This window comes from Malaya genurostris, chromosome 1 (genome assembly GCF_030247185.1).
Source record: "Malaya genurostris strain Urasoe2022 chromosome 1, Malgen_1.1, whole genome shotgun sequence".
Taxonomy (NCBI): Eukaryota; Metazoa; Arthropoda; class Insecta; order Diptera; family Culicidae; genus Malaya; species Malaya genurostris.
The window spans coordinates 115,326,960-115,570,185 of record NC_080570.1 but is presented as its reverse complement, the minus strand read 5'-3'; the positions used below and the strand labels follow the sequence as shown (position 1 = coordinate 115,570,185).

General features: G+C 43.9%; 97 protein-coding genes and 4 pseudogenes across 97 annotated transcripts; 49 read left to right on the top strand and 52 right to left on the bottom strand.

Moving 5' to 3' along the window:
- Window positions 1-1,187: 1,187 nt before the first annotated feature.
- On the bottom strand, window positions 1,188-1,562 carry LOC131425115 (histone H2A). Its single transcript, XM_058586716.1, has one exon. It carries the CDS (start codon window positions 1,560-1,562, stop codon window positions 1,188-1,190), a length of 375 nt encoding a protein of 124 aa, XP_058442699.1.
- Window positions 1,563-6,293: 4,731 nt separating this feature from the next.
- Window positions 6,294-6,968, top strand: LOC131425087 (histone H1B-like). Its single transcript, XM_058586665.1, has one exon. It carries the CDS (start codon window positions 6,294-6,296, stop codon window positions 6,966-6,968), a length of 675 nt encoding a protein of 224 aa, XP_058442648.1.
- A 917-nt stretch (window positions 6,969-7,885) lies between these two features.
- On the bottom strand, window positions 7,886-8,260 carry LOC131427614 (histone H2A). The gene has a single exon (XM_058590985.1). It carries the CDS (start codon window positions 8,258-8,260, stop codon window positions 7,886-7,888), a length of 375 nt encoding a protein of 124 aa, XP_058446968.1.
- A 3,602-nt stretch (window positions 8,261-11,862) lies between these two features.
- LOC131425105 (histone H2A) lies at window positions 11,863-12,237 on the bottom strand. Its single transcript, XM_058586704.1, has one exon. It carries the CDS (start codon window positions 12,235-12,237, stop codon window positions 11,863-11,865), a length of 375 nt encoding a protein of 124 aa, XP_058442687.1.
- A 267-nt stretch (window positions 12,238-12,504) lies between these two features.
- LOC131427611 (histone H2B-like) lies at window positions 12,505-12,879 on the top strand. The gene has a single exon (XM_058590972.1). It carries the CDS (start codon window positions 12,505-12,507, stop codon window positions 12,877-12,879), a length of 375 nt encoding a protein of 124 aa, XP_058446955.1.
- A 1,151-nt stretch (window positions 12,880-14,030) lies between these two features.
- Window positions 14,031-14,342, bottom strand: LOC131425096 (histone H4). Its single transcript, XM_058586692.1, has one exon. It carries the CDS (start codon window positions 14,340-14,342, stop codon window positions 14,031-14,033), a length of 312 nt encoding a protein of 103 aa, XP_058442675.1.
- Window positions 14,343-16,976: 2,634 nt separating this feature from the next.
- On the top strand, window positions 16,977-17,651 carry LOC131440721 (histone H1B-like). Its single transcript, XM_058612251.1, has one exon. It carries the CDS (start codon window positions 16,977-16,979, stop codon window positions 17,649-17,651), a length of 675 nt encoding a protein of 224 aa, XP_058468234.1.
- Window positions 17,652-22,589: 4,938 nt separating this feature from the next.
- LOC131440746 (histone H2A) lies at window positions 22,590-22,964 on the bottom strand. The gene has a single exon (XM_058612286.1). It carries the CDS (start codon window positions 22,962-22,964, stop codon window positions 22,590-22,592), a length of 375 nt encoding a protein of 124 aa, XP_058468269.1.
- Window positions 22,965-27,706: 4,742 nt separating this feature from the next.
- On the top strand, window positions 27,707-28,381 carry LOC131440715 (histone H1B-like). The gene has a single exon (XM_058612237.1). The coding sequence runs from the start codon at window positions 27,707-27,709 to the stop codon at window positions 28,379-28,381; it is 675 nt and encodes a 224-aa protein (XP_058468220.1).
- A 918-nt stretch (window positions 28,382-29,299) lies between these two features.
- On the bottom strand, window positions 29,300-29,674 carry LOC131427606 (histone H2A). The gene has a single exon (XM_058590957.1). The coding sequence runs from the start codon at window positions 29,672-29,674 to the stop codon at window positions 29,300-29,302; it is 375 nt and encodes a 124-aa protein (XP_058446940.1).
- A 3,611-nt stretch (window positions 29,675-33,285) lies between these two features.
- Window positions 33,286-33,660, bottom strand: LOC131440739 (histone H2A). The gene has a single exon (XM_058612273.1). It carries the CDS (start codon window positions 33,658-33,660, stop codon window positions 33,286-33,288), a length of 375 nt encoding a protein of 124 aa, XP_058468256.1.
- A 267-nt stretch (window positions 33,661-33,927) lies between these two features.
- LOC131427597 (histone H2B-like) lies at window positions 33,928-34,302 on the top strand. Its single transcript, XM_058590946.1, has one exon. The coding sequence runs from the start codon at window positions 33,928-33,930 to the stop codon at window positions 34,300-34,302; it is 375 nt and encodes a 124-aa protein (XP_058446929.1).
- Window positions 34,303-35,453: 1,151 nt separating this feature from the next.
- LOC131440730 (histone H4) lies at window positions 35,454-35,765 on the bottom strand. The gene has a single exon (XM_058612261.1). The coding sequence runs from the start codon at window positions 35,763-35,765 to the stop codon at window positions 35,454-35,456; it is 312 nt and encodes a 103-aa protein (XP_058468244.1).
- A 235-nt stretch (window positions 35,766-36,000) lies between these two features.
- Window positions 36,001-36,429, top strand: LOC131440706 (histone H3). The gene has a single exon (XM_058612227.1). It carries the CDS (start codon window positions 36,019-36,021, stop codon window positions 36,427-36,429), a length of 411 nt encoding a protein of 136 aa, XP_058468210.1. The 5' UTR covers window positions 36,001-36,018.
- A 1,963-nt stretch (window positions 36,430-38,392) lies between these two features.
- LOC131440699 (histone H1B-like) lies at window positions 38,393-39,067 on the top strand. Its single transcript, XM_058612216.1, has one exon. It carries the CDS (start codon window positions 38,393-38,395, stop codon window positions 39,065-39,067), a length of 675 nt encoding a protein of 224 aa, XP_058468199.1.
- Window positions 39,068-39,984: 917 nt separating this feature from the next.
- Window positions 39,985-40,359, bottom strand: LOC131427591 (histone H2A). Its single transcript, XM_058590934.1, has one exon. It carries the CDS (start codon window positions 40,357-40,359, stop codon window positions 39,985-39,987), a length of 375 nt encoding a protein of 124 aa, XP_058446917.1.
- A 3,597-nt stretch (window positions 40,360-43,956) lies between these two features.
- On the bottom strand, window positions 43,957-44,331 carry LOC131428783 (histone H2A). The gene has a single exon (XM_058592830.1). The coding sequence runs from the start codon at window positions 44,329-44,331 to the stop codon at window positions 43,957-43,959; it is 375 nt and encodes a 124-aa protein (XP_058448813.1).
- Window positions 44,332-44,598: 267 nt separating this feature from the next.
- On the top strand, window positions 44,599-44,973 carry LOC131427583 (histone H2B-like). Its single transcript, XM_058590923.1, has one exon. The coding sequence runs from the start codon at window positions 44,599-44,601 to the stop codon at window positions 44,971-44,973; it is 375 nt and encodes a 124-aa protein (XP_058446906.1).
- Window positions 44,974-45,972: 999 nt separating this feature from the next.
- Window positions 45,973-56,803, bottom strand: LOC131427577 (uncharacterized). Its single transcript, XM_058590911.1, has 3 exons — window positions 56,497-56,803; window positions 49,208-49,383; window positions 45,973-46,293 (listed from the first exon to the last, which is right to left on the bottom strand). Exons 1-3 carry the CDS (start codon window positions 56,801-56,803, stop codon window positions 45,973-45,975), a joined length of 804 nt encoding a protein of 267 aa, XP_058446894.1.
- Window positions 46,538-46,948, top strand: LOC131440687 (histone H3-like). Its single transcript, XM_058612192.1, has one exon. The coding sequence runs from the start codon at window positions 46,538-46,540 to the stop codon at window positions 46,946-46,948; it is 411 nt and encodes a 136-aa protein (XP_058468175.1).
- LOC131440680 (histone H1B-like) lies at window positions 48,912-49,586 on the top strand. The gene has a single exon (XM_058612178.1). The coding sequence runs from the start codon at window positions 48,912-48,914 to the stop codon at window positions 49,584-49,586; it is 675 nt and encodes a 224-aa protein (XP_058468161.1).
- On the bottom strand, window positions 54,476-54,850 carry LOC131440692 (histone H2A). Its single transcript, XM_058612205.1, has one exon. It carries the CDS (start codon window positions 54,848-54,850, stop codon window positions 54,476-54,478), a length of 375 nt encoding a protein of 124 aa, XP_058468188.1.
- A 6,848-nt stretch (window positions 56,804-63,651) lies between the features above and the next one.
- LOC131440658 (histone H1B-like) lies at window positions 63,652-64,326 on the top strand. Its single transcript, XM_058612134.1, has one exon. The coding sequence runs from the start codon at window positions 63,652-63,654 to the stop codon at window positions 64,324-64,326; it is 675 nt and encodes a 224-aa protein (XP_058468117.1).
- A 4,891-nt stretch (window positions 64,327-69,217) lies between these two features.
- Window positions 69,218-69,592, bottom strand: LOC131440675 (histone H2A). Its single transcript, XM_058612166.1, has one exon. It carries the CDS (start codon window positions 69,590-69,592, stop codon window positions 69,218-69,220), a length of 375 nt encoding a protein of 124 aa, XP_058468149.1.
- A 4,580-nt stretch (window positions 69,593-74,172) lies between these two features.
- On the top strand, window positions 74,173-74,847 carry LOC131440650 (histone H1B-like). The gene has a single exon (XM_058612125.1). The coding sequence runs from the start codon at window positions 74,173-74,175 to the stop codon at window positions 74,845-74,847; it is 675 nt and encodes a 224-aa protein (XP_058468108.1).
- A 917-nt stretch (window positions 74,848-75,764) lies between these two features.
- Window positions 75,765-76,139, bottom strand: LOC131427562 (histone H2A). Its single transcript, XM_058590875.1, has one exon. It carries the CDS (start codon window positions 76,137-76,139, stop codon window positions 75,765-75,767), a length of 375 nt encoding a protein of 124 aa, XP_058446858.1.
- Window positions 76,140-79,740: 3,601 nt separating this feature from the next.
- Window positions 79,741-80,115, bottom strand: LOC131440670 (histone H2A). The gene has a single exon (XM_058612152.1). It carries the CDS (start codon window positions 80,113-80,115, stop codon window positions 79,741-79,743), a length of 375 nt encoding a protein of 124 aa, XP_058468135.1.
- Window positions 80,116-80,382: 267 nt separating this feature from the next.
- Window positions 80,383-80,757, top strand: LOC131427557 (histone H2B-like). The gene has a single exon (XM_058590862.1). It carries the CDS (start codon window positions 80,383-80,385, stop codon window positions 80,755-80,757), a length of 375 nt encoding a protein of 124 aa, XP_058446845.1.
- Window positions 80,758-81,756: 999 nt separating this feature from the next.
- On the bottom strand, window positions 81,757-82,068 carry LOC131440662 (histone H4). The gene has a single exon (XM_058612139.1). It carries the CDS (start codon window positions 82,066-82,068, stop codon window positions 81,757-81,759), a length of 312 nt encoding a protein of 103 aa, XP_058468122.1.
- Window positions 82,069-84,695: 2,627 nt separating this feature from the next.
- LOC131440617 (histone H1B-like) lies at window positions 84,696-85,370 on the top strand. The gene has a single exon (XM_058612060.1). It carries the CDS (start codon window positions 84,696-84,698, stop codon window positions 85,368-85,370), a length of 675 nt encoding a protein of 224 aa, XP_058468043.1.
- Window positions 85,371-90,247: 4,877 nt separating this feature from the next.
- Window positions 90,248-90,622, bottom strand: LOC131440646 (histone H2A). Its single transcript, XM_058612112.1, has one exon. It carries the CDS (start codon window positions 90,620-90,622, stop codon window positions 90,248-90,250), a length of 375 nt encoding a protein of 124 aa, XP_058468095.1.
- Window positions 90,623-95,202: 4,580 nt separating this feature from the next.
- On the top strand, window positions 95,203-95,877 carry LOC131440609 (histone H1B-like). Its single transcript, XM_058612047.1, has one exon. The coding sequence runs from the start codon at window positions 95,203-95,205 to the stop codon at window positions 95,875-95,877; it is 675 nt and encodes a 224-aa protein (XP_058468030.1).
- Window positions 95,878-96,794: 917 nt separating this feature from the next.
- LOC131427552 (histone H2A) lies at window positions 96,795-97,169 on the bottom strand. Its single transcript, XM_058590848.1, has one exon. It carries the CDS (start codon window positions 97,167-97,169, stop codon window positions 96,795-96,797), a length of 375 nt encoding a protein of 124 aa, XP_058446831.1.
- A 3,599-nt stretch (window positions 97,170-100,768) lies between these two features.
- Window positions 100,769-101,143, bottom strand: LOC131440626 (histone H2A). Its single transcript, XM_058612073.1, has one exon. The coding sequence runs from the start codon at window positions 101,141-101,143 to the stop codon at window positions 100,769-100,771; it is 375 nt and encodes a 124-aa protein (XP_058468056.1).
- A 267-nt stretch (window positions 101,144-101,410) lies between these two features.
- On the top strand, window positions 101,411-101,785 carry LOC131440630 (histone H2B-like). The gene has a single exon (XM_058612086.1). The coding sequence runs from the start codon at window positions 101,411-101,413 to the stop codon at window positions 101,783-101,785; it is 375 nt and encodes a 124-aa protein (XP_058468069.1).
- A 999-nt stretch (window positions 101,786-102,784) lies between these two features.
- On the bottom strand, window positions 102,785-103,096 carry LOC131440636 (histone H4). Its single transcript, XM_058612099.1, has one exon. The coding sequence runs from the start codon at window positions 103,094-103,096 to the stop codon at window positions 102,785-102,787; it is 312 nt and encodes a 103-aa protein (XP_058468082.1).
- Window positions 103,097-103,349: 253 nt separating this feature from the next.
- LOC131427543 (histone H1.8-like) lies at window positions 103,350-112,643 on the top strand. Its single transcript, XM_058590833.1, has 4 exons — window positions 103,350-103,752; window positions 105,704-106,394; window positions 111,637-111,769; window positions 112,194-112,643. Exons 1-4 carry the CDS (start codon window positions 103,350-103,352, stop codon window positions 112,641-112,643), a joined length of 1,677 nt encoding a protein of 558 aa, XP_058446816.1.
- Window positions 105,724-106,398, top strand: LOC131425520 (histone H1B-like). The gene has a single exon (XM_058587460.1). The coding sequence runs from the start codon at window positions 105,724-105,726 to the stop codon at window positions 106,396-106,398; it is 675 nt and encodes a 224-aa protein (XP_058443443.1).
- LOC131425522 (histone H2A) lies at window positions 107,316-107,690 on the bottom strand. The gene has a single exon (XM_058587461.1). The coding sequence runs from the start codon at window positions 107,688-107,690 to the stop codon at window positions 107,316-107,318; it is 375 nt and encodes a 124-aa protein (XP_058443444.1).
- Window positions 112,644-114,607: 1,964 nt separating the features above from the next.
- LOC131440602 (histone H1B-like) lies at window positions 114,608-115,282 on the top strand. Its single transcript, XM_058612034.1, has one exon. The coding sequence runs from the start codon at window positions 114,608-114,610 to the stop codon at window positions 115,280-115,282; it is 675 nt and encodes a 224-aa protein (XP_058468017.1).
- A 917-nt stretch (window positions 115,283-116,199) lies between these two features.
- Window positions 116,200-116,574, bottom strand: LOC131440598 (histone H2A). The gene has a single exon (XM_058612020.1). It carries the CDS (start codon window positions 116,572-116,574, stop codon window positions 116,200-116,202), a length of 375 nt encoding a protein of 124 aa, XP_058468003.1.
- A 288-nt stretch (window positions 116,575-116,862) lies between these two features.
- LOC131440593 (histone H2B-like) lies at window positions 116,863-117,237 on the top strand. The gene has a single exon (XM_058612006.1). The coding sequence runs from the start codon at window positions 116,863-116,865 to the stop codon at window positions 117,235-117,237; it is 375 nt and encodes a 124-aa protein (XP_058467989.1).
- A 3,015-nt stretch (window positions 117,238-120,252) lies between these two features.
- On the bottom strand, window positions 120,253-120,627 carry LOC131440586 (histone H2A). Its single transcript, XM_058611994.1, has one exon. It carries the CDS (start codon window positions 120,625-120,627, stop codon window positions 120,253-120,255), a length of 375 nt encoding a protein of 124 aa, XP_058467977.1.
- Window positions 120,628-120,894: 267 nt separating this feature from the next.
- Window positions 120,895-121,269, top strand: LOC131440578 (histone H2B-like). Its single transcript, XM_058611980.1, has one exon. It carries the CDS (start codon window positions 120,895-120,897, stop codon window positions 121,267-121,269), a length of 375 nt encoding a protein of 124 aa, XP_058467963.1.
- A 993-nt stretch (window positions 121,270-122,262) lies between these two features.
- On the bottom strand, window positions 122,263-122,574 carry LOC131427538 (histone H4). Its single transcript, XM_058590821.1, has one exon. The coding sequence runs from the start codon at window positions 122,572-122,574 to the stop codon at window positions 122,263-122,265; it is 312 nt and encodes a 103-aa protein (XP_058446804.1).
- Window positions 122,575-125,202: 2,628 nt separating this feature from the next.
- On the top strand, window positions 125,203-125,877 carry LOC131425514 (histone H1B-like). Its single transcript, XM_058587454.1, has one exon. It carries the CDS (start codon window positions 125,203-125,205, stop codon window positions 125,875-125,877), a length of 675 nt encoding a protein of 224 aa, XP_058443437.1.
- A 919-nt stretch (window positions 125,878-126,796) lies between these two features.
- On the bottom strand, window positions 126,797-127,171 carry LOC131425516 (histone H2A). Its single transcript, XM_058587456.1, has one exon. It carries the CDS (start codon window positions 127,169-127,171, stop codon window positions 126,797-126,799), a length of 375 nt encoding a protein of 124 aa, XP_058443439.1.
- Window positions 127,172-127,459: 288 nt separating this feature from the next.
- LOC131425515 (histone H2B-like) lies at window positions 127,460-127,834 on the top strand. The gene has a single exon (XM_058587455.1). The coding sequence runs from the start codon at window positions 127,460-127,462 to the stop codon at window positions 127,832-127,834; it is 375 nt and encodes a 124-aa protein (XP_058443438.1).
- Window positions 127,835-133,241: 5,407 nt separating this feature from the next.
- On the bottom strand, window positions 133,242-133,616 carry LOC131425517 (histone H2A). Its single transcript, XM_058587457.1, has one exon. The coding sequence runs from the start codon at window positions 133,614-133,616 to the stop codon at window positions 133,242-133,244; it is 375 nt and encodes a 124-aa protein (XP_058443440.1).
- A 267-nt stretch (window positions 133,617-133,883) lies between these two features.
- LOC131425518 (histone H2B) lies at window positions 133,884-134,258 on the top strand. The gene has a single exon (XM_058587458.1). The coding sequence runs from the start codon at window positions 133,884-133,886 to the stop codon at window positions 134,256-134,258; it is 375 nt and encodes a 124-aa protein (XP_058443441.1).
- A 993-nt stretch (window positions 134,259-135,251) lies between these two features.
- On the bottom strand, window positions 135,252-135,563 carry LOC131425519 (histone H4). Its single transcript, XM_058587459.1, has one exon. It carries the CDS (start codon window positions 135,561-135,563, stop codon window positions 135,252-135,254), a length of 312 nt encoding a protein of 103 aa, XP_058443442.1.
- A 2,628-nt stretch (window positions 135,564-138,191) lies between these two features.
- Window positions 138,192-138,866, top strand: LOC131440569 (histone H1B-like). The gene has a single exon (XM_058611969.1). It carries the CDS (start codon window positions 138,192-138,194, stop codon window positions 138,864-138,866), a length of 675 nt encoding a protein of 224 aa, XP_058467952.1.
- Window positions 138,867-139,783: 917 nt separating this feature from the next.
- LOC131440561 (histone H2A) lies at window positions 139,784-140,158 on the bottom strand. The gene has a single exon (XM_058611958.1). The coding sequence runs from the start codon at window positions 140,156-140,158 to the stop codon at window positions 139,784-139,786; it is 375 nt and encodes a 124-aa protein (XP_058467941.1).
- Window positions 140,159-140,446: 288 nt separating this feature from the next.
- On the top strand, window positions 140,447-140,821 carry LOC131440559 (histone H2B-like). Its single transcript, XM_058611946.1, has one exon. It carries the CDS (start codon window positions 140,447-140,449, stop codon window positions 140,819-140,821), a length of 375 nt encoding a protein of 124 aa, XP_058467929.1.
- Window positions 140,822-146,284: 5,463 nt separating this feature from the next.
- LOC131440553 (histone H2A) lies at window positions 146,285-146,659 on the bottom strand. The gene has a single exon (XM_058611932.1). The coding sequence runs from the start codon at window positions 146,657-146,659 to the stop codon at window positions 146,285-146,287; it is 375 nt and encodes a 124-aa protein (XP_058467915.1).
- Window positions 146,660-146,926: 267 nt separating this feature from the next.
- On the top strand, window positions 146,927-147,301 carry LOC131440544 (histone H2B). The gene has a single exon (XM_058611918.1). The coding sequence runs from the start codon at window positions 146,927-146,929 to the stop codon at window positions 147,299-147,301; it is 375 nt and encodes a 124-aa protein (XP_058467901.1).
- A 1,031-nt stretch (window positions 147,302-148,332) lies between these two features.
- Window positions 148,333-148,606, bottom strand: LOC131425513 (histone H4-like; annotated as a pseudogene).
- Window positions 148,607-151,234: 2,628 nt separating this feature from the next.
- Window positions 151,235-151,909, top strand: LOC131425506 (histone H1B-like). The gene has a single exon (XM_058587446.1). The coding sequence runs from the start codon at window positions 151,235-151,237 to the stop codon at window positions 151,907-151,909; it is 675 nt and encodes a 224-aa protein (XP_058443429.1).
- A 917-nt stretch (window positions 151,910-152,826) lies between these two features.
- LOC131425511 (histone H2A) lies at window positions 152,827-153,201 on the bottom strand. The gene has a single exon (XM_058587451.1). It carries the CDS (start codon window positions 153,199-153,201, stop codon window positions 152,827-152,829), a length of 375 nt encoding a protein of 124 aa, XP_058443434.1.
- A 288-nt stretch (window positions 153,202-153,489) lies between these two features.
- LOC131425509 (histone H2B-like) lies at window positions 153,490-153,864 on the top strand. Its single transcript, XM_058587450.1, has one exon. The coding sequence runs from the start codon at window positions 153,490-153,492 to the stop codon at window positions 153,862-153,864; it is 375 nt and encodes a 124-aa protein (XP_058443433.1).
- A 3,011-nt stretch (window positions 153,865-156,875) lies between these two features.
- Window positions 156,876-157,250, bottom strand: LOC131425507 (histone H2A). Its single transcript, XM_058587447.1, has one exon. The coding sequence runs from the start codon at window positions 157,248-157,250 to the stop codon at window positions 156,876-156,878; it is 375 nt and encodes a 124-aa protein (XP_058443430.1).
- A 267-nt stretch (window positions 157,251-157,517) lies between these two features.
- Window positions 157,518-157,892, top strand: LOC131425508 (histone H2B-like). Its single transcript, XM_058587448.1, has one exon. The coding sequence runs from the start codon at window positions 157,518-157,520 to the stop codon at window positions 157,890-157,892; it is 375 nt and encodes a 124-aa protein (XP_058443431.1).
- A 993-nt stretch (window positions 157,893-158,885) lies between these two features.
- On the bottom strand, window positions 158,886-159,197 carry LOC131425512 (histone H4). The gene has a single exon (XM_058587452.1). The coding sequence runs from the start codon at window positions 159,195-159,197 to the stop codon at window positions 158,886-158,888; it is 312 nt and encodes a 103-aa protein (XP_058443435.1).
- Window positions 159,198-161,825: 2,628 nt separating this feature from the next.
- On the top strand, window positions 161,826-162,500 carry LOC131440537 (histone H1B-like). The gene has a single exon (XM_058611906.1). It carries the CDS (start codon window positions 161,826-161,828, stop codon window positions 162,498-162,500), a length of 675 nt encoding a protein of 224 aa, XP_058467889.1.
- A 921-nt stretch (window positions 162,501-163,421) lies between these two features.
- On the bottom strand, window positions 163,422-163,796 carry LOC131425505 (histone H2A). The gene has a single exon (XM_058587445.1). The coding sequence runs from the start codon at window positions 163,794-163,796 to the stop codon at window positions 163,422-163,424; it is 375 nt and encodes a 124-aa protein (XP_058443428.1).
- A 288-nt stretch (window positions 163,797-164,084) lies between these two features.
- LOC131440530 (histone H2B-like) lies at window positions 164,085-164,459 on the top strand. The gene has a single exon (XM_058611893.1). The coding sequence runs from the start codon at window positions 164,085-164,087 to the stop codon at window positions 164,457-164,459; it is 375 nt and encodes a 124-aa protein (XP_058467876.1).
- A 3,013-nt stretch (window positions 164,460-167,472) lies between these two features.
- Window positions 167,473-167,847, bottom strand: LOC131425504 (histone H2A). Its single transcript, XM_058587444.1, has one exon. It carries the CDS (start codon window positions 167,845-167,847, stop codon window positions 167,473-167,475), a length of 375 nt encoding a protein of 124 aa, XP_058443427.1.
- Window positions 167,848-168,114: 267 nt separating this feature from the next.
- LOC131440525 (histone H2B-like) lies at window positions 168,115-168,489 on the top strand. Its single transcript, XM_058611880.1, has one exon. The coding sequence runs from the start codon at window positions 168,115-168,117 to the stop codon at window positions 168,487-168,489; it is 375 nt and encodes a 124-aa protein (XP_058467863.1).
- A 1,037-nt stretch (window positions 168,490-169,526) lies between these two features.
- Window positions 169,527-169,800, bottom strand: LOC131425503 (histone H4-like; annotated as a pseudogene).
- Window positions 169,801-172,434: 2,634 nt separating this feature from the next.
- Window positions 172,435-173,109, top strand: LOC131425496 (histone H1B-like). Its single transcript, XM_058587437.1, has one exon. The coding sequence runs from the start codon at window positions 172,435-172,437 to the stop codon at window positions 173,107-173,109; it is 675 nt and encodes a 224-aa protein (XP_058443420.1).
- Window positions 173,110-174,029: 920 nt separating this feature from the next.
- On the bottom strand, window positions 174,030-174,404 carry LOC131425497 (histone H2A). Its single transcript, XM_058587438.1, has one exon. It carries the CDS (start codon window positions 174,402-174,404, stop codon window positions 174,030-174,032), a length of 375 nt encoding a protein of 124 aa, XP_058443421.1.
- Window positions 174,405-174,692: 288 nt separating this feature from the next.
- On the top strand, window positions 174,693-175,067 carry LOC131425501 (histone H2B-like). Its single transcript, XM_058587441.1, has one exon. It carries the CDS (start codon window positions 174,693-174,695, stop codon window positions 175,065-175,067), a length of 375 nt encoding a protein of 124 aa, XP_058443424.1.
- Window positions 175,068-184,090: 9,023 nt separating this feature from the next.
- On the bottom strand, window positions 184,091-184,465 carry LOC131425498 (histone H2A). The gene has a single exon (XM_058587439.1). It carries the CDS (start codon window positions 184,463-184,465, stop codon window positions 184,091-184,093), a length of 375 nt encoding a protein of 124 aa, XP_058443422.1.
- A 267-nt stretch (window positions 184,466-184,732) lies between these two features.
- On the top strand, window positions 184,733-185,107 carry LOC131425500 (histone H2B-like). The gene has a single exon (XM_058587440.1). The coding sequence runs from the start codon at window positions 184,733-184,735 to the stop codon at window positions 185,105-185,107; it is 375 nt and encodes a 124-aa protein (XP_058443423.1).
- A 990-nt stretch (window positions 185,108-186,097) lies between these two features.
- LOC131425502 (histone H4) lies at window positions 186,098-186,409 on the bottom strand. Its single transcript, XM_058587442.1, has one exon. It carries the CDS (start codon window positions 186,407-186,409, stop codon window positions 186,098-186,100), a length of 312 nt encoding a protein of 103 aa, XP_058443425.1.
- Window positions 186,410-189,567: 3,158 nt separating this feature from the next.
- Window positions 189,568-190,242, top strand: LOC131440518 (histone H1B-like). The gene has a single exon (XM_058611869.1). It carries the CDS (start codon window positions 189,568-189,570, stop codon window positions 190,240-190,242), a length of 675 nt encoding a protein of 224 aa, XP_058467852.1.
- A 920-nt stretch (window positions 190,243-191,162) lies between these two features.
- Window positions 191,163-191,537, bottom strand: LOC131425495 (histone H2A). The gene has a single exon (XM_058587436.1). The coding sequence runs from the start codon at window positions 191,535-191,537 to the stop codon at window positions 191,163-191,165; it is 375 nt and encodes a 124-aa protein (XP_058443419.1).
- A 288-nt stretch (window positions 191,538-191,825) lies between these two features.
- Window positions 191,826-192,200, top strand: LOC131440513 (histone H2B-like). The gene has a single exon (XM_058611856.1). It carries the CDS (start codon window positions 191,826-191,828, stop codon window positions 192,198-192,200), a length of 375 nt encoding a protein of 124 aa, XP_058467839.1.
- Window positions 192,201-195,200: 3,000 nt separating this feature from the next.
- Window positions 195,201-195,575, bottom strand: LOC131425494 (histone H2A). The gene has a single exon (XM_058587435.1). It carries the CDS (start codon window positions 195,573-195,575, stop codon window positions 195,201-195,203), a length of 375 nt encoding a protein of 124 aa, XP_058443418.1.
- Window positions 195,576-195,842: 267 nt separating this feature from the next.
- Window positions 195,843-196,217, top strand: LOC131440508 (histone H2B-like). The gene has a single exon (XM_058611842.1). It carries the CDS (start codon window positions 195,843-195,845, stop codon window positions 196,215-196,217), a length of 375 nt encoding a protein of 124 aa, XP_058467825.1.
- A 1,028-nt stretch (window positions 196,218-197,245) lies between these two features.
- Window positions 197,246-197,519, bottom strand: LOC131425492 (histone H4-like; annotated as a pseudogene).
- A 3,652-nt stretch (window positions 197,520-201,171) lies between these two features.
- Window positions 201,172-201,780, top strand: LOC131425493 (histone H1A-like). Its single transcript, XM_058587434.1, has one exon. It carries the CDS (start codon window positions 201,244-201,246, stop codon window positions 201,778-201,780), a length of 537 nt encoding a protein of 178 aa, XP_058443417.1. The 5' UTR covers window positions 201,172-201,243.
- A 920-nt stretch (window positions 201,781-202,700) lies between these two features.
- On the bottom strand, window positions 202,701-203,075 carry LOC131425486 (histone H2A). The gene has a single exon (XM_058587428.1). It carries the CDS (start codon window positions 203,073-203,075, stop codon window positions 202,701-202,703), a length of 375 nt encoding a protein of 124 aa, XP_058443411.1.
- A 288-nt stretch (window positions 203,076-203,363) lies between these two features.
- On the top strand, window positions 203,364-203,738 carry LOC131425489 (histone H2B-like). The gene has a single exon (XM_058587430.1). It carries the CDS (start codon window positions 203,364-203,366, stop codon window positions 203,736-203,738), a length of 375 nt encoding a protein of 124 aa, XP_058443413.1.
- Window positions 203,739-206,720: 2,982 nt separating this feature from the next.
- On the bottom strand, window positions 206,721-207,095 carry LOC131425487 (histone H2A). Its single transcript, XM_058587429.1, has one exon. The coding sequence runs from the start codon at window positions 207,093-207,095 to the stop codon at window positions 206,721-206,723; it is 375 nt and encodes a 124-aa protein (XP_058443412.1).
- Window positions 207,096-207,362: 267 nt separating this feature from the next.
- On the top strand, window positions 207,363-207,737 carry LOC131425490 (histone H2B-like). The gene has a single exon (XM_058587431.1). It carries the CDS (start codon window positions 207,363-207,365, stop codon window positions 207,735-207,737), a length of 375 nt encoding a protein of 124 aa, XP_058443414.1.
- Window positions 207,738-208,730: 993 nt separating this feature from the next.
- LOC131425491 (histone H4) lies at window positions 208,731-209,042 on the bottom strand. Its single transcript, XM_058587432.1, has one exon. It carries the CDS (start codon window positions 209,040-209,042, stop codon window positions 208,731-208,733), a length of 312 nt encoding a protein of 103 aa, XP_058443415.1.
- A 3,158-nt stretch (window positions 209,043-212,200) lies between these two features.
- LOC131440501 (histone H1B-like) lies at window positions 212,201-212,875 on the top strand. Its single transcript, XM_058611828.1, has one exon. The coding sequence runs from the start codon at window positions 212,201-212,203 to the stop codon at window positions 212,873-212,875; it is 675 nt and encodes a 224-aa protein (XP_058467811.1).
- A 920-nt stretch (window positions 212,876-213,795) lies between these two features.
- Window positions 213,796-214,170, bottom strand: LOC131425485 (histone H2A). The gene has a single exon (XM_058587427.1). It carries the CDS (start codon window positions 214,168-214,170, stop codon window positions 213,796-213,798), a length of 375 nt encoding a protein of 124 aa, XP_058443410.1.
- Window positions 214,171-214,458: 288 nt separating this feature from the next.
- LOC131440493 (histone H2B-like) lies at window positions 214,459-214,833 on the top strand. Its single transcript, XM_058611814.1, has one exon. It carries the CDS (start codon window positions 214,459-214,461, stop codon window positions 214,831-214,833), a length of 375 nt encoding a protein of 124 aa, XP_058467797.1.
- A 2,987-nt stretch (window positions 214,834-217,820) lies between these two features.
- On the bottom strand, window positions 217,821-218,195 carry LOC131425484 (histone H2A). Its single transcript, XM_058587426.1, has one exon. It carries the CDS (start codon window positions 218,193-218,195, stop codon window positions 217,821-217,823), a length of 375 nt encoding a protein of 124 aa, XP_058443409.1.
- A 267-nt stretch (window positions 218,196-218,462) lies between these two features.
- On the top strand, window positions 218,463-218,837 carry LOC131440485 (histone H2B-like). The gene has a single exon (XM_058611803.1). It carries the CDS (start codon window positions 218,463-218,465, stop codon window positions 218,835-218,837), a length of 375 nt encoding a protein of 124 aa, XP_058467786.1.
- Window positions 218,838-219,865: 1,028 nt separating this feature from the next.
- On the bottom strand, window positions 219,866-220,139 carry LOC131425483 (histone H4-like; annotated as a pseudogene).
- Window positions 220,140-223,297: 3,158 nt separating this feature from the next.
- On the top strand, window positions 223,298-223,972 carry LOC131425478 (histone H1B-like). Its single transcript, XM_058587420.1, has one exon. It carries the CDS (start codon window positions 223,298-223,300, stop codon window positions 223,970-223,972), a length of 675 nt encoding a protein of 224 aa, XP_058443403.1.
- Window positions 223,973-224,892: 920 nt separating this feature from the next.
- Window positions 224,893-225,267, bottom strand: LOC131425479 (histone H2A). The gene has a single exon (XM_058587421.1). The coding sequence runs from the start codon at window positions 225,265-225,267 to the stop codon at window positions 224,893-224,895; it is 375 nt and encodes a 124-aa protein (XP_058443404.1).
- Window positions 225,268-228,926: 3,659 nt separating this feature from the next.
- LOC131425480 (histone H2A) lies at window positions 228,927-229,301 on the bottom strand. The gene has a single exon (XM_058587422.1). It carries the CDS (start codon window positions 229,299-229,301, stop codon window positions 228,927-228,929), a length of 375 nt encoding a protein of 124 aa, XP_058443405.1.
- A 267-nt stretch (window positions 229,302-229,568) lies between these two features.
- LOC131425481 (histone H2B-like) lies at window positions 229,569-229,943 on the top strand. Its single transcript, XM_058587424.1, has one exon. The coding sequence runs from the start codon at window positions 229,569-229,571 to the stop codon at window positions 229,941-229,943; it is 375 nt and encodes a 124-aa protein (XP_058443407.1).
- A 999-nt stretch (window positions 229,944-230,942) lies between these two features.
- On the bottom strand, window positions 230,943-231,254 carry LOC131425482 (histone H4). Its single transcript, XM_058587425.1, has one exon. The coding sequence runs from the start codon at window positions 231,252-231,254 to the stop codon at window positions 230,943-230,945; it is 312 nt and encodes a 103-aa protein (XP_058443408.1).
- Window positions 231,255-234,330: 3,076 nt separating this feature from the next.
- LOC131440478 (histone H1B-like) lies at window positions 234,331-235,038 on the top strand. The gene has a single exon (XM_058611791.1). It carries the CDS (start codon window positions 234,331-234,333, stop codon window positions 235,003-235,005), a length of 675 nt encoding a protein of 224 aa, XP_058467774.1. The 3' UTR covers window positions 235,006-235,038.
- Window positions 235,039-235,925: 887 nt separating this feature from the next.
- On the bottom strand, window positions 235,926-236,300 carry LOC131440472 (histone H2A-like). The gene has a single exon (XM_058611777.1). It carries the CDS (start codon window positions 236,298-236,300, stop codon window positions 235,926-235,928), a length of 375 nt encoding a protein of 124 aa, XP_058467760.1.
- A 1,868-nt stretch (window positions 236,301-238,168) lies between these two features.
- Window positions 238,169-238,543, top strand: LOC131440465 (histone H2B-like). Its single transcript, XM_058611766.1, has one exon. The coding sequence runs from the start codon at window positions 238,169-238,171 to the stop codon at window positions 238,541-238,543; it is 375 nt and encodes a 124-aa protein (XP_058467749.1).
- Window positions 238,544-243,226: the final 4,683 nt, after the last annotated feature.

The following is a 243,226-nucleotide window of genomic DNA, read 5'->3' as shown; positions in this document are numbered from 1 at the left end:
GGTCTAGACAATTGGTGTACACTGTTGCCATAGTTGTTCGTCGGTTATTTTCATTCTCTCTTTCACGCCTCTCGCATTCTCGTAGTAGCCAATATTACTCTCCTTATTGTTTACGTTCGTGTCGCTATCGTATTTGTGGCATTCGTATTCGTTCGAAAATATATGTTAGTCGAATGGTCGAAACATCATCGGATTGATGAAAATATGTTCAAACAATCAAAATTATTCGCCAATCCAACAAAACTTTCATTGGCGAGAGTGTACTGTTTAATGAACTCTTCTCTCAATGTTTCAATATTCAGTTGCAATACTTAAAGCTCTAAACGTTTTCTCGAAAAATACCGACACAAGTTACCAAGCTAATTGGATTGGTGGTACTGACGATGCTTTTGGTTGTCAATAATAAACAATGCCACGTGTAGGGGCCGCTAATGTAATGTAAATGAATATACAGACACACACACACACACACACACACGCACGCGCGCGTTTATGCGACCTTGCCCTCCGGTTCTGAGACCGATGGCTGAACTTAGGTACAGCTTGATTTTCGTTTCCTCATATACACATTACATTACCATTTGTTTTTGGCCTGTGTGTGTGGCAGTGTTTATTCACCATCATGGTGGTAGCTACGATATCTTCTTCTTCTTCTTCTTTTTTTTTTTCTAGTCGGTCGTCACCATTCATGAGATGATGCCGACCGATGACACAGATACATGCGCTATATTGGATCGGTGTGTCGTCACGGATACGAACGAAAATTATTCTCTTATTTCTCGTGCGACACTTTCTCTAAGATTATATGATCAAGTTTGGATGTTTTAATGGCTGCATTTTCCGGTAAATCGATGGGAAAGATTTTCGCCATTGAACTCACATCGATCATTCTAAAATTCCGATTCGTCTGGTATGACCGATTTTGTCTTCTGTTTTCCAAACACTGAAAAAGCGGACATCATTTTCGCATCAGGTAGATACACCGATTCAGGGTAAAATTCCGAAAACGAAAATGAACAAAGGTCGCTATACTTGATTTGCGCATTATACTTTCCAGGCGTATCACAACTTTAGCAATCTTTAATTCAAAGCAATCTTAAATATTTCTTTATCACAGTGAGGTGGTCGTCCTGAAAAGGACGGGTTCTGTAAGGGGGGTAACACCAATATGTTCCGGAAATCGCAATTTAGGCCTTTTTCTCGGTTTTCTTCGGGAGCAGCACTGCCTGGATGTTTGGCAGTACACCGCCCTGTGCGATGGTAACTCCGGAGAGCAGTTTGTTCAACTCCTCGTCGTTACGGATGGCCAGCTGCAGATGGCGAGGGATGATTCTCGTTTTCTTGTTGTCACGGGCAGCGTTACCGGCCAATTCCAGCACTTCGGCGGCCAGGTATTCCATCACTGCCGCCAGATAGACCGGTGCACCGGCACCGACACGTTCGGCGTAGTTTCCCTTCCGGAGCAGACGGTGGATTCTGCCTACTGGGAACTGCAGACCAGCACGGTTTGAGCGGGACTTTGCCTTTCCCTTAACTTTTCCTCCTTTACCACGGCCAGACATTTTGTGTGTGCGTGTTTCTGCGTAAAAAATCCACGAGATGCTGTTAACGACTAGACAGCCAATTCAGTAATACTGGCTGCCGCCGTACTAACCCTCTGTTTTATATCGTCTCACTGTTTCCCGTTCTGCGAACAGGAAAAGGAATTCTAACAAAGGGGCAGTCCATGCGCCGCTCTCAATAGCAGGTATAAAACGAGCTGTCATATGGCAAATAGCGTCATTTAAGTTAAAGCAGTTACTCTGAACGTACGAGAACCGTCAAGCACGATGGCACCGAAAACCAGTGGAAAGGCAGCCAAAAAATCCGGCAAGGCCCAGAAAAACATCGCCAAGGGAGATAAGAAAAAGAAGAAGATCCGCAGGAAGGAAAGCTACGCTATCTACATCTACAAAGTGTTGAAACAGGTCCACCCTGATACCGGAGTATCCTCGAAGGCGATGAGCATCATGAACAGTTTCGTCAATGACATCTTCGAACGCATTGCATCCGAGGCATCGCGTTTGGCCCATTACAACAAACGTTCGACGATTACCTCTCGCGAAATCCAGACCGCCGTTCGTCTGCTTTTGCCAGGAGAGTTGGCCAAGCACGCCGTTTCGGAAGGAACCAAAGCCGTCACCAAGTACACTAGCTCCAAGTAAACTGAGTGAGAACAACCAAACCCCCCCGATCGTGTGTGTGCATACGAATCGCCAAGCATAATCGGCCCTTTTAAGGGCCACAAACAAATCTACACAAAGTGTTAAGTTCGCATATTTCCCTCATTCAATCACCAAACACATTTTGTTCGTTGATGATTTTACTTTCATCAGCCAACAAACACCTAACGAGAAAAACAGAACAAATTATGAACAACACAGGTACAATTGTTCTCGCGTTTCGGAGTATTCATCCATGCCATATGGACAATATATTGTTCGGAGCAAAAATATGTTGGTTTCGAAATAAAGAAAAGTATCGATTACTTTTCGGACCAATCGACAGACTTGGTCGACCAACCAAATAATAAATTGCTACACATACACATGCATGCTACTGTAAACCAACCAATGACATATCAACAGCAATCGTTTTTCTATCCTAGGCGGCTTTGAGCAAATGCTGCATGTTGTATAGTCGAAATTCGAAGCCAACAGCATTGACAGTTGACCAGAACAGTTGAATGGGAATGAATGATTTCGAAAAGATAGTTCATGTTAAACAACATAACTAATTTCATTTCTCAAATGTTACGTTTTTCAGCGGCGCGTTAAGTAGTACTCAAGTGTCAACAGCAGTTTGAAACTCACAACCGACCAGAAATAATAATGTCGTGTTTGCTTGATGCGAAACCGAAAACCAGTTTCCACCCTAACGACTGCTGGTTAAATTGTTTAGCGGCCCTTACACGAGCATTAAAAATGTCATTACTGAATTATTAATGAACGTGTAATGGTGCAGTAATGACGAGATTTCAAACAAATTTGAAATACATCATTACTTAGTTACATTAAAACTGACATTTTTAATGCTCGTGTAAGGGCCGCTTTTGTTTGAAAACCTAGTTGTTGGACTGAAAAATCTAGTCAGTTTCGAACCCGGTTGAATTCACACTACTCACTACTCTATTGCACACTTCTTACTATTCTCATATCATCACCACCACCACCACCATCATCATCATCATCATCATGATTATAGATTATAATGAATACCAGCAAATGCTAACTAATTCTTTGCGAAACATATTGGTGGCCCTGAAAAGGGCCTTTTATCCTTCCGTATTATGTTATGTGTGTTCTCGTTACGACGTTTAACCTCCGAAACCATACAGAGTGCGACCCTGTCGCTTCAGAGCATACACGACATCCATGGCGGTGACGGTCTTGCGCTTGGCGTGTTCAGTGTAGGTTACTGCATCTCGGATCACATTTTCCAGGAACACCTTCAGCACTCCACGAGTTTCCTCATAGATCAGACCGGAGATACGCTTGACACCACCACGACGAGCCAGACGACGGATAGCGGGCTTGGTAATTCCCTGGATGTTATCACGAAGCACTTTACGATGACGCTTGGCGCCTCCTTTTCCGAGTCCCTTTCCTCCTTTGCCGCGACCAGTCATTTTTCTCTGCTAGCTGCTTGTTCTTGCAAGTAAGACAGTACAAGTGAAACTAATGCCACTTCGCAGACCGGTGCTTTTTTTTATACCTACCGAGAGGGTCCGTTTCGTGCTTTGCTTTGTGCTGATTGGCTGCTTCAGAGCGGTCGGGCAGGTATAAAACAGCCAGCCAGGTCCGTTTTGAGCTCATTCTGTGTTTTGTTTTCAACGCGTACAGTACGGTGTAGAGAGAAAGGATAAGCAAAAGAAAGAAATAATGGCTCGTACCAAGCAGACCGCTCGTAAATCGACCGGAGGAAAGGCTCCTCGTAAGCAACTGGCGACAAAGGCTGCTCGCAAAAGTGCTCCTGCTACTGGCGGAGTGAAGAAACCCCATCGTTATCGGCCAGGAACAGTAGCCCTTCGGGAGATCCGTCGTTACCAGAAATCGACTGAGCTGTTGATTCGCAAGCTGCCGTTCCAGCGTTTAGTGCGTGAAATTGCCCAAGATTTCAAGACCGACCTTCGCTTCCAGAGTTCCGCCGTCATGGCACTGCAGGAGGCCAGCGAAGCCTATCTAGTCGGTTTGTTCGAGGACACCAATCTATGCGCGATCCACGCCAAGCGTGTTACCATCATGCCAAAGGACATCCAGCTGGCTCGTCGGATCCGTGGCGAACGTGCTTAAACAGGCTATCGGCTTTCGTTTGATCTCACAACATATACCCCAAAGGCCCTTTTCAGGGCCACCCAATCAATTACCAACGAGTTTACGAATTCGAATATTTTCCCTTAAACAATCACATACTCAGACACACACACACACAAGTTGCGCGCGCACAGAAAATGACATCCGATCCGTTGCACAATTCATGCCCCATATGGAAAGTCAGTAATCTATAGGTGTTTGAAATGTTTTCCTTATTTTTTGGTCTTTCATTTTTGTTTCTGCTAAAGTAGCAGTTGAGAGGAGAATAGACGACCTGCTGACAGACAAGCAGCACAGACAATACACATTGCTTCCCTGTTACATAGTTCAGCAAAATTTGTAACCCAGCTTGCAACACATCGTGCACTCGCCGTGTCATGCCATGTGACTGACTGCCTGACAATTCTGACGGGATTCGGCCACCAGTTACTAGTATTACTCTGCTACTGCTACTCTCAATACACTATACTATACAATATTGGTTCAAAATCATGAAAATACCAATTTGTTTCGTTCCAAGACTACCCCGACAGACGCTTGCTTGCCGTTGACATAGTCAACGTCCCATCCCCAGACGACTGGTGGGGATGTTTCTGGCGAAAGAAATACACAGCAATTGCCAATCTTTGAATAGTAGGCTAATGTTCGGTTGGGTTCGGTGCTTTCTTCCGGTACGTGACAATTTTCGGCCAATATCTATCAAATATAAGCAACACTCAAATTCGGTATCAAATCAAATCACTGCTCGAGTTCTTTGTTGCCAATCGATTGAGACTGAGAGACTGACTATGTCTGGCACGCACGCTAGACAGATGGAGGTGTCGAAGGATTATTATTATTATTTAATGGTAATACTTGCACCGTATATTTTGCATGTAAAATCCTAAATGCGCTCCACAATTCCGGTATTCTGATTTGGGAAAGATTGTTTTTTGGTTTTTGCTTCTGATGACAAATATTCTCAGCCCAGCCAGCCGTTTGTGGTACGTGAACAACACACCACACATTTGACTCGTTGTGTTAGAAAGGACTTCGGTTTGTTTGATTCTAATTTTTCACTGTCGAAATTTTTAAACATCCTCTCTCTTGGAATTGACCTGTCCTGATGTTCAGGTTTAATATTTGCAAGATGAACCAAATTCAAATGGCAAAACAAGTTCATTACAAAAAATAGTAACCAAAATGCTTTCAGAACAACCGACACGCCCGGGCGTTGGCGACGTTGGCCAGCATTATTCGTTGGCAGTGCCATCGTGTTCCAGATTTCGGAAGGCATGTTCGGAAATATTATGCTCACGTAACATATCTGTTAGTCAAATTGTTTAAAAATTGTATTTTCCAAATGCAGAACACGGAAAAATTGAAAAGCTTAGTCACCGGTTCGTACTGCGTTTTGGTCGTTTGATCGATTTGCGCCAGACAGCAGGTTCAAGTTTGACCGATTCAATCTCGTGCGCGTCGCAACCGTCATCGAACGGGTTGTGTTAGTTGTCAAGAGAAAATATTTCTCTTCCCAATGAACCATGTTTCGTTGGAGTCCGCATTGTTTAAATGGTACTGTTTTACTATTTTTGACAATTCGAAATAAGCATGTACCGTTTGTCCGATATTGAATGCATATTTCGCTATCATCACTGCCCGTCCGGCTGTTCGCGAATGGTGGAGCAGAAAGTTCAAACATCGTAGCAAACATAAAACCACTCTTTGGCGATACTTCCGCTGCTGTCGATTCATTGTTTACAATTTAAAAACAATAGTCCAGAAAAATTACCTACACCTACCTAGCACCGAATGGTAACCGTCATGTGCGTATTCCCTAACAGGGCCGACGGATTCGGTGCCCGAACGTATCGCACGATTCTACTGCATTCACACACTCGTTTGTATTCGCTTAGTCGTTCGCTCGTTCTACCTGCTTTAGAAAAGTGCACATTAGAAAAAATGGCTGAAACCGCTGTTGACGTATCGGCCGCAGCTCCGGTTGCTGCTTCACCGGCCAAGGCACCGAAGAAAGCCAAAGCCGCCAAGGGAGAAGCCAAAAAACCGAAGAAGCCATCGACACATCCACCAGTCAATGACATGGTAGTGGCTGCCATCAAGACGCTGAAGGAACGCAACGGATCTTCGCTGCAGGCCATCAAGAAGTACATCGCCGCCAACTACAAGTGCGACGTCGCCAAGCTGGCCCCGTTCATCAAGAAGGCCCTGAAATCTGGCGTCGAGAAGGGAAAGCTCACCCAGACCAAGGGTTCCGGTGCATCCGGCTCGTTCAAAATCAAAGCCGGTGCCAAGCAACCGGCTGGCGAGAAGAAGCCGAAGAAGGCTGCTGCCAAAAAACCGAAGAAGGCTGCCGGAGAGAAGAAAAAGGTTGCCAAGAAACCCGCTGGCGAGAAGAAACCGAAGGCCAAAAAGCCTGCAGGTGAGAAAAAGCCGAAAGCCGCCGCTGCAAAGAAGGCTAAGGCAGCACCAGCCAAGGCCGCCAAGAAGGCTGCTGCACCGAAGCAGAAGGCCACCAAGCCATCGAAAGCCGCTGCCAACAAGCCCAAGACCCCGAAGCCAAAGAAGGCCGCGCCAGCCAAAAAAGCTGCCCCGAAGAAGGTGGCTGCCAAGAAGTAAATTGACCCATCGTCAGTCAGTCATCATCATCATGTCGAATTCTACCGTTCTTATTTCGACGGTGTTCAACAAAACAGTCCTTTTCAGGACTACCAAAAAATCCATGCAAAGAATTAATCGATATTTCCTACTTCGCTCGCTTTTGGGTAGTCCGCTTCAACAAAACTGCACAGTAAGAAAAAAAAAAAAAAGTATGCTTTTATCCATCATAGCAGCACTACTTTCTGAGCGTGTGCTTCACCGACACGCTATAGTGGATAAATTGGTGCGCAGCCATAGAGCCGACCCCGCTGCTACGCGCATGCTTCTCTTGTAGTACAATCAAATATGTTCGTTCGCTCAGTCGGTAAGCAGCGACGAAAGGATCGGTAGGTGATCAAATGAAAATGCGGACGGATTATGCACGATGATTGATGAAGTCCGTTCGTAAAAATCTAGCTTGCGAAAATTCATCGATAAAAATGGTTGATGTTTTTGTTCCCAATTATATTTGTATTTTAAAACTATCCCAGTTTTCCTTTTCTTGGAAAATGAATGCCGTTATAGTTTCCATTTAGTGTAGAGCCAGTTCGGACACGGTATCGCTCTGTACGCGGTTTTTCGTATAATCATATTTAATTTAGTAGCTTGACTCTCCAGACGATTGTCGTTTTCATTCAACCAACCTTGCTTGATCGGTAAAAAAAAATAAATCTATTCTCCAGCGCAATCGACCACCGACCATCGACTTTTCACTTGTAATGTGGGAAATTATCCTAGAAGCTATGGAAAAAAAAACAAGTCTTATGGCGCTTGCATGAGTAAATATGATTGATCGATAGTAAAATAGTAAATTTCTATAAGTTCTTTATCAGAAAATTGTGGTCGTCCTGAAAAGGACGTTTTTTCGATTGGTTTCAGTGCGAATCAAGTGCAATTTAGGCCTTCTTTTCGGTTTTCTTCGGGAGCAACACTGCCTGGATGTTTGGCAGTACACCGCCCTGTGCGATGGTAACTCCGGAGAGCAGTTTGTTCAACTCCTCGTCGTTACGGATGGCCAGCTGCAGATGACGAGGGATGATTCTCGTTTTCTTGTTGTCACGGGCAGCGTTACCGGCCAATTCCAGCACTTCGGCGGCCAGGTATTCCATCACTGCCGCCAGATAGACCGGTGCACCGGCACCGACACGTTCGGCGTAGTTTCCTTTCCGAAGCAGACGGTGGATTCTGCCTACTGGGAACTGCAGACCAGCACGGTTCGAGCGGGACTTTGCCTTTCCCTTAACTTTTCCTCCTTTGCCACGGCCAGACATTTTCTTTTATGTGTTTTGTTTTCGTAAAAAATCCACGAAACGATGCTAACAGCTAGGATGCTAACTCGGTAATACTGGCTGCCGCAGTACTAACCCTCTGTTTTATACCATCTCGCTGTTTCTCGTTCTGCGAATAGGCAGAGCATAAAGCGCAAAAGAGGATCAAATTTTGACCAAGGGGCTGTCCCTACTGCGTTGCCTGTAGCAGGTATAAAACGGGGTTTCTTGGGCGAGCTAGCGTCATTTACGTGAAAACAGCTACTCTGAACGCACGTCAACGTTAGAACGATGGCACCGAAAACTAGTGGAAAGGCGGCCAAAAAATCCGGCAAGGCCCAGAAGAACATCGCCAAGGGTGATAAGAAGAAGAAGAAGATCCGCAGGAAGGAAAGCTACGCTATCTACATCTACAAAGTGTTGAAGCAGGTCCACCCTGATACCGGAGTATCCTCGAAGGCGATGAGCATCATGAACAGTTTCGTCAATGACATCTTCGAACGCATTGCATCCGAGGCATCGCGTTTGGCTCATTACAACAAACGTTCGACGATTACCTCTCGCGAAATCCAGACTGCCGTTCGTCTGCTTTTGCCAGGAGAGTTGGCCAAGCACGCCGTTTCTGAGGGAACCAAAGCCGTCACCAAGTACACCAGCTCCAAGTAAACTGAGAACAACACCGACCCCGTGTATGCGAGAACTAACAAACGGCCCTTTTAAGGGCCACAAACAAATCTACACAAAGTGTTAAATTCGAATTCTCGTGTGTTGTTTTGCTTGCTTCTTCTTTACTCGTTTCGATTGTGATGGTGGTGGCCGTTTGTGAAAGAAAGTGCAATAGAGGGAAGGTGCTGGGCAATTGGTTTGAGTGAGTTTAGTTGTTTTGAACAATCTCATCCAATTTGTGCATTACATTATGCTGGAACTGAATTCCTTGAAACCAGCCACACACCGTTGCGGAAGCGAGAGAGAGCGAATTGTTTTAGGCACTACTTTTGTACAGGGATGACCAAAGATTTCCCGCCTTTTCCGAAGAACGGCGAAAGAAGACATTGATAAAACAAAAAACTTATCACATTCTCAGAGGGTAAATTTTGAAAAGGCGTCCCATAGTAAAGTATTCTTCTATGATGCTTTGATGGTAAGACTTCATCACGAAGACGACAAGCAAATGTAAATTTCTTTCGAACATGCACTTTTTCATTTGATTGCGCGCGTGCGTGTGTGTTTGTTTTCGTGAAAATCGCAGGTTTTCGAGAAGAATAAATCTCCTGTGCCAAAATAACGAAAATGTCATTATCTCTAGCAACCGAAGTTTACTGTTTGCTTGTTAGGAACAATTAGATTTGTACCTGCAGGACAGAAAACATTAGTTTGTTCGATTTTGCGAGTGGTGATTTATATTTTAATAGCGATTTGAGTTAGCATTCATCATTTATCACTCATCCATCGATTATCAATGAAAGGAGATGAATTCGGAGACAAAGAACGAAAAAGAAGATTTTCCGCTTTCCAAAAACATACACCAATACATATGTATATCAACGTCATACTGGTTTACTTCAATGTATGGGTATTGGTTTTTCCCTCAGTCATAATAAAGTTCATTCTTATGTTCTCTAACTTGCTTTTCTCTCTCTCTCGCTCTCCCAACGCACCTCTGTTTGCGATAAGTTGGAACATGTTGTTCATGGCAGTCTACACACACACACACACACACACACACAATTTGCGCAATAGTGCAACTGAGGTATGCGATTCACAAAATTGCTTGCTACTGAAAATTGCGGAAAAGAAAACACAAGACAAATTTTTTCAATTTTGTAGGCACAAGCGTTTTGAAACACGTACAATAACGGGAAGGTATCATATAAAGATTGGTTTTTACTTTTGTCGTTAAGTTTTTTTTTTTCATGTACGTATTGTTTACCTCTCGGATGGTGGTAGGTAGAAACGAACAACCGTTTATACGACGCAAAGTCAAACCGATTTCCCATATCCCATCCATGAGCATGAGCAGAGGGAGAAAAAATACCGGTTAACCTGGACTACTTTTCACTTGAGAGTTTGAGAGATTTTTCACCATTTCAACCATTTTTCGTTCAGTTGCCATTTGTCATTGTTGCTAAGCTAACCTAACCATCCGAACAGCGAGAGTTCCGTTCACTGCGTTAGGATTGAGTAAGCCGCGTTCATCGTTTGATCATGTCAACGAAACTCAACAATCGATGCTAAATAAGCAACTTGCTATTGAGTAATCTTTCAGTAATTTCTTACATGGACCGTCGGAAAACAATTCGGAGTTCCTGTTTTCCAAGTAGATAGTCTTTCCAATAGGATATTCTAATGAGCAGCAGTTTTTATTTTTCCTGCTAGAATCGCACACCAATACACACTTACCAACCACTAAACTGCGGTTCGGTCTAGACAATTGGTGTACACTGTTGCCATAGTTGTTCGTCGGTTATTTTCATTCTCTCTTTCACGCCTCTCGCATTCTCGTAGTAGCCAATATTACTCTCCTTATTGTTTACGTTCGTGTCGCTATCGTATTTGTGGCATTCGTATTCGTTCGAAAATATATGTTAGTCGAATGGTCGAAACATCATCGGATTGATGAAAATATGTTCAAACAATCAAAATTATTCGCCAATCCAACAAAACTTTCATTGGCGAGAGTGTACTGTTTAATGAACTCTTCTCTCAATGTTTCAATATTCAGTTGCAATACTTAAAGCTCTAAACGTTTTCTCGAAAAATACCGACACAAGTTACCAAGCTAATTGGATTGGTGGTACTGACGATGCTTTTGGTTGTCAATAATAAACAATGCCACGTGTAGGGGCCGCTAATGTAATGTAAATGAATATACAGACACACACACACACACACACACGCACGCGCGCGTTTATGCGACCTTGCCCTCCGGTTCTGAGACCGATGGCTGAACTTAGGTACAGCTTGATTTTCGTTTCCTCATATACACATTACATTACCATTTGTTTTTGGCCTGTGTGTGTGGCAGTGTTTATTCACCATCATGGTGGTAGCTACGATATCTTCTTCTTCTTCTTCTTTTTTTTTTTCTAGTCGGTCGTCACCATTCATGAGATGATGCCGACCGATGACACAGATACATGCGCTATATTGGATCGGTGTGTCGTCACGGATACGAACGAAAATTATTCTCTTATTTCTCGTGCGACACTTTCTCTAAGATTATATGATCAAGTTTGGATGTTTTAATGGCTGCATTTTCCGGTAAATCGATGGGAAAGATTTTCGCCATTGAACTCACATCGATCATTCTAAAATTCCGATTCGTCTGGTATGACCGATTTTGTCTTCTGTTTTCCAAACACTGAAAAAGCGGACATCATTTTCGCATCAGGTAGATACACCGATTCAGGGTAAAATTCCGAAAACGAAAATGAACAAAGGTCGCTATACTTGATTTGCGCATTATACTTTCCAGGCGTATCACAACTTTAGCAATCTTTAATTCAAAGCAATCTTAAATATTTCTTTATCACAGTGAGGTGGTCGTCCTGAAAAGGACGGGTTCTGTAAGGGGGGTAACACCAATATGTTCCGGAAATCGCAATTTAGGCCTTTTTCTCGGTTTTCTTCGGGAGCAGCACTGCCTGGATGTTTGGCAGTACACCGCCCTGTGCGATGGTAACTCCGGAGAGCAGTTTGTTCAACTCCTCGTCGTTACGGATGGCCAGCTGCAGATGGCGAGGGATGATTCTCGTTTTCTTGTTGTCACGGGCAGCGTTACCGGCCAATTCCAGCACTTCGGCGGCCAGGTATTCCATCACTGCCGCCAGATAGACCGGTGCACCGGCACCGACACGTTCGGCGTAGTTTCCCTTCCGGAGCAGACGGTGGATTCTGCCTACTGGGAACTGCAGACCAGCACGGTTTGAGCGGGACTTTGCCTTTCCCTTAACTTTTCCTCCTTTACCACGGCCAGACATTTTGTGTGTGCGTGTTTCTGCGTAAAAAATCCACGAGATGCTGTTAACGACTAGACAGCCAATTCAGTAATACTGGCTGCCGCCGTACTAACCCTCTGTTTTATATCGTCTCACTGTTTCCCGTTCTGCGAACAGGAAAAGGAATTCTAACAAAGGGGCAGTCCATGCGCCGCTCTCAATAGCAGGTATAAAACGAGCTGTCATATGGCAAATAGCGTCATTTAAGTTAAAGCAGTTACTCTGAACGTACGAGAACCGTCAAGCACGATGGCACCGAAAACCAGTGGAAAGGCAGCCAAAAAATCCGGCAAGGCCCAGAAAAACATCGCCAAGGGAGATAAGAAAAAGAAGAAGATCCGCAGGAAGGAAAGCTACGCTATCTACATCTACAAAGTGTTGAAACAGGTCCACCCTGATACCGGAGTATCCTCGAAGGCGATGAGCATCATGAACAGTTTCGTCAATGACATCTTCGAACGCATTGCATCCGAGGCATCGCGTTTGGCCCATTACAACAAACGTTCGACGATTACCTCTCGCGAAATCCAGACCGCCGTTCGTCTGCTTTTGCCAGGAGAGTTGGCCAAGCACGCCGTTTCGGAAGGAACCAAAGCCGTCACCAAGTACACTAGCTCCAAGTAAACTGAGTGAGAACAACCAAACCCCCCCGATCGTGTGTGTGCATACGAATCGCCAAGCATAATCGGCCCTTTTAAGGGCCACAAACAAATCTACACAAAGTGTTAAGTTCGCATATTTCCCTCATTCAATCACCAAACACATTTTGTTCGTTGATGATTTTACTTTCATCAGCCAACAAACACCTAACGAGAAAAACAGAACAAATTATGAACAACACAGGTACAATTGTTCTCGCGTTTCGGAGTATTCATCCATGCCATATGGACAATATATTGTTCGGAGCAAAAATATGTTGGTTTCGAAATAAAGAAAAGTATCGATTACTTTTCGGACCAATCGACAGACTTGGTCGACCAACCAAATAATAAATTGCTACACATACACATGCATGCTACTGTAAACCAACCAATGACATATCAACAGCAATCGTTTTTCTATCCTAGGCGGCTTTGAGCAAATGCTGCATGTTGTATAGTCGAAATTCGAAGCCAACAGCATTGACAGTTGACCAGAACAGTTGAATGGGAATGAATGATTTCGAAAAGATAGTTCATGTTAAACAACATAACTAATTTCATTTCTCAAATGTTACGTTTTTCAGCGGCGCGTTAAGTAGTACTCAAGTGTCAACAGCAGTTTGAAACTCACAACCGACCAGAAATAATAATGTCGTGTTTGCTTGATGCGAAACCGAAAACCAGTTTCCACCCTAACGACTGCTGGTTAAATTGTTTAGCGGCCCTTACACGAGCATTAAAAATGTCATTACTGAATTATTAATGAACGTGTAATGGTGCAGTAATGACGAGATTTCAAACAAATTTGAAATACATCATTACTTAGTTACATTAAAACTGACATTTTTAATGCTCGTGTAAGGGCCGCTTTTGTTTGAAAACCTAGTTGTTGGACTGAAAAATCTAGTCAGTTTCGAACCCGGTTGAATTCACACTACTCACTACTCTATTGCACACTTCTTACTATTCTCATATCATCACCACCACCACCACCATCATCATCATCATCATCATGATTATAGATTATAATGAATACCAGCAAATGCTAACTAATTCTTTGCGAAACATATTGGTGGCCCTGAAAAGGGCCTTTTATCCTTCCGTATTATGTTATGTGTGTTCTCGTTACGACGTTTAACCTCCGAAACCATACAGAGTGCGACCCTGTCGCTTCAGAGCATACACGACATCCATGGCGGTGACGGTCTTGCGCTTGGCGTGTTCAGTGTAGGTTACTGCATCTCGGATCACATTTTCCAGGAACACCTTCAGCACTCCACGAGTTTCCTCATAGATCAGACCGGAGATACGCTTGACACCACCACGACGAGCCAGACGACGGATAGCGGGCTTGGTAATTCCCTGGATGTTATCACGAAGCACTTTACGATGACGCTTGGCGCCTCCTTTTCCGAGTCCCTTTCCTCCTTTGCCGCGACCAGTCATTTTTCTCTGCTAGCTGCTTGTTCTTGCAAGTAAGACAGTACAAGTGAAACTAATGCCACTTCGCAGACCGGTGCTTTTTTTTATACCTACCGAGAGGGTCCGTTTCGTGCTTTGCTTTGTGCTGATTGGCTGCTTCAGAGCGGTCGGGCAGGTATAAAACAGCCAGCCAGGTCCGTTTTGAGCTCATTCTGTGTTTTGTTTTCAACGCGTACAGTACGGTGTAGAGAGAAAGGATAAGCAAAAGAAAGAAATAATGGCTCGTACCAAGCAGACCGCTCGTAAATCGACCGGAGGAAAGGCTCCTCGTAAGCAACTGGCGACAAAGGCTGCTCGCAAAAGTGCTCCTGCTACTGGCGGAGTGAAGAAACCCCATCGTTATCGGCCAGGAACAGTAGCCCTTCGGGAGATCCGTCGTTACCAGAAATCGACTGAGCTGTTGATTCGCAAGCTGCCGTTCCAGCGTTTAGTGCGTGAAATTGCCCAAGATTTCAAGACCGACCTTCGCTTCCAGAGTTCCGCCGTCATGGCACTGCAGGAGGCCAGCGAAGCCTATCTAGTCGGTTTGTTCGAGGACACCAATCTATGCGCGATCCACGCCAAGCGTGTTACCATCATGCCAAAGGACATCCAGCTGGCTCGTCGGATCCGTGGCGAACGTGCTTAAACAGGCTATCGGCTTTCGTTTGATCTCACAACATATACCCCAAAGGCCCTTTTCAGGGCCACCCAATCAATTACCAACGAGTTTACGAATTCGAATATTTTCCCTTAAACAATCACATACTCAGACACACACACACACAAGTTGCGCGCGCACAGAAAATGACATCCGATCCGTTGCACAATTCATGCCCCATATGGAAAGTCAGTAATCTATAGGTGTTTGAAATGTTTTCCTTATTTTTTGGTCTTTCATTTTTGTTTCTGCTAAAGTAGCAGTTGAGAGGAGAATAGACGACCTGCTGACAGACAAGCAGCACAGACAATACACATTGCTTCCCTGTTACATAGTTCAGCAATGTGTATTGTCCTGTTACCCAGCTTGCAACACATCGTGCACTCGCCGTGTCATGCCATGTGACTGACTGCCTGACAATTCTGACGGGATTCGGCCACCAGTTACTAGTATTACTCTGCTACTGCTACTCTCAATACACTATACTATACAATATTGGTTCAAAATCATGAAAATACCAATTTGTTTCGTTCCAAGACTACCCCGACAGACGCTTGCTTGCCGTTGACATAGTCAACGTCCCATCCCCAGACGACTGGTGGGGATGTTTCTGGCGAAAGAAATACACAGCAATTGCCAATCTTTGAATAGTAGGCTAATGTTCGGTTGGGTTCGGTGCTTTCTTCCGGTACGTGACAATTTTCGGCCAATATCTATCAAATATAAGCAACACTCAAATTCGGTATCAAATCAAATCACTGCTCGAGTTCTTTGTTGCCAATCGATTGAGACTGAGAGACTGACTATGTCTGGCACGCACGCTAGACAGATGGAGGTGTCGAAGGATTATTATTATTATTTAATGGTAATACTTGCACCGTATATTTTGCATGTAAAATCCTAAATGCGCTCCACAATTCCGGTATTCTGATTTGGGAAAGATTGTTTTTTGGTTTTTGCTTCTGATGACAAATATTCTCAGCCCAGCCAGCCGTTTGTGGTACGTGAACAACACACCACACATTTGACTCGTTGTGTTAGAAAGGACTTCGGTTTGTTTGATTCTAATTTTTCACTGTCGAAATTTTTAAACATCCTCTCTCTTGGAATTGACCTGTCCTGATGTTCAGGTTTAATATTTGCAAGATGAACCAAATTCAAATGGCAAAACAAGTTCATTACAAAAAATAGTAACCAAAATGCTTTCAGAACAACCGACACGCCCGGGCGTTGGCGACGTTGGCCAGCATTATTCGTTGGCAGTGCCATCGTGTTCCAGATTTCGGAAGGCATGTTCGGAAATATTATGCTCACGTAACATATCTGTTAGTCAAATTGTTTAAAAATTGTATTTTCCAAATGCAGAACACGGAAAAATTGAAAAGCTTAGTCACCGGTTCGTACTGCGTTTTGGTCGTTTGATCGATTTGCGCCAGACAGCAGGTTCAAGTTTGACCGATTCAATCTCGTGCGCGTCGCAACCGTCATCGAACGGGTTGTGTTAGTTGTCAAGAGAAAATATTTCTCTTCCCAATGAACCATGTTTCGTTGGAGTCCGCATTGTTTAAATGGTACTGTTTTACTATTTTTGACAATTCGAAATAAGCATGTACCGTTTGTCCGATATTGAATGCATATTTCGCTATCATCACTGCCCGTCCGGCTGTTCGCGAATGGTGGAGCAGAAAGTTCAAACATCGTAGCAAACATAAAACCACTCTTTGGCGATACTTCCGCTGCTGTCGATTCATTGTTTACAATTTAAAAACAATAGTCCAGAAAAATTACCTACACCTACCTAGCACCGAATGGTAACCGTCATGTGCGTATTCCCTAACAGGGCCGACGGATTCGGTGCCCGAACGTATCGCACGATTCTACTGCATTCACACACTCGTTTGTATTCGCTTAGTCGTTCGCTCGTTCTACCTGCTTTAGAAAAGTGCACATTAGAAAAAATGGCTGAAACCGCTGTTGACGTATCGGCCGCAGCTCCGGTTGCTGCTTCACCGGCCAAGGCACCGAAGAAAGCCAAAGCCGCCAAGGGAGAAGCCAAAAAACCGAAGAAGCCATCGACACATCCACCAGTCAATGACATGGTAGTGGCTGCCATCAAGACGCTGAAGGAACGCAACGGATCTTCGCTGCAGGCCATCAAGAAGTACATCGCCGCCAACTACAAGTGCGACGTCGCCAAGCTGGCCCCGTTCATCAAGAAGGCCCTGAAATCTGGCGTCGAGAAGGGAAAGCTCACCCAGACCAAGGGTTCCGGTGCATCCGGCTCGTTCAAAATCAAAGCCGGTGCCAAGCAACCGGCTGGCGAGAAGAAGCCGAAGAAGGCTGCTGCCAAAAAACCGAAGAAGGCTGCCGGAGAGAAGAAAAAGGTTGCCAAGAAACCCGCTGGCGAGAAGAAACCGAAGGCCAAAAAGCCTGCAGGTGAGAAAAAGCCGAAAGCCGCCGCTGCAAAGAAGGCTAAGGCAGCACCAGCCAAGGCCGCCAAGAAGGCTGCTGCACCGAAGCAGAAGGCCACCAAGCCATCGAAAGCCGCTGCCAACAAGCCCAAGACCCCGAAGCCAAAGAAGGCCGCGCCAGCCAAAAAAGCTGCCCCGAAGAAGGTGGCTGCCAAGAAGTAAATTGACCCATCGTCAGTCAGTCATCATCATCATGTCGAATTCTACCGTTCTTATTTCGACGGTGTTCAACAAAACAGTCCTTTTCAGGACTACCAAAAAATCCATGCAAAGAATTAATCGATATTTCCTACTTCGCTCGCTTTTGGGTAGTCCGCTTCAACAAAACTGCACAGTAAGAAAAAAAAAAAAAAGTATGCTTTTATCCATCATAGCAGCACTACTTTCTGAGCGTGTGCTTCACCGACACGCTATAGTGGATAAATTGGTGCGCAGCCATAGAGCCGACCCCGCTGCTACGCGCATGCTTCTCTTGTAGTACAATCAAATATGTTCGTTCGCTCAGTCGGTAAGCAGCGACGAAAGGATCGGTAGGTGATCAAATGAAAATGCGGACGGATTATGCACGATGATTGATGAAGTCCGTTCGTAAAAATCTAGCTTGCGAAAATTCATCGATAAAAATGGTTGATGTTTTTGTTCCCAATTATATTTGTATTTTAAACCTATCCCAGTTTTCCTTTTCTTGGAAAATGAATGCCGTTATAGTTTCCATTTAGTGTAGAGCCAGTTCGGACACGGTATCGCTCTGTACGCGGTTTTTCGTATAATCATATTTAATTTAGTAGCTTGACTCTCCAGACGATTGTCGTTTTCATTCAACCAACCTTGCTTGATCGGTAAAAAAAAATAAATCTATTCTCCAGCGCAATCGACCACCGACCATCGACTTTTCACTTGTAATGTGGGAAATTATCCTAGAAGCTATGGAAAAAAAAACAAGTCTTATGGCGCTTGCATGAGTAAATATGATTGATCGATAGTAAAATAGTAAATTTCTATAAGTTCTTTATCAGAAAATTGTGGTCGTCCTGAAAAGGACGTTTTTTCGATTGGTTTCAGTGCGAATCAAGTGCAATTTAGGCCTTCTTTTCGGTTTTCTTCGGGAGCAACACTGCCTGGATGTTTGGCAGTACACCGCCCTGTGCGATGGTAACTCCGGAGAGCAGTTTGTTCAACTCCTCGTCGTTACGGATGGCCAGCTGCAGATGACGAGGGATGATTCTCGTTTTCTTGTTGTCACGGGCAGCGTTACCGGCCAATTCCAGCACTTCGGCGGCCAGGTATTCCATCACTGCCGCCAGATAGACCGGTGCACCGGCACCGACACGTTCGGCGTAGTTTCCTTTCCGAAGCAGACGGTGGATTCTGCCTACTGGGAACTGCAGACCAGCACGGTTCGAGCGGGACTTTGCCTTTCCCTTAACTTTTCCTCCTTTGCCACGGCCAGACATTTTCTTTTATGTGTTTTGTTTTCGTAAAAAATCCACGAAACGATGCTAACAGCTAGGATGCTAACTCGGTAATACTGGCTGCCGCAGTACTAACCCTCTGTTTTATACCATCTCGCTGTTTCTCGTTCTGCGAATAGGCAGAGCATAAAGCGCAAAAGAGGATCAAATTTTGACCAAGGGGCTGTCCCTACTGCGTTGCCTGTAGCAGGTATAAAACGGGGTTTCTTGGGCGAGCTAGCGTCATTTACGTGAAAACAGCTACTCTGAACGCACGTCAACGTTAGAACGATGGCACCGAAAACTAGTGGAAAGGCGGCCAAAAAATCCGGCAAGGCCCAGAAGAACATCGCCAAGGGTGATAAGAAGAAGAAGAAGATCCGCAGGAAGGAAAGCTACGCTATCTACATCTACAAAGTGTTGAAGCAGGTCCACCCTGATACCGGAGTATCCTCGAAGGCGATGAGCATCATGAACAGTTTCGTCAATGACATCTTCGAACGCATTGCATCCGAGGCATCGCGTTTGGCTCATTACAACAAACGTTCGACGATTACCTCTCGCGAAATCCAGACTGCCGTTCGTCTGCTTTTGCCAGGAGAGTTGGCCAAGCACGCCGTTTCTGAGGGAACCAAAGCCGTCACCAAGTACACCAGCTCCAAGTAAACTGAGAACAACACCGACCCCGTGTATGCGAGAACTAACAAACGGCCCTTTTAAGGGCCACAAACAAATCTACACAAAGTGTTAAATTCGAATTCTCGTGTGTTGTTTTGCTTGCTTCTTCTTTACTCGTTTCGATTGTGATGGTGGTGGCCGTTTGTGAAAGAAAGTGCAATAGAGGGAAGGTGCTGGGCAATTGGTTTGAGTGAGTTTAGTTGTTTTGAACAATCTCATCCAATTTGTGCATTACATTATGCTGGAACTGAATTCCTTGAAACCAGCCACACACCGTTGCGGAAGCGAGAGAGAGCGAATTGTTTTAGGCACTACTTTTGTACAGGGATGACCAAAGATTTCCCGCCTTTTCCGAAGAACGGCGAAAGAAGACATTGATAAAACAAAAAACTTATCACATTCTCAGAGGGTAAATTTTGAAAAGGCGTCCCATAGTAAAGTATTCTTCTATGATGCTTTGATGGTAAGACTTCATCACGAAGACGACAAGCAAATGTAAATTTCTTTCGAACATGCACTTTTTCATTTGATTGCGCGCGTGCGTGTGTGTTTGTTTTCGTGAAAATCGCAGGTTTTCGAGAAGAATAAATCTCCTGTGCCAAAATAACGAAAATGTCTCAAAATCGGACATCATCTCTAGCAACCGAAGTTTACTGTTTGCTTGTTAGGAACAATTAGATTTGTACCTGCAGGACAGAAAACATTAGTTTGTTCGATTTTGCGAGTGGTGATTTATATTTTAATAGCGATTTGAGTTAGCATTCATCATTTATCACTCATCCATCGATTATCAATGAAAGGAGATGAATTCGGAGACAAAGAACGAAAAAGAAGATTTTCCGCTTTCCAAAAACATACACCAATACATATGTATATCAACGTCATACTGGTTTACTTCAATGTATGGGTATTGGTTTTTCCCTCAGTCATAATAAAGTTCATTCTTATGTTCTCTAACTTGCTTTTCTCTCTCTCTCGCTCTCCCAACGCACCTCTGTTTGCGATAAGTTGGAACATGTTGTTCATGGCAGTCTACACACACACACACACACACACACACACACACACACACACACACACACACACACACAATTTGCGCAATAGTGCAACTGAGGTATGCGATTCACAAAATTGCTTGCTACTGAAAATTGCGGAAAAGAAAACACAAGACAAATTTTTTCAATTTTGTAGGCACAAGCGTTTTGAAACACGTACAATAACGGGAAGGTATCATATAAAGATTGGTTTTTACTTTTGTCGTTAAGTTTTTTTTTTTCATGTACGTATTGTTTACCTCTCGGATGGTGGTAGGTAGAAACGAACAACCGTTTATACGACGCAAAGTCAAACCGATTTCCCATATCCCATCCATGAGCATGAGCAGAGGGAGAAAAAATACCGGTTAACCTGGACTACTTTTCACTTGAGAGTTTGAGAGATTTTTCACCATTTCAACCATTTTTCGTTCAGTTGCCATTTGTCATTGTTGCTAAGCTAACCTAACCATCCGAACAGCGAGAGTTCCGTTCACTGCGTTAGGATTGAGTAAGCCGCGTTCATCGTTTGATCATGTCAACGAAACTCAACAATCGATGCTAAATAAGCAACTTGCTATTGAGTAATCTTTCAGTAATTTCTTACATGGACCGTCGGAAAACAATTCGGAGTTCCTGTTTTCCAAGTAGATAGTCTTTCCAATAGGATATTCTAATGAGCAGCAGTTTTTATTTTTCCTGCTAGAATCGCACACCAATACACACTTACCAACCACTAAACTGCGGTTCGGTCTAGACAATTGGTGTACACTGTTGCCATAGTTGTTCGTCGGTTATTTTCATTCTCTCTTTCACGCCTCTCGCATTCTCGTAGTAGCCAATATTACTCTCCTTATTGTTTACGTTCGTGTCGCTATCGTATTTGTGGCATTCGTATTCGTTCGAAAATATATGTTAGTCGAATGGTCGAAACATCATCGGATTGATGAAAATATGTTCAAACAATCAAAATTATTCGCCAATCCAACAAAACTTTCATTGGCGAGAGTGTACTGTTTAATGAACTCTTCTCTCAATGTTTCAATATTCAGTTGCAATACTTAAAGCTCTAAACGTTTTCTCGAAAAATACCGACACAAGTTACCAAGCTAATTGGATTGGTGGTACTGACGATGCTTTTGGTTGTCAATAATAAACAATGCCACGTGTAGGGGCCGCTAATGTAATGTAAATGAATATACAGACACACACACACACACACACACACGCACGCGCGCGTTTATGCGACCTTGCCCTCCGGTTCTGAGACCGATGGCTGAACTTAGGTACAGCTTGATTTTCGTTTCCTCATATACACATTACATTACCATTTGTTTTTGGCCTGTGTGTGTGGCAGTGTTTATTCACCATCATGGTGGTAGCTACGATATCTTCTTCTTCTTCTTCTTTTTTTTTTTCTAGTCGGTCGTCACCATTCATGAGATGATGCCGACCGATGACACAGATACATGCGCTATATTGGATCGGTGTGTCGTCACGGATACGAACGAAAATTATTCTCTTATTTCTCGTGCGACACTTTCTCTAAGATTATATGATCAAGTTTGGATGTTTTAATGGCTGCATTTTCCGGTAAATCGATGGGAAAGATTTTCGCCATTGAACTCACATCGATCATTCTAAAATTCCGATTCGTCTGGTATGACCGATTTTGTCTTCTGTTTTCCAAACACTGAAAAAGCGGACATCATTTTCGCATCAGGTAGATACACCGATTCAGGGTAAAATTCCGAAAACGAAAATGAACAAAGGTCGCTATACTTGATTTGCGCATTATACTTTCCAGGCGTATCACAACTTTAGCAATCTTTAATTCAAAGCAATCTTAAATATTTCTTTATCACAGTGAGGTGGTCGTCCTGAAAAGGACGGGTTCTGTAAGGGGGGTAACACCAATATGTTCCGGAAATCGCAATTTAGGCCTTTTTCTCGGTTTTCTTCGGGAGCAGCACTGCCTGGATGTTTGGCAGTACACCGCCCTGTGCGATGGTAACTCCGGAGAGCAGTTTGTTCAACTCCTCGTCGTTACGGATGGCCAGCTGCAGATGGCGAGGGATGATTCTCGTTTTCTTGTTGTCACGGGCAGCGTTACCGGCCAATTCCAGCACTTCGGCGGCCAGGTATTCCATCACTGCCGCCAGATAGACCGGTGCACCGGCACCGACACGTTCGGCGTAGTTTCCCTTCCGGAGCAGACGGTGGATTCTGCCTACTGGGAACTGCAGACCAGCACGGTTTGAGCGGGACTTTGCCTTTCCCTTAACTTTTCCTCCTTTACCACGGCCAGACATTTTGTGTGTGCGTGTTTCTGCGTAAAAAATCCACGAGATGCTGTTAACGACTAGACAGCCAATTCAGTAATACTGGCTGCCGCCGTACTAACCCTCTGTTTTATATCGTCTCACTGTTTCCCGTTCTGCGAACAGGAAAAGGAATTCTAACAAAGGGGCAGTCCATGCGCCGCTCTCAATAGCAGGTATAAAACGAGCTGTCATATGGCAAATAGCGTCATTTAAGTTAAAGCAGTTACTCTGAACGTACGAGAACCGTCAAGCACGATGGCACCGAAAACCAGTGGAAAGGCAGCCAAAAAATCCGGCAAGGCCCAGAAAAACATCGCCAAGGGAGATAAGAAAAAGAAGAAGATCCGCAGGAAGGAAAGCTACGCTATCTACATCTACAAAGTGTTGAAACAGGTCCACCCTGATACCGGAGTATCCTCGAAGGCGATGAGCATCATGAACAGTTTCGTCAATGACATCTTCGAACGCATTGCATCCGAGGCATCGCGTTTGGCCCATTACAACAAACGTTCGACGATTACCTCTCGCGAAATCCAGACCGCCGTTCGTCTGCTTTTGCCAGGAGAGTTGGCCAAGCACGCCGTTTCGGAAGGAACCAAAGCCGTCACCAAGTACACTAGCTCCAAGTAAACTGAGTGAGAACAACCAAACCCCCCCGATCGTGTGTGTGCATACGAATCGCCAAGCATAATCGGCCCTTTTAAGGGCCACAAACAAATCTACACAAAGTGTTAAGTTCGCATATTTCCCTCATTCAATCACCAAACACATTTTGTTCGTTGATGATTTTACTTTCATCAGCCAACAAACACCTAACGAGAAAAACAGAACAAATTATGAACAACACAGGTACAATTGTTCTCGCGTTTCGGAGTATTCATCCATGCCATATGGACAATATATTGTTCGGAGCAAAAATATGTTGGTTTCGAAATAAAGAAAAGTATCGATTACTTTTCGGACCAATCGACAGACTTGGTCGACCAACCAAATAATAAATTGCTACACATACACATGCATGCTACTGTAAACCAACCAATGACATATCAACAGCAATCGTTTTTCTATCCTAGGCGGCTTTGAGCAAATGCTGCATGTTGTATAGTCGAAATTCGAAGCCAACAGCATTGACAGTTGACCAGAACAGTTGAATGGGAATGAATGATTTCGAAAAGATAGTTCATGTTAAACAACATAACTAATTTCATTTCTCAAATGTTACGTTTTTCAGCGGCGCGTTAAGTAGTACTCAAGTGTCAACAGCAGTTTGAAACTCACAACCGACCAGAAATAATAATGTCGTGTTTGCTTGATGCGAAACCGAAAACCAGTTTCCACCCTAACGACTGCTGGTTAAATTGTTTAGCGGCCCTTACACGAGCATTAAAAATGTCATTACTGAATTATTAATGAACGTGTAATGGTGCAGTAATGACGAGATTTCAAACAAATTTGAAATACATCATTACTTAGTTACATTAAAACTGACATTTTTAATGCTCGTGTAAGGGCCGCTTTTGTTTGAAAACCTAGTTGTTGGACTGAAAAATCTAGTCAGTTTCGAACCCGGTTGAATTCACACTACTCACTACTCTATTGCACACTTCTTACTATTCTCATATCATCACCACCACCACCACCATCATCATCATCATCATCATCATGATTATAGATTATAATGAATACCAGCAAATGCTAACTAATTCTTTGCGAAACATATTGGTGGCCCTGAAAAGGGCCTTTTATCCTTCCGTATTATGTTATGTGTGTTCTCGTTACGACGTTTAACCTCCGAAACCATACAGAGTGCGACCCTGTCGCTTCAGAGCATACACGACATCCATGGCGGTGACGGTCTTGCGCTTGGCGTGTTCAGTGTAGGTTACTGCATCTCGGATCACATTTTCCAGGAACACCTTCAGCACTCCACGAGTTTCCTCATAGATCAGACCGGAGATACGCTTGACACCACCACGACGAGCCAGACGACGGATAGCGGGCTTGGTAATTCCCTGGATGTTATCACGAAGCACTTTACGATGACGCTTGGCGCCTCCTTTTCCGAGTCCCTTTCCTCCTTTGCCGCGACCAGTCATTTTTCTCTGCTAGCTGCTTGTTCTTGCAAGTAAGACAGTACAAGTGAAACTAATGCCACTTCGCAGACCGGTGCTTTTTTTTATACCTACCGAGAGGGTCCGTTTCGTGCTTTGCTTTGTGCTGATTGGCTGCTTCAGAGCGGTCGGGCAGGTATAAAACAGCCAGCCAGGTCCGTTTTGAGCTCATTCTGTGTTTTGTTTTCAACGCGTACAGTACGGTGTAGAGAGAAAGGATAAGCAAAAGAAAGAAATAATGGCTCGTACCAAGCAGACCGCTCGTAAATCGACCGGAGGAAAGGCTCCTCGTAAGCAACTGGCGACAAAGGCTGCTCGCAAAAGTGCTCCTGCTACTGGCGGAGTGAAGAAACCCCATCGTTATCGGCCAGGAACAGTAGCCCTTCGGGAGATCCGTCGTTACCAGAAATCGACTGAGCTGTTGATTCGCAAGCTGCCGTTCCAGCGTTTAGTGCGTGAAATTGCCCAAGATTTCAAGACCGACCTTCGCTTCCAGAGTTCCGCCGTCATGGCACTGCAGGAGGCCAGCGAAGCCTATCTAGTCGGTTTGTTCGAGGACACCAATCTATGCGCGATCCACGCCAAGCGTGTTACCATCATGCCAAAGGACATCCAGCTGGCTCGTCGGATCCGTGGCGAACGTGCTTAAACAGGCTATCGGCTTTCGTTTGATCTCACAACATATACCCCAAAGGCCCTTTTCAGGGCCACCCAATCAATTACCAACGAGTTTACGAATTCGAATATTTTCCCTTAAACAATCACATACTCAGACACACACACACACAAGTTGCGCGCGCACAGAAAATGACATCCGATCCGTTGCACAATTCATGCCCCATATGGAAAGTCAGTAATCTATAGGTGTTTGAAATGTTTTCCTTATTTTTTGGTCTTTCATTTTTGTTTCTGCTAAAGTAGCAGTTGAGAGGAGAATAGACGACCTGCTGACAGACAAGCAGCACAGACAATACACATTGCTTCCCTGTTACATAGTTCAGCAATGTGTATTGTCCTGTTACCCAGCTTGCAACACATCGTGCACTCGCCGTGTCATGCCATGTGACTGACTGCCTGACAATTCTGACGGGATTCGGCCACCAGTTACTAGTATTACTCTGCTACTGCTACTCTCAATACACTATACTATACAATATTGGTTCAAAATCATGAAAATACCAATTTGTTTCGTTCCAAGACTACCCCGACAGACGCTTGCTTGCCGTTGACATAGTCAACGTCCCATCCCCAGACGACTGGTGGGGATGTTTCTGGCGAAAGAAATACACAGCAATTGCCAATCTTTGAATAGTAGGCTAATGTTCGGTTGGGTTCGGTGCTTTCTTCCGGTACGTGACAATTTTCGGCCAATATCTATCAAATATAAGCAACACTCAAATTCGGTATCAAATCAAATCACTGCTCGAGTTCTTTGTTGCCAATCGATTGAGACTGAGAGACTGACTATGTCTGGCACGCACGCTAGACAGATGGAGGTGTCGAAGGATTATTATTATTATTTAATGGTAATACTTGCACCGTATATTTTGCATGTAAAATCCTAAATGCGCTCCACAATTCCGGTATTCTGATTTGGGAAAGATTGTTTTTTGGTTTTTGCTTCTGATGACAAATATTCTCAGCCCAGCCAGCCGTTTGTGGTACGTGAACAACACACCACACATTTGACTCGTTGTGTTAGAAAGGACTTCGGTTTGTTTGATTCTAATTTTTCACTGTCGAAATTTTTAAACATCCTCTCTCTTGGAATTGACCTGTCCTGATGTTCAGGTTTAATATTTGCAAGATGAACCAAATTCAAATGGCAAAACAAGTTCATTACAAAAAATAGTAACCAAAATGCTTTCAGAACAACCGACACGCCCGGGCGTTGGCGACGTTGGCCAGCATTATTCGTTGGCAGTGCCATCGTGTTCCAGATTTCGGAAGGCATGTTCGGAAATATTATGCTCACGTAACATATCTGTTAGTCAAATTGTTTAAAAATTGTATTTTCCAAATGCAGAACACGGAAAAATTGAAAAGCTTAGTCACCGGTTCGTACTGCGTTTTGGTCGTTTGATCGATTTGCGCCAGACAGCAGGTTCAAGTTTGACCGATTCAATCTCGTGCGCGTCGCAACCGTCATCGAACGGGTTGTGTTAGTTGTCAAGAGAAAATATTTCTCTTCCCAATGAACCATGTTTCGTTGGAGTCCGCATTGTTTAAATGGTACTGTTTTACTATTTTTGACAATTCGAAATAAGCATGTACCGTTTGTCCGATATTGAATGCATATTTCGCTATCATCACTGCCCGTCCGGCTGTTCGCGAATGGTGGAGCAGAAAGTTCAAACATCGTAGCAAACATAAAACCACTCTTTGGCGATACTTCCGCTGCTGTCGATTCATTGTTTACAATTTAAAAACAATAGTCCAGAAAAATTACCTACACCTACCTAGCACCGAATGGTAACCGTCATGTGCGTATTCCCTAACAGGGCCGACGGATTCGGTGCCCGAACGTATCGCACGATTCTACTGCATTCACACACTCGTTTGTATTCGCTTAGTCGTTCGCTCGTTCTACCTGCTTTAGAAAAGTGCACATTAGAAAAAATGGCTGAAACCGCTGTTGACGTATCGGCCGCAGCTCCGGTTGCTGCTTCACCGGCCAAGGCACCGAAGAAAGCCAAAGCCGCCAAGGGAGAAGCCAAAAAACCGAAGAAGCCATCGACACATCCACCAGTCAATGACATGGTAGTGGCTGCCATCAAGACGCTGAAGGAACGCAACGGATCTTCGCTGCAGGCCATCAAGAAGTACATCGCCGCCAACTACAAGTGCGACGTCGCCAAGCTGGCCCCGTTCATCAAGAAGGCCCTGAAATCTGGCGTCGAGAAGGGAAAGCTCACCCAGACCAAGGGTTCCGGTGCATCCGGCTCGTTCAAAATCAAAGCCGGTGCCAAGCAACCGGCTGGCGAGAAGAAGCCGAAGAAGGCTGCTGCCAAAAAACCGAAGAAGGCTGCCGGAGAGAAGAAAAAGGTTGCCAAGAAACCCGCTGGCGAGAAGAAACCGAAGGCCAAAAAGCCTGCAGGTGAGAAAAAGCCGAAAGCCGCCGCTGCAAAGAAGGCTAAGGCAGCACCAGCCAAGGCCGCCAAGAAGGCTGCTGCACCGAAGCAGAAGGCCACCAAGCCATCGAAAGCCGCTGCCAACAAGCCCAAGACCCCGAAGCCAAAGAAGGCCGCGCCAGCCAAAAAAGCTGCCCCGAAGAAGGTGGCTGCCAAGAAGTAAATTGACCCATCGTCAGTCAGTCATCATCATCATGTCGAATTCTACCGTTCTTATTTCGACGGTGTTCAACAAAACAGTCCTTTTCAGGACTACCAAAAAATCCATGCAAAGAATTAATCGATATTTCCTACTTCGCTCGCTTTTGGGTAGTCCGCTTCAACAAAACTGCACAGTAAGAAAAAAAAAAAAAAGTATGCTTTTATCCATCATAGCAGCACTACTTTCTGAGCGTGTGCTTCACCGACACGCTATAGTGGATAAATTGGTGCGCAGCCATAGAGCCGACCCCGCTGCTACGCGCATGCTTCTCTTGTAGTACAATCAAATATGTTCGTTCGCTCAGTCGGTAAGCAGCGACGAAAGGATCGGTAGGTGATCAAATGAAAATGCGGACGGATTATGCACGATGATTGATGAAGTCCGTTCGTAAAAATCTAGCTTGCGAAAATTCATCAATAAAAATGGTTGATGTTTTTGTTCCCAATTATATTTGTATTTTAAAACTATCCCAGTTTTCCTTTTCTTGGAAAATGAATGCCGTTATAGTTTCCATTTAGTGTAGAGCCAGTTCGGACACGGTATCGCTCTGTACGCGGTTTTTCGTATAATCATATTTAATTTAGTAGCTTGACTCTCCAGACGATTGTCGTTTTCATTCAACCAACCTTGCTTGATCGGTAAAAAAAAAATAAATCTATTCTCCAGCGCAATCGACCACCGACCATCGACTTTTCACTTGTAATGTGGGAAATTATCCTAGAAGCTATGGAAAAAAAAACAAGTCTTATGGCGCTTGCATGAGTAAATATGATTGATCGATAGTAAAATAGTAAATTTCTATAAGTTCTTTATCAGAAAATTGTGGTCGTCCTGAAAAGGACGTTTTTTCGATTGGTTTCAGTGCGAATCAAGTGCAATTTAGGCCTTCTTTTCGGTTTTCTTCGGGAGCAACACTGCCTGGATGTTTGGCAGTACACCGCCCTGTGCGATGGTAACTCCGGAGAGCAGTTTGTTCAACTCCTCGTCGTTACGGATGGCCAGCTGCAGATGACGAGGGATGATTCTCGTTTTCTTGTTGTCACGGGCAGCGTTACCGGCCAATTCCAGCACTTCGGCGGCCAGGTATTCCATCACTGCCGCCAGATAGACCGGTGCACCGGCACCGACACGTTCGGCGTAGTTTCCTTTCCGAAGCAGACGGTGGATTCTGCCTACTGGGAACTGCAGACCAGCACGGTTCGAGCGGGACTTTGCCTTTCCCTTAACTTTTCCTCCTTTGCCACGGCCAGACATTTTCTTTTATGTGTTTTGTTTTCGTAAAAAATCCACGAAACGATGCTAACAGCTAGGATGCTAACTCGGTAATACTGGCTGCCGCAGTACTAACCCTCTGTTTTATACCATCTCGCTGTTTCTCGTTCTGCGAATAGGCAGAGCATAAAGCGCAAAAGAGGATCAAATTTTGACCAAGGGGCTGTCCCTACTGCGTTGCCTGTAGCAGGTATAAAACGGGGTTTCTTGGGCGAGCTAGCGTCATTTACGTGAAAACAGCTACTCTGAACGCACGTCAACGTTAGAACGATGGCACCGAAAACTAGTGGAAAGGCGGCCAAAAAATCCGGCAAGGCCCAGAAGAACATCGCCAAGGGTGATAAGAAGAAGAAGAAGATCCGCAGGAAGGAAAGCTACGCTATCTACATCTACAAAGTGTTGAAGCAGGTCCACCCTGATACCGGAGTATCCTCGAAGGCGATGAGCATCATGAACAGTTTCGTCAATGACATCTTCGAACGCATTGCATCCGAGGCATCGCGTTTGGCTCATTACAACAAACGTTCGACGATTACCTCTCGCGAAATCCAGACTGCCGTTCGTCTGCTTTTGCCAGGAGAGTTGGCCAAGCACGCCGTTTCTGAGGGAACCAAAGCCGTCACCAAGTACACCAGCTCCAAGTAAACTGAGAACAACACCGACCCCGTGTATGCGAGAACTAACAAACGGCCCTTTTAAGGGCCACAAACAAATCTACACAAAGTGTTAAATTCGAATTCTCGTGTGTTGTTTTGCTTGCTTCTTCTTTACTCGTTTCGATTGTGATGGTGGTGGCCGTTTGTGAAAGAAAGTGCAATAGAGGGAAGGTGCTGGGCAATTGGTTTGAGTGAGTTTAGTTGTTTTGAACAATCTCATCCAATTTGTGCATTACATTATGCTGGAACTGAATTCCTTGAAACCAGCCACACACCGTTGCGGAAGCGAGAGAGAGCGAATTGTTTTAGGCACTACTTTTGTACAGGGATGACCAAAGATTTCCCGCCTTTTCCGAAGAACGGCGAAAGAAGACATTGATAAAACAAAAAACTTATCACATTCTCAGAGGGTAAATTTTGAAAAGGCGTCCCATAGTAAAGTATTCTTCTATGATGCTTTGATGGTAAGACTTCATCACGAAGACGACAAGCAAATGTAAATTTCTTTCGAACATGCACTTTTTCATTTGATTGCGCGCGTGCGTGTGTGTTTGTTTTCGTGAAAATCGCAGGTTTTCGAGAAGAATAAATCTCCTGTGCCAAAATAACGAAAATGTCTCAAAATCGGACATCATCTCTAGCAACCGAAGTTTACTGTTTGCTTGTTAGGAACAATTAGATTTGTACCTGCAGGACAGAAAACATTAGTTTGTTCGATTTTGCGAGTGGTGATTTATATTTTAATAGCGATTTGAGTTAGCATTCATCATTTATCACTCATCCATCGATTATCAATGAAAGGAGATGAATTCGGAGACAAAGAACGAAAAAGAAGATTTTCCGCTTTCCAAAAACATACACCAATACATATGTATATCAACGTCATACTGGTTTACTTCAATGTATGGGTATTGGTTTTTCCCTCAGTCATAATAAAGTTCATTCTTATGTTCTCTAACTTGCTTTTCTCTCTCTCTCGCTCTCCCAACGCACCTCTGTTTGCGATAAGTTGGAACATGTTGTTCATGGCAGTCTACACACACACACACACACACACACACAATTTGCGCAATAGTGCAACTGAGGTATGCGATTCACAAAATTGCTTGCTACTGAAAATTGCGGAAAAGAAAACACAAGACAAATTTTTTCAATTTTGTAGGCACAAGCGTTTTGAAACACGTACAATAACGGGAAGGTATCATATAAAGATTGGTTTTTACTTTTGTCGTTAAGTTTTTTTTTTCATGTACGTATTGTTTACCTCTCGGATGGTGGTAGGTAGAAACGAACAACCGTTTATACGACGCAAAGTCAAACCGATTTCCCATATCCCATCCATGAGCATGAGCAGAGGGAGAAAAAATACCGGTTAACCTGGACTACTTTTCACTTGAGAGTTTGAGAGATTTTTCACCATTTCAACCATTTTTCGTTCAGTTGCCATTTGTCATTGTTGCTAAGCTAACCTAACCATCCGAACAGCGAGAGTTCCGTTCACTGCGTTAGGATTGAGTAAGCCGCGTTCATCGTTTGATCATGTCAACGAAACTCAACAATCGATGCTAAATAAGCAACTTGCTATTGAGTAATCTTTCAGTAATTTCTTACATGGACCGTCGGAAAACAATTCGGAGTTCCTGTTTTCCAAGTAGATAGTCTTTCCAATAGGATATTCTAATGAGCAGCAGTTTTTATTTTTCCTGCTAGAATCGCACACCAATACACACTTACCAACCACTAAACTGCGGTTCGGTCTAGACAATTGGTGTACACTGTTGCCATAGTTGTTCGTCGGTTATTTTCATTCTCTCTTTCACGCCTCTCGCATTCTCGTAGTAGCCAATATTACTCTCCTTATTGTTTACGTTCGTGTCGCTATCGTATTTGTGGCATTCGTATTCGTTCGAAAATATATGTTAGTCGAATGGTCGAAACATCATCGGATTGATGAAAATATGTTCAAACAATCAAAATTATTCGCCAATCCAACAAAACTTTCATTGGCGAGAGTGTACTGTTTAATGAACTCTTCTCTCAATGTTTCAATATTCAGTTGCAATACTTAAAGCTCTAAACGTTTTCTCGAAAAATACCGACACAAGTTACCAAGCTAATTGGATTGGTGGTACTGACGATGCTTTTGGTTGTCAATAATAAACAATGCCACGTGTAGGGGCCGCTAATGTAATGTAAATGAATATACAGACACACACACACACACACACACACGCACGCGCGCGTTTATGCGACCTTGCCCTCCGGTTCTGAGACCGATGGCTGAACTTAGGTACAGCTTGATTTTCGTTTCCTCATATACACATTACATTACCATTTGTTTTTGGCCTGTGTGTGTGGCAGTGTTTATTCACCATCATGGTGGTAGCTACGATATCTTCTTCTTCTTCTTCTTTTTTTCTAGTCGGTCGTCACCATTCATGAGATGATGCCGACCAATGACACAGATACATGCGCTATATTGGATCGGTGTGTCGTCACGGATACGAACGAAAATTATTCTCTTATTTCTCGTGCGACACTTTCTCTAAGATTATATGATCAAGTTTGGATGTTTTAATGGCTGCATTTTCCGGTAAATCGATGGGAAAGATTTTCGCCATTGAACTCACATCGATCATTCTAAAATTCCGATTCGTCTGGTATGACCGATTTTGTCTTCTGTTTTCCAAACACTGAAAAAGCGGACATCATTTTCGCATCAGGTAGATACACCGATTCAGGGTAAAATTCCGAAAACGAAAATGAACAAAGGTCGCTATACTTGATTTGCGCATTATACTTTCCAGGCGTATCACAACTTTAGCAATCTTTAATTCAAAGCAATCTTAAATATTTCTTTATCACAGTGAGGTGGTCGTCCTGAAAAGGACGGGTTCTGTAAGGGGGGTAACACCAATATGTTCCGGAAATCGCAATTTAGGCCTTTTTCTCGGTTTTCTTCGGGAGCAGCACTGCCTGGATGTTTGGCAGTACACCGCCCTGTGCGATGGTAACTCCGGAGAGCAGTTTGTTCAACTCCTCGTCGTTACGGATGGCCAGCTGCAGATGGCGAGGGATGATTCTCGTTTTCTTGTTGTCACGGGCAGCGTTACCGGCCAATTCCAGCACTTCGGCGGCCAGGTATTCCATCACTGCCGCCAGATAGACCGGTGCACCGGCACCGACACGTTCGGCGTAGTTTCCCTTCCGGAGCAGACGGTGGATTCTGCCTACTGGGAACTGCAGACCAGCACGGTTTGAGCGGGACTTTGCCTTTCCCTTAACTTTTCCTCCTTTACCACGGCCAGACATTTTGTGTGTGCGTGTTTCTGCGTAAAAAATCCACGAGATGCTGTTAACGACTAGACAGCCAATTCAGTAATACTGGCTGCCGCCGTACTAACCCTCTGTTTTATATCGTCTCACTGTTTCCCGTTCTGCGAACAGGAAAAGGAATTCTAACAAAGGGGCAGTCCATGCGCCGCTCTCAATAGCAGGTATAAAACGAGCTGTCATATGGCAAATAGCGTCATTTAAGTTAAAGCAGTTACTCTGAACGTACGAGAACCGTCAAGCACGATGGCACCGAAAACCAGTGGAAAGGCAGCCAAAAAATCCGGCAAGGCCCAGAAAAACATCGCCAAGGGAGATAAGAAAAAGAAGAAGATCCGCAGGAAGGAAAGCTACGCTATCTACATCTACAAAGTGTTGAAGCAGGTCCACCCTGATACCGGAGTATCCTCGAAGGCGATGAGCATCATGAACAGTTTCGTCAATGACATCTTCGAACGCATTGCATCCGAGGCATCGCGTTTGGCCCATTACAACAAACGTTCGACGATTACCTCTCGCGAAATCCAGACCGCCGTTCGTCTGCTTTTGCCAGGAGAGTTGGCCAAGCACGCCGTTTCGGAAGGAACCAAAGCCGTCACCAAGTACACTAGCTCCAAGTAAACTGAGTGAGAACAACCAAACCCCCCCGATCGTGTGTGTGCATACGAATCGCCAAGCATAATCGGCCCTTTTAAGGGCCACAAACAAATCTACACAAAGTGTTAAGTTCGCATATTTCCCTCATTCAATCACCAAACACATTTTGTTCGTTGATGATTTTACTTTCATCAGCCAACAAACACCTAACGAGAAAAACAGAACAAATTATGAACAACACAGGTACAATTGTTCTCGCGTTTCGGAGTATTCATCCATGCCATATGGACAATATATTGTTCGGAGCAAAAATATGTTGGTTTCGAAATAAAGAAAAGTATCGATTACTTTTCGGACCAATCGACAGACTTGGTCGACCAACCAAATAATAAATTGCTACACATACACATGCATGCTACTGTAAACCAACCAATGACATATCAACAGCAATCGTTTTTCTATCCTAGGCGGCTTTGAGCAAATGCTGCATGTTGTATAGTCGAAATTCGAAGCCAACAGCATTGACAGTTGACCAGAACAGTTGAATGGGAATGAATGATTTCGAAAAGATAGTTCATGTTAAACAACATAACTAATTTCATTTCTCAAATGTTACGTTTTTCAGCGGCGCGTTAAGTAGTACTCAAGTGTCAACAGCAGTTTGAAACTCACAACCGACCAGAAATAATAATGTCGTGTTTGCTTGATGCGAAACCGAAAACCAGTTTCCACCCTAACGACTGCTGGTTAAATTGTTTAGCGGCCCTTACACGAGCATTAAAAATGTCATTACTGAATTATTAATGAACGTGTAATGGTGCAGTAATGACGAGATTTCAAACAAATTTGAAATACATCATTACTTAGTTACATTAAAACTGACATTTTTAATGCTCGTGTAAGGGCCGCTTTTGTTTGAAAACCTAGTTGTTGGACTGAAAAATCTAGTCAGTTTCGAACCCGGTTGAATTCACACTACTCACTACTCTATTGCACACTTCTTACTATTCTCATATCATCACCACCACCACCACCATCATCATCATCATCATCATGATTATAGATTATAATGAATACCAGCAAATGCTAACTAATTCTTTGCGAAACATATTGGTGGCCCTGAAAAGGGCCTTTTATCCTTCCGTATTATGTTATGTGTGTTCTCGTTACGACGTTTAACCTCCGAAACCATACAGAGTGCGACCCTGTCGCTTCAGAGCATACACGACATCCATGGCGGTGACGGTCTTGCGCTTGGCGTGTTCAGTGTAGGTTACTGCATCTCGGATCACATTTTCCAGGAACACCTTCAGCACTCCACGAGTTTCCTCATAGATCAGACCGGAGATACGCTTGACACCACCACGACGAGCCAGACGACGGATAGCGGGCTTGGTAATTCCCTGGATGTTATCACGAAGCACTTTACGATGACGCTTGGCGCCTCCTTTTCCGAGTCCCTTTCCTCCTTTGCCGCGACCAGTCATTTTTCTCTGCTAGCTGCTTGTTCTTGCAAGTAAGACAGTACAAGTGAAACTAATGCCACTTCGCAGACCGGTGCTTTTTTTTATACCTACCGAGAGGGTCCGTTTCGTGCTTTGCTTTGTGCTGATTGGCTGCTTCAGAGCGGTCGGGCAGGTATAAAACAGCCAGCCAGGTCCGTTTTGAGCTCATTCTGTGTTTTGTTTTCAACGCGTACAGTACGGTGTAGAGAGAAAGGATAAGCAAAAGAAAGAAATAATGGCTCGTACCAAGCAGACCGCTCGTAAATCGACCGGAGGAAAGGCTCCTCGTAAGCAACTGGCGACAAAGGCTGCTCGCAAAAGTGCTCCTGCTACTGGCGGAGTGAAGAAACCCCATCGTTATCGGCCAGGAACAGTAGCCCTTCGGGAGATCCGTCGTTACCAGAAATCGACTGAGCTGTTGATTCGCAAGCTGCCGTTCCAGCGTTTAGTGCGTGAAATTGCCCAAGATTTCAAGACCGACCTTCGCTTCCAGAGTTCCGCCGTCATGGCACTGCAGGAGGCCAGCGAAGCCTATCTAGTCGGTTTGTTCGAGGACACCAATCTATGCGCGATCCACGCCAAGCGTGTTACCATCATGCCAAAGGACATCCAGCTGGCTCGTCGGATCCGTGGCGAACGTGCTTAAACAGGCTATCGGCTTTCGTTTGATCTCACAACATATACCCCAAAGGCCCTTTTCAGGGCCACCCAATCAATTACCAACGAGTTTACGAATTCGAATATTTTCCCTTAAACAATCACATACTCAGACACACACACACAAGTTGCGCGCGCACAGAAAATGACATCCGATCCGTTGCACAATTCATGCCCCCCATATGGAAAGTCAGTAATCTATAGGTGTTTGAAATGTTTTCCTTATTTTTTGGTCTTTCATTTTTGTTTCTGCTAAAGTAGCAGTTGAGAGGAGAATAGACGACCTGCTGACAGACAAGCAGCACAGACAATACACATTGCTTCCCTGTTACATAGTTCAGCAAAATTTGTAACCCAGCTTGCAACACATCGTGCACTCGCCGTGTCATGCCATGTGACTGACTGCCTGACAATTCTGACGGGATTCGGCCACCAGTTACTAGTATTACTCTGCTACTGCTACTCTCAATACACTATACTATACAATATTGGTTCAAAATCATGAAAATACCAATTTGTTTCGTTCCAAGACTACCCCGACAGACGCTTGCTTGCCGTTGACATAGTCAACGTCCCATCCCCAGACGACTGGTGGGGATGTTTCTGGCGAAAGAAATACACAGCAATTGCCAATCTTTGAATAGTAGGCTAATGTTCGGTTGGGTTCGGTGCTTTCTTCCGGTACGTGACAATTTTCGGCCAATATCTATCAAATATAAGCAACACTCAAATTCGGTATCAAATCAAATCACTGCTCGAGTTCTTTGTTGCCAATCGATTGAGACTGAGAGACTGACTATGTCTGGCACGCACGCTAGACAGATGGAGGTGTCGAAGGATTATTATTATTATTTAATGGTAATACTTGCACCGTATATTTTGCATGTAAAATCCTAAATGCGCTCCACAATTCCGGTATTCTGATTTGGGAAAGATTGTTTTTTGGTTATTGCTTCTGATGACAAATATTCTCAGCCCAGCCAGCCGTTTGTGGTACGTGAACAACACACCACACATTTGACTCGTTGTGTTAGAAAGGACTTCGGTTTGTTTGATTCTAATTTTTCACTGTCGAAATTTTTAAACATCCTCTCTCTTGGAATTGACCTGTCCTGATGTTCAGGTTTAATATTTGCAAGATGAACCAAATTCAAATGGCAAAACAAGTTCATTACAAAAAATAGTAACCAAAATGCTTTCAGAACAACCGACACGCCCGGGCGTTGGCGACGTTGGCCAGCATTATTCGTTGGCAGTGCCATCGTGTTCCAGATTTCGGAAGGCATGTTCGGAAATATTATGCTCACGTAACATATCTGTTAGTCAAATTGTTTAAAAATTGTATTTTCCAAATGCAGAACACGGAAAAATTGAAAAGCTTAGTCACCGGTTCGTACTGCGTTTTGGTCGTTTGATCGATTTGCGCCAGACAGCAGGTTCAAGTTTGACCGATTCAATCTCGTGCGCGTCGCAACCGTCATCGAACGGGTTGTGTTAGTTGTCAAGAGAAAATATTTCTCTTCCCAATGAACCATGTTTCGTTGGAGTCCGCATTGTTTAAATGGTACTGTTTTACTATTTTTGACAATTCGAAATAAGCATGTACCGTTTGTCCGATATTGAATGCATATTTCGCTATCATCACTGCCCGTCCGGCTGTTCGCGAATGGTGGAGCAGAAAGTTCAAACATCGTAGCAAACATAAAACCACTCTTTGGCGATACTTCCGCTGCTGTCGATTCATTGTTTACAATTTAAAAAACAATAGTCCAGAAAAATTACCTACACCTACCTAGCACCGAATGGTAACCGTCATGTGCGTATTCCCTAACAGGGCCGACGGATTCGGTGCCCGAACGTATCGCACGATTCTACTGCATTCACACACTCGTTTGTATTCGCTTAGTCGTTCGCTCGTTCTACCTGCTTTAGAAAAGTGCACATTAGAAAAAATGGCTGAAACCGCTGTTGACGTATCGGCCGCAGCTCCGGTTGCTGCTTCACCGGCCAAGGCACCGAAGAAAGCCAAAGCCGCCAAGGGAGAAGCCAAAAAACCGAAGAAGCCATCGACACATCCACCAGTCAATGACATGGTAGTGGCTGCCATCAAGACGCTGAAGGAACGCAACGGATCTTCGCTGCAGGCCATCAAGAAGTACATCGCCGCCAACTACAAGTGCGACGTCGCCAAGCTGGCCCCGTTCATCAAGAAGGCCCTGAAATCTGGCGTCGAGAAGGGAAAGCTCACCCAGACCAAGGGTTCCGGTGCATCCGGCTCGTTCAAAATCAAAGCCGGTGCCAAGCAACCGGCTGGCGAGAAGAAGCCGAAGAAGGCTGCTGCCAAAAAACCGAAGAAGGCTGCCGGAGAGAAGAAAAAGGTTGCCAAGAAACCCGCTGGCGAGAAGAAACCGAAGGCCAAAAAGCCTGCAGGTGAGAAAAAGCCGAAAGCCGCCGCTGCAAAGAAGGCTAAGGCAGCACCAGCCAAGGCCGCCAAGAAGGCTGCTGCACCGAAGCAGAAGGCCACCAAGCCATCGAAAGCCGCTGCCAACAAGCCCAAGACCCCGAAGCCAAAGAAGGCCGCGCCAGCCAAAAAAGCTGCCCCGAAGAAGGTGGCTGCCAAGAAGTAAATTGACCCATCGTCAGTCAGTCATCATCATCATGTCGAATTCTACCGTTCTTATTTCGACGGTGTTCAACAAAACAGTCCTTTTCAGGACTACCAAAAAATCCATGCAAAGAATTAATCGATATTTCCTACTTCGCTCGCTTTTGGGTAGTCCGCTTCAACAAAACTGCACAGTAAGAAAAAAAAAAAAAGTATGCTTTTATCCATCACAGCAGCACTACTTTCTGAGCGTGTGCTTCACCGACACGCTATAGTGGATAAATTGGTGCGCAGCCATAGAGCCGACCCCGCTGCTACGCGCATGCTTCTCTTGTAGTACAATCAAATATGTTCGTTCGCTCAGTCGGTAAGCAGCGACGAAAGGATCGGTAGGTGATCAAATGAAAATGCGGACGGATTATGCACGATGATTGATGAAGTCCGTTCGTAAAAATCTAGCTTGCGAAAATTCATCAATAAAAATGGTTGATGTTTTTGTTCCCAATTATATTTGTATTTTAAAACTATCCCAGTTTTCCTTTTCTTGGAAAATGAATGCCGTTATAGTTTCCATTTAGTGTAGAGCCAGTTCGGACACGGTATCGCTCTGTACGCGGTTTTTCGTATAATCATATTTAATTTAGTAGCTTGACTCTCCAGACGATTGTCGTTTTCATTCAACCAACCTTGCTTGATCGGTAAAAAAAAAATAAATCTATTCTCCAGCGCAATCGACCACCGACCATCGACTTTTCACTTGTAATGTGGGAAATTATCCTAGAAGCTATGGAAAAAAAAACAAGTCTTATGGCGCTTGCATGAGTAAATATGATTGATCGATAGTAAAATAGTAAATTTCTATAAGTTCTTTATCAGAAAATTGTGGTCGTCCTGAAAAGGACGTTTTTTCGATTGGTTTCAGTGCGAATCAAGTGCAATTTAGGCCTTCTTTTCGGTTTTCTTCGGGAGCAACACTGCCTGGATGTTTGGCAGTACACCGCCCTGTGCGATGGTAACTCCGGAGAGCAGTTTGTTCAACTCCTCGTCGTTACGGATGGCCAGCTGCAGATGACGAGGGATGATTCTCGTTTTCTTGTTGTCACGGGCAGCGTTACCGGCCAATTCCAGCACTTCGGCGGCCAGGTATTCCATCACTGCCGCCAGATAGACCGGTGCACCGGCACCGACACGTTCGGCGTAGTTTCCTTTCCGAAGCAGACGGTGGATTCTGCCTACTGGGAACTGCAGACCAGCACGGTTCGAGCGGGACTTTGCCTTTCCCTTAACTTTTCCTCCTTTGCCACGGCCAGACATTTTCTTTTATGTGTTTTGTTTTCGTAAAAAATCCACGAAACGATGCTAACAGCTAGGATGCTAACTCGGTAATACTGGCTGCCGCAGTACTAACCCTCTGTTTTATACCATCTCGCTGTTTCTCGTTCTGCGAATAGGCAGAGCATAAAGCGCAAAAGAGGATCAAATTTTGACAAAGGGGCTGTCCCTACTGCGTTGCCTGTAGCAGGTATAAAACGGGGTTTCTTGGGCGAGCTAGCGTCATTTACGTGAAAACAGCTACTCTGAACGCACGTCAACGTTAGAACGATGGCACCGAAAACTAGTGGAAAGGCGGCCAAAAAATCCGGCAAGGCCCAGAAGAACATCGCCAAGGGTGATAAGAAGAAGAAGAAGATCCGCAGGAAGGAAAGCTACGCTATCTAAATCTACAAAGTGTTGAAGCAGGTCCACCCTGATACCGGAGTATCCTCGAAGGCGATGAGCATCATGAACAGTTTCGTCAATGACATCTTCGAACGCATTGCATCCGAGGCATCGCGTTTGGCTCATTACAACAAACGTTCGACGATTACCTCTCGCGAAATCCAGACTGCCGTTCGTCTGCTTTTGCCAGGAGAGTTGGCCAAGCACGCCGTTTCTGAGGGAACCAAAGCCGTCACCAAGTACACCAGCTCCAAGTAAACTGAGAACAACACCGACCCCGTGTATGCGAGAACTAACAAACGGCCCTTTTAAGGGCCACAAACAAATCTACACAAAGTGTTAAATTCGAATTCTCGTGTGTTGTTTTGCTTGCTTCTTCTTTACTCGTTTCGATTGTGATGGTGGTGGCCGTTTGTGAAAGAAAGTGCAATAGAGGGAAGGTGCTGGGCAATTGGTTTGAGTGAGTTTAGTTGTTTTGAACAATCTCATCCAATTTGTGCATTACATTATGCTGGAACTGAATTCCTTGAAACCAGCCACACACCGTTGCGGAAGCGAGAGAGAGCGAATTGTTTTAGGCACTACTTTTGTACAGGGATGACCAAAGATTTCCCGCCTTTTCCGAAGAACGGCGAAAGAAGACATTGATAAAACAAAAAACTTATCACATTCTCAGAGGGTAAATTTTGAAAAGGCGTCCCATAGTAAAGTATTCTTCTATGATGCTTTGATGGTAAGACTTCATCACGAAGACGACAAGCAAATGTAAATTTCTTTCGAACATGCACTTTTTCATTTGATTGCGCGCGTGCGTGTGTGTTTGTTTTCGTGAAAATCGCAGGTTTTCGAGAAGAATAAATCTCCTGTGCCAAAATAACGAAAATGTCATTATCTCTAGCAACCGAAGTTTACTGTTTGCTTGTTAGGAACAATTAGATTTGTACCTGCAGGACAGAAAACATTAGTTTGTTCGATTTTGCGAGTGGTGATTTATATTTTAATAGCGATTTGAGTTAGCATTCATCATTTATCACTCATCCATCGATTATCAATGAAAGGAGATGAATTCGGAGACAAAGAACGAAAAAGAAGATTTTCCGCTTTCCAAAAACATACACCAATACATATGTATATCAACGTCATACTGGTTTACTTCAATGTATGGGTATTGGTTTTTCCCTCAGTCATAATAAAGTTCATTCTTATGTTCTCTAACTTGCTTTTCTCTCTCTCTCGCTCTCCCAACGCACCTCTGTTTGCGATAAGTTGGAACATGTTGTTCATGGCAGTCTACACACACACACACACACACACACAATTTGCGCAATAGTGCAACTGAGGTATGCGATTCACAAAATTGCTTGCTACTGAAAATTGCGGAAAAGAAAACACAAGACAAATTTTTTCAATTTTGTAGGCACAAGCGTTTTGAAACACGTACAATAACGGGAAGGTATCATATAAAGATTGGTTTTTACTTTTGTCGTTAAGTTTTTTTTTTCATGTACGTATTGTTTACCTCTCGGATGGTGGTAGGTAGAAACGAACAACCGTTTATACGACGCAAAGTCAAACCGATTTCCCATATCCCATCCATGAGCATGAGCAGAGGGAGAAAAAATACCGGTTAACCTGGACTACTTTTCACTTGAGAGTTTGAGAGATTTTTCACCATTTCAACCATTTTTCGTTCAGTTGCCATTTGTCATTGTTGCTAAGCTAACCTAACCATCCGAACAGCGAGAGTTCCGTTCACTGCGTTAGGATTGAGTAAGCCGCGTTCATCGTTTGATCATGTCAACGAAACTCAACAATCGATGCTAAATAAGCAACTTGCTATTGAGTAATCTTTCAGTAATTTCTTACATGGACCGTCGGAAAACAATTCGGAGTTCCTGTTTTCCAAGTAGATAGTCTTTCCAATAGGATATTCTAATGAGCAGCAGTTTTTATTTTTCCTGCTAGAATCGCACACCAATACACACTTACCAACCACTAAACTGCGGTTCGGTCTAGACAATTGGTGTACACTGTTGCCATAGTTGTTCGTCGGTTATTTTCATTCTCTCTTTCACGCCTCTCGCATTCTCGTAGTAGCCAATATTACTCTCCTTATTGTTTACGTTCGTGTCGCTATCGTATTTGTGGCATTCGTATTCGTTCGAAAATATATGTTAGTCGAATGGTCGAAACATCATCGGATTGATGAAAATATGTTCAAACAATCAAAATTATTCGCCAATCCAACAAAACTTTCATTGGCGAGAGTGTACTGTTTAATGAACTCTTCTCTCAATGTTTCAATATTCAGTTGCAATACTTAAAGCTCTAAACGTTTTCTCGAAAAATACCGACACAAGTTACCAAGCTAATTGGATTGGTGGTACTGACGATGCTTTTGGTTGTCAATAATAAACAATGCCACGTGTAGGGGCCGCTAATGTAATGTAAATGAATATACAGACACACACACACACACACACACACGCACGCGCGCGTTTATGCGACCTTGCCCTCCGGTTCTGAGACCGATGGCTGAACTTAGGTACAGCTTGATTTTCGTTTCCTCATATACACATTACATTACCATTTGTTTTTGGCCTGTGTGTGTGGCAGTGTTTATTCACCATCATGGTGGTAGCTACGATATCTTCTTCTTCTTCTTCTTTTTTTCTAGTCGGTCGTCACCATTCATGAGATGATGCCGACCAATGACACAGATACATGCGCTATATTGGATCGGTGTGTCGTCACGGATACGAACGAAAATTATTCTCTTATTTCTCGTGCGACACTTTCTCTAAGATTATATGATCAAGTTTGGATGTTTTAATGGCTGCATTTTCCGGTAAATCGATGGGAAAGATTTTCGCCATTGAACTCACATCGATCATTCTAAAATTCCGATTCGTCTGGTATGACCGATTTTGTCTTCTGTTTTCCAAACACTGAAAAAGCGGACATCATTTTCGCATCAGGTAGATACACCGATTCAGGGTAAAATTCCGAAAACGAAAATGAACAAAGGTCGCTATACTTGATTTGCGCATTATACTTTCCAGGCGTATCACAACTTTAGCAATCTTTAATTCAAAGCAATCTTAAATATTTCTTTATCACAGTGAGGTGGTCGTCCTGAAAAGGACGGGTTCTGTAAGGGGGGTAACACCAATATGTTCCGGAAATCGCAATTTAGGCCTTTTTCTCGGTTTTCTTCGGGAGCAGCACTGCCTGGATGTTTGGCAGTACACCGCCCTGTGCGATAGTAACTCCGGAGAGCAGTTTGTTCAACTCCTCGTCGTTACGGATGGCCAGCTGCAGATGGCGAGGGATGATTCTCGTTTTCTTGTTGTCACGGGCAGCGTTACCGGCCAATTCCAGCACTTCGGCGGCCAGGTATTCCATCACTGCCGCCAGATAGACCGGTGCACCGGCACCGACACGTTCGGCGTAGTTTCCCTTCCGGAGCAGACGGTGGATTCTGCCTACTGGGAACTGCAGACCAGCACGGTTTGAGCGGGACTTTGCCTTTCCCTTAACTTTTCCTCCTTTACCACGGCCAGACATTTTGTGTGTGCGTGTTTCTGCGTAAAAAATCCACGAGATGCTGTTAACGACTAGACAGCCAATTCAGTAATACTGGCTGCCGCCGTACTAACCCTCTGTTTTATATCGTCTCACTGTTTCCCGTTCTGCGAACAGGAAAAGGAATTCTAACAAAGGGGCAGTCCATGCGCCGCTCTCAATAGCAGGTATAAAACGAGCTGTCATATGGCAAATAGCGTCATTTAAGTTAAAGCAGTTACTCTGAACGTACGAGAACCGTCAAGCACGATGGCACCGAAAACCAGTGGAAAGGCAGCCAAAAAATCCGGCAAGGCCCAGAAAAACATCGCCAAGGGAGATAAGAAAAAGAAGAAGATCCGCAGGAAGGAAAGCTACGCTATCTACATCTACAAAGTGTTGAAGCAGGTCCACCCTGATACCGGAGTATCCTCGAAGGCGATGAGCATCATGAACAGTTTCGTCAATGACATCTTCGAACGCATTGCATCCGAGGCATCGCGTTTGGCCCATTACAACAAACGTTCGACGATTACCTCTCGCGAAATCCAGACCGCCGTTCGTCTGCTTTTGCCAGGAGAGTTGGCCAAGCACGCCGTTTCGGAAGGAACCAAAGCCGTCACCAAGTACACTAGCTCCAAGTAAACTGAGTGAGAACAACCAAACCCCCCCGATCGTGTGTGTGCATACGAATCGCCAAGCATAATCGGCCCTTTTAAGGGCCACAAACAAATCTACACAAAGTGTTAAGTTCGCATATTTCCCTCATTCAATCACCAAACACATTTTGTTCGTTGATGATTTTACTTTCATCAGCCAACAAACACCTAACGAGAAAAACAGAACAAATTATGAACAACACAGGTACAATTGTTCTCGCGTTTCGGAGTATTCATCCATGCCATATGGACAATATATTGTTCGGAGCAAAAATATGTTGGTTTCGAAATAAAGAAAAGTATCGATTACTTTTCGGACCAATCGACAGACTTGGTCGACCAACCAAATAATAAATTGCTACACATACACATGCATGCTACTGTAAACCAACCAATGACATATCAACAGCAATCGTTTTTCTATCCTAGGCGGCTTTGAGCAAATGCTGCATGTTGTATAGTCGAAATTCGAAGCCAACAGCATTGACAGTTGACCAGAACAGTTGAATGGGAATGAATGATTTCGAAAAGATAGTTCATGTTAAACAACATAACTAATTTCTTTTCTCAAATGTTACGTTTTTCAGCGGCGCGTTGAGTAGTACTCAAGTGTCAACAGCAGTTTGAAACTCACAACCGACCAGAAATAATAATGTCGTGTTTGCTTGATGCGAAACCGAAAACCAGTTTCCACCCTAACGACTGCTGGTTAAATTGTTTGTTTGAAAACCTAGTTGTTGGACTGAAAAATCTAGTCAGTTTCGAACCCGGTTGAATTCACACTACTCACTACTCTATTGCACACTTCTTACTATTCTCATATCATCACCACCACCACCACCATCATCATCATCATCATCATCATGATTATAGATTATAATGAATACCAGCAAATGCTAACTAATTCTTTGCGAAACATATTGGTGGCCCTGAAAAGGGCCTTTTATCCTTCCGTATTATGTTATGTGTGTTCTCGTTACGACGTTTAACCTCCGAAACCATACAGAGTGCGACCCTGTCGCTTCAGAGCATACACGACATCCATGGCGGTGACGGTCTTGCGCTTGGCGTGTTCAGTGTAGGTTACTGCATCTCGGATCACATTTTCCAGGAACACCTTCAGCACTCCACGAGTTTCCTCATAGATCAGACCGGAGATACGCTTGACACCACCACGACGAGCCAGACGACGGATAGCGGGCTTGGTAATTCCCTGGATGTTATCACGAAGCACTTTACGATGACGCTTGGCGCCTCCTTTTCCGAGTCCCTTTCCTCCTTTGCCGCGACCAGTCATTTTTCTCTGCTAGCTGCTTGTTCTTGCAAGTAAGACAGTACAAGTGAAACTAATGCCACTTCGCAGACCGGTGCTTTTTTTTATACCTACCGAGAGGGTCCGTTTCGTGCTTTGCTTTGTGCTGATTGGCTGCTTCAGAGCGGTCGGGCAGGTATAAAACAGCCAGCCAGGTCCGTTTTGAGCTCATTCTGTGTTTTGTTTTCAACGCGTACAGTACGGTGTAGAGAGAAAGGATAAGCAAAAGAAAGAAATAATGGCTCGTACCAAGCAGACCGCTCGTAAATCGACCGGAGGAAAGGCTCCTCGTAAGCAACTGGCGACAAAGGCTGCTCGCAAAAGTGCTCCTGCTACTGGCGGAGTGAAGAAACCCCATCGTTATCGGCCAGGAACAGTAGCCCTTCGGGAGATCCGTCGTTACCAGAAATCGACTGAGCTGTTGATTCGCAAGCTGCCGTTCCAGCGTTTAGTGCGTGAAATTGCCCAAGATTTCAAGACCGACCTTCGCTTCCAGAGTTCCGCCGTCATGGCACTGCAGGAGGCCAGCGAAGCCTATCTAGTCGGTTTGTTCGAGGACACCAATCTATGCGCGATCCACGCCAAGCGTGTTACCATCATGCCAAAGGACATCCACCTGGCTCGTCGGATCCGTGGCGAACGTGCTTAAACAGGCTATCGGCTTTCGTTTGATCTCACAACATATACCCCAAAGGCCCTTTTCAGGGCCACCCAATCAATTACCAACGAGTTTACGAATTCGAATATTTTCCCTTAAACAATCACATACTCAGACACACACACACAAGTTGCGCGCGCACAGAAAATGACATCCGATCCGTTGCACAATTCATGCCCCCCATATGGAAAGTCAGTAATCTATAGGTGTTTGAAATGTTTTCCTTATTTTTTGGTCTTTCATTTTTGTTTCTGCTAAAGTAGCAGTTGAGAGGAGAATAGACGACCTGCTGACAGACAAGCAGCACAGACAATACACATTGCTTCCCTGTTACATAGTTCAGCAAAATTTGTAACCCAGCTTGCAACACATCGTGCACTCGCCGTGTCATGCCATGTGACTGACTGCCTGACAATTCTGACGGGATTCGGCCACCAGTTACTAGTATTACTCTGCTACTGCTACTCTCAATACACTATACTATACAATATTGGTTCAAAATCATGAAAATACCAATTTGTTTCGTTCCAAGACTACCCCGACAGACGCTTGCTTGCCGTTGACATAGTCAACGTCCCATCCCCAGACGACTGGTGGGGATGTTTCTGGCGAAAGAAATACACAGCAATTGCCAATCTTTGAATAGTAGGCTAATGTTCGGTTGGGTTCGGTGCTTTCTTCCGGTACGTGACAATTTTCGGCCAATATCTATCAAATATAAGCAACACTCAAATTCGGTATCAAATCAAATCACTGCTCGAGTTCTTTGTTGCCAATCGATTGAGACTGAGAGACTGACTATGTCTGGCACGCACGCTAGACAGATGGAGGTGTCGAAGGATTATTATTATTATTTAATGGTAATACTTGCACCGTATATTTTGCATGTAAAATCCTAAATGCGCTCCACAATTCCGGTATTCTGATTTGGGAAAGATTGTTTTTTGGTTATTGCTTCTGATGACAAATATTCTCAGCCCAGCCAGCCGTTTGTGGTACGTGAACAACACACCACACATTTGACTCGTTGTGTTAGAAAGGACTTCGGTTTGTTTGATTCTAATTTTTCACTGTCGAAATTTTTAAACATCCTCTCTCTTGGAATTGACCTGTCCTGATGTTCAGGTTTAATATTTGCAAGATGAACCAAATTCAAATGGCAAAACAAGTTCATTACAAAAAATAGTAACCAAAATGCTTTCAGAACAACCGACACGCCCGGGCGTTGGCGACGTTGGCCAGCATTATTCGTTGGCAGTGCCATCGTGTTCCAGATTTCGGAAGGCATGTTCGGAAATATTATGCTCACGTAACATATCTGTTAGTCAAATTGTTTAAAAATTGTATTTTCCAAATGCAGAACACGGAAAAATTGAAAAGCTTAGTCACCGGTTCGTACTGCGTTTTGGTCGTTTGATCGATTTGCGCCAGACAGCAGGTTCAAGTTTGACCGATTCAATCTCGTGCGCGTCGCAACCGTCATCGAACGGGTTGTGTTAGTTGTCAAGAGAAAATATTTCTCTTCCCAATGAACCATGTTTCGTTGGAGTCCGCATTGTTTAAATGGTACTGTTTTACTATTTTTGACAATTCGAAATAAGCATGTACCGTTTGTCCGATATTGAATGCATATTTCGCTATCATCACTGCCCGTCCGGCTGTTCGCGAATGGTGGAGCAGAAAGTTCAAACATCGTAGCAAACATAAAACCACTCTTTGGCGATACTTCCGCTGCTGTCGATTCATTGTTTACAATTTAAAAAACAATAGTCCAGAAAAATTACCTACACCTACCTAGCACCGAATGGTAACCGTCATGTGCGTATTCCCTAACAGGGCCGACGGATTCGGTGCCCGAACGTATCGCACGATTCTACTGCATTCACACACTCGTTTGTATTCGCTTAGTCGTTCGCTCGTTCTACCTGCTTTAGAAAAGTGCACATTAGAAAAAATGGCTGAAACCGCTGTTGACGTATCGGCCGCAGCTCCGGTTGCTGCTTCACCGGCCAAGGCACCGAAGAAAGCCAAAGCCGCCAAGGGAGAAGCCAAAAAACCGAAGAAGCCATCGACACATCCACCAGTCAATGACATGGTAGTGGCTGCCATCAAGACGCTGAAGGAACGCAACGGATCTTCGCTGCAGGCCATCAAGAAGTACATCGCCGCCAACTACAAGTGCGACGTCGCCAAGCTGGCCCCGTTCATCAAGAAGGCCCTGAAATCTGGCGTCGAGAAGGGAAAGCTCACCCAGACCAAGGGTTCCGGTGCATCCGGCTCGTTCAAAATCAAAGCCGGTGCCAAGCAACCGGCTGGCGAGAAGAAGCCGAAGAAGGCTGCTGCCAAAAAACCGAAGAAGGCTGCCGGAGAGAAGAAAAAGGTTGCCAAGAAACCCGCTGGCGAGAAGAAACCGAAGGCCAAAAAGCCTGCAGGTGAGAAAAAGCCGAAAGCCGCCGCTGCAAAGAAGGCTAAGGCAGCACCAGCCAAGGCCGCCAAGAAGGCTGCTGCACCGAAGCAGAAGGCCACCAAGCCATCGAAAGCCGCTGCCAACAAGCCCAAGACCCCGAAGCCAAAGAAGGCCGCGCCAGCCAAAAAAGCTGCCCCGAAGAAGGTGGCTGCCAAGAAGTAAATTGACCCATCGTCAGTCAGTCATCATCATCATGTCGAATTCTACCGTTCTTATTTCGACGGTGTTCAACAAAACAGTCCTTTTCAGGACTACCAAAAAATCCATGCAAAGAATTAATCGATATTTCCTACTTCGCTCGCTTTTGGGTAGTCCGCTTCAACAAAACTGCACAGTAAGAAAAAAAAAAAAAGTATGCTTTTATCCATCACAGCAGCACTACTTTCTGAGCGTGTGCTTCACCGACACGCTATAGTGGATAAATTGGTGCGCAGCCATAGAGCCGACCCCGCTGCTACGCGCATGCTTCTCTTGTAGTACAATCAAATATGTTCGTTCGCTCAGTCGGTAAGCAGCGACGAAAGGATCGGTAGGTGATCAAATGAAAATGCGGACGGATTATGCACGATGATTGATGAAGTCCGTTCGTAAAAATCTAGCTTGCGAAAATTCATCAATAAAAATGGTTGATGTTTTTGTTCCCAATTATATTTGTATTTTAAAACTATCCCAGTTTTCCTTTTCTTGGAAAATGAATGCCGTTATAGTTTCCATTTAGTGTAGAGCCAGTTCGGACACGGTATCGCTCTGTACGCGGTTTTTCGTATAATCATATTTAATTTAGTAGCTTGACTCTCCAGACGATTGTCGTTTTCATTCAACCAACCTTGCTTGATCGGTAAAAAAAAAATAAATCTATTCTCCAGCGCAATCGACCACCGACCATCGACTTTTCACTTGTAATGTGGGAAATTATCCTAGAAGCTATGGAAAAAAAAACAAGTCTTATGGCGCTTGCATGAGTAAATATGATTGATCGATAGTAAAATAGTAAATTTCTATAAGTTCTTTATCAGAAAATTGTGGTCGTCCTGAAAAGGACGTTTTTTCGATTGGTTTCAGTGCGAATCAAGTGCAATTTAGGCCTTCTTTTCGGTTTTCTTCGGGAGCAACACTGCCTGGATGTTTGGCAGTACACCGCCCTGTGCGATGGTAACTCCGGAGAGCAGTTTGTTCAACTCCTCGTCGTTACGGATGGCCAGCTGCAGATGACGAGGGATGATTCTCGTTTTCTTGTTGTCACGGGCAGCGTTACCGGCCAATTCCAGCACTTCGGCGGCCAGGTATTCCATCACTGCCGCCAGATAGACCGGTGCACCGGCACCGACACGTTCGGCGTAGTTTCCTTTCCGAAGCAGACGGTGGATTCTGCCTACTGGGAACTGCAGACCAGCACGGTTCGAGCGGGACTTTGCCTTTCCCTTAACTTTTCCTCCTTTGCCACGGCCAGACATTTTCTTTTATGTGTTTTGTTTTCGTAAAAAATCCACGAAACGATGCTAACAGCTAGGATGCTAACTCGGTAATACTGGCTGCCGCAGTACTAACCCTCTGTTTTATACCATCTCGCTGTTTCTCGTTCTGCGAATAGGCAGAGCATAAAGCGCAAAAGAGGATCAAATTTTGACAAAGGGGCTGTCCCTACTGCGTTGCCTGTAGCAGGTATAAAACGGGGTTTCTTGGGCGAGCTAGCGTCATTTACGTGAAAACAGCTACTCTGAACGCACGTCAACGTTAGAACGATGGCACCGAAAACTAGTGGAAAGGCGGCCAAAAAATCCGGCAAGGCCCAGAAGAACATCGCCAAGGGTGATAAGAAGAAGAAGAAGATCCGCAGGAAGGAAAGCTACGCTATCTAAATCTACAAAGTGTTGAAGCAGGTCCACCCTGATACCGGAGTATCCTCGAAGGCGATGAGCATCATGAACAGTTTCGTCAATGACATCTTCGAACGCATTGCATCCGAGGCATCGCGTTTGGCTCATTACAACAAACGTTCGACGATTACCTCTCGCGAAATCCAGACTGCCGTTCGTCTGCTTTTGCCAGGAGAGTTGGCCAAGCACGCCGTTTCTGAGGGAACCAAAGCCGTCACCAAGTACACCAGCTCCAAGTAAACTGAGAACAACACCGACCCCGTGTATGCGAGAACTAACAAACGGCCCTTTTAAGGGCCACAAACAAATCTACACAAAGTGTTAAATTCGAATTCTCGTGTGTTGTTTTGCTTGCTTCTTCTTTACTCGTTTCGATTGTGATGGTGGTGGCCGTTTGTGAAAGAAAGTGCAATAGAGGGAAGGTGCTGGGCAATTGGTTTGAGTGAGTTTAGTTGTTTTGAACAATCTCATCCAATTTGTGCATTACATTATGCTGGAACTGAATTCCTTGAAACCAGCCACACACCGTTGCGGAAGCGAGAGAGAGCGAATTGTTTTAGGCACTACTTTTGTACAGGGATGACCAAAGATTTCCCGCCTTTTCCGAAGAACGGCGAAAGAAGACATTGATAAAACAAAAAACTTATCACATTCTCAGAGGGTAAATTTTGAAAAGGCGTCCCATAGTAAAGTATTCTTCTATGATGCTTTGATGGTAAGACTTCATCACGAAGACGACAAGCAAATGTAAATTTCTTTCGAACATGCACTTTTTCATTTGATTGCGCGCGTGCGTGTGTGTTTGTTTTCGTGAAAATCGCAGGTTTTCGAGAAGAATAAATCTCCTGTGCCAAAATAACGAAAATGTCATTATCTCTAGCAACCGAAGTTTACTGTTTGCTTGTTAGGAACAATTAGATTTGTACCTGCAGGACAGAAAACATTAGTTTGTTCGATTTTGCGAGTGGTGATTTATATTTTAATAGCGATTTGAGTTAGCATTCATCATTTATCACTCATCCATCGATTATCAATGAAAGGAGATGAATTCGGAGACAAAGAACGAAAAAGAAGATTTTCCGCTTTCCAAAAACATACACCAATACATATGTATATCAACGTCATACTGGTTTACTTCAATGTATGGGTATTGGTTTTTCCCTCAGTCATAATAAAGTTCATTCTTATGTTCTCTAACTTGCTTTTCTCTCTCTCTCGCTCTCCCAACGCACCTCTGTTTGCGATAAGTTGGAACATGTTGTTCATGGCAGTCTACACACACACACACACACACACACAATTTGCGCAATAGTGCAACTGAGGTATGCGATTCACAAAATTGCTTGCTACTGAAAATTGCGGAAAAGAAAACACAAGACAAATTTTTTCAATTTTGTAGGCACAAGCGTTTTGAAACACGTACAATAACGGGAAGGTATCATATAAAGATTGGTTTTTACTTTTGTCGTTAAGTTTTTTTTTTCATGTACGTATTGTTTACCTCTCGGATGGTGGTAGGTAGAAACGAACAACCGTTTATACGACGCAAAGTCAAACCGATTTCCCATATCCCATCCATGAGCATGAGCAGAGGGAGAAAAAATACCGGTTAACCTGGACTACTTTTCACTTGAGAGTTTGAGAGATTTTTCACCATTTCAACCATTTTTCGTTCAGTTGCCATTTGTCATTGTTGCTAAGCTAACCTAACCATCCGAACAGCGAGAGTTCCGTTCACTGCGTTAGGATTGAGTAAGCCGCGTTCATCGTTTGATCATGTCAACGAAACTCAACAATCGATGCTAAATAAGCAACTTGCTATTGAGTAATCTTTCAGTAATTTCTTACATGGACCGTCGGAAAACAATTCGGAGTTCCTGTTTTCCAAGTAGATAGTCTTTCCAATAGGATATTCTAATGAGCAGCAGTTTTTATTTTTCCTGCTAGAATCGCACACCAATACACACTTACCAACCACTAAACTGCGGTTCGGTCTAGACAATTGGTGTACACTGTTGCCATAGTTGTTCGTCGGTTATTTTCATTCTCTCTTTCACGCCTCTCGCATTCTCGTAGTAGCCAATATTACTCTCCTTATTGTTTACGTTCGTGTCGCTATCGTATTTGTGGCATTCGTATTCGTTCGAAAATATATGTTAGTCGAATGGTCGAAACATCATCGGATTGATGAAAATATGTTCAAACAATCAAAATTATTCGCCAATCCAACAAAACTTTCATTGGCGAGAGTGTACTGTTTAATGAACTCTTCTCTCAATGTTTCAATATTCAGTTGCAATACTTAAAGCTCTAAACGTTTTCTCGAAAAATACCGACACAAGTTACCAAGCTAATTGGATTGGTGGTACTGACGATGCTTTTGGTTGTCAATAATAAACAATGCCACGTGTAGGGGCCGCTAATGTAATGTAAATGAATATACAGACACACACACACACACACACACACGCACGCGCGCGTTTATGCGACCTTGCCCTCCGGTTCTGAGACCGATGGCTGAACTTAGGTACAGCTTGATTTTCGTTTCCTCATATACACATTACATTACCATTTGTTTTTGGCCTGTGTGTGTGGCAGTGTTTATTCACCATCATGGTGGTAGCTACGATATCTTCTTCTTCTTCTTCTTTTTTTCTAGTCGGTCGTCACCATTCATGAGATGATGCCGACCAATGACACAGATACATGCGCTATATTGGATCGGTGTGTCGTCACGGATACGAACGAAAATTATTCTCTTATTTCTCGTGCGACACTTTCTCTAAGATTATATGATCAAGTTTGGATGTTTTAATGGCTGCATTTTCCGGTAAATCGATGGGAAAGATTTTCGCCATTGAACTCACATCGATCATTCTAAAATTCCGATTCGTCTGGTATGACCGATTTTGTCTTCTGTTTTCCAAACACTGAAAAAGCGGACATCATTTTCGCATCAGGTAGATACACCGATTCAGGGTAAAATTCCGAAAACGAAAATGAACAAAGGTCGCTATACTTGATTTGCGCATTATACTTTCCAGGCGTATCACAACTTTAGCAATCTTTAATTCAAAGCAATCTTAAATATTTCTTTATCACAGTGAGGTGGTCGTCCTGAAAAGGACGGGTTCTGTAAGGGGGGTAACACCAATATGTTCCGGAAATCGCAATTTAGGCCTTTTTCTCGGTTTTCTTCGGGAGCAGCACTGCCTGGATGTTTGGCAGTACACCGCCCTGTGCGATAGTAACTCCGGAGAGCAGTTTGTTCAACTCCTCGTCGTTACGGATGGCCAGCTGCAGATGGCGAGGGATGATTCTCGTTTTCTTGTTGTCACGGGCAGCGTTACCGGCCAATTCCAGCACTTCGGCGGCCAGGTATTCCATCACTGCCGCCAGATAGACCGGTGCACCGGCACCGACACGTTCGGCGTAGTTTCCCTTCCGGAGCAGACGGTGGATTCTGCCTACTGGGAACTGCAGACCAGCACGGTTTGAGCGGGACTTTGCCTTTCCCTTAACTTTTCCTCCTTTACCACGGCCAGACATTTTGTGTGTGCGTGTTTCTGCGTAAAAAATCCACGAGATGCTGTTAACGACTAGACAGCCAATTCAGTAATACTGGCTGCCGCCGTACTAACCCTCTGTTTTATATCGTCTCACTGTTTCCCGTTCTGCGAACAGGAAAAGGAATTCTAACAAAGGGGCAGTCCATGCGCCGCTCTCAATAGCAGGTATAAAACGAGCTGTCATATGGCAAATAGCGTCATTTAAGTTAAAGCAGTTACTCTGAACGTACGAGAACCGTCAAGCACGATGGCACCGAAAACCAGTGGAAAGGCAGCCAAAAAATCCGGCAAGGCCCAGAAAAACATCGCCAAGGGAGATAAGAAAAAGAAGAAGATCCGCAGGAAGGAAAGCTACGCTATCTACATCTACAAAGTGTTGAAGCAGGTCCACCCTGATACCGGAGTATCCTCGAAGGCGATGAGCATCATGAACAGTTTCGTCAATGACATCTTCGAACGCATTGCATCCGAGGCATCGCGTTTGGCCCATTACAACAAACGTTCGACGATTACCTCTCGCGAAATCCAGACCGCCGTTCGTCTGCTTTTGCCAGGAGAGTTGGCCAAGCACGCCGTTTCGGAAGGAACCAAAGCCGTCACCAAGTACACTAGCTCCAAGTAAACTGAGTGAGAACAACCAAACCCCCCCGATCGTGTGTGTGCATACGAATCGCCAAGCATAATCGGCCCTTTTAAGGGCCACAAACAAATCTACACAAAGTGTTAAGTTCGCATATTTCCCTCATTCAATCACCAAACACATTTTGTTCGTTGATGATTTTACTTTCATCAGCCAACAAACACCTAACGAGAAAAACAGAACAAATTATGAACAACACAGGTACAATTGTTCTCGCGTTTCGGAGTATTCATCCATGCCATATGGACAATATATTGTTCGGAGCAAAAATATGTTGGTTTCGAAATAAAGAAAAGTATCGATTACTTTTCGGACCAATCGACAGACTTGGTCGACCAACCAAATAATAAATTGCTACACATACACATGCATGCTACTGTAAACCAACCAATGACATATCAACAGCAATCGTTTTTCTATCCTAGGCGGCTTTGAGCAAATGCTGCATGTTGTATAGTCGAAATTCGAAGCCAACAGCATTGACAGTTGACCAGAACAGTTGAATGGGAATGAATGATTTCGAAAAGATAGTTCATGTTAAACAACATAACTAATTTCTTTTCTCAAATGTTACGTTTTTCAGCGGCGCGTTGAGTAGTACTCAAGTGTCAACAGCAGTTTGAAACTCACAACCGACCAGAAATAATAATGTCGTGTTTGCTTGATGCGAAACCGAAAACCAGTTTCCACCCTAACGACTGCTGGTTAAATTGTTTGTTTGAAAACCTAGTTGTTGGACTGAAAAATCTAGTCAGTTTCGAACCCGGTTGAATTCACACTACTCACTACTCTATTGCACACTTCTTACTATTCTCATATCATCACCACCACCACCACCATCATCATCATCATCATCATCATGATTATAGATTATAATGAATACCAGCAAATGCTAACTAATTCTTTGCGAAACATATTGGTGGCCCTGAAAAGGGCCTTTTATCCTTCCGTATTATGTTATGTGTGTTCTCGTTACGACGTTTAACCTCCGAAACCATACAGAGTGCGACCCTGTCGCTTCAGAGCATACACGACATCCATGGCGGTGACGGTCTTGCGCTTGGCGTGTTCAGTGTAGGTTACTGCATCTCGGATCACATTTTCCAGGAACACCTTCAGCACTCCACGAGTTTCCTCATAGATCAGACCGGAGATACGCTTGACACCACCACGACGAGCCAGACGACGGATAGCGGGCTTGGTAATTCCCTGGATGTTATCACGAAGCACTTTACGATGACGCTTGGCGCCTCCTTTTCCGAGTCCCTTTCCTCCTTTGCCGCGACCAGTCATTTTTCTCTGCTAGCTGCTTGTTCTTGCAAGTAAGACAGTACAAGTGAAACTAATGCCACTTCGCAGTTTTCAGTTTCAGTTTAAATAATCTTTATTTTCATTTTTTTGTTTACAAAGAGACATGAATTTGGTTTTTAAGTGATTTAGGGTTGCCTTTACATCTTTGATAATGTTTACATTTTTGTTTTGTTTGTGAGTGATGAATTGATTGGCTTTACTTAATGATTACCGTTTCTAACGGAATTTTGGTTGTTTGTTGTCCTTAAATCTACTATATACAAAATATTTACATCTTAACCTACTTAAAATACTAAATTTCGTATAAGTATATACTCGGAATCATGACATTTTTCTCTGAATTTATTACAAATTTTGGTTTTTCTCTCTTCTATAGTATCGAATTTTGCTATGTTATGTACCAGGGATGTACGTGTATCAAACGGGAGATTTAATATCATTTTTAATGTTCTATTCTGCAATACTTGAAGTTTTTTCCGGTGAGAAACAGCACAAGTTTGCCACACCGGAAGCGCGTAGTCCATCACTGGAACAATGATCTGCCTGTAGACGGCCAGTTTGTTTCTTTCACTCAGCTTGGAGCGACGATTGATGAGTGGGTAAAGGCATTTTACCAGCAGGGAACATCTGGACAGCATCTTCTCAATGTGCTGACGGAACAGGAGCTTGGAGTCCATCAGAAGCCCAAGATAGATAGCTTCGGGTGACCAGTCGATCGGGGTGACGCCTAAGGTCACTTTACAGTCAGCTGGGGGATCCAGCCTGGTGGTTTGCCGATGTTTGAACAGGATCACTTGAGTTTTCGGTAGATTCAACTGGATTTTCCACTTCCGCGTGTAGGTGATGAATATGTTCAAACACCTTTGGAGCTTATTCTTGATTTCACGGATTTGCCTGCCCTTCACTAGAATGGCGGTATCATCCGCGAACAGTGATAGCCAGCAACCGTCGGGAAGAGGAGGAATATCCGAGGTGAAGATGCTGTATAGCAATGGACCCAGGAGACTACCTTGGGGAACGCCTGCTGGAATAGTGAAAGCATCTGAGACCGTTCCCTGGAGAGACACTTTGAACGATCTGTTCTGAAGATAACTGCGGATGATTTTCGTCAGGTAAATTGGAACGTTCAGCTCGAGTAACTTGTAAACCAGTCCATCATGCCAAACGTTGTCAAAAGCTTTTTCGACGTCAAGTAGAGCCATGCCGGTTGATTTTGAAACTGTGCGGTTCTGTTTCACAATGTTCACCACTCGCATAAGTTGGTGTGTTGTGGAATGACCCTTCCTAAACCCAAATTGTTCCGGAAGGAGAATGTTGTTTCGGTTCGCGAAGTCTACTATGCGTTCGAGGAGAAGCTTTTCAAATATTTTGCTCATCGATGAAAGCAAACTAATCGGCCTATAGCTCGTAGGAGATGTTGGATCCTTTCCAGGCTTGAGGATTGGAATGATTTTTGCCAATTTCCAAATAGATGGGAAATAACTCATCTCTAGGCACTTGTTAAGAACGTATGTGAGAAAAGTGAGTGCCCTGAGGCTTAGATTTTTCAATACTAAATTGAATACGCCGTCGAAGCCAGGAGCTTTCATGTTCTTTGTGGTTTTAATTGCTGAGCGGATTTGATCAACGGTAAATAATTGATTTGGGTTGACAACACAAGCCATTTCATCCAGGTTTTGGACATTTTCCCTCACTGCTGATTCGAGTGGGCTTTGAATATTAACACCAAGACTATGGGAATTAACAAAGTGGTTTCCGATGATACAGGCCTTTTCTACAGGTGAAACAAGAAGCTTACCATCCGCTTTTAATGGGGGGACTGTCTTGGGTCGATACTTCAGAACTCGGGCAACTTTCCAAAATGGTCTAGAATAATCCTTCAACTTTCCTACCATTTTCCTAAAGCTGTCATTTTTGAGTTCCTCGATTCTACATCTGATTATGACGTTCAGATCAGCAACTAGCTGCTTTTTTATCAGAGTACCAGTTCTCTGAAATTGCCTCCTATAAATATTCCGAAGACGGATATAATATTTGGTGGTTTGGTCGATTGGGATAAAATCGGCTTTTACCGGTTTTTCCCGAATGCACGATTTTTCAGCGCGGTTTAACGCTAGTTGAAAGTTGTTCAGGCACGTCTCGATGTCTTCCGGAGAATTTATTACTGGGTTTTCTTCCAAATGTGAGTCAACCAATCTTTGAAAAACCACCCAATTTACATTGTGAAAATCTTTCCGTTTTTGTATAACCGTTTCTATCTCTCCGCCAAACTCACAGACCACGGGGTAATGATCTGAACTAAGCTCCGAAAGCGTTACTGGTTTGGATATAACAGTGTTGGTGAGGAAAATATCCAAAGTAGACGTTATTCCCGCCGGTGAAAGAAAAGTGGGTTGATCAGGATAGTGAACACAGTAATAACCGAGTTGGCTATCTTCGAAAAGAATTGAACCGTTCTGATTTTTACGGCTATTTCTCCAGAGATCGTGTTTTGCATTGAGATCACCTCCGATAATATATTTTGCATTAGATCTTGTAAGTTTAGCCAAGTCGTTTTTAAATTTTCTTGCTAATCCATTGCTTTCGTAACATTGCTGATGGCAGTAAACAGCAATAATCTTTAGTTTTCCTGAAGATGTTTCGACTTCAATGCACAGGGATTCAATAACAGTTGTGTTATGATGGGGAAGGATTTGAAACTTCAAGCCTTTTCTAACCAAAATGGCTACCCCGCCACCACGAGAATTGAGTCTATCTAACCGCACAGTTGAGAAATTTGGCACAGAGAACGAAATTTCGGGGGAAAGATGAGTTTCAGTGATGATACTTACATCTACCACATTAGATGTGATAAAATCCAACAGCTCAAGTTTTTTCGTTCTAAGAGAACGAGCGTTCCAGTTGAGAATTTTTAACGGTTTAGCAGCCATATCTGATAACGAGAAGACCCAAAGCGTAGATCTGGTCACGACGTGTTCGGCATTGCTGGAGATTGCCGCACATCTCGGTGAAGATGCTCATCAGTTGTTCTGGCGAAAAAAGCTGTTCTGTAGGATTCACCGGGTGTCCGTTGTTCCATACTGAACCGCGTGGAGGGTTTCCGTTCATTACAGAGGGTCCATTAGGAGGGGTCCTAGTACCAGCGCCAGGTAGAGGAGGAAAGTCCGCCTTCGATAATGGAAGGGTTTGTTGTTTCTTATTTCCTTGTTGGGGTTTCGAAGAAGCTTGTTTTCGAATATATTTGTATTCCTCCCGCTTCGGACAGGAACGCTCAGATCCCCGATGATTACCACCGCAATTGGCACAGCGGTAATTGATTGCACCTTCAAGCAAACAGTCACTAGTTGCATGTGACTGCGCACAGTTTCCGCATCGTGGCTTTACATTGCAGTTTCTGGTGCCATGTCCAAAATTTAAGCACCGCTGGCACTGTGTGACGTCTCGATTTGTGCCCCGATACGGTTCCCATCGAACGACCACTGAGCAAATGGTTCTTATAGCCTGCAGTGCATTGAGCGAGACAGTGCCCTTTGCAAAGTGGACCAGGTAAAGAGAGTCCCGGAACGATTGGCTTTTATCTCGGCGAGACATTTGGAATATCCCCACTGGAGATAGCTTGTAGTGTGAACGGAGCTCGTCATCAATTTCCTGCACACTCATCTGTGGAAGTCCTCTTACTACAGCCTTGAACGGTTTATCACCAGAGATGTCGTGGGTGAAAAACTCAGTTTTTGATTTTTTCAGATATGTCATAATATGTTCAAATTCATTCTTAGATTGCACTATCACTTTTATGCCGATCTGGCAGATTTTATACTGCGCACAGATTCCGAGAGCTTTTAATGTTTTCATTAATTTATCCAGGGGAACAGCCTTCACCATGATGGGGGGAAGCTTGATTTTGACTGGTAGCGGTTGATTATTTGGTGGAAAATCTGGATTCAAATCACCAAACCCATCTAGTTCACTGTGATTTGTCACGGTTTTAGCAACACTAGCTATGCTCGCGTGACGTGAAGAACGATTAGAAACGATGCCTGCATCTGATCGCAGACGTTTGCCATCTGGTTCCTTGGGACTAACCAGCACACCGGTACTGGTTTTCTGTTTCGGGCTAGATTTCGAACCGGCGCCCGAACGCCGCCTTCGTTTCGTCATAAGCGAAGAACGGGAGGAAAAACACGAGAGAAAAACGCGCACGCAAGAGAAAACACGTCTGGACTTGTTCACACTTGAATACCGAATCACTGAATCAATGCCACTTCGCAGACCGGTGCTTTTTTTTATACCTACCGAGAGGGTCCGTTTCGTGCTTTGCTTTGTGCTGATTGGCTGCTTCAGAGCGGTCGGGCAGGTATAAAACAGCCAGCCAGGTCCGTTTTGAGCTCATTCTGTGTTTTGTTTTCAACGCGTACAGTACGGTGTAGAGAGAAAGGATAAGCAAAAGAAAGAAATAATGGCTCGTACCAAGCAGACCGCTCGTAAATCGACCGGAGGAAAGGCTCCTCGTAAGCAACTGGCGACAAAGGCTGCTCGCAAAAGTGCTCCTGCTACTGGCGGAGTGAAGAAACCCCATCGTTATCGGCCAGGAACAGTAGCCCTTCGGGAGATCCGTCGTTACCAGAAATCGACTGAGCTGTTGATTCGCAAGCTGCCGTTCCAGCGTTTAGTGCGTGAAATTGCCCAAGATTTCAAGACCGACCTTCGCTTCCAGAGTTCCGCCGTCATGGCACTGCAGGAGGCCAGCGAAGCCTATCTAGTCGGTTTGTTCGAGGACACCAATCTATGCGCGATCCACGCCAAGCGTGTTACCATCATGCCAAAGGACATCCAGCTGGCTCGTCGGATCCGTGGCGAACGTGCTTAAACAGGCTATCGGCTTTCGTTTGATCTCACAACATATACCCCAAAGGCCCTTTTCAGGGCCACCCAATCAATTACCAACGAGTTTACGAATTCGAATATTTTCCCTTAAACAATCACATACTCAGACACACACACACAAGTTGCGCGCGCACAGAAAATGACATCCGATCCGTTGCACAATTCATGCCCCCCATATGGAAAGTCAGTAATCTATAGGTGTTTGAAATGTTTTCCTTATTTTTTGGTCTTTCATTTTTGTTTCTGCTAAAGTAGCAGTTGAGAGGAGAATAGACGACCTGCTGACAGACAAGCAGCACAGACAATACACATTGCTTCCCTGTTACATAGTTCAGCAAAATTTGTAACCCAGCTTGCAACACATCGTGCACTCGCCGTGTCATGCCATGTGACTGACTGCCTGACAATTCTGACGGGATTCGGCCACCAGTTACTAGTATTACTCTGCTACTGCTACTCTCAATACACTATACTATACAATATTGGTTCAAAATCATGAAAATACCAATTTGTTTCGTTCCAAGACTACCCCGACAGACGCTTGCTTGCCGTTGACATAGTCAACGTCCCATCCCCAGACGACTGGTGGGGATGTTTCTGGCGAAAGAAATACACAGCAATTGCCAATCTTTGAATAGTAGGCTAATGTTCGGTTGGGTTCGGTGCTTTCTTCCGGTACGTGACAATTTTCGGCCAATATCTATCAAATATAAGCAACACTCAAATTCGGTATCAAATCAAATCACTGCTCGAGTTCTTTGTTGCCAATCGATTGAGACTGAGAGACTGACTATGTCTGGCACGCACGCTAGACAGATGGAGGTGTCGAAGGATTATTATTATTATTTAATGGTAATACTTGCACCGTATATTTTGCATGTAAAATCCTAAATGCGCTCCACAATTCCGGTATTCTGATTTGGGAAAGATTGTTTTTTGGTTATTGCTTCTGATGACAAATATTCTCAGCCCAGCCAGCCGTTTGTGGTACGTGAACAACACACCACACATTTGACTCGTTGTGTTAGAAAGGACTTCGGTTTGTTTGATTCTAATTTTTCACTGTCGAAATTTTTAAACATCCTCTCTCTTGGAATTGACCTGTCCTGATGTTCAGGTTTAATATTTGCAAGATGAACCAAATTCAAATGGCAAAACAAGTTCATTACAAAAAATAGTAACCAAAATGCTTTCAGAACAACCGACACGCCCGGGCGTTGGCGACGTTGGCCAGCATTATTCGTTGGCAGTGCCATCGTGTTCCAGATTTCGGAAGGCATGTTCGGAAATATTATGCTCACGTAACATATCTGTTAGTCAAATTGTTTAAAAATTGTATTTTCCAAATGCAGAACACGGAAAAATTGAAAAGCTTAGTCACCGGTTCGTACTGCGTTTTGGTCGTTTGATCGATTTGCGCCAGACAGCAGGTTCAAGTTTGACCGATTCAATCTCGTGCGCGTCGCAACCGTCATCGAACGGGTTGTGTTAGTTGTCAAGAGAAAATATTTCTCTTCCCAATGAACCATGTTTCGTTGGAGTCCGCATTGTTTAAATGGTACTGTTTTACTATTTTTGACAATTCGAAATAAGCATGTACCGTTTGTCCGATATTGAATGCATATTTCGCTATCATCACTGCCCGTCCGGCTGTTCGCGAATGGTGGAGCAGAAAGTTCAAACATCGTAGCAAACATAAAACCACTCTTTGGCGATACTTCCGCTGCTGTCGATTCATTGTTTACAATTTAAAAAACAATAGTCCAGAAAAATTACCTACACCTACCTAGCACCGAATGGTAACCGTCATGTGCGTATTCCCTAACAGGGCCGACGGATTCGGTGCCCGAACGTATCGCACGATTCTACTGCATTCACACACTCGTTTGTATTCGCTTAGTCGTTCGCTCGTTCTACCTGCTTTAGAAAAGTGCACATTAGAAAAAATGGCTGAAACCGCTGTTGACGTATCGGCCGCAGCTCCGGTTGCTGCTTCACCGGCCAAGGCACCGAAGAAAGCCAAAGCCGCCAAGGGAGAAGCCAAAAAACCGAAGAAGCCATCGACACATCCACCAGTCAATGACATGGTAGTGGCTGCCATCAAGACGCTGAAGGAACGCAACGGATCTTCGCTGCAGGCCATCAAGAAGTACATCGCCGCCAACTACAAGTGCGACGTCGCCAAGCTGGCCCCGTTCATCAAGAAGGCCCTGAAATCTGGCGTCGAGAAGGGAAAGCTCACCCAGACCAAGGGTTCCGGTGCATCCGGCTCGTTCAAAATCAAAGCCGGTGCCAAGCAACCGGCTGGCGAGAAGAAGCCGAAGAAGGCTGCTGCCAAAAAACCGAAGAAGGCTGCCGGAGAGAAGAAAAAGGTTGCCAAGAAACCCGCTGGCGAGAAGAAACCGAAGGCCAAAAAGCCTGCAGGTGAGAAAAAGCCGAAAGCCGCCGCTGCAAAGAAGGCTAAGGCAGCACCAGCCAAGGCCGCCAAGAAGGCTGCTGCACCGAAGCAGAAGGCCACCAAGCCATCGAAAGCCGCTGCCAACAAGCCCAAGACCCCGAAGCCAAAGAAGGCCGCGCCAGCCAAAAAAGCTGCCCCGAAGAAGGTGGCTGCCAAGAAGTAAATTGACCCATCGTCAGTCAGTCATCATCATCATGTCGAATTCTACCGTTCTTATTTCGACGGTGTTCAACAAAACAGTCCTTTTCAGGACTACCAAAAAATCCATGCAAAGAATTAATCGATATTTCCTACTTCGCTCGCTTTTGGGTAGTCCGCTTCAACAAAACTGCACAGTAAGAAAAAAAAAAAAAGTATGCTTTTATCCATCACAGCAGCACTACTTTCTGAGCGTGTGCTTCACCGACACGCTATAGTGGATAAATTGGTGCGCAGCCATAGAGCCGACCCCGCTGCTACGCGCATGCTTCTCTTGTAGTACAATCAAATATGTTCGTTCGCTCAGTCGGTAAGCAGCGACGAAAGGATCGGTAGGTGATCAAATGAAAATGCGGACGGATTATGCACGATGATTGATGAAGTCCGTTCGTAAAAATCTAGCTTGCGAAAATTCATCAATAAAAATGGTTGATGTTTTTGTTCCCAATTATATTTGTATTTTAAAACTATCCCAGTTTTCCTTTTCTTGGAAAATGAATGCCGTTATAGTTTCCATTTAGTGTAGAGCCAGTTCGGACACGGTATCGCTCTGTACGCGGTTTTTCGTATAATCATATTTAATTTAGTAGCTTGACTCTCCAGACGATTGTCGTTTTCATTCAACCAACCTTGCTTGATCGGTAAAAAAAAAATAAATCTATTCTCCAGCGCAATCGACCACCGACCATCGACTTTTCACTTGTAATGTGGGAAATTATCCTAGAAGCTATGGAAAAAAAAACAAGTCTTATGGCGCTTGCATGAGTAAATATGATTGATCGATAGTAAAATAGTAAATTTCTATAAGTTCTTTATCAGAAAATTGTGGTCGTCCTGAAAAGGACGTTTTTTCGATTGGTTTCAGTGCGAATCAAGTGCAATTTAGGCCTTCTTTTCGGTTTTCTTCGGGAGCAACACTGCCTGGATGTTTGGCAGTACACCGCCCTGTGCGATGGTAACTCCGGAGAGCAGTTTGTTCAACTCCTCGTCGTTACGGATGGCCAGCTGCAGATGACGAGGGATGATTCTCGTTTTCTTGTTGTCACGGGCAGCGTTACCGGCCAATTCCAGCACTTCGGCGGCCAGGTATTCCATCACTGCCGCCAGATAGACCGGTGCACCGGCACCGACACGTTCGGCGTAGTTTCCTTTCCGAAGCAGACGGTGGATTCTGCCTACTGGGAACTGCAGACCAGCACGGTTCGAGCGGGACTTTGCCTTTCCCTTAACTTTTCCTCCTTTGCCACGGCCAGACATTTTCTTTTATGTGTTTTGTTTTCGTAAAAAATCCACGAAACGATGCTAACAGCTAGGATGCTAACTCGGTAATACTGGCTGCCGCAGTACTAACCCTCTGTTTTATACCATCTCGCTGTTTCTCGTTCTGCGAATAGGCAGAGCATAAAGCGCAAAAGAGGATCAAATTTTGACAAAGGGGCTGTCCCTACTGCGTTGCCTGTAGCAGGTATAAAACGGGGTTTCTTGGGCGAGCTAGCGTCATTTACGTGAAAACAGCTACTCTGAACGCACGTCAACGTTAGAACGATGGCACCGAAAACTAGTGGAAAGGCGGCCAAAAAATCCGGCAAGGCCCAGAAGAACATCGCCAAGGGTGATAAGAAGAAGAAGAAGATCCGCAGGAAGGAAAGCTACGCTATCTACATCTACAAAGTGTTGAAGCAGGTCCACCCTGATACCGGAGTATCCTCGAAGGCGATGAGCATCATGAACAGTTTCGTCAATGACATCTTCGAACGCATTGCATCCGAGGCATCGCGTTTGGCTCATTACAACAAACGTTCGACGATTACCTCTCGCGAAATCCAGACTGCCGTTCGTCTGCTTTTGCCAGGAGAGTTGGCCAAGCACGCCGTTTCTGAGGGAACCAAAGCCGTCACCAAGTACACCAGCTCCAAGTAAACTGAGAACAACACCGACCCCGTGTATGCGAGAACTAACAAACGGCCCTTTTAAGGGCCACAAACAAATCTACACAAAGTGTTAAATTCGAATTCTCGTGTGTTGTTTTGCTTGCTTCTTCTTTACTCGTTTCGATTGTGATGGTGGTGGCCGTTTGTGAAAGAAAGTGCAATAGAGGGAAGGTGCTGGGCAATTGGTTTGAGTGAGTTTAGTTGTTTTGAACAATCTCATCCAATTTGTGCATTACATTATGCTGGAACTGAATTCCTTGAAACCAGCCACACACCGTTGCGGAAGCGAGAGAGAGCGAATTGTTTTAGGCACTACTTTTGTACAGGGATGACCAAAGATTTCCCGCCTTTTCCGAAGAACGGCGAAAGAAGACATTGATAAAACAAAAAACTTATCACATTCTCAGAGGGTAAATTTTGAAAAGGCGTCCCATAGTAAAGTATTCTTCTATGATGCTTTGATGGTAAGACTTCATCACGAAGACGACAAGCAAATGTAAATTTCTTTCGAACATGCACTTTTTCATTTGATTGCGCGCGTGCGTGTGTGTTTGTTTTCGTGAAAATCGCAGGTTTTCGAGAAGAATAAATCTCCTGTGCCAAAATAACGAAAATGTCATTATCTCTAGCAACCGAAGTTTACTGTTTGCTTGTTAGGAACAATTAGATTTGTACCTGCAGGACAGAAAACATTAGTTTGTTCGATTTTGCGAGTGGTGATTTATATTTTAATAGCGATTTGAGTTAGCATTCATCATTTATCACTCATCCATCGATTATCAATGAAAGGAGATGAATTCGGAGACAAAGAACGAAAAAGAAGATTTTCCGCTTTCCAAAAACATACACCAATACATATGTATATCAACGTCATACTGGTTTACTTCAATGTATGGGTATTGGTTTTTCCCTCAGTCATAATAAAGTTCATTCTTATGTTCTCTAACTTGCTTTTCTCTCTCTCTCGCTCTCCCAACGCACCTCTGTTTGCGATAAGTTGGAACATGTTGTTCATGGCAGTCTACACACACACACACACACACACACACAATTTGCGCAATAGTGCAACTGAGGTATGCGATTCACAAAATTGCTTGCTACTGAAAATTGCGGAAAAGAAAACACAAGACAAATTTTTTCAATTTTGTAGGCACAAGCGTTTTGAAACACGTACAATAACGGGAAGGTATCATATAAAGATTGGTTTTTACTTTTGTCGTTAAGTTTTTTTTTTCATGTACGTATTGTTTACCTCTCGGATGGTGGTAGGTAGAAACGAACAACCGTTTATACGACGCAAAGTCAAACCGATTTCCCATATCCCATCCATGAGCATGAGCAGAGGGAGAAAAAATACCGGTTAACCTGGACTACTTTTCACTTGAGAGTTTGAGAGATTTTTCACCATTTCAACCATTTTTCGTTCAGTTGCCATTTGTCATTGTTGCTAAGCTAACCTAACCATCCGAACAGCGAGAGTTCCGTTCACTGCGTTAGGATTGAGTAAGCCGCGTTCATCGTTTGATCATGTCAACGAAACTCAACAATCGATGCTAAATAAGCAACTTGCTATTGAGTAATCTTTCAGTAATTTCTTACATGGACCGTCGGAAAACAATTCGGAGTTCCTGTTTTCCAAGTAGATAGTCTTTCCAATAGGATATTCTAATGAGCAGCAGTTTTTATTTTTCCTGCTAGAATCGCACACCAATACACACTTACCAACCACTAAACTGCGGTTCGGTCTAGACAATTGGTGTACACTGTTGCCATAGTTGTTCGTCGGTTATTTTCATTCTCTCTTTCACGCCTCTCGCATTCTCGTAGTAGCCAATATTACTCTCCTTATTGTTTACGTTCGTGTCGCTATCGTATTTGTGGCATTCGTATTCGTTCGAAAATATATGTTAGTCGAATGGTCGAAACATCATCGGATTGATGAAAATATGTTCAAACAATCAAAATTATTCGCCAATCCAACAAAACTTTCATTGGCGAGAGTGTACTGTTTAATGAACTCTTCTCTCAATGTTTCAATATTCAGTTGCAATACTTAAAGCTCTAAACGTTTTCTCGAAAAATACCGACACAAGTTACCAAGCTAATTGGATTGGTGGTACTGACGATGCTTTTGGTTGTCAATAATAAACAATGCCACGTGTAGGGGCCGCTAATGTAATGTAAATGAATATACAGACACACACACACACACACACACACGCACGCGCGCGTTTATGCGACCTTGCCCTCCGGTTCTGAGACCGATGGCTGAACTTAGGTACAGCTTGATTTTCGTTTCCTCATATACACATTACATTACCATTTGTTTTTGGCCTGTGTGTGTGGCAGTGTTTATTCACCATCATGGTGGTAGCTACGATATCTTCTTCTTCTTCTTCTTTTTTTCTAGTCGGTCGTCACCATTCATGAGATGATGCCGACCAATGACACAGATACATGCGCTATATTGGATCGGTGTGTCGTCACGGATACGAACGAAAATTATTCTCTTATTTCTCGTGCGACACTTTCTCTAAGATTATATGATCAAGTTTGGATGTTTTAATGGCTGCATTTTCCGGTAAATCGATGGGAAAGATTTTCGCCATTGAACTCACATCGATCATTCTAAAATTCCGATTCGTCTGGTATGACCGATTTTGTCTTCTGTTTTCCAAACACTGAAAAAGCGGACATCATTTTCGCATCAGGTAGATACACCGATTCAGGGTAAAATTCCGAAAACGAAAATGAACAAAGGTCGCTATACTTGATTTGCGCATTATACTTTCCAGGCGTATCACAACTTTAGCAATCTTTAATTCAAAGCAATCTTAAATATTTCTTTATCACAGTGAGGTGGTCGTCCTGAAAAGGACGGGTTCTGTAAGGGGGGTAACACCAATATGTTCCGGAAATCGCAATTTAGGCCTTTTTCTCGGTTTTCTTCGGGAGCAGCACTGCCTGGATGTTTGGCAGTACACCGCCCTGTGCGATGGTAACTCCGGAGAGCAGTTTGTTCAACTCCTCGTCGTTACGGATGGCCAGCTGCAGATGGCGAGGGATGATTCTCGTTTTCTTGTTGTCACGGGCAGCGTTACCGGCCAATTCCAGCACTTCGGCGGCCAGGTATTCCATCACTGCCGCCAGATAGACCGGTGCACCGGCACCGACACGTTCGGCGTAGTTTCCCTTCCGGAGCAGACGGTGGATTCTGCCTACTGGGAACTGCAGACCAGCACGGTTTGAGCGGGACTTTGCCTTTCCCTTAACTTTTCCTCCTTTACCACGGCCAGACATTTTGTGTGTGCGTGTTTCTGCGTAAAAAATCCACGAGATGCTGTTAACGACTAGACAGCCAATTCAGTAATACTGGCTGCCGCCGTACTAACCCTCTGTTTTATATCGTCTCACTGTTTCCCGTTCTGCGAACAGGAAAAGGAATTCTAACAAAGGGGCAGTCCATGCGCCGCTCTCAATAGCAGGTATAAAACGAGCTGTCATATGGCAAATAGCGTCATTTAAGTTAAAGCAGTTACTCTGAACGTACGAGAACCGTCAAGCACGATGGCACCGAAAACCAGTGGAAAGGCAGCCAAAAAATCCGGCAAGGCCCAGAAAAACATCGCCAAGGGAGATAAGAAAAAGAAGAAGATCCGCAGGAAGGAAAGCTACGCTATCTACATCTACAAAGTGTTGAAGCAGGTCCACCCTGATACCGGAGTATCCTCGAAGGCGATGAGCATCATGAACAGTTTCGTCAATGACATCTTCGAACGCATTGCATCCGAGGCATCGCGTTTGGCCCATTACAACAAACGTTCGACGATTACCTCTCGCGAAATCCAGACCGCCGTTCGTCTGCTTTTGCCAGGAGAGTTGGCCAAGCACGCCGTTTCGGAAGGAACCAAAGCCGTCACCAAGTACACTAGCTCCAAGTAAACTGAGTGAGAACAACCAAACCCCCCCGATCGTGTGTGTGCATACGAATCGCCAAGCATAATCGGCCCTTTTAAGGGCCACAAACAAATCTACACAAAGTGTTAAGTTCGCATATTTCCCTCATTCAATCACCAAACACATTTTGTTCGTTGATGATTTTACTTTCATCAGCCAACAAACACCTAACGAGAAAAACAGAACAAATTATGAACAACACAGGTACAATTGTTCTCGCGTTTCGGAGTATTCATCCATGCCATATGGACAATATATTGTTCGGAGCAAAAATATGTTGGTTTCGAAATAAAGAAAAGTATCGATTACTTTTCGGACCAATCGACAGACTTGGTCGACCAACCAAATAATAAATTGCTACACATACACATGCATGCTACTGTAAACCAACCAATGACATATCAACAGCAATCGTTTTTCTATCCTAGGCGGCTTTGAGCAAATGCTGCATGTTGTATAGTCGAAATTCGAAGCCAACAGCATTGACAGTTGACCAGAACAGTTGAATGGGAATGAATGATTTCGAAAAGATAGTTCATGTTAAACAACATAACTAATTTCTTTTCTCAAATGTTACGTTTTTCAGCGGCGCGTTGAGTAGTACTCAAGTGTCAACAGCAGTTTGAAACTCACAACCGACCAGAAATAATAATGTCGTGTTTGCTTGATGCGAAACCGAAAACCAGTTTCCACCCTAACGACTGCTGGTTAAATTGTTTGTTTGAAAACCTAGTTGTTGGACTGAAAAATCTAGTCAGTTTCGAACCCGGTTGAATTCACACTACTCACTACTCTATTGCACACTTCTTACTATTCTCATATCATCACCACCACCACCACCATCATCATCATCATCATCATCATGATTATAGATTATAATGAATACCAGCAAATGCTAACTAATTCTTTGCGAAACATATTGGTGGCCCTGAAAAGGGCCTTTTATCCTTCCGTATTATGTTATGTGTGTTCTCGTTACGACGTTTAACCTCCGAAACCATACAGAGTGCGACCCTGTCGCTTCAGAGCATACACGACATCCATGGCGGTGACGGTCTTGCGCTTGGCGTGTTCAGTGTAGGTTACTGCATCTCGGATCACATTTTCCAGGAACACCTTCAGCACTCCACGAGTTTCCTCATAGATCAGACCGGAGATACGCTTGACACCACCACGACGAGCCAGACGACGGATAGCGGGCTTGGTAATTCCCTGGATGTTATCACGAAGCACTTTACGATGACGCTTGGCGCCTCCTTTTCCGAGTCCCTTTCCTCCTTTGCCGCGACCAGTCATTTTTCTCTGCTAGCTGCTTGTTCTTGCAAGTAAGACAGTACAAGTGAAACTAATGCCACTTCGCAGACCGGTGCTTTTTTTTATACCTACCGAGAGGGTCCGTTTCGTGCTTTGCTTTGTGCTGATTGGCTGCTTCAGAGCGGTCGGGCAGGTATAAAACAGCCAGCCAGGTCCGTTTTGAGCTCATTCTGTGTTTTGTTTTCAACGCGTACAGTACGGTGTAGAGAGAAAGGATAAGCAAAAGAAAGAAATAATGGCTCGTACCAAGCAGACCGCTCGTAAATCGACCGGAGGAAAGGCTCCTCGTAAGCAACTGGCGACAAAGGCTGCTCGCAAAAGTGCTCCTGCTACTGGCGGAGTGAAGAAACCCCATCGTTATCGGCCAGGAACAGTAGCCCTTCGGGAGATCCGTCGTTACCAGAAATCGACTGAGCTGTTGATTCGCAAGCTGCCGTTCCAGCGTTTAGTGCGTGAAATTGCCCAAGATTTCAAGACCGACCTTCGCTTCCAGAGTTCCGCCGTCATGGCACTGCAGGAGGCCAGCGAAGCCTATCTAGTCGGTTTGTTCGAGGACACCAATCTATGCGCGATCCACGCCAAGCGTGTTACCATCATGCCAAAGGACATCCAGCTGGCTCGTCGGATCCGTGGCGAACGTGCTTAAACAGGCTATCGGCTTTCGTTTGATCTCACAACATATACCCCAAAGGCCCTTTTCAGGGCCACCCAATCAATTACCAACGAGTTTACGAATTCGAATATTTTCCCTTAAACAATCACATACTCAGACACACACACACAAGTTGCGCGCGCACAGAAAATGACATCCGATCCGTTGCACAATTCATGCCCCCCATATGGAAAGTCAGTAATCTATAGGTGTTTGAAATGTTTTCCTTATTTTTTGGTCTTTCATTTTTGTTTCTGCTAAAGTAGCAGTTGAGAGGAGAATAGACGACCTGCTGACAGACAAGCAGCACAGACAATACACATTGCTTCCCTGTTACATAGTTCAGCAAAATTTGTAACCCAGCTTGCAACACATCGTGCACTCGCCGTGTCATGCCATGTGACTGACTGCCTGACAATTCTGACGGGATTCGGCCACCAGTTACTAGTATTACTCTGCTACTGCTACTCTCAATACACTATACTATACAATATTGGTTCAAAATCATGAAAATACCAATTTGTTTCGTTCCAAGACTACCCCGACAGACGCTTGCTTGCCGTTGACATAGTCAACGTCCCATCCCCAGACGACTGGTGGGGATGTTTCTGGCGAAAGAAATACACAGCAATTGCCAATCTTTGAATAGTAGGCTAATGTTCGGTTGGGTTCGGTGCTTTCTTCCGGTACGTGACAATTTTCGGCCAATATCTATCAAATATAAGCAACACTCAAATTCGGTATCAAATCAAATCACTGCTCGAGTTCTTTGTTGCCAATCGATTGAGACTGAGAGACTGACTATGTCTGGCACGCACGCTAGACAGATGGAGGTGTCGAAGGATTATTATTATTATTTAATGGTAATACTTGCACCGTATATTTTGCATGTAAAATCCTAAATGCGCTCCACAATTCCGGTATTCTGATTTGGGAAAGATTGTTTTTTGGTTATTGCTTCTGATGACAAATATTCTCAGCCCAGCCAGCCGTTTGTGGTACGTGAACAACACACCACACATTTGACTCGTTGTGTTAGAAAGGACTTCGGTTTGTTTGATTCTAATTTTTCACTGTCGAAATTTTTAAACATCCTCTCTCTTGGAATTGACCTGTCCTGATGTTCAGGTTTAATATTTGCAAGATGAACCAAATTCAAATGGCAAAACAAGTTCATTACAAAAAATAGTAACCAAAATGCTTTCAGAACAACCGACACGCCCGGGCGTTGGCGACGTTGGCCAGCATTATTCGTTGGCAGTGCCATCGTGTTCCAGATTTCGGAAGGCATGTTCGGAAATATTATGCTCACGTAACATATCTGTTAGTCAAATTGTTTAAAAATTGTATTTTCCAAATGCAGAACACGGAAAAATTGAAAAGCTTAGTCACCGGTTCGTACTGCGTTTTGGTCGTTTGATCGATTTGCGCCAGACAGCAGGTTCAAGTTTGACCGATTCAATCTCGTGCGCGTCGCAACCGTCATCGAACGGGTTGTGTTAGTTGTCAAGAGAAAATATTTCTCTTCCCAATGAACCATGTTTCGTTGGAGTCCGCATTGTTTAAATGGTACTGTTTTACTATTTTTGACAATTCGAAATAAGCATGTACCGTTTGTCCGATATTGAATGCATATTTCGCTATCATCACTGCCCGTCCGGCTGTTCGCGAATGGTGGAGCAGAAAGTTCAAACATCGTAGCAAACATAAAACCACTCTTTGGCGATACTTCCGCTGCTGTCGATTCATTGTTTACAATTTAAAAAACAATAGTCCAGAAAAATTACCTACACCTACCTAGCACCGAATGGTAACCGTCATGTGCGTATTCCCTAACAGGGCCGACGGATTCGGTGCCCGAACGTATCGCACGATTCTACTGCATTCACACACTCGTTTGTATTCGCTTAGTCGTTCGCTCGTTCTACCTGCTTTAGAAAAGTGCACATTAGAAAAAATGGCTGAAACCGCTGTTGACGTATCGGCCGCAGCTCCGGTTGCTGCTTCACCGGCCAAGGCACCGAAGAAAGCCAAAGCCGCCAAGGGAGAAGCCAAAAAACCGAAGAAGCCATCGACACATCCACCAGTCAATGACATGGTAGTGGCTGCCATCAAGACGCTGAAGGAACGCAACGGATCTTCGCTGCAGGCCATCAAGAAGTACATCGCCGCCAACTACAAGTGCGACGTCGCCAAGCTGGCCCCGTTCATCAAGAAGGCCCTGAAATCTGGCGTCGAGAAGGGAAAGCTCACCCAGACCAAGGGTTCCGGTGCATCCGGCTCGTTCAAAATCAAAGCCGGTGCCAAGCAACCGGCTGGCGAGAAGAAGCCGAAGAAGGCTGCTGCCAAAAAACCGAAGAAGGCTGCCGGAGAGAAGAAAAAGGTTGCCAAGAAACCCGCTGGCGAGAAGAAACCGAAGGCCAAAAAGCCTGCAGGTGAGAAAAAGCCGAAAGCCGCCGCTGCAAAGAAGGCTAAGGCAGCACCAGCCAAGGCCGCCAAGAAGGCTGCTGCACCGAAGCAGAAGGCCACCAAGCCATCGAAAGCCGCTGCCAACAAGCCCAAGACCCCGAAGCCAAAGAAGGCCGCGCCAGCCAAAAAAGCTGCCCCGAAGAAGGTGGCTGCCAAGAAGTAAATTGACCCATCGTCAGTCAGTCATCATCATCATGTCGAATTCTACCGTTCTTATTTCGACGGTGTTCAACAAAACAGTCCTTTTCAGGACTACCAAAAAATCCATGCAAAGAATTAATCGATATTTCCTACTTCGCTCGCTTTTGGGTAGTCCGCTTCAACAAAACTGCACAGTAAGAAAAAAAAAAAAAGTATGCTTTTATCCATCACAGCAGCACTACTTTCTGAGCGTGTGCTTCACCGACACGCTATAGTGGATAAATTGGTGCGCAGCCATAGAGCCGACCCCGCTGCTACGCGCATGCTTCTCTTGTAGTACAATCAAATATGTTCGTTCGCTCAGTCGGTAAGCAGCGACGAAAGGATCGGTAGGTGATCAAATGAAAATGCGGACGGATTATGCACGATGATTGATGAAGTCCGTTCGTAAAAATCTAGCTTGCGAAAATTCATCAATAAAAATGGTTGATGTTTTTGTTCCCAATTATATTTGTATTTTAAAACTATCCCAGTTTTCCTTTTCTTGGAAAATGAATGCCGTTATAGTTTCCATTTAGTGTAGAGCCAGTTCGGACACGGTATCGCTCTGTACGCGGTTTTTCGTATAATCATATTTAATTTAGTAGCTTGACTCTCCAGACGATTGTCGTTTTCATTCAACCAACCTTGCTTGATCGGTAAAAAAAAAATAAATCTATTCTCCAGCGCAATCGACCACCGACCATCGACTTTTCACTTGTAATGTGGGAAATTATCCTAGAAGCTATGGAAAAAAAAACAAGTCTTATGGCGCTTGCATGAGTAAATATGATTGATCGATAGTAAAATAGTAAATTTCTATAAGTTCTTTATCAGAAAATTGTGGTCGTCCTGAAAAGGACGTTTTTTCGATTGGTTTCAGTGCGAATCAAGTGCAATTTAGGCCTTCTTTTCGGTTTTCTTCGGGAGCAACACTGCCTGGATGTTTGGCAGTACACCGCCCTGTGCGATGGTAACTCCGGAGAGCAGTTTGTTCAACTCCTCGTCGTTACGGATGGCCAGCTGCAGATGACGAGGGATGATTCTCGTTTTCTTGTTGTCACGGGCAGCGTTACCGGCCAATTCCAGCACTTCGGCGGCCAGGTATTCCATCACTGCCGCCAGATAGACCGGTGCACCGGCACCGACACGTTCGGCGTAGTTTCCTTTCCGAAGCAGACGGTGGATTCTGCCTACTGGGAACTGCAGACCAGCACGGTTCGAGCGGGACTTTGCCTTTCCCTTAACTTTTCCTCCTTTGCCACGGCCAGACATTTTCTTTTATGTGTTTTGTTTTCGTAAAAAATCCACGAAACGATGCTAACAGCTAGGATGCTAACTCGGTAATACTGGCTGCCGCAGTACTAACCCTCTGTTTTATACCATCTCGCTGTTTCTCGTTCTGCGAATAGGCAGAGCATAAAGCGCAAAAGAGGATCAAATTTTGACCAAGGGGCTGTCCCTACTGCGTTGCCTGTAGCAGGTATAAAACGGGGTTTCTTGGGCGAGCTAGCGTCATTTACGTGAAAACAGCTACTCTGAACGCACGTCAACGTTAGAACGATGGCACCGAAAACTAGTGGAAAGGCGGCCAAAAAATCCGGCAAGGCCCAGAAGAACATCGCCAAGGGTGATAAGAAGAAGAAGAAGATCCGCAGGAAGGAAAGCTACGCTATCTACATCTACAAAGTGTTGAAACAGGTCCACCCTGATACCGGAGTATCCTCGAAGGCGATGAGCATCATGAACAGTTTCGTCAATGACATCTTCGAACGCATTGCATCCGAGGCATCGCGTTTGGCTCATTACAACAAACGTTCGACGATTACCTCTCGCGAAATCCAGACTGCCGTTCGTCTGCTTTTGCCAGGAGAGTTGGCCAAGCACGCCGTTTCTGAGGGAACCAAAGCCGTCACCAAGTACACCAGCTCCAAGTAAACTGAGAACAACACCGACCCCGTGTATGCGAGAACTAACAAACGGCCCTTTTAAGGGCCACAAACAAATCTACACAAAGTGTTAAATTCGAATTCTCGTGTGTTGTTTTGCTTGCTTCTTCTTTACTCGTTTCGATTGTGATGGTGGTGGCCGTTTGTGAAAGAAAGTGCAATAGAGGGAAGGTGCTGGGCAATTGGTTTGAGTGAGTTTAGTTGTTTTGAACAATCTCATCCAATTTGTGCATTACATTATGCTGGAACTGAATTCCTTGAAACCAGCCACACACCGTTGCGGAAGCGAGAGAGAGCGAATTGTTTTAGGCACTACTTTTGTACAGGGATGACCAAAGATTTCCCGCCTTTTCCGAAGAACGGCGAAAGAAGACATTGATAAAACAAAAAACTTATCACATTCTCAGAGGGTAAATTTTGAAAAGGCGTCCCATAGTAAAGTATTCTTCTATGATGCTTTGATGGTAAGACTTCATCACGAAGACGACAAGCAAATGTAAATTTCTTTCGAACATGCACTTTTTCATTTGATTGCGCGCGTGCGTGTGTGTTTGTTTTCGTGAAAATCGCAGGTTTTCGAGAAGAATAAATCTCCTGTGCCAAAATAACGAAAATGTCATTATCTCTAGCAACCGAAGTTTACTGTTTGCTTGTTAGGAACAATTAGATTTGTACCTGCAGGACAGAAAACATTAGTTTGTTCGATTTTGCGAGTGGTGATTTATATTTTAATAGCGATTTGAGTTAGCATTCATCATTTATCACTCATCCATCGATTATCAATGAAAGGAGATGAATTCGGAGACAAAGAACGAAAAAGAAGATTTTCCGCTTTCCAAAAACATACACCAATACATATGTATATCAACGTCATACTGGTTTACTTCAATGTATGGGTATTGGTTTTTCCCTCAGTCATAATAAAGTTCATTCTTATGTTCTCTAACTTGCTTTTCTCTCTCTCTCGCTCTCCCAACGCACCTCTGTTTGCGATAAGTTGGAACATGTTGTTCATGGCAGTCTACACACACACACACACACACACACACACAATTTGCGCAATAGTGCAACTGAGGTATGCGATTCACAAAATTGCTTGCTACTGAAAATTGCGGAAAAGAAAACACAAGACAAATTTTTTCAATTTTGTAGGCACAAGCGTTTTGAAACACGTACAATAACGGGAAGGTATCATATAAAGATTGGTTTTTACTTTTGTCGTTAAGTTTTTTTTTTCATGTACGTATTGTTTACCTCTCGGATGGTGGTAGGTAGAAACGAACAACCGTTTATACGACGCAAAGTCAAACCGATTTCCCATATCCCATCCATGAGCATGAGCAGAGGGAGAAAAAATACCGGTTAACCTGGACTACTTTTCACTTGAGAGTTTGAGAGATTTTTCACCATTTCAACCATTTTTCGTTCAGTTGCCATTTGTCATTGTTGCTAAGCTAACCTAACCATCCGAACAGCGAGAGTTCCGTTCACTGCGTTAGGATTGAGTAAGCCGCGTTCATCGTTTGATCATGTCAACGAAACTCAACAATCGATGCTAAATAAGCAACTTGCTATTGAGTAATCTTTCAGTAATTTCTTACATGGACCGTCGGAAAACAATTCGGAGTTCCTGTTTTCCAAGTAGATAGTCTTTCCAATAGGATATTCTAATGAGCAGCAGTTTTTATTTTTCCTGCTAGAATCGCACACCAATACACACTTACCAACCACTAAACTGCGGTTCGGTCTAGACAATTGGTGTACACTGTTGCCATAGTTGTTCGTCGGTTATTTTCATTCTCTCTTTCACGCCTCTCGCATTCTCGTAGTAGCCAATATTACTCTCCTTATTGTTTACGTTCGTGTCGCTATCGTATTTGTGGCATTCGTATTCGTTCGAAAATATATGTTAGTCGAATGGTCGAAACATCATCGGATTGATGAAAATATGTTCAAACAATCAAAATTATTCGCCAATCCAACAAAACTTTCATTGGCGAGAGTGTACTGTTTAATGAACTCTTCTCTCAATGTTTCAATATTCAGTTGCAATACTTAAAGCTCTAAACGTTTTCTCGAAAAATACCGACACAAGTTACCAAGCTAATTGGATTGGTGGTACTGACGATGCTTTTGGTTGTCAATAATAAACAATGCCACGTGTAGGGGCCGCTAATGTAATGTAAATGAATATACAGACACACACACACACACACACACACGCACGCGCGCGTTTATGCGACCTTGCCCTCCGGTTCTGAGACCGATGGCTGAACTTAGGTACAGCTTGATTTTCGTTTCCTCATATACACATTACATTACCATTTGTTTTTGGCCTGTGTGTGTGGCAGTGTTTATTCACCATCATGGTGGTAGCTACGATATCTTCTTCTTCTTCTTCTTTTTTTCTAGTCGGTCGTCACCATTCATGAGATGATGCCGACCAATGACACAGATACATGCGCTATATTGGATCGGTGTGTCGTCACGGATACGAACGAAAATTATTCTCTTATTTCTCGTGCGACACTTTCTCTAAGATTATATGATCAAGTTTGGATGTTTTAATGGCTGCATTTTCCGGTAAATCGATGGGAAAGATTTTCGCCATTGAACTCACATCGATCATTCTAAAATTCCGATTCGTCTGGTATGACCGATTTTGTCTTCTGTTTTCCAAACACTGAAAAAGCGGACATCATTTTCGCATCAGGTAGATACACCGATTCAGGGTAAAATTCCGAAAACGAAAATGAACAAAGGTCGCTATACTTGATTTGCGCATTATACTTTCCAGGCGTATCACAACTTTAGCAATCTTTAATTCAAAGCAATCTTAAATATTTCTTTATCACAGTGAGGTGGTCGTCCTGAAAAGGACGGGTTCTGTAAGGGGGGTAACACCAATATGTTCCGGAAATCGCAATTTAGGCCTTTTTCTCGGTTTTCTTCGGGAGCAGCACTGCCTGGATGTTTGGCAGTACACCGCCCTGTGCGATGGTAACTCCGGAGAGCAGTTTGTTCAACTCCTCGTCGTTACGGATGGCCAGCTGCAGATGGCGAGGGATGATTCTCGTTTTCTTGTTGTCACGGGCAGCGTTACCGGCCAATTCCAGCACTTCGGCGGCCAGGTATTCCATCACTGCCGCCAGATAGACCGGTGCACCGGCACCGACACGTTCGGCGTAGTTTCCCTTCCGGAGCAGACGGTGGATTCTGCCTACTGGGAACTGCAGACCAGCACGGTTTGAGCGGGACTTTGCCTTTCCCTTAACTTTTCCTCCTTTACCACGGCCAGACATTTTGTGTGTGCGTGTTTCTGCGTAAAAAATCCACGAGATGCTGTTAACGACTAGACAGCCAATTCAGTAATACTGGCTGCCGCCGTACTAACCCTCTGTTTTATATCGTCTCACTGTTTCCCGTTCTGCGAACAGGAAAAGGAATTCTAACAAAGGGGCAGTCCATGCGCCGCTCTCAATAGCAGGTATAAAACGAGCTGTCATATGGCAAATAGCGTCATTTAAGTTAAAGCAGTTACTCTGAACGTACGAGAACCGTCAAGCACGATGGCACCGAAAACCAGTGGAAAGGCAGCCAAAAAATCCGGCAAGGCCCAGAAAAACATCGCCAAGGGAGATAAGAAAAAGAAGAAGATCCGCAGGAAGGAAAGCTACGCTATCTACATCTACAAAGTGTTGAAGCAGGTCCACCCTGATACCGGAGTATCCTCGAAGGCGATGAGCATCATGAACAGTTTCGTCAATGACATCTTCGAACGCATTGCATCCGAGGCATCGCGTTTGGCCCATTACAACAAACGTTCGACGATTACCTCTCGCGAAATCCAGACCGCCGTTCGTCTGCTTTTGCCAGGAGAGTTGGCCAAGCACGCCGTTTCGGAAGGAACCAAAGCCGTCACCAAGTACACTAGCTCCAAGTAAACTGAGTGAGAACAACCAAACCCCCCCGATCGTGTGTGTGCATACGAATCGCCAAGCATAATCGGCCCTTTTAAGGGCCACAAACAAATCTACACAAAGTGTTAAGTTCGCATATTTCCCTCATTCAATCACCAAACACATTTTGTTCGTTGATGATTTTACTTTCATCAGCCAACAAACACCTAACGAGAAAAACAGAACAAATTATGAACAACACAGGTACAATTGTTCTCGCGTTTCGGAGTATTCATCCATGCCATATGGACAATATATTGTTCGGAGCAAAAATATGTTGGTTTCGAAATAAAGAAAAGTATCGATTACTTTTCGGACCAATCGACAGACTTGGTCGACCAACCAAATAATAAATTGCTACACATACACATGCATGCTACTGTAAACCAACCAATGACATATCAACAGCAATCGTTTTTCTATCCTAGGCGGCTTTGAGCAAATGCTGCATGTTGTATAGTCGAAATTCGAAGCCAACAGCATTGACAGTTGACCAGAACAGTTGAATGGGAATGAATGATTTCGAAAAGATAGTTCATGTTAAACAACATAACTAATTTCTTTTCTCAAATGTTACGTTTTTCAGCGGCGCGTTGAGTAGTACTCAAGTGTCAACAGCAGTTTGAAACTCACAACCGACCAGAAATAATAATGTCGTGTTTGCTTGATGCGAAACCGAAAACCAGTTTCCACCCTAACGACTGCTGGTTAAATTGTTTGTTTGAAAACCTAGTTGTTGGACTGAAAAATCTAGTCAGTTTCGAACCCGGTTGAATTCACACTACTCACTACTCTATTGCACACTTCTTACTATTCTCATATCATCACCACCACCACCACCATCATCATCATCATCATCATCATGATTATAGATTATAATGAATACCAGCAAATGCTAACTAATTCTTTGCGAAACATATTGGTGGCCCTGAAAAGGGCCTTTTATCCTTCCGTATTATGTTATGTGTGTTCTCGTTACGACGTTTAACCTCCGAAACCATACAGAGTGCGACCCTGTCGCTTCAGAGCATACACGACATCCATGGCGGTGACGGTCTTGCGCTTGGCGTGTTCAGTGTAGGTTACTGCATCTCGGATCACATTTTCCAGGAACACCTTCAGCACTCCACGAGTTTCCTCATAGATCAGACCGGAGATACGCTTGACACCACCACGACGAGCCAGACGACGGATAGCGGGCTTGGTAATTCCCTGGATGTTATCACGAAGCACTTTACGATGACGCTTGGCGCCTCCTTTTCCGAGTCCCTTTCCTCCTTTGCCGCGACCAGTCATTTTTCTCTGCTAGCTGCTTGTTCTTGCAAGTAAGACAGTACAAGTGAAACTAATGCCACTTCGCAGACCGGTGCTTTTTTTTATACCTACCGAGAGGGTCCGTTTCGTGCTTTGCTTTGTGCTGATTGGCTGCTTCAGAGCGGTCGGGCAGGTATAAAACAGCCAGCCAGGTCCGTTTTGAGCTCATTCTGTGTTTTGTTTTCAACGCGTACAGTACGGTGTAGAGAGAAAGGATAAGCAAAAGAAAGAAATAATGGCTCGTACCAAGCAGACCGCTCGTAAATCGACCGGAGGAAAGGCTCCTCGTAAGCAACTGGCGACAAAGGCTGCTCGCAAAAGTGCTCCTGCTACTGGCGGAGTGAAGAAACCCCATCGTTATCGGCCAGGAACAGTAGCCCTTCGGGAGATCCGTCGTTACCAGAAATCGACTGAGCTGTTGATTCGCAAGCTGCCGTTCCAGCGTTTAGTGCGTGAAATTGCCCAAGATTTCAAGACCGACCTTCGCTTCCAGAGTTCCGCCGTCATGGCACTGCAGGAGGCCAGCGAAGCCTATCTAGTCGGTTTGTTCGAGGACACCAATCTATGCGCGATCCACGCCAAGCGTGTTACCATCATGCCAAAGGACATCCAGCTGGCTCGTCGGATCCGTGGCGAACGTGCTTAAACAGGCTATCGGCTTTCGTTTGATCTCACAACATATACCCCAAAGGCCCTTTTCAGGGCCACCCAATCAATTACCAACGAGTTTACGAATTCGAATATTTTCCCTTAAACAATCACATACTCAGACACACACACACAAGTTGCGCGCGCACAGAAAATGACATCCGATCCGTTGCACAATTCATGCCCCCCATATGGAAAGTCAGTAATCTATAGGTGTTTGAAATGTTTTCCTTATTTTTTGGTCTTTCATTTTTGTTTCTGCTAAAGTAGCAGTTGAGAGGAGAATAGACGACCTGCTGACAGACAAGCAGCACAGACAATACACATTGCTTCCCTGTTACATAGTTCAGCAAAATTTGTAACCCAGCTTGCAACACATCGTGCACTCGCCGTGTCATGCCATGTGACTGACTGCCTGACAATTCTGACGGGATTCGGCCACCAGTTACTAGTATTACTCTGCTACTGCTACTCTCAATACACTATACTATACAATATTGGTTCAAAATCATGAAAATACCAATTTGTTTCGTTCCAAGACTACCCCGACAGACGCTTGCTTGCCGTTGACATAGTCAACGTCCCATCCCCAGACGACTGGTGGGGATGTTTCTGGCGAAAGAAATACACAGCAATTGCCAATCTTTGAATAGTAGGCTAATGTTCGGTTGGGTTCGGTGCTTTCTTCCGGTACGTGACAATTTTCGGCCAATATCTATCAAATATAAGCAACACTCAAATTCGGTATCAAATCAAATCACTGCTCGAGTTCTTTGTTGCCAATCGATTGAGACTGAGAGACTGACTATGTCTGGCACGCACGCTAGACAGATGGAGGTGTCGAAGGATTATTATTATTATTTAATGGTAATACTTGCACCGTATATTTTGCATGTAAAATCCTAAATGCGCTCCACAATTCCGGTATTCTGATTTGGGAAAGATTGTTTTTTGGTTATTGCTTCTGATGACAAATATTCTCAGCCCAGCCAGCCGTTTGTGGTACGTGAACAACACACCACACATTTGACTCGTTGTGTTAGAAAGGACTTCGGTTTGTTTGATTCTAATTTTTCACTGTCGAAATTTTTAAACATCCTCTCTCTTGGAATTGACCTGTCCTGATGTTCAGGTTTAATATTTGCAAGATGAACCAAATTCAAATGGCAAAACAAGTTCATTACAAAAAATAGTAACCAAAATGCTTTCAGAACAACCGACACGCCCGGGCGTTGGCGACGTTGGCCAGCATTATTCGTTGGCAGTGCCATCGTGTTCCAGATTTCGGAAGGCATGTTCGGAAATATTATGCTCACGTAACATATCTGTTAGTCAAATTGTTTAAAAATTGTATTTTCCAAATGCAGAACACGGAAAAATTGAAAAGCTTAGTCACCGGTTCGTACTGCGTTTTGGTCGTTTGATCGATTTGCGCCAGACAGCAGGTTCAAGTTTGACCGATTCAATCTCGTGCGCGTCGCAACCGTCATCGAACGGGTTGTGTTAGTTGTCAAGAGAAAATATTTCTCTTCCCAATGAACCATGTTTCGTTGGAGTCCGCATTGTTTAAATGGTACTGTTTTACTATTTTTGACAATTCGAAATAAGCATGTACCGTTTGTCCGATATTGAATGCATATTTCGCTATCATCACTGCCCGTCCGGCTGTTCGCGAATGGTGGAGCAGAAAGTTCAAACATCGTAGCAAACATAAAACCACTCTTTGGCGATACTTCCGCTGCTGTCGATTCATTGTTTACAATTTAAAAAACAATAGTCCAGAAAAATTACCTACACCTACCTAGCACCGAATGGTAACCGTCATGTGCGTATTCCCTAACAGGGCCGACGGATTCGGTGCCCGAACGTATCGCACGATTCTACTGCATTCACACACTCGTTTGTATTCGCTTAGTCGTTCGCTCGTTCTACCTGCTTTAGAAAAGTGCACATTAGAAAAAATGGCTGAAACCGCTGTTGACGTATCGGCCGCAGCTCCGGTTGCTGCTTCACCGGCCAAGGCACCGAAGAAAGCCAAAGCCGCCAAGGGAGAAGCCAAAAAACCGAAGAAGCCATCGACACATCCACCAGTCAATGACATGGTAGTGGCTGCCATCAAGACGCTGAAGGAACGCAACGGATCTTCGCTGCAGGCCATCAAGAAGTACATCGCCGCCAACTACAAGTGCGACGTCGCCAAGCTGGCCCCGTTCATCAAGAAGGCCCTGAAATCTGGCGTCGAGAAGGGAAAGCTCACCCAGACCAAGGGTTCCGGTGCATCCGGCTCGTTCAAAATCAAAGCCGGTGCCAAGCAACCGGCTGGCGAGAAGAAGCCGAAGAAGGCTGCTGCCAAAAAACCGAAGAAGGCTGCCGGAGAGAAGAAAAAGGTTGCCAAGAAACCCGCTGGCGAGAAGAAACCGAAGGCCAAAAAGCCTGCAGGTGAGAAAAAGCCGAAAGCCGCCGCTGCAAAGAAGGCTAAGGCAGCACCAGCCAAGGCCGCCAAGAAGGCTGCTGCACCGAAGCAGAAGGCCACCAAGCCATCGAAAGCCGCTGCCAACAAGCCCAAGACCCCGAAGCCAAAGAAGGCCGCGCCAGCCAAAAAAGCTGCCCCGAAGAAGGTGGCTGCCAAGAAGTAAATTGACCCATCGTCAGTCAGTCATCATCATCATGTCGAATTCTACCGTTCTTATTTCGACGGTGTTCAACAAAACAGTCCTTTTCAGGACTACCAAAAAATCCATGCAAAGAATTAATCGATATTTCCTACTTCGCTCGCTTTTGGGTAGTCCGCTTCAACAAAACTGCACAGTAAGAAAAAAAAAAAAAGTATGCTTTTATCCATCACAGCAGCACTACTTTCTGAGCGTGTGCTTCACCGACACGCTATAGTGGATAAATTGGTGCGCAGCCATAGAGCCGACCCCGCTGCTACGCGCATGCTTCTCTTGTAGTACAATCAAATATGTTCGTTCGCTCAGTCGGTAAGCAGCGACGAAAGGATCGGTAGGTGATCAAATGAAAATGCGGACGGATTATGCACGATGATTGATGAAGTCCGTTCGTAAAAATCTAGCTTGCGAAAATTCATCAATAAAAATGGTTGATGTTTTTGTTCCCAATTATATTTGTATTTTAAAACTATCCCAGTTTTCCTTTTCTTGGAAAATGAATGCCGTTATAGTTTCCATTTAGTGTAGAGCCAGTTCGGACACGGTATCGCTCTGTACGCGGTTTTTCGTATAATCATATTTAATTTAGTAGCTTGACTCTCCAGACGATTGTCGTTTTCATTCAACCAACCTTGCTTGATCGGTAAAAAAAAAATAAATCTATTCTCCAGCGCAATCGACCACCGACCATCGACTTTTCACTTGTAATGTGGGAAATTATCCTAGAAGCTATGGAAAAAAAAACAAGTCTTATGGCGCTTGCATGAGTAAATATGATTGATCGATAGTAAAATAGTAAATTTCTATAAGTTCTTTATCAGAAAATTGTGGTCGTCCTGAAAAGGACGTTTTTTCGATTGGTTTCAGTGCGAATCAAGTGCAATTTAGGCCTTCTTTTCGGTTTTCTTCGGGAGCAACACTGCCTGGATGTTTGGCAGTACACCGCCCTGTGCGATGGTAACTCCGGAGAGCAGTTTGTTCAACTCCTCGTCGTTACGGATGGCCAGCTGCAGATGACGAGGGATGATTCTCGTTTTCTTGTTGTCACGGGCAGCGTTACCGGCCAATTCCAGCACTTCGGCGGCCAGGTATTCCATCACTGCCGCCAGATAGACCGGTGCACCGGCACCGACACGTTCGGCGTAGTTTCCTTTCCGAAGCAGACGGTGGATTCTGCCTACTGGGAACTGCAGACCAGCACGGTTCGAGCGGGACTTTGCCTTTCCCTTAACTTTTCCTCCTTTGCCACGGCCAGACATTTTCTTTTATGTGTTTTGTTTTCGTAAAAAATCCACGAAACGATGCTAACAGCTAGGATGCTAACTCGGTAATACTGGCTGCCGCAGTACTAACCCTCTGTTTTATACCATCTCGCTGTTTCTCGTTCTGCGAATAGGCAGAGCATAAAGCGCAAAAGAGGATCAAATTTTGACAAAGGGGCTGTCCCTACTGCGTTGCCTGTAGCAGGTATAAAACGGGGTTTCTTGGGCGAGCTAGCGTCATTTACGTGAAAACAGCTACTCTGAACGCACGTCAACGTTAGAACGATGGCACCGAAAACTAGTGGAAAGGCGGCCAAAAAATCCGGCAAGGCCCAGAAGAACATCGCCAAGGGTGATAAGAAGAAGAAGAAGATCCGCAGGAAGGAAAGCTACGCTATCTACATCTACAAAGTGTTGAAGCAGGTCCACCCTGATACCGGAGTATCCTCGAAGGCGATGAGCATCATGAACAGTTTCGTCAATGACATCTTCGAACGCATTGCATCCGAGGCATCGCGTTTGGCTCATTACAACAAACGTTCGACGATTACCTCTCGCGAAATCCAGACTGCCGTTCGTCTGCTTTTGCCAGGAGAGTTGGCCAAGCACGCCGTTTCTGAGGGAACCAAAGCCGTCACCAAGTACACCAGCTCCAAGTAAACTGAGAACAACACCGACCCCGTGTATGCGAGAACTAACAAACGGCCCTTTTAAGGGCCACAAACAAATCTACACAAAGTGTTAAATTCGAATTCTCGTGTGTTGTTTTGCTTGCTTCTTCTTTACTCGTTTCGATTGTGATGGTGGTGGCCGTTTGTGAAAGAAAGTGCAATAGAGGGAAGGTGCTGGGCAATTGGTTTGAGTGAGTTTAGTTGTTTTGAACAATATCATCCAATTTGTGCATTACATTATGCTGGAACTGAATTCCTTGAAACCAGCCACACACCGTTGCGGAAGCGAGAGAGAGCGAATTGTTTTAGGCACTACTTTTGTACAGGGATGACCAAAGATTTCCCGCCTTTTCCGAAGAACGGCGAAAGAAGACATTGATAAAACAAAAAACTTATCACATTCTCAGAGGGTAAATTTTGAAAAGGCGTCCCATAGTAAAGTATTCTTCTATGATGCTTTGATGGTAAGACTTCATCACGAAGACGACAAGCAAATGTAAATTTCTTTCGAACATGCACTTTTTCATTTGATTGCGCGCGTGCGTGTGTGTTTGTTTTCGTGAAAATCGCAGGTTTTCGAGAAGAATAAATCTCCTGTGCCAAAATAACGAAAATGTCATTATCTCTAGCAACCGAAGTTTACTGTTTGCTTGTTAGGAACAATTAGATTTGTACCTGCAGGACAGAAAACATTAGTTTGTTCGATTTTGCGAGTGGTGATTTATATTTTAATAGCGATTTGAGTTAGCATTCATCATTTATCACTCATCCATCGATTATCAATGAAAGGAGATGAATTCGGAGACAAAGAACGAAAAAGAAGATTTTCCGCTTTCCAAAAACATACACCAATACATATGTATATCAACGTCATACTGGTTTACTTCAATGTATGGGTATTGGTTTTTCCCTCAGTCATAATAAAGTTCATTCTTATGTTCTCTAACTTGCTTTTCTCTCTCTCTCGCTCTCCCAACGCACCTCTGTTTGCGATAAGTTGGAACATGTTGTTCATGGCAGTCTACACACACACACACACACACACACAATTTGCGCAATAGTGCAACTGAGGTATGCGATTCACAAAATTGCTTGCTACTGAAAATTGCGGAAAAGAAAACACAAGACAAATTTTTTCAATTTTGTAGGCACAAGCGTTTTGAAACACGTACAATAACGGGAAGGTATCATATAAAGATTGGTTTTTACTTTTGTCGTTAAGTTTTTTTTTTCATGTACGTATTGTTTACCTCTCGGATGGTGGTAGGTAGAAACGAACAACCGTTTATACGACGCAAAGTCAAACCGATTTCCCATATCCCATCCATGAGCATGAGCAGAGGGAGAAAAAATACCGGTTAACCTGGACTACTTTTCACTTGAGAGTTTGAGAGATTTTTCACCATTTCAACCATTTTTCGTTCAGTTGCCATTTGTCATTGTTGCTAAGCTAACCTAACCATCCGAACAGCGAGAGTTCCGTTCACTGCGTTAGGATTGAGTAAGCCGCGTTCATCGTTTGATCATGTCAACGAAACTCAACAATAGCAACTTGCTATTGAGTAATCTTTCAGTAATTTCTTACATGGACCGTCGGAAAACAATTCGGAGTTCCTGTTTTCCAAGTAGATAGTCTTTCCAATAGGATATTCTAATGAGCAGCAGTTTTTATTTTTCCTGCTAGAATCGCACACCAATACACACTTACCAACCACTAAACTGCGGTTCGGTCTAGACAATTGGTGTACACTGTTGCCATAGTTGTTCGTCGGTTATTTTCATTCTCTCTTTCACGCCTCTCGCATTCTCGTAGTAGCCAATATTACTCTCCTTATTGTTTACGTTCGTGTCGCTATCGTATTTGTGGCATTCGTATTCGTTCGAAAATATATGTTAGTCGAATGGTCGAAACATCATCGGATTGATGAAAATATGTTCAAACAATCAAAATTATTCGCCAATCCAACAAAACTTTCATTGGCGAGAGTGTACTGTTTAATGAACTCTTCTCTCAATGTTTCAATATTCAGTTGCAATACTTAAAGCTCTAAACGTTTTCTCGAAAAATACCGACACAAGTTACCAAGCTAATTGGATTGGTGGTACTGACGATGCTTTTGGTTGTCAATAATAAACAATGCCACGTGTAGGGGCCGCTAATGTAATGTAAATGAATATACAGACACACACACACACACACACACACGCACGCGCGCGTTTATGCGACCTTGCCCTCCGGTTCTGAGACCGATGGCTGAACTTAGGTACAGCTTGATTTTCGTTTCCTCATATACACATTACATTACCATTTGTTTTTGGCCTGTGTGTGTGGCAGTGTTTATTCACCATCATGGTGGTAGCTACGATATCTTCTTCTTCTTCTTCTTTTTTTCTAGTCGGTCGTCACCATTCATGAGATGATGCCGACCAATGACACAGATACATGCGCTATATTGGATCGGTGTGTCGTCACGGATACGAACGAAAATTATTCTCTTATTTCTCGTGCGACACTTTCTCTAAGATTATATGATCAAGTTTGGATGTTTTAATGGCTGCATTTTCCGGTAAATCGATGGGAAAGATTTTCGCCATTGAACTCACATCGATCATTCTAAAATTCCGATTCGTCTGGTATGACCGATTTTGTCTTCTGTTTTCCAAACACTGAAAAAGCGGACATCATTTTCGCATCAGGTAGATACACCGATTCAGGGTAAAATTCCGAAAACGAAAATGAACAAAGGTCGCTATACTTGATTTGCGCATTATACTTTCCAGGCGTATCACAACTTTAGCAATCTTTAATTCAAAGCAATCTTAAATATTTCTTTATCACAGTGAGGTGGTCGTCCTGAAAAGGACGGGTTCTGTAAGGGGGGTAACACCAATATGTTCCGGAAATCGCAATTTAGGCCTTTTTCTCGGTTTTCTTCGGGAGCAGCACTGCCTGGATGTTTGGCAGTACACCGCCCTGTGCGATAGTAACTCCGGAGAGCAGTTTGTTCAACTCCTCGTCGTTACGGATGGCCAGCTGCAGATGGCGAGGGATGATTCTCGTTTTCTTGTTGTCACGGGCAGCGTTACCGGCCAATTCCAGCACTTCGGCGGCCAGGTATTCCATCACTGCCGCCAGATAGACCGGTGCACCGGCACCGACACGTTCGGCGTAGTTTCCCTTCCGGAGCAGACGGTGGATTCTGCCTACTGGGAACTGCAGACCAGCACGGTTTGAGCGGGACTTTGCCTTTCCCTTAACTTTTCCTCCTTTACCACGGCCAGACATTTTGTGTGTGCGTGTTTCTGCGTAAAAAATCCACGAGATGCTGTTAACGACTAGACAGCCAATTCAGTAATACTGGCTGCCGCCGTACTAACCCTCTGTTTTATATCGTCTCACTGTTTCCCGTTCTGCGAACAGGAAAAGGAATTCTAACAAAGGGGCAGTCCATGCGCCGCTCTCAATAGCAGGTATAAAACGAGCTGTCATATGGCAAATAGCGTCATTTAAGTTAAAGCAGTTACTCTGAACGTACGAGAACCGTCAAGCACGATGGCACCGAAAACCAGTGGAAAGGCAGCCAAAAAATCCGGCAAGGCCCAGAAAAACATCGCCAAGGGAGATAAGAAAAAGAAGAAGATCCGCAGGAAGGAAAGCTACGCTATCTACATCTACAAAGTGTTGAAGCAGGTCCACCCTGATACCGGAGTATCCTCGAAGGCGATGAGCATCATGAACAGTTTCGTCAATGACATCTTCGAACGCATTGCATCCGAGGCATCGCGTTTGGCCCATTACAACAAACGTTCGACGATTACCTCTCGCGAAATCCAGACCGCCGTTCGTCTGCTTTTGCCAGGAGAGTTGGCCAAGCACGCCGTTTCGGAAGGAACCAAAGCCGTCACCAAGTACACTAGCTCCAAGTAAACTGAGTGAGAACAACCAAACCCCCCCGATCGTGTGTGTGCATACGAATCGCCAAGCATAATCGGCCCTTTTAAGGGCCACAAACAAATCTACACAAAGTGTTAAGTTCGCATATTTCCCTCATTCAATCACCAAACACATTTTGTTCGTTGATGATTTTACTTTCATCAGCCAACAAACACCTAACGAGAAAAACAGAACAAATTATGAACAACACAGGTACAATTGTTCTCGCGTTTCGGAGTATTCATCCATGCCATATGGACAATATATTGTTCGGAGCAAAAATATGTTGGTTTCGAAATAAAGAAAAGTATCGATTACTTTTCGGACCAATCGACAGACTTGGTCGACCAACCAAATAATAAATTGCTACACATACACATGCATGCTACTGTAAACCAACCAATGACATATCAACAGCAATCGTTTTTCTATCCTAGGCGGCTTTGAGCAAATGCTGCATGTTGTATAGTCGAAATTCGAAGCCAACAGCATTGACAGTTGACCAGAACAGTTGAATGGGAATGAATGATTTCGAAAAGATAGTTCATGTTAAACAACATAACTAATTTCTTTTCTCAAATGTTACGTTTTTCAGCGGCGCGTTGAGTAGTACTCAAGTGTCAACAGCAGTTTGAAACTCACAACCGACCAGAAATAATAATGTCGTGTTTGCTTGATGCGAAACCGAAAACCAGTTTCCACCCTAACGACTGCTGGTTAAATTGTTTGTTTGAAAACCTAGTTGTTGGACTGAAAAATCTAGTCAGTTTCGAACCCGGTTGAATTCACACTACTCACTACTCTATTGCACACTTCTTACTATTCTCATATCATCACCACCACCACCACCATCATCATCATCATCATCATCATGATTATAGATTATAATGAATACCAGCAAATGCTAACTAATTCTTTGCGAAACATATTGGTGGCCCTGAAAAGGGCCTTTTATCCTTCCGTATTATGTTATGTGTGTTCTCGTTACGACGTTTAACCTCCGAAACCATACAGAGTGCGACCCTGTCGCTTCAGAGCATACACGACATCCATGGCGGTGACGGTCTTGCGCTTGGCGTGTTCAGTGTAGGTTACTGCATCTCGGATCACATTTTCCAGGAACACCTTCAGCACTCCACGAGTTTCCTCATAGATCAGACCGGAGATACGCTTGACACCACCACGACGAGCCAGACGACGGATAGCGGGCTTGGTAATTCCCTGGATGTTATCACGAAGCACTTTACGATGACGCTTGGCGCCTCCTTTTCCGAGTCCCTTTCCTCCTTTGCCGCGACCAGTCATTTTTCTCTGCTAGCTGCTTGTTCTTGCAAGTAAGACAGTACAAGTGAAACTAATGCCACTTCGCAGACCGGTGCTTTTTTTTATACCTACCGAGAGGGTCCGTTTCGTGCTTTGCTTTGTGCTGATTGGCTGCTTCAGAGCGGTCGGGCAGGTATAAAACAGCCAGCCAGGTCCGTTTTGAGCTCATTCTGTGTTTTGTTTTCAACGCGTACAGTACGGTGTAGAGAGAAAGGATAAGCAAAAGAAAGAAATAATGGCTCGTACCAAGCAGACCGCTCGTAAATCGACCGGAGGAAAGGCTCCTCGTAAGCAACTGGCGACAAAGGCTGCTCGCAAAAGTGCTCCTGCTACTGGCGGAGTGAAGAAACCCCATCGTTATCGGCCAGGAACAGTAGCCCTTCGGGAGATCCGTCGTTACCAGAAATCGACTGAGCTGTTGATTCGCAAGCTGCCGTTCCAGCGTTTAGTGCGTGAAATTGCCCAAGATTTCAAGACCGACCTTCGCTTCCAGAGTTCCGCCGTCATGGCACTGCAGGAGGCCAGCGAAGCCTATCTAGTCGGTTTGTTCGAGGACACCAATCTATGCGCGATCCACGCCAAGCGTGTTACCATCATGCCAAAGGACATCCAGCTGGCTCGTCGGATCCGTGGCGAACGTGCTTAAACAGGCTATCGGCTTTCGTTTGATCTCACAACATATACCCCAAAGGCCCTTTTCAGGGCCACCCAATCAATTACCAACGAGTTTACGAATTCGAATATTTTCCCTTAAACAATCACATACTCAGACACACACACACAAGTTGCGCGCGCACAGAAAATGACATCCGATCCGTTGCACAATTCATGCCCCCCATATGGAAAGTCAGTAATCTATAGGTGTTTGAAATGTTTTCCTTATTTTTTGGTCTTTCATTTTTGTTTCTGCTAAAGTAGCAGTTGAGAGGAGAATAGACGACCTGCTGACAGACAAGCAGCACAGACAATACACATTGCTTCCCTGTTACATAGTTCAGCAAAATTTGTAACCCAGCTTGCAACACATCGTGCACTCGCCGTGTCATGCCATGTGACTGACTGCCTGACAATTCTGACGGGATTCGGCCACCAGTTACTAGTATTACTCTGCTACTGCTACTCTCAATACACTATACTATACAATATTGGTTCAAAATCATGAAAATACCAATTTGTTTCGTTCCAAGACTACCCCGACAGACGCTTGCTTGCCGTTGACATAGTCAACGTCCCATCCCCAGACGACTGGTGGGGATGTTTCTGGCGAAAGAAATACACAGCAATTGCCAATCTTTGAATAGTAGGCTAATGTTCGGTTGGGTTCGGTGCTTTCTTCCGGTACGTGACAATTTTCGGCCAATATCTATCAAATATAAGCAACACTCAAATTCGGTATCAAATCAAATCACTGCTCGAGTTCTTTGTTGCCAATCGATTGAGACTGAGAGACTGACTATGTCTGGCACGCACGCTAGACAGATGGAGGTGTCGAAGGATTATTATTATTATTTAATGGTAATACTTGCACCGTATATTTTGCATGTAAAATCCTAAATGCGCTCCACAATTCCGGTATTCTGATTTGGGAAAGATTGTTTTTTGGTTATTGCTTCTGATGACAAATATTCTCAGCCCAGCCAGCCGTTTGTGGTACGTGAACAACACACCACACATTTGACTCGTTGTGTTAGAAAGGACTTCGGTTTGTTTGATTCTAATTTTTCACTGTCGAAATTTTTAAACATCCTCTCTCTTGGAATTGACCTGTCCTGATGTTCAGGTTTAATATTTGCAAGATGAACCAAATTCAAATGGCAAAACAAGTTCATTACAAAAAATAGTAACCAAAATGCTTTCAGAACAACCGACACGCCCGGGCGTTGGCGACGTTGGCCAGCATTATTCGTTGGCAGTGCCATCGTGTTCCAGATTTCGGAAGGCATGTTCGGAAATATTATGCTCACGTAACATATCTGTTAGTCAAATTGTTTAAAAATTGTATTTTCCAAATGCAGAACACGGAAAAATTGAAAAGCTTAGTCACCGGTTCGTACTGCGTTTTGGTCGTTTGATCGATTTGCGCCAGACAGCAGGTTCAAGTTTGACCGATTCAATCTCGTGCGCGTCGCAACCGTCATCGAACGGGTTGTGTTAGTTGTCAAGAGAAAATATTTCTCTTCCCAATGAACCATGTTTCGTTGGAGTCCGCATTGTTTAAATGGTACTGTTTTACTATTTTTGACAATTCGAAATAAGCATGTACCGTTTGTCCGATATTGAATGCATATTTCGCTATCATCACTGCCCGTCCGGCTGTTCGCGAATGGTGGAGCAGAAAGTTCAAACATCGTAGCAAACATAAAACCACTCTTTGGCGATACTTCCGCTGCTGTCGATTCATTGTTTACAATTTAAAAAACAATAGTCCAGAAAAATTACCTACACCTACCTAGCACCGAATGGTAACCGTCATGTGCGTATTCCCTAACAGGGCCGACGGATTCGGTGCCCGAACGTATCGCACGATTCTACTGCATTCACACACTCGTTTGTATTCGCTTAGTCGTTCGCTCGTTCTACCTGCTTTAGAAAAGTGCACATTAGAAAAAATGGCTGAAACCGCTGTTGACGTATCGGCCGCAGCTCCGGTTGCTGCTTCACCGGCCAAGGCACCGAAGAAAGCCAAAGCCGCCAAGGGAGAAGCCAAAAAACCGAAGAAGCCATCGACACATCCACCAGTCAATGACATGGTAGTGGCTGCCATCAAGACGCTGAAGGAACGCAACGGATCTTCGCTGCAGGCCATCAAGAAGTACATCGCCGCCAACTACAAGTGCGACGTCGCCAAGCTGGCCCCGTTCATCAAGAAGGCCCTGAAATCTGGCGTCGAGAAGGGAAAGCTCACCCAGACCAAGGGTTCCGGTGCATCCGGCTCGTTCAAAATCAAAGCCGGTGCCAAGCAACCGGCTGGCGAGAAGAAGCCGAAGAAGGCTGCTGCCAAAAAACCGAAGAAGGCTGCCGGAGAGAAGAAAAAGGTTGCCAAGAAACCCGCTGGCGAGAAGAAACCGAAGGCCAAAAAGCCTGCAGGTGAGAAAAAGCCGAAAGCCGCCGCTGCAAAGAAGGCTAAGGCAGCACCAGCCAAGGCCGCCAAGAAGGCTGCTGCACCGAAGCAGAAGGCCACCAAGCCATCGAAAGCCGCTGCCAACAAGCCCAAGACCCCGAAGCCAAAGAAGGCCGCGCCAGCCAAAAAAGCTGCCCCGAAGAAGGTGGCTGCCAAGAAGTAAATTGACCCATCGTCAGTCAGTCATCATCATCATGTCGAATTCTACCGTTCTTATTTCGACGGTGTTCAACAAAACAGTCCTTTTCAGGACTACCAAAAAATCCATGCAAAGAATTAATCGATATTTCCTACTTCGCTCGCTTTTGGGTAGTCCGCTTCAACAAAACTGCACAGTAAGAAAAAAAAAAAAAGTATGCTTTTATCCATCACAGCAGCACTACTTTCTGAGCGTGTGCTTCACCGACACGCTATAGTGGATAAATTGGTGCGCAGCCATAGAGCCGACCCCGCTGCTACGCGCATGCTTCTCTTGTAGTACAATCAAATATGTTCGTTCGCTCAGTCGGTAAGCAGCGACGAAAGGATCGGTAGGTGATCAAATGAAAATGCGGACGGATTATGCACGATGATTGATGAAGTCCGTTCGTAAAAATCTAGCTTGCGAAAATTCATCAATAAAAATGGTTGATGTTTTTGTTCCCAATTATATTTGTATTTTAAAACTATCCCAGTTTTCCTTTTCTTGGAAAATGAATGCCGTTATAGTTTCCATTTAGTGTAGAGCCAGTTCGGACACGGTATCGCTCTGTACGCGGTTTTTCGTATAATCATATTTAATTTAGTAGCTTGACTCTCCAGACGATTGTCGTTTTCATTCAACCAACCTTGCTTGATCGGTAAAAAAAAAATAAATCTATTCTCCAGCGCAATCGACCACCGACCATCGACTTTTCACTTGTAATGTGGGAAATTATCCTAGAAGCTATGGAAAAAAAAACAAGTCTTATGGCGCTTGCATGAGTAAATATGATTGATCGATAGTAAAATAGTAAATTTCTATAAGTTCTTTATCAGAAAATTGTGGTCGTCCTGAAAAGGACGTTTTTTCGATTGGTTTCAGTGCGAATCAAGTGCAATTTAGGCCTTCTTTTCGGTTTTCTTCGGGAGCAACACTGCCTGGATGTTTGGCAGTACACCGCCCTGTGCGATGGTAACTCCGGAGAGCAGTTTGTTCAACTCCTCGTCGTTACGGATGGCCAGCTGCAGATGACGAGGGATGATTCTCGTTTTCTTGTTGTCACGGGCAGCGTTACCGGCCAATTCCAGCACTTCGGCGGCCAGGTATTCCATCACTGCCGCCAGATAGACCGGTGCACCGGCACCGACACGTTCGGCGTAGTTTCCTTTCCGAAGCAGACGGTGGATTCTGCCTACTGGGAACTGCAGACCAGCACGGTTCGAGCGGGACTTTGCCTTTCCCTTAACTTTTCCTCCTTTGCCACGGCCAGACATTTTCTTTTATGTGTTTTGTTTTCGTAAAAAATCCACGAAACGATGCTAACAGCTAGGATGCTAACTCGGTAATACTGGCTGCCGCAGTACTAACCCTCTGTTTTATACCATCTCGCTGTTTCTCGTTCTGCGAATAGGCAGAGCATAAAGCGCAAAAGAGGATCAAATTTTGACAAAGGGGCTGTCCCTACTGCGTTGCCTGTAGCAGGTATAAAACGGGGTTTCTTGGGCGAGCTAGCGTCATTTACGTGAAAACAGCTACTCTGAACGCACGTCAACGTTAGAACGATGGCACCGAAAACTAGTGGAAAGGCGGCCAAAAAATCCGGCAAGGCCCAGAAGAACATCGCCAAGGGTGATAAGAAGAAGAAGAAGATCCGCAGGAAGGAAAGCTACGCTATCTACATCTACAAAGTGTTGAAGCAGGTCCACCCTGATACCGGAGTATCCTCGAAGGCGATGAGCATCATGAACAGTTTCGTCAATGACATCTTCGAACGCATTGCATCCGAGGCATCGCGTTTGGCTCATTACAACAAACGTTCGACGATTACCTCTCGCGAAATCCAGACTGCCGTTCGTCTGCTTTTGCCAGGAGAGTTGGCCAAGCACGCCGTTTCTGAGGGAACCAAAGCCGTCACCAAGTACACCAGCTCCAAGTAAACTGAGAACAACACCGACCCCGTGTATGCGAGAACTAACAAACGGCCCTTTTAAGGGCCACAAACAAATCTACACAAAGTGTTAAATTCGAATTCTCGTGTGTTGTTTTGCTTGCTTCTTCTTTACTCGTTTCGATTGTGATGGTGGTGGCCGTTTGTGAAAGAAAGTGCAATAGAGGGAAGGTGCTGGGCAATTGGTTTGAGTGAGTTTAGTTGTTTTGAACAATCTCATCCAATTTGTGCATTACATTATGCTGGAACTGAATTCCTTGAAACCAGCCACACACCGTTGCGGAAGCGAGAGAGAGCGAATTGTTTTAGGCACTACTTTTGTACAGGGATGACCAAAGATTTCCCGCCTTTTCCGAAGAACGGCGAAAGAAGACATTGATAAAACAAAAAACTTATCACATTCTCAGAGGGTAAATTTTGAAAAGGCGTCCCATAGTAAAGTATTCTTCTATGATGCTTTGATGGTAAGACTTCATCACGAAGACGACAAGCAAATGTAAATTTCTTTCGAACATGCACTTTTTCATTTGATTGCGCGCGTGCGTGTGTGTTTGTTTTCGTGAAAATCGCAGGTTTTCGAGAAGAATAAATCTCCTGTGCCAAAATAACGAAAATGTCATTATCTCTAGCAACCGAAGTTTACTGTTTGCTTGTTAGGAACAATTAGATTTGTACCTGCAGGACAGAAAACATTAGTTTGTTCGATTTTGCGAGTGGTGATTTATATTTTAATAGCGATTTGAGTTAGCATTCATCATTTATCACTCATCCATCGATTATCAATGAAAGGAGATGAATTCGGAGACAAAGAACGAAAAAGAAGATTTTCCGCTTTCCAAAAACATACACCAATACATATGTATATCAACGTCATACTGGTTTACTTCAATGTATGGGTATTGGTTTTTCCCTCAGTCATAATAAAGTTCATTCTTATGTTCTCTAACTTGCTTTTCTCTCTCTCTCGCTCTCCCAACGCACCTCTGTTTGCGATAAGTTGGAACATGTTGTTCATGGCAGTCTACACACACACACACACACACACACACAATTTGCGCAATAGTGCAACTGAGGTATGCGATTCACAAAATTGCTTGCTACTGAAAATTGCGGAAAAGAAAACACAAGACAAATTTTTTCAATTTTGTAGGCACAAGCGTTTTGAAACACGTACAATAACGGGAAGGTATCATATAAAGATTGGTTTTTACTTTTGTCGTTAAGTTTTTTTTTTCATGTACGTATTGTTTACCTCTCGGATGGTGGTAGGTAGAAACGAACAACCGTTTATACGACGCAAAGTCAAACCGATTTCCCATATCCCATCCATGAGCATGAGCAGAGGGAGAAAAAATACCGGTTAACCTGGACTACTTTTCACTTGAGAGTTTGAGAGATTTTTCACCATTTCAACCATTTTTCGTTCAGTTGCCATTTGTCATTGTTGCTAAGCTAACCTAACCATCCGAACAGCGAGAGTTCCGTTCACTGCGTTAGGATTGAGTAAGCCGCGTTCATCGTTTGATCATGTCAACGAAACTCAACAATCGATGCTAAATAAGCAACTTGCTATTGAGTAATCTTTCAGTAATTTCTTACATGGACCGTCGGAAAACAATTCGGAGTTCCTGTTTTCCAAGTAGATAGTCTTTCCAATAGGATATTCTAATGAGCAGCAGTTTTTATTTTTCCTGCTAGAATCGCACACCAATACACACTTACCAACCACTAAACTGCGGTTCGGTCTAGACAATTGGTGTACACTGTTGCCATAGTTGTTCGTCGGTTATTTTCATTCTCTCTTTCACGCCTCTCGCATTCTCGTAGTAGCCAATATTACTCTCCTTATTGTTTACGTTCGTGTCGCTATCGTATTTGTGGCATTCGTATTCGTTCGAAAATATATGTTAGTCGAATGGTCGAAACATCATCGGATTGATGAAAATATGTTCAAACAATCAAAATTATTCGCCAATCCAACAAAACTTTCATTGGCGAGAGTGTACTGTTTAATGAACTCTTCTCTCAATGTTTCAATATTCAGTTGCAATACTTAAAGCTCTAAACGTTTTCTCGAAAAATACCGACACAAGTTACCAAGCTAATTGGATTGGTGGTACTGACGATGCTTTTGGTTGTCAATAATAAACAATGCCACGTGTAGGGGCCGCTAATGTAATGTAAATGAATATACAGACACACACACACACACACACACACGCACGCGCGCGTTTATGCGACCTTGCCCTCCGGTTCTGAGACCGATGGCTGAACTTAGGTACAGCTTGATTTTCGTTTCCTCATATACACATTACATTACCATTTGTTTTTGGCCTGTGTGTGTGGCAGTGTTTATTCACCATCATGGTGGTAGCTACGATATCTTCTTCTTCTTCTTCTTTTTTTCTAGTCGGTCGTCACCATTCATGAGATGATGCCGACCGATGACACAGATACATGCGCTATATTGGATCGGTGTGTCGTCACGGATACGAACGAAAATTATTCTCTTATTTCTCGTGCGACACTTTCTCTAAGATTATATGATCAAGTTTGGATGTTTTAATGGCTGCATTTTCCGGTAAATCGATGGGAAAGATTTTCGCCATTGAACTCACATCGATCATTCTAAAATTCCGATTCGTCTGGTATGACCGATTTTGTCTTCTGTTTTCCAAACACTGAAAAAGCGGACATCATTTTCGCATCAGGTAGATACACCGATTCAGGGTAAAATTCCGAAAACGAAAATGAACAAAGGTCGCTATACTTGATTTGCGCATTATACTTTCCAGGCGTATCACAACTTTAGCAATCTTTAATTCAAAGCAATCTTAAATATTTCTTTATCACAGTGAGGTGGTCGTCCTGAAAAGGACGGGTTCTGTAAGGGGGGTAACACCAATATGTTCCGGAAATCGCAATTTAGGCCTTTTTCTCGGTTTTCTTCGGGAGCAGCACTGCCTGGATGTTTGGCAGTACACCGCCCTGTGCGATGGTAACTCCGGAGAGCAGTTTGTTCAACTCCTCGTCGTTACGGATGGCCAGCTGCAGATGGCGAGGGATGATTCTCGTTTTCTTGTTGTCACGGGCAGCGTTACCGGCCAATTCCAGCACTTCGGCGGCCAGGTATTCCATCACTGCCGCCAGATAGACCGGTGCACCGGCACCGACACGTTCGGCGTAGTTTCCCTTCCGGAGCAGACGGTGGATTCTGCCTACTGGGAACTGCAGACCAGCACGGTTTGAGCGGGACTTTGCCTTTCCCTTAACTTTTCCTCCTTTACCACGGCCAGACATTTTGTGTGTGCGTGTTTCTGCGTAAAAAATCCACGAGATGCTGTTAACGACTAGACAGCCAATTCAGTAATACTGGCTGCCGCCGTACTAACCCTCTGTTTTATATCGTCTCACTGTTTCCCGTTCTGCGAACAGGAAAAGGAATTCTAACAAAGGGGCAGTCCATGCGCCGCTCTCAATAGCAGGTATAAAACGAGCTGTCATATGGCAAATAGCGTCATTTAAGTTAAAGCAGTTACTCTGAACGTACGAGAACCGTCAAGCACGATGGCACCGAAAACCAGTGGAAAGGCAGCCAAAAAATCCGGCAAGGCCCAGAAAAACATCGCCAAGGGAGATAAGAAAAAGAAGAAGATCCGCAGGAAGGAAAGCTACGCTATCTACATCTACAAAGTGTTGAAGCAGGTCCACCCTGATACCGGAGTATCCTCGAAGGCGATGAGCATCATGAACAGTTTCGTCAATGACATCTTCGAACGCATTGCATCCGAGGCATCGCGTTTGGCCCATTACAACAAACGTTCGACGATTACCTCTCGCGAAATCCAGACCGCCGTTCGTCTGCTTTTGCCAGGAGAGTTGGCCAAGCACGCCGTTTCGGAAGGAACCAAAGCCGTCACCAAGTACACTAGCTCCAAGTAAACTGAGTGAGAACAACCAAACCCCCCCGATCGTGTGTGTGCATACGAATCGCCAAGCATAATCGGCCCTTTTAAGGGCCACAAACAAATCTACACAAAGTGTTAAGTTCGCATATTTCCCTCATTCAATCACCAAACACATTTTGTTCGTTGATGATTTTACTTTCATCAGCCAACAAACACCTAACGAGAAAAACAGAACAAATTATGAACAACACAGGTACAATTGTTCTCGCGTTTCGGAGTATTCATCCATGCCATATGGACAATATATTGTTCGGAGCAAAAATATGTTGGTTTCGAAATAAAGAAAAGTATCGATTACTTTTCGGACCAATCGACAGACTTGGTCGACCAACCAAATAATAAATTGCTACACATACACATGCATGCTACTGTAAACCAACCAATGACATATCAACAGCAATCGTTTTTCTATCCTAGGCGGCTTTGAGCAAATGCTGCATGTTGTATAGTCGAAATTCGAAGCCAACAGCATTGACAGTTGACCAGAACAGTTGAATGGGAATGAATGATTTCGAAAAGATAGTTCATGTTAAACAACATAACTAATTTCTTTTCTCAAATGTTACGTTTTTCAGCGGCGCGTTAAGTAGTACTCAAGTGTCAACAGCAGTTTGAAACTCACAACCGACCAGAAATAATAATGTCGTGTTTGCTTGATGCGAAACCGAAAACCAGTTTCCACCCTAACGACTGCTGGTTAAATTGTTTGTTTGAAAACCTAGTTGTTGGACTGAAAAATCTAGTCAGTTTCGAACCCGGTTGAATTCACACTACTCACTACTCTATTGCACACTTCTTACTATTCTCATATCATCACCACCACCACCACCATCATCATCATCATCATCATCATGATTATAGATTATAATGAATACCAGCAAATGCTAACTAATTCTTTGCGAAACATATTGGTGGCCCTGAAAAGGGCCTTTTATCCTTCCGTATTATGTTATGTGTGTTCTCGTTACGACGTTTAACCTCCGAAACCATACAGAGTGCGACCCTGTCGCTTCAGAGCATACACGACATCCATGGCGGTGACGGTCTTGCGCTTGGCGTGTTCAGTGTAGGTTACTGCATCTCGGATCACATTTTCCAGGAACACCTTCAGCACTCCACGAGTTTCCTCATAGATCAGACCGGAGATACGCTTGACACCACCACGACGAGCCAGACGACGGATAGCGGGCTTGGTAATTCCCTGGATGTTATCACGAAGCACTTTACGATGACGCTTGGCGCCTCCTTTTCCGAGTCCCTTTCCTCCTTTGCCGCGACCAGTCATTTTTCTCTGCTAGCTGCTTGTTCTTGCAAGTAAGACAGTACAAGTGAAACTAATGCCACTTCGCAGACCGGTGCTTTTTTTTATACCTACCGAGAGGGTCCGTTTCGTGCTTTGCTTTGTGCTGATTGGCTGCTTCAGAGCGGTCGGGCAGGTATAAAACAGCCAGCCAGGTCCGTTTTGAGCTCATTCTGTGTTTTGTTTTCAACGCGTACAGTACGGTGTAGAGAGAAAGGATAAGCAAAAGAAAGAAATAATGGCTCGTACCAAGCAGACCGCTCGTAAATCGACCGGAGGAAAGGCTCCTCGTAAGCAACTGGCGACAAAGGCTGCTCGCAAAAGTGCTCCTGCTACTGGCGGAGTGAAGAAACCCCATCGTTATCGGCCAGGAACAGTAGCCCTTCGGGAGATCCGTCGTTACCAGAAATCGACTGAGCTGTTGATTCGCAAGCTGCCGTTCCAGCGTTTAGTGCGTGAAATTGCCCAAGATTTCAAGACCGACCTTCGCTTCCAGAGTTCCGCCGTCATGGCACTGCAGGAGGCCAGCGAAGCCTATCTAGTCGGTTTGTTCGAGGACACCAATCTATGCGCGATCCACGCCAAGCGTGTTACCATCATGCCAAAGGACATCCAGCTGGCTCGTCGGATCCGTGGCGAACGTGCTTAAACAGGCTATCGGCTTTCGTTTGATCTCACAACATATACCCCAAAGGCCCTTTTCAGGGCCACCCAATCAATTACCAACGAGTTTACGAATTCGAATATTTTCCCTTAAACAATCACATACTCAGACACACACACACAAGTTGCGCGCGCACAGAAAATGACATCCGATCCGTTGCACAATTCATGCCCCCCATATGGAAAGTCAGTAATCTATAGGTGTTTGAAATGTTTTCCTTATTTTTTGGTCTTTCATTTTTGTTTCTGCTAAAGTAGCAGTTGAGAGGAGAATAGACGACCTGCTGACAGACAAGCAGCACAGACAATACACATTGCTTCCCTGTTACATAGTTCAGCAAAATTTGTAACCCAGCTTGCAACACATCGTGCACTCGCCGTGTCATGCCATGTGACTGACTGCCTGACAATTCTGACGGGATTCGGCCACCAGTTACTAGTATTACTCTGCTACTGCTACTCTCAATACACTATACTATACAATATTGGTTCAAAATCATGAAAATACCAATTTGTTTCGTTCCAAGACTACCCCGACAGACGCTTGCTTGCCGTTGACATAGTCAACGTCCCATCCCCAGACGACTGGTGGGGATGTTTCTGGCGAAAGAAATACACAGCAATTGCCAATCTTTGAATAGTAGGCTAATGTTCGGTTGGGTTCGGTGCTTTCTTCCGGTACGTGACAATTTTCGGCCAATATCTATCAAATATAAGCAACACTCAAATTCGGTATCAAATCAAATCACTGCTCGAGTTCTTTGTTGCCAATCGATTGAGACTGAGAGACTGACTATGTCTGGCACGCACGCTAGACAGATGGAGGTGTCGAAGGATTATTATTATTATTTAATGGTAATACTTGCACCGTATATTTTGCATGTAAAATCCTAAATGCGCTCCACAATTCCGGTATTCTGATTTGGGAAAGATTGTTTTTTGGTTATTGCTTCTGATGACAAATATTCTCAGCCCAGCCAGCCGTTTGTGGTACGTGAACAACACACCACACATTTGACTCGTTGTGTTAGAAAGGACTTCGGTTTGTTTGATTCTAATTTTTCACTGTCGAAATTTTTAAACATCCTCTCTCTTGGAATTGACCTGTCCTGATGTTCAGGTTTAATATTTGCAAGATGAACCAAATTCAAATGGCAAAACAAGTTCATTACAAAAAATAGTAACCAAAATGCTTTCAGAACAACCGACACGCCCGGGCGTTGGCGACGTTGGCCAGCATTATTCGTTGGCAGTGCCATCGTGTTCCAGATTTCGGAAGGCATGTTCGGAAATATTATGCTCACGTAACATATCTGTTAGTCAAATTGTTTAAAAATTGTATTTTCCAAATGCAGAACACGGAAAAATTGAAAAGCTTAGTCACCGGTTCGTACTGCGTTTTGGTCGTTTGATCGATTTGCGCCAGACAGCAGGTTCAAGTTTGACCGATTCAATCTCGTGCGCGTCGCAACCGTCATCGAACGGGTTGTGTTAGTTGTCAAGAGAAAATATTTCTCTTCCCAATGAACCATGTTTCGTTGGAGTCCGCATTGTTTAAATGGTACTGTTTTACTATTTTTGACAATTCGAAATAAGCATGTACCGTTTGTCCGATATTGAATGCATATTTCGCTATCATCACTGCCCGTCCGGCTGTTCGCGAATGGTGGAGCAGAAAGTTCAAACATCGTAGCAAACATAAAACCACTCTTTGGCGATACTTCCGCTGCTGTCGATTCATTGTTTACAATTTAAAAAACAATAGTCCAGAAAAATTACCTACACCTACCTAGCACCGAATGGTAACCGTCATGTGCGTATTCCCTAACAGGGCCGACGGATTCGGTGCCCGAACGTATCGCACGATTCTACTGCATTCACACACTCGTTTGTATTCGCTTAGTCGTTCGCTCGTTCTACCTGCTTTAGAAAAGTGCACATTAGAAAAAATGGCTGAAACCGCTGTTGACGTATCGGCCGCAGCTCCGGTTGCTGCTTCACCGGCCAAGGCACCGAAGAAAGCCAAAGCCGCCAAGGGAGAAGCCAAAAAACCGAAGAAGCCATCGACACATCCACCAGTCAATGACATGGTAGTGGCTGCCATCAAGACGCTGAAGGAACGCAACGGATCTTCGCTGCAGGCCATCAAGAAGTACATCGCCGCCAACTACAAGTGCGACGTCGCCAAGCTGGCCCCGTTCATCAAGAAGGCCCTGAAATCTGGCGTCGAGAAGGGAAAGCTCACCCAGACCAAGGGTTCCGGTGCATCCGGCTCGTTCAAAATCAAAGCCGGTGCCAAGCAACCGGCTGGCGAGAAGAAGCCGAAGAAGGCTGCTGCCAAAAAACCGAAGAAGGCTGCCGGAGAGAAGAAAAAGGTTGCCAAGAAACCCGCTGGCGAGAAGAAACCGAAGGCCAAAAAGCCTGCAGGTGAGAAAAAGCCGAAAGCCGCCGCTGCAAAGAAGGCTAAGGCAGCACCAGCCAAGGCCGCCAAGAAGGCTGCTGCACCGAAGCAGAAGGCCACCAAGCCATCGAAAGCCGCTGCCAACAAGCCCAAGACCCCGAAGCCAAAGAAGGCCGCGCCAGCCAAAAAAGCTGCCCCGAAGAAGGTGGCTGCCAAGAAGTAAATTGACCCATCGTCAGTCAGTCATCATCATCATGTCGAATTCTACCGTTCTTATTTCGACGGTGTTCAACAAAACAGTCCTTTTCAGGACTACCAAAAAATCCATGCAAAGAATTAATCGATATTTCCTACTTCGCTCGCTTTTGGGTAGTCCGCTTCAACAAAACTGCACAGTAAGAAAAAAAAAAAAAGTATGCTTTTATCCATCACAGCAGCACTACTTTCTGAGCGTGTGCTTCACCGACACGCTATAGTGGATAAATTGGTGCGCAGCCATAGAGCCGACCCCGCTGCTACGCGCATGCTTCTCTTGTAGTACAATCAAATATGTTCGTTCGCTCAGTCGGTAAGCAGCGACGAAAGGATCGGTAGGTGATCAAATGAAAATGCGGACGGATTATGCACGATGATTGATGAAGTCCGTTCGTAAAAATCTAGCTTGCGAAAATTCATCAATAAAAATGGTTGATGTTTTTGTTCCCAATTATATTTGTATTTTAAAACTATCCCAGTTTTCCTTTTCTTGGAAAATGAATGCCGTTATAGTTTCCATTTAGTGTAGAGCCAGTTCGGACACGGTATCGCTCTGTACGCGGTTTTTCGTATAATCATATTTAATTTAGTAGCTTGACTCTCCAGACGATTGTCGTTTTCATTCAACCAACCTTGCTTGATCGGTAAAAAAAAAATAAATCTATTCTCCAGCGCAATCGACCACCGACCATCGACTTTTCACTTGTAATGTGGGAAATTATCCTAGAAGCTATGGAAAAAAAAACAAGTCTTATGGCGCTTGCATGAGTAAATATGATTGATCGATAGTAAAATAGTAAATTTCTATAAGTTCTTTATCAGAAAATTGTGGTCGTCCTGAAAAGGACGTTTTTTCGATTGGTTTCAGTGCGAATCAAGTGCAATTTAGGCCTTCTTTTCGGTTTTCTTCGGGAGCAACACTGCCTGGATGTTTGGCAGTACACCGCCCTGTGCGATGGTAACTCCGGAGAGCAGTTTGTTCAACTCCTCGTCGTTACGGATGGCCAGCTGCAGATGACGAGGGATGATTCTCGTTTTCTTGTTGTCACGGGCAGCGTTACCGGCCAATTCCAGCACTTCGGCGGCCAGGTATTCCATCACTGCCGCCAGATAGACCGGTGCACCGGCACCGACACGTTCGGCGTAGTTTCCTTTCCGAAGCAGACGGTGGATTCTGCCTACTGGGAACTGCAGACCAGCACGGTTCGAGCGGGACTTTGCCTTTCCCTTAACTTTTCCTCCTTTGCCACGGCCAGACATTTTCTTTTATGTGTTTTGTTTTCGTAAAAAATCCACGAAACGATGCTAACAGCTAGGATGCTAACTCGGTAATACTGGCTGCCGCATTTTTTTTTTTTTACATTAAATATTTATTGTTTCTCTTTGGTTACATTTCTGTATGATATTACATGTCAAGTGATGTAGTAATGTTACTTTTCATCTTTTGATTTACGGTAATTTACTAGTTAATAATTTTGATTCAATTTTTTTTTTAACAGTTTAACTGATAGACAGTTTGATTTATATAACAAAACTACAACTAAAACTATAAACTATAAACAAATACTAAAATAGCGAACTAATTAGAGGATATTCTGAGATTGCACATTTTTCTTGGAATTTTCTATTGGCTGCAGTTATTTTCTCGTCGACGGTAGTGACGTCTGCTAGTTGATGAACTGTTGAAGTCCTGGTGAACCACGGAAGATCCAGAAACATTTTCAGGGCTCTGTTCTGCAGCACTTGGATTTTGTTCCGATGTGTAACGGCACACCTCCCCCACACAGGCAACGCGTACTGAAACACTGGAGCGATGATCTGGGTGTAAACAGCTAGCTTATTCTTGCGAATAAGAGATGACCTTCTCTTGATTAGCGGGTAGAGACATTTAATGAGCAAGGAGCATTTAGATTTTATCTTGTCGACATGCGAGCGGAAAAGTAGTTTACGATCAAAAGTGAGCCCCAAGTAGACCACCTCATTGGACCAGTCGATTGGAAGCCCATCAACCACGATCTTGCAATCAGCTGGAGGAGTGAGTCGCTGAGATAGACTGTATGGAAACAGGATCGCCTGAGTTTTGGAAGCGTTAATTTTTATCTTCCAGGTGTTCATGTAGCTGACAACGGAATCAAGGCAGTTTTGCAGCTTTTTGGTGAGATGTTTTGTGACCCTTCCTTTGCAAAGGATAGCTGTATCATCCGCGAAGAAGCAGAATTGGCAACCATCAGGAAGTCGAGGGAAATCCGAGGTGTAGACGTTGTACAATACTGGTCCGAGAATACTACCCTGAGGTACTCCGGCGGGTACAACAAACCCGTTCGATAGGGTTCCGTTCACGCTGACTTTGAAGCTTCTGCCACTGAGATAGTTTTGCACTATCTTGATGAGGTACACTGGGAAGTTGTAGCGATACATCTTGTAGATGAGACCTTCGTGCCAGACGTTGTCGAATGCCTTCTCGACGTCCAGTAGAGCCATAGCTGTAGATTTTGCGACGTGCTTGTTACGGTCGATGATGTTCACTACTCTTTGCAACTGATGAGTTGTGGAATGTCCCTTTCTGAATCCGAACTGTTCGGGCAAGAAAATGTTGTTGTTTTCGATGTGCAACAGAACACGATCTAAGATGAGTCTTTCGAAGAGCTTGCTTAGCGACGACAGAAGGCTAATGGGACGATAGCTAGAGGGATTCGTTGGATCTTTAGATGGTTTCAGTAACGGTACAACCTTGGCGATTTTCCACTCCGAGGGAAAGTAGTTTATATCGAGACATCTGTTGAAAACATTGGCAATAAAGGTGTAGGTCTGATGGCTGAGTTTCTTTAATGTAAGGTTAAAAATCGAGTCAAAGCCCGGCGCCTTCATGTTTTTGGATGCTTTTACTGTTGCGGCAACTTGTTCGGGTTTAACCTTAACATTTTCCGGAACGTAGCAGCGGGTGTTACGCAATGTGGACATCGTTTCTCGAACTGCGTCTTCCATGAGACTGACAACGGAATTACCCAGATTGTGAGAGCGCAAAATGTGTTCGCCGATTGCGGTCGCTTTTTCAAACGGTGTGACCAGAATGTCGTTGTTCTGAGTTAACGGAGGGATTTGTTTCGGTTTTGACTTTAATACCTTTGACACCTTCCAGAAAGGCCGCGAGAACGGGTCTAGCCTTCGGATCATTGACGAGAAGTTTTCGTTTTTCAAGTCATCAACTCGAGAACTGATCAGCTCTGACAATTTCGATGCAACGTATTTTTTCGATAAATCGCCTGACCTTTGAAATTGGCGCCGTACTTTGTTACGTTGACGGATAATTGCTTTGGTCATCGAGTCGATTTTAAGCAATACTCCGTGGATCGGAACCTGTCTAACGCAGTGGTTCTCAGCTACAGAGATAGCGGCCTTTAGCTCGGATAAAGCTTCATCTATATCGTCAGTGGAATTCAACGCTTTGGTTGCATCGATATGCCGATCAACAATCCGGGCGAATTCCACCCAGTTGACGTCGTGGTAGTTTTTTCTGGTTTGCGGTTCACCGCGCTGAATATCACCACCGATTTGAAATGAAACCGGAAAATGATCAGAGCTGAGATCGTTTGTTGTAACTGGTTGGCTCAGTAAGTCGAAGTTCGACAGAACTATATCCAAGGTGGACGAGATGCCGGCAGGCGAAAGATATGTCGGCTGATACGGAGCGTGGATAGTGTAATAACCCAGCTGTAGATCCTCGAAGAGAAGACACCCATTTTTATTCCTACGGATATTTCGCCATGTCTCGTGTTTCGCGTTTAAATCGCAAGCCAAGATAAACTTCTTGTCGGTTCTGGTTAGCTTCGCAAGATCATTTTTAAATTTCCTTGCCATCCCATTGCCGTCATAGCACTGTGTCGGACAATAAGCGGCAATAATAATAATTTTTCCAGTATCGGAAGACACCTCGATACCGACGGCTTCGATAACAGATGTTCGATAGTGTGGTTGAATGGTGAATTTAATGGTTTTCCTGATGGCTAGAGCGACACCTCCTCCGCCCGAGTGGGTTCGATCCAGCCTAACTATGTTAAACCCAGGAAGGTATAGGTTATTTCCGGGTTTTAAATGCGTTTCCGTGATAGCTACGATATCTGTTGATTGTTGCTCCAAGAGATCACACAACTCAACTCGTTTCCGCGACAATCCGCGGGCGTTCCATAAAACAATATTTAACGGGTTAACAGGCATATTGTATAATGAATTGCCCTAACACAGAAATCTGGTCAAATCTTGTTTGACATTTTTGCATTTTGTTGCACATCTCTGCGAAGATCGGCAAGAGTTGTTCTGTGGTAAATTTGGGCGGAAGATTTTGGTCCAAATGAGGGGTAGTTAAATGGGGACTCACCTGAGCTGGTTGACCGTTCACTCCAGCAAGTGGCATTCCGGATCCTGCCAACAACGATGACCAGAGAACCGTAGGATTTGGCTGCGGCGGCAGTTGCTGTGTGGAGGAAGTTCCAGCGCCGTTCTTCCGATTTGACGCCAGCAAAGGAAACTCGCCGTTATTGAAAACCGGACCCTTGTTGGGTTTTCTTCCAGGCTGATGATTCTGCGATGCACGTTTCCGTATTTGTTTGTACTCCTCCCTCTTGCGACACTGCTTGTCGGTAGACCGATGACCTTCACCGCAATGAATACATTTCAATACGGCGTCTCCTTCTGCAGGGCAGCTAGACGTTAAATGCACCTGACCGCAGTTGTTGCATCTCGGTTGAAGATGGCAGTTGCGTGTACCGTGTCCGAAGTTCAGACAGCGCATACACTGGGTGACGTCACGGTTTGTCCCACGGTACGGTTCCCAGCTCACGATCATACTGCTGATGGATCTAACAGCTTTCAAAGCGTTCAGTGTCACTGTACCTTTTTTAAAATGCACGAGGTACAGACAATCGCGATACTTGTTGGTGACATCCTTCCTAGTCATCGGGAAAACAGCAACCGGTTGGAGCTTGTATCGTTCGGCCAGCTCCGATGCGATGTCATTACCGCTCATCAGCGGTAAACCACGTACCACTGCTTTGAATGGCTTTTCCGTTGCCAAATCGTGCGAGAAATACTCTGCACCAGCACGATCGAGATAATTTTTTGCTTTCACGTACTCGGATTTGGTATGCAACATCACCTTGATGCCGATACCACACAGCTTGAATTCGGCTTGAATTCCATTTCGAATCAGTTCACGCTGTAACGTTGCGAGCGGAACTGATTTCACCATCAGCGGTGGAAGTTTCACTTTAGCTTCTTCTTCTTCTTCGGGCAGTTCATCGAGAGGGCCACCGAATCCGTTGACATCGCTTACGTTGGTTGCGGTACGGTTGCTTCTTATTTCCGAACGAGCGGAGTGCACTGACATCATATCACCAATTGTGGATTGATTCTGGTTCTGGGTTTGAATAACCACACGCGGACTGGGTGTGTTATTTTTGTTACGCTTAGGATTCGCCTTGGGACTAGCTTTTGAGCCTCCCGAGCGGCGTCTACGTTTCGCCATAAAAACTCGACAACGAACGAACAAACGCGAGAGAACGAAAACACGTCTGAACACGTTCAACTATCGACAAAGAATGACTCATGCCACTTCGCAGACCGGTGCTTTTTTTTATACCTACCGAGAGGGTCCGTTTCGTGCTTTGCTTTGTGCTGATTGGCTGCTTCAGAGCGGTCGGGCAGGTATAAAACAGCCAGCCAGGTCCGTTTTGAGCTCATTCTGTGTTTTGTTTTCAACGCGTACAGTACGGTGTAGAGAGAAAGGATAAGCAAAAGAAAGAAATAATGGCTCGTACCAAGCAGACCGCTCGTAAATCGACCGGAGGAAAGGCTCCTCGTAAGCAACTGGCGACAAAGGCTGCTCGCAAAAGTGCTCCTGCTACTGGCGGAGTGAAGAAACCCCATCGTTATCGGCCAGGAACAGTAGCCCTTCGGGAGATCCGTCGTTACCAGAAATCGACTGAGCTGTTGATTCGCAAGCTGCCGTTCCAGCGTTTAGTGCGTGAAATTGCCCAAGATTTCAAGACCGACCTTCGCTTCCAGAGTTCCGCCGTCATGGCACTGCAGGAGGCCAGCGAAGCCTATCTAGTCGGTTTGTTCGAGGACACCAATCTATGCGCGATCCACGCCAAGCGTGTTACCATCATGCCAAAGGACATCCAGCTGGCTCGTCGGATCCGTGGCGAACGTGCTTAAACAGGCTATCGGCTTTCGTTTGATCTCACAACATATACCCCAAAGGCCCTTTTCAGGGCCACCCAATCAATTACCAACGAGTTTACGAATTCGAATATTTTCCCTTAAACAATCATATACTCAGACACACACACACACACAAGTTGCGCGCGCACAGAAAATGACATCCGATCCGTTGCACAATTCATGCCCCATATGGAAAGTCAGTAATCTATAGGTGTTTGAAATGTTTTCCTTATTTTTTGGTCTTTCATTTTTGTTTCTGCTAAAGTAGCAGTTGAGAGGAGAATAGACGACCTGCTGACAGACAAGCAGCACAGACAATACACATTGCTTCCCTGTTACATAGTTCAGCAAAATTTGTAACCCAGCTTGCAACACATCGTGCACTCGCCGTGTCATGCCATGTGACTGACTGCCTGACAATTCTGACGGGATTCGGCCACCAGTTACTAGTATTACTCTGCTACTGCTACTCTCAATACACTATACTATACAATATTGGTTCAAAATCATGAAAATACCAATTTGTTTCGTTCCAAGACTACCCCGACAGACGCTTGCTTGCCGTTGACATAGTCAACGTCCCATCCCCAGACGACTGGTGGGGATGTTTCTGGCGAAAGAAATACACAGCAATTGCCAATCTTTGAATAGTAGGCTAATGTTCGGTTGGGTTCGGTGCTTTCTTCCGGTACGTGACAATTTTCGGCCAATATCTATCAAATATAAGCAACACTCAAATTCGGTATCAAATCAAATCACTGCTCGAGTTCTTTGTTGCCAATCGATTGAGACTGAGAGACTGACTATGTCTGGCACGCACGCTAGACAGATGGAGGTGTCGAAGGATTATTATTATTATTTAATGGTAATACTTGCACCGTATATTTTGCATGTAAAATCCTAAATGCGCTCCACAATTCCGGTATTCTGATTTGGGAAAGATTGTTTTTTGGTTTTTGCTTCTGATGACAAATATTCTCAGCCCAGCCAGCCGTTTGTGGTACGTGAACAACACACCACACATTTGACTCGTTGTGTTAGAAAGGACTTCGGTTTGTTTGATTCTAATTTTTCACTGTCGAAATTTTTAAACATCCTCTCTCTTGGAATTGACCTGTCCTGATGTTCAGGTTTAATATTTGCAAGATGAACCAAATTCAAATGGCAAAACAAGTTCATTACAAAAAATAGTAACCAAAATGCTTTCAGAACAACCGACACGCCCGGGCGTTGGCGACGTTGGCCAGCATTATTCGTTGGCAGTGCCATCGTGTTCCAGATTTCGGAAGGCATGTTCGGAAATATTATGCTCACGTAACATATCTGTTAGTCAAATTGTTTAAAAATTGTATTTTCCAAATGCAGAACACGGAAAAATTGAAAAGCTTAGTCACCGGTTCGTACTGCGTTTTGGTCGTTTGATCGATTTGCGCCAGACAGCAGGTTCAAGTTTGACCGATTCAATCTCGTGCGCGTCGCAACCGTCATCGAACGGGTTGTGTTAGTTGTCAAGAGAAAATATTTCTCTTCCCAATGAACCATGTTTCGTTGGAGTCCGCATTGTTTAAATGGTACTGTTTTACTATTTTTGACAATTCGAAATAAGCATGTACCGTTTGTCCGATATTGAATGCATATTTCGCTATCATCACTGCCCGTCCGGCTGTTCGCGAATGGTGGAGCAGAAAGTTCAAACATCGTAGCAAACATAAAACCACTCTTTGGCGATACTTCCGCTGCTGTCGATTCATTGTTTACAATTTAAAAACAATAGTCCAGAAAAATTACCTACACCTACCTAGCACCGAATGGTAACCGTCATGTGCGTATTCCCTAACAGGGCCGACGGATTCGGTGCCCGAACGTATCGCACGATTCTACTGCATTCACACACTCGTTTGTATTCGCTTAGTCGTTCGCTCGTTCTACCTGCTTTAGAAAAGTGCACATTAGAAAAAATGGCTGAAACCGCTGTTGACGTATCGGCCGCAGCTCCGGTTGCTGCTTCACCGGCCAAGGCACCGAAGAAAGCCAAAGCCGCCAAGGGAGAAGCCAAAAAACCGAAGAAGCCATCGACACATCCACCAGTCAATGACATGGTAGTGGCTGCCATCAAGACGCTGAAGGAACGCAACGGATCTTCGCTGCAGGCCATCAAGAAGTACATCGCCGCCAACTACAAGTGCGACGTCGCCAAGCTGGCCCCGTTCATCAAGAAGGCCCTGAAATCTGGCGTCGAGAAGGGAAAGCTCACCCAGACCAAGGGTTCCGGTGCATCCGGCTCGTTCAAAATCAAAGCCGGTGCCAAGCAACCGGCTGGCGAGAAGAAGCCGAAGAAGGCTGCTGCCAAAAAACCGAAGAAGGCTGCCGGAGAGAAGAAAAAGGTTGCCAAGAAACCCGCTGGCGAGAAGAAACCGAAGGCCAAAAAGCCTGCAGGTGAGAAAAAGCCGAAAGCCGCCGCTGCAAAGAAGGCTAAGGCAGCACCAGCCAAGGCCGCCAAGAAGGCTGCTGCACCGAAGCAGAAGGCTACCAAGCCATCGAAAGCCGCTGCCAACAAGCCCAAGACCCCGAAGCCAAAGAAGGCCGCGCCAGCCAAAAAAGCTGCCCCGAAGAAGGTGGCTGCCAAGAAGTAAATTGACCCATCGTCAGTCAGTCATCATCATCATGTCGAATTCTACCGTTCTTATTTCGACGGTGTTCAACAAAACAGTCCTTTTCAGGACTACCAAAAAATCCATGCAAAGAATTAATCGATATTTCCTACTTCGCTCGCTTTTGGGTAGTCCGCTTCAACAAAACTGCACAGTAAGAAAAAAAAAAAAAGTATGCTTTTATCCATCACAGCAGCACTACTTTCTGAGCGTGTGCTTCACCGACACGCTATAGTGGATAAATTGGTGCGCAGCCATAGAGCCGACCCCGCTGCTACGCGCATGCTTCTCTTGTAGTACAATCAAATATGTTCGTTCGCTCAGTCGGTAAGCAGCGACGAAAGGATCGGTAGGTGATCAAATGAAAATGCGGACGGTTTATGCACGATGATTGATGAAGTCCGTTCGTAAAAATCTAGCTTGCGAAAATTCATCAATAAAAATGGTTGATGTTTTTGTTCCCAATTATATTTGTATTTTAAAACTATCCCAGTTTTCCTTTTCTTGGAAAATGAATGCCGTTATAGTTTCCATTTAGTGTAGAGCCAGTTCGGACACGGTATCGCTCTGTACGCGGTTTTTCGTATAATCATATTTAATTTAGTAGCTTGACTCTCCAGACGATTGTCGTTTTCATTCAACCAACCTTGCTTGATCGGTAAAAAAAAAATAAATCTATTCTCCAGCGCAATCGACCACCGACCATCGACTTTTCACTTGTAATGTGGGAAATTATCCTAGAAGCTATGGAAAAAAAAACAAGTCTTATGGCGCTTGCATGAGTAAATATGATTGATCGATAGTAAAATAGTAAATTTCTATAAGTTCTTTATCAGAAAATTGTGGTCGTCCTGAAAAGGACGTTTTTTCGATTGGTTTCAGTGCGAATCAAGTGCAATTTAGGCCTTCTTTTCGGTTTTCTTCGGGAGCAACACTGCCTGGATGTTTGGCAGTACACCGCCCTGTGCGATGGTAACTCCGGAGAGCAGTTTGTTCAACTCCTCGTCGTTACGGATGGCCAGCTGCAGATGACGAGGGATGATTCTCGTTTTCTTGTTGTCACGGGCAGCGTTACCGGCCAATTCCAGCACTTCGGCGGCCAGGTATTCCATCACTGCCGCCAGATAGACCGGTGCACCGGCACCGACACGTTCGGCGTAGTTTCCTTTCCGAAGCAGACGGTGGATTCTGCCTACTGGGAACTGCAGACCAGCACGGTTCGAGCGGGACTTTGCCTTTCCCTTAACTTTTCCTCCTTTGCCACGGCCAGACATTTTCTTTTATGTGTTTTGTTTTCGTAAAAAATCCACGAAACGATGCTAACAGCTAGGATGCTAACTCGGTAATACTGGCTGCCGCAGTACTAACCCTCTGTTTTATACCATCTCGCTGTTTCTCGTTCTGCGAATAGGCAGAGCATAAAGCGCAAAAGAGGATCAAATTTTGACAAAGGGGCTGTCCCTACTGCGTTGCCTGTAGCAGGTATAAAACGGGGTTTCTTGGGCGAGCTAGCGTCATTTACGTGAAAACAGCTACTCTGAACGCACGTCAACGTTAGAACGATGGCACCGAAAACTAGTGGAAAGGCGGCCAAAAAATCCGGCAAGGCCCAGAAGAACATCGCCAAGGGTGATAAGAAGAAGAAGAAGATCCGCAGGAAGGAAAGCTACGCTATCTACATCTACAAAGTGTTGAAGCAGGTCCACCCTGATACCGGAGTATCCTCGAAGGCGATGAGCATCATGAACAGTTTCGTCAATGACATCTTCGAACGCATTGCATCCGAGGCATCGCGTTTGGCTCATTACAACAAACGTTCGACGATTACCTCTCGCGAAATTCAGACTGCCGTTCGTCTGCTTTTGCCAGGAGAGTTGGCCAAGCACGCCGTTTCTGAGGGAACCAAAGCCGTCACCAAGTACACCAGCTCCAAGTAAACTGAGAACAACACCGACCCCGTGTATGCGAGAACTAACAAACGGCCCTTTTAAGGGCCACAAACAAATCTACACAAAGTGTTAAATTCGAATTCTCGTGTGTTGTTTTGCTTGCTTCTTCTTTACTCGTTTCGATTGTGATGGTGGTGGCCGTTTGTGAAAGAAAGTGCAATAGAGGGAAGGTGCTGGGCAATTGGTTTGAGTGAGTTTAGTTGTTTTGAACAATCTCATCCAATTTGTGCATTACATTATGCTGGAACTGAATTCCTTGAAACCAGCCACACACCGTTGCGGAAGCGAGAGAGAGCGAATTGTTTTAGGCACTACTTTTGTACAGGGATGACCAAAGATTTCCCGCCTTTTCCGAAGAACGGCGAAAGAAGACATTGATAAAACAAAAAACTTATCACATTCTCAGAGGGTAAATTTTGAAAAGGCGTCCCATAGTAAAGTATTCTTCTATGATGCTTTGATGGTAAGACTTCATCACGAAGACGACAAGCAAATGTAAATTTCTTTCGAACATGCACTTTTTCATTTGATTGCGCGCGTGCGTGTGTGTTTGTTTTCGTGAAAATCGCAGGTTTTCGAGAAGAATAAATCTCCTGTGCCAAAATAACGAAAATGTCTCAAAATCGGACATCATCTCTAGCAACCGAAGTTTACTGTTTGCTTGTTAGGAACAATTAGATTTGTACCTGCAGGACAGAAAACATTAGTTTGTTCGATTTTGCGAGTGGTGATTTATATTTTAATAGCGATTTGAGTTAGCATTCATCATTTATCACTCATCCATCGATTATCAATGAAAGGAGATGAATTCGGAGACAAAGAACGAAAAAGAAGATTTTCCGCTTTCCAAAAACATACACCAATACATATGTATATCAACGTCATACTGGTTTACTTCAATGTATGGGTATTGGTTTTTCCCTCAGTCATAATAAAGTTCATTCTTATGTTCTCTAACTTGCTTTTCTCTCTCTCTCGCTCTCCCAACGCACCTCTGTTTGCGATAAGTTGGAACATGTTGTTCATGGCAGTCTACACACACACACACACACACACACACACACACACACACACACACACACACACACACACACACACACACACACACACACACACACACACAATTTGCGCAATAGTGCAACTGAGGTATGCGATTCACAAAATTGCTTGCTACTGAAAATTGCGGAAAAGAAAACACAAGACAAATTTTTTCAATTTTGTAGGCACAAGCGTTTTGAAACACGTACAATAACGGGAAGGTATCATATAAAGATTGGTTTTTACTTTTGTCGTTAAGTTTTTTTTTTTCATGTACGTATTGTTTACCTCTCGGATGGTGGTAGGTAGAAACGAACAACCGTTTATACGACGCAAAGTCAAACCGATTTCCCATATCCCATCCATGAGCATGAGCAGAGGGAGAAAAAATACCGGTTAACCTGGACTACTTTTCACTTGAGAGTTTGAGAGATTTTTCACCATTTCAACCATTTTTCGTTCAGTTGCCATTTGTCATTGTTGCTAAGCTAACCTAACCATCCGAACAGCGAGAGTTCCGTTCACTGCGTTAGGATTGAGTAAGCCGCGTTCATCGTTTGATCATGTCAACGAAACTCAACAATCGATGCTAAATAAGCAACTTGCTATTGAGTAATCTTTCAGTAATTTCTTACATGGACCGTCGGAAAACAATTCGGAGTTCCTGTTTTCCAAGTAGATAGTCTTTCCAATAGGATATTCTAATGAGCAGCAGTTTTTATTTTTCCTGCTAGAATCGCACACCAATACACACTTACCAACCACTAAACTGCGGTTCGGTCTAGACAATTGGTGTACACTGTTGCCATAGTTGTTCGTCGGTTATTTTCATTCTCTCTTTCACGCCTCTCGCATTCTCGTAGTAGCCAATATTACTCTCCTTATTGTTTACGTTCGTGTCGCTATCGTATTTGTGGCATTCGTATTCGTTCGAAAATATATGTTAGTCGAATGGTCGAAACATCATCGGATTGATGAAAATATGTTCAAACAATCAAAATTATTCGCCAATCCAACAAAACTTTCATTGGCGAGAGTGTACTGTTTAATGAACTCTTCTCTCAATGTTTCAATATTCAGTTGCAATACTTAAAGCTCTAAACGTTTTCTCGAAAAATACCGACACAAGTTACCAAGCTAATTGGATTGGTGGTACTGACGATGCTTTTGGTTGTCAATAATAAACAATGCCACGTGTAGGGGCCGCTAATGTAATGTAAATGAATATACAGACACACACACACACACACACACACACACGCACGCGCGCGTTTATGCGACCTTGCCCTCCGGTTCTGAGACCGATGGCTGAACTTAGGTACAGCTTGATTTTCGTTTCCTCATATACACATTACATTACCATTTGTTTTTGGCCTGTGTGTGTGGCAGTGTTTATTCACCATCATGGTGGTAGCTACGATATCTTCTTCTTCTTCTTCTTTTTTTCTAGTCGGTCGTCACCATTGATGAGATGATGCCGACCGATGACACAGATACATGCGCTATATTGGATCGGTGTGTCGTCACGGATACGAACGAAAATTATTCTCTTATTTCTCGTGCGACACTTTCTCTAAGATTATATGATCAAGTTTGGATGTTTTAATGGCTGCATTTTCCGGTAAATCGATGGGAAAGATTTTCGCCATTGAACTCACATCGATCATTCTAAAATTCCGATTCGTCTGGTATGACCGATTTTGTCTTCTGTTTTCCAAACACTGAAAAAGCGGACATCATTTTCGCATCAGGTAGATACACCGATTCAGGGTAAAATTCCGAAAACGAAAATGAACAAAGGTCGCTATACTTGATTTGCGCATTATACTTTCCAGGCGTATCACAACTTTAGCAATCTTTAATTCAAAGCAATCTTAAATATTTCTTTATCACAGTGAGGTGGTCGTCCTGAAAAGGACGGGTTCTGTAAGGGGGGTAACACCAATATGTTCCGGAAATCGCAATTTAGGCCTTTTTCTCGGTTTTCTTCGGGAGCAGCACTGCCTGGATGTTTGGCAGTACACCGCCCTGTGCGATGGTAACTCCGGAGAGCAGTTTGTTCAACTCCTCGTCGTTACGGATGGCCAGCTGCAGATGGCGAGGGATGATTCTCGTTTTCTTGTTGTCACGGGCAGCGTTACCGGCCAATTCCAGCACTTCGGCGGCCAGGTATTCCATCACTGCCGCCAGATAGACCGGTGCACCGGCACCGACACGTTCGGCGTAGTTTCCCTTCCGGAGCAGACGGTGGATTCTGCCTACTGGGAACTGCAGACCAGCACGGTTTGAGCGGGACTTTGCCTTTCCCTTAACTTTTCCTCCTTTACCACGGCCAGACATTTTGTGTGTGCGTGTTTCTGCGTAAAAAATCCACGAGATGCTGTTAACGACTAGACAGCCAATTCAGTAATACTGGCTGCCGCCGTACTAACCCTCTGTTTTATATCGTCTCACTGTTTCCCGTTCTGCGAACAGGAAAAGGAATTCTAACAAAGGGGCAGTCCATGCGCCGCTCTCAATAGCAGGTATAAAACGAGCTGTCATATGGCAAATAGCGTCATTTAAGTTAAAGCAGTTACTCTGAACGTACGAGAACCGTCAAGCACGATGGCACCGAAAACCAGTGGAAAGGCAGCCAAAAAATCCGGCAAGGCCCAGAAAAACATCGCCAAGGGAGATAAGAAAAAGAAGAAGATCCGCAGGAAGGAAAGCTACGCTATCTACATCTACAAAGTGTTGAAACAGGTCCACCCTGATACCGGAGTATCCTCGAAGGCGATGAGCATCATGAACAGTTTCGTCAATGACATCTTCGAACGCATTGCATCCGAGGCATCGCGTTTGGCCCATTACAACAAACGTTCGACGATTACCTCTCGCGAAATCCAGACCGCCGTTCGTCTGCTTTTGCCAGGAGAGTTGGCCAAGCACGCCGTTTCGGAAGGAACCAAAGCCGTCACCAAGTACACTAGCTCCAAGTAAACTGAGTGAGAACAACCAAACCCCCCCGATCGTGTGTGTGCATACGAATCGCCAAGCATAATCGGCCCTTTTAAGGGCCACAAACAAATCTACACAAAGTGTTAAGTTCGCATATTTCCCTCATTCAATCACCAAACACATTTTGTTCGTTGATGATTTTACTTTCATCAGCCAACAAACACCTAACGAGAAAAACAGAACAAATTATGAACAACACAGGTACAATTGTTCTCGCGTTTCGGAGTATTCATCCATGCCATATGGACAATATATTGTTCGGAGCAAAAATATGTTGGTTTCGAAATAAAGAAAAGTATCGATTACTTTTCGGACCAATCGACAGACTTGGTCGACCAACCAAATAACAAATTGCTACACATACACATGCATGCTACTGTAAACCAACCAATGACATATCAACAGCAATCGTTTTTCTATCCTAGGCGGCTTTGAGCAAATGCTGCATGTTGTATAGTCGAAATTCGAAGCCAACAGCATTGACAGTTGACCAGAACAGTTGAATGGGAATGAATGATTTCGAAAAGATAGTTCATGTTAAACAACATAACTAATTTCTTTTCTCAAATGTTACGTTTTTCAGCGGCGCGTTAAGTAGTACTCAAGTGTCAACAGCAGTTTGAAACTCACAACCGACCAGAAATAATAATGTCGTGTTTGCTTGATGCGAAACCGAAAACCAGTTTCCACCCTAACGACTGCTGGTTAAATTGTTTGTTTGAAAACCTAGTTGTTGGACTGAAAAATCTAGTCAGTTTCGAACCCGGTTGAATTCACACTACTCACTACTCTATTGCACACTTCTTACTATTCTCATATCATCACCACCACCACCATCATCATCATCATCATCATGATTATAGATTATAATGAATACCAGCAAATGCTAACTAATTCTTTGCGAAACATATTGGTGGCCCTGAAAAGGGCCTTTTATCCTTCCGTATTATGTTATGTGTGTTCTCGTTACGACGTTTAACCTCCGAAACCATACAGAGTGCGACCCTGTCGCTTCAGAGCATACACGACATCCATGGCGGTGACGGTCTTGCGCTTGGCGTGTTCAGTGTAGGTTACTGCATCTCGGATCACATTTTCCAGGAACACCTTCAGCACTCCACGAGTTTCCTCATAGATCAGACCGGAGATACGCTTGACACCACCACGACGAGCCAGACGACGGATAGCGGGCTTGGTAATTCCCTGGATGTTATCACGAAGCACTTTACGATGACGCTTGGCGCCTCCTTTTCCGAGTCCCTTTCCTCCTTTGCCGCGACCAGTCATTTTTCTCTGCTAGCTGCTTGTTCTTGCAAGTAAGACAGTACAAGTGAAACTAATGCCACTTCGCAGACCGGTGCTTTTTTTTATACCTACCGAGAGGGTCCGTTTCGTGCTTTGCTTTGTGCTGATTGGCTGCTTCAGAGCGGTCGGGCAGGTATAAAACAGCCAGCCAGGTCCGTTTTGAGCTCATTCTGTGTTTTGTTTTCAACGCGTACAGTACGGTGTAGAGAGAAAGGATAAGCAAAAGAAAGAAATAATGGCTCGTACCAAGCAGACCGCTCGTAAATCGACCGGAGGAAAGGCTCCTCGTAAGCAACTGGCGACAAAGGCTGCTCGCAAAAGTGCTCCTGCTACTGGCGGAGTGAAGAAACCCCATCGTTATCGGCCAGGAACAGTAGCCCTTCGGGAGATCCGTCGTTACCAGAAATCGACTGAGCTGTTGATTCGCAAGCTGCCGTTCCAGCGTTTAGTGCGTGAAATTGCCCAAGATTTCAAGACCGACCTTCGCTTCCAGAGTTCCGCCGTCATGGCACTGCAGGAGGCCAGCGAAGCCTATCTAGTCGGTTTGTTCGAGGACACCAATCTATGCGCGATCCACGCCAAGCGTGTTACCATCATGCCAAAGGACATCCAGCTGGCTCGTCGGATCCGTGGCGAACGTGCTTAAACAGGCTATCGGCTTTCGTTTGATCTCACAACATATACCCCAAAGGCCCTTTTCAGGGCCACCCAATCAATTACCAACGAGTTTACGAATTCGAATATTTTCCCTTAAACAATCACATACTCAGACACACACACACACAAGTTGCGCGCGCACAGAAAATGACATCCGATCCGTTGCACAATTCATGCCCCCCATATGGAAAGTCAGTAATCTATAGGTGTTTGAAATGTTTTCCTTATTTTTTGGTCTTTCATTTTTGTTTCTGCTAAAGTAGCAGTTGAGAGGAGAATAGACGACCTGCTGACAGACAAGCAGCACAGACAATACACATTGCTTCCCTGTTACATAGTTCAGCAAAATTTGTAACCCAGCTTGCAACACATCGTGCACTCGCCGTGTCATGCCATGTGACTGACTGCCTGACAATTCTGACGGGATTCGGCCACCAGTTACTAGTATTACTCTGCTACTGCTACTCTCAATACACTATACTATACAATATTGGTTCAAAATCATGAAAATACCAATTTGTTTCGTTCCAAGACTACCCCGACAGACGCTTGCTTGCCGTTGACATAGTCAACGTCCCATCCCCAGACGACTGGTGGGGATGTTTCTGGCGAAAGAAATACACAGCAATTGCCAATCTTTGAATAGTAGGCTAATGTTCGGTTGGGTTCGGTGCTTTCTTCCGGTACGTGACAATTTTCGGCCAATATCTATCAAATATAAGCAACACTCAAATTCGGTATCAAATCAAATCACTGCTCGAGTTCTTTGTTGCCAATCGATTGAGACTGAGAGACTGACTATGTCTGGCACGCACGCTAGACAGATGGAGGTGTCGAAGGATTATTATTATTATTTAATGGTAATACTTGCACCGTATATTTTGCATGTAAAATCCTAAATGCGCTCCACAATTCCGGTATTCTGATTTGGGAAAGATTGTTTTTTGGTTTTTGCTTCTGATGACAAATATTCTCAGCCCAGCCAGCCGTTTGTGGTACGTGAACAACACACCACACATTTGACTCGTTGTGTTAGAAAGGACTTCGGTTTGTTTGATTCTAATTTTTCACTGTCGAAATTTTTAAACATCCTCTCTCTTGGAATTGACCTGTCCTGATGTTCAGGTTTAATATTTGCAAGATGAACCAAATTCAAATGGCAAAACAAGTTCATTACAAAAAATAGTAACCAAAATGCTTTCAGAACAACCGACACGCCCGGGCGTTGGCGACGTTGGCCAGCATTATTCGTTGGCAGTGCCATCGTGTTCCAGATTTCGGAAGGCATGTTCGGAAATATTATGCTCACGTAACATATCTGTTAGTCAAATTGTTTAAAAATTGTATTTTCCAAATGCAGAACACGGAAAAATTGAAAAGCTTAGTCACCGGTTCGTACTGCGTTTTGGTCGTTTGATCGATTTGCGCCAGACAGCAGGTTCAAGTTTGACCGATTCAATCTTGTGCGCGTCGCAACCGTCATCGAACGGGTTGTGTTAGTTGTCAAGAGAAAATATTTCTCTTCCCAATGAACCATGTTTCGTTGGAGTCCGCATTGTTTAAATGGTACTGTTTTACTATTTTTGACAATTCGAAATAAGCATGTACCGTTTGTCCGATATTGAATGCATATTTCGCTATCATCACTGCCCGTCCGGCTGTTCGCGAATGGTGGAGCAGAAAGTTCAAACATCGTAGCAAACATAAAACCACTCTTTGGCGATACTTCCGCTGCTGTCGATTCATTGTTTACAATTTAAAAACAATAGTCCAGAAAAATTACCTACACCTACCTAGCACCGAATGGTAACCGTCATGTGCGTATTCCCTAACAGGGCCGACGGATTCGGTGCCCGAACGTATCGCACGATTCTACTGCATTCACACACTCGTTTGTATTCGCTTAGTCGTTCGCTCGTTCTACCTGCTTTAGAAAAGTGCACATTAGAAAAAATGGCTGAAACCGCTGTTGACGTATCGGCCGCAGCTCCGGTTGCTGCTTCACCGGCCAAGGCACCGAAGAAAGCCAAAGCCGCCAAGGGAGAAGCCAAAAAACCGAAGAAGCCATCGACACATCCACCAGTCAATGACATGGTAGTGGCTGCCATCAAGACGCTGAAGGAACGCAACGGATCTTCGCTGCAGGCCATCAAGAAGTACATCGCCGCCAACTACAAGTGCGACGTCGCCAAGCTGGCCCCGTTCATCAAGAAGGCCCTGAAATCTGGCGTCGAGAAGGGAAAGCTCACCCAGACCAAGGGTTCCGGTGCATCCGGCTCGTTCAAAATCAAAGCCGGTGCCAAGCAACCGGCTGGCGAGAAGAAGCCGAAGAAGGCTGCTGCCAAAAAACCGAAGAAGGCTGCCGGAGAGAAGAAAAAGGTTGCCAAGAAACCCGCTGGCGAGAAGAAACCGAAGGCCAAAAAGCCTGCAGGTGAGAAAAAGCCGAAAGCCGCCGCTGCAAAGAAGGCTAAGGCAGCACCAGCCAAGGCCGCCAAGAAGGCTGCTGCACCGAAGCAGAAGGCCACCAAGCCATCGAAAGCCGCTGCCAACAAGCCCAAGACCCCGAAGCCAAAGAAGGCCGCGCCAGCCAAAAAAGCTGCCCCGAAGAAGGTGGCTGCCAAGAAGTAAATTGACCCATCGTCAGTCAGTCATCATCATCATGTCGAATTCTACCGTTCTTATTTCGACGGTGTTCAACAAAACAGTCCTTTTCAGGACTACCAAAAAATCCATGCAAAGAATTAATCGATATTTCCTACTTCGCTCGCTTTTGGGTAGTCCGCTTCAACAAAACTGCACAGTAAGAAAAAAAAAAAAAAGTATGCTTTTATCCATCACAGCAGCACTACTTTCTGAGCGTGTGCTTCACCGACACGCTATAGTGGATAAATTGGTGCGCAGCCATAGAGCCGACCCCGCTGCTACGCGCATGCTTCTCTTGTAGTACAATCAAATATGTTCGTTCGCTCAGTCGGTAAGCAGCGACGAAAGGATCGGTAGGTGATCAAATGAAAATGCGGACGGTTTATGCACGATGATTGATGAAGTCCGTTCGTAAAAATCTAGCTTGCGAAAATTCATCAATAAAAATGGTTGATGTTTTTGTTCCCAATTATATTTGTATTTTAAAACTATCCCAGTTTTCCTTTTCTTGGAAAATGAATGCCGTTATAGTTTCCATTTAGTGTAGAGCCAGTTCGGACACGGTATCGCTCTGTACGCGGTTTTTCGTATAATCATATTTAATTTAGTAGCTTGACTCTCCAGACGATTGTCGTTTTCATTCAACCAACCTTGCTTGATCGGTAAAAAAAAAATAAATCTATTCTCCAGCGCAATCGACCACCGACCATCGACTTTTCACTTGTAATGTGGGAAATTATCCTAGAAGCTATGGAAAAAAAAAACAAGTCTTATGGCGCTTGCATGAGTAAATATGATTGATCGATAGTAAAATAGTAAATTTCTATAAGTTCTTTATCAGAAAATTGTGGTCGTCCTGAAAAGGACGTTTTTTCGATTGGTTTCAGTGCGAATCAAGTGCAATTTAGGCCTTCTTTTCGGTTTTCTTCGGGAGCAACACTGCCTGGATGTTTGGCAGTACACCGCCCTGTGCGATGGTAACTCCGGAGAGCAGTTTGTTCAACTCCTCGTCGTTACGGATGGCCAGCTGCAGATGACGAGGGATGATTCTCGTTTTCTTGTTGTCACGGGCAGCGTTACCGGCCAATTCCAGCACTTCGGCGGCCAGGTATTCCATCACTGCCGCCAGATAGACCGGTGCACCGGCACCGACACGTTCGGCGTAGTTTCCTTTCCGAAGCAGACGGTGGATTCTGCCTACTGGGAACTGCAGACCAGCACGGTTCGAGCGGGACTTTGCCTTTCCCTTAACTTTTCCTCCTTTGCCACGGCCAGACATTTTCTTTTATGTGTTTTGTTTTCGTAAAAAATCCACGAAACGATGCTAACAGCTAGGATGCTAACTCGGTAATACTGGCTGCCGCAGTACTAACCCTCTGTTTTATACCATCTCGCTGTTTCTCGTTCTGCGAATAGGCAGAGCATAAAGCGCAAAAGAGGATCAAATTTTGACAAAGGGGCTGTCCCTACTGCGTTGCCTGTAGCAGGTATAAAACGGGGTTTCTTGGGCGAGCTAGCGTCATTTACGTGAAAACAGCTACTCTGAACGCACGTCAACGTTAGAACGATGGCACCGAAAACTAGTGGAAAGGCGGCCAAAAAATCCGGCAAGGCCCAGAAGAACATCGCCAAGGGTGATAAGAAGAAGAAGAAGATCCGCAGGAAGGAAAGCTACGCTATCTACATCTACAAAGTGTTGAAGCAGGTCCACCCTGATACCGGAGTATCCTCGAAGGCGATGAGCATCATGAACAGTTTCGTCAATGACATCTTCGAACGCATTGCATCCGAGGCATCGCGTTTGGCTCATTACAACAAACGTTCGACGATTACCTCTCGCGAAATCCAGACTGCCGTTCGTCTGCTTTTGCCAGGAGAGTTGGCCAAGCACGCCGTTTCTGAGGGAACCAAAGCCGTCACCAAGTACACCAGCTCCAAGTAAACTGAGAACAACACCGACCCCGTGTATGCGAGAACTAACAAACGGCCCTTTTAAGGGCCACAAACAAATCTACACAAAGTGTTAAATTCGAATTCTCGTGTGTTGTTTTGCTTGCTTCTTCTTTACTCGTTTCGATTGTGATGGTGGTGGCCGTTTGTGAAAGAAAGTGCAATAGAGGGAAGGTGCTGGGCAATTGGTTTGAGTGAGTTTAGTTGTTTTGAACAATCTCATCCAATTTGTGCATTACATTATGCTGGAACTGAATTCCTTGAAACCAGCCACACACCGTTGCGGAAGCGAGAGAGAGCGAATTGTTTTAGGCACTACTTTTGTACAGGGATGACCAAAGATTTCCCGCCTTTTCCGAAGAACGGCGAAAGAAGACATTGATAAAACAAAAAACTTATCACATTCTCAGAGGGTAAATTTTGAAAAGGCGTCCCATAGTAAAGTATTCTTCTATGATGCTTTGATGGTAAGACTTCATCACGAAGACGACAAGCAAATGTAAATTTCTTTCGAACATGCACTTTTTCATTTGATTGCGCGCGTGCGTGTGTGTTTGTTTTCGTGAAAATCGCAGGTTTTCGAGAAGAATAAATCTCCTGTGCCAAAATAACGAAAATGTCTCAAAATCGGACATCATCTCTAGCAACCGAAGTTTACTGTTTGCTTGTTAGGAACAATTAGATTTGTACCTGCAGGACAGAAAACATTAGTTTGTTCGATTTTGCGAGTGGTGATTTATATTTTAATAGCGATTTGAGTTAGCATTCATCATTTATCACTCATCCATCGATTATCAATGAAAGGAGATGAATTCGGAGACAAAGAACGAAAAAGAAGATTTTCCGCTTTCCAAAAACATACACCAATACATATGTATATCAACGTCATATTGGTTTACTTCAATGTATGGGTATTGGTTTTTCCCTCAGTCATAATAAAGTTCATTCTTATGTTCTCTAACTTGCTTTTCTCTCTCTCTCGCTCTCCCAACGCACCTCTGTTTGCGATAAGTTGGAACATGTTGTTCATGGCAGTCTACACACACACACACACACACACACACACACAATTTGCGCAATAGTGCAACTGAGGTATGCGATTCACAAAATTGCTTGCTACTGAAAATTGCGGAAAAGAAAACACAAGACAAATTTCTTCAATTTTGTAGGCACAAGCGTTTTGAAACACGTACAATAACGGGAAGGTATCATATAAAGATTGGTTTTTACTTTTGTCGTTAAGTTTTTTTTTTTCATGTACGTATTGTTTACCTCTCGGATGGTGGTAGGTAGAAACGAACAACCGTTTATACGACGCAAAGTCAAACCGATTTCCCATATCCCATCCATGAGCATGAGCAGAGGGAGAAAAAATACCGGTTAACCTGGACTACTTTTCACTTGAGAGTTTGAGAGATTTTTCACCATTTCAACCATTTTTCGTTCAGTTGCCATTTGTCATTGTTGCTAAGCTAACCTAACCATCCGAACAGCGAGAGTTCCGTTCACTGCGTTAGGATTGAGTAAGCCGCGTTCATCGTTTGATCATGTCAACGAAACTCAACAATCGATGCTAAATAAGCAACTTGCTATTGAGTAATCTTTCAGTAATTTCTTACATGGACCGTCGGAAAACAATTCGGAGTTCCTGTTTTCCAAGTAGATAGTCTTTCCAATAGGATATTCTAATGAGCAGCAGTTTTTATTTTTCCTGCTAGAATCGCACACCAATACACACTTACCAACCACTAAACTGCGGTTCGGTCTAGACAATTGGTGTACACTGTTGCCATAGTTGTTCGTCGGTTATTTTCATTCTCTCTTTCACGCCTCTCGCATTCTCGTAGTAGCCAATATTACTCTCCTTATTGTTTACGTTCGTGTCGCTATCGTATTTGTGGCATTCGTATTCGTTCGAAAATATATGTTAGTCGAATGGTCGAAACATCATCGGATTGATGAAAATATGTTCAAACAATCAAAATTATTCGCCAATCCAACAAAACTTTCATTGGCGAGAGTGTACTGTTTAATGAACTCTTCTCTCAATGTTTCAATATTCAGTTGCAATACTTAAAGCTCTAAACGTTTTCTCGAAAAATACCGACACAAGTTACCAAGCTAATTGGATTGGTGGTACTGACGATGCTTTTGGTTGTCAATAATAAACAATGCCACGTGTAGGGGCCGCTAATGTAATGTAAATGAATATACAGACACACACACACACACACACACACACACACACACACACGCACGCGCGCGTTTATGCGACCTTGCCCTCCGGTTCTGAGACCGATGGCTGAACTTATTTTTCCGTATTTCCGTGCCGATGGCTGAATGGCTGCAGGAGGTTAAACATTGCAGTCGTGAACGGAATATCTTGGGTTTTTCCCTTACTGGATACACGCAATGCTTAGCAATCAACTTCTTTGATCATCGCTTCGGCGGGCCAGAGATTAGAAAGCTGAGTGTCTGTGGGTGTCCTCAAGGTGGTGTACTATCCCCACTTTTATGGAACCTAGTCGCTGATAGTTTGTTAAGGAAACTTAATAACCTTGGATTTCCGACTTATGGTTTTGCCGACGATTATCATATATTGATGACCGGTATAAGCATTAACACTCTCTTTGATTTAATGCAGCAAGCCCTGCGATCTGTTGAACAATGGTGTTGTCAGGTTTGGATTATCTGTAAATCCGGGCAAAACATCAATGGTGCTTTTCACTCATCGTAGGATAATTACAGGAGCTCGTCCGTTGCAGTTCTTTGCTTCAGGGGTCACTGTGGTCGATCAAGTTAAATACGTCGGGGTTATTCTTGACTCAAAACTGAATTGGTCTGCTCACATTGATTTCAGGATTAAAAGAGCTTGCATGGCTTTCGGCCAATGCAGACGAGCTTTTGGAAAATCATGGGGACTCAAACCCAGATATATTCATTGGATCTACACAACTATCGTTAGACCAATTTTAGCATATGGATGTCTTGTATGGTGGCAGAAAGGAGAAGTCGCAACAGTTCAGTCAAAGCTAAATCATCTCCAAAGGATGGTCCTAATGGCGATGACAGGAGCATTCACGACAACTCCTACTGCTGTGCATTAAACCACTATATGTGTTCCTAAAACAAGAAGCATTATCTTGTGCATACCGTCTTAGGGTTACAGGGCTTTGGAACAGTAACCCATTAGAATATGCTACCAGTCACACTCGCTTGTGGTCTCAAATGGTTCCGTGGGATGAGTATTTACTCGCTCCTAGTGACCTAACTCTCACATGCAGTTTTCCTTTTAAAACATTCAAAGTGAGCTATCCTCTTCGTTAGGAATGATTGTCTGGTTGTCTGGAACGACAACTTGATGAACACATAGTTTGTTTTACGGACGGTTCTCTGTTGAATGGTCGTGCTGGTGCTGGTATCTACTGTCGTGAAATAGGCTGGAGCAGTCTCATTCACTTGGTAGATACTGTACTGTGTTCCAAGCAGAAATCTACGCAATTCTGTGTGGAGTACAATCGGCACTTCAGCAGAGGATCTGTGGTAAACGTATTTATTTTTGTTCCGACAGTCAGGCAGCCTTAAAAGCACTCAGTTCGAATGACTCACGGTCGAATCTAGTGATCGCATGTCGAACTCAAATTGAAGACCTCAGCATTTCAAATGCTGTTTACTTCATATGGGTACCCGGCCATTCTGGTATTACTGGAAATGAATGGGCTGATGAGTTGGCTAGAGCTGGTGCAACGAATGATTTCGTTGGTCCTGAACCAGCTTTACCACTTTCAACTAGTTGGATAAAGCACAAGATACGTTCTTGGGCTGCATCCAAACATGCCAGCTACTGGCGCAGCTTGCAAACTTGCGCTCAGACAAAAGCATTTCTACCAGATTTAAATCTGAAAATGTCAAAGTGTCTACTGCATTTCTCCAAGTATCATTGAAGTATTCTGGTCAGAGCTCTGACTGGACATTGCAAACTCAATTATCACATGGCTACTATTCAACGTGCTGAGTATTATTCGTGTGATTTGTGTGAATGCGATTATGGTACTTCATATCATCTGATATGTAACTGTCCCGCATTGACGCAGCTACGTATCCGGGTTTTTGGTTCTCCATACATGGTTGAGTCTGTGTATGCGGAGCTAAAATTGAAGGATATTCTCTCGTTTCTCACCCAATGTGGTAAGGAGCTATAGTCAGAAGGGTTCATCGTTCTTCCTGGAGTGAATGAATCCCTTCTGTATTCACCTTAAATAGGGTTTGGCAGATTGTTTGGCATCCTCTGGGGGGTACCGCATTTACTTCTGCTCGTACATACTGCGAGTCGTTCTGCATTCTTCCGGGAGTGCAGAATGGTGTCGCTTTTGTAAGATCTCTAAATCCTCTCGGGGGTTGGAGGTTTTATTAACAGCAGACTGTTCGGGACCTCGTAGAGGTTCAGAATTTCCTTCTGCTTCCACTAAATGTGATCCTCAGCAGATTGTTCAGCATCCCTTAGGGGTGCAGAATTTACTTCTGCTTTTATGTGTTTTTGTGTCGTCAATTTTTCCCATCCTCCTAGTTCAACCCTTACCATTTCCTTTCAATCCTTCCCTCTTATATATCGGGAAAATGATGCTAAAAACAAATTGATGGCAAGGCACAAATCTCCAAATATCAAGGGGAACGTGCCATTTGAGCCAATTTGTTCTGATTCCTGATTATGCGACCTTGCCCTCCGGTTCTGAGACCGATGGCTGAACTTAGGTACAGCTTGATTTTCGTTTCCTCATATACACATTACATTACCATTTGTTTTTGGCCTGTGTGTGTGGCAGTGTTTATTCACCATCATGGTGGTAGCTACGATATCTTCTTCTTCTTCTTCTTTTTTTCTAGTCGGTCGTCACCATTCATGAGATGATGCCGACCGATGACACAGATACATGCGCTATATTGGATCGGTGTGTCGTCACGGATACGAACGAAAATTATTCTCTTATTTCTCGTGCGACACTTTCTCTAAGATTATATGATCAAGTTTGGATGTTTTAATGGCTGCATTTTCCGGTAAATCGATGGGAAAGATTTTCGCCATTGAACTCACATCGATCATTCTAAAATTCCGATTCGTCTGGTATGACCGATTTTGTCTTCTGTTTTCCAAACACTGAAAAAGCGGACATCATTTTCGCATCAGGTAGATACACCGATTCAGGGTAAAATTCCGAAAACGAAAATGAACAAAGGTCGCTATACTTGATTTGCGCATTATACTTTCCAGGCGTATCACAACTTTAGCAATCTTTAATTCAAAGCAATCTTAAATATTTCTTTATCACAGTGAGGTGGTCGTCCTGAAAAGGACGGGTTCTGTAAGGGGGGTAACACCAATATGTTCCGGAAATCGCAATTTAGGCCTTTTTCTCGGTTTTCTTCGGGAGCAGCACTGCCTGGATGTTTGGCAGTACACCGCCCTGTGCGATGGTAACTCCGGAGAGCAGTTTGTTCAACTCCTCGTCGTTACGGATGGCCAGCTGCAGATGGCGAGGGATGATTCTCGTTTTCTTGTTGTCACGGGCAGCGTTACCGGCCAATTCCAGCACTTCGGCGGCCAGGTATTCCATCACTGCCGCCAGATAGACCGGTGCACCGGCACCGACACGTTCGGCGTAGTTTCCCTTCCGGAGCAGACGGTGGATTCTGCCTACTGGGAACTGCAGACCAGCACGGTTTGAGCGGGACTTTGCCTTTCCCTTAACTTTTCCTCCTTTACCACGGCCAGACATTTTGTGTGTGCGTGTTTCTGCGTAAAAAATCCACGAGATGCTGTTAACGACTAGACAGCCAATTCAGTAATACTGGCTGCCGCCGTACTAACCCTCTGTTTTATATCGTCTCACTGTTTCCCGTTCTGCGAACAGGAAAAGGAATTCTAACAAAGGGGCAGTCCATGCGCCGCTCTCAATAGCAGGTATAAAACGAGCTGTCATATGGCAAATAGCGTCATTTAAGTTAAAGCAGTTACTCTGAACGTACGAGAACCGTCAAGCACGATGGCACCGAAAACCAGTGGAAAGGCAGCCAAAAAATCCGGCAAGGCCCAGAAAAACATCGCCAAGGGAGATAAGAAAAAGAAGAAGATCAGCAGGAAGGAAAGCTACGCTATCTACATCTACAAAGTGTTGAAACAGGTCCACCCTGATACCGGAGTATCCTCGAAGGCGATGAGCATCATGAACAGTTTCGTCAATGACATCTTCGAACGCATTGCATCCGAGGCATCGCGTTTGGCCCATTACAACAAACGGTCGACGATTACCTCTCGCGAAATCCAGACCGCCGTTCGTCTGCTTTTGCCAGGAGAGTTGGCCAAGCACGCCGTTTCGGAAGGAACCAAAGCCGTCACCAAGTACACTAGCTCCAAGTAAACTGAGTGAGAACAACCAAACCCCCCCGATCGTGTGTGTGCATACGAATCGCCAAGCATAATCGGCCCTTTTAAGGGCCACAAACAAATCTACACAAAGTGTTAAGTTCGCATATTTCCCTCATTCAATCACCAAACACATTTTGTTCGTTGATGATTTTACTTTCATCAGCCAACAAACACCTAACGAGAAAAACAGAACAAATTATGAACAACACAGGTACAATTGTTCTCGCGTTTCGGAGTATTCATCCATGCCATATGGACAATATATTGTTCGGAGCAAAAATATGTTGGTTTCGAAATAAAGAAAAGTATCGATTACTTTTCGGACCAATCGACAGACTTGGTCGACCAACCAAATAACAAATTGCTACACATACACATGCATGCTACTGTAAACCAACCAATGACATATCAACAGCAATCGTTTTTCTATCCTAGGCGGCTTTGAGCAAATGCTGCATGTTGTATAGTCGAAATTCGAAGCCAACAGCATTGACAGTTGACCAGAACAGTTGAATGGGAATGAATGATTTCGAAAAGATAGTTCATGTTAAACAACATAACTAATTTCTTTTCTCAAATGTTACGTTTTTCAGCGGCGCGTTAAGTAGTACTCAAGTGTCAACAGCAGTTTGAAACTCACAACCGACCAGAAATAATAATGTCGTGTTTGCTTGATGCGAAACCGAAAACCAGTTTCCACCCTAACGACTGCTGGTTAAATTGTTTGTTTGAAAACCTAGTTGTTGGACTGAAAAATCTAGTCAGTTTCGAACCCGGTTGAATTCACACTACTCACTACTCTATTGCACACTTCTTACTATTCTCATATCATCACCACCACCACCATCATCATCATCATCATCATGATTATAGATTATAATGAATACCAGCAAATGCTAACTAATTCTTTGCGAAACATATTGGTGGCCCTGAAAAGGGCCTTTTATCCTTCCGTATTATGTTATGTGTGTTCTCGTTACGACGTTTAACCTCCGAAACCATACAGAGTGCGACCCTGTCGCTTCAGAGCATACACGACATCCATGGCGGTGACGGTCTTGCGCTTGGCGTGTTCAGTGTAGGTTACTGCATCTCGGATCACATTTTCCAGGAACACCTTCAGCACTCCACGAGTTTCCTCATAGATCAGACCGGAGATACGCTTGACACCACCACGACGAGCCAGACGACGGATAGCGGGCTTGGTAATTCCCTGGATGTTATCACGAAGCACTTTACGATGACGCTTGGCGCCTCCTTTTCCGAGTCCCTTTCCTCCTTTGCCGCGACCAGTCATTTTTCTCTGCTAGCTGCTTGTTCTTGCAAGTAAGACAGTACAAGTGAAACTAATGCCACTTCGCAGACCGGTGCTTTTTTTTATACCTACCGAGAGGGTCCGTTTCGTGCTTTGCTTTGTGCTGATTGGCTGCTTCAGAGCGGTCGGGCAGGTATAAAACAGCCAGCCAGGTCCGTTTTGAGCTCATTCTGTGTTTTGTTTTCAACGCGTACAGTACGGTGTAGAGAGAAAGGATAAGCAAAAGAAAGAAATAATGGCTCGTACCAAGCAGACCGCTCGTAAATCGACCGGAGGAAAGGCTCCTCGTAAGCAACTGGCGACAAAGGCTGCTCGCAAAAGTGCTCCTGCTACTGGCGGAGTGAAGAAACCCCATCGTTATCGGCCAGGAACAGTAGCCCTTCGGGAGATCCGTCGTTACCAGAAATCGACTGAGCTGTTGATTCGCAAGCTGCCGTTCCAGCGTTTAGTGCGTGAAATTGCCCAAGATTTCAAGACCGACCTTCGCTTCCAGAGTTCCGCCGTCATGGCACTGCAGGAGGCCAGCGAAGCCTATCTAGTCGGTTTGTTCGAGGACACCAATCTATGCGCGATCCACGCCAAGCGTGTTACCATCATGCCAAAGGACATCCAGCTGGCTCGTCGGATCCGTGGCGAACGTGCTTAAACAGGCTATCGGCTTTCGTTTGATCTCACAACATATACCCCAAAGGCCCTTTTCAGGGCCACCCAATCAATTACCAACGAGTTTACGAATTCGAATATTTTCCCTTAAACAATCATATACTCAGACACACACACACACACAAGTTGCGCGCGCACAGAAAATGACATCCGATCCGTTGCACAATTCATGCCCCATATGGAAAGTCAGTAATCTATAGGTGTTTGAAATGTTTTCCTTATTTTTTGGTCTTTCATTTTTGTTTCTGCTAAAGTAGCAGTTGAGAGGAGAATAGACGACCTGCTGACAGACAAGCAGCACAGACAATACACATTGCTTCCCTGTTACATAGTTCAGCAAAATTTGTAACCCAGCTTGCAACACATCGTGCACTCGCCGTGTCATGCCATGTGACTGACTGCCTGACAATTCTGACGGGATTCGGCCACCAGTTACTAGTATTACTCTGCTACTGCTACTCTCAATACACTATACTATACAATATTGGTTCAAAATCATGAAAATACCAATTTGTTTCGTTCCAAGACTACCCCGACAGACGCTTGCTTGCCGTTGACATAGTCAACGTCCCATCCCCAGACGACTGGTGGGGATGTTTCTGGCGAAAGAAATACACAGCAATTGCCAATCTTTGAATAGTAGGCTAATGTTCGGTTGGGTTCGGTGCTTTCTTCCGGTACGTGACAATTTTCGGCCAATATCTATCAAATATAAGCAACACTCAAATTCGGTATCAAATCAAATCACTGCTCGAGTTCTTTGTTGCCAATCGATTGAGACTGAGAGACTGACTATGTCTGGCACGCACGCTAGACAGATGGAGGTGTCGAAGGATTATTATTATTATTTAATGGTAATACTTGCACCGTATATTTTGCATGTAAAATCCTAAATGCGCTCCACAATTCCGGTATTCTGATTTGGGAAAGATTGTTTTTTGGTTTTTGCTTCTGATGACAAATATTCTCAGCCCAGCCAGCCGTTTGTGGTACGTGAACAACACACCACACATTTGACTCGTTGTGTTAGAAAGGACTTCGGTTTGTTTGATTCTAATTTTTCACTGTCGAAATTTTTAAACATCCTCTCTCTTGGAATTGACCTGTCCTGATGTTCAGGTTTAATATTTGCAAGATGAACCAAATTCAAATGGCAAAACAAGTTCATTACAAAAAATAGTAACCAAAATGCTTTCAGAACAACCGACACGCCCGGGCGTTGGCGACGTTGGCCAGCATTATTCGTTGGCAGTGCCATCGTGTTCCAGATTTCGGAAGGCATGTTCGGAAATATTATGCTCACGTAACATATCTGTTAGTCAAATTGTTTAAAAATTGTATTTTCCAAATGCAGAACACGGAAAAATTGAAAAGCTTAGTCACCGGTTCGTACTGCGTTTTGGTCGTTTGATCGATTTGCGCCAGACAGCAGGTTCAAGTTTGACCGATTCAATCTCGTGCGCGTCGCAACCGTCATCGAACGGGTTGTGTTAGTTGTCAAGAGAAAATATTTCTCTTCCCAATGAACCATGTTTCGTTGGAGTCCGCATTGTTTAAATGGTACTGTTTTACTATTTTTGACAATTCGAAATAAGCATGTACCGTTTGTCCGATATTGAATGCATATTTCGCTATCATCACTGCCCGTCCGGCTGTTCGCGAATGGTGGAGCAGAAAGTTCAAACATCGTAGCAAACATAAAACCACTCTTTGGCGATACTTCCGCTGCTGTCGATTCATTGTTTACAATTTAAAAACAATAGTCCAGAAAAATTACCTACACCTACCTAGCACCGAATGGTAACCGTCATGTGCGTATTCCCTAACAGGGCCGACGGATTCGGTGCCCGAACGTATCGCACGATTCTACTGCATTCACACACTCGTTTGTATTCGCTTAGTCGTTCGCTCGTTCTACCTGCTTTAGAAAAGTGCACATTAGAAAAAATGGCTGAAACCGCTGTTGACGTATCGGCCGCAGCTCCGGTTGCTGCTTCACCGGCCAAGGCACCGAAGAAAGCCAAAGCCGCCAAGGGAGAAGCCAAAAAACCGAAGAAGCCATCGACACATCCACCAGTCAATGACATGGTAGTGGCTGCCATCAAGACGCTGAAGGAACGCAACGGATCTTCGCTGCAGGCCATCAAGAAGTACATCGCCGCCAACTACAAGTGCGACGTCGCCAAGCTGGCCCCGTTCATCAAGAAGGCCCTGAAATCTGGCGTCGAGAAGGGAAAGCTCACCCAGACCAAGGGTTCCGGTGCATCCGGCTCGTTCAAAATCAAAGCCGGTGCCAAGCAACCGGCTGGCGAGAAGAAGCCGAAGAAGGCTGCTGCCAAAAAACCGAAGAAGGCTGCCGGAGAGAAGAAAAAGGTTGCCAAGAAACCCGCTGGCGAGAAGAAACCGAAGGCCAAAAAGCCTGCAGGTGAGAAAAAGCCGAAAGCCGCCGCTGCAAAGAAGGCTAAGGCAGCACCAGCCAAGGCCGCCAAGAAGGCTGCTGCACCGAAGCAGAAGGCTACCAAGCCATCGAAAGCCGCTGCCAACAAGCCCAAGACCCCGAAGCCAAAGAAGGCCGCGCCAGCCAAAAAAGCTGCCCCGAAGAAGGTGGCTGCCAAGAAGTAAATTGACCCATCGTCAGTCAGTCATCATCATCATGTCGAATTCTACCGTTCTTATTTCGACGGTGTTCAACAAAACAGTCCTTTTCAGGACTACCAAAAAATCCATGCAAAGAATTAATCGATATTTCCTACTTCGCTCGCTTTTGGGTAGTCCGCTTCAACAAAACTGCACAGTAAGAAAAAAAAAAAAAGTATGCTTTTATCCATCACAGCAGCACTACTTTCTGAGCGTGTGCTTCACCGACACGCTATAGTGGATAAATTGGTGCGCAGCCATAGAGCCGACCCCGCTGCTACGCGCATGCTTCTCTTGTAGTACAATCAAATATGTTCGTTCGCTCAGTCGGTAAGCAGCGACGAAAGGATCGGTAGGTGATCAAATGAAAATGCGGACGGTTTATGCACGATGATTGATGAAGTCCGTTCGTAAAAATCTAGCTTGCGAAAATTCATCAATAAAAATGGTTGATGTTTTTGTTCCCAATTATATTTGTATTTTAAAACTATCCCAGTTTTCCTTTTCTTGGAAAATGAATGCCGTTATAGTTTCCATTTAGTGTAGAGCCAGTTCGGACACGGTATCGCTCTGTACGCGGTTTTTCGTATAATCATATTTAATTTAGTAGCTTGACTCTCCAGACGATTGTCGTTTTCATTCAACCAACCTTGCTTGATCGGTAAAAAAAAAATAAATCTATTCTCCAGCGCAATCGACCACCGACCATCGACTTTTCACTTGTAATGTGGGAAATTATCCTAGAAGCTATGGAAAAAAAAACAAGTCTTATGGCGCTTGCATGAGTAAATATGATTGATCGATAGTAAAATAGTAAATTTCTATAAGTTCTTTATCAGAAAATTGTGGTCGTCCTGAAAAGGACGTTTTTTCGATTGGTTTCAGTGCGAATCAAGTGCAATTTAGGCCTTCTTTTCGGTTTTCTTCGGGAGCAACACTGCCTGGATGTTTGGCAGTACACCGCCCTGTGCGATGGTAACTCCGGAGAGCAGTTTGTTCAACTCCTCGTCGTTACGGATGGCCAGCTGCAGATGACGAGGGATGATTCTCGTTTTCTTGTTGTCACGGGCAGCGTTACCGGCCAATTCCAGCACTTCGGCGGCCAGGTATTCCATCACTGCCGCCAGATAGACCGGTGCACCGGCACCGACACGTTCGGCGTAGTTTCCTTTCCGAAGCAGACGGTGGATTCTGCCTACTGGGAACTGCAGACCAGCACGGTTCGAGCGGGACTTTGCCTTTCCCTTAACTTTTCCTCCTTTGCCACGGCCAGACATTTTCTTTTATGTGTTTTGTTTTCGTAAAAAATCCACGAAACGATGCTAACAGCTAGGATGCTAACTCGGTAATACTGGCTGCCGCAGTACTAACCCTCTGTTTTATACCATCTCGCTGTTTCTCGTTCTGCGAATAGGCAGAGCATAAAGCGCAAAAGAGGATCAAATTTTGACAAAGGGGCTGTCCCTACTGCGTTGCCTGTAGCAGGTATAAAACGGGGTTTCTTGGGCGAGCTAGCGTCATTTACGTGAAAACAGCTACTCTGAACGCACGTCAACGTTAGAACGATGGCACCGAAAACTAGTGGAAAGGCGGCCAAAAAATCCGGCAAGGCCCAGAAGAACATCGCCAAGGGTGATAAGAAGAAGAAGAAGATCCGCAGGAAGGAAAGCTACGCTATCTACATCTACAAAGTGTTGAAGCAGGTCCACCCTGATACCGGAGTATCCTCGAAGGCGATGAGCATCATGAACAGTTTCGTCAATGACATCTTCGAACGCATTGCATCCGAGGCATCGCGTTTGGCTCATTACAACAAACGTTCGACGATTACCTCTCGCGAAATTCAGACTGCCGTTCGTCTGCTTTTGCCAGGAGAGTTGGCCAAGCACGCCGTTTCTGAGGGAACCAAAGCCGTCACCAAGTACACCAGCTCCAAGTAAACTGAGAACAACACCGACCCCGTGTATGCGAGAACTAACAAACGGCCCTTTTAAGGGCCACAAACAAATCTACACAAAGTGTTAAATTCGAATTCTCGTGTGTTGTTTTGCTTGCTTCTTCTTTACTCGTTTCGATTGTGATGGTGGTGGCCGTTTGTGAAAGAAAGTGCAATAGAGGGAAGGTGCTGGGCAATTGGTTTGAGTGAGTTTAGTTGTTTTGAACAATCTCATCCAATTTGTGCATTACATTATGCTGGAACTGAATTCCTTGAAACCAGCCACACACCGTTGCGGAAGCGAGAGAGAGCGAATTGTTTTAGGCACTACTTTTGTACAGGGATGACCAAAGATTTCCCGCCTTTTCCGAAGAACGGCGAAAGAAGACATTGATAAAACAAAAAACTTATCACATTCTCAGAGGGTAAATTTTGAAAAGGCGTCCCATAGTAAAGTATTCTTCTATGATGCTTTGATGGTAAGACTTCATCACGAAGACGACAAGCAAATGTAAATTTCTTTCGAACATGCACTTTTTCATTTGATTGCGCGCGTGCGTGTGTGTTTGTTTTCGTGAAAATCGCAGGTTTTCGAGAAGAATAAATCTCCTGTGCCAAAATAACGAAAATGTCTCAAAATCGGACATCATCTCTAGCAACCGAAGTTTACTGTTTGCTTGTTAGGAACAATTAGATTTGTACCTGCAGGACAGAAAACATTAGTTTGTTCGATTTTGCGAGTGGTGATTTATATTTTAATAGCGATTTGAGTTAGCATTCATCATTTATCACTCATCCATCGATTATCAATGAAAGGAGATGAATTCGGAGACAAAGAACGAAAAAGAAGATTTTCCGCTTTCCAAAAACATACACCAATACATATGTATATCAACGTCATACTGGTTTACTTCAATGTATGGGTATTGGTTTTTCCCTCAGTCATAATAAAGTTCATTCTTATGTTCTCTAACTTGCTTTTCTCTCTCTCTCGCTCTCCCAACGCACCTCTGTTTGCGATAAGTTGGAACATGTTGTTCATGGCAGTCTACACACACACACACACACACACACACACACACACACACACACACACACACACACACACACACACACACACACACACACACACACACACAATTTGCGCAATAGTGCAACTGAGGTATGCGATTCACAAAATTGCTTGCTACTGAAAATTGCGGAAAAGAAAACACAAGACAAATTTTTTCAATTTTGTAGGCACAAGCGTTTTGAAACACGTACAATAACGGGAAGGTATCATATAAAGATTGGTTTTTACTTTTGTCGTTAAGTTTTTTTTTTTCATGTACGTATTGTTTACCTCTCGGATGGTGGTAGGTAGAAACGAACAACCGTTTATACGACGCAAAGTCAAACCGATTTCCCATATCCCATCCATGAGCATGAGCAGAGGGAGAAAAAATACCGGTTAACCTGGACTACTTTTCACTTGAGAGTTTGAGAGATTTTTCACCATTTCAACCATTTTTCGTTCAGTTGCCATTTGTCATTGTTGCTAAGCTAACCTAACCATCCGAACAGCGAGAGTTCCGTTCACTGCGTTAGGATTGAGTAAGCCGCGTTCATCGTTTGATCATGTCAACGAAACTCAACAATCGATGCTAAATAAGCAACTTGCTATTGAGTAATCTTTCAGTAATTTCTTACATGGACCGTCGGAAAACAATTCGGAGTTCCTGTTTTCCAAGTAGATAGTCTTTCCAATAGGATATTCTAATGAGCAGCAGTTTTTATTTTTCCTGCTAGAATCGCACACCAATACACACTTACCAACCACTAAACTGCGGTTCGGTCTAGACAATTGGTGTACACTGTTGCCATAGTTGTTCGTCGGTTATTTTCATTCTCTCTTTCACGCCTCTCGCATTCTCGTAGTAGCCAATATTACTCTCCTTATTGTTTACGTTCGTGTCGCTATCGTATTTGTGGCATTCGTATTCGTTCGAAAATATATGTTAGTCGAATGGTCGAAACATCATCGGATTGATGAAAATATGTTCAAACAATCAAAATTATTCGCCAATCCAACAAAACTTTCATTGGCGAGAGTGTACTGTTTAATGAACTCTTCTCTCAATGTTTCAATATTCAGTTGCAATACTTAAAGCTCTAAACGTTTTCTCGAAAAATACCGACACAAGTTACCAAGCTAATTGGATTGGTGGTACTGACGATGCTTTTGGTTGTCAATAATAAACAATGCCACGTGTAGGGGCCGCTAATGTAATGTAAATGAATATACAGACACACACACACACACACACACACACACACACACACGCACGCGCGCGTTTATGCGACCTTGCCCTCCGGTTCTGAGACCGATGGCTGAACTTATTTTTCCGTATTTCCGTGCCGATGGCTGAATGGCTGCAGGAGGTTAAACATTGCAGTCGTGAACGGAATATCTTGGGTTTTTCCCTTACTGGATACACGCAATGCTTAGCAATCAACTTCTTTGATCATCGCTTCGGCGGGCCAGAGATTAGAAAGCTGAGTGTCTGTGGGTGTCCTCAAGGTGGTGTACTATCCCCACTTTTATGGAACCTAGTCGCTGATAGTTTGTTAAGGAAACTTAATAACCTTGGATTTCCGACTTATGGTTTTGCCGACGATTATCATATATTGATGACCGGTATAAGCATTAACACTCTCTTTGATTTAATGCAGCAAGCCCTGCGATCTGTTGAACAATGGTGTTGTCAGGTTTGGATTATCTGTAAATCCGGGCAAAACATCAATGGTGCTTTTCACTCATCGTAGGATAATTACAGGAGCTCGTCCGTTGCAGTTCTTTGCTTCAGGGGTCACTGTGGTCGATCAAGTTAAATACGTCGGGGTTATTCTTGACTCAAAACTGAATTGGTCTGCTCACATTGATTTCAGGATTAAAAGAGCTTGCATGGCTTTCGGCCAATGCAGACGAGCTTTTGGAAAATCATGGGGACTCAAACCCAGATATATTCATTGGATCTACACAACTATCGTTAGACCAATTTTAGCATATGGATGTCTTGTATGGTGGCAGAAAGGAGAAGTCGCAACAGTTCAGTCAAAGCTAAATCATCTCCAAAGGATGGTCCTAATGGCGATGACAGGAGCATTCACGACAACTCCTACTGCTGTGCATTAAACCACTATATGTGTTCCTAAAACAAGAAGCATTATCTTGTGCATACCGTCTTAGGGTTACAGGGCTTTGGAACAGTAACCCATTAGAATATGCTACCAGTCACACTCGCTTGTGGTCTCAAATGGTTCCGTGGGATGAGTATTTACTCGCTCCTAGTGACCTAACTCTCACATGCAGTTTTCCTTTTAAAACATTCAAAGTGAGCTATCCTCTTCGTTAGGAATGATTGTCTGGTTGTCTGGAACGACAACTTGATGAACACATAGTTTGTTTTACGGACGGTTCTCTGTTGAATGGTCGTGCTGGTGCTGGTATCTACTGTCGTGAAATAGGCTGGAGCAGTCTCATTCACTTGGTAGATACTGTACTGTGTTCCAAGCAGAAATCTACGCAATTCTGTGTGGAGTACAATCGGCACTTCAGCAGAGGATCTGTGGTAAACGTATTTATTTTTGTTCCGACAGTCAGGCAGCCTTAAAAGCACTCAGTTCGAATGACTCACGGTCGAATCTAGTGATCGCATGTCGAACTCAAATTGAAGACCTCAGCATTTCAAATGCTGTTTACTTCATATGGGTACCCGGCCATTCTGGTATTACTGGAAATGAATGGGCTGATGAGTTGGCTAGAGCTGGTGCAACGAATGATTTCGTTGGTCCTGAACCAGCTTTACCACTTTCAACTAGTTGGATAAAGCACAAGATACGTTCTTGGGCTGCATCCAAACATGCCAGCTACTGGCGCAGCTTGCAAACTTGCGCTCAGACAAAAGCATTTCTACCAGATTTAAATCTGAAAATGTCAAAGTGTCTACTGCATTTCTCCAAGTATCATTGAAGTATTCTGGTCAGAGCTCTGACTGGACATTGCAAACTCAATTATCACATGGCTACTATTCAACGTGCTGAGTATTATTCGTGTGATTTGTGTGAATGCGATTATGGTACTTCATATCATCTGATATGTAACTGTCCCGCATTGACGCAGCTACGTATCCGGGTTTTTGGTTCTCCATACATGGTTGAGTCTGTGTATGCGGAGCTAAAATTGAAGGATATTCTCTCGTTTCTCACCCAATGTGGTAAGGAGCTATAGTCAGAAGGGTTCATCGTTCTTCCTGGAGTGAATGAATCCCTTCTGTATTCACCTTAAATAGGGTTTGGCAGATTGTTTGGCATCCTCTGGGGGGTACCGCATTTACTTCTGCTCGTACATACTGCGAGTCGTTCTGCATTCTTCCGGGAGTGCAGAATGGTGTCGCTTTTGTAAGATCTCTAAATCCTCTCGGGGGTTGGAGGTTTTATTAACAGCAGACTGTTCGGGACCTCGTAGAGGTTCAGAATTTCCTTCTGCTTCCACTAAATGTGATCCTCAGCAGATTGTTCAGCATCCCTTAGGGGTGCAGAATTTACTTCTGCTTTTATGTGTTTTTGTGTCGTCAATTTTTCCCATCCTCCTAGTTCAACCCTTACCATTTCCTTTCAATCCTTCCCTCTTATATATCGGGAAAATGATGCTAAAAACAAATTGATGGCAAGGCACAAATCTCCAAATATCAAGGGGAACGTGCCATTTGAGCCAATTTGTTCTGATTCCTGATTATGCGACCTTGCCCTCCGGTTCTGAGACCGATGGCTGAACTTAGGTACAGCTTGATTTTCGTTTCCTCATATACACATTACATTACCATTTGTTTTTGGCCTGTGTGTGTGGCAGTGTTTATTCACCATCATGGTGGTAGCTACGATATCTTCTTCTTCTTCTTCTTTTTTTCTAGTCGGTCGTCACCATTCATGAGATGATGCCGACCGATGACACAGATACATGCGCTATATTGGATCGGTGTGTCGTCACGGATACGAACGAAAATTATTCTCTTATTTCTCGTGCGACACTTTCTCTAAGATTATATGATCAAGTTTGGATGTTTTAATGGCTGCATTTTCCGGTAAATCGATGGGAAAGATTTTCGCCATTGAACTCACATCGATCATTCTAAAATTCCGATTCGTCTGGTATGACCGATTTTGTCTTCTGTTTTCCAAACACTGAAAAAGCGGACATCATTTTCGCATCAGGTAGATACACCGATTCAGGGTAAAATTCCGAAAACGAAAATGAACAAAGGTCGCTATACTTGATTTGCGCATTATACTTTCCAGGCGTATCACAACTTTAGCAATCTTTAATTCAAAGCAATCTTAAATATTTCTTTATCACAGTGAGGTGGTCGTCCTGAAAAGGACGGGTTCTGTAAGGGGGGTAACACCAATATGTTCCGGAAATCGCAATTTAGGCCTTTTTCTCGGTTTTCTTCGGGAGCAGCACTGCCTGGATGTTTGGCAGTACACCGCCCTGTGCGATGGTAACTCCGGAGAGCAGTTTGTTCAACTCCTCGTCGTTACGGATGGCCAGCTGCAGATGGCGAGGGATGATTCTCGTTTTCTTGTTGTCACGGGCAGCGTTACCGGCCAATTCCAGCACTTCGGCGGCCAGGTATTCCATCACTGCCGCCAGATAGACCGGTGCACCGGCACCGACACGTTCGGCGTAGTTTCCCTTCCGGAGCAGACGGTGGATTCTGCCTACTGGGAACTGCAGACCAGCACGGTTTGAGCGGGACTTTGCCTTTCCCTTAACTTTTCCTCCTTTACCACGGCCAGACATTTTGTGTGTGCGTGTTTCTGCGTAAAAAATCCACGAGATGCTGTTAACGACTAGACAGCCAATTCAGTAATACTGGCTGCCGCCGTACTAACCCTCTGTTTTATATCGTCTCACTGTTTCCCGTTCTGCGAACAGGAAAAGGAATTCTAACAAAGGGGCAGTCCATGCGCCGCTCTCAATAGCAGGTATAAAACGAGCTGTCATATGGCAAATAGCGTCATTTAAGTTAAAGCAGTTACTCTGAACGTACGAGAACCGTCAAGCACGATGGCACCGAAAACCAGTGGAAAGGCAGCCAAAAAATCCGGCAAGGCCCAGAAAAACATCGCCAAGGGAGATAAGAAAAAGAAGAAGATCAGCAGGAAGGAAAGCTACGCTATCTACATCTACAAAGTGTTGAAACAGGTCCACCCTGATACCGGAGTATCCTCGAAGGCGATGAGCATCATGAACAGTTTCGTCAATGACATCTTCGAACGCATTGCATCCGAGGCATCGCGTTTGGCCCATTACAACAAACGGTCGACGATTACCTCTCGCGAAATCCAGACCGCCGTTCGTCTGCTTTTGCCAGGAGAGTTGGCCAAGCACGCCGTTTCGGAAGGAACCAAAGCCGTCACCAAGTACACTAGCTCCAAGTAAACTGAGTGAGAACAACCAAACCCCCCCGATCGTGTGTGTGCATACGAATCGCCAAGCATAATCGGCCCTTTTAAGGGCCACAAACAAATCTACACAAAGTGTTAAGTTCGCATATTTCCCTCATTCAATCACCAAACACATTTTGTTCGTTGATGATTTTACTTTCATCAGCCAACAAACACCTAACGAGAAAAACAGAACAAATTATGAACAACACAGGTACAATTGTTCTCGCGTTTCGGAGTATTCATCCATGCCATATGGACAATATATTGTTCGGAGCAAAAATATGTTGGTTTCGAAATAAAGAAAAGTATCGATTACTTTTCGGACCAATCGACAGACTTGGTCGACCAACCAAATAACAAATTGCTACACATACACATGCATGCTACTGTAAACCAACCAATGACATATCAACAGCAATCGTTTTTCTATCCTAGGCGGCTTTGAGCAAATGCTGCATGTTGTATAGTCGAAATTCGAAGCCAACAGCATTGACAGTTGACCAGAACAGTTGAATGGGAATGAATGATTTCGAAAAGATAGTTCATGTTAAACAACATAACTAATTTCTTTTCTCAAATGTTACGTTTTTCAGCGGCGCGTTAAGTAGTACTCAAGTGTCAACAGCAGTTTGAAACTCACAACCGACCAGAAATAATAATGTCGTGTTTGCTTGATGCGAAACCGAAAACCAGTTTCCACCCTAACGACTGCTGGTTAAATTGTTTGTTTGAAAACCTAGTTGTTGGACTGAAAAATCTAGTCAGTTTCGAACCCGGTTGAATTCACACTACTCACTACTCTATTGCACACTTCTTACTATTCTCATATCATCACCACCACCACCATCATCATCATCATCATCATGATTATAGATTATAATGAATACCAGCAAATGCTAACTAATTCTTTGCGAAACATATTGGTGGCCCTGAAAAGGGCCTTTTATCCTTCCGTATTATGTTATGTGTGTTCTCGTTACGACGTTTAACCTCCGAAACCATACAGAGTGCGACCCTGTCGCTTCAGAGCATACACGACATCCATGGCGGTGACGGTCTTGCGCTTGGCGTGTTCAGTGTAGGTTACTGCATCTCGGATCACATTTTCCAGGAACACCTTCAGCACTCCACGAGTTTCCTCATAGATCAGACCGGAGATACGCTTGACACCACCACGACGAGCCAGACGACGGATAGCGGGCTTGGTAATTCCCTGGATGTTATCACGAAGCACTTTACGATGACGCTTGGCGCCTCCTTTTCCGAGTCCCTTTCCTCCTTTGCCGCGACCAGTCATTTTTCTCTGCTAGCTGCTTGTTCTTGCAAGTAAGACAGTACAAGTGAAACTAATGCCACTTCGCAGACCGGTGCTTTTTTTTATACCTACCGAGAGGGTCCGTTTCGTGCTTTGCTTTGTGCTGATTGGCTGCTTCAGAGCGGTCGGGCAGGTATAAAACAGCCAGCCAGGTCCGTTTTGAGCTCATTCTGTGTTTTGTTTTCAACGCGTACAGTACGGTGTAGAGAGAAAGGATAAGCAAAAGAAAGAAATAATGGCTCGTACCAAGCAGACCGCTCGTAAATCGACCGGAGGAAAGGCTCCTCGTAAGCAACTGGCGACAAAGGCTGCTCGCAAAAGTGCTCCTGCTACTGGCGGAGTGAAGAAACCCCATCGTTATCGGCCAGGAACAGTAGCCCTTCGGGAGATCCGTCGTTACCAGAAATCGACTGAGCTGTTGATTCGCAAGCTGCCGTTCCAGCGTTTAGTGCGTGAAATTGCCCAAGATTTCAAGACCGACCTTCGCTTCCAGAGTTCCGCCGTCATGGCACTGCAGGAGGCCAGCGAAGCCTATCTAGTCGGTTTGTTCGAGGACACCAATCTATGCGCGATCCACGCCAAGCGTGTTACCATCATGCCAAAGGACATCCAGCTGGCTCGTCGGATCCGTGGCGAACGTGCTTAAACAGGCTATCGGCTTTCGTTTGATCTCACAACATATACCCCAAAGGCCCTTTTCAGGGCCACCCAATCAATTACCAACGAGTTTACGAATTCGAATATTTTCCCTTAAACAATCATATACTCAGACACACACACACACACAAGTTGCGCGCGCACAGAAAATGACATCCGATCCGTTGCACAATTCATGCCCCATATGGAAAGTCAGTAATCTATAGGTGTTTGAAATGTTTTCCTTATTTTTTGGTCTTTCATTTTTGTTTCTGCTAAAGTAGCAGTTGAGAGGAGAATAGACGACCTGCTGACAGACAAGCAGCACAGACAATACACATTGCTTCCCTGTTACATAGTTCAGCAAAATTTGTAACCCAGCTTGCAACACATCGTGCACTCGCCGTGTCATGCCATGTGACTGACTGCCTGACAATTCTGACGGGATTCGGCCACCAGTTACTAGTATTACTCTGCTACTGCTACTCTCAATACACTATACTATACAATATTGGTTCAAAATCATGAAAATACCAATTTGTTTCGTTCCAAGACTACCCCGACAGACGCTTGCTTGCCGTTGACATAGTCAACGTCCCATCCCCAGACGACTGGTGGGGATGTTTCTGGCGAAAGAAATACACAGCAATTGCCAATCTTTGAATAGTAGGCTAATGTTCGGTTGGGTTCGGTGCTTTCTTCCGGTACGTGACAATTTTCGGCCAATATCTATCAAATATAAGCAACACTCAAATTCGGTATCAAATCAAATCACTGCTCGAGTTCTTTGTTGCCAATCGATTGAGACTGAGAGACTGACTATGTCTGGCACGCACGCTAGACAGATGGAGGTGTCGAAGGATTATTATTATTATTTAATGGTAATACTTGCACCGTATATTTTGCATGTAAAATCCTAAATGCGCTCCACAATTCCGGTATTCTGATTTGGGAAAGATTGTTTTTTGGTTTTTGCTTCTGATGACAAATATTCTCAGCCCAGCCAGCCGTTTGTGGTACGTGAACAACACACCACACATTTGACTCGTTGTGTTAGAAAGGACTTCGGTTTGTTTGATTCTAATTTTTCACTGTCGAAATTTTTAAACATCCTCTCTCTTGGAATTGACCTGTCCTGATGTTCAGGTTTAATATTTGCAAGATGAACCAAATTCAAATGGCAAAACAAGTTCATTACAAAAAATAGTAACCAAAATGCTTTCAGAACAACCGACACGCCCGGGCGTTGGCGACGTTGGCCAGCATTATTCGTTGGCAGTGCCATCGTGTTCCAGATTTCGGAAGGCATGTTCGGAAATATTATGCTCACGTAACATATCTGTTAGTCAAATTGTTTAAAAATTGTATTTTCCAAATGCAGAACACGGAAAAATTGAAAAGCTTAGTCACCGGTTCGTACTGCGTTTTGGTCGTTTGATCGATTTGCGCCAGACAGCAGGTTCAAGTTTGACCGATTCAATCTCGTGCGCGTCGCAACCGTCATCGAACGGGTTGTGTTAGTTGTCAAGAGAAAATATTTCTCTTCCCAATGAACCATGTTTCGTTGGAGTCCGCATTGTTTAAATGGTACTGTTTTACTATTTTTGACAATTCGAAATAAGCATGTACCGTTTGTCCGATATTGAATGCATATTTCGCTATCATCACTGCCCGTCCGGCTGTTCGCGAATGGTGGAGCAGAAAGTTCAAACATCGTAGCAAACATAAAACCACTCTTTGGCGATACTTCCGCTGCTGTCGATTCATTGTTTACAATTTAAAAACAATAGTCCAGAAAAATTACCTACACCTACCTAGCACCGAATGGTAACCGTCATGTGCGTATTCCCTAACAGGGCCGACGGATTCGGTGCCCGAACGTATCGCACGATTCTACTGCATTCACACACTCGTTTGTATTCGCTTAGTCGTTCGCTCGTTCTACCTGCTTTAGAAAAGTGCACATTAGAAAAAATGGCTGAAACCGCTGTTGACGTATCGGCCGCAGCTCCGGTTGCTGCTTCACCGGCCAAGGCACCGAAGAAAGCCAAAGCCGCCAAGGGAGAAGCCAAAAAACCGAAGAAGCCATCGACACATCCACCAGTCAATGACATGGTAGTGGCTGCCATCAAGACGCTGAAGGAACGCAACGGATCTTCGCTGCAGGCCATCAAGAAGTACATCGCCGCCAACTACAAGTGCGACGTCGCCAAGCTGGCCCCGTTCATCAAGAAGGCCCTGAAATCTGGCGTCGAGAAGGGAAAGCTCACCCAGACCAAGGGTTCCGGTGCATCCGGCTCGTTCAAAATCAAAGCCGGTGCCAAGCAACCGGCTGGCGAGAAGAAGCCGAAGAAGGCTGCTGCCAAAAAACCGAAGAAGGCTGCCGGAGAGAAGAAAAAGGTTGCCAAGAAACCCGCTGGCGAGAAGAAACCGAAGGCCAAAAAGCCTGCAGGTGAGAAAAAGCCGAAAGCCGCCGCTGCAAAGAAGGCTAAGGCAGCACCAGCCAAGGCCGCCAAGAAGGCTGCTGCACCGAAGCAGAAGGCTACCAAGCCATCGAAAGCCGCTGCCAACAAGCCCAAGACCCCGAAGCCAAAGAAGGCCGCGCCAGCCAAAAAAGCTGCCCCGAAGAAGGTGGCTGCCAAGAAGTAAATTGACCCATCGTCAGTCAGTCATCATCATCATGTCGAATTCTACCGTTCTTATTTCGACGGTGTTCAACAAAACAGTCCTTTTCAGGACTACCAAAAAATCCATGCAAAGAATTAATCGATATTTCCTACTTCGCTCGCTTTTGGGTAGTCCGCTTCAACAAAACTGCACAGTAAGAAAAAAAAAAAAAGTATGCTTTTATCCATCACAGCAGCACTACTTTCTGAGCGTGTGCTTCACCGACACGCTATAGTGGATAAATTGGTGCGCAGCCATAGAGCCGACCCCGCTGCTACGCGCATGCTTCTCTTGTAGTACAATCAAATATGTTCGTTCGCTCAGTCGGTAAGCAGCGACGAAAGGATCGGTAGGTGATCAAATGAAAATGCGGACGGTTTATGCACGATGATTGATGAAGTCCGTTCGTAAAAATCTAGCTTGCGAAAATTCATCAATAAAAATGGTTGATGTTTTTGTTCCCAATTATATTTGTATTTTAAAACTATCCCAGTTTTCCTTTTCTTGGAAAATGAATGCCGTTATAGTTTCCATTTAGTGTAGAGCCAGTTCGGACACGGTATCGCTCTGTACGCGGTTTTTCGTATAATCATATTTAATTTAGTAGCTTGACTCTCCAGACGATTGTCGTTTTCATTCAACCAACCTTGCTTGATCGGTAAAAAAAAAATAAATCTATTCTCCAGCGCAATCGACCACCGACCATCGACTTTTCACTTGTAATGTGGGAAATTATCCTAGAAGCTATGGAAAAAAAAACAAGTCTTATGGCGCTTGCATGAGTAAATATGATTGATCGATAGTAAAATAGTAAATTTCTATAAGTTCTTTATCAGAAAATTGTGGTCGTCCTGAAAAGGACGTTTTTTCGATTGGTTTCAGTGCGAATCAAGTGCAATTTAGGCCTTCTTTTCGGTTTTCTTCGGGAGCAACACTGCCTGGATGTTTGGCAGTACACCGCCCTGTGCGATGGTAACTCCGGAGAGCAGTTTGTTCAACTCCTCGTCGTTACGGATGGCCAGCTGCAGATGACGAGGGATGATTCTCGTTTTCTTGTTGTCACGGGCAGCGTTACCGGCCAATTCCAGCACTTCGGCGGCCAGGTATTCCATCACTGCCGCCAGATAGACCGGTGCACCGGCACCGACACGTTCGGCGTAGTTTCCTTTCCGAAGCAGACGGTGGATTCTGCCTACTGGGAACTGCAGACCAGCACGGTTCGAGCGGGACTTTGCCTTTCCCTTAACTTTTCCTCCTTTGCCACGGCCAGACATTTTCTTTTATGTGTTTTGTTTTCGTAAAAAATCCACGAAACGATGCTAACAGCTAGGATGCTAACTCGGTAATACTGGCTGCCGCAGTACTAACCCTCTGTTTTATACCATCTCGCTGTTTCTCGTTCTGCGAATAGGCAGAGCATAAAGCGCAAAAGAGGATCAAATTTTGACAAAGGGGCTGTCCCTACTGCGTTGCCTGTAGCAGGTATAAAACGGGGTTTCTTGGGCGAGCTAGCGTCATTTACGTGAAAACAGCTACTCTGAACGCACGTCAACGTTAGAACGATGGCACCGAAAACTAGTGGAAAGGCGGCCAAAAAATCCGGCAAGGCCCAGAAGAACATCGCCAAGGGTGATAAGAAGAAGAAGAAGATCCGCAGGAAGGAAAGCTACGCTATCTACATCTACAAAGTGTTGAAGCAGGTCCACCCTGATACCGGAGTATCCTCGAAGGCGATGAGCATCATGAACAGTTTCGTCAATGACATCTTCGAACGCATTGCATCCGAGGCATCGCGTTTGGCTCATTACAACAAACGTTCGACGATTACCTCTCGCGAAATTCAGACTGCCGTTCGTCTGCTTTTGCCAGGAGAGTTGGCCAAGCACGCCGTTTCTGAGGGAACCAAAGCCGTCACCAAGTACACCAGCTCCAAGTAAACTGAGAACAACACCGACCCCGTGTATGCGAGAACTAACAAACGGCCCTTTTAAGGGCCACAAACAAATCTACACAAAGTGTTAAATTCGAATTCTCGTGTGTTGTTTTGCTTGCTTCTTCTTTACTCGTTTCGATTGTGATGGTGGTGGCCGTTTGTGAAAGAAAGTGCAATAGAGGGAAGGTGCTGGGCAATTGGTTTGAGTGAGTTTAGTTGTTTTGAACAATCTCATCCAATTTGTGCATTACATTATGCTGGAACTGAATTCCTTGAAACCAGCCACACACCGTTGCGGAAGCGAGAGAGAGCGAATTGTTTTAGGCACTACTTTTGTACAGGGATGACCAAAGATTTCCCGCCTTTTCCGAAGAACGGCGAAAGAAGACATTGATAAAACAAAAAACTTATCACATTCTCAGAGGGTAAATTTTGAAAAGGCGTCCCATAGTAAAGTATTCTTCTATGATGCTTTGATGGTAAGACTTCATCACGAAGACGACAAGCAAATGTAAATTTCTTTCGAACATGCACTTTTTCATTTGATTGCGCGCGTGCGTGTGTGTTTGTTTTCGTGAAAATCGCAGGTTTTCGAGAAGAATAAATCTCCTGTGCCAAAATAACGAAAATGTCTCAAAATCGGACATCATCTCTAGCAACCGAAGTTTACTGTTTGCTTGTTAGGAACAATTAGATTTGTACCTGCAGGACAGAAAACATTAGTTTGTTCGATTTTGCGAGTGGTGATTTATATTTTAATAGCGATTTGAGTTAGCATTCATCATTTATCACTCATCCATCGATTATCAATGAAAGGAGATGAATTCGGAGACAAAGAACGAAAAAGAAGATTTTCCGCTTTCCAAAAACATACACCAATACATATGTATATCAACGTCATACTGGTTTACTTCAATGTATGGGTATTGGTTTTTCCCTCAGTCATAATAAAGTTCATTCTTATGTTCTCTAACTTGCTTTTCTCTCTCTCTCGCTCTCCCAACGCACCTCTGTTTGCGATAAGTTGGAACATGTTGTTCATGGCAGTCTACACACACACACACACACACACACACACACACACACACACACACACACACACACACACACACACACACACACACACACACACAATTTGCGCAATAGTGCAACTGAGGTATGCGATTCACAAAATTGCTTGCTACTGAAAATTGCGGAAAAGAAAACACAAGACAAATTTTTTCAATTTTGTAGGCACAAGCGTTTTGAAACACGTACAATAACGGGAAGGTATCATATAAAGATTGGTTTTTACTTTTGTCGTTAAGTTTTTTTTTTTCATGTACGTATTGTTTACCTCTCGGATGGTGGTAGGTAGAAACGAACAACCGTTTATACGACGCAAAGTCAAACCGATTTCCCATATCCCATCCATGAGCATGAGCAGAGGGAGAAAAAATACCGGTTAACCTGGACTACTTTTCACTTGAGAGTTTGAGAGATTTTTCACCATTTCAACCATTTTTCGTTCAGTTGCCATTTGTCATTGTTGCTAAGCTAACCTAACCATCCGAACAGCGAGAGTTCCGTTCACTGCGTTAGGATTGAGTAAGCCGCGTTCATCGTTTGATCATGTCAACGAAACTCAACAATCGATGCTAAATAAGCAACTTGCTATTGAGTAATCTTTCAGTAATTTCTTACATGGACCGTCGGAAAACAATTCGGAGTTCCTGTTTTCCAAGTAGATAGTCTTTCCAATAGGATATTCTAATGAGCAGCAGTTTTTATTTTTCCTGCTAGAATCGCACACCAATACACACTTACCAACCACTAAACTGCGGTTCGGTCTAGACAATTGGTGTACACTGTTGCCATAGTTGTTCGTCGGTTATTTTCATTCTCTCTTTCACGCCTCTCGCATTCTCGTAGTAGCCAATATTACTCTCCTTATTGTTTACGTTCGTGTCGCTATCGTATTTGTGGCATTCGTATTCGTTCGAAAATATATGTTAGTCGAATGGTCGAAACATCATCGGATTGATGAAAATATGTTCAAACAATCAAAATTATTCGCCAATCCAACAAAACTTTCATTGGCGAGAGTGTACTGTTTAATGAACTCTTCTCTCAATGTTTCAATATTCAGTTGCAATACTTAAAGCTCTAAACGTTTTCTCGAAAAATACCGACACAAGTTACCAAGCTAATTGGATTGGTGGTACTGACGATGCTTTTGGTTGTCAATAATAAACAATGCCACGTGTAGGGGCCGCTAATGTAATGTAAATGAATATACAGACACACACACACACACACACACACACACACGCACGCGCGCGTTTATGCGACCTTGCCCTCCGGTTCTGAGACCGATGGCTGAACTTAGGTACAGCTTGATTTTCGTTTCCTCATATACACATTACATTACCATTTGTTTTTGGCCTGTGTGTGTGGCAGTGTTTATTCACCATCATGGTGGTAGCTACGATATCTTCTTCTTCTTCTTCTTTTTTTCTAGTCGGTCGTCACCATTGATGAGATGATGCCGACCGATGACACAGATACATGCGCTATATTGGATCGGTGTGTCGTCACGGATACGAACGAAAATTATTCTCTTATTTCTCGTGCGACACTTTCTCTAAGATTATATGATCAAGTTTGGATGTTTTAATGGCTGCATTTTCCGGTAAATCGATGGGAAAGATTTTCGCCATTGAACTCACATCGATCATTCTAAAATTCCGATTCGTCTGGTATGACCGATTTTGTCTTCTGTTTTCCAAACACTGAAAAAGCGGACATCATTTTCGCATCAGGTAGATACACCGATTCAGGGTAAAATTCCGAAAACGAAAATGAACAAAGGTCGCTATACTTGATTTGCGCATTATACTTTCCAGGCGTATCACAACTTTAGCAATCTTTAATTCAAAGCAATCTTAAATATTTCTTTATCACAGTGAGGTGGTCGTCCTGAAAAGGACGGGTTCTGTAAGGGGGGTAACACCAATATGTTCCGGAAATCGCAATTTAGGCCTTTTTCTCGGTTTTCTTCGGGAGCAGCACTGCCTGGATGTTTGGCAGTACACCGCCCTGTGCGATGGTAACTCCGGAGAGCAGTTTGTTCAACTCCTCGTCGTTACGGATGGCCAGCTGCAGATGGCGAGGGATGATTCTCGTTTTCTTGTTGTCACGGGCAGCGTTACCGGCCAATTCCAGCACTTCGGCGGCCAGGTATTCCATCACTGCCGCCAGATAGACCGGTGCACCGGCACCGACACGTTCGGCGTAGTTTCCCTTCCGGAGCAGACGGTGGATTCTGCCTACTGGGAACTGCAGACCAGCACGGTTTGAGCGGGACTTTGCCTTTCCCTTAACTTTTCCTCCTTTACCACGGCCAGACATTTTGTGTGTGCGTGTTTCTGCGTAAAAAATCCACGAGATGCTGTTAACGACTAGACAGCCAATTCAGTAATACTGGCTGCCGCCGTACTAACCCTCTGTTTTATATCGTCTCACTGTTTCCCGTTCTGCGAACAGGAAAAGGAATTCTAACAAAGGGGCAGTCCATGCGCCGCTCTCAATAGCAGGTATAAAACGAGCTGTCATATGGCAAATAGCGTCATTTAAGTTAAAGCAGTTACTCTGAACGTACGAGAACCGTCAAGCACGATGGCACCGAAAACCAGTGGAAAGGCAGCCAAAAAATCCGGCAAGGCCCAGAAAAACATCGCCAAGGGAGATAAGAAAAAGAAGAAGATCCGCAGGAAGGAAAGCTACGCTATCTACATCTACAAAGTGTTGAAACAGGTCCACCCTGATACCGGAGTATCCTCGAAGGCGATGAGCATCATGAACAGTTTCGTCAATGACATCTTCGAACGCATTGCATCCGAGGCATCGCGTTTGGCCCATTACAACAAACGTTCGACGATTACCTCTCGCGAAATCCAGACCGCCGTTCGTCTGCTTTTGCCAGGAGAGTTGGCCAAGCACGCCGTTTCGGAAGGAACCAAAGCCGTCACCAAGTACACTAGCTCCAAGTAAACTGAGTGAGAACAACCAAACCCCCCCGATCGTGTGTGTGCATACGAATCGCCAAGCATAATCGGCCCTTTTAAGGGCCACAAACAAATCTACACAAAGTGTTAAGTTCGCATATTTCCCTCATTCAATCACCAAACACATTTTGTTCGTTGATGATTTTACTTTCATCAGCCAACAAACACCTAACGAGAAAAACAGAACAAATTATGAACAACACAGGTACAATTGTTCTCGCGTTTCGGAGTATTCATCCATGCCATATGGACAATATATTGTTCGGAGCAAAAATATGTTGGTTTCGAAATAAAGAAAAGTATCGATTACTTTTCGGACCAATCGACAGACTTGGTCGACCAACCAAATAACAAATTGCTACACATACACATGCATGCTACTGTAAACCAACCAATGACATATCAACAGCAATCGTTTTTCTATCCTAGGCGGCTTTGAGCAAATGCTGCATGTTGTATAGTCGAAATTCGAAGCCAACAGCATTGACAGTTGACCAGAACAGTTGAATGGGAATGAATGATTTCGAAAAGATAGTTCATGTTAAACAACATAACTAATTTCTTTTCTCAAATGTTACGTTTTTCAGCGGCGCGTTAAGTAGTACTCAAGTGTCAACAGCAGTTTGAAACTCACAACCGACCAGAAATAATAATGTCGTGTTTGCTTGATGCGAAACCGAAAACCAGTTTCCACCCTAACGACTGCTGGTTAAATTGTTTGTTTGAAAACCTAGTTGTTGGACTGAAAAATCTAGTCAGTTTCGAACCCGGTTGAATTCACACTACTCACTACTCTATTGCACACTTCTTACTATTCTCATATCATCACCACCACCACCATCATCATCATCATCATCATGATTATAGATTATAATGAATACCAGCAAATGCTAACTAATTCTTTGCGAAACATATTGGTGGCCCTGAAAAGGGCCTTTTATCCTTCCGTATTATGTTATGTGTGTTCTCGTTACGACGTTTAACCTCCGAAACCATACAGAGTGCGACCCTGTCGCTTCAGAGCATACACGACATCCATGGCGGTGACGGTCTTGCGCTTGGCGTGTTCAGTGTAGGTTACTGCATCTCGGATCACATTTTCCAGGAACACCTTCAGCACTCCACGAGTTTCCTCATAGATCAGACCGGAGATACGCTTGACACCACCACGACGAGCCAGACGACGGATAGCGGGCTTGGTAATTCCCTGGATGTTATCACGAAGCACTTTACGATGACGCTTGGCGCCTCCTTTTCCGAGTCCCTTTCCTCCTTTGCCGCGACCAGTCATTTTTCTCTGCTAGCTGCTTGTTCTTGCAAGTAAGACAGTACAAGTGAAACTAATGCCACTTCGCAGACCGGTGCTTTTTTTTATACCTACCGAGAGGGTCCGTTTCGTGCTTTGCTTTGTGCTGATTGGCTGCTTCAGAGCGGTCGGGCAGGTATAAAACAGCCAGCCAGGTCCGTTTTGAGCTCATTCTGTGTTTTGTTTTCAACGCGTACAGTACGGTGTAGAGAGAAAGGATAAGCAAAAGAAAGAAATAATGGCTCGTACCAAGCAGACCGCTCGTAAATCGACCGGAGGAAAGGCTCCTCGTAAGCAACTGGCGACAAAGGCTGCTCGCAAAAGTGCTCCTGCTACTGGCGGAGTGAAGAAACCCCATCGTTATCGGCCAGGAACAGTAGCCCTTCGGGAGATCCGTCGTTACCAGAAATCGACTGAGCTGTTGATTCGCAAGCTGCCGTTCCAGCGTTTAGTGCGTGAAATTGCCCAAGATTTCAAGACCGACCTTCGCTTCCAGAGTTCCGCCGTCATGGCACTGCAGGAGGCCAGCGAAGCCTATCTAGTCGGTTTGTTCGAGGACACCAATCTATGCGCGATCCACGCCAAGCGTGTTACCATCATGCCAAAGGACATCCAGCTGGCTCGTCGGATCCGTGGCGAACGTGCTTAAACAGGCTATCGGCTTTCGTTTGATCTCACAACATATACCCCAAAGGCCCTTTTCAGGGCCACCCAATCAATTACCAACGAGTTTACGAATTCGAATATTTTCCCTTAAACAATCACATACTCAGACACACACACACACAAGTTGCGCGCGCACAGAAAATGACATCCGATCCGTTGCACAATTCATGCCCCCCATATGGAAAGTCAGTAATCTATAGGTGTTTGAAATGTTTTCCTTATTTTTTGGTCTTTCATTTTTGTTTCTGCTAAAGTAGCAGTTGAGAGGAGAATAGACGACCTGCTGACAGACAAGCAGCACAGACAATACACATTGCTTCCCTGTTACATAGTTCAGCAAAATTTGTAACCCAGCTTGCAACACATCGTGCACTCGCCGTGTCATGCCATGTGACTGACTGCCTGACAATTCTGACGGGATTCGGCCACCAGTTACTAGTATTACTCTGCTACTGCTACTCTCAATACACTATACTATACAATATTGGTTCAAAATCATGAAAATACCAATTTGTTTCGTTCCAAGACTACCCCGACAGACGCTTGCTTGCCGTTGACATAGTCAACGTCCCATCCCCAGACGACTGGTGGGGATGTTTCTGGCGAAAGAAATACACAGCAATTGCCAATCTTTGAATAGTAGGCTAATGTTCGGTTGGGTTCGGTGCTTTCTTCCGGTACGTGACAATTTTCGGCCAATATCTATCAAATATAAGCAACACTCAAATTCGGTATCAAATCAAATCACTGCTCGAGTTCTTTGTTGCCAATCGATTGAGACTGAGAGACTGACTATGTCTGGCACGCACGCTAGACAGATGGAGGTGTCGAAGGATTATTATTATTATTTAATGGTAATACTTGCACCGTATATTTTGCATGTAAAATCCTAAATGCGCTCCACAATTCCGGTATTCTGATTTGGGAAAGATTGTTTTTTGGTTTTTGCTTCTGATGACAAATATTCTCAGCCCAGCCAGCCGTTTGTGGTACGTGAACAACACACCACACATTTGACTCGTTGTGTTAGAAAGGACTTCGGTTTGTTTGATTCTAATTTTTCACTGTCGAAATTTTTAAACATCCTCTCTCTTGGAATTGACCTGTCCTGATGTTCAGGTTTAATATTTGCAAGATGAACCAAATTCAAATGGCAAAACAAGTTCATTACAAAAAATAGTAACCAAAATGCTTTCAGAACAACCGACACGCCCGGGCGTTGGCGACGTTGGCCAGCATTATTCGTTGGCAGTGCCATCGTGTTCCAGATTTCGGAAGGCATGTTCGGAAATATTATGCTCACGTAACATATCTGTTAGTCAAATTGTTTAAAAATTGTATTTTCCAAATGCAGAACACGGAAAAATTGAAAAGCTTAGTCACCGGTTCGTACTGCGTTTTGGTCGTTTGATCGATTTGCGCCAGACAGCAGGTTCAAGTTTGACCGATTCAATCTTGTGCGCGTCGCAACCGTCATCGAACGGGTTGTGTTAGTTGTCAAGAGAAAATATTTCTCTTCCCAATGAACCATGTTTCGTTGGAGTCCGCATTGTTTAAATGGTACTGTTTTACTATTTTTGACAATTCGAAATAAGCATGTACCGTTTGTCCGATATTGAATGCATATTTCGCTATCATCACTGCCCGTCCGGCTGTTCGCGAATGGTGGAGCAGAAAGTTCAAACATCGTAGCAAACATAAAACCACTCTTTGGCGATACTTCCGCTGCTGTCGATTCATTGTTTACAATTTAAAAACAATAGTCCAGAAAAATTACCTACACCTACCTAGCACCGAATGGTAACCGTCATGTGCGTATTCCCTAACAGGGCCGACGGATTCGGTGCCCGAACGTATCGCACGATTCTACTGCATTCACACACTCGTTTGTATTCGCTTAGTCGTTCGCTCGTTCTACCTGCTTTAGAAAAGTGCACATTAGAAAAAATGGCTGAAACCGCTGTTGACGTATCGGCCGCAGCTCCGGTTGCTGCTTCACCGGCCAAGGCACCGAAGAAAGCCAAAGCCGCCAAGGGAGAAGCCAAAAAACCGAAGAAGCCATCGACACATCCACCAGTCAATGACATGGTAGTGGCTGCCATCAAGACGCTGAAGGAACGCAACGGATCTTCGCTGCAGGCCATCAAGAAGTACATCGCCGCCAACTACAAGTGCGACGTCGCCAAGCTGGCCCCGTTCATCAAGAAGGCCCTGAAATCTGGCGTCGAGAAGGGAAAGCTCACCCAGACCAAGGGTTCCGGTGCATCCGGCTCGTTCAAAATCAAAGCCGGTGCCAAGCAACCGGCTGGCGAGAAGAAGCCGAAGAAGGCTGCTGCCAAAAAACCGAAGAAGGCTGCCGGAGAGAAGAAAAAGGTTGCCAAGAAACCCGCTGGCGAGAAGAAACCGAAGGCCAAAAAGCCTGCAGGTGAGAAAAAGCCGAAAGCCGCCGCTGCAAAGAAGGCTAAGGCAGCACCAGCCAAGGCCGCCAAGAAGGCTGCTGCACCGAAGCAGAAGGCCACCAAGCCATCGAAAGCCGCTGCCAACAAGCCCAAGACCCCGAAGCCAAAGAAGGCCGCGCCAGCCAAAAAAGCTGCCCCGAAGAAGGTGGCTGCCAAGAAGTAAATTGACCCATCGTCAGTCAGTCATCATCATCATGTCGAATTCTACCGTTCTTATTTCGACGGTGTTCAACAAAACAGTCCTTTTCAGGACTACCAAAAAATCCATGCAAAGAATTAATCGATATTTCCTACTTCGCTCGCTTTTGGGTAGTCCGCTTCAACAAAACTGCACAGTAAGAAAAAAAAAAAAAAGTATGCTTTTATCCATCACAGCAGCACTACTTTCTGAGCGTGTGCTTCACCGACACGCTATAGTGGATAAATTGGTGCGCAGCCATAGAGCCGACCCCGCTGCTACGCGCATGCTTCTCTTGTAGTACAATCAAATATGTTCGTTCGCTCAGTCGGTAAGCAGCGACGAAAGGATCGGTAGGTGATCAAATGAAAATGCGGACGGTTTATGCACGATGATTGATGAAGTCCGTTCGTAAAAATCTAGCTTGCGAAAATTCATCAATAAAAATGGTTGATGTTTTTGTTCCCAATTATATTTGTATTTTAAAACTATCCCAGTTTTCCTTTTCTTGGAAAATGAATGCCGTTATAGTTTCCATTTAGTGTAGAGCCAGTTCGGACACGGTATCGCTCTGTACGCGGTTTTTCGTATAATCATATTTAATTTAGTAGCTTGACTCTCCAGACGATTGTCGTTTTCATTCAACCAACCTTGCTTGATCGGTAAAAAAAAAATAAATCTATTCTCCAGCGCAATCGACCACCGACCATCGACTTTTCACTTGTAATGTGGGAAATTATCCTAGAAGCTATGGAAAAAAAAAAAACAAGTCTTATGGCGCTTGCATGAGTAAATATGATTGATCGATAGTAAAATAGTAAATTTCTATAAGTTCTTTATCAGAAAATTGTGGTCGTCCTGAAAAGGACGTTTTTTCGATTGGTTTCAGTGCGAATCAAGTGCAATTTAGGCCTTCTTTTCGGTTTTCTTCGGGAGCAACACTGCCTGGATGTTTGGCAGTACACCGCCCTGTGCGATGGTAACTCCGGAGAGCAGTTTGTTCAACTCCTCGTCGTTACGGATGGCCAGCTGCAGATGACGAGGGATGATTCTCGTTTTCTTGTTGTCACGGGCAGCGTTACCGGCCAATTCCAGCACTTCGGCGGCCAGGTATTCCATCACTGCCGCCAGATAGACCGGTGCACCGGCACCGACACGTTCGGCGTAGTTTCCTTTCCGAAGCAGACGGTGGATTCTGCCTACTGGGAACTGCAGACCAGCACGGTTCGAGCGGGACTTTGCCTTTCCCTTAACTTTTCCTCCTTTGCCACGGCCAGACATTTTCTTTTATGTGTTTTGTTTTCGTAAAAAATCCACGAAACGATGCTAACAGCTAGGATGCTAACTCGGTAATACTGGCTGCCGCAGTACTAACCCTCTGTTTTATACCATCTCGCTGTTTCTCGTTCTGCGAATAGGCAGAGCATAAAGCGCAAAAGAGGATCAAATTTTGACAAAGGGGCTGTCCCTACTGCGTTGCCTGTAGCAGGTATAAAACGGGGTTTCTTGGGCGAGCTAGCGTCATTTACGTGAAAACAGCTACTCTGAACGCACGTCAACGTTAGAACGATGGCACCGAAAACTAGTGGAAAGGCGGCCAAAAAATCCGGCAAGGCCCAGAAGAACATCGCCAAGGGTGATAAGAAGAAGAAGAAGATCCGCAGGAAGGAAAGCTACGCTATCTACATCTACAAAGTGTTGAAGCAGGTCCACCCTGATACCGGAGTATCCTCGAAGGCGATGAGCATCATGAACAGTTTCGTCAATGACATCTTCGAACGCATTGCATCCGAGGCATCGCGTTTGGCTCATTACAACAAACGTTCGACGATTACCTCTCGCGAAATCCAGACTGCCGTTCGTCTGCTTTTGCCAGGAGAGTTGGCCAAGCACGCCGTTTCTGAGGGAACCAAAGCCGTCACCAAGTACACCAGCTCCAAGTAAACTGAGAACAACACCGACCCCGTGTATGCGAGAACTAACAAACGGCCCTTTTAAGGGCCACAAACAAATCTACACAAAGTGTTAAATTCGAATTCTCGTGTGTTGTTTTGCTTGCTTCTTCTTTACTCGTTTCGATTGTGATGGTGGTGGCCGTTTGTGAAAGAAAGTGCAATAGAGGGAAGGTGCTGGGCAATTGGTTTGAGTGAGTTTAGTTGTTTTGAACAATCTCATCCAATTTGTGCATTACATTATGCTGGAACTGAATTCCTTGAAACCAGCCACACACCGTTGCGGAAGCGAGAGAGAGCGAATTGTTTTAGGCACTACTTTTGTACAGGGATGACCAAAGATTTCCCGCCTTTTCCGAAGAACGGCGAAAGAAGACATTGATAAAACAAAAAACTTATCACATTCTCAGAGGGTAAATTTTGAAAAGGCGTCCCATAGTAAAGTATTCTTCTATGATGCTTTGATGGTAAGACTTCATCACGAAGACGACAAGCAAATGTAAATTTCTTTCGAACATGCACTTTTTCATTTGATTGCGCGCGTGCGTGTGTGTTTGTTTTCGTGAAAATCGCAGGTTTTCGAGAAGAATAAATCTCCTGTGCCAAAATAACGAAAATGTCTCAAAATCGGACATCATCTCTAGCAACCGAAGTTTACTGTTTGCTTGTTAGGAACAATTAGATTTGTACCTGCAGGACAGAAAACATTAGTTTGTTCGATTTTGCGAGTGGTGATTTATATTTTAATAGCGATTTGAGTTAGCATTCATCATTTATCACTCATCCATCGATTATCAATGAAAGGAGATGAATTCGGAGACAAAGAACGAAAAAGAAGATTTTCCGCTTTCCAAAAACATACACCAATACATATGCATATCAACGTCATACTGGTTTACTTCAATGTATGGGTATTGGTTTTTCCCTCAGTCATAATAAAGTTCATTCTTATGTTCTCTAACTTGCTTTTCTCTCTCTCTCGCTCTCCCAACGCACCTCTGTTTGCGATAAGTTGGAACATGTTGTTCATGGCAGTCTACACACACACACACACACACACACACACACACACACACACACACACACACACACACACACACACACACACAATTTGCGCAATAGTGCAACTGAGGTATGCGATTCACAAAATTGCTTGCTACTGAAAATTGCGGAAAAGAAAACACAAGACAAATTTTTTCAATTTTGTAGGCACAAGCGTTTTGAAACACGTACAATAACGGGAAGGTATCATATAAAGATTGGTTTTTACTTTTGTCGTTAAGTTTTTTTTTTTCATGTACGTATTGTTTACCTCTCGGATGGTGGTAGGTAGAAACGAACAACCGTTTATACGACGCAAAGTCAAACCGATTTCCCATATCCCATCCATGAGCATGAGCAGAGGGAGAAAAAATACCGGTTAACCTGGACTACTTTTCACTTGAGAGTTTGAGAGATTTTTCACCATTTCAACCATTTTTCGTTCAGTTGCCATTTGTCATTGTTGCTAAGCTAACCTAACCATCCGAACAGCGAGAGTTCCGTTCACTGCGTTAGGATTGAGTAAGCCGCGTTCATCGTTTGATCATGTCAACGAAACTCAACAATCGATGCTAAATAAGCAACTTGCTATTGAGTAATCTTTCAGTAATTTCTTACATGGACCGTCGGAAAACAATTCGGAGTTCCTGTTTTCCAAGTAGATAGTCTTTCCAATAGGATATTCTAATGAGCAGCAGTTTTTATTTTTCCTGCTAGAATCGCACACCAATACACACTTACCAACCACTAAACTGCGGTTCGGTCTAGACAATTGGTGTACACTGTTGCCATAGTTGTTCGTCGGTTATTTTCATTCTCTCTTTCACGCCTCTCGCATTCTCGTAGTAGCCAATATTACTCTCCTTATTGTTTACGTTCGTGTCGCTATCGTATTTGTGGCATTCGTATTCGTTCGAAAATATATGTTAGTCGAATGGTCGAAACATCATCGGATTGATGAAAATATGTTCAAACAATCAAAATTATTCGCCAATCCAACAAAACTTTCATTGGCGAGAGTGTACTGTTTAATGAACTCTTCTCTCAATGTTTCAATATTCAGTTGCAATACTTAAAGCTCTAAACGTTTTCTCGAAAAATACCGACACAAGTTACCAAGCTAATTGGATTGGTGGTACTGACGATGCTTTTGGTTGTCAATAATAAACAATGCCACGTGTAGGGGCCGCTAATGTAATGTAAATGAATATACAGACACACACACACACACACACACACACACACACACACACACACACGCACGCGCGCGTTTATGCGACCTTGCCCTCCGGTTCTGAGACCGATGGCTGAACTTAGGTACAGCTTGATTTTCGTTTCCTCATATACACATTACATTACCATTTGTTTTTGGCCTGTGTGTGTGGCAGTGTTTATTCACCATCATGGTGGTAGCTACGATATCTTCTTCTTCTTCTTCTTTTTTTCTAGTCGGTCGTCACCATTCATGAGATGATGCCGACCGATGACACAGATACATGCGCTATATTGGATCGGTGTGTCGTCACGGATACGAACGAAAATTATTCTCTTATTTCTCGTGCGACACTTTCTCTAAGATTATATGATCAAGTTTGGATGTTTTAATGGCTGCATTTTCCGGTAAATCGATGGGAAAGATTTTCGCCATTGAACTCACATCGATCATTCTAAAATTCCGATTCGTCTGGTATGACCGATTTTGTCTTCTGTTTTCCAAACACTGAAAAAGCGGACATCATTTTCGCATCAGGTAGATACACCGATTCAGGGTAAAATTCCGAAAACGAAAATGAACAAAGGTCGCTATACTTGATTTGCGCATTATACTTTCCAGGCGTATCACAACTTTAGCAATCTTTAATTCAAAGCAATCTTAAATATTTCTTTATCACAGTGAGGTGGTCGTCCTGAAAAGGACGGGTTCTGTAAGGGGGGTAACACCAATATGTTCCGGAAATCGCAATTTAGGCCTTTTTCTCGGTTTTCTTCGGGAGCAGCACTGCCTGGATGTTTGGCAGTACACCGCCCTGTGCGATGGTAACTCCGGAGAGCAGTTTGTTCAACTCCTCGTCGTTACGGATGGCCAGCTGCAGATGGCGAGGGATGATTCTCGTTTTCTTGTTGTCACGGGCAGCGTTACCGGCCAATTCCAGCACTTCGGCGGCCAGGTATTCCATCACTGCCGCCAGATAGACCGGTGCACCGGCACCGACACGTTCGGCGTAGTTTCCCTTCCGGAGCAGACGGTGGATTCTGCCTACTGGGAACTGCAGACCAGCACGGTTTGAGCGGGACTTTGCCTTTCCCTTAACTTTTCCTCCTTTACCACGGCCAGACATTTTGTGTGTGCGTGTTTCTGCGTAAAAAATCCACGAGATGCTGTTAACGACTAGACAGCCAATTCAGTAATACTGGCTGCCGCCGTACTAACCCTCTGTTTTATATCGTCTCACTGTTTCCCGTTCTGCGAACAGGAAAAGGAATTCTAACAAAGGGGCAGTCCATGCGCCGCTCTCAATAGCAGGTATAAAACGAGCTGTCATATGGCAAATAGCGTCATTTAAGTTAAAGCAGTTACTCTGAACGTACGAGAACCGTCAAGCACGATGGCACCGAAAACCAGTGGAAAGGCAGCCAAAAAATCCGGCAAGGCCCAGAAAAACATCGCCAAGGGAGATAAGAAAAAGAAGAAGATCCGCAGGAAGGAAAGCTACGCTATCTACATCTACAAAGTGTTGAAACAGGTCCACCCTGATACCGGAGTATCCTCGAAGGCGATGAGCATCATGAACAGTTTCGTCAATGACATCTTCGAACGCATTGCATCCGAGGCATCGCGTTTGGCCCATTACAACAAACGTTCGACGATTACCTCTCGCGAAATCCAGACCGCCGTTCGTCTGCTTTTGCCAGGAGAGTTGGCCAAGCACGCCGTTTCGGAAGGAACCAAAGCCGTCACCAAGTACACTAGCTCCAAGTAAACTGAGTGAGAACAACCAAACCCCCCCGATCGTGTGTGTGCATACGAATCGCCAAGCATAATCGGCCCTTTTAAGGGCCACAAACAAATCTACACAAAGTGTTAAGTTCGCATATTTCCCTCATTCAATCACCAAACACATTTTGTTCGTTGATGATTTTACTTTCATCAGCCAACAAACACCTAACGAGAAAAACAGAACAAATTATGAACAACACAGGTACAATTGTTCTCGCGTTTCGGAGTATTCATCCATGCCATATGGACAATATATTGTTCGGAGCAAAAATATGTTGGTTTCGAAATAAAGAAAAGTATCGATTACTTTTCGGACCAATCGACAGACTTGGTCGACCAACCAAATAACAAATTGCTACACATACACATGCATGCTACTGTAAACCAACCAATGACATATCAACAGCAATCGTTTTTCTATCCTAGGCGGCTTTGAGCAAATGCTGCATGTTGTATAGTCGAAATTCGAAGCCAACAGCATTGACAGTTGACCAGAACAGTTGAATGGGAATGAAAGATTTCGAAAAGATAGTTCATGTTAAACAACATAACTAATTTCTTTTCTCAAATGTTACGTTTTTCAGCGGCGCGTTAAGTAGTACTCAAGTGTCAACAGCAGTTTGAAACTCACAACCGACCAGAAATAATAATGTCGTGTTTGCTTGATGCGAAACCGAAAACCAGTTTCCACCCTAACGACTGCTGGTTAAATTGTTTGTTTGAAAACCTAGTTGTTGGACTGAAAAATCTAGTCAGTTTCGAACCCGGTTGAATTCACACTACTCACTACTCTATTGCACACTTCTTACTATTCTCATATCATCACCACCACCACCATCATCATCATCATCATCATCATCATGATTATAGATTATAATGAATACCAGCAAATGCTAACTAATTCTTTGCGAAACATATTGGTGGCCCTGAAAAGGGCCTTTTATCCTTCCGTATTATGTTATGTGTGTTCTCGTTACGACGTTTAACCTCCGAAACCATACAGAGTGCGACCCTGTCGCTTCAGAGCATACACGACATCCATGGCGGTGACGGTCTTGCGCTTGGCGTGTTCAGTGTAGGTTACTGCATCTCGGATCACATTTTCCAGGAACACCTTCAGCACTCCACGAGTTTCCTCATAGATCAGACCGGAGATACGCTTGACACCACCACGACGAGCCAGACGACGGATAGCGGGCTTGGTAATTCCCTGGATGTTATCACGAAGCACTTTACGATGACGCTTGGCGCCTCCTTTTCCGAGTCCCTTTCCTCCTTTGCCGCGACCAGTCATTTTTCTCTGCTAGCTGCTTGTTCTTGCAAGTAAGACAGTACAAGTGAAACTAATGCCACTTCGCAGACCGGTGCTTTTTTTTATACCTACCGAGAGGGTCCGTTTCGTGCTTTGCTTTGTGCTGATTGGCTGCCTCAGACCGGTCGGGCAGGTATAAAACAGCCAGCCAGGTCCGTTTTGAGCTCATTCTGTGTTTTGTTTTCAACGCGTACAGTACGGTGTAGGGAGAAAGGATAAGCAAAAGAAAGAAATAATGGCTCGTACCAAGCAGACCGCTCGTAAATCGACCGGAGGAAAGGCTCCTCGTAAGCAACTGGCGACAAAGGCTGCTCGCAAAAGTGCTCCTGCTACTGGCGGAGTGAAGAAACCCCATCGTTATCGGCCAGGAACAGTAGCCCTTCGGGAGATCCGTCGTTACCAGAAATCGACTGAGCTGTTGATTCGCAAGCTGCCGTTCCAGCGTTTAGTGCGTGAAATTGCCCAAGATTTCAAGACCGACCTTCGCTTCCAGAGTTCCGCCGTCATGGCACTGCAGGAAGCCAGCGAAGCCTATCTCGTCGGTTTGTTCGAGGACACCAATCTATGCGCGATCCACGCCAAGCGTGTTACCATCATGCCAAAGGACATCCAGCTGGCTCGTCGGATCCGTGGCGAACGTGCTTAAACAGGCTATCGGCTTTCGTTTGATCTCACAACATATACCCCAAAGGCCCTTTTCAGGGCCACCCAATCAATTACCAACGAGTTTACGAATTCGAATATTTTCCCTTAAACAATCACATACTCAGACACACACACACAAGTTGCGCGCGCACAGAAAATGACATCCGATCCGTTGCACAATTCATGCCCCCCATATGGAAAGTCAGTAATCTATAGGTGTTTGAAATGTTTTCCTTATTTTTTGGTCTTTCATTTTTGTTTCTGCTAAAGTAGCAGTTGAGAGGAGAATAGACGACCTGCTGACAGACAAGCAGCACAGACAATACACATTGCTTCCCTGTTACATAGTTCAGCAATGTGTATTGTCCTGTTACCCAGCTTGCAACACATCGTGCACTCGCCGTGTCATGCCATGTGACTGACTGCCTGACAATTCTGACGGGATTCGGCCACCAGTTACTAGTATTACTCTGCTACTGCTACTCTCAATACACTATACTATACAATATTGGTTCAAAATCATGAAAATACCAATTTGTTTCGTTCCAAGACTACCCCGACAGACGCTTGCTTGCCGTTGACATAGTCAACGTCCCATCCCCAGACGACTGGTGGGGATGTTTCTGGCGAAAGAAATACACAGCAATTGCCAATCTTTGAATAGTAGGCTAATGTTCGGTTGGGTTCGGTGCTTTCTTCCGGTACGTGACAATTTTCGGCCAATATCTATCAAATATAAGCAACACTCAAATTCGGTATCAAATCAAATCACTGCTCGAGTTCTTTGTTGCCAATCGATTGAGACTGAGAGACTGACTATGTCTGGCACGCACGCTAGACAGATGGAGGTGTCGAAGGATTATTATTATTATTTAATGGTAATACTTGCACCGTATATTTTGCATGTAAAATCCTAAATGCGCTCCACAATTCCGGTATTCTGATTTGGGAAAGATTGTTTTTTGGTTTTTGCTTCTGATGACAAATATTCTCAGCCCAGCCAGCCGTTTGTGGTACGTGAACAACACACCACACATTTGACTCGTTGTGTTAGAAAGGACTTCGGTTTGTTTGATTCTAATTTTTCACTGTCGAAATTTTTAAACATCCTCTCTCTTGGAATTGACCTGTCCTGATGTTCAGGTTTAATATTTGCAAGATGAACCAAATTCAAATGGCAAAACAAGTTCATTACAAAAAATAGTAACCAAAATGCTTTCAGAACAACCGACACGCCCGGGCGTTGGCGACGTTGGCCAGCATTATTCGTTGGCAGTGCCATCGTGTTCCAGATTTCGGAAGGCATGTTCGGAAATATTATGCTCACGTAACATATCTGTTAGTCAAATTGTTTAAAAATTGTATTTTCCAAATGCAGAACACGGAAAAATTGAAAAGCTTAGTCACCGGTTCGTACTGCGTTTTGGTCGTTTGATCGATTTGCGCCAGACAGCAGGTTCAAGTTTGACCGATTCAATCTCGTGCGCGTCGCAACCGTCATCGAACGGGTTGTGTTAGTTGTCAAGAGAAAATATTTCTCTTCCCAATGAACCATGTTTCGTTGGAGTCCGCATTGTTTAAATGGTACTGTTTTACTATTTTTGACAATTCGAAATAAGCATGTACCGTTTGTCCGATATTGAATGCATATTTCGCTATCATCACTGCCCGTCCGGCTGTTCGCGAATGGTGGAGCAGAAAGTTCAAACATCGTAGCAAACATAAAACCACTCTTTGGCGATACTTCCGCTGCTGTCGATTCATTGTTTACAATTTAAAAACAATAGTCCAGAAAAATTACCTACACCTACCTAGCACCGAATGGTAACCGTCATGTGCGTATTCCCTAACAGGGCCGACGGATTCGGTGCCCGAACGTATCGCACGATTCTACTGCATTCACACACTCGTTTGTATTCGCTTAGTCGTTCGCTCGTTCTACCTGCTTTAGAAAAGTGCACATTAGAAAAAATGGCTGAAACCGCTGTTGACGTATCGGCCGCAGCTCCGGTTGCTGCTTCACCGGCCAAGGCACCGAAGAAAGCCAAAGCCGCCAAGGGAGAAGCCAAAAAACCGAAGAAGCCATCGACACATCCACCAGTCAATGACATGGTAGTGGCTGCCATCAAGACGCTGAAGGAACGCAACGGATCTTCGCTGCAGGCCATCAAGAAGTACATCGCCGCCAACTACAAGTGCGACGTCGCCAAGCTGGCCCCGTTCATCAAGAAGGCCCTGAAATCTGGCGTCGAGAAGGGAAAGCTCACCCAGACCAAGGGTTCCGGTGCATCCGGCTCGTTCAAAATCAAAGCCGGTGCCAAGCAACCGGCTGGCGAGAAGAAGCCGAAGAAGGCTGCTGCCAAAAAACCGAAGAAGGCTGCCGGAGAGAAGAAAAAGGTTGCCAAGAAACCCGCTGGCGAGAAGAAACCGAAGGCCAAAAAGCCTGCAGGTGAGAAAAAGCCGAAAGCCGCCGCTGCAAAGAAGGCTAAGGCAGCACCAGCCAAGGCCGCCAAGAAGGCTGCTGCACCGAAGCAGAAGGCCACCAAGCCATCGAAAGCCGCTGCCAACAAGCCCAAGACCCCGAAGCCAAAGAAGGCCGCGCCAGCCAAAAAAGCTGCCCCGAAGAAGGTGGCTGCCAAGAAGTAAATTGACCCATCGTCAGTCAGTCATCATCATCATGTCGAATTCTACCGTTCTTATTTCGACGGTGTTCAACAAAACAGTCCTTTTCAGGACTACCAAAAAATCCATGCAAAGAATTAATCGATATTTCCTACTTCGCTCGCTTTTGGGTAGTCCGCTTCAACAAAACTGCACAGTAAGAAAAAAAAAAAAAGTATGCTTTTATCCATCACAGCAGCACTACTTTCTGAGCGTGTGCTTCACCGACACGCTATAGTGGATAAATTGGTGCGCAGCCATAGAGCCGACCCCGCTGCTACGCGCATGCTTCTCTTGTAGTACAATCAAATATGTTCGTTCGCTCAGTCGGTAAGCAGCGACGAAAGGATCGGTAGGTGATCAAATGAAAATGCGGACGGATTATGCACGATGATTGATGAAGTCCGTTCGTAAAAATCTAGCTTGCGAAAATTCATCAATAAAAATGGTTGATGTTTTTGTTCCCAATTATATTTGTATTTTAAAACTATCCCAGTTTTCCTTTTCTTGGAAAATGAATGCCGTTATAGTTTCCATTTAGTGTAGAGCCAGTTCGGACACGGTATCGCTCTGTACGCGGTTTTTCGTATAATCATATTTAATTTAGTAGCTTGACTCTCCAGACGATTGTCGTTTTCATTCAACCAACCTTGCTTGATCGGTAAAAAAAAAATAAATCTATTCTCCAGCGCAATCGACCACCGACCATCGACTTTTCACTTGTAATGTGGGAAATTATCCTAGAAGCTATGGAAAAAAAAAAAACAAGTCTTATGGCGCTTGCATGAGTAAATATGATTGATCGATAGTAAAATAGTAAATTTCTATAAGTTCTTTATCAGAAAATTGTGGTCGTCCTGAAAAGGACGTTTTTTCGATTGGTTTCAGTGCGAATCAAGTGCAATTTAGGCCTTCTTTTCGGTTTTCTTCGGGAGCAACACTGCCTGGATGTTTGGCAGTACACCGCCCTGTGCGATGGTAACTCCGGAGAGCAGTTTGTTCAACTCCTCGTCGTTACGGATGGCCAGCTGCAGATGACGAGGGATGATTCTCGTTTTCTTGTTGTCACGGGCAGCGTTACCGGCCAATTCCAGCACTTCGGCGGCCAGGTATTCCATCACTGCCGCCAGATAGACCGGTGCACCGGCACCGACACGTTCGGCGTAGTTTCCTTTCCGAAGCAGACGGTGGATTCTGCCTACTGGGAACTGCAGACCAGCACGGTTCGAGCGGGACTTTGCCTTTCCCTTAACTTTTCCTCCTTTGCCACGGCCAGACATTTTCTTTTATGTGTTTTGTTTTCGTAAAAAATCCACGAAACGATGCTAACAGCTAGGATGCTAACTCGGTAATACTGGCTGCCGCAGTACTAACCCTCTGTTTTATACCATCTCGCTGTTTCTCGTTCTGCGAATAGGCAGAGCATAAAGCGCAAAAGAGGATCAAATTTTGACAAAGGGGCTGTCCCTACTGCGTTGCCTGTAGCAGGTATAAAACGGGGTTTCTTGGGCGAGCTAGCGTCATTTACGTGAAAACAGCTACTCTGAACGCACGTCAACGTTAGAACGATGGCACCGAAAACTAGTGGAAAGGCGGCCAAAAAATCCGGCAAGGCCCAGAAGAACATCGCCAAGGGTGATAAGAAGAAGAAGAAGATCCGCAGGAAGGAAAGCTACGCTATCTACATCTACAAAGTGTTGAAGCAGGTCCACCCTGATACCGGAGTATCCTCGAAGGCGATGAGCATCATGAACAGTTTCGTCAATGACATCTTCGAACGCATTGCATCCGAGGCATCGCGTTTGGCTCATTACAACAAACGTTCGACGATTACCTCTCGCGAAATCCAGACTGCCGTTCGTCTGCTTTTGCCAGGAGAGTTGGCCAAGCACGCCGTTTCTGAGGGAACCAAAGCCGTCACCAAGTACACCAGCTCCAAGTAAACTGAGAACAACACCGACCCCGTGTATGCGAGAACTAACAAACGGCCCTTTTAAGGGCCACAAACAAATCTACACAAAGTGTTAAATTCGAATTCTCGTGTGTTGTTTTGCTTGCTTCTTCTTTACTCGTTTCGATTGTGATGGTGGTGGCCGTTTGTGAAAGAAAGTGCAATAGAGGGAAGGTGCTGGGCAATTGGTTTGAGTGAGTTTAGTTGTTTTGAACAATCTCATCCAATTTGTGCATTACATTATGCTGGAACTGAATTCCTTGAAACCAGCCACACACCGTTGCGGAAGCGAGAGAGAGCGAATTGTTTTAGGCACTACTTTTGTACAGGGATGACCAAAGATTTCCCGCCTTTTCCGAAGAACGGCGAAAGAAGACATTGATAAAACAAAAAACTTATCACATTCTCAGAGGGTAAATTTTGAAAAGGCGTCCCATAGTAAAGTATTCTTCTATGATGCTTTGATGGTAAGACTTCATCACGAAGACGACAAGCAAATGTAAATTTCTTTCGAACATGCACTTTTTCATTTGATTGCGCGCGTGCGTGTGTGTTTGTTTTCGTGAAAATCGCAGGTTTTCGAGAAGAATAAATCTCCTGTGCCAAAATAACGAAAATGTCTCAAAATCGGACATCATCTCTAGCAACCGAAGTTTACTGTTTGCTTGTTAGGAACAATTAGATTTGTACCTGCAGGACAGAAAACATTAGTTTGTTCGATTTTGCGAGTGGTGATTTATATTTTAATAGCGATTTGAGTTAGCATTCATCATTTATCACTCATCCATCGATTATCAATGAAAGGAGATGAATTCGGAGACAAAGAACGAAAAAGAAGATTTTCCGCTTTCCAAAAACATACACCAATACATATGTATATCAACGTCATACTGGTTTACTTCAATGTATGGGTATTGGTTTTTCCCTCAGTCATAATAAAGTTCATTCTTATGTTCTCTAACTTGCTTTTCTCTCTCTCTCGCTCTCCCAACGCACCTCTGTTTGCGATAAGTTGGAACATGTTGTTCATGGCAGTCTACACACACACACACACACACACACACACACAATTTGCGCAATAGTGCAACTGAGGTATGCGATTCACAAAATTGCTTGCTACTGAAAATTGCGGAAAAGAAAACACAAGACAAATTTTTTCAATTTTGTAAGCACAAGCGTTTTGAAACACGTACAATAACGGGAAGGTATCATATAAAGATTGGTTTTTACTTTTGTCGTTAAGTTTTTTTTTTCATGTACGTATTGTTTACCTCTCGGATGGTGGTAGGTAGAAACGAACAACCGTTTATACGACGCAAAGTCAAACCGATTTCCCATATCCCATCCATGAGCATGAGCAGAGGGAGAAAAAATACCGGTTAACCTGGACTACTTTTCACTTGAGAGTTTGAGAGATTTTTCACCATTTCAACCATTTTTCGTTCAGTTGCCATTTGTCATTGTTGCTAAGCTAACCTAACCATCCGAACAGCGAGAGTTCCGTTCACTGCGTTAGGATTGAGTAAGCCGCGTTCATCGTTTGATCATGTCAACGAAACTCAACAATCGATGCTAAATAAGCAACTTGCTATTGAGTAATCTTTCAGTAATTTCTTACATGGACCGTCGGAAAACAATTCGGAGTTCCTGTTTTCCAAGTAGATAGTCTTTCCAATAGGATATTCTAATGAGCAGCAGTTTTTATTTTTCCTGCTAGAATCGCACACCAATACACACTTACCAACCACTAAACTGCGGTTCGGTCTAGACAATTGGTGTACACTGTTGCCATAGTTGTTCGTCGGTTATTTTCATTCTCTCTTTCACGCCTCTCGCATTCTCGTAGTAGCCAATATTACTCTCCTTATTGTTTACGTTCGTGTCGCTATCGTATTTGTGGCATTCGTATTCGTTCGAAAATATATGTTAGTCGAATGGTCGAAACATCATCGGATTGATGAAAATATGTTCAAACAATCAAAATTATTCATTCAGTAAAAACCATTCAAGCGAAGAGGTTGTGTTTCGATTGTACTGGCTCGTGAGTTAACGGCTGCTACCGAGACAATTCTAAGCTTCAGGTAGTTAAACTGCCCATAGCAAACGCAATATTCGGGGCGTTTCCCGACTGGAAAGCTAGCAACGAAGACCATCCCGTTCATACGCACAGAGGTGTAGAGACACAGAGGTGCGAGAGCATAGAAGTGACGAGTCACAGAGGTGCCATCGCATAAAGGTGCGAAGACGAAGGGGTGCAAAGGCACAGAGGTGCTAAAGCAACCCAGTGCTGATCTACCAGGTACCAGAATTTGTACGCTGCGTAGGATCAAAAGAGACGGCATATATCGCGAGGTGCTACACTGCAAGCATCGCATTTGATCGCCACCAAGAGCAAAAGCACTGTACCTGGGGTCAGGTACAGCAAGTGCAGTGGTGTTCACAACGACGGCAGAGCAACTGAGATAGCAGTAAACGACAGAAGACTGCCAATTGGAAACAGCAAAAGACTGCCAATTGGAAATCGTTGGAAGAGCTTCACGTCGTTCTTCACGATAAAGGAACAGAGACATCAGCTACAAGGTAGATTTAATTTAATTTATTTTTTATTTCTTATATCTGAAATTTTACTAAACATAAGTTTTTATTTTGGTATTATTAATTTACAAAAAAAATTTAATGTAATGGATGATCTCATGGAAGATCATCCGAATCCGATTCCGGATACTAGTAAAAGTTTAAATACTCCGAGGGCTAAACATTATCCACAGGGTACCACTGGGCCATGGATAGTCTATCTTCGAAAAAAAGAAAAGATTTTAAACTTGATGCAAATTACAAAGGATTTGACATCACATTTCTCTGAAGTTAAAGAAATCTGTAAGGTTAATAGAGATAAAATTCGAGTTGTAGTTAACGACTTGAAACAGGCAAACGATATTGTAACCTGTAAATTATTTGCTATTGAATATCGAGTTTACATTCCATCGAAGGAGGTAGAAATTGACGGTGTTGTGACTGAAGCAAGTCTGACAGCAGATGATTTACTTAAAAATGGAGTTGGCCGTTTTAAAAACTCCATGCTTGAGGGAGTTAAGATACTCGAGTGCAAACAATTGTACTCAGCATCTATTGTCGATGGAAAAAAGTCTTATCGTCCCTCAGATTCGTTTCGCGTAACATTTGCCGGATCTGCATTGCCTAGCCATGTCTATATCGATAAAATTCGTCTTCCTGTTCGGCTTTTCGTACCGCATGTTATGAATTGCACGAACTGTAAAAAATTCGGACATACAGCTACTTACTGTAGTAATAAGTCCAAATGTATCAAATGTCAAGGGCCTCATAAGGATAATCTTTGCGATAAAGATGTTGAAAAATGTGTTTATTGTGGGGAAAGCCCTCATGATGATCTTTCAGTGTGCGCTGCATTTAAGCTGCGTAAAGACAAAATGAAGCTTTCTTTAAAAGCACGGTCTAAGCGCACATATGCAGAAATGCTCAAAACGGTCATACATGTCTCCCCTTTGGAAACCGAAAACGGTTTTTCAAATCTTGCGGAGCCAGAGGAATCTGACTCTGACGGAAATAGTGAAGATACCTCGTTTGTCACTCCTCAAGGGTCTGTTAAGAGGAGATTAACAAACCACAAAATACCAAAAAAGACACCTAAAATTATACCTTCAAAAAAAGATCCCCGTGTTAAAGCTAAAAAGCCAAATTTAAAACCAAAAACTGTGCCTCCTGGTTTGTCAAATTCACAAACCAATCCAGGAACTAGCTCAAGAAAAGACAATAATCCAGTGGGCTCCATTTCACATTCACCAACAGGATTACTGAAATTTTCGGAAATTGTAGAATGGATTTTCGCTGCATTCAATATTTCTGAACCTCTAAAGACCATCATAACAGCATTCCTTCCAATAGCTAGAACTTTTTTGAAACAGTTATCAGCTCAATGGCCAGCTCTTTCAGGTTTTGTATCATTTGATGGATAATTTATCATCCGCCGCAAATGATTCAATCACTGTCCTGCAGTGGAATTGTCGAAGCATCATGCCAAAACTTGATTCATTTAAAGTTTTGTTGCATAGTCAAAAATGTGATGTATTTGCTTTGTGCGAAACATGGCTTACATCAAACATAGCCTTAAATTTTAATGACTTTAACATTATACGTCTCGACAGAGACTCCCCGTATGGTGGAGTGCTTTTAGGAATTAAGAAATGTTATTCCTTTTATAGATTAAACATTCCTTCGACTTCTAGTATAGAAGTTGTTGCTTGTCAAATAAACATTAAAGGAAAGGACATTTGCATTGCTTCGGTATATATTCCTCCAAGAGCTCAAGTTGGACAACGACAGCTTAATGAAATTGTCGAAGCCCTTCCTGCTCCACGTTTGATTTTAGGAGATTTCAATTCGCACGGAATGATGTGGGGTTCCGTTTACAATGATAGCAGATCATCTCTAATATATAATATTTGCGACAATTTTAGCATGACGGTACTAAATATGGGTAGCATGACACGGATCCCAAGACCTCCTGCACGTCCAAGTGCATTAGATTTATCTCTTTGTTCGACTTCAATTCGACTAGATTGCACCTGGAAAGTATTTCCTGATTTACATGGTAGCGATCATTTACCAATCATCATCTCAATTAGCAGTAACAAAGGCATTGCTAATTCAGTTAATATTCCATATGATTTGACAAAAAATATTGACTGGATTAAATACCAAAGTAATATTTCAAGTGTCTTAACTTCAATGGAAGAGCTTCCCCCACTTGAAGAATATGACTTCCTCGTTTGTTCGATTCTGGAGGCCGCAGAACAAGCCCAAACCAAACGATTTCTTGGTCCATCGTCTAACAGAAGACCTCCAAATCCTTGGTGGGACAAAGAGTGCTCAGATGCTAAACACGCGAAACAAAATGCTTTCAAGACGTTTTTAAAACGAGGAGGAGGAACTCCTCAGAATTTTGAAAAATTCTTGGTTTTAGAAACCAAGTACAAGAACATACTTCGGGTTAAGAAATGCAGCTATTGGAGACATTTTGTGGAAGGTTTGTCAAGAGAAACCTCAATGAGCACTCTTTGGAATACGGCCAGACGAATGAGGAATCGTAACGTAGGAAATGAGAGTGAGGAGTACTCGAATCGATGGATATTTGATTTTGCGAGGAAAGTTTGTCCAGATTCCGTTCCTACGCATAGCATTGTTAGGGAGTCTTCTTCAAATGATGATTCCATTGATAGCCCCTTTTCAATGATGGAATTTTCCATAGCACTCATGTCTTGTAACAATAACGCTCCTGGATTGGACAGAATTAAATTCAACTTGGTGAAGAATCTGCCCGACCTCGCAAAAAGACGTTTGTTGGAATTGTTCAACAAGTTTCTTGAGCAAAATATTGTTCCACCTGACTGGAGACAAGTGAAAGTTATCGCCATTCAAAAGCCGGGGAAACCAGCTTCCAATCACAACTCATATAGACCCATTGCGATGTTGTCCTGCATCAGAAAATTGTTCGAAAAAATTATTCTACGACGTCTCGACACTTGGGTCGAGACGAACGGTTTGTTGTCAGATACTCAGTTTGGCTTCCGTAGAAATAAAGGGACGAATGATTGCCTTGCATTACTTTCGTCTGACATCCAAATTGCCTTCGCTCAAAAGCAACAAATGGCATCTGTATTTTTAGACATTAAAGGAGCATTTGATTCAGTTTCCATTGATGTTCTTTCAGACAAGCTCCACCAACATGGACTCCCAGCGGTTATAAATAATTATTTGCACAACCTTTTGTCAGAGAAACGCATGCATTTTTCACATGGCGATTTGGCAACAATCAGAATTAGCTACATGGGTCTCCCGCAAGGCTCATGCCTCAGTCCGCTCCTCTATAATTTTTACGTGAATGACATTGACAGCTGTCTAGTAACCCCATGTACACTAAGACAATTGGCAGATGATGGCGTGGTTTCAGTTACTGGATCCAAAGCTATTGATCTGCAAAAACCATTGCAAGATACCTTAGATAAATTGTCCGTTTGGGCTGTTCATCTTGGTATCGAATTCTCTGCGGAGAAAACAGAGCTGGTCGTCTTTTCAAAAAAGCATGATCCCGCGCAACTTCAGCTTCATATGATGGGAAGAATAATCGAACAGGTTTTGTCTTTCAAATACCTCGGGGTGTGGTTTGATTCCAAATGCACGTGGGGAGGACACATTAGGTATCTGATAACGAAATGCCAACAAAGAGTAAATTTTCTTCGAACAATAACAGGGTCTTGGTGGGGTGCTCATCCGCAAGATCTAATAAAATTGTATCAGACAACGATACTTTCAGTGATGGAATATGGATGCGTTTGTTTTCGTTCCGCTGCAAATTCTCATATTATCAAACTTGAGCGAATTCAGTACCGTTGTTTGCGAATTGCTTTAGGCTGCATGCATTCGACACATACAATGAGTCTTGAAGTTCTGGCGGGAGTTCTTCCATTAAAAGATCGATTTTGGGAGCTTTCATCACGCCTGCTAATAAGATGTGATGTGCTGAATCCCATGGTAATTAATAATTTCGAACGACTAGTCGAGCTTCGATCTCAAACAAAATTCATGACAGTATATTTTAACCATATGTCACAGGAAATCAACCCTTCAAGATATATTCCTATCCGTGTCAGCCTCCTAAATGTACCTGACTCAACTTTATTTTTCGACACATCCATGCAGCGCGAAGTGCGTGGAATCCCGGACCACCTACGCTCTATGGAAATCCCAAAAATATTTTCAAGTAAGTTCAGGCATATTAACTCTGAGAAAATGTTTTACACGGACGGATCGCGAATGGAAGAAGCGACAGGGTTTGGTATGTTCAACAATAATGTTTCGGCCTCATTCAAGCTTCAAGAACCTGCATCTGTTTATATAGCAGAGTTAGCAGCAGTTCATTATAGCTTGAATGTAATCGTCACATTATCTCCAAACCATTATTTCCTCTTCACAGATAGTCTGAGTGCAATTGAAGCCATTCGCTCAAACGCTGCTGGCAAAAATGAACCGTTTTTCTTGGGTAAAATAAAACAGTGTCTGAACGACATATTGAATAATAATTATCTAATCACAATAGTTTGGGTTCCGGCTCATTGCTCCATTCCAGGCAATGAAAGAGCCGATATTTTAGCCAAACGTGGTGCTATTGAGGGTGAAATTTATGAGAGACCGATTGCTTTCAACGAATTCTATAGCGCGTCTCGCCAAAGAACACTTGCCAGCTGGCAAGCTTCTTGGGATAAAGATGATCTGGGTCGGTGGATGCACTCAATTATTCCTAAAATATCGACAAAGGCATGGTTCAGGGGACTGGATGTGAGTAGAGATTTCATTCGTGTGATGTCCAGACTCATGTCCAATCACTACACGTTAGATGCACATCTCCTTCGAATTGGACTTTCCGAGACTAATCATTGTGCTTGCGGCGAAGGTTACCGCGATATTGACCATGTTGTTTGGACATGCGTGGAGTTTCGTGATGTCAGATCTCAACTAATAAATTCCTTGCGTACCCAAGGTAGACTATCCAATGTCCCAGTTCGCGACATTCTTGCTTGTCGTGACCTTCCATACATGAAACTTCTTTATCATTTCATTAAATCCATTGGAGTTCCAATTTAAATTTTATTTTATGTTAAACTGTTTTCTCTTCCATGAGTTCAACCAATAGCCAACTATAGGATATTGAATATAAGTGGTGAACTGATACAAACAATCCTGAAATAGTTATAAGATCATGTACAAAATAAATGTATTTTATTTAATGTAATTTAAAATAGCAACTCGCTTGATAAAAACAGTGTTTAGATTAACTAATGAGTACCAACATACTAATATGATATTCGAAATGTATTAGGTTTAAACTACTATGTATTGTGGATGCCACGGCGAAGAAAAACTTATGTATATTGCCTATGAAATAAACGTATTTATGAAAAAAAAAAAAAAAAAAATCAAAATTATTCGCCAATCCAACAAAACTTTCATTGGCGAGAGTGTACTGTTTAATGAACTCTTCTCTCAATGTTTCAATATTCAGTTGCAATACTTAAAGCTCTAAACGTTTTCTCGAAAAATACCGACACAAGTTACCAAGCTAATTGGATTGGTGGTACTGACGATGCTTTTGGTTGTCAATAATAAACAATGCCACGTGTAGGGGCCGCTAATGTAATGTAAATGAATATACAGACACACACACACACACACACACACACACACACACACACACACACACACACACACACACACGCACGCGCGCGTTTATGCGACCTTGCCCTCCGGTTCTGAGACCGATGGCTGAACTTAGGTACAGCTTGATTTTCGTTTCCTCATATACACATTACATTACCATTTGTTTTTGGCCTGTGTGTGTGGCAGTGTTTATTCACCATCATGGTGGTAGCTACGATATCTTCTTCTTCTTCTTCTTTTTTTCTAGTCGGTCGTCACCATTCATGAGATGATGCCGACCGATGACACAGATACATGCGCTATATTGGATCGGTGTGTCGTCACGGATACGAACGAAAATTATTCTCTTATTTCTCGTGCGACACTTTCTCTAAGATTATATGATCAAGTTTGGATGTTTTAATGGCTGCATTTTCCGGTAAATCGATGGGAAAGATTTTCGCCATTGAACTCACATCGATCATTCTAAAATTCCGATTCGTCTGGTATGACCGATTTTGTCTTCTGTTTTCCAAACACTGAAAAAGCGGACATCATTTTCGCATCAGGTAGATACACCGATTCAGGGTAAAATTCCGAAAACGAAAATGAACAAAGGTCGCTATACTTGATTTGCGCATTATACTTTCCAGGCGTATCACAACTTTAGCAATCTTTAATTCAAAGCAATCTTAAATATTTCTTTATCACAGTGAGGTGGTCGTCCTGAAAAGGACGGGTTCTGTAAGGGGGGTAACACCAATATGTTCCGGAAATCGCAATTTAGGCCTTTTTCTCGGTTTTCTTCGGGAGCAGCACTGCCTGGATGTTTGGCAGTACACCGCCCTGTGCGATGGTAACTCCGGAGAGCAGTTTGTTCAACTCCTCGTCGTTACGGATGGCCAGCTGCAGATGGCGAGGGATGATTCTCGTTTTCTTGTTGTCACGGGCAGCGTTACCGGCCAATTCCAGCACTTCGGCGGCCAGGTATTCCATCACTGCCGCCAGATAGACCGGTGCACCGGCACCGACACGTTCGGCGTAGTTTCCCTTCCGGAGCAGACGGTGGATTCTGCCTACTGGGAACTGCAGACCAGCACGGTTTGAGCGGGACTTTGCCTTTCCCTTAACTTTTCCTCCTTTACCACGGCCAGACATTTTGTGTGTGCGTGTTTCTGCGTAAAAAATCCACGAGATGCTGTTAACGACTAGACAGCCAATTCAGTAATACTGGCTGCCGCCGTACTAACCCTCTGTTTTATATCGTCTCACTGTTTCCCGTTCTGCGAACAGGAAAAGGAATTCTAACAAAGGGGCAGTCCATGCGCCGCTCTCAATAGCAGGTATAAAACGAGCTGTCATATGGCAAATAGCGTCATTTAAGTTAAAGCAGTTACTCTGAACGTACGAGAACCGTCAAGCACGATGGCACCGAAAACCAGTGGAAAGGCAGCCAAAAAATCCGGCAAGGCCCAGAAAAACATCGCCAAGGGAGATAAGAAAAAGAAGAAGATCCGCAGGAAGGAAAGCTACGCTATCTACATCTACAAAGTGTTGAAACAGGTCCACCCTGATACCGGAGTATCCTCGAAGGCGATGAGCATCATGAACAGTTTCGTCAATGACATCTTCGAACGCATTGCATCCGAGGCATCGCGTTTGGCCCATTACAACAAACGTTCGACGATTACCTCTCGCGAAATCCAGACCGCCGTTCGTCTGCTTTTGCCAGGAGAGTTGGCCAAGCACGCCGTTTCGGAAGGAACCAAAGCCGTCACCAAGTACACTAGCTCCAAGTAAACTGAGTGAGAACAACCAAACCCCCCCGATCGTGTGTGTGCATACGAATCGCCAAGCATAATCGGCCCTTTTAAGGGCCACAAACAAATCTACACAAAGTGTTAAGTTCGCATATTTCCCTCATTCAATCACCAAACACATTTTGTTCGTTGATGATTTTACTTTCATCAGCCAACAAACACCTAACGAGAAAAACAGAACAAATTATGAACAACACAGGTACAATTGTTCTCGCGTTTCGGAGTATTCATCCATGCCATATGGACAATATATTGTTCGGAGCAAAAATATGTTGGTTTCGAAATAAAGAAAAGTATCGATTACTTTTCGGACCAATCGACAGACTTGGTCGACCAACCAAATAACAAATTGCTACACATACACATGCATGCTACTGTAAACCAACCAATGACATATCAACAGCAATCGTTTTTCTATCCTAGGCGGCTTTGAGCAAATGCTGCATGTTGTATAGTCGAAATTCGAAGCCAACAGCATTGACAGTTGACCAGAACAGTTGAATGGGAATGAATGATTTCGAAAAGATAGTTCATGTTAAACAACATAACTAATTTCTTTTCTCAAATGTTACGTTTTTCAGCGGCGCGTTAAGTAGTACTCAAGTGTCAACAGCAGTTTGAAACTCACAACCGACCAGAAATAATAATGTCGTGTTTGCTTGATGCGAAACCGAAAACCAGTTTCCACCCTAACGACTGCTGGTTAAATTGTTTGTTTGAAAACCTAGTTGTTGGACTGAAAAATCTAGTCAGTTTCGAACCCGGTTGAATTCACACTACTCACTCTATTGCACACTTCTTACTATTCTCATATCATCACCACCACCACCATCATCATCATCATCATCATGATTATAGATTATAATGAATACCAGCAAATGCTAACTAATTCTTTGCGAAACATATTGGTGGCCCTGAAAAGGGCCTTTTATCCTTCCGTATTATGTTATGTGTGTTCTCGTTACGACGTTTAACCTCCGAAACCATACAGAGTGCGACCCTGTCGCTTCAGAGCATACACGACATCCATGGCGGTGACGGTCTTGCGCTTGGCGTGTTCAGTGTAGGTTACTGCATCTCGGATCACATTTTCCAGGAACACCTTCAGCACTCCACGAGTTTCCTCATAGATCAGACCGGAGATACGCTTGACACCACCACGACGAGCCAGACGACGGATAGCGGGCTTGGTAATTCCCTGGATGTTATCACGAAGCACTTTACGATGACGCTTGGCGCCTCCTTTTCCGAGTCCCTTTCCTCCTTTGCCGCGACCAGTCATTTTTCTCTGCTAGCTGCTTGTTCTTGCAAGTAAGACAGTACAAGTGAAACTAATGCCACTTCGCAGCAGGGTTGCCACATTTAAATCTGCATTTTTCAGAAGAAAAATCTGTAAATCTGTATCGGGAGCTCAATAACCTGTATTGAAAATCTGTATATAGAAGTGCTAAGAAATCGAAGCACAACGGAATGAAAAAGTCGTTAGAACACAAATTTAAAGATACCAAAACTTTTCTTAGTCTGAAATTTATGATTTTGTAGTTGAAAAAACGCTGGAAGTTGTTTTTGTGTTGGAGCCTTTCGAACTAATGATTTGACGAAAATCTTTCAAAATCCAATCTGAAAGTGAAACTTAATCTGATTGATCAATTGGTAATCTTTCTTCTTTACTACCTTACGTTATGGCCATCTTTTTATCTTATCAGAAGCAATTTTTGAAAGCCTAAGCAATTTTTAATCCACGCTATCAAAAATCTGTACAAATCTGTATTTTTTGCCAAAAATCTGTAATCTGCATATACAGAATCTTGGTCACAAATTTATCTGAAAAATCTGTAAAATGCAGATTAATCTGTATATGTGGCAACCCTGCTTCGCAGACCGGTGCTTTTTTTTATACCTACCGAGAGGGTCCGTTTCGTGCTTTGCTTTGTGCTGATTGGCTGCTTCAGAGCGGTCGGGCAGGTATAAAACAGCCAGCCAGGTCCGTTTTGAGCTCATTCTGTGTTTTGTTTTCAACGCGTACAGTACGGTGTAGAGAGAAAGGATAAGCAAAAGAAAGAAATAATGGCTCGTACCAAGCAGACCGCTCGTAAATCGACCGGAGGAAAGGCTCCTCGTAAGCAACTGGCGACAAAGGCTGCTCGCAAAAGTGCTCCTGCTACTGGCGGAGTGAAGAAACCCCATCGTTATCGGCCAGGAACAGTAGCCCTTCGGGAGATCCGTCGTTACCAGAAATCGACTGAGCTGTTGATTCGCAAGCTGCCGTTCCAGCGTTTAGTGCGTGAAATTGCCCAAGATTTCAAGACCGACCTTCGCTTCCAGAGTTCCGCCGTCATGGCACTGCAGGAGGCCAGCGAAGCCTATCTAGTCGGTTTGTTCGAGGACACCAATCTATGCGCGATCCACGCCAAGCGTGTTACCATCATGCCAAAGGACATCCAGCTGGCTCGTCGGATCCGTGGCGAACGTGCTTAAACAGGCTATCGGCTTTCGTTTGATCTCACAACATATACCCCAAAGGCCCTTTTCAGGGCCACCCAATCAATTACCAACGAGTTTACGAATTCGAATATTTTCCCTTAAACAATCATATACTCAGACACACACACACACAAGTTGCGCGCGCACAGAAAATGACATCCGATCCGTTGCACAATTCATGCCCCATATGGAAAGTCAGTAATCTATAGGTGTTTGAAATGTTTTCCTTATTTTTTGGTCTTTCATTTTTGTTTCTGCTAAAGTAGCAGTTGAGAGGAGAATAGACGACCTGCTGACAGACAAGCAGCACAGACAATACACATTGCTTCCCTGTTACATAGTTCAGCAAAATTTGTAACCCAGCTTGCAACACATCGTGCACTCGCCGTGTCATGCCATGTGACTGACTGCCTGACAATTCTGACGGGATTCGGCCACCAGTTACTAGTATTACTCTGCTACTGCTACTCTCAATACACTATACTATACAATATTGGTTCAAAATCATGAAAATACCAATTTGTTTCGTTCCAAGACTACCCCGACAGACGCTTGCTTGCCGTTGACATAGTCAACGTCCCATCCCCAGACGACTGGTGGGGATGTTTCTGGCGAAAGAAATACACAGCAATTGCCAATCTTTGAATAGTAGGCTAATGTTCGGTTGGGTTCGGTGCTTTCTTCCGGTACGTGACAATTTTCGGCCAATATCTATCAAATATAAGCAACACTCAAATTCGGTATCAAATCAAATCACTGCTCGAGTTCTTTGTTGCCAATCGATTGAGACTGAGAGACTGACTATGTCTGGCACGCACGCTAGACAGATGGAGGTGTCGAAGGATTATTATTATTATTTAATGGTAATACTTGCACCGTATATTTTGCATGTAAAATCCTAAATGCGCTCCACAATTCCGGTATTCTGATTTGGGAAAGATTGTTTTTTGGTTTTTGCTTCTGATGACAAATATTCTCAGCCCAGCCAGCCGTTTGTGGTACGTGAACAACACACCACACATTTGACTCGTTGTGTTAGAAAGGACTTCGGTTTGTTTGATTCTAATTTTTCACTGTCGAAATTTTTAAACATCCTCTCTCTTGGAATTGACCTGTCCTGATGTTCAGGTTTAATATTTGCAAGATGAACCAAATTCAAAAGGCAAAACAAGTTCATTACAAAAAATAGTAACCAAAATGCTTTCAGAACAACCGACACGCCCGGGCGTTGGCGACGTTGGCCAGCATTATTCGTTGGCAGTGCCATCGTGTTCCAGATTTCGGAAGGCATGTTCGGAAATATTATGCTCACGTAACATATCTGTTAGTCAAATTGTTTAAAAATTGTATTTTCCAAATGCAGAACACGGAAAAATTGAAAAGCTTAGTCACCGGTTCGTACTGCGTTTTGGTCGTTTGATCGATTTGCGCCAGACAGCAGGTTCAAGTTTGACCGATTCAATCTCGTGCGCGTCGCAACCGTCATCGAACGGGTTGTGTTAGTTGTCAAGAGAAAATATTTCTCTTCCCAATGAACCATGTTTCGTTGGAGTCCGCATTGTTTAAATGGTACTGTTTTACTATTTTTGACAATTCGAAATAAGCATGTACCGTTTGTCCGATATTGAATGCATATTTCGCTATCATCACTGCCCGTCCGGCTGTTCGCGAATGGTGGAGCAGAAAGTTCAAACATCGTAGCAAACATAAAACCACTCTTTGGCGATACTTCCGCTGCTGTCGATTCATTGTTTACAATTTAAAAACAATAGTCCAGAAAAATTACCTACACCTACCTAGCACCGAATGGTAACCGTCATGTGCGTATTCCCTAACAGGGCCGACGGATTCGGTGCCCGAACGTATCGCACGATTCTACTGCATTCACACACTCGTTTGTATTCGCTTAGTCGTTCGCTCGTTCTACCTGCTTTAGAAAAGTGCACATTAGAAAAAATGGCTGAAACCGCTGTTGACGTATCGGCCGCAGCTCCGGTTGCTGCTTCACCGGCCAAGGCACCGAAGAAAGCCAAAGCCGCCAAGGGAGAAGCCAAAAAACCGAAGAAGCCATCGACACATCCACCAGTCAATGACATGGTAGTGGCTGCCATCAAGACGCTGAAGGAACGCAACGGATCTTCGCTGCAGGCCATCAAGAAGTACATCGCCGCCAACTACAAGTGCGACGTCGCCAAGCTGGCCCCGTTCATCAAGAAGGCCCTGAAATCTGGCGTCGAGAAGGGAAAGCTCACCCAGACCAAGGGTTCCGGTGCATCCGGCTCGTTCAAAATCAAAGCCGGTGCCAAGCAACCGGCTGGCGAGAAGAAGCCGAAGAAGGCTGCTGCCAAAAAACCGAAGAAGGCTGCCGGAGAGAAGAAAAAGGTTGCCAAGAAACCCGCTGGCGAGAAGAAACCGAAGGCCAAAAAGCCTGCAGGTGAGAAAAAGCCGAAAGCCGCCGCTGCAAAGAAGGCTAAGGCAGCACCAGCCAAGGCCGCCAAGAAGGCTGCTGCACCGAAGCAGAAGGCCACCAAGCCATCGAAAGCCGCTGCCAACAAGCCCAAGACCCCGAAGCCAAAGAAGGCCGCGCCAGCCAAAAAAGCTGCCCCGAAGAAGGTGGCTGCCAAGAAGTAAATTGACCCATCGTCAGTCAGTCATCATCATCATGTCGAATTCTACCGTTCTTATTTCGACGGTGTTCAACAAAACAGTCCTTTTCAGGACTACCAAAAAATCCATGCAAAGAATTAATCGATATTTCCTACTTCGCTCGCTTTTGGGTAGTCCGCTTCAACAAAACTGCACAGTAAGAAAAAAAAAAAAAGTATGCTTTTATCCATCACAGCAGCACTACTTTCTGAGCGTGTGCTTCACCGACACGCTATAGTGGATAAATTGGTGCGCAGCCATAGAGCCGACCCCGCTGCTACGCGCATGCTTCTCTTGTAGTACAATCAAATATGTTCGTTCGCTCAGTCGGTAAGCAGCGACGAAAGGATCGGTAGGTGATCAAATGAAAATGCGGACGGATTATGCACGATGATTGATGAAGTCCGTTCGTAAAAATCTAGCTTGCGAAAATTCATCAATAAAAATGGTTGATGTTTTTGTTCCCAATTATATTTGTATTTTAAAACTATCCCAGTTTTCCTTTTCTTGGAAAATGAATGCCGTTATAGTTTCCATTTAGTGTAGAGCCAGTTCGGACACGGTATCGCTCTGTACGCGGTTTTTCGTATAATCATATTTAATTTAGTAGCTTGACTCTCCAGACGATTGTCGTTTTCATTCAACCAACCTTGCTTGATCGGTAAAAAAAAAATAAATCTATTCTCCAGCGCAATCGACCACCGACCATCGACTTTTCACTTGTAATGTGGGAAATTATCCTAGAAGCTATGGAAAAAAAAAAAACAAGTCTTATGGCGCTTGCATGAGTAAATATGATTGATCGATAGTAAAATAGTAAATTTCTATAAGTTCTTTATCAGAAAATTGTGGTCGTCCTGAAAAGGACGTTTTTTCGATTGGTTTCAGTGCGAATCAAGTGCAATTTAGGCCTTCTTTTCGGTTTTCTTCGGGAGCAACACTGCCTGGATGTTTGGCAGTACACCGCCCTGTGCGATGGTAACTCCGGAGAGCAGTTTGTTCAACTCCTCGTCGTTACGGATGGCCAGCTGCAGATGACGAGGGATGATTCTCGTTTTCTTGTTGTCACGGGCAGCGTTACCGGCCAATTCCAGCACTTCGGCGGCCAGGTATTCCATCACTGCCGCCAGATAGACCGGTGCACCGGCACCGACACGTTCGGCGTAGTTTCCTTTCCGAAGCAGACGGTGGATTCTGCCTACTGGGAACTGCAGACCAGCACGGTTCGAGCGGGACTTTGCCTTTCCCTTAACTTTTCCTCCTTTGCCACGGCCAGACATTTTCTTTTATGTGTTTTGTTTTCGTAAAAAATCCACGAAACGATGCTAACAGCTAGGATGCTAACTCGGTAATACTGGCTGCCGCAGTACTAACCCTCTGTTTTATACCATCTCGCTGTTTCTCGTTCTGCGAATAGGCAGAGCATAAAGCGCAAAAGAGGATCAAATTTTGACAAAGGGGCTGTCCCTACTGCGTTGCCTGTAGCAGGTATAAAACGGGGTTTCTTGGGCGAGCTAGCGTCATTTACGTGAAAACAGCTACTCTGAACGCACGTCAACGTTAGAACGATGGCACCGAAAACTAGTGGAAAGGCGGCCAAAAAATCCGGCAAGGCCCAGAAGAACATCGCCAAGGGTGATAAGAAGAAGAAGAAGATCCGCAGGAAGGAAAGCTACGCTATCTACATCTACAAAGTGTTGAAGCAGGTCCACCCTGATACCGGAGTATCCTCGAAGGCGATGAGCATCATGAACAGTTTCGTCAATGACATCTTCGAACGCATTGCATCCGAGGCATCGCGTTTGGCTCATTACAACAAACGTTCGACGATTACCTCTCGCGAAATCCAGACTGCCGTTCGTCTGCTTTTGCCAGGAGAGTTGGCCAAGCACGCCGTTTCTGAGGGAACCAAAGCCGTCACCAAGTACACCAGCTCCAAGTAAACTGAGAACAACACCGACCCCGTGTATGCGAGAACTAACAAACGGCCCTTTTAAGGGCCACAAACAAATCTACACAAAGTGTTAAATTCGAATTCTCGTGTGTTGTTTTGCTTGCTTCTTCTTTACTCGTTTCGATTGTGATGGTGGTGGCCGTTTGTGAAAGAAAGTGCAATAGAGGGAAGGTGCTGGGCAATTGGTTTGAGTGAGTTTAGTTGTTTTGAACAATCTCATCCAATTTGTGCATTACATTATGCTGGAACTGAATTCCTTGAAACCAGCCACACACCGTTGCGGAAGCGAGAGAGAGCGAATTGTTTTAGGCACTACTTTTGTACAGGGATGACCAAAGATTTCCCGCCTTTTCCGAAGAACGGCGAAAGAAGACATTGATAAAACAAAAAACTTATCACATTCTCAGAGGGTAAATTTTGAAAAGGCGTCCCATAGTAAAGTATTCTTCTATGATGCTTTGATGGTAAGACTTCATCACGAAGACGACAAGCAAATGTAAATTTCTTTCGAACATGCACTTTTTCATTTGATTGCGCGCGTGCGTGTGTGTTTGTTTTCGTGAAAATCGCAGGTTTTCGAGAAGAATAAATCTCCTGTGCCAAAATAACGAAAATGTCTCAAAATCGGACATCATCTCTAGCAACCGAAGTTTACTGTTTGCTTGTTAGGAACAATTAGATTTGTACCTGCAGGACAGAAAACATTAGTTTGTTCGATTTTGCGAGTGGTGATTTATATTTTAATAGCGATTTGAGTTAGCATTCATCATTTATCACTCATCCATCGATTATCAATGAAAGGAGATGAATTCGGAGACAAAGAACGAAAAAGAAGATTTTCCGCTTTCCAAAAACATACACCAATACATATGTATATCAACGTCATACTGGTTTACTTCAATGTATGGGTATTGGTTTTTCCCTCAGTCATAATAAAGTTCATTCTTATGTTCTCTAACTTGCTTTTCTCTCTCTCTCGCTCTCCCAACGCACCTCTGTTTGCGATAAGTTGGAACATGTTGTTCATGGCAGTCTACACACACACACACACACACACACACACACACAATTTGCGCAATAGTGCAACTGAGGTATGCGATTCACAAAATTGCTTGCTACTGAAAATTGCGGAAAAGAAAACACAAGACAAATTTTTTCAATTTTGTAGGCACAAGCGTTTTGAAACACGTACAATAACGGGAAGGTATCATATAAAGATTGGTTTTTACTTTTGTCGTTAAGTTTTTTTTTTCATGTACGTATTGTTTACCTCTCGGATGGTGGTAGGTAGAAACGAACAACCGTTTATACGACGCAAAGTCAAACCGATTTCCCATATCCCATCCATGAGCATGAGCAGAGGGAGAAAAAATACCGGTTAACCTGGACTACTTTTCACTTGAGAGTTTGAGAGATTTTTCACCATTTCAACCATTTTTCGTTCAGTTGCCATTTGTCATTGTTGCCAAGCTAACCTAACCATCCGAACAGCGAGAGTTCCGTTCACTGCGTTAGGATTGAGTAAGCCGCGTTCATCGTTTGATCATGTCAACGAAACTCAACAATCGATGCTAAATAAGCAACTTGCTATTGAGTAATCTTTCAGTAATTTCTTACATGGACCGTCGGAAAACAATTCGGAGTTCCTGTTTTCCAAGTAGATAGTCTTTCCAATAGGATATTCTAATGAGCAGCAGTTTTTATTTTTCCTGCTAGAATCGCACACCAATACACACTTACCAACCACTAAACTGCGGTTCGGTCTAGACAATTGGTGTACACTGTTGCCATAGTTGTTCGTCGGTTATTTTCATTCTCTCTTTCACGCCTCTCGCATTCTCGTAGTAGCCAATATTACTCTCCTTATTGTTTACGTTCGTGTCGCTATCGTATTTGTGGCATTCGTATTCGTTCGAAAATATATGTTAGTCGAATGGTCGAAACATCATCGGATTGATGAAAATATGTTCAAACAATCAAAATTATTCGCCAATCCAACAAAACTTTCATTGGCGAGAGTGTACTGTTTAATGAACTCTTCTCTCAATGTTTCAATATTCAGTTGCAATACTTAAAGCTCTAAACGTTTTCTCGAAAAATACCGACACAAGTTACCAAGCTAATTGGATTGGTGGTACTGACGATGCTTTTGGTTGTCAATAATAAACAATGCCACGTGTAGGGGCCGCTAATGTAATGTAAATGAATATACAGACACACACACACACACACACACACACACACACACACACACACACACACACACACACACACACACACACACGCACGCGCGCGTTTATGCGACCTTGCCCTCCGGTTCTGAGACCGATGGCTGAACTTAGGTACAGCTTGATTTTCGTTTCCTCATATACACATTACATTACCATTTGTTTTTGGCCTGTGTGTGTGGCAGTGTTTATTCACCATCATGGTGGTAGCTACGATATCTTCTTCTTCTTCTTCTTTTTTTCTAGTCGGTCGTCACCATTCATGAGATGATGCCGACCGATGACACAGATACATGCGCTATATTGGATCGGTGTGTCGTCACGGATACGAACGAAAATTATTCTCTTATTTCTCGTGCGACACTTTCTCTAAGATTATATGATCAAGTTTGGATGTTTTAATGGCTGCATTTTCCGGTAAATCGATGGGAAAGATTTTCGCCATTGAACTCACATCGATCATTCTAAAATTCCGATTCGTCTGGTATGACCGATTTTGTCTTCTGTTTTCCAAACACTGAAAAAGCGGACATCATTTTCGCATCAGGTAGATACACCGATTCAGGGTAAAATTCCGAAAACGAAAATGAACAAAGGTCGCTATACTTGATTTGCGCATTATACTTTCCAGGCGTATCACAACTTTAGCAATCTTTAATTCAAAGCAATCTTAAATATTTCTTTATCACAGTGAGGTGGTCGTCCTGAAAAGGACGGGTTCTGTAAGGGGGGTAACACCAATATGTTCCGGAAATCGCAATTTAGGCCTTTTTCTCGGTTTTCTTCGGGAGCAGCACTGCCTGGATGTTTGGCAGTACACCGCCCTGTGCGATGGTAACTCCGGAGAGCAGTTTGTTCAACTCCTCGTCGTTACGGATGGCCAGCTGCAGATGGCGAGGGATGATTCTCGTTTTCTTGTTGTCACGGGCAGCGTTACCGGCCAATTCCAGCACTTCGGCGGCCAGGTATTCCATCACTGCCGCCAGATAGACCGGTGCACCGGCACCGACACGTTCGGCGTAGTTTCCCTTCCGGAGCAGACGGTGGATTCTGCCTACTGGGAACTGCAGACCAGCACGGTTTGAGCGGGACTTTGCCTTTCCCTTAACTTTTCCTCCTTTACCACGGCCAGACATTTTGTGTGTGCGTGTTTCTGCGTAAAAAATCCACGAGATGCTGTTAACGACTAGACAGCCAATTCAGTAATACTGGCTGCCGCCGTACTAACCCTCTGTTTTATATCGTCTCACTGTTTCCCGTTCTGCGAACAGGAAAAGGAATTCTAACAAAGGGGCAGTCCATGCGCCGCTCTCAATAGCAGGTATAAAACGAGCTGTCATATGGCAAATAGCGTCATTTAAGTTAAAGCAGTTACTCTGAACGTACGAGAACCGTCAAGCACGATGGCACCGAAAACCAGTGGAAAGGCAGCCAAAAAATCCGGCAAGGCCCAGAAAAACATCGCCAAGGGAGATAAGAAAAAGAAGAAGATCCGCAGGAAGGAAAGCTACGCTATCTACATCTACAAAGTGTTGAAACAGGTCCACCCTGATACCGGAGTATCCTCGAAGGCGATGAGCATCATGAACAGTTTCGTCAATGACATCTTCGAACGCATTGCATCCGAGGCATCGCGTTTGGCCCATTACAACAAACGTTCGACGATTACCTCTCGCGAAATCCAGACCGCCGTTCGTCTGCTTTTGCCAGGAGAGTTGGCCAAGCACGCCGTTTCGGAAGGAACCAAAGCCGTCACCAAGTACACTAGCTCCAAGTAAACTGAGTGAGAACAACCAAACCCCCCCGATCGTGTGTGTGCATACGAATCGCCAAGCATAATCGGCCCTTTTAAGGGCCACAAACAAATCTACACAAAGTGTTAAGTTCGCATATTTCCCTCATTCAATCACCAAACACATTTTGTTCGTTGATGATTTTACTTTCATCAGCCAACAAACACCTAACGAGAAAAACAGAACAAATTATGAACAACACAGGTACAATTGTTCTCGCGTTTCGGAGTATTCATCCATGCCATATGGACAATATATTGTTCGGAGCAAAAATATGTTGGTTTCGAAATAAAGAAAAGTATCGATTACTTTTCGGACCAATCGACAGACTTGGTCGACCAACCAAATAACAAATTGCTACACATACACATGCATGCTACTGTAAACCAACCAATGACATATCAACAGCAATCGTTTTTCTATCCTAGGCGGCTTTGAGCAAATGCTGCATGTTGTATAGTCGAAATTCGAAGCCAACAGCATTGACAGTTGACCAGAACAGTTGAATGGGAATGAATGATTTCGAAAAGATAGTTCATGTTAAACAACATAACTAATTTCTTTTCTCAAATGTTACGTTTTTCAGCGGCGCGTTAAGTAGTACTCAAGTGTCAACAGCAGTTTGAAACTCACAACCGACCAGAAATAATAATGTCGTGTTTGCTTGATGCGAAACCGAAAACCAGTTTCCACCCTAACGACTGCTGGTTAAATTGTTTGTTTGAAAACCTAGTTGTTGGACTGAAAAATCTAGTCAGTTTCGAACCCGGTTGAATTCACACTACTCACTCTATTGCACACTTCTTACTATTCTCATATCATCACCACCACCACCATCATCATCATCATCATCATGATTATAGATTATAATGAATACCAGCAAATGCTAACTAATTCTTTGCGAAACATATTGGTGGCCCTGAAAAGGGCCTTTTATCCTTCCGTATTATGTTATGTGTGTTCTCGTTACGACGTTTAACCTCCGAAACCATACAGAGTGCGACCCTGTCGCTTCAGAGCATACACGACATCCATGGCGGTGACGGTCTTGCGCTTGGCGTGTTCAGTGTAGGTTACTGCATCTCGGATCACATTTTCCAGGAACACCTTCAGCACTCCACGAGTTTCCTCATAGATCAGACCGGAGATACGCTTGACACCACCACGACGAGCCAGACGACGGATAGCGGGCTTGGTAATTCCCTGGATGTTATCACGAAGCACTTTACGATGACGCTTGGCGCCTCCTTTTCCGAGTCCCTTTCCTCCTTTGCCGCGACCAGTCATTTTTCTCTGCTAGCTGCTTGTTCTTGCAAGTAAGACAGTACAAGTGAAACTAATGCCACTTCGCAGCAGGGTTGCCACATTTAAATCTGCATTTTTCAGAAGAAAAATCTGTAAATCTGTATCGGGAGCTCAATAACCTGTATTGAAAATCTGTATATAGAAGTGCTAAGAAATCGAAGCACAACGGAATGAAAAAGTCGTTAGAACACAAATTTAAAGATACCAAAACTTTTCTTAGTCTGAAATTTATGATTTTGTAGTTGAAAAAACGCTGGAAGTTGTTTTTGTGTTGGAGCCTTTCGAACTAATGATTTGACGAAAATCTTTCAAAATCCAATCTGAAAGTGAAACTTAATCTGATTGATCAATTGGTAATCTTTCTTCTTTACTACCTTACGTTATGGCCATCTTTTTATCTTATCAGAAGCAATTTTTGAAAGCCTAAGCAATTTTTAATCCACGCTATCAAAAATCTGTACAAATCTGTATTTTTTGCCAAAAATCTGTAATCTGCATATACAGAATCTTGGTCACAAATTTATCTGAAAAATCTGTAAAATGCAGATTAATCTGTATATGTGGCAACCCTGCTTCGCAGACCGGTGCTTTTTTTTATACCTACCGAGAGGGTCCGTTTCGTGCTTTGCTTTGTGCTGATTGGCTGCTTCAGAGCGGTCGGGCAGGTATAAAACAGCCAGCCAGGTCCGTTTTGAGCTCATTCTGTGTTTTGTTTTCAACGCGTACAGTACGGTGTAGAGAGAAAGGATAAGCAAAAGAAAGAAATAATGGCTCGTACCAAGCAGACCGCTCGTAAATCGACCGGAGGAAAGGCTCCTCGTAAGCAACTGGCGACAAAGGCTGCTCGCAAAAGTGCTCCTGCTACTGGCGGAGTGAAGAAACCCCATCGTTATCGGCCAGGAACAGTAGCCCTTCGGGAGATCCGTCGTTACCAGAAATCGACTGAGCTGTTGATTCGCAAGCTGCCGTTCCAGCGTTTAGTGCGTGAAATTGCCCAAGATTTCAAGACCGACCTTCGCTTCCAGAGTTCCGCCGTCATGGCACTGCAGGAGGCCAGCGAAGCCTATCTAGTCGGTTTGTTCGAGGACACCAATCTATGCGCGATCCACGCCAAGCGTGTTACCATCATGCCAAAGGACATCCAGCTGGCTCGTCGGATCCGTGGCGAACGTGCTTAAACAGGCTATCGGCTTTCGTTTGATCTCACAACATATACCCCAAAGGCCCTTTTCAGGGCCACCCAATCAATTACCAACGAGTTTACGAATTCGAATATTTTCCCTTAAACAATCATATACTCAGACACACACACACACAAGTTGCGCGCGCACAGAAAATGACATCCGATCCGTTGCACAATTCATGCCCCATATGGAAAGTCAGTAATCTATAGGTGTTTGAAATGTTTTCCTTATTTTTTGGTCTTTCATTTTTGTTTCTGCTAAAGTAGCAGTTGAGAGGAGAATAGACGACCTGCTGACAGACAAGCAGCACAGACAATACACATTGCTTCCCTGTTACATAGTTCAGCAAAATTTGTAACCCAGCTTGCAACACATCGTGCACTCGCCGTGTCATGCCATGTGACTGACTGCCTGACAATTCTGACGGGATTCGGCCACCAGTTACTAGTATTACTCTGCTACTGCTACTCTCAATACACTATACTATACAATATTGGTTCAAAATCATGAAAATACCAATTTGTTTCGTTCCAAGACTACCCCGACAGACGCTTGCTTGCCGTTGACATAGTCAACGTCCCATCCCCAGACGACTGGTGGGGATGTTTCTGGCGAAAGAAATACACAGCAATTGCCAATCTTTGAATAGTAGGCTAATGTTCGGTTGGGTTCGGTGCTTTCTTCCGGTACGTGACAATTTTCGGCCAATATCTATCAAATATAAGCAACACTCAAATTCGGTATCAAATCAAATCACTGCTCGAGTTCTTTGTTGCCAATCGATTGAGACTGAGAGACTGACTATGTCTGGCACGCACGCTAGACAGATGGAGGTGTCGAAGGATTATTATTATTATTTAATGGTAATACTTGCACCGTATATTTTGCATGTAAAATCCTAAATGCGCTCCACAATTCCGGTATTCTGATTTGGGAAAGATTGTTTTTTGGTTTTTGCTTCTGATGACAAATATTCTCAGCCCAGCCAGCCGTTTGTGGTACGTGAACAACACACCACACATTTGACTCGTTGTGTTAGAAAGGACTTCGGTTTGTTTGATTCTAATTTTTCACTGTCGAAATTTTTAAACATCCTCTCTCTTGGAATTGACCTGTCCTGATGTTCAGGTTTAATATTTGCAAGATGAACCAAATTCAAAAGGCAAAACAAGTTCATTACAAAAAATAGTAACCAAAATGCTTTCAGAACAACCGACACGCCCGGGCGTTGGCGACGTTGGCCAGCATTATTCGTTGGCAGTGCCATCGTGTTCCAGATTTCGGAAGGCATGTTCGGAAATATTATGCTCACGTAACATATCTGTTAGTCAAATTGTTTAAAAATTGTATTTTCCAAATGCAGAACACGGAAAAATTGAAAAGCTTAGTCACCGGTTCGTACTGCGTTTTGGTCGTTTGATCGATTTGCGCCAGACAGCAGGTTCAAGTTTGACCGATTCAATCTCGTGCGCGTCGCAACCGTCATCGAACGGGTTGTGTTAGTTGTCAAGAGAAAATATTTCTCTTCCCAATGAACCATGTTTCGTTGGAGTCCGCATTGTTTAAATGGTACTGTTTTACTATTTTTGACAATTCGAAATAAGCATGTACCGTTTGTCCGATATTGAATGCATATTTCGCTATCATCACTGCCCGTCCGGCTGTTCGCGAATGGTGGAGCAGAAAGTTCAAACATCGTAGCAAACATAAAACCACTCTTTGGCGATACTTCCGCTGCTGTCGATTCATTGTTTACAATTTAAAAACAATAGTCCAGAAAAATTACCTACACCTACCTAGCACCGAATGGTAACCGTCATGTGCGTATTCCCTAACAGGGCCGACGGATTCGGTGCCCGAACGTATCGCACGATTCTACTGCATTCACACACTCGTTTGTATTCGCTTAGTCGTTCGCTCGTTCTACCTGCTTTAGAAAAGTGCACATTAGAAAAAATGGCTGAAACTAGAGGTGTGCAAAACAGCTCATTTTGGTGAACAGCTCCGAACCGATCAGCTCACCAAAGTGAATCGATTCGATGTATCAGCTCATCAGCTCTTTTGGTTTAAACTTAAGGTTCATTTTGTACGCCGTTTTTCTTATGCACCGGTTTTCTTTCATATGCATGATCGAAATTGAATCATTGATTTGCAATGAATGCAATGCGAATTAACTTATCTTTAATTGATGTCGACTAAATTGAATCTCTTAAAGAGCCGAAGATCCGATCAGCTCGTAGCGTGTTCCCTTCGTCATAATGCAGTGAACTGGGTAGCAAATGAGTGAGCTGGTGAGCTGCGGTTCTTTTGAAAAGAGCTGTGAGCTGTCAGCTCACTTCAATGATTCGATTCACTGGAACAGCTCAGGAGCGAATTGCCCATCTCTAGCTGAAACCGCTGTTGACGTATCGGCCGCAGCTCCGGTTGCTGCTTCACCGGCCAAGGCACCGAAGAAAGCCAAAGCCGCCAAGGGAGAAGCCAAAAAACCGAAGAAGCCATCGACACATCCACCAGTCAATGACATGGTAGTGGCTGCCATCAAGACGCTGAAGGAACGCAACGGATCTTCGCTGCAGGCCATCAAGAAGTACATCGCCGCCAACTACAAGTGCGACGTCGCCAAGCTGGCCCCGTTCATCAAGAAGGCCCTGAAATCTGGCGTCGAGAAGGGAAAGCTCACCCAGACCAAGGGTTCCGGTGCATCCGGCTCGTTCAAAATCAAAGCCGGTGCCAAGCAACCGGCTGGCGAGAAGAAGCCGAAGAAGGCTGCTGCCAAAAAACCGAAGAAGGCTGCCGGAGAGAAGAAAAAGGTTGCCAAGAAACCCGCTGGCGAGAAGAAACCGAAGGCCAAAAAGCCTGCAGGTGAGAAAAAGCCGAAAGCCGCCGCTGCAAAGAAGGCTAAGGCAGCACCAGCCAAGGCCGCCAAGAAGGCTGCTGCACCGAAGCAGAAGGCCACCAAGCCATCGAAAGCCGCTGCCAACAAGCCCAAGACCCCGAAGCCAAAGAAGGCCGCGCCAGCCAAAAAAGCTGCCCCGAAGAAGGTGGCTGCCAAGAAGTAAATTGACCCATCGTCAGTCAGTCATCATCATCATGTCGAATTCTACCGTTCTTATTTCGACGGTGTTCAACAAAACAGTCCTTTTCAGGACTACCAAAAAATCCATGCAAAGAATTAATCGATATTTCCTACTTCGCTCGCTTTTGGGTAGTCCGCTTCAACAAAACTGCACAGTAAGAAAAAAAAAAAAAGTATGCTTTTATCCATCACAGCAGCACTACTTTCTGAGCGTGTGCTTCACCGACACGCTATAGTGGATAAATTGGTGCGCAGCCATAGAGCCGACCCCGCTGCTACGCGCATGCTTCTCTTGTAGTACAATCAAATATGTTCGTTCGCTCAGTCGGTAAGCAGCGACGAAAGGATCGGTAGGTGATCAAATGAAAATGCGGACGGATTATGCACGATGATTGATGAAGTCCGTTCGTAAAAATCTAGCTTGCGAAAATTCATCAATAAAAATGGTTGATGTTTTTGTTCCCAATTATATTTGTATTTTAAAACTATCCCAGTTTTCCTTTTCTTGGAAAATGAATGCCGTTATAGTTTCCATTTAGTGTAGAGCCAGTTCGGACACGGTATCGCTCTGTACGCGGTTTTTCGTATAATCATATTTAATTTAGTAGCTTGACTCTCCAGACGATTGTCGTTTTCATTCAACCAACCTTGCTTGATCGGTAAAAAAAAAATAAATCTATTCTCCAGCGCAATCGACCACCGACCATCGACTTTTCACTTGTAATGTGGGAAATTATCCTAGAAGCTATGGAAAAAAAAAAAACAAGTCTTATGGCGCTTGCATGAGTAAATATGATTGATCGATAGTAAAATAGTAAATTTCTATAAGTTCTTTATCAGAAAATTGTGGTCGTCCTGAAAAGGACGTTTTTTCGATTGGTTTCAGTGCGAATCAAGTGCAATTTAGGCCTTCTTTTCGGTTTTCTTCGGGAGCAACACTGCCTGGATGTTTGGCAGTACACCGCCCTGTGCGATGGTAACTCCGGAGAGCAGTTTGTTCAACTCCTCGTCGTTACGGATGGCCAGCTGCAGATGACGAGGGATGATTCTCGTTTTCTTGTTGTCACGGGCAGCGTTACCGGCCAATTCCAGCACTTCGGCGGCCAGGTATTCCATCACTGCCGCCAGATAGACCGGTGCACCGGCACCGACACGTTCGGCGTAGTTTCCTTTCCGAAGCAGACGGTGGATTCTGCCTACTGGGAACTGCAGACCAGCACGGTTCGAGCGGGACTTTGCCTTTCCCTTAACTTTTCCTCCTTTGCCACGGCCAGACATTTTCTTTTATGTGTTTTGTTTTCGTAAAAAATCCACGAAACGATGCTAACAGCTAGGATGCTAACTCGGTAATACTGGCTGCCGCAGTACTAACCCTCTGTTTTATACCATCTCGCTGTTTCTCGTTCTGCGAATAGGCAGAGCATAAAGCGCAAAAGAGGATCAAATTTTGACAAAGGGGCTGTCCCTACTGCGTTGCCTGTAGCAGGTATAAAACGGGGTTTCTTGGGCGAGCTAGCGTCATTTACGTGAAAACAGCTACTCTGAACGCACGTCAACGTTAGAACGATGGCACCGAAAACTAGTGGAAAGGCGGCCAAAAAATCCGGCAAGGCCCAGAAGAACATCGCCAAGGGTGATAAGAAGAAGAAGAAGATCCGCAGGAAGGAAAGCTACGCTATCTACATCTACAAAGTGTTGAAGCAGGTCCACCCTGATACCGGAGTATCCTCGAAGGCGATGAGCATCATGAACAGTTTCGTCAATGACATCTTCGAACGCATTGCATCCGAGGCATCGCGTTTGGCTCATTACAACAAACGTTCGACGATTACCTCTCGCGAAATCCAGACTGCCGTTCGTCTGCTTTTGCCAGGAGAGTTGGCCAAGCACGCCGTTTCTGAGGGAACCAAAGCCGTCACCAAGTACACCAGCTCCAAGTAAACTGAGAACAACACCGACCCCGTGTATGCGAGAACTAACAAACGGCCCTTTTAAGGGCCACAAACAAATCTACACAAAGTGTTAAATTCGAATTCTCGTGTGTTGTTTTGCTTGCTTCTTCTTTACTCGTTTCGATTGTGATGGTGGTGGCCGTTTGTGAAAGAAAGTGCAATAGAGGGAAGGTGCTGGGCAATTGGTTTGAGTGAGTTTAGTTGTTTTGAACAATCTCATCCAATTTGTGCATTACATTATGCTGGAACTGAATTCCTTGAAACCAGCCACACACCGTTGCGGAAGCGAGAGAGAGCGAATTGTTTTAGGCACTACTTTTGTACAGGGATGACCAAAGATTTCCCGCCTTTTCCGAAGAACGGCGAAAGAAGACATTGATAAAACAAAAAACTTATCACATTCTCAGAGGGTAAATTTTGAAAAGGCGTCCCATAGTAAAGTATTCTTCTATGATGCTTTGATGGTAAGACTTCATCACGAAGACGACAAGCAAATGTAAATTTCTTTCGAACATGCACTTTTTCATTTGATTGCGCGCGTGCGTGTGTGTTTGTTTTCGTGAAAATCGCAGGTTTTCGAGAAGAATAAATCTCCTGTGCCAAAATAACGAAAATGTCTCAAAATCGGACATCATCTCTAGCAACCGAAGTTTACTGTTTGCTTGTTAGGAACAATTAGATTTGTACCTGCAGGACAGAAAACATTAGTTTGTTCGATTTTGCGAGTGGTGATTTATATTTTAATAGCGATTTGAGTTAGCATTCATCATTTATCACTCATCCATCGATTATCAATGAAAGGAGATGAATTCGGAGACAAAGAACGAAAAAGAAGATTTTCCGCTTTCCAAAAACATACACCAATACATATGTATATCAACGTCATACTGGTTTACTTCAATGTATGGGTATTGGTTTTTCCCTCAGTCATAATAAAGTTCATTCTTATGTTCTCTAACTTGCTTTTCTCTCTCTCTCGCTCTCCCAACGCACCTCTGTTTGCGATAAGTTGGAACATGTTGTTCATGGCAGTCTACACACACACACACACACACACACACACACACACACACAATTTGCGCAATAGTGCAACTGAGGTATGCGATTCACAAAATTGCTTGCTACTGAAAATTGCGGAAAAGAAAACACAAGACAAATTTTTTCAATTTTGTAGGCACAAGCGTTTTGAAACACGTACAATAACGGGAAGGTATCATATAAAGATTGGTTTTTACTTTTGTCGTTAAGTTTTTTTTTTCATGTACGTATTGTTTACCTCTCGGATGGTGGTAGGTAGAAACGAACAACCGTTTATACGACGCAAAGTCAAACCGATTTCCCATATCCCATCCATGAGCATGAGCAGAGGGAGAAAAAATACCGGTTAACCTGGACTACTTTTCACTTGAGAGTTTGAGAGATTTTTCACCATTTCAACCATTTTTCGTTCAGTTGCCATTTGTCATTGTTGCTAAGCTAACCTAACCATCCGAACAGCGAGAGTTCCGTTCACTGCGTTAGGATTGAGTAAGCCGCGTTCATCGTTTGATCATGTCAACGAAACTCAACAATCGATGCTAAATAAGCAACTTGCTATTGAGTAATCTTTCAGTAATTTCTTACATGGACCGTCGGAAAACAATTCGGAGTTCCTGTTTTCCAAGTAGATAGTCTTTCCAATAGGATATTCTAATGAGCAGCAGTTTTTATTTTTCCTGCTAGAATCGCACACCAATACACACTTACCAACCACTAAACTGCGGTTCGGTCTAGACAATTGGTGTACACTGTTGCCATAGTTGTTCGTCGGTTATTTTCATTCTCTCTTTCACGCCTCTCGCATTCTCGTAGTAGCCAATATTACTCTCCTTATTGTTTACGTTCGTGTCGCTATCGTATTTGTGGCATTCGTATTCGTTCGAAAATATATGTTAGTCGAATGGTCGAAACATCATCGGATTGATGAAAATATGTTCAAACAATCAAAATTATTCGCCAATCCAACAAAACTTTCATTGGCGAGAGTGTACTGTTTAATGAACTCTTCTCTCAATGTTTCAATATTCAGTTGCAATACTTAAAGCTCTAAACGTTTTCTCGAAAAATACCGACACAAGTTACCAAGCTAATTGGATTGGTGGTACTGACGATGCTTTTGGTTGTCAATAATAAACAATGCCACGTGTAGGGGCCGCTAATGTAATGTAAATGAATATACAGACACACACACACACACACACACACACACACACACACACACACACACGCACGCGCGCGTTTATGCGACCTTGCCCTCCGGTTCTGAGACCGATGGCTGAACTTAGGTACAGCTTGATTTTCGTTTCCTCATATACACATTACATTACCATTTGTTTTTGGCCTGTGTGTGTGGCAGTGTTTATTCACCATCATGGTGGTAGCTACGATATCTTCTTCTTCTTCTTCTTTTTTTCTAGTCGGTCGTCACCATTCATGAGATGATGCCGACCGATGACACAGATACATGCGCTATATTGGATCGGTGTGTCGTCACGGATACGAACGAAAATTATTCTCTTATTTCTCGTGCGACACTTTCTCTAAGATTATATGATCAAGTTTGGATGTTTTAATGGCTGCATTTTCCGGTAAATCGATGGGAAAGATTTTCGCCATTGAACTCACATCGATCATTCTAAAATTCCGATTCGTCTGGTATGACCGATTTTGTCTTCTGTTTTCCAAACACTGAAAAAGCGGACATCATTTTCGCATCAGGTAGATACACCGATTCAGGGTAAAATTCCGAAAACGAAAATGAACAAAGGTCGCTATACTTGATTTGCGCATTATACTTTCCAGGCGTATCACAACTTTAGCAATCTTTAATTCAAAGCAATCTTAAATATTTCTTTATCACAGTGAGGTGGTCGTCCTGAAAAGGACGGGTTCTGTAAGGGGGGTAACACCAATATGTTCCGGAAATCGCAATTTAGGCCTTTTTCTCGGTTTTCTTCGGGAGCAGCACTGCCTGGATGTTTGGCAGTACACCGCCCTGTGCGATGGTAACTCCGGAGAGCAGTTTGTTCAACTCCTCGTCGTTACGGATGGCCAGCTGCAGATGGCGAGGGATGATTCTCGTTTTCTTGTTGTCACGGGCAGCGTTACCGGCCAATTCCAGCACTTCGGCGGCCAGGTATTCCATCACTGCCGCCAGATAGACCGGTGCACCGGCACCGACACGTTCGGCGTAGTTTCCCTTCCGGAGCAGACGGTGGATTCTGCCTACTGGGAACTGCAGACCAGCACGGTTTGAGCGGGACTTTGCCTTTCCCTTAACTTTTCCTCCTTTACCACGGCCAGACATTTTGTGTGTGCGTGTTTCTGCGTAAAAAATCCACGAGATGCTGTTAACGACTAGACAGCCAATTCAGTAATACTGGCTGCCGCCGTACTAACCCTCTGTTTTATATCGTCTCACTGTTTCCCGTTCTGCGAACAGGAAAAGGAATTCTAACAAAGGGGCAGTCCATGCGCCGCTCTCAATAGCAGGTATAAAACGAGCTGTCATATGGCAAATAGCGTCATTTAAGTTAAAGCAGTTACTCTGAACGTACGAGAACCGTCAAGCACGATGGCACCGAAAACCAGTGGAAAGGCAGCCAAAAAATCCGGCAAGGCCCAGAAAAACATCGCCAAGGGAGATAAGAAAAAGAAGAAGATCCGCAGGAAGGAAAGCTACGCTATCTACATCTACAAAGTGTTGAAACAGGTCCACCCTGATACCGGAGTATCCTCGAAGGCGATGAGCATCATGAACAGTTTCGTCAATGACATCTTCGAACGCATTGCATCCGAGGCATCGCGTTTGGCCCATTACAACAAACGTTCGACGATTACCTCTCGCGAAATCCAGACCGCCGTTCGTCTGCTTTTGCCAGGAGAGTTGGCCAAGCACGCCGTTTCGGAAGGAACCAAAGCCGTCACCAAGTACACTAGCTCCAAGTAAACTGAGTGAGAACAACCAAACCCCCCCGATCGTGTGTGTGCATACGAATCGCCAAGCATAATCGGCCCTTTTAAGGGCCACAAACAAATCTACACAAAGTGTTAAGTTCGCATATTTCCCTCATTCAATCACCAAACACATTTTGTTCGTTGATGATTTTACTTTCATCAGCCAACAAACACCTAACGAGAAAAACAGAACAAATTATGAACAACACAGGTACAATTGTTCTCGCGTTTCGGAGTATTCATCCATGCCATATGGACAATATATTGTTCGGAGCAAAAATATGTTGGTTTCGAAATAAAGAAAAGTATCGATTACTTTTCGGACCAATCGACAGACTTGGTCGACCAACCAAATAACAAATTGCTACACATACACATGCATGCTACTGTAAACCAACCAATGACATATCAACAGCAATCGTTTTTCTATCCTAGGCGGCTTTGAGCAAATGCTGCATGTTGTATAGTCGAAATTCGAAGCCAACAGCATTGACAGTTGACCAGAACAGTTGAATGGGAATGAATGATTTCGAAAAGATAGTTCATGTTAAACAACATAACTAATTTCTTTTCTCAAATGTTACGTTTTTCAGCGGCGCGTTAAGTAGTACTCAAGTGTCAACAGCAGTTTGAAACTCACAACCGACCAGAAATAATAATGTCGTGTTTGCTTGATGCGAAACCGAAAACCAGTTTCCACCCTAACGACTGCTGGTTAAATTGTTTGTTTGAAAACCTAGTTGTTGGACTGAAAAATCTAGTCAGTTTCGAACCCGGTTGAATTCACACTACTCACTCTATTGCACACTTCTTACTATTCTCATATCATCACCACCACCACCACCATCATCATCATCATCATCATGATTATAGATTATAATGAATACCAGCAAATGCTAACTAATTCTTTGCGAAACATATTGGTGGCCCTGAAAAGGGCCTTTTATCCTTCCGTATTATGTTATGTGTGTTCTCGTTACGACGTTTAACCTCCGAAACCATACAGAGTGCGACCCTGTCGCTTCAGAGCATACACGACATCCATGGCGGTGACGGTCTTGCGCTTGGCGTGTTCAGTGTAGGTTACTGCATCTCGGATCACATTTTCCAGGAACACCTTCAGCACTCCACGAGTTTCCTCATAGATCAGACCGGAGATACGCTTGACACCACCACGACGAGCCAGACGACGGATAGCGGGCTTGGTAATTCCCTGGATGTTATCACGAAGCACTTTACGATGACGCTTGGCGCCTCCTTTTCCGAGTCCCTTTCCTCCTTTGCCGCGACCAGTCATTTTTCTCTGCTAGCTGCTTGTTCTTGCAAGTAAGACAGTACAAGTGAAACTAATGCCACTTCGCAGCAGGGTTGCCACATTTAAATCTGCATTTTTCAGAAGAAAAATCTGTAAATCTGTATCGGGAGCTCAATAACCTGTATTGAAAATCTGTATATAGAAGTGCTAAGAAATCGAAGCACAACGGAATGAAAAAGTCGTTAGAACACAAATTTAAAGATACCAAAACTTTTCTTAGTCTGAAATTTATGATTTTGTAGTTGAAAAAACGCTGGAAGTTGTTTTTGTGTTGGAGCCTTTCGAACTAATGATTTGACGAAAATCTTTCAAAATCCAATCTGAAAGTGAAACTTAATCTGATTGATCAATTGGTAATCTTTCTTCTTTACTACCTTACGTTATGGCCATCTTTTTATCTTATCAGAAGCAATTTTTGAAAGCCTAAGCAATTTTTAATCCACGCTATCAAAAATCTGTACAAATCTGTATTTTTTGCCAAAAATCTGTAATCTGCATATACAGAATCTTGGTCACAAATTTATCTGAAAAATCTGTAAAATGCAGATTAATCTGTATATGTGGCAACCCTGCTTCGCAGACCGGTGCTTTTTTTTATACCTACCGAGAGGGTCCGTTTCGTGCTTTGCTTTGTGCTGATTGGCTGCTTCAGAGCGGTCGGGCAGGTATAAAACAGCCAGCCAGGTCCGTTTTGAGCTCATTCTGTGTTTTGTTTTCAACGCGTACAGTACGGTGTAGAGAGAAAGGATAAGCAAAAGAAAGAAATAATGGCTCGTACCAAGCAGACCGCTCGTAAATCGACCGGAGGAAAGGCTCCTCGTAAGCAACTGGCGACAAAGGCTGCTCGCAAAAGTGCTCCTGCTACTGGCGGAGTGAAGAAACCCCATCGTTATCGGCCAGGAACAGTAGCCCTTCGGGAGATCCGTCGTTACCAGAAATCGACTGAGCTGTTGATTCGCAAGCTGCCGTTCCAGCGTTTAGTGCGTGAAATTGCCCAAGATTTCAAGACCGACCTTCGCTTCCAGAGTTCCGCCGTCATGGCACTGCAGGAGGCCAGCGAAGCCTATCTAGTCGGTTTGTTCGAGGACACCAATCTATGCGCGATCCACGCCAAGCGTGTTACCATCATGCCAAAGGACATCCAGCTGGCTCGTCGGATCCGTGGCGAACGTGCTTAAACAGGCTATCGGCTTTCGTTTGATCTCACAACATATACCCCAAAGGCCCTTTTCAGGGCCACCCAATCAATTACCAACGAGTTTACGAATTCGAATATTTTCCCTTAAACAATCATATACTCAGACACACACACACACAAGTTGCGCGCGCACAGAAAATGACATCCGATCCGTTGCACAATTCATGCCCCATATGGAAAGTCAGTAATCTATAGGTGTTTGAAATGTTTTCCTTATTTTTTGGTCTTTCATTTTTGTTTCTGCTAAAGTAGCAGTTGAGAGGAGAATAGACGACCTGCTGACAGACAAGCAGCACAGACAATACACATTGCTTCCCTGTTACATAGTTCAGCAAAATTTGTAACCCAGCTTGCAACACATCGTGCACTCGCCGTGTCATGCCATGTGACTGACTGCCTGACAATTCTGACGGGATTCGGCCACCAGTTACTAGTATTACTCTGCTACTGCTACTCTCAATACACTATACTATACAATATTGGTTCAAAATCATGAAAATACCAATTTGTTTCGTTCCAAGACTACCCCGACAGACGCTTGCTTGCCGTTGACATAGTCAACGTCCCATCCCCAGACGACTGGTGGGGATGTTTCTGGCGAAAGAAATACACAGCAATTGCCAATCTTTGAATAGTAGGCTAATGTTCGGTTGGGTTCGGTGCTTTCTTCCGGTACGTGACAATTTTCGGCCAATATCTATCAAATATAAGCAACACTCAAATTCGGTATCAAATCAAATCACTGCTCGAGTTCTTTGTTGCCAATCGATTGAGACTGAGAGACTGACTATGTCTGGCACGCACGCTAGACAGATGGAGGTGTCGAAGGATTATTATTATTATTTAATGGTAATACTTGCACCGTATATTTTGCATGTAAAATCCTAAATGCGCTCCACAATTCCGGTATTCTGATTTGGGAAAGATTGTTTTTTGGTTTTTGCTTCTGATGACAAATATTCTCAGCCCAGCCAGCCGTTTGTGGTACGTGAACAACACACCACACATTTGACTCGTTGTGTTAGAAAGGACTTCGGTTTGTTTGATTCTAATTTTTCACTGTCGAAATTTTTAAACATCCTCTCTCTTGGAATTGACCTGTCCTGATGTTCAGGTTTAATATTTGCAAGATGAACCAAATTCAAATGGCAAAACAAGTTCATTACAAAAAATAGTAACCAAAATGCTTTCAGAACAACCGACACGCCCGGGCGTTGGCGACGTTGGCCAGCATTATTCGTTGGCAGTGCCATCGTGTTCCAGATTTCGGAAGGCATGTTCGGAAATATTATGCTCACGTAACATATCTGTTAGTCAAATTGTTTAAAAATTGTATTTTCCAAATGCAGAACACGGAAAAATTGAAAAGCTTAGTCACCGGTTCGTACTGCGTTTTGGTCGTTTGATCGATTTGCGCCAGACAGCAGGTTCAAGTTTGACCGATTCAATCTCGTGCGCGTCGCAACCGTCATCGAACGGGTTGTGTTAGTTGTCAAGAGAAAATATTTCTCTTCCCAATGAACCATGTTTCGTTGGAGTCCGCATTGTTTAAATGGTACTGTTTTACTATTTTTGACAATTCGAAATAAGCATGTACCGTTTGTCCGATATTGAATGCATATTTCGCTATCATCACTGCCCGTCCGGCTGTTCGCGAATGGTGGAGCAGAAAGTTCAAACATCGTAGCAAACATAAAACCACTCTTTGGCGATACTTCCGCTGCTGTCGATTCATTGTTTACAATTTAAAAACAATAGTCCAGAAAAATTACCTACACCTACCTAGCACCGAATGGTAACCGTCATGTGCGTATTCCCTAACAGGGCCGACGGATTCGGTGCCCGAACGTATCGCACGATTCTACTGCATTCACACACTCGTTTGTATTCGCTTAGTCGTTCGCTCGTTCTACCTGCTTTAGAAAAGTGCACATTAGAAAAAATGGCTGAAACCGCTGTTGACGTATCGGCCGCAGCTCCGGTTGCTGCTTCACCGGCCAAGGCACCGAAGAAAGCCAAAGCCGCCAAGGGAGAAGCCAAAAAACCGAAGAAGCCATCGACACATCCACCAGTCAATGACATGGTAGTGGCTGCCATCAAGACGCTGAAGGAACGCAACGGATCTTCGCTGCAGGCCATCAAGAAGTACATCGCCGCCAACTACAAGTGCGACGTCGCCAAGCTGGCCCCGTTCATCAAGAAGGCCCTGAAATCTGGCGTCGAGAAGGGAAAGCTCACCCAGACCAAGGGTTCCGGTGCATCCGGCTCGTTCAAAATCAAAGCCGGTGCCAAGCAACCGGCTGGCGAGAAGAAGCCGAAGAAGGCTGCTGCCAAAAAACCGAAGAAGGCTGCCGGAGAGAAGAAAAAGGTTGCCAAGAAACCCGCTGGCGAGAAGAAACCGAAGGCCAAAAAGCCTGCAGGTGAGAAAAAGCCGAAAGCCGCCGCTGCAAAGAAGGCTAAGGCAGCACCAGCCAAGGCCGCCAAGAAGGCTGCTGCACCGAAGCAGAAGGCCACCAAGCCATCGAAAGCCGCTGCCAACAAGCCCAAGACCCCGAAGCCAAAGAAGGCCGCGCCAGCCAAAAAAGCTGCCCCGAAGAAGGTGGCTGCCAAGAAGTAAATTGACCCATCGTCAGTCAGTCATCATCATCATGTCGAATTCTACCGTTCTTATTTCGACGGTGTTCAACAAAACAGTCCTTTTCAGGACTACCAAAAAATCCATGCAAAGAATTAATCGATATTTCCTACTTCGCTCGCTTTTGGGTAGTCCGCTTCAACAAAACTGCACAGTAAGAAAAAAAAAAAAAGTATGCTTTTATCCATCACAGCAGCACTACTTTCTGAGCGTGTGCTTCACCGACACGCTATAGTGGATAAATTGGTGCGCAGCCATAGAGCCGACCCCGCTGCTACGCGCATGCTTCTCTTGTAGTACAATCAAATATGTTCGTTCGCTCAGTCGGTAAGCAGCGACGAAAGGATCGGTAGGTGATCAAATGAAAATGCGGACGGATTATGCACGATGATTGATGAAGTCCGTTCGTAAAAATCTAGCTTGCGAAAATTCATCAATAAAAATGGTTGATGTTTTTGTTCCCAATTATATTTGTATTTTAAAACTATCCCAGTTTTCCTTTTCTTGGAAAATGAATGCCGTTATAGTTTCCATTTAGTGTAGAGCCAGTTCGGACACGGTATCGCTCTGTACGCGGTTTTTCGTATAATCATATTTAATTTAGTAGCTTGACTCTCCAGACGATTGTCGTTTTCATTCAACCAACCTTGCTTGATCGGTAAAAAAAAAATAAATCTATTCTCCAGCGCAATCGACCACCGACCATCGACTTTTCACTTGTAATGTGGGAAATTATCCTAGAAGCTATGGAAAAAAAAAAAACAAGTCTTATGGCGCTTGCATGAGTAAATATGATTGATCGATAGTAAAATAGTAAATTTCTATAAGTTCTTTATCAGAAAATTGTGGTCGTCCTGAAAAGGACGTTTTTTCGATTGGTTTCAGTGCGAATCAAGTGCAATTTAGGCCTTCTTTTCGGTTTTCTTCGGGAGCAACACTGCCTGGATGTTTGGCAGTACACCGCCCTGTGCGATGGTAACTCCGGAGAGCAGTTTGTTCAACTCCTCGTCGTTACGGATGGCCAGCTGCAGATGACGAGGGATGATTCTCGTTTTCTTGTTGTCACGGGCAGCGTTACCGGCCAATTCCAGCACTTCGGCGGCCAGGTATTCCATCACTGCCGCCAGATAGACCGGTGCACCGGCACCGACACGTTCGGCGTAGTTTCCTTTCCGAAGCAGACGGTGGATTCTGCCTACTGGGAACTGCAGACCAGCACGGTTCGAGCGGGACTTTGCCTTTCCCTTAACTTTTCCTCCTTTGCCACGGCCAGACATTTTCTTTTATGTGTTTTGTTTTCGTAAAAAATCCACGAAACGATGCTAACAGCTAGGATGCTAACTCGGTAATACTGGCTGCCGCAGTACTAACCCTCTGTTTTATACCATCTCGCTGTTTCTCGTTCTGCGAATAGGCAGAGCATAAAGCGCAAAAGAGGATCAAATTTTGACAAAGGGGCTGTCCCTACTGCGTTGCCTGTAGCAGGTATAAAACGGGGTTTCTTGGGCGAGCTAGCGTCATTTACGTGAAAACAGCTACTCTGAACGCACGTCAACGTTAGAACGATGGCACCGAAAACTAGTGGAAAGGCGGCCAAAAAATCCGGCAAGGCCCAGAAGAACATCGCCAAGGGTGATAAGAAGAAGAAGAAGATCCGCAGGAAGGAAAGCTACGCTATCTACATCTACAAAGTGTTGAAGCAGGTCCACCCTGATACCGGAGTATCCTCGAAGGCGATGAGCATCATGAACAGTTTCGTCAATGACATCTTCGAACGCATTGCATCCGAGGCATCGCGTTTGGCTCATTACAACAAACGTTCGACGATTACCTCTCGCGAAATCCAGACTGCCGTTCGTCTGCTTTTGCCAGGAGAGTTGGCCAAGCACGCCGTTTCTGAGGGAACCAAAGCCGTCACCAAGTACACCAGCTCCAAGTAAACTGAGAACAACACCGACCCCGTGTATGCGAGAACTAACAAACGGCCCTTTTAAGGGCCACAAACAAATCTACACAAAGTGTTAAATTCGAATTCTCGTGTGTTGTTTTGCTTGCTTCTTCTTTACTCGTTTCGATTGTGATGGTGGTGGCCGTTTGTGAAAGAAAGTGCAATAGAGGGAAGGTGCTGGGCAATTGGTTTGAGTGAGTTTAGTTGTTTTGAACAATCTCATCCAATTTGTGCATTACATTATGCTGGAACTGAATTCCTTGAAACCAGCCACACACCGTTGCGGAAGCGAGAGAGAGCGAATTGTTTTAGGCACTACTTTTGTACAGGGATGACCAAAGATTTCCCGCCTTTTCCGAAGAACGGCGAAAGAAGACATTGATAAAACAAAAAACTTATCACATTCTCAGAGGGTAAATTTTGAAAAGGCGTCCCATAGTAAAGTATTCTTCTATGATGCTTTGATGGTAAGACTTCATCACGAAGACGACAAGCAAATGTAAATTTCTTTCGAACATGCACTTTTTCATTTGATTGCGCGCGTGCGTGTGTGTTTGTTTTCGTGAAAATCGCAGGTTTTCGAGAAGAATAAATCTCCTGTGCCAAAATAACGAAAATGTCTCAAAATCGGACATCATCTCTAGCAACCGAAGTTTACTGTTTGCTTGTTAGGAACAATTAGATTTGTACCTGCAGGACAGAAAACATTAGTTTGTTCGATTTTGCGAGTGGTGATTTATATTTTAATAGCGATTTGAGTTAGCATTCATCATTTATCACTCATCCATCGATTATCAATGAAAGGAGATGAATTCGGAGACAAAGAACGAAAAAGAAGATTTTCCGCTTTCCAAAAACATACACCAATACATATGTATATCAACGTCATACTGGTTTACTTCAATGTATGGGTATTGGTTTTTCCCTCAGTCATAATAAAGTTCATTCTTATGTTCTCTAACTTGCTTTTCTCTCTCTCTCGCTCTCCCAACGCACCTCTGTTTGCGATAAGTTGGAACATGTTGTTCATGGCAGTCTACACACACACACACACACACACACACACACACACACACACACACACACAATTTGCGCAATAGTGCAACTGAGGTATGCGATTCACAAAATTGCTTGCTACTGAAAATTGCGGAAAAGAAAACACAAGACAAATTTTTTCAATTTTGTAGGCACAAGCGTTTTGAAACACGTACAATAACGGGAAGGTATCATATAAAGATTGGTTTTTACTTTTGTCGTTAAGTTTTTTTTTTTCATGTACGTATTGTTTACCTCTCGGATGGTGGTAGGTAGAAACGAACAACCGTTTATACGACGCAAAGTCAAACCGATTTCCCATATCCCATCCATGAGCATGAGCAGAGGGAGAAAAAATACCGGTTAACCTGGACTACTTTTCACTTGAGAGTTTGAGAGATTTTTCACCATTTCAACCATTTTTCGTTCAGTTGCCATTTGTCATTGTTGCTAAGCTAACCTAACCATCCGAACAGCGAGAGTTCCGTTCACTGCGTTAGGATTGAGTAAGCCGCGTTCATCGTTTGATCATGTCAACGAAACTCAACAATCGATGCTAAATAAGCAACTTGCTATTGAGTAATCTTTCAGTAATTTCTTACATGGACCGTCGGAAAACAATTCGGAGTTCCTGTTTTCCAAGTAGATAGTCTTTCCAATAGGATATTCTAATGAGCAGCAGTTTTTATTTTTCCTGCTAGAATCGCACACCAATACACACTTACCAACCACTAAACTGCGGTTCGGTCTAGACAATTGGTGTACACTGTTGCCATAGTTGTTCGTCGGTTATTTTCATTCTCTCTTTCACGCCTCTCGCATTCTCGTAGTAGCCAATATTACTCTCCTTATTGTTTACGTTCGTGTCGCTATCGTATTTGTGGCATTCGTATTCGTTCGAAAATATATGTTAGTCGAATGGTCGAAACATCATCGGATTGATGAAAATATGTTCAAACAATCAAAATTATTCGCCAATCCAACAAAACTTTCATTGGCGAGAGTGTACTGTTTAATGAACTCTTCTCTCAATGTTTCAATATTCAGTTGCAATACTTAAAGCTCTAAACGTTTTCTCGAAAAATACCGACACAAGTTACCAAGCTAATTGGATTGGTGGTACTGACGATGCTTTTGGTTGTCAATAATAAACAATGCCACGTGTAGGGGCCGCTAATGTAATGTAAATGAATATACAGACACACACACACACACACACACACACACACACACACACACGCACGCGCGCGTTTATGCGACCTTGCCCTCCGGTTCTGAGACCGATGGCTGAACTTAGGTACAGCTTGATTTTCGTTTCCTCATATACACATTACATTACCATTTGTTTTTGGCCTGTGTGTGTGGCAGTGTTTATTCACCATCATGGTGGTAGCTACGATATCTTCTTCTTCTTCTTCTTTTTTTCTAGTCGGTCGTCACCATTCATGAGATGATGCCGACCGATGACACAGATACATGCGCTATATTGGATCGGTGTGTCGTCACGGATACGAACGAAAATTATTCTCTTATTTCTCGTGCGACACTTTCTCTAAGATTATATGATCAAGTTTGGATGTTTTAATGGCTGCATTTTCCGGTAAATCGATGGGAAAGATTTTCGCCATTGAACTCACATCGATCATTCTAAAATTCCGATTCGTCTGGTATGACCGATTTTGTCTTCTGTTTTCCAAACACTGAAAAAGCGGACATCATTTTCGCATCAGGTAGATACACCGATTCAGGGTAAAATTCCGAAAACGAAAATGAACAAAGGTCGCTATACTTGATTTGCGCATTATACTTTCCAGGCGTATCACAACTTTAGCAATCTTTAATTCAAAGCAATCTTAAATATTTCTTTATCACAGTGAGGTGGTCGTCCTGAAAAGGACGGGTTCTGTAAGGGGGGTAACACCAATATGTTCCGGAAATCGCAATTTAGGCCTTTTTCTCGGTTTTCTTCGGGAGCAGCACTGCCTGGATGTTTGGCAGTACACCGCCCTGTGCGATGGTAACTCCGGAGAGCAGTTTGTTCAACTCCTCGTCGTTACGGATGGCCAGCTGCAGATGGCGAGGGATGATTCTCGTTTTCTTGTTGTCACGGGCAGCGTTACCGGCCAATTCCAGCACTTCGGCGGCCAGGTATTCCATCACTGCCGCCAGATAGACCGGTGCACCGGCACCGACACGTTCGGCGTAGTTTCCCTTCCGGAGCAGACGGTGGATTCTGCCTACTGGGAACTGCAGACCAGCACGGTTTGAGCGGGACTTTGCCTTTCCCTTAACTTTTCCTCCTTTACCACGGCCAGACATTTTGTGTGTGCGTGTTTCTGCGTAAAAAATCCACGAGATGCTGTTAACGACTAGACAGCCAATTCAGTAATACTGGCTGCCGCCGTACTAACCCTCTGTTTTATATCGTCTCACTGTTTCCCGTTCTGCGAACAGGAAAAGGAATTCTAACAAAGGGGCAGTCCATGCGCCGCTCTCAATAGCAGGTATAAAACGAGCTGTCATATGGCAAATAGCGTCATTTAAGTTAAAGCAGTTACTCTGAACGTACGAGAACCGTCAAGCACGATGGCACCGAAAACCAGTGGAAAGGCAGCCAAAAAATCCGGCAAGGCCCAGAAAAACATCGCCAAGGGAGATAAGAAAAAGAAGAAGATCCGCAGGAAGGAAAGCTACGCTATCTACATCTACAAAGTGTTGAAACAGGTCCACCCTGATACCGGAGTATCCTCGAAGGCGATGAGCATCATGAACAGTTTCGTCAATGACATCTTCGAACGCATTGCATCCGAGGCATCGCGTTTGGCCCATTACAACAAACGTTCGACGATTACCTCTCGCGAAATCCAGACCGCCGTTCGTCTGCTTTTGCCAGGAGAGTTGGCCAAGCACGCCGTTTCGGAAGGAACCAAAGCCGTCACCAAGTACACTAGCTCCAAGTAAACTGAGTGAGAACAACCAAACCCCCCCGATCGTGTGTGTGCATACGAATCGCCAAGCATAATCGGCCCTTTTAAGGGCCACAAACAAATCTACACAAAGTGTTAAGTTCGCATATTTCCCTCATTCAATCACCAAACACATTTTGTTCGTTGATGATTTTACTTTCATCAGCCAACAAACACCTAACGAGAAAAACAGAACAAATTATGAACAACACAGGTACAATTGTTCTCGCGTTTCGGAGTATTCATCCATGCCATATGGACAATATATTGTTCGGAGCAAAAATATGTTGGTTTCGAAATAAAGAAAAGTATCGATTACTTTTCGGACCAATCGACAGACTTGGTCGACCAACCAAATAACAAATTGCTACACATACACATGCATGCTACTGTAAACCAACCAATGACATATCAACAGCAATCGTTTTTCTATCCTAGGCGGCTTTGAGCAAATGCTGCATGTTGTATAGTCGAAATTCGAAGCCAACAGCATTGACAGTTGACCAGAACAGTTGAATGGGAATGAATGATTTCGAAAAGATAGTTCATGTTAAACAACATAACTAATTTCTTTTCTCAAATGTTACGTTTTTCAGCGGCGCGTTAAGTAGTACTCAAGTGTCAACAGCAGTTTGAAACTCACAACCGACCAGAAATAATAATGTCGTGTTTGCTTGATGCGAAACCGAAAACCAGTTTCCACCCTAACGACTGCTGGTTAAATTGTTTGTTTGAAAACCTAGTTGTTGGACTGAAAAATCTAGTCAGTTTCGAACCCGGTTGAATTCACACTACTCACTCTATTGCACACTTCTTACTATTCTCATATCATCACCACCACCACCATCATCATCATCATCATCATGATTATAGATTATAATGAATACCAGCAAATGCTAACTAATTCTTTGCGAAACATATTGGTGGCCCTGAAAAGGGCCTTTTATCCTTCCGTATTATGTTATGTGTGTTCTCGTTACGACGTTTAACCTCCGAAACCATACAGAGTGCGACCCTGTCGCTTCAGAGCATACACGACATCCATGGCGGTGACGGTCTTGCGCTTGGCGTGTTCAGTGTAGGTTACTGCATCTCGGATCACATTTTCCAGGAACACCTTCAGCACTCCACGAGTTTCCTCATAGATCAGACCGGAGATACGCTTGACACCACCACGACGAGCCAGACGACGGATAGCGGGCTTGGTAATTCCCTGGATGTTATCACGAAGCACTTTACGATGACGCTTGGCGCCTCCTTTTCCGAGTCCCTTTCCTCCTTTGCCGCGACCAGTCATTTTTCTCTGCTAGCTGCTTGTTCTTGCAAGTAAGACAGTACAAGTGAAACTAATGCCACTTCGCAGCAGGGTTGCCACATTTAAATCTGCATTTTTCAGAAGAAAAATCTGTAAATCTGTATCGGGAGCTCAATAACCTGTATTGAAAATCTGTATATAGAAGTGCTAAGAAATCGAAGCACAACGGAATGAAAAAGTCGTTAGAACACAAATTTAAAGATACCAAAACTTTTCTTAGTCTGAAATTTATGATTTTGTAGTTGAAAAAACGCTGGAAGTTGTTTTTGTGTTGGAGCCTTTCGAACTAATGATTTGACGAAAATCTTTCAAAATCCAATCTGAAAGTGAAACTTAATCTGATTGATCAATTGGTAATCTTTCTTCTTTACTACCTTACGTTATGGCCATCTTTTTATCTTATCAGAAGCAATTTTTGAAAGCCTAAGCAATTTTTAATCCACGCTATCAAAAATCTGTACAAATCTGTATTTTTTGCCAAAAATCTGTAATCTGCATATACAGAATCTTGGTCACAAATTTATCTGAAAAATCTGTAAAATGCAGATTAATCTGTATATGTGGCAACCCTGCTTCGCAGACCGGTGCTTTTTTTTATACCTACCGAGAGGGTCCGTTTCGTGCTTTGCTTTGTGCTGATTGGCTGCTTCAGAGCGGTCGGGCAGGTATAAAACAGCCAGCCAGGTCCGTTTTGAGCTCATTCTGTGTTTTGTTTTCAACGCGTACAGTACGGTGTAGAGAGAAAGGATAAGCAAAAGAAAGAAATAATGGCTCGTACCAAGCAGACCGCTCGTAAATCGACCGGAGGAAAGGCTCCTCGTAAGCAACTGGCGACAAAGGCTGCTCGCAAAAGTGCTCCTGCTACTGGCGGAGTGAAGAAACCCCATCGTTATCGGCCAGGAACAGTAGCCCTTCGGGAGATCCGTCGTTACCAGAAATCGACTGAGCTGTTGATTCGCAAGCTGCCGTTCCAGCGTTTAGTGCGTGAAATTGCCCAAGATTTCAAGACCGACCTTCGCTTCCAGAGTTCCGCCGTCATGGCACTGCAGGAGGCCAGCGAAGCCTATCTAGTCGGTTTGTTCGAGGACACCAATCTATGCGCGATCCACGCCAAGCGTGTTACCATCATGCCAAAGGACATCCAGCTGGCTCGTCGGATCCGTGGCGAACGTGCTTAAACAGGCTATCGGCTTTCGTTTGATCTCACAACATATACCCCAAAGGCCCTTTTCAGGGCCACCCAATCAATTACCAACGAGTTTACGAATTCGAATATTTTCCCTTAAACAATCATATACTCAGACACACACACACACAAGTTGCGCGCGCACAGAAAATGACATCCGATCCGTTGCACAATTCATGCCCCATATGGAAAGTCAGTAATCTATAGGTGTTTGAAATGTTTTCCTTATTTTTTGGTCTTTCATTTTTGTTTCTGCTAAAGTAGCAGTTGAGAGGAGAATAGACGACCTGCTGACAGACAAGCAGCACAGACAATACACATTGCTTCCCTGTTACATAGTTCAGCAAAATTTGTAACCCAGCTTGCAACACATCGTGCACTCGCCGTGTCATGCCATGTGACTGACTGCCTGACAATTCTGACGGGATTCGGCCACCAGTTACTAGTATTACTCTGCTACTGCTACTCTCAATACACTATACTATACAATATTGGTTCAAAATCATGAAAATACCAATTTGTTTCGTTCCAAGACTACCCCGACAGACGCTTGCTTGCCGTTGACATAGTCAACGTCCCATCCCCAGACGACTGGTGGGGATGTTTCTGGCGAAAGAAATACACAGCAATTGCCAATCTTTGAATAGTAGGCTAATGTTCGGTTGGGTTCGGTGCTTTCTTCCGGTACGTGACAATTTTCGGCCAATATCTATCAAATATAAGCAACACTCAAATTCGGTATCAAATCAAATCACTGCTCGAGTTCTTTGTTGCCAATCGATTGAGACTGAGAGACTGACTATGTCTGGCACGCACGCTAGACAGATGGAGGTGTCGAAGGATTATTATTATTATTTAATGGTAATACTTGCACCGTATATTTTGCATGTAAAATCCTAAATGCGCTCCACAATTCCGGTATTCTGATTTGGGAAAGATTGTTTTTTGGTTTTTGCTTCTGATGACAAATATTCTCAGCCCAGCCAGCCGTTTGTGGTACGTGAACAACACACCACACATTTGACTCGTTGTGTTAGAAAGGACTTCGGTTTGTTTGATTCTAATTTTTCACTGTCGAAATTTTTAAACATCCTCTCTCTTGGAATTGACCTGTCCTGATGTTCAGGTTTAATATTTGCAAGATGAACCAAATTCAAAAGGCAAAACAAGTTCATTACAAAAAATAGTAACCAAAATGCTTTCAGAACAACCGACACGCCCGGGCGTTGGCGACGTTGGCCAGCATTATTCGTTGGCAGTGCCATCGTGTTCCAGATTTCGGAAGGCATGTTCGGAAATATTATGCTCACGTAACATATCTGTTAGTCAAATTGTTTAAAAATTGTATTTTCCAAATGCAGAACACGGAAAAATTGAAAAGCTTAGTCACCGGTTCGTACTGCGTTTTGGTCGTTTGATCGATTTGCGCCAGACAGCAGGTTCAAGTTTGACCGATTCAATCTCGTGCGCGTCGCAACCGTCATCGAACGGGTTGTGTTAGTTGTCAAGAGAAAATATTTCTCTTCCCAATGAACCATGTTTCGTTGGAGTCCGCATTGTTTAAATGGTACTGTTTTACTATTTTTGACAATTCGAAATAAGCATGTACCGTTTGTCCGATATTGAATGCATATTTCGCTATCATCACTGCCCGTCCGGCTGTTCGCGAATGGTGGAGCAGAAAGTTCAAACATCGTAGCAAACATAAAACCACTCTTTGGCGATACTTCCGCTGCTGTCGATTCATTGTTTACAATTTAAAAACAATAGTCCAGAAAAATTACCTACACCTACCTAGCACCGAATGGTAACCGTCATGTGCGTATTCCCTAACAGGGCCGACGGATTCGGTGCCCGAACGTATCGCACGATTCTACTGCATTCACACACTCGTTTGTATTCGCTTAGTCGTTCGCTCGTTCTACCTGCTTTAGAAAAGTGCACATTAGAAAAAATGGCTGAAACCGCTGTTGACGTATCGGCCGCAGCTCCGGTTGCTGCTTCACCGGCCAAGGCACCGAAGAAAGCCAAAGCCGCCAAGGGAGAAGCCAAAAAACCGAAGAAGCCATCGACACATCCACCAGTCAATGACATGGTAGTGGCTGCCATCAAGACGCTGAAGGAACGCAACGGATCTTCGCTGCAGGCCATCAAGAAGTACATCGCCGCCAACTACAAGTGCGACGTCGCCAAGCTGGCCCCGTTCATCAAGAAGGCCCTGAAATCTGGCGTCGAGAAGGGAAAGCTCACCCAGACCAAGGGTTCCGGTGCATCCGGCTCGTTCAAAATCAAAGCCGGTGCCAAGCAACCGGCTGGCGAGAAGAAGCCGAAGAAGGCTGCTGCCAAAAAACCGAAGAAGGCTGCCGGAGAGAAGAAAAAGGTTGCCAAGAAACCCGCTGGCGAGAAGAAACCGAAGGCCAAAAAGCCTGCAGGTGAGAAAAAGCCGAAAGCCGCCGCTGCAAAGAAGGCTAAGGCAGCACCAGCCAAGGCCGCCAAGAAGGCTGCTGCACCGAAGCAGAAGGCCACCAAGCCATCGAAAGCCGCTGCCAACAAGCCCAAGACCCCGAAGCCAAAGAAGGCCGCGCCAGCCAAAAAAGCTGCCCCGAAGAAGGTGGCTGCCAAGAAGTAAATTGACCCATCGTCAGTCAGTCATCATCATCATGTCGAATTCTACCGTTCTTATTTCGACGGTGTTCAACAAAACAGTCCTTTTCAGGACTACCAAAAAATCCATGCAAAGAATTAATCGATATTTCCTACTTCGCTCGCTTTTGGGTAGTCCGCTTCAACAAAACTGCACAGTAAGAAAAAAAAAAAAAGTATGCTTTTATCCATCACAGCAGCACTACTTTCTGAGCGTGTGCTTCACCGACACGCTATAGTGGATAAATTGGTGCGCAGCCATAGAGCCGACCCCGCTGCTACGCGCATGCTTCTCTTGTAGTACAATCAAATATGTTCGTTCGCTCAGTCGGTAAGCAGCGACGAAAGGATCGGTAGGTGATCAAATGAAAATGCGGACGGATTATGCACGATGATTGATGAAGTCCGTTCGTAAAAATCTAGCTTGCGAAAATTCATCAATAAAAATGGTTGATGTTTTTGTTCCCAATTATATTTGTATTTTAAAACTATCCCAGTTTTCCTTTTCTTGGAAAATGAATGCCGTTATAGTTTCCATTTAGTGTAGAGCCAGTTCGGACACGGTATCGCTCTGTACGCGGTTTTTCGTATAATCATATTTAATTTAGTAGCTTGACTCTCCAGACGATTGTCGTTTTCATTCAACCAACCTTGCTTGATCGGTAAAAAAAAAATAAATCTATTCTCCAGCGCAATCGACCACCGACCATCGACTTTTCACTTGTAATGTGGGAAATTATCCTAGAAGCTATGGAAAAAAAAAAAACAAGTCTTATGGCGCTTGCATGAGTAAATATGATTGATCGATAGTAAAATAGTAAATTTCTATAAGTTCTTTATCAGAAAATTGTGGTCGTCCTGAAAAGGACGTTTTTTCGATTGGTTTCAGTGCGAATCAAGTGCAATTTAGGCCTTCTTTTCGGTTTTCTTCGGGAGCAACACTGCCTGGATGTTTGGCAGTACACCGCCCTGTGCGATGGTAACTCCGGAGAGCAGTTTGTTCAACTCCTCGTCGTTACGGATGGCCAGCTGCAGATGACGAGGGATGATTCTCGTTTTCTTGTTGTCACGGGCAGCGTTACCGGCCAATTCCAGCACTTCGGCGGCCAGGTATTCCATCACTGCCGCCAGATAGACCGGTGCACCGGCACCGACACGTTCGGCGTAGTTTCCTTTCCGAAGCAGACGGTGGATTCTGCCTACTGGGAACTGCAGACCAGCACGGTTCGAGCGGGACTTTGCCTTTCCCTTAACTTTTCCTCCTTTGCCACGGCCAGACATTTTCTTTTATGTGTTTTGTTTTCGTAAAAAATCCACGAAACGATGCTAACAGCTAGGATGCTAACTCGGTAATACTGGCTGCCGCAGTACTAACCCTCTGTTTTATACCATCTCGCTGTTTCTCGTTCTGCGAATAGGCAGAGCATAAAGCGCAAAAGAGGATCAAATTTTGACAAAGGGGCTGTCCCTACTGCGTTGCCTGTAGCAGGTATAAAACGGGGTTTCTTGGGCGAGCTAGCGTCATTTACGTGAAAACAGCTACTCTGAACGCACGTCAACGTTAGAACGATGGCACCGAAAACTAGTGGAAAGGCGGCCAAAAAATCCGGCAAGGCCCAGAAGAACATCGCCAAGGGTGATAAGAAGAAGAAGAAGATCCGCAGGAAGGAAAGCTACGCTATCTACATCTACAAAGTGTTGAAGCAGGTCCACCCTGATACCGGAGTATCCTCGAAGGCGATAAGCATCATGAACAGTTTCGTCAATGACATCTTCGAACGCATTGCATCCGAGGCATCGCGTTTGGCTCATTACAACAAACGTTCGACGATTACCTCTCGCGAAATCCAGACTGCCGTTCGTCTGCTTTTGCCAGGAGAGTTGGCCAAGCACGCCGTTTCTGAGGGAACCAAAGCCGTCACCAAGTACACCAGCTCCAAGTAAACTGAGAACAACACCGACCCCGTGTATGCGAGAACTAACAAACGGCCCTTTTAAGGGCCACAAACAAATCTACACAAAGTGTTAAATTCGAATTCTCGTGTGTTGTTTTGCTTGCTTCTTCTTTACTCGTTTCGATTGTGATGGTGGTGGCCGTTTGTGAAAGAAAGTGCAATAGAGGGAAGGTGCTGGGCAATTGGTTTGAGTGAGTTTAGTTGTTTTGAACAATCTCATCCAATTTGTGCATTACATTATGCTGGAACTGAATTCCTTGAAACCAGCCACACACCGTTGCGGAAGCGAGAGAGAGCGAATTGTTTTAGGCACTACTTTTGTACAGGGATGACCAAAGATTTCCCGCCTTTTCCGAAGAACGGCGAAAGAAGACATTGATAAAACAAAAAACTTATCACATTCTCAGAGGGTAAATTTTGAAAAGGCGTCCCATAGTAAAGTATTCTTCTATGATGCTTTGATGGTAAGACTTCATCACGAAGACGACAAGCAAATGTAAATTTCTTTCGAACATGCACTTTTTCATTTGATTGCGCGCGTGCGTGTGTGTTTGTTTTCGTGAAAATCGCAGGTTTTCGAGAAGAATAAATCTCCTGTGCCAAAATAACGAAAATGTCTCAAAATCGGACATCATCTCTAGCAACCGAAGTTTACTGTTTGCTTGTTAGGAACAATTAGATTTGTACCTGCAGGACAGAAAACATTAGTTTGTTCGATTTTGCGAGTGGTGATTTATATTTTAATAGCGATTTGAGTTAGCATTCATCATTTATCACTCATCCATCGATTATCAATGAAAGGAGATGAATTCGGAGACAAAGAACGAAAAAGAAGATTTTCCGCTTTCCAAAAACATACACCAATACATATGTATATCAACGTCATACTGGTTTACTTCAATGTATGGGTATTGGTTTTTCCCTCAGTCATAATAAAGTTCATTCTTATGTTCTCTAACTTGCTTTTCTCTCTCTCTCGCTCTCCCAACGCACCTCTGTTTGCGATAAGTTGGAACATGTTGTTCATGGCAGTCTACACACACACACACACACACACACACACACACACACACACACACACACAATTTGCGCAATAGTGCAACTGAGGTATGCGATTCACAAAATTGCTTGCTACTGAAAATTGCGGAAAAGAAAACACAAGACAAATTTTTTCAATTTTGTAGGCACAAGCGTTTTGAAACACGTACAATAACGGGAAGGTATCATATAAAGATTGGTTTTTACTTTTGTCGTTAAGTTTTTTTTTTCATGTACGTATTGTTTACCTCTCGGATGGTGGTAGGTAGAAACGAACAACCGTTTATACGACGCAAAGTCAAACCGATTTCCCATATCCCATCCATGAGCATGAGCAGAGGGAGAAAAAATACCGGTTAACCTGGACTACTTTTCACTTGAGAGTTTGAGAGATTTTTCACCATTTCAACCATTTTTCGTTCAGTTGCCATTTGTCATTGTTGCTAAGCTAACCTAACCATCCGAACAGCGAGAGTTCCGTTCACTGCGTTAGGATTGAGTAAGCCGCGTTCATCGTTTGATCATGTCAACGAAACTCAACAATCGATGCTAAATAAGCAACTTGCTATTGAGTAATCTTTCAGTAATTTCTTACATGGACCGTCGGAAAACAATTCGGAGTTCCTGTTTTCCAAGTAGATAGTCTTTCCAATAGGATATTCTAATGAGCAGCAGTTTTTATTTTTCCTGCTAGAATCGCACACCAATACACACTTACCAACCACTAAACTGCGGTTCGGTCTAGACAATTGGTGTACACTGTTGCCATAGTTGTTCGTCGGTTATTTTCATTCTCTCTTTCACGCCTCTCGCATTCTCGTAGTAGCCAATATTACTCTCCTTATTGTTTACGTTCGTGTCGCTATCGTATTTGTGGCATTCGTATTCGTTCGAAAATATATGTTAGTCGAATGGTCGAAACATCATCGGATTGATGAAAATATGTTCAAACAATCAAAATTATTCGCCAATCCAACAAAACTTTCATTGGCGAGAGTGTACTGTTTAATGAACTCTTCTCTCAATGTTTCAATATTCAGTTGCAATACTTAAAGCTCTAAACGTTTTCTCGAAAAATACCGACACAAGTTACCAAGCTAATTGGATTGGTGGTACTGACGATGCTTTTGGTTGTCAATAATAAACAATGCCACGTGTAGGGGCCGCTAATGTAATGTAAATGAATATACAGACACACACACACACACACACACACACACACACACACACACACACACACACGCACGCGCGCGTTTATGCGACCTTGCCCTCCGGTTCTGAGACCGATGGCTGAACTTAGGTACAGCTTGATTTTCGTTTCCTCATATACACATTACATTACCATTTGTTTTTGGCCTGTGTGTGTGGCAGTGTTTATTCACCATCATGGTGGTAGCTACGATATCTTCTTCTTCTTCTTCTTTTTTTCTAGTCGGTCGTCACCATTCATGAGATGATGCCGACCGATGACACAGATACATGCGCTATATTGGATCGGTGTGTCGTCACGGATACGAACGAAAATTATTCTCTTATTTCTCGTGCGACACTTTCTCTAAGATTATATGATCAAGTTTGGATGTTTTAATGGCTGCATTTTCCGGTAAATCGATGGGAAAGATTTTCGCCATTGAACTCACATCGATCATTCTAAAATTCCGATTCGTCTGGTATGACCGATTTTGTCTTCTGTTTTCCAAACACTGAAAAAGCGGACATCATTTTCGCATCAGGTAGATACACCGATTCAGGGTAAAATTCCGAAAACGAAAATGAACAAAGGTCGCTATACTTGATTTGCGCATTATACTTTCCAGGCGTATCACAACTTTAGCAATCTTTAATTCAAAGCAATCTTAAATATTTCTTTATCACAGTGAGGTGGTCGTCCTGAAAAGGACGGGTTCTGTAAGGGGGGTAACACCAATATGTTCCGGAAATCGCAATTTAGGCCTTTTTCTCGGTTTTCTTCGGGAGCAGCACTGCCTGGATGTTTGGCAGTACACCGCCCTGTGCGATGGTAACTCCGGAGAGCAGTTTGTTCAACTCCTCGTCGTTACGGATGGCCAGCTGCAGATGGCGAGGGATGATTCTCGTTTTCTTGTTGTCACGGGCAGCGTTACCGGCCAATTCCAGCACTTCGGCGGCCAGGTATTCCATCACTGCCGCCAGATAGACCGGTGCACCGGCACCGACACGTTCGGCGTAGTTTCCCTTCCGGAGCAGACGGTGGATTCTGCCTACTGGGAACTGCAGACCAGCACGGTTTGAGCGGGACTTTGCCTTTCCCTTAACTTTTCCTCCTTTACCACGGCCAGACATTTTGTGTGTGCGTGTTTCTGCGTAAAAAATCCACGAGATGCTGTTAACGACTAGACAGCCAATTCAGTAATACTGGCTGCCGCCGTACTAACCCTCTGTTTTATATCGTCTCACTGTTTCCCGTTCTGCGAACAGGAAAAGGAATTCTAACAAAGGGGCAGTCCATGCGCCGCTCTCAATAGCAGGTATAAAACGAGCTGTCATATGGCAAATAGCGTCATTTAAGTTAAAGCAGTTACTCTGAACGTACGAGAACCGTCAAGCACGATGGCACCGAAAACCAGTGGAAAGGCAGCCAAAAAATCCGGCAAGGCCCAGAAAAACATCGCCAAGGGAGATAAGAAAAAGAAGAAGATCCGCAGGAAGGAAAGCTACGCTATCTACATCTACAAAGTGTTGAAACAGGTCCACCCTGATACCGGAGTATCCTCGAAGGCGATGAGCATCATGAACAGTTTCGTCAATGACATCTTCGAACGCATTGCATCCGAGGCATCGCGTTTGGCCCATTACAACAAACGTTCGACGATTACCTCTCGCGAAATCCAGACCGCCGTTCGTCTGCTTTTGCCAGGAGAGTTGGCCAAGCACGCCGTTTCGGAAGGAACCAAAGCCGTCACCAAGTACACTAGCTCCAAGTAAACTGAGTGAGAACAACCAAACCCCCCCGATCGTGTGTGTGCATACGAATCGCCAAGCATAATCGGCCCTTTTAAGGGCCACAAACAAATCTACACAAAGTGTTAAGTTCGCATATTTCCCTCATTCAATCACCAAACACATTTTGTTCGTTGATGATTTTACCTTCATCAGCCAACAAACACCTAACGAGAAAAACAGAACAAATTATGAACAACACAGGTACAATTGTTCTCGCGTTTCGGAGTATTCATCCATGCCATATGGACAATATATTGTTCGGAGCAAAAATATGTTGGTTTCGAAATAAAGAAAAGTATCGATTACTTTTCGGACCAATCGACAGACTTGGTCGACCAACCAAATAATAAATTGCTACACATACACATGCATGCTACTGTAAACCAACCAATGACATATCAACAGCAATCGTTTTTCTATCCTAGGCGGCTTTGAGCAAATGCTGCATGTTGTATAGTCGAAATTCGAAGCCAACAGCATTGACAGTTGACCAGAACAGTTGAATGGGAATGAATGATTTCGAAAAGATAGTTCATGTTAAACAACATAACTAATTTCTTTTCTCAAATGTTACGTTTTTCAGCGGCGCGTTGAGTAGTACTCAAGTGTCAACAGCAGTTTGAAACTCACAACCGACCAGAAATAATAATGTCGTGTTTGCTTGATGCGAAACCGAAAACCAGTTTCCACCCTAACGACTGCTGGTTAAATTGTTTGTTTGAAAACCTAGTTGTTGGACTGAAAAATCTAGTCAGTTTCGAACCCGGTTGAATTCACACTACTCACTACTCTATTGCACACTTCTTACTATTCTCATATCATCACCACCACCACCACCATCATCATCATCATCATCATCATGATTATAGATTATAATGAATACCAGCAAATGCTAACTAATTCTTTGCGAAACATATTGGTGGCCCTGAAAAGGGCCTTTTATCCTTCCGTATTATGTTATGTGTGTTCTCGTTACGACGTTTAACCTCCGAAACCATACAGAGTGCGACCCTGTCGCTTCAGAGCATACACGACATCCATGGCGGTGACGGTCTTGCGCTTGGCGTGTTCAGTGTAGGTTACTGCATCTCGGATCACATTTTCCAGGAACACCTTCAGCACTCCACGAGTTTCCTCATAGATCAGACCGGAGATACGCTTGACACCACCACGACGAGCCAGACGACGGATAGCGGGCTTGGTAATTCCCTGGATGTTATCACGAAGCACTTTACGATGACGCTTGGCGCCTCCTTTTCCGAGTCCCTTTCCTCCTTTGCCGCGACCAGTCATTTTTCTCTGCTAGCTGCTTGTTCTTGCAAGTAAGACAGTACAAGTGAAACTAATGCCACTTCGCAGACCGGTGCTTTTTTTTATACCTACCGAGAGGGTCCGTTTCGTGCTTTGCTTTGTGCTGATTGGCTGCTTCAGAGCGGTCGGGCAGGTATAAAACAGCCAGCCAGGTCCGTTTTGAGCTCATTCTCAGGGTTGCCACATATACAGATTAATCTGCATTTTACAGATTTTTCGGATAAATTTGTGACCAAGATTCTGTATATGCAGTTTACAGATTTTTGGCAAAAAATACAGATTTGTACAGATTTTTGATAGCGTGGATTAAAAATTGAAAAAAGATCAAGTTAAAATATATTAAATGATGGTATTGATTATTATTTCAAAGTGAAAACATTATCCTGATTGTGTGTTAATTCTAAAAAGAGGTTTTTTCAACTACAAAATCATAAAATTCAGACTAAGAAAAGTTTTGGTTTCTTTAAATTTGGGTTCTAAAGACTTTTTCATTCCGTTGTGCTTCGATTTCTTATAACTTTTACATACAGATTTTCAATACAGGTTTTTGAGCTCCCGATACAGATTTACAGATTTTTCTTCTGAAAAATGCAGATTTAAATGTGGCAACCCTGCTCATTCTGTGTTTTGTTTTCAACGCGTACAGTACGGTGTAGAGAGAAAGGATAAGCAAAAGAAAGAAATAATGGCTCGTACCAAGCAGACCGCTCGTAAATCGACCGGAGGAAAGGCTCCTCGTAAGCAACTGGCGACAAAGGCTGCTCGCAAAAGTGCTCCTGCTACTGGCGGAGTGAAGAAACCCCATCGTTATCGGCCAGGAACAGTAGCCCTTCGGGAGATCCGTCGTTACCAGAAATCGACTGAGCTGTTGATTCGCAAGCTGCCGTTCCAGCGTTTAGTGCGTGAAATTGCCCAAGATTTCAAGACCGACCTTCGCTTCCAGAGTTCCGCCGTCATGGCACTGCAGGAGGCCAGCGAAGCCTATCTAGTCGGTTTGTTCGAGGACACCAATCTATGCGCGATCCACGCCAAGCGTGTTACCATCATGCCAAAGGACATCCAGCTGGCTCGTCGGATCCGTGGCGAACGTGCTTAAACAGGCTATCGGCTTTCGTTTGATCTCACAACATATACCCCAAAGGCCCTTTTCAGGGCCACCCAATCAATTACCAACGAGTTTACGAATTCGAATATTTTCCCTTAAACAATCACATACTCAGACACACACACACACAAGTTGCGCGCGCACAGAAAATGACATCCGATCCGTTGCACAATTCATGCCCCATATGGAAAGTCAGTAATCTATAGGTGTTTGAAATGTTTTCCTTATTTTTTGGTCTTTCATTTTTGTTTCTGCTAAAGTAGCAGTTGAGAGGAGAATAGACGACCTGCTGACAGACAAGCAGCACAGACAATACACATTGCTTCCCTGTTACATAGTTCAGCAAAATTTGTAACCCAGCTTGCAACACATCGTGCACTCGCCGTGTCATGCCATGTGACTGACTGCCTGACAATTCTGACGGGATTCGGCCACCAGTTACTAGTATTACTCTGCTACTGCTACTCTCAATACACTATACTATACAATATTGGTTCAAAATCATGAAAATACCAATTTGTTTCGTTCCAAGACTACCCCGACAGACGCTTGCTTGCCGTTGACATAGTCAACGTCCCATCCCCAGACGACTGGTGGGGATGTTTCTGGCGAAAGAAATACACAGCAATTGCCAATCTTTGAATAGTAGGCTAATGTTCGGTTGGGTTCGGTGCTTTCTTCCGGTACGTGACAATTTTCGGCCAATATCTATCAAATATAAGCAACACTCAAATTCGGTATCAAATCAAATCACTGCTCGAGTTCTTTGTTGCCAATCGATTGAGACTGAGAGACTGACTATGTCTGGCACGCACGCTAGACAGATGGAGGTGTCGAAGGATTATTATTATTATTTAATGGTAATACTTGCACCGTATATTTTGCATGTAAAATCCTAAATGCGCTCCACAATTCCGGTATTCTGATTTGGGAAAGATTGTTTTTTGGTTTTTGCTTCTGATGACAAATATTCTCAGCCCAGCCAGCCGTTTGTGGTACGTGAACAACACACCACACATTTGACTCGTTGTGTTAGAAAGGACTTCGGTTTGTTTGATTCTAATTTTTCACTGTCGAAATTTTTAAACATCCTCTCTCTTGGAATTGACCTGTCCTGATGTTCAGGTTTAATATTTGCAAGATGAACCAAATTCAAATGGCAAAACAAGTTCATTACAAAAAATAGTAACCAAAATGCTTTCAGAACAACCGACACGCCCGGGCGTTGGCGACGTTGGCCAGCATTATTCGTTGGCAGTGCCATCGTGTTCCAGATTTCGGAAGGCATGTTCGGAAATATTATGCTCACGTAACATATCTGTTAGTCAAATTGTTTAAAAATTGTATTTTCCAAATGCAGAACACGGAAAAATTGAAAAGCTTAGTCACCGGTTCGTACTGCGTTTTGGTCGTTTGATCGATTTGCGCCAGACAGCAGGTTCAAGTTTGACCGATTCAATCTCGTGCGCGTCGCAACCGTCATCGAACGGGTTGTGTTAGTTGTCAAGAGAAAATATTTCTCTTCCCAATGAACCATGTTTCGTTGGAGTCCGCATTGTTTAAATGGTACTGTTTTACTATTTTTGACAATTCGAAATAAGCATGTACCGTTTGTCCGATATTGAATGCATATTTCGCTATCATCACTGCCCGTCCGGCTGTTCGCGAATGGTGGAGCAGAAAGTTCAAACATCGTAGCAAACATAAAACCACTCTTTGGCGATACTTCCGCTGCTGTCGATTCATTGTTTACAATTTAAAAACAATAGTCCAGAAAAATTACCTACACCTACCTAGCACCGAATGGTAACCGTCATGTGCGTATTCCCTAACAGGGCCGACGGATTCGGTGCCCGAACGTATCGCACGATTCTACTGCATTCACACACTCGTTTGTATTCGCTTAGTCGTTCGCTCGTTCTACCTGCTTTAGAAAAGTGCACATTAGAAAAAATGGCTGAAACCGCTGTTGACGTATCGGCCGCAGCTCCGGTTGCTGCTTCACCGGCCAAGGCACCGAAGAAAGCCAAAGCCGCCAAGGGAGAAGCCAAAAAACCGAAGAAGCCATCGACACATCCACCAGTCAATGACATGGTAGTGGCTGCCATCAAGACGCTGAAGGAACGCAACGGATCTTCGCTGCAGGCCATCAAGAAGTACATCGCCGCCAACTACAAGTGCGACGTCGCCAAGCTGGCCCCGTTCATCAAGAAGGCCCTGAAATCTGGCGTCGAGAAGGGAAAGCTCACCCAGACCAAGGGTTCCGGTGCATCCGGCTCGTTCAAAATCAAAGCCGGTGCCAAGCAACCGGCTGGCGAGAAGAAGCCGAAGAAGGCTGCTGCCAAAAAACCGAAGAAGGCTGCCGGAGAGAAGAAAAAGGTTGCCAAGAAACCCGCTGGCGAGAAGAAACCGAAGGCCAAAAAGCCTGCAGGTGAGAAAAAGCCGAAAGCCGCCGCTGCAAAGAAGGCTAAGGCAGCACCAGCCAAGGCCGCCAAGAAGGCTGCTGCACCGAAGCAGAAGGCCACCAAGCCATCGAAAGCCGCTGCCAACAAGCCCAAGACCCCGAAGCCAAAGAAGGCCGCGCCAGCCAAAAAAGCTGCCCCGAAGAAGGTGGCTGCCAAGAAGTAAATTGACCCATCGTCAGTCAGTCATCATCATCATGTCGAATTCTACCGTTCTTATTTCGACGGTGTTCAACAAAACAGTCCTTTTCAGGACTACCAAAAAATCCATGCAAAGAATTAATCGATATTTCCTACTTCGCTCGCTTTTGGGTAGTCCGCTTCAACAAAACTGCACAGTAAGAAAAAAAAAAAAAGTATGCTTTTATCCATCACAGCAGCACTACTTTCTGAGCGTGTGCTTCACCGACACGCTATAGTGGATAAATTGGTGCGCAGCCATAGAGCCGACCCCGCTGCTACGCGCATGCTTCTCTTGTAGTACAATCAAATATGTTCGTTCGCTCAGTCGGTAAGCAGCGACGAAAGGATCGGTAGGTGATCAAATGAAAATGCGGACGGATTATGCACGATGATTGATGAAGTCCGTTCGTAAAAATCTAGCTTGCGAAAATTCATCAATAAAAATGGTTGATGTTTTTGTTCCCAATTATATTTGTATTTTAAAACTATCCCAGTTTTCCTTTTCTTGGAAAATGAATGCCGTTATAGTTTCCATTTAGTGTAGAGCCAGTTCGGACACGGTATCGCTCTGTACGCGGTTTTTCGTATAATCATATTTAATTTAGTAGCTTGACTCTCCAGACGATTGTCGTTTTCATTCAACCAACCTTGCTTGATCGGTAAAAAAAAAATAAATCTATTCTCCAGCGCAATCGACCACCGACCATCGACTTTTCACTTGTAATGTGGGAAATTATCCTAGAAGCTATGGAAAAAAAAAAAACAAGTCTTATGGCGCTTGCATGAGTAAATATGATTGATCGATAGTAAAATAGTAAATTTCTATAAGTTCTTTATCAGAAAATTGTGGTCGTCCTGAAAAGGACGTTTGTTCGATTGGTTTCAGTGCGAATCAAGTGCAATTTAGGCCTTCTTTTCGGTTTTCTTCGGGAGCAACACTGCCTGGATGTTTGGCAGTACACCGCCCTGTGCGATGGTAACTCCGGAGAGCAGTTTGTTCAACTCCTCGTCGTTACGGATGGCCAGCTGCAGATGACGAGGGATGATTCTCGTTTTCTTGTTGTCACGGGCAGCGTTACCGGCCAATTCCAGCACTTCGGCGGCCAGGTATTCCATCACTGCCGCCAGATAGACCGGTGCACCGGCACCGACACGTTCGGCGTAGTTTCCTTTCCGAAGCAGACGGTGGATTCTGCCTACTGGGAACTGCAGACCAGCACGGTTCGAGCGGGACTTTGCCTTTCCCTCAACTTTTCCTCCTTTGCCACGGCCAGACATTTTCTTTTATGTGTTTTGTTTTCGTAAAAAATCCACGAAACGATGCTAACAGCTAGGATGCTAACTCGGTAATACTGGCTGCCGCAGTACTAACCCTCTGTTTTATACCATCTCGCTGTTTCTCGTTCTGCGAATAGGCAGAGCATTGAAGTCTACGTGATGGCTTTCTCAATACTTAGCAGAGAACTGACTGTTGAGTCGATGACTGACGTTTTACAAAAAGAGTTTATTCAATTAAGTCGAGTGCTTTTATAGCGACTGAAATCTGGCAACTCATTCGAGGTTTATATCTTTTTACCGTATCATTTAAGCCGACTGAAAAGGTGCTATTTACATATTACGAACTACTACAATTCTTCCCTCTTCAGTTAATTAATACAATCCTAAACTTTTAATACATTATGTACATTATATATAAAACAATTCATTTTATATACAAAATTTGATAATATGAATTCATTGGTAAATAAAATTTTTATCTTTTTTTCTTAACTTTTAATCTACTCGAACGCCTAATGTTAGGCAATGAGTTTTGATTACTGGATAAGCAGTTCTTCTACTGGCCATGTTCGACCTCAACTGGAACTTGTGATTTCCGAGTTTCGATGATTTCCTCCGACGAATCAAATCCATCAAAAATGAACGAATCCATAAAAATCTTCATCATTTTGCTTGTTGCGCTGCTTTGCGTTGTGTTGGTTGATATCGTCATCCTCACGTCTTCGCTTGCTCAGACGGACTGGCGGAAAATCGCCAAAAATAACTGACGCTCTCGACCGATGCTTTCCTTCCGCCAAACGGAGTTGATGCCTGTGAGCTGTCACCAAACGACCACCGAGCGAGATCTTAAACAAAATTTTGCGCAATCCAGACAAAAAAAAATTTCCTCAAAAAAAATATCTCAGCTCGGGGTAGCAGCGAAAACGGCACCGCAGCAGCAGCAACCAACAAGCAGATTGTCGTGTATCCAAAATCTGGCTTTGGGAACGGTTTTTCCCAGTATCCAAAAATCAGAATATTTCCAGAGCAATTTGCGCTCAAAATCCTCCAATGCCGGTCACGCAGACAAATCCGCAACGCAGCGGCCAAATTTCCGCGCTCTGCCTGGTGACAAAAGAACAAACAATAAGTTCTTTGAATTTGATACAATTGTGAATAAAATACGTTTACAGATATCACAAACAAATTTAGCGATATTATAAAATTCAACAGAACAAAGAAAATCTACCTCTTTGTATTAAAAATTTTAAATAAAAAAATTGATTTCCAATATAATTTGCCAACTGGTATAATGGAATCCAAAATGGCTTACAAAAGAGGCAAATAAAACCGACGCCACCGACTCACCTGCAAACAAAATGTCCAGCACCCCAAGCGTTTTAAACACTATTTTATCACCAGCGCACTACCGGGCAAAATTATACCCCCGGATTTTATATATCTTTTTCGCTTACTCACTACCGGGTAAAAACTCCCCCCGGATTTTATTAAAAAATTACTTTTTCTCGTCGCCACTGAAGTCTACGTGATGGCTTTCTCAATACTTAGCAGAGAACTGACTGTTGAGTCGATGACTGACGTTTTACAAAAAGAGTTTATTCAATTAAGTCGAGTGCTTTTATAGCGACTGAAATCTGGCAACTCATTCGAGGTTTATATCTTTTTACCGTATCATTTAAGCCGACTGAAAAGGTGCTATTTACATATTACGAACTACTACAAGCATAAAGCGCAAAAGAGGATCAAATTTTGACAAAGGGGCTGTCCCTACTGCGTTGCCTGTAGCAGGTATAAAACGGGGTTTCTTGGGCGAGCTAGCGTCATTTACGTGAAAACAGCTACTCTGAACGCACGTCAACGTTAGAACGATGGCACCGAAAACTAGTGGAAAGGCGGCCAAAAAATCCGGCAAGGCCCAGAAGAACATCGCCAAGGGTGATAAGAAGAAGAAGAAGATCCGCAGGAAGGAAAGCTACGCTATCTACATCTACAAAGTGTTGAAGCAGGTCCACCCTGATACCGGAGTATCCTCGAAGGCGATGAGCATCATGAACAGTTTCGTCAATGACATCTTCGAACGCATTGCATCCGAGGCATCGCGTTTGGCTCATTACAACAAACGTTCGACGATTACCTCTCGCGAAATCCAGACTGCCGTTCGTCTGCTTTTGCCAGGAGAGTTGGCCAAGCACGCCGTTTCTGAGGGAACCAAAGCCGTCACCAAGTACACCAGCTCCAAGTAAACTGAGAACAACACCGACCCCGTGTATGCGAGAACTAACAAACGGCCCTTTTAAGGGCCACAAACAAATCTACACAAAGTGTTAAATTCGAATTCTCGTGTGTTGTTTTGCTTGCTTCTTCTTTACTCGTTTCGATTGTGATGGTGGTGGCCGTTTGTGAAAGAAAGTGCAATAGAGGGAAGGTGCTGGGCAATTGGTTTGAGTGAGTTTAGTTGTTTTGAACAATCTCATCCAATTTGTGCATTACATTATGCTGGAACTGAATTCCTTGAAACCAGCCACACACCGTTGCGGAAGCGAGAGAGAGCGAATTGTTTTAGGCACTACTTTTGTACAGGGATGACCAAAGATTTCCCGCCTTTTCCGAAGAACGGCGAAAGAAGACATTGATAAAACAAAAAAAAGTACGGGTGTGTAATGTCAGAGACATAACTGGATGTCGTGAATACGAATATGACACGCTTTATTTATACTTCCGAATTCGAATTGGTAGTTGATCGATTGTTTGAATTGTGCAACTTCCCCCTCTTTCATTACTAGAATTTTAAACGATGCGCCTAGACTAGATTACAGATTAGTTACATTAATCATTCTGAAACGCAATTAAATATTATGAAATAAGCAGTATAGTTCTTTATAATAAAATAATGGTGGCTCTGAAAAGAACCTTTTATGAAAGCGTTCGTGATGGAGAGTGACGAGTTGAGTTCGAATTCCGATGGATACCGTTGACTTTCGATGGATACCGCTGACTTCCTTCATCTGTTTCCAGGCTGACCAGGCTGTTGTCCGTGGGTGCGATACTGATATGGTTTGTGTAGGTATAGCGTTCACAATCGATTACAATCTTTCAGTAAAGGAAACTTCAAGTTGCTGGATTGATCAATGATACAATAGGCCTGTGATATGAAAAGTATGAAATATATCTACGGCTTTCTACATTGATGTTCCTAGCAAAAACAAGATCGATACATGTGCCTCCAATCGTAGTAGCTTGTGAAGGATCAGATTCCATATCCAGCTTCATATACTTGCTCATGAAATCAATGAATTTAATATTATCTTGTTTTGAGGCATCTATATTGAAATCCCCCACAACGATCATCGGTGTAATTTTACGAGAATATAAAAATAAATTACGCGTGATGAAAAATTGCTTCTCTTTGTAAGTTGTATCTGGCGAAATATATAGAACAGCTAACAGTGTTTTTATACCATTTAGCATAATATCGATTGCACATATGTCGCCGAAATTGTCAGCCAACAACAAATTTTCATCATATTGCTCACTAAGTTGTTCGAGTTTATGAACAGTAGCAATCAAAGACGCAGTGTCCTTTAGGTAAATTGCAACACCACCAGCTCTACAATTAGAACGTTTATATTCGGCGATGCAATTATAGCCTGTTATACTCACTGCAGAACAATTGTCCAACCAAGTTTCACTAAATGCTAAAATATCAACTTTGGTTAGTATATTGTCAGTGAAAATATCTGAAGCATGAGCATTTAAGCTTTGAACATTGAAACTGATTAAGCTTAAACCTTGATTTGTCATAGCGATAAAATCCAACAGTGCGTCACTGATTGTGGATAGTTTATGACTGGATAGTCGGTTTAACTCTGTTCTCAGTTCCGTCATTCTGGGCGAATCACTACCCTTTGAGTGCCAAAATTTGAAGAAGTTCTTTTGGTTAGTTAAGTAAAGCCCATCCATTGTTGTCACCCGTGACAATCCAACATATACTAGTTGTTGTTCCAAAGATTTATCGTAGTCAAGTACAATTTCAGAAAATGTACCTCCCTGCGATTTATGGACCGTGAGTGCACATGCACTAACTATCGGAAATTGAATTCTTTTACAGTTGATGCTACCAAGCTTAATATTGGCTGATCGTTTTAATATAGGTACCCAATCAAATTGCAGTTGACCTGGGTTAGAATACACTAAAGGTCTAGATTTGACCTTTAAGCTGGCACCGATAATATTACTCTCAAATTTTAGCCATAATCGAATAATGCGCTCTTCGGGATTATCATCATCATGTTCGATAAATTTAAGCTCTCCTATGGCCCCGTTAACTAGCCCATCTTCGACATCAATGTTAGTTGAGATCATATAGGGCATTCCAAGCGTCAACCGTAATAGATAAGGTAGACCGCCTGTTTCCACTACGCTCATCTTATGCATCTTTAATCTAGCACTAGCTAGTTGTTCCGCATTTCGATAACCTGTGAAAACATCGTTGACAATAAAATCATAGCCCTCTCGTTCACGCAATGCTTCCGTATTATATCTTTCAACATCCATATTGCGATGGAAGAGACGTATAGCATTCGGAACATTTTGTTTACACCACTCAGCTGTTCGAAAGCGGCTTTCAATACGCTCATTTTCAGAATCAGTAAGTGGCATACCATTACCTATTTTAGTAAGTATGGAAGAAAATTCAATGTCAGCTTGTCGCATAACTTGAACTAATGGGAAGAAATTAAGTGATTGCCAGAGTACAGGTCCAAGAATAGAGTTTTTACATGGCTTGAAAACTGGCCGTGCGTTCACAGGTGGCAGTTGGCGAAGATCACCACAGAATATTATATGAATTCCGCCAAAAGGATCATCATAGTTCCCAGTGATGTCTTGCAACCGAGTGTGAATAATATTAAGCATATCTGCGCCAATCATGCTTACTTCGTCGATAATAATCGCTTTAACGCCTGCAAAAGCATTGCGATACAGTTGAAGTGCTTCGAACCCAAGTTTTGAACTACTTCTACGTGCCATTGAAATTCGAAAAGCAGAATGAACTGTAGTGCCTCCAATAGCTACCGCTGCTTTCCCTGTTGATGCACAGGCGACATATGCGTTTTTAAGTAAATTGTGTGCTTGACTAAAACGATTATAAGTCTCCATCAATATTTTCAGAGTAAACGTTTTACCACATCCTGCGGGGCCAGTGAAGAATATCTGCAAAGGCGTGTTCATACCGTCGAACGCATGCAAAATATCAATCAAATGTAAAATCAATTTTCTTTGATCTACATTTGTGGCCCTGACCATAGCACAATAATCCTGTTTGCTCATGACATTGGTACGTTTTTTGATGACAGCTGACAGAGCACCAGTAGGCAACTGTTCTATATCATCATCGTTGGGCTCCATAGTTATGGCCCGTACGTACTCATTGTGTTTATCGTTGGATTTTTGTTGATCATCACTTTCATTTTCTTCTGCAACACGAAGATATTCTTCGACGATCTGTTCCAACTTAATATCACAATCATATTCTTTTAACTTGTCGAATATGATAGTTTTATTTTGATCATACAAATCTATGAACTTGTTACGATCAAGAATATCACAAGCTTCATTTCGAAATGGTAGAAACAGAAGAACCATTTCACGCTTGTAATCGTTTAATTCAGACATTTTATATTTCAACCATCGCACTATGCGAGGTGCATTTCGCTTCTTATACGAATTCGTGTTACTGTTATCCTTCGTGTAACACGCTACGAAGTCAGCTAAACAAATGTCATCGAGATCTGCACGCTTTTCATATTTTTGTACTATGTTCAGCGTCCAAACATCGGTAGAATCATCATCAATTCCTTCCTCGTCCATTTGTTTAGTATGCTTTCTAGACTTTATACGTTCATGTGGCCACATGGTGGGTATAAATTGTACTTTCCGGCTGGCTTCTGACATTGGTTGACGTAGTAAGTACCAAGCAGCTTCTTGGGCACACATTTCTACTGAATTTAGCATTTTAATACTAACTTTTTTCAGTAATGAAGCATAATCTTGATCAGGGTATTCTTCTTGTAACTTAACTAATTCGAGATGTAAGTTACTAATACCTCTGTTCGTTTTATTAACATATTCAACAACATACGCAGCACATGAATATTCATCTAGAATAAATTGAAGATCCATGTTTGACAGTAATTTGTTTGCAACCCATTTATTATACGGGTTGGTCCAAAGTTCTTCCATGGAACGTTTCAAAAGAATTATAGGTCTTGGTGTGGAGGCACGAATTACATCCAAGTAGTCATCGTATGAACAATTACAATCGCAAAGGTATTCATCTAATGTCGCATAAATTTTTATATTCAAATTTTCGCGCATTTCTTCACCTTTTGTCGTGAATACGACTTACTTTACTATGGGGTGCCTTTTCAAAATTAGCCATATGGAAGAATGGGCAGAACTTAATCGTGAATATCTCGACTTGTATTAAAGGCAGCAACATAATTCTTTCACCATTTCATCAAAAATATGATCAGGAATTTAGGATAATATTTTGAACAGTGTGAGATAACCACAAACAACTCAAATATTAAGTTTTCTCAAACTTTGAAAACAACGCGGAAAACTTTTTATTTTTGCTTGGCTTTTTCGCGCAAGGACGACGATTTTGAGGTAGTCAGGCACATATCTTCAACTGACTGCGTATAAAAGAGGAAACGTGGTCGAAATTCGGTCATTTCTTCTTGTGCGTTGGATGCAAGCAGACGTCGTGGGACCAGCAGCTTCGGAGAGCAGACCTTTTGCGTGGTGCCAAACCTCAAACGCTCAGGTCGTGCTCTCATTTGGACTTCAGCCGTCAGGTGGAGCAGTCGGCAATGAAAGCAGACCTTTTGCGTGGTATAAAACCTCAAACGCTTAGGTCGTGCTTT

Bases quoted from the DNA above. Each gene is read 5' to 3' on its own strand.
- LOC131425115 (XM_058586716.1), bottom strand. From the start codon at position 1,562: ATGTCTGGCCGTGGTAAAGGAGGAAAAGTTAAGGGAAAGGCAAAGTCC.
- LOC131425087 (XM_058586665.1), top strand. From the start codon at position 6,294: ATGGCTGAAACCGCTGTTGACGTATCGGCCGCAGCTCCGGTTGCTGCT.
- LOC131427614 (XM_058590985.1), bottom strand. From the start codon at position 8,260: ATGTCTGGCCGTGGCAAAGGAGGAAAAGTTAAGGGAAAGGCAAAGTCC.
- LOC131425105 (XM_058586704.1), bottom strand. From the start codon at position 12,237: ATGTCTGGCCGTGGTAAAGGAGGAAAAGTTAAGGGAAAGGCAAAGTCC.
- LOC131427611 (XM_058590972.1), top strand. From the start codon at position 12,505: ATGGCACCGAAAACCAGTGGAAAGGCAGCCAAAAAATCCGGCAAGGCC.
- LOC131425096 (XM_058586692.1), bottom strand. From the start codon at position 14,342: ATGACTGGTCGCGGCAAAGGAGGAAAGGGACTCGGAAAAGGAGGCGCC.
- LOC131440721 (XM_058612251.1), top strand. From the start codon at position 16,977: ATGGCTGAAACCGCTGTTGACGTATCGGCCGCAGCTCCGGTTGCTGCT.
- LOC131440746 (XM_058612286.1), bottom strand. From the start codon at position 22,964: ATGTCTGGCCGTGGTAAAGGAGGAAAAGTTAAGGGAAAGGCAAAGTCC.
- LOC131440715 (XM_058612237.1), top strand. From the start codon at position 27,707: ATGGCTGAAACCGCTGTTGACGTATCGGCCGCAGCTCCGGTTGCTGCT.
- LOC131427606 (XM_058590957.1), bottom strand. From the start codon at position 29,674: ATGTCTGGCCGTGGCAAAGGAGGAAAAGTTAAGGGAAAGGCAAAGTCC.
- LOC131440739 (XM_058612273.1), bottom strand. From the start codon at position 33,660: ATGTCTGGCCGTGGTAAAGGAGGAAAAGTTAAGGGAAAGGCAAAGTCC.
- LOC131427597 (XM_058590946.1), top strand. From the start codon at position 33,928: ATGGCACCGAAAACCAGTGGAAAGGCAGCCAAAAAATCCGGCAAGGCC.
- LOC131440730 (XM_058612261.1), bottom strand. From the start codon at position 35,765: ATGACTGGTCGCGGCAAAGGAGGAAAGGGACTCGGAAAAGGAGGCGCC.
- LOC131440706 (XM_058612227.1), top strand. From the start codon at position 36,019: ATGGCTCGTACCAAGCAGACCGCTCGTAAATCGACCGGAGGAAAGGCT.
- LOC131440699 (XM_058612216.1), top strand. From the start codon at position 38,393: ATGGCTGAAACCGCTGTTGACGTATCGGCCGCAGCTCCGGTTGCTGCT.
- LOC131427591 (XM_058590934.1), bottom strand. From the start codon at position 40,359: ATGTCTGGCCGTGGCAAAGGAGGAAAAGTTAAGGGAAAGGCAAAGTCC.
- LOC131428783 (XM_058592830.1), bottom strand. From the start codon at position 44,331: ATGTCTGGCCGTGGTAAAGGAGGAAAAGTTAAGGGAAAGGCAAAGTCC.
- LOC131427583 (XM_058590923.1), top strand. From the start codon at position 44,599: ATGGCACCGAAAACCAGTGGAAAGGCAGCCAAAAAATCCGGCAAGGCC.
- LOC131440687 (XM_058612192.1), top strand. From the start codon at position 46,538: ATGGCTCGTACCAAGCAGACCGCTCGTAAATCGACCGGAGGAAAGGCT.
- LOC131440680 (XM_058612178.1), top strand. From the start codon at position 48,912: ATGGCTGAAACCGCTGTTGACGTATCGGCCGCAGCTCCGGTTGCTGCT.
- LOC131440692 (XM_058612205.1), bottom strand. From the start codon at position 54,850: ATGTCTGGCCGTGGTAAAGGAGGAAAAGTTAAGGGAAAGGCAAAGTCC.
- LOC131427577 (XM_058590911.1), bottom strand. From the start codon at position 56,803: ATGACTGGTCGCGGCAAAGGAGGAAAGGGACTCGGAAAAGGAGGCGCC. The intron at 49,384-56,496 runs GTTAAACGTCGT...TCTCACCTGCAG, and splicing joins CACTCTGTATGGTTTCGGAG to GCTTTTTGGCCTTCGGTTTC. The intron at 46,294-49,207 runs GTGAGCTTTCCC...ACAAGCAGCTAG, and splicing joins CACCGGAACCCTTGGTCTGG to CAGAGAAAAATGACTGGTCG.
- LOC131440658 (XM_058612134.1), top strand. From the start codon at position 63,652: ATGGCTGAAACCGCTGTTGACGTATCGGCCGCAGCTCCGGTTGCTGCT.
- LOC131440675 (XM_058612166.1), bottom strand. From the start codon at position 69,592: ATGTCTGGCCGTGGTAAAGGAGGAAAAGTTAAGGGAAAGGCAAAGTCC.
- LOC131440650 (XM_058612125.1), top strand. From the start codon at position 74,173: ATGGCTGAAACCGCTGTTGACGTATCGGCCGCAGCTCCGGTTGCTGCT.
- LOC131427562 (XM_058590875.1), bottom strand. From the start codon at position 76,139: ATGTCTGGCCGTGGCAAAGGAGGAAAAGTTAAGGGAAAGGCAAAGTCC.
- LOC131440670 (XM_058612152.1), bottom strand. From the start codon at position 80,115: ATGTCTGGCCGTGGTAAAGGAGGAAAAGTTAAGGGAAAGGCAAAGTCC.
- LOC131427557 (XM_058590862.1), top strand. From the start codon at position 80,383: ATGGCACCGAAAACCAGTGGAAAGGCAGCCAAAAAATCCGGCAAGGCC.
- LOC131440662 (XM_058612139.1), bottom strand. From the start codon at position 82,068: ATGACTGGTCGCGGCAAAGGAGGAAAGGGACTCGGAAAAGGAGGCGCC.
- LOC131440617 (XM_058612060.1), top strand. From the start codon at position 84,696: ATGGCTGAAACCGCTGTTGACGTATCGGCCGCAGCTCCGGTTGCTGCT.
- LOC131440646 (XM_058612112.1), bottom strand. From the start codon at position 90,622: ATGTCTGGCCGTGGTAAAGGAGGAAAAGTTAAGGGAAAGGCAAAGTCC.
- LOC131440609 (XM_058612047.1), top strand. From the start codon at position 95,203: ATGGCTGAAACCGCTGTTGACGTATCGGCCGCAGCTCCGGTTGCTGCT.
- LOC131427552 (XM_058590848.1), bottom strand. From the start codon at position 97,169: ATGTCTGGCCGTGGCAAAGGAGGAAAAGTTAAGGGAAAGGCAAAGTCC.
- LOC131440626 (XM_058612073.1), bottom strand. From the start codon at position 101,143: ATGTCTGGCCGTGGTAAAGGAGGAAAAGTTAAGGGAAAGGCAAAGTCC.
- LOC131440630 (XM_058612086.1), top strand. From the start codon at position 101,411: ATGGCACCGAAAACCAGTGGAAAGGCAGCCAAAAAATCCGGCAAGGCC.
- LOC131440636 (XM_058612099.1), bottom strand. From the start codon at position 103,096: ATGACTGGTCGCGGCAAAGGAGGAAAGGGACTCGGAAAAGGAGGCGCC.
- LOC131427543 (XM_058590833.1), top strand. From the start codon at position 103,350: ATGGCTCGTACCAAGCAGACCGCTCGTAAATCGACCGGAGGAAAGGCT. The intron at 106,395-111,636 runs GTAAATTGACCC...ATTTCGAATCAG, and splicing joins AAGAAGGTGGCTGCCAAGAA to TTCACGCTGTAACGTTGCGA. The intron at 111,770-112,193 runs GTACGGTTGCTT...CAACGCGTACAG, and splicing joins CATCGCTTACGTTGGTTGCG to TACGGTGTAGAGAGAAAGGA.
- LOC131425520 (XM_058587460.1), top strand. From the start codon at position 105,724: ATGGCTGAAACCGCTGTTGACGTATCGGCCGCAGCTCCGGTTGCTGCT.
- LOC131425522 (XM_058587461.1), bottom strand. From the start codon at position 107,690: ATGTCTGGCCGTGGCAAAGGAGGAAAAGTTAAGGGAAAGGCAAAGTCC.
- LOC131440602 (XM_058612034.1), top strand. From the start codon at position 114,608: ATGGCTGAAACCGCTGTTGACGTATCGGCCGCAGCTCCGGTTGCTGCT.
- LOC131440598 (XM_058612020.1), bottom strand. From the start codon at position 116,574: ATGTCTGGCCGTGGCAAAGGAGGAAAAGTTAAGGGAAAGGCAAAGTCC.
- LOC131440593 (XM_058612006.1), top strand. From the start codon at position 116,863: ATGGCACCGAAAACTAGTGGAAAGGCGGCCAAAAAATCCGGCAAGGCC.
- LOC131440586 (XM_058611994.1), bottom strand. From the start codon at position 120,627: ATGTCTGGCCGTGGTAAAGGAGGAAAAGTTAAGGGAAAGGCAAAGTCC.
- LOC131440578 (XM_058611980.1), top strand. From the start codon at position 120,895: ATGGCACCGAAAACCAGTGGAAAGGCAGCCAAAAAATCCGGCAAGGCC.
- LOC131427538 (XM_058590821.1), bottom strand. From the start codon at position 122,574: ATGACTGGTCGCGGCAAAGGAGGAAAGGGACTCGGAAAAGGAGGCGCC.
- LOC131425514 (XM_058587454.1), top strand. From the start codon at position 125,203: ATGGCTGAAACCGCTGTTGACGTATCGGCCGCAGCTCCGGTTGCTGCT.
- LOC131425516 (XM_058587456.1), bottom strand. From the start codon at position 127,171: ATGTCTGGCCGTGGCAAAGGAGGAAAAGTTAAGGGAAAGGCAAAGTCC.
- LOC131425515 (XM_058587455.1), top strand. From the start codon at position 127,460: ATGGCACCGAAAACTAGTGGAAAGGCGGCCAAAAAATCCGGCAAGGCC.
- LOC131425517 (XM_058587457.1), bottom strand. From the start codon at position 133,616: ATGTCTGGCCGTGGTAAAGGAGGAAAAGTTAAGGGAAAGGCAAAGTCC.
- LOC131425518 (XM_058587458.1), top strand. From the start codon at position 133,884: ATGGCACCGAAAACCAGTGGAAAGGCAGCCAAAAAATCCGGCAAGGCC.
- LOC131425519 (XM_058587459.1), bottom strand. From the start codon at position 135,563: ATGACTGGTCGCGGCAAAGGAGGAAAGGGACTCGGAAAAGGAGGCGCC.
- LOC131440569 (XM_058611969.1), top strand. From the start codon at position 138,192: ATGGCTGAAACCGCTGTTGACGTATCGGCCGCAGCTCCGGTTGCTGCT.
- LOC131440561 (XM_058611958.1), bottom strand. From the start codon at position 140,158: ATGTCTGGCCGTGGCAAAGGAGGAAAAGTTAAGGGAAAGGCAAAGTCC.
- LOC131440559 (XM_058611946.1), top strand. From the start codon at position 140,447: ATGGCACCGAAAACTAGTGGAAAGGCGGCCAAAAAATCCGGCAAGGCC.
- LOC131440553 (XM_058611932.1), bottom strand. From the start codon at position 146,659: ATGTCTGGCCGTGGTAAAGGAGGAAAAGTTAAGGGAAAGGCAAAGTCC.
- LOC131440544 (XM_058611918.1), top strand. From the start codon at position 146,927: ATGGCACCGAAAACCAGTGGAAAGGCAGCCAAAAAATCCGGCAAGGCC.
- LOC131425506 (XM_058587446.1), top strand. From the start codon at position 151,235: ATGGCTGAAACCGCTGTTGACGTATCGGCCGCAGCTCCGGTTGCTGCT.
- LOC131425511 (XM_058587451.1), bottom strand. From the start codon at position 153,201: ATGTCTGGCCGTGGCAAAGGAGGAAAAGTTAAGGGAAAGGCAAAGTCC.
- LOC131425509 (XM_058587450.1), top strand. From the start codon at position 153,490: ATGGCACCGAAAACTAGTGGAAAGGCGGCCAAAAAATCCGGCAAGGCC.
- LOC131425507 (XM_058587447.1), bottom strand. From the start codon at position 157,250: ATGTCTGGCCGTGGTAAAGGAGGAAAAGTTAAGGGAAAGGCAAAGTCC.
- LOC131425508 (XM_058587448.1), top strand. From the start codon at position 157,518: ATGGCACCGAAAACCAGTGGAAAGGCAGCCAAAAAATCCGGCAAGGCC.
- LOC131425512 (XM_058587452.1), bottom strand. From the start codon at position 159,197: ATGACTGGTCGCGGCAAAGGAGGAAAGGGACTCGGAAAAGGAGGCGCC.
- LOC131440537 (XM_058611906.1), top strand. From the start codon at position 161,826: ATGGCTGAAACCGCTGTTGACGTATCGGCCGCAGCTCCGGTTGCTGCT.
- LOC131425505 (XM_058587445.1), bottom strand. From the start codon at position 163,796: ATGTCTGGCCGTGGCAAAGGAGGAAAAGTTAAGGGAAAGGCAAAGTCC.
- LOC131440530 (XM_058611893.1), top strand. From the start codon at position 164,085: ATGGCACCGAAAACTAGTGGAAAGGCGGCCAAAAAATCCGGCAAGGCC.
- LOC131425504 (XM_058587444.1), bottom strand. From the start codon at position 167,847: ATGTCTGGCCGTGGTAAAGGAGGAAAAGTTAAGGGAAAGGCAAAGTCC.
- LOC131440525 (XM_058611880.1), top strand. From the start codon at position 168,115: ATGGCACCGAAAACCAGTGGAAAGGCAGCCAAAAAATCCGGCAAGGCC.
- LOC131425496 (XM_058587437.1), top strand. From the start codon at position 172,435: ATGGCTGAAACCGCTGTTGACGTATCGGCCGCAGCTCCGGTTGCTGCT.
- LOC131425497 (XM_058587438.1), bottom strand. From the start codon at position 174,404: ATGTCTGGCCGTGGCAAAGGAGGAAAAGTTAAGGGAAAGGCAAAGTCC.
- LOC131425501 (XM_058587441.1), top strand. From the start codon at position 174,693: ATGGCACCGAAAACTAGTGGAAAGGCGGCCAAAAAATCCGGCAAGGCC.
- LOC131425498 (XM_058587439.1), bottom strand. From the start codon at position 184,465: ATGTCTGGCCGTGGTAAAGGAGGAAAAGTTAAGGGAAAGGCAAAGTCC.
- LOC131425500 (XM_058587440.1), top strand. From the start codon at position 184,733: ATGGCACCGAAAACCAGTGGAAAGGCAGCCAAAAAATCCGGCAAGGCC.
- LOC131425502 (XM_058587442.1), bottom strand. From the start codon at position 186,409: ATGACTGGTCGCGGCAAAGGAGGAAAGGGACTCGGAAAAGGAGGCGCC.
- LOC131440518 (XM_058611869.1), top strand. From the start codon at position 189,568: ATGGCTGAAACCGCTGTTGACGTATCGGCCGCAGCTCCGGTTGCTGCT.
- LOC131425495 (XM_058587436.1), bottom strand. From the start codon at position 191,537: ATGTCTGGCCGTGGCAAAGGAGGAAAAGTTAAGGGAAAGGCAAAGTCC.
- LOC131440513 (XM_058611856.1), top strand. From the start codon at position 191,826: ATGGCACCGAAAACTAGTGGAAAGGCGGCCAAAAAATCCGGCAAGGCC.
- LOC131425494 (XM_058587435.1), bottom strand. From the start codon at position 195,575: ATGTCTGGCCGTGGTAAAGGAGGAAAAGTTAAGGGAAAGGCAAAGTCC.
- LOC131440508 (XM_058611842.1), top strand. From the start codon at position 195,843: ATGGCACCGAAAACCAGTGGAAAGGCAGCCAAAAAATCCGGCAAGGCC.
- LOC131425493 (XM_058587434.1), top strand. From the start codon at position 201,244: ATGGTAGTGGCTGCCATCAAGACGCTGAAGGAACGCAACGGATCTTCG.
- LOC131425486 (XM_058587428.1), bottom strand. From the start codon at position 203,075: ATGTCTGGCCGTGGCAAAGGAGGAAAAGTTAAGGGAAAGGCAAAGTCC.
- LOC131425489 (XM_058587430.1), top strand. From the start codon at position 203,364: ATGGCACCGAAAACTAGTGGAAAGGCGGCCAAAAAATCCGGCAAGGCC.
- LOC131425487 (XM_058587429.1), bottom strand. From the start codon at position 207,095: ATGTCTGGCCGTGGTAAAGGAGGAAAAGTTAAGGGAAAGGCAAAGTCC.
- LOC131425490 (XM_058587431.1), top strand. From the start codon at position 207,363: ATGGCACCGAAAACCAGTGGAAAGGCAGCCAAAAAATCCGGCAAGGCC.
- LOC131425491 (XM_058587432.1), bottom strand. From the start codon at position 209,042: ATGACTGGTCGCGGCAAAGGAGGAAAGGGACTCGGAAAAGGAGGCGCC.
- LOC131440501 (XM_058611828.1), top strand. From the start codon at position 212,201: ATGGCTGAAACCGCTGTTGACGTATCGGCCGCAGCTCCGGTTGCTGCT.
- LOC131425485 (XM_058587427.1), bottom strand. From the start codon at position 214,170: ATGTCTGGCCGTGGCAAAGGAGGAAAAGTTAAGGGAAAGGCAAAGTCC.
- LOC131440493 (XM_058611814.1), top strand. From the start codon at position 214,459: ATGGCACCGAAAACTAGTGGAAAGGCGGCCAAAAAATCCGGCAAGGCC.
- LOC131425484 (XM_058587426.1), bottom strand. From the start codon at position 218,195: ATGTCTGGCCGTGGTAAAGGAGGAAAAGTTAAGGGAAAGGCAAAGTCC.
- LOC131440485 (XM_058611803.1), top strand. From the start codon at position 218,463: ATGGCACCGAAAACCAGTGGAAAGGCAGCCAAAAAATCCGGCAAGGCC.
- LOC131425478 (XM_058587420.1), top strand. From the start codon at position 223,298: ATGGCTGAAACCGCTGTTGACGTATCGGCCGCAGCTCCGGTTGCTGCT.
- LOC131425479 (XM_058587421.1), bottom strand. From the start codon at position 225,267: ATGTCTGGCCGTGGCAAAGGAGGAAAAGTTAAGGGAAAGGCAAAGTCC.
- LOC131425480 (XM_058587422.1), bottom strand. From the start codon at position 229,301: ATGTCTGGCCGTGGTAAAGGAGGAAAAGTTAAGGGAAAGGCAAAGTCC.
- LOC131425481 (XM_058587424.1), top strand. From the start codon at position 229,569: ATGGCACCGAAAACCAGTGGAAAGGCAGCCAAAAAATCCGGCAAGGCC.
- LOC131425482 (XM_058587425.1), bottom strand. From the start codon at position 231,254: ATGACTGGTCGCGGCAAAGGAGGAAAGGGACTCGGAAAAGGAGGCGCC.
- LOC131440478 (XM_058611791.1), top strand. From the start codon at position 234,331: ATGGCTGAAACCGCTGTTGACGTATCGGCCGCAGCTCCGGTTGCTGCT.
- LOC131440472 (XM_058611777.1), bottom strand. From the start codon at position 236,300: ATGTCTGGCCGTGGCAAAGGAGGAAAAGTTGAGGGAAAGGCAAAGTCC.
- LOC131440465 (XM_058611766.1), top strand. From the start codon at position 238,169: ATGGCACCGAAAACTAGTGGAAAGGCGGCCAAAAAATCCGGCAAGGCC.